The sequence below is a fragment of the Amphiura filiformis genome, chromosome 16, assembly GCF_039555335.1.
Source record: "Amphiura filiformis chromosome 16, Afil_fr2py, whole genome shotgun sequence".
In the NCBI taxonomy this organism is placed as follows: Eukaryota; Metazoa; Echinodermata; class Ophiuroidea; order Amphilepidida; family Amphiuridae; genus Amphiura; species Amphiura filiformis.
Genome location: NC_092643.1, coordinates 39,087,915 through 39,376,272, shown reverse-complemented (window position 1 = coordinate 39,376,272; position 288,358 = coordinate 39,087,915). Strand labels below are relative to the sequence as shown.

General features: G+C 36.6%; 6 protein-coding genes and 5 non-coding genes across 12 annotated transcripts; 3 read left to right on the top strand and 8 right to left on the bottom strand.

Annotated features, from left to right (window-relative positions):
• Nucleotides 1–997: 997 nt before the first annotated feature.
• Nucleotides 998–9,694, bottom strand: LOC140136592 (uncharacterized). Its single transcript, XM_072158277.1, has 5 exons — nt 9,547–9,694; nt 6,904–7,129; nt 5,663–5,797; nt 4,914–5,095; nt 998–2,764 (listed from the first exon to the last, which is right to left on the bottom strand). The coding sequence occupies exons 1-5, from the start codon at nt 9,682–9,684 to the stop codon at nt 1,121–1,123; spliced, it is 2,325 nt and encodes a 774-aa protein (XP_072014378.1). The 5' UTR covers nt 9,685–9,694; the 3' UTR covers nt 998–1,120.
• A 13,495-nt stretch (nt 9,695–23,189) lies between these two features.
• On the top strand, nt 23,190–27,555 carry LOC140135966 (probable G-protein coupled receptor No18). Its single transcript, XM_072157663.1, has one exon. It carries the CDS (start codon nt 23,362–23,364, stop codon nt 24,487–24,489), a length of 1,128 nt encoding a protein of 375 aa, XP_072013764.1. The 5' UTR covers nt 23,190–23,361; the 3' UTR covers nt 24,490–27,555.
• An 87,392-nt stretch (nt 27,556–114,947) lies between these two features.
• LOC140135965 (GMP reductase 1-like) lies at nt 114,948–149,080 on the bottom strand. Of its 2 annotated transcripts, none has more exons than XM_072157661.1 (9): nt 148,897–149,080; nt 137,867–137,986; nt 136,264–136,347; nt 135,300–135,473; nt 119,463–119,544; nt 118,324–118,430; nt 117,356–117,398; nt 116,290–116,449; nt 114,948–115,599 (listed from the first exon to the last, which is right to left on the bottom strand). In XM_072157661.1, the coding sequence occupies exons 1-9, from the start codon at nt 148,999–149,001 to the stop codon at nt 115,410–115,412; spliced, it is 1,065 nt and encodes a 354-aa protein (XP_072013762.1). In that variant the 5' UTR covers nt 149,002–149,080; the 3' UTR covers nt 114,948–115,409. The 2 variants fall into 2 exon arrangements, with proteins under 2 accessions (XP_072013762.1, XP_072013763.1); XM_072157662.1 differs by having other exon boundaries at nt 148,915–149,080.
• A 3,117-nt stretch (nt 149,081–152,197) lies between these two features.
• On the top strand, nt 152,198–161,480 carry LOC140135970 (ubiquitin-like protein NEDD8). Its single transcript, XM_072157668.1, has 5 exons — nt 152,198–152,337; nt 158,490–158,507; nt 159,168–159,197; nt 159,960–160,042; nt 161,347–161,480. The coding sequence occupies exons 1-5, from the start codon at nt 152,320–152,322 to the stop codon at nt 161,432–161,434; spliced, it is 237 nt and encodes a 78-aa protein (XP_072013769.1). The 5' UTR covers nt 152,198–152,319; the 3' UTR covers nt 161,435–161,480.
• A 5,169-nt stretch (nt 161,481–166,649) lies between these two features.
• Nucleotides 166,650–205,176, bottom strand: LOC140135968 (uncharacterized). Its single transcript, XM_072157665.1, has 22 exons — nt 204,863–205,176; nt 203,536–203,620; nt 198,099–198,218; nt 197,406–197,531; nt 196,555–196,683; nt 195,723–195,854; nt 194,744–194,866; nt 194,042–194,164; nt 179,969–180,091; nt 178,348–178,470; nt 177,284–177,406; nt 176,762–176,887; nt 176,071–176,193; nt 174,930–175,055; nt 174,302–174,394; nt 173,813–173,908; nt 171,880–171,975; nt 171,131–171,226; nt 170,317–170,418; nt 170,067–170,172; nt 168,811–168,927; nt 166,650–167,451 (listed from the first exon to the last, which is right to left on the bottom strand). Exons 1-22 carry the CDS (start codon nt 205,001–205,003, stop codon nt 167,355–167,357), a joined length of 2,526 nt encoding a protein of 841 aa, XP_072013766.1. The 5' UTR covers nt 205,004–205,176; the 3' UTR covers nt 166,650–167,354.
• Trnav-uac (transfer RNA valine (anticodon UAC)) lies at nt 180,188–180,260 on the bottom strand. The gene has a single exon. It is a non-coding gene; the product is annotated as a tRNA-Val (tRNA).
• Nucleotides 182,608–182,680, bottom strand: Trnav-uac (transfer RNA valine (anticodon UAC)). Its single transcript has one exon. It is a non-coding gene; the product is annotated as a tRNA-Val (tRNA).
• On the bottom strand, nt 185,021–185,093 carry Trnav-uac (transfer RNA valine (anticodon UAC)). Its single transcript has one exon. It is a non-coding gene; the product is annotated as a tRNA-Val (tRNA).
• Nucleotides 185,365–185,437, bottom strand: Trnav-uac (transfer RNA valine (anticodon UAC)). Its single transcript has one exon. It is a non-coding gene; the product is annotated as a tRNA-Val (tRNA).
• On the top strand, nt 185,812–185,884 carry Trnav-cac (transfer RNA valine (anticodon CAC)). Its single transcript has one exon. It is a non-coding gene; the product is annotated as a tRNA-Val (tRNA).
• A 10,911-nt stretch (nt 205,177–216,087) lies between the features above and the next one.
• LOC140135964 (meckelin-like) lies at nt 216,088–282,153 on the bottom strand. The gene is made up of 26 exons (XM_072157660.1): nt 281,963–282,153; nt 276,244–276,335; nt 275,718–275,811; nt 275,062–275,149; nt 274,369–274,438; nt 274,068–274,130; nt 257,302–257,379; nt 254,653–254,801; nt 248,161–248,477; nt 246,930–247,025; nt 246,429–246,549; nt 244,622–244,742; nt 243,308–243,463; nt 242,674–242,772; nt 236,101–236,187; nt 234,559–234,741; nt 232,703–232,759; nt 230,222–230,362; nt 228,821–228,901; nt 228,138–228,254; nt 226,300–226,410; nt 223,210–223,243; nt 222,598–222,689; nt 221,811–221,913; nt 219,953–220,095; nt 216,088–216,712 (listed from the first exon to the last, which is right to left on the bottom strand). Exons 1-26 carry the CDS (start codon nt 282,150–282,152, stop codon nt 216,632–216,634), a joined length of 2,964 nt encoding a protein of 987 aa, XP_072013761.1. The 5' UTR covers nt 282,153; the 3' UTR covers nt 216,088–216,631.
• Between the last annotated feature and the right edge of the window lie 6,205 nt (nt 282,154–288,358).

Sequence of the window (288,358 nt, the reverse complement as noted above, 5' to 3'; positions counted from 1 at the left end):
GTCAATGTTGAACGTCAGAAAATACTTGAATTTGAAAACTACCGTATATATTCAAATCCTTTAAAAAGATCAACTTTTACTAATGTTTTAACTACTTTTTTTACCAATGTAATCGGACTTTTTGACCCCTCCGGCCTCCCCACTAACGAACAGGACTTCATCGAACTTTTGAGTTGTTCCTTAACCATTGAATGGAACATATTACCATTGAATAATCAAACGCCATGTGTCGTGAGTTTAATGACAAGAATTATAGTAAAAGTTATATATTATAATCAAACTTCCATGGTCTTAATTACCTGTTACTCCGCATATCACGAAGGCAAGAAGCACCAGAAGAGACTTCATCTTGGTATCATTAACGACACAAGAGTATGTACGCTATGTAATACTACCACACAGCAGAGATCGTCACGAGTATCGACACTGCGACAATTATGAGCCCTTTGAAACAACACTTCCTTATCCAACTGCGAGGGTCGGTCAATAAGCTAAATCGGCAGTGGAAGTTTGCAATGCATTGTGGGGCAATTTTTGCAGTTTTGGGACACTCTGCCCTCCTCTGACCTATCGGGAAAATTCAGAACGATTGGTTTTTGTGTGTAAAAAATATAATTTAAAATGTTTTACTAAAATAAAAACAAACCCCCCCAAAAACATGGTTATTTTGTATTTAAATATTTTTAATGATAACATTATTACAATAATGAAATAATTAATAATACTGTATACTGACGGTATATAAATTAGCTACATGTATTTGAATGAGTTTTCAACTTCGTTAATACTGCTGTTTTTATCATTTTTTCCAAGCATTTTATTTCAAAAATGCCAAACGACAACCTGAATGACTTATCCTTCACTCTTAATCAATTTATAAACAATTTTATTTTTTTTTTACACTTGCGCTGGGATCACTGAATGAGACTTTAAGATGAGCAAATGTTCAAGCAAGCAATTTTGGAGTTGCACAATAGCATGGTCTCAAACTGTAGGAAAGAAGACAACATTTTTTACACCTTCCTTTCATTTATATAGCTATGAATGATCCATAAGGAATTGGTATTTAAAAAGATTGAATCAGATTGATCAGATTGACCATTAATGACAAAAACCACCTTTATAATGCCGTCTCTAAATAACCTCCAACCTCATTAACACTACGACCACTGGTGGCATCTTCATACGCAGTCTGTGATTGCACGTTATTTAATATTTGTTTAGTCTTATGCTCATCATCATCTCTTGGATAATCCCATTGTTTCAACGAGTCATCATTATATTCAACTTTTTGTACGACAAAACGACCTGTACCCGGTCTATTTCGCGGAATTGACTCACTATTTGTTTTGACATTATGTGGATGATTGTTTGTGTCCATTTCAGGCGTTGTTACCTTCTGAATGTTAAATCTTCCGACAGAGTGGGCCACATTTGGTGTGTCAGAGTGGTCAACATTTAAATTGTTCAGATCTGTATTGACTTTCGTTACCTTGAATCTCCCAGTGCTGCCAGTGTTATCAATTGACGTCTTTTTATTTGGATCGGTCGCTTCTACTTTTTGTACTGTGAATCGTCCTTTTTTACTTTGTTGTTGCTGATCACCTGTGGTGACATTCACATCAACATTCTGAACAACAAATCGACCCTTTGTTTGTTCTTTGTCTTGACTGCTTACATTAATTCCATCGTGTTTCTGTACATTGTATGAAGTCCCGGTGTTTTGAATGACGTTCGCCTCATTTTCTCCAACTTCTTGTACGGTAAATTTCCCTACAAGTGCTTTGGTAGGAGGAGATATCTTTTCTTTTGCGGCAACATTTTTAATATGCTGATCAAGTTGTGGGTTTTGCTCCTGCTCATATGATGGTGATGACGGTTGTCTCCTTCCCATCTCAGGTGTGCTTATTGTTTGGACGGCAAACCTCCCTACGCTACGAGCAGCATGCCTAGATGCCGATTCATCTCGTATATCATCCGGCCGCTGTGAGTCTTGGAATGGTATGACGTCAGTGATACTAGTTGTGGATGATGTGTCACTGTCATCGGAAAAATCCCATTCAAACGGAGCAGTTTGATTGGTCGGTAAAAAGGGCATGGTCACTGACCTAGGCCTTACTAGAACGTTCGAGGCAGCTGCGGCTTCTTCATCATCTGAATCGAAATCCCAGTCAGGCAACGCCCGTGAGGGCACTCTCTTTCTCTCTGGTAGATGTTTAGAGGCATTTTTGTGTTGTCTTGGCAATGGTTTCGAGGTATGTTTATTTAACAACGCTTCCTTCTCTTCATAGCAGATTCTATCGCAATCAGAAATACTGCCACCAGCAGAACTTTGATCAGAAGATGATGTTTGATTTCCAAAAACGTTCTCTTTTTGAATACTCTTTCTGATGTGTTTCTCTCTTCTTTGCACCCAACTCATCTGTTTCCCTTCATCTGAGGATAGTCCTCCGTCAACACTTGCTTGACTACGATCACTTTCATTTTCTTCTTCTTTGATCGATTTCTGCACCACAAATCTGCCAACTTTTACTTTCCTTCCAGATGCTACCTCATCTGCGATGACTTTATCTCGATCGTCGTTGCCTCTTGAAGACGAGTTTTTAAGCATCGAAAATGTGTCGCCATAAGTACCACCTGCGTTTAGTAACTCTCCCATTTTGATTTCCCAGTTGACTGGGAGAAAGGCGGCATCAGAGGGTCGTGCTCTTAAGGACTTGGCGGATGACAACGGATTAGAACTGGCAATAGATCCTGATTCGATCTGTCAAAAGATGAAGAAGTCGAGGGATTAGGGCAAGCAGGTCCCATCTAAAATAGCTGTTATTATCAAAGACAGAGATAAAAATATTCTATCGCGTCTGATGTCACTGTCAATTATGATCCTTGATTGGTTTACACAAGTCAATAGCGCGTAAAAGGAAGGCCGATTTATCTGGTGCTGATCGGAGAAAAGGAATAGCAGCAAATGGCGAAAAATTGCGTACTTTTAGGCATTGTTGACATGGTGCCTTCGCAAAAGAAAGTTTCCTACTACAAAGACCTAACTTTTGAGATGGTTTGCATGTTTGATGGTGCAAAATTAACAATAAGGCGCCTGGTTATACCGCCGCGTTCAGCAAGTCATCGTCATGACATTTGTAAACAAACCGTGTTCGAGTTTGATCGACAGATGACGTCAGACTGCAAAGGTTGATACCAAATTTGATATCAAAAGTTTAATCATCGTAAGCATAGGAACCGTTGTTTGGAAATTCGTGCAATTTTAAAAATGACAAATTACGAATTGACCACGCAAAATCCAATGCATTGTATCAGCTTAACTTGCCTGCGCACAATTAAAAGAGCGGGGTATTTGATTTGCATTTTGACATGCATGGGTAAACCTTTAACCTGTCAGCTATTCAGGCGACGTAATCCTGGCACTCACGCTAGCTCCACTCCCTATGTCATTTTTAAAAGTGCACGAATTTCCAAACAACGGTTCCTATGCTCACGATGATTAAACTTTTGATATCAAATTTGGTATCAATCTTCGAAGGAAAGTGTATAGAAAATTATTATATAAATTATTTTGCCATAAACTCATCAGACATCGGGATGGAACTAGTGGCGACTTTTTAATTTGACTGTGTTTTATATCAACCTCGTCCCCTCTGTTATTGATGCGTGGCTGTATTAATTATAATCCTAGATTATAAATAATTGGCTATAGGGTATATTGCTGATCCATTGATTATCCTTTTCTGGTGCATTGTGGGATAGAAAAGGGGGCAAATCGATCGCTAATTTGCCCCTTTTCTATCCCACAATGCATCAGAAAAGGATAATCAATGGATCAACAATATACCCTATTATTATAATAGACACATCAATCGATATGATCATTGGCTATAATTACTATTCGTGATGATTTCCAACAGACACAATCAAAGATTTCATTGGCTGGCACGTCATGTTACTTGCCGCTGTGCAACCGGCATGAAAGTCCGACAGGGGCAGGCATCCACACACCGACATCGCCCGGTTAATAATTACATTATACAGCAGAGACACTGAAATGAATACCCGGGATCGATACACGTGAAAGTGCTATGCACGATTTGATATTCAGACGATTGAAATCTTTGGATACCGGGGTAGAAAATGATGAATATCTCCCGTAATTGATTTAGTCTAAAGAAGCCAGATTTTGTTCCTTGCACTTGAATATACCGTAAAACCTCGTCTACAAGCATATAGAGTGTTTTTGATGAAAGCTAACCTAATCAAATAAATTACCGCTAAAAGCATATACAAATAAGTACTATTGTAAAACTCATCTATTGTATTGGCATATTAACAACAGCCTCGTATTAATTTAGCTTTCATCAAAAACACTCTATATGCTTATAGACGAGGTTTTACGGTATGTGTTCAACGGATATGATAGTCGTTAGCTAGCGTCTTGAGAAAGAAGCGTGCATCTTGAACTCAAAAACTGACAAATATATTCTTATTTTATATGTGCCGAACTATAGCGCAGCGTAGGCTAGCTGCACTCACTCCCGTGGAGGCAGTCTAAAAGCATATGACAATTGACCTCATCATGGAGTATACATGTATATGCTCTCTCACACACAGAGAGGTCAATTACCAGGCTATTGTCAGTAGCCTTAGTCGGATGTCCCTCGGCTCATTATGCGTCTCAAAGGTCGATCGGAACAAAATGGCCATGCGTGGCGGTGGATTCAACCTACCATGGCGATTTCTGCCATGAAGATATCGGGGCGATGACACTGTGATGTAGCGGCCAGCGGCATGACGTATAAGCCAATGACAAACCTTGATTGTGTCCGTTTTTCTGCAATGCGCGTGCGTCACGTCGCTACGGCAAGCGTCATGACAGTAAGAAACCAGCATCAGAAACATACCTCTTGATCATCCTGTAACTTGGCCCATTTTGTTCTCATCAACAAGATATGAGTGAAGACTTGCGGAATACAAAAGTAGAAAAACATGAATACGAGAAAAGTACCGATGCAGATGAAGATCAGTTCCGGGATGACCACGTTCAAATCGCCAGCCTTACGGTACGTGTTCCTATATTCGTTGACTGTTGAAAAATTTAGTAGAAGTTTAAATTTTAAATTTCGAACCATAATATAATTATGTTCTTTTTGCCGGGCCCAATGAAATTCCCATACTGGGTTGGTCGGTAATTGTCATTTTATTTTGTTAATATTTGCTCTGAAAAACATTCAAATATAGATTTCTTTTTTATGATGAACAATGGTCGGCAGTCGGTGACGCAACGAACAAGGGTTTTTGCTTATCTAATGGTTGAACCTGTTCGCTTATAAAGTATCATTGTAATAATGTATCACTGGTGTTAGATTTATGTTGAAATCGATGATGTACAGTAACTTTTACGCTTTGCTATTAGTATTATGAGAAGTTTACATGTGTGACCAAATTACGTCGTAACCAGATTTACGTGGTGGTGGGCGTATCTGCCCGAAGTTGAATAGTCAACACTCATCCCATCTACTGATGGATAGTGAATCAATTTTGAACATTGATGTTTAGGAATTTGACACATTTTTTTTTTGTATTATCTGTGAATAAGTTTAAACAATAGAAAAAAAGATTAATATATATAATTAATCGCTCCGAAACCTACCTTTGTGATGTGAACATGCGTTAGGTTTCTCATCCGACTCATCCCCGCAGTGATTTACAGAATCACATGTCAGCATAGAAGATATACAACGACCATTGGCACAACGGAACTTACGAAAATCTTTACACTTCTTATCTGTAGCAAGATATAAAAACATGTGGGACAGCTATTTATTGGAGGGGTGTAGTGTAGAAAAATGGGTTTTAAAGATCAGAACAATGTACTGCAACTAACCAGATCGTACCATTTCAGTAAACAATTTGAATAACTTAATAATAGTACACTAGACATTTCTCATGAACTGTTGTTCAAATAATGTTATCATGGTTTATTATTATTATTATTGGTTTGAATTGTTCTTACATTGAAGTTCGTTCATTAAGGACACGCAAATATGTGCTTTTTGTCACAATACGAGTTTTTCGAGATTTTGCTTTTCATATTTAAGGAATTCAATATTATGCTCTATGTTCTACAGTTCATCTGATTTCTTTTTAATTCAATTTAATTTACCATATCAAAGTGATGTCGCAGGAAATCCACCCTTCTCTTCAGAATTACGGAAAATAATAATATTTGAGAAAATCACAACTCACGTTCCTGATACCTCAAACGGTAACTTTTTTGATGATATAGGCCCCCTAATAGATTTTCAGCTCAATACACGATGAGCCCAAATGTGACCTGCTACGATGAAATGAGCGTTAAGTCGCAAATTAGTAGTTTCAAAACATCCTGACTGCCTGAGTTGATGTTCATTGTTTGCCGCGCATCTGTACAAGCCAGTAGTAAGTCCTTCGAGAATGCCCATTGTGCCCCCATTCACAAAGGGTGTACAGACAAACTACTTTAAGAAACAAAGAACACCAACGCAGCAGCCAGGGCATTTCGAAACTACCAACTTGAGACTTTATTCTCATTTCGTGGTAGCAGATCGCAATTGGTCTCATTTCCAATGGCATAGTTCAGTGATCTCCATTCAATAACCAACACAAGGTCATTATGTGAATGTACAAGCGTATTGAGGTCAAGGAACTGTGCCATGACAGATCGATGAGCATGTTTGATATCCTATAATGAAAGACAGAAATAAAAAGACTTGTTCGCGTCTGAAATTCTGACAACTAGACAGAAAATGCCGTACTGCACAAGTCGGCAACCAATCACGGCGCACCTTTGCCCTGACGTCAGATGCGAACTAGCCTTTTTATCTCTGTCTTTCATTATAGTATAGTATTCACCTGGAAAAAGAGCTGTAATAACTGCTCTAAAACCTCTTCCATTTGTGGCGCCATCGGTGATGAAAACAAGACGCATCGCGTCACCTCGTGACGTTATCCGCGTCGTAATGCGTCTTCCTTGTCCACACATGAGATGTGGCTTCTTCGTAGGTTTTGACGTATCATCGTAAATCTCTAGATAGTCTCCGTAGCAATCTGCGTTACCTCGTATATCTATATCTTCTATCTGTAAAGATTGGATGCGGATTCTAAAAATGGTTATTTTTGGTCGTTTGCCAATGTTATTGCTGTATTATTACAAGAATTTACTATTTCGTCCTTTAGTCTTATCCTAAATTTATTTCTACCCTAAAATCTACCGTGTAAGCCCTAGTTACGCGCTTCACTTGATATTGCTTAGCAAAGTGACGTAGATCTATCGGTGACAAGAACAGTGGACTTCGGGTATATATATAAATGCGCATTTATAAATGCGCACGTGACATCTACAAGTCGCCATACCTGGATGTGCACAAATTCCACACGCAAAAGTATAGGCGAAAATGACAGGTTACAAGGAAAATTGGTTTTGCAAAATAGTGGCATTCATTGCAAAGGGCAAAATAATTTGACCCGAAACATAAACTCTTTATTTGGATTTTCCATTACGGAAAAAAAAAATTTATGACGGAAAAGCTAGATATAGCTGATTTAAAAAGTTATATTTCATTATTTCCGTGCTAAATGGGCGTGGCAATTGGCCATATCGATGACGAAATGTGATTCTTACTGGCATTAAGGTCAGAACTGGGTAGCTGCCGATGCTGTTATTTGATAATGTTTGCACGTAGGGAACTTAGGGGGCTGTCATTTTCTTCGGAAGGAAGGGGTCATGGATTTATTTATTTGGGAGTCAAGATAAGTATCCCCCCCCCGTAGCGCCGCCAATGAACATAACTCTGACCCTAATTTTAACTCTAATTATAACGTAAATTGAGGAAACTATAATTTTAGCCCTTTTCGGTATAATGACCCTCTCAAACTAATAGGCTAGATGTCCCCGCCCGACCTCCTCAACTCTAACTTACTCATTCGCTCGAAAATGGACAAAAAACAAATTCAAAATGTGTTTTTAAGCACCTTTTTGTGTCCCCCATGCTAAATCGGTAATCTGTACACCCTTTGTCACCCTTTGACGTACAATTTAGAGTATAAACACGTAGATGACTGTACATGATCTAATCATCCCGACTGGAAGATGTTGAGGAAGACTCGTATACTATACATCACGCTCATACGTTATATGACAATTTGACGTACAATCACGTATGTGATGCATGGTTTGAGGTTTATTCAGCTAGTAAGTTAGATCTCGCCATACACATTATTGTCATGGTATTATATTGTAATTGTATACGTCAATTTTGTTCAGTTTGATTCAACCGGCTTATAAAGTTTTACTTTACACGGAAGGGGAAAGTTAGCAAAAAAAACAACAATTAATTTATGAGTGTAAAAGGGGGGAGGGGTGGTTTTGGGAGAAGAGGGGGGGGACAAATAATATTTATAAAATTATAAGTAAGGAGAAAGAGAGAAACCCTGTTCTACGGGCGAACGGACCTTTCAAGTAGGGTCGGTCGGTCGGTTGGTATTTTTTATAAAAATATTTAAATAACCCAAAAAATCACAAAAATCTGTAAATAAATTTCAATTTGAGAAAATACAAAAAAAAATTGTCTTGAAATTTCCGAAATTTGGTGTCGGCATTCATTTGTACAGGAAAAATTTGTTTCCTAATTTGTTCAAAATAGAACAGGGTTTTCGTTTTTCGTCGCATAAATAAATAAATAAATAAATAAATAAATAAATAAATAAATAAATAAATAAATAAATACATAAATAAACATTAGTTATGTTTGTACATGGGGGGTGCTGTGCAATAATCATGATCCTTTGATATCCATGATTTATCCTTGCAAATTTATAGCATCGAACCTCCAGCCAATGTTCCTTGCCAGTGCTAGCCACGAAACAAGGTTACAACTGTAGCCACTCCTTCAATGGTCGCCATTTCAGTGATTGACAGTGATGTAATGCAAATATGGCGCTGGCCATCTGGTCACGTGCGCATTTATAAAAGCGCATTTATATATACAACCGAAGTCTACTGAAGAATTGAAGCTTCAGATCGAGCCCCGGTCATAACGAGGCGAATTCTATATAGAACCAAGTGTGAATGTTGGCAAAAGCCAGGGGTACGGGGTGCGACGCACCACCAACAAATGCCAATTCCAAAAGAAAAAAAAAATGGGTTTTTTTTTTCGACCGACGATCCATCTATCAAAATTGGTTATGCAAGCAAACAATCTAACAATTATTAAACTCTTCAGTAAACAAGGTTCGTTCGTTATGTCTGATCCAGAAAACGCACTTACTTGTGCACGTTTCGGCACACACTGTTGCCTTTGTCAACAATTTATGATGAGTATCTTCTGGGGGTTTTCTTGATCCCTTTTGCATCAATCATGTGAGATAAATTGACGCTGTCCTTCGTGTCTGTTCATAGTTGTATGCCCCCACTTTCTTATTTCTCCAGCCTCCTTTATCCAGCCTTTTTTAACGAGACTGTAGAAATAAGAAAGAGTGGGCGTACAGTATACTTACCCTTAAGAACATTTTCTGTCCCTTGTAATATCCTTTGATTGTCACGGAACAGTTGACGTTGGGTTGGTACTGATGGCCCATCTGGGAGTAGATTCGCTCGCCATGAGATACAACTGTTTGGCCACATCGTGATTGCATATACACTACGGAGAAATATACAGTCCATAACTTATAAGTTCCCCCCTAATATATAGTAATACTTTTTAAAATAAGTCGAAAAATATTTTACGAAATATAAAACTGTAAAAAGATATGTATAGCCCTATTTGTTTTACCCCTGTGGACCAATTTATTGCGTCACACAACATTGCGTTCAAAAGAGGCGGTTTTAAAAGTTGCACCTGAGCCCATATATATATAGCAGTCAGGTTATCTCGATAATAGTATAGTATAATATAATATAATATAATATAATATAATATAATATAATATAATATAATATAATATAACATAACATAACATAACATAACATAACATAACATAATATAATATAAACAAAATAATAATAATGAACATACCATCGCATAAGCATGGATCACAAAACAACATCCGTAAAACAGTCGCTGCAATAATAAACCACTGCTGCGGTAAATGTACCGAATTGCCCAACACTCTTTTCATTGATCAAACTGGTAAAAGATTCAAATAATATTCACAAAGAAACTGGAGTTAAAATATGAAGTAGTCACCAATAAATATTTTGAATTCTGTCATAACTTCACTAGGCCTTCACCATGTACACTGTGAATCAACACAATGCAGTATCAATTGCCGTATAGGGGCAACGAGAACACAAAGTTCAAATTGCTTTATCAATGATTGCTAACAGATACGATCACATTAAGATAACACTAAATAAATAATATCCTTGGCTTGTACCAAATAGGCCTACATGATATATAGATTATCCGATGATTTTTGTATTTTAATGCTGACCCTGTCCTAGGCCTATATTGCACACTCCATTGGTTTTGATATCCATTATGGTTTTAGTCCATACATTTTATCTATCAATAGTTTTATACACAATTTCTTTTGTCACAAAAATATATTTCTCAGTGCACTATGTACACATTCTTTCACATGAAAATAAACAATTTTTGGTGGGCAGAACCCGGGGGCAGAAGCAACAAACATGTAGGCCTATGCAATTTCTCGCCGGGAATCATCGCAAGCGAAAATTTTCCACTGACCATGCAGCAACTTCGTTGGATATATTGGATACTTCATAACACAAAACATTCAAAAACAGTAATTAAAAGTTGGTGTTAAAGTACTAAAACCAATAAAATTACGACGAATTTAGCCAATCTTGGCAGCACGCCTCTCCTCCCTCCAGGTCTGTTTACGGTATACGATGAGCGCCGCCTATCAAGAGCAGGGTAAATTATCAATCCAAATTTAAGGTGGCGCTCTACACCTTCGACTGACTGCTGCTGCATGACTGCTCCGAGGGCGCAGTGCAATAAAAAAAAACCCCATTAATTTTTACATGTTCCTGATTGATCAAGGTGTCTTGATTTTTTTAATCGGATTCAAATCTTGTCTGTCTGAAATAAGAGATGAGAAGTTCATTAACATGTGGGCATTTGGGGGAGGGGAATTTGATCAAAAACAAGGACCCAAAAGTCAATGGTTCCTTATTAAATGTGACTGAAATAGATCATTGAATGTAAAATTCATCCTATGAAAAGAGGCACAAATTGTTTTATTTCAACACGAACCCCCCCCATTCTTGTAAACTCTATATGATCCGGAAGACAACATTACTGTTACATGTCGCGGACAAATAGGTTATTGTATCTTGTAACTTACATACGTGCCAGGTTGAATTCATTTCTTGTTTGGCGTCATATGGCGGATACTTGGCCAAGATATGACCTATTAAAGGCCTATGGGCAGTCGTGGTTTGTAATACCTATAATGTAACATTGACTGACTGGGGTAAATAACGGTAGGGGAGCAATGTTCAACTTGGACAACAAAATTTAATTTCAATAAAAAGTTGTTTTCCAAATGGACAAGATGTCATAATGCTCTGCGTGCTAGCCTTGGATAGTCTTCAACAAAAAATGTCAAAGTTTTGAAATCATGAGGCCTATCTCAAAATGGCAAGAGCTATCTTAAGAACCACTGAACCAATACGAGGCTTGCATGTTTGTACTCATTTTAATGCATGTTTCACACTGATGGAAATTACAATTCCGATTTTTTTAACTTGTCGTCTGCAGTCCATACCCTAACAACTAGCAAAAGGAGGGGTAATTAGGCCTCAGTGCCAATTGAATAACGTTAATTCAGTGTATCTAAATACTAAGTACTCGACCGACAAAAAAGATCTTCTCAGTTCCACATGGGTATCAATTTTCCCACATTTTGGAAAAATTAGTAATTTCTTTGTTCTCTCAGCCTTTTATGACAATCAAGACGGATTGACGTCAGCTTTCGCGAAATATATCACTTATTATCCAACCTTGCTGACGACGATTACTATACTAGAGTCCGTCGGTATATCGAAATCGGTCAGAATTATCGCTGCTGGTAATCGTACATCGGAAGTTGAAACATCTGGGTTTCCGGTAGAAATTTTTTCGACGCATCTGCTTTAACTTTCTTGATGAAAATTTGTAAATAAAGTGAAAGAAGAAATGCTTTTTTCCTTTTTTTTTTTTTTTTTTTTTTGCTTTTTTTCTATCATCATGTAAAAGTATGTTCTGAATCGGTCTACATCCTCATGGTCCTTGACCTTAGAATTACTCATTGAAAAGATCCTCTAGTCATAATAAGATCAAACAAACGTCCTAAGGTACAATATAAAGACCACGGCGACAAGAGACTAATTTTCTGCGGTGTTTCATGTCTCAATATTCAATTTACCCACACACCATGTCCGATTCACATTTTGCTAATTGGCGTTTGTCTATAGTTGATAAACTCATACACATAGTCATTATTAAGATTACTTTCGATGACTTCACAACAACTTCCGCTATGACAACAATGACCTCACTAAGTCAATGTCAACGACGCATGTAAATATTAAAGATGCTAAAGGGACATGCACATATAAATTGTCGCCACAAACCAGATTATGGCATGTTACGTTTACCAACAACACTGTGTTGAACTTGATTAGGAAGCTTATTACTACCACTAACCAGTGCTTGTATTTTGGTTCGCCAGATCATTATTCATTCTTAGCAGTTCAGTAGCTAAATCGATTTTGATCGATTAAGGTGGTACTACATCCACTGATAAATTTTGTGACTAATTTTGCATTTTTCGCAAAAAATGACTACACATTGGTAATAAAAGTTATGTATATTATCATGATTATAGCGGCAAGGAATCCAATTCCTTCACTGAAATTTCAGTGATTTAAAGACAAGTGGTTCATTATAATATGTTAAGAAATGAGTTACATTCTAGCGGTACCTCTTTTCTTATCATAAATAACGAACCGCTTGTGTCTTGAGTCACTGAAATTCCAGTGTAGAAACTGGATTCCTTGCCCTAAAATATATAACTTTTGTTACCAGTGTGTTATTATTTTTTGAGAAAAATACAAACAGTCGCAAATTTATCAAGGGATGTATAGTACCACCTTAAGGCACTCAGACTCTGGTGCGTTCAAGTTCGAACCCCTGTTCTCGTATAATAATATTGGTTGAGCTATCTTTAAATTCCCCTGGGCCAGAACCTACTGCTAATTGTCCCGGTCTGCTCGTACGAAACTGAGGGAGGTGATTCTGGTTGCGATGGTTATTATATGTAGGCTAATAAGGTTCGGCCTGCATAGAGCTATATCCCTGAATGAAGCGAGTTGGATAAGGTGTGTTTTGGGCCATAGTGGTCAGCGACTTTCCGTCAAGCACATCGTTCTCATGTAATTGCGCTAAAGAAATCCGTGCCTTAATTCATGTTTTTGATGATCGAGATCGAGGGAGCTGAATTCCGGCGGTGGCCATACTTTAGTATGAAAGCAAATTGACAAACAACGACATCGCTGTTTTGACGTCGTCGTTGTTGTTGATGTTGTTGTGTTCTTGTTGTCGTGATGCTGTTGTTTCTGTTGTTGTCGTCGTCGCTGTTGTTGTGTCGCTGTTGTTGTCGTCGTTGTTGTTGTCGTCGTCATTGCTGTCTTTAGGCCTATTGTTGCTGTCGTCGTTGTCGTTGTTGTATGTTGTTGTTGCTGTTGTCGTTATTATTGTTGTTGTCGTCGTTGTCATTGTTGTCGTTGCTGTTGTATGTTGTTTTTGATGTCATTGTTGTTGCTGCTGTCGTTGTCGTTGTTGTGTATGTTGCTGTTGTTGTAATTGCTGGTGTTGTTGTTATTTTGTTGTTGTTGTTGTTGTTGTTATTTTCTTATTCTAGTTCTTGTTCTTGCTGTTCTTGTTATTTGAGAACGAGGCTCCCGAACTTTTTTGTGGAAAACATTTTATGCACTTTATTAAACCAGTAATAAGTAAAATTATTTTAGAATGATAAGGCATTTCATACAAAATGTTCCTTTAACCATAGCCTATATCGGAAAGTTAGTGACTCCTATATGGGTCAATCATTATGTCCTTTTTGCGATCTAATCAGCGAAGTGGGTTCAACTAGTCAATCGAGAAGGCCTATTCACAGAAATAAACCGAAGCAAAGCTGACTGAAAAATATAATTGCAAGGAACACTTGAGGTTTTTACTTTTAAAACCTACATTTTGGTCAAAAATTGTGCTGGGATAGGTCGTTTTCAACAGATTTACCATATTCGCCTTGCTATAAACATTGAATTGCGTTATCTGTTGACCTAATAAAAGCTAATAAAAAATGTGTATATGGGGGAAGTGTTAGCTTTCGTTCGATATTTAAAAAAATTCTGATTGCATGAAGGGAACACTTGAGGTTTTGACAAAAACCAATCACAGATTTCTATTTTCCACTAGATCACACACAGCTCTTGTGATGCTATGCACTCAACCGTGTAGTAAAACACAGTCTGCGTAGAGTCTATAGACTCGCTGTGCTTGGGAATTGTGCGTAGATGCATTTATAAGAGAATCGTTTTTGTAGTCAAACCTTTTCATATGGCCCATGGTTAGGATTTGGGTTATGCTCATGGTTAGGGCTATGGCTAGGGCTGTGCTCATGGTTAGGGTTAGGGCTATGCTCAGGGTTAAAGGGTTAGTGTTGTGTGCAGGGTTATTGTTAGGCCATATGCATAGGGTTATGCTCAGGGTTAGGTTAGGGTTGGGGACGGCCCGGGTACTATAACCGAAGCAACAAAACCCTGTCCTTATTAGGTCGCTTGCAGGGTATCATCTTAAGGCCCCCTATATTTTAACATCTGATTAGCAATCACTGATAGGCCTAGGCTTCACGAGTAGGCCTAGTTAAGACAAAGGTTTAGTACAAAACTGAAGAATTAAAGAGAAAGTTGGGACGATACGAACAAAGTACACGTACCCTATGCATCATCATTACATAAACTTACAGTAACCTTACGTTATCCTTTAAATCAGTAAATATTTGTTACCTATTAAAGATTTATAAAAATATAAAATATTTTCCTTTGGTTCATTATACTTTATATACTGCTTTATCATGCCTGGATCATCGTCAAGTGATCTATATATTTGTTATTATTATTAGTTTATGCACCCCCAAATATCTACCTGTAGATGAATATGCTTATTGGCGCCAAAACAGGAAAAGAAATGGCGGGAGAAATGGTGACTTCCCACTCCCTCGTCTATGACAAACCAAGTGTTCCCTTTTTTCAGGCATTTTCAGCCGGAAAGCTAAAAAAGATCCTTGATCTTTACTGTTCGCAGCTCCAAAAGGGGGGGGGGGCACTTAACACAAATGACCATACGCGGGTATGTTCCCCCGGAAAGACACACTCCCCTCCCCCTTTTTTCTGGATTACGCAGCTCCGAAAGACCCATATATTTTTGACCGAAAGACCCTAGATTTTGATAATTTCAGCTATAAATGTCTCCACAATTGCTCATCCTCATATTGCTGGGTTTTTTCAGGCGATTTTTAACCAGAAAGTCGAGAAAGATCCTTGACTTTGACTGTTCGCAGCTCCAAAAGTCCTCATTTTTACTTGTTCGCAGCTCCAGAAGACCACCATTTACCAGTACGCCGTCAGCTCCCAAAGACCCACCACCTCAAAGTTCCGGGGTAACATACCCACCAAAATTTTTGATGTCCACACCCCCGGCCCTTTTACTGGTACGCCGTCAGCTCCGAAAGACCCACCGCCTTCAAATTTCGGGGGAGCATAAAAATACACACACCCAAAACAATGATATGCCCGTTCTTGAACCACAACATCTCACAACATGCTCCTGTTACAATGATTTAATATTAAAGATAATACAATAATTTATGTAAGTAAAAATATATATATCAAACAAATATGTAACTATATCCTAAAATTATTGAGGATGAATATAAGCGAATTGCTTGCAGGAGCGTAGTAAATAAGGTGCTCTGTCAACAACAAAACGTCTGATGATCATGAAGAAAAACTGTATTATTCGTTTGTATATCGAATATGATGTTTACTAAATTATTAGAACTTAACCTCAAATTTAATCACAAGAGACAGCTGAGAGATTCAACATTGGTTTTAGGTCAACAACTACTTTTGTATAAATTATCTTAATTAAATTGGATCAACAAAACAACGGTAATAAAGTTACGCCCATGCTTTTCCAAACTGGGCTGGACAGGTGATCGGCCGATGATGGCTCTCGTTAACAACTGATTCGTGTTACTTAAATTGGAACAATTCGTAAGGATTTTAATCCTTCCGCCCATCAAAATATATTCCTGATTGGGTTTATAAATGGGCCAAATTTGGTTTTAGTTATAGAACAACGGGTCAAAATTATAGAATAATTGGACAGTATTTAAAGCAGATCCGGTACATATTGTTGGCCGTTTCCTCCCTTGGTATTTCGAGTTTAAAGTAATAATGGATTTTTAAATTAAAAGGGGACTTAAAAGTCCCACTCCCTTTAGAGAATAGGGACAGGGCAGGTCTGTTTTGAATGATATAATATATCTATTTATAATACCTGTCAGGAATTTGGAAGTTGATGTCCATTTTGCGCATTGTTGGGGTCCCGGATCGGGGTTAAGTATTAGAATTGGGTGTGGTGCATTATGTAAAAATTATTTTGCAACTTTGGTTTGCGTTGTTTTATAATCAAGTAATTGAAACGGAAATTTCACAGTTGTGTTGTGAAAGGTATACAGGTCTATATTACAGACATACGAATAACGAACATTGACACAAAACATGCCCCAATACCCATGATAAAAAATGTAGTGAAAGTGAAACAGACAAGAAACACAGCATTATCATTATCATTAGCAACGAAAACGGTACACAGACCATCCCGAGATGTTAATTATAATAGGGTCAGGGATTACTAACCCTATAACCCTAGTCTATCCCTAATAGTAAGGGGTGGTGCAATAACTATGTGTACCCCGGGGTGATGAATTCTCAATGGTCTGCCAAAAATCGCTTCCCCCCCCTGGCCGTGCCAAAAAACATTTGCCCCCCTTTTTTTTGATGTGCCAAAAAGTTTTGCCCCCCTTACACAGCTAGATTTTGAGGGCCTGAATTTAAAACCTTAAATGTCTTATCATATAATGCGATCGCAGCGAGTAGGATATTTTGCATATTTGAACGTGTTCCTAACGTTTTCCTACACCTTTTTAGGGCGTATATAGAAACGGTGCCCAAAATATCTGTGCTCAAAATCGCATGCCCCCCCTTTCGACCTGCCAAAAATCGCTTGACCACCCCCTCCCCCCTTTCGACCTGCCAACAATTATTGCACCACCCATAACCGTCTTGAATGAGACATCTACCATGAAAACAACCTACGAATACGATCGACACAGATTTGTGTTTTGTGAAATGGGCTATTCCAGAAAATAGATGCACACCCCTATAGAGGAGTTCGGATATCCGGACTTTTGTCCAGTCGTGACTGTTGGAAATCCAGACTTTTAAAGTGCCCAAAGGCAAAAAAATCCGGCAGAAAAATAGTTTAAAATCAGAAATCCTCAATATGAGAGCTCATTTTCAACATTTCCGTGATTTTTCCTTCATTTGATTGGATTTCCAAGCTTTTTCCAGTAACATTGGCAACTGGAAATCCAGTCGTTTTCAGAGAGCAAACCTGGAAATCCGGACATTTCTTTGATTGAAAATTTACTCCTCTATAGGGGGTGTGCACCTATTTTCTGGAATAGCCCAATGTATAATGAAATTAACGCGGCTGTTATTACGCCGAAGTAGATTGAGTTTGAGTGATTTTTTTTTTAATCGGAGCATTTTCAAAACATTTTTTCAACAACTTCCAGATTTTATTTTTCAGCACCAGACTATTATTGACTCACATCGTATAAAATCATTAATAAAGGAAATATCGAATACTCAAGTGACAAAAATCATGGACTCTATCCATTTTGGAAAAAAAATCCTTCAGTTTAAAACTTCAAGCCACTCAGCTGGCCTTCACCTTGCACCCGACATCAAGACTGGCTAGCCCTGACCATGGCCACACAGGAAAGAGCGCCTCCAATTATGACGATTGAAATCGCGAAATTCAAATAAAACGGAACAAATCAAATTCATCAGTATCCTGGCTGAATTATTCAATGTTTGTGTTTACACTGGAAACACGCCTTTGGGTATTTAATTTATTTGTTGTTAGCTGTTGTTCAAGGATAAATATGTGTGAAATAGTGTAAATTATTGTGTAACTAAGTTTGTCTTATTTCACCTTCATAACTCGAACTCGAGGCGAATCACATGCACGTTTTCATGGTTTTATTCAATAAAAACATGTTTGTATTTTTTAGCCAGTAAAAAGGCAAGAACATTTTTGTTGGTGATTTCATTTAAAGTTTTTTGGTTTGGTTGTATTTATTTATTTATTTATTTATTTATTTATTTATTTATTTATTTATTTATTGATTGATTGATTGATTGATTGATTGATTGATTGATTGATTGATTGATTGATTGATTGATTGATTGATTGGTTGATTGATTGATTGATTGATTGATTGATTGATTGTAGAGTTTAAGTTATTAATTTAGTGTTTAAAGACGAAAACGCATTCGTGGTCTGTTTTTATTGAAGGCGACCTTTTTTCTTCTTCACCTCCTAATTCAGCTCTAATTTCCCCAGTCTGGTCATGTGCAACTACACATCCAGGCAGCAAGTTTCATGTTATTCAAAATGTGGCGACGATATGTGGCGACGATATGTGGCGACGATATGTGGCGACGATATAGTGGCGACGATATGTGGCGACGTTATAGTTCTCAACAATGATCGGAAGTTTTCCTGGTCTGAACCAAGTCCATAGTGTCTACAGTTTGCCCAGACCCGGAGCTTGGAGGCCGAATTGTACAGCAACCAGGGGCGGATAAAGCATTTTGAAAGGGGGTCACTCATGAAAAGTTTTCTGGCACGCCATTTTTTTTAATAGTTGAGAGAGGACTGGGCCTCCATGCACCATTGGATCATCTCTGTTGGCGCACAGATCTGTGGTTGGCGGCAGATTTGGCGGCGTACCGGTGAAAACTAGTAAATTCGTCCCACACCCACTGACCCGCTCCCAGATTTACATTAGGGGGTCTACTAGTTAGGGTCCAGGGGTGGCCGGGAGGGGTGGCAAATCGAAAATTTCAAGGATTTTTTAAGGAAAGTGTAAAATCAACAATCTGGTCAGAGTATAGGGGCATTTACACCATCACAACAAGTTGGAATGCTATAGTTCATTGGTTAGTTCAAAATGGCACTTGCCCCTTTCGTCCAATTAGCTGTCCCGTATCATTTTCCCATGACCTGATGACCATTATGATGACGTTCGTTTAAATGACCCATGTTATGATATATTTGGTGATAGACGATTATACAGGGTGGGCCATTAAAAAGTTCACACTTTTTTGATGGCTTATTTCTCAAAAGTGCAAACACATATTGAAATAAATTGAACATATTTGTAAACCTCTATGTCTGGACTGTCATTGCTGAAAAGGGCATTAACATCCATGGTCTAATTACAAAATGGCGGCCATTTGAAGCAAGGGGGTCAAAAACCACTTTGCACACACATGTAAGTGAAACTTTTGTTTAATATTATAGATGTGTCGGCGACTAGGAAGTCAGGTATTCAGAAACTGGTTCGGCCATGCATTCAGGACAGAGCGCACCTTTCTGGTTCTTGAAATTCCCTCCTCGATGAAAATTTGTTCCTCCTTTGTAAACTGCCGCATTTTGAACAGCAAGAATCACCTCAAAGTACTTACACAGGTATCTCTAACATGAATGACAAGAACGCACGCAAGGCATTTTAAATTTGAAGTTCCTCCAAAACTAGTGTATTTGTTATGTAAATGAGCATGTCCAATCAGCCTTTTGTGTCAATTTCACAGGTGAATGATTTTCAAACAGTTAACAACTCATACACGCATGAGTCCGATGACCCCGGCAATGACACTCAAGTAAATGCATATAGAGTCATCAAACTTTTTTTAAACTTGCTTAAGCCTAAAAACTTAATATGCATGATCATTGTCTATAGTCTTACGTGTGTGCAAAGTGGTTTTTGACTTTTCTGCTTTAAATGGTCGCCATTTTGTAATTAGACCATGGATGTTAATGCCTTTTTCAGCAATGACAGTCCAGACATAGAGGTTTACAAATATGTTCAACTTATTTCAATATGTGTTTTCATTTCTGAGAAATAAGCCATCGAAAAAGTGTGAACTTTTTAATGGCCCACCCTGTACTACATGGATAAGGCTGTTTCAAAGAAATTTAATATGATACAACTACGGTATTGGAACTAAAAGTTGATCGAAAACCCATATTTTGTGTCACAATTGTCATAACTCAGACTAGTCAGATTTGACAAAATTGCTATAGAGAAAAGGAAACTCAAAAAGGATATGAGGGGCGGGCCGGAGGGTAGGGAAGGGGAGAGGAGGGGGAGGGTTGAGGATATGGGAGGGGAAAGGATTGGAGAGGGTAAAAGAAAAGAGGAGAGGAGAGAAAAACTGATTGGGAAAGGCGGAGAGAGGACAACATTTTTTTAATCCAGCATACTTGTTTATTGAGACAGAGAGACGAAAAACATTTTGTCTTTCTTTTCTTGAACAATTGGTCCCAGCTAGCTGTAAACAGCAAGTATAATAATGAGCAAAACAACAAGTTCCCAATAAATAAATACGCACCGTCGATATCGCGACTAGACTATGCCATAGTCGAATTTTATTAAAAATATGTTATTATTACTACATATTAGTCATGATGAACCCATTTCGTTGAACTCAAAATTATACTGATGTTTATTAAAATTAAAGTATTCAATAGTAAAATGGTCATAAAGAGTTTAGTGACGATTAGTGACAATAAAAGTAATTGAATGCAACATTATCTTGCATAATTATAACGGCTCACTTTAATACTGAACAATTCTGATTTTGGAATCTACCAGTTTATTGATAGCGAACCCCGAAATTTAAGCTAACAAACAGAGGGAGTAGGGTGACTGATCAGATGTGAAAATCTACCAATTGTGCACACATTAATTAAATCAGAGTTTTAAGCTTAAATACAATATCCAGAGTATGCACAAATTTATGGGCAAGTAGACTACGGGGTAGTCTAATATCGCGACGCACATACATTTGTTTGAAAATTTGTATATACTCGTACACGTGAATGCTCTAATACCCCAACATTTTCTCAACGATATTCAAACAAAATACAAAAGAATGCCTTGAATATGCGAAAATCAAACTAAACAAGCTAAAGAGAAGGTATATTTACGTAAAACAAATATAGACAGGGTCAATTGGCGAAATGTTACAAAAATATACACAAAAAATATACCCAAAGCTAAACCTGTAACAGATGTAACGACTTTTCGGTGAACCATACGCAAGCAACCATAACCGAATATCATTGTGCACAATTTGAACTTTGGACGCGGAATTCGGGAGAAACAATTGAAATTTTAGCATTTCTATAAGCTATATTTTTTATCCACTGGCAAAATGACCATAGAAAACTGTACAATTCTCAACCAAATATAACTGTAAAACGTGTAAATTCGTCAATTTTCTCCGATCATTAAAAGCACTTTCAACTTTAGTCATCATGGCTAAATTCACTATGACATGTAAATGAGTGTACCTCTTATATTCATTATGCAGTAGACTTTCGCTGTTGAAAAGTCTTTTATTTAAAGGTGCTCATTTGACTTTCGCTTGTTTTGTTTGCTAATTTTTGTTTTATTTGTTAACTTTCGAATTTCCTGTAAATGTCAATCTACTTACAGCATTCCATATCCAATAATTCACTATTTGACGTTTTGACCCATGTCTTTTATCATGTTTATGCAATGATCCGTTTCGATATGATCATTTCTGGCAACTTTTGGGTACAGAATTCGCGGAAGCGGCTGGGTGTTCTGAAGTCAAAAGATATTATCAACTGAAACTCAGTGTACAAAAGACGTGAAATGTGTGCCCGCGCAAATATCGTTAAGACGTTAAGGGATGGGGTATGAACGTTTGGACAGTATTTATTGTGGGACATAAGAGCAGACATCAGACATATCGAATTGCATTCTGAATACGAAGAATGTCCTTCTGATATCAAATAATTTTGATTTTTTGAAATTCGCAATGTAATACACATTTTATGGTAAATGATTAAAGATTGATATTTTTGATATTTACCAGTACACGAAGTAAACTTTACAAATCTGATGATTTATACTTAAAGTGTATGTCGGTGGGATGAAAAGCCGACGATCAATTGAAAATTTTGACCTTTCGTATTGAAGATATGGATTTTTTCCCAAAACACCAAACAAAATTAGGTCTTTTTGGGAAAAAAATCCATATCTTCAATGTAAAAGGTCAACATTTTCAATTGATCGTCGGCTTTTCCTCCCAGCTACATACACTTTAAGAATATATCATTAGATTGATAAAATTTACTTCGAGGACTGTTATATATCAAAAATGTGAAAAAATATCAAATCTTAATTTAATTTGTCATAAAATTTGTATTATATCGTGAATTTCAAAAAATGAAAATTATTTGATATCAGAAAAAATTCTTCGTATTTAGAATGCAATTCGATATGTCTGATGTGCTCTCATGTCCCACAAAAAAAATACTGTCGAAACGCTCAAAACGCTCATTCCAGATCCCTTAACACAATTTTTATTTCTGTGATAAGATCACAAGAACAGCTAAGAACATAGCCTCATTTTACTTCATGTGTACCAGTATTAAAACATGATGTATGGCGAATGATTTCATAAACCGTGACTTCCGAAGTTTAAATACGATGAACACTTCTATTTTTCATCACATTTTATGGGCTTTTAAACCTGTTCTGGATAGTACCAATGTCAGGGTGACTGATGGGACCTGAATGATTGAGCTGGGAAAGTGGGAAGGGCTCTAGCATGTCTAGTGACTGAGATGAGTGCTGTATGAATAACAGCCTTACCATGCTTACTGCTCTATGTCAAGACGGTACTGATCCTACGCTAGCGCCACCATATAAAATACGATACAATTCGAGTGCAAAACTTGACTGCTTACGCATTCTGTGTTAAGCCGGCAGCCAGAACGGACGCTGTGCGTCCCTACTCACATTGCTGATACAAAAGTACTTATTATAGCAATTAAGCGCCAAATTTAAGTTTTGCAGCTCTTTACTTCAGATTGTTGACAGAATTCGTCGAAACATTGTATCAAGATGAACGGAACAGCAGAAATACCTACCAAGGTACCAGCTCTTACAAACTATAACGAGAGAATTTTACTTGCATTTATTTCGCTAGTAATAGCTCTCTTTGGATTCCTTGGAAATTCTCTTGTAATTCTTGCCGTCGGATTGTCCAGGAAACTACGGACTGCTACTAATGTATATGTTTTGAACCTTTCCGTTGCCGATTTATTAGTTTGTTTATTTCTTCCATGGCATATGGTAGCGTTATTGAATGTGGACGGATGGCCATTACCAGATTGGATCTGTGCTGTTACCGCAGCTGTATCCATCATCTTCGTTGGATCTAGCATCTTAACACTAGCTTGCATTGCTTTGAATCGTTTATATCTCATCACTCAACCTAAAGACAAATATCGAAGCTTCTACACGTTAAGAAATCTCTTGGCTACTACGGCATTTACTTGGATCTTACCTACTCTGACCGTATGTCTTCCATTGGCATTTGGTATTGGCAGTTTAGGGTACGACGCGCAATACACAAGGTGCGGACCGCAGCATCTTACTGAAAGTGATAATCTTCATGATATGATCATAGCGTCTGTCTTGTATCCTATCCCATTAGTGATAATCATCTACTGTTACTGCAAGATCTTTCTTCACATCCGTCGCCATACAAAGACAATGTCGGCTAAAATATCGACGGCAAATTCTGAGATTTCCGGAGGCTCGTCGTCCTTCCCAAAATCTTCCAACAAGCCTGGACCACCTTCTAACAATACTTCTGAGCCAAATTTGATGGCCAATCGCACTACAGCTCCACCTAAACCAGTCTCATCAATACAAAAAGGATTGAGTAAAAGGCAGGTTGAGATCACCAAGAATTTGTTTTATGTGGTGTGTGCATTTATACTTTGCTTGACTCCATATAGCGTAGGACTTATGGTACCTGGCAGTGATCACTTTGTACCTTACGCCGGGGCCATCCTGCTGTTAAACTCGTGTATAAATCCAGTGATATACCAGGTGAAGCATCCTTATTTCAGGAGTACATTCAGTGCCATCCTTCATTGTAAATTCCATGACATCCAGGAGCCTGTTCCTCTTCTTCGTGCTGCGCTTTCTACGCGAAGCTCGTCTCCTGTTCCATGCAAGTAAACCAACTCAACATCAACAACGGACATTAAGGTCTAACTATGTTATATGCGCCTCAAATAAGCGTATTATGTCAAATAGCCTGTTACTGAAACGTCAGTCGAACTGAATTCAGCAATAGTAGCACTGGGGCATCATGATGTAAAGTGACTTATAGTTCCCAATTTGATTTGGAGCTTATTATAGAATATAGACCCAGTTACAACTTACAATGGGACTCTTGATAAACATCCATTGATTGCTTCTATGAGTTGGGGCGTCTTCGCTGATGGTGTAATGTGTAATGCAAGTGTCAACTAAACTAGACATCACGTGAACATACTATTAACTTTTGAACCCCAAAAGCTTTTGCTTTGTAACAGTTGAACAGTGAACAGAGCTGGTGTTTGTCAGCTCGTATTAAGTGCAATTTGTTCTATTTATCACGAGGCATTCAATACGCCAGAATTAAGAAAATGTCAAGAGCGCTGGATCCCACTGCTGAAGATGAAAGGAGAATGATGAAGCATGCTGTAATATTTGCCGCTTATCATTTCTTGGATAGTGTTGTGTGTGAACCAAAAGTGAGAACTTTCATCGAACAAGACATTTGGGGATAGACCACTGGCGGTAGGTTGACTATGTTGGTGACAAATCATGGAGATATGAAGAGATCTGGGACTCAGGTTCTTCTAGAAGATCAAAACACTCTGCAAGCAGTTCTTATCAGAAGATGTGATATGGACAAAGTGAATATTGAAATTGATATCGTGTAAACGCTTTAGGTATAATTGGTAAATTTCAGGACACTTTTCTTGTAATGTATTAATATTTTGCAGACTTTATACGTATGTTGCGCACGTAGTTGATGTGAATAGTAAAGATGAACAATGAATTGATAAATGATGCAATGCAGAATTTCGAAATGTATATGCATGACTCTTGAGAGTAATATTATTACCGAAATAATGGTCTTTCTTCTAAATAATGCCTTAATATTAAATTATCGCTACTATTTGAACACTTGTTTTTTAACATTCTTAATATTCAACTGCACCAGAGAACAAGTATGATGATGATGATGATGATAATTAAGTTGAGGAGTTCGATAGTTGTGCGGGACAGTTGTGCTGACGCATACCATTTTTCAACCAATGAGTGTGTGCGCCACGGTGAGCGTTTGTGGGCGTGTAAGGGCACGTACTTTGGTGTTTATGCGATATGGTTATGATAAATAGACAATAATAGTAACTGCATTGAGAGGGTATTAATGACAAAGAATAATTACTCAAGTCGTTTTCTTTATGTTCTTGACTACGCAGGTCTAGTGAAAAATTTCATTTTAATTATAGGTTAATAAATACGTATCACTTGTTGAGAGTGAAATTGTACAAAATAATGTACGCGTACTGAGATTTTGATGCGTCTAATGCACGAGCCCCACAGGGGGAGTTCATTAGACGTATCAACATCTCAGTACAAGTGCATTATTTTGTACAATTTCTCGAGCAACAAGTGACACGCATTTATTAACCTATTTCATACACGAAAAAAATCTATGCTTTTTGCTATCTTTATGATAAAATTGTCAAATATATATGCATCAACCCGCAAGAATAATGAACTCGACCAAAAGCACTGCGCGTATCTATGTATGAAATGAACAATAATCACAATATATGAAAGGAATGAAAATTATATGATAAAGGTAAATAATGCAAATAAGTAATATCGTGTAATGGTTCTTGGAATCCAAATACAGGCTTTATAACGTCGGTAAAATCATATTATAAAATGTAATTTTCTGCAAGATCTAGAAACAGGTCGGAAGTATACTGCAAGTTCACTGCGGATCTGTGCTCCGGTAAATACTAAATAGTAGAGTCATGATATTATATGGCAGTTTTGTTAATGTTATGTATGCCTATATTAGTTTTCTATATAGGTAAAGAATTGGGAATTTCCTTCCGTATGACACCGAAAACGTCCAGGGTAGCGACAAAATAATATGAACCATTATTCTTAATGAGGTCATTTGCCTTGGCTAAAGTAAGCCAGAATTAAGGCTTGCCAGAATTACAGGTCTGCTTTGCATGTGTCTTGTCCGATATGTGTCCGCAAAGTGTCTTTCATTTAGACAGTCATGTGTTCAACAATATTTAAATCGTCTTGTATCAAGACAGACTTTTACTGTCTTGAAACAAGAATGCGTAATAGTAAATAATAACAATTTACATGTGAGGCAATATAATCATTAATTTGTATGGCGTCAGTATCATTGTGCTAAATGGCGCTCAGATGCAAATGAGAACAAATAAGTTTTTAGTTTTTTTCTTTAAAATGTGTACAATGATGACGTGCCATTTTTAGTAAAGCCCGCATTTTTGACACCATGGGTTGATTTGACGTCTCCTGGACCTGGTGCGATAAGAGTGACATCACTTGATGGAAGATATGTCTAATTGAGATTGTGTCTTAGATTTTTGTCTTTAGCATATGGGCAGGACACATAATTCCATTTTTTTACCCTTGTTGAAGCCATTTAAGTCGATTCTTGCTCCCTCCACTACATACAGTGTCAGTACAATTCAATTTTGACAGGTCGGAGGGAGGGCTGTCAACTTTTAAATTTTACGTCGTACAAAAGGGCGTAAGAAAACATTCAAAAACATGGTTTTAAGTGAGGTCCCATACAATTTGGCATGAGCAAGGATGACAACAATTCACACACAAAGTGAAGCTTGATCAAGCTTCTCTATGTCACTTTCGGTTTTTATATAGCCTATATCACACCAATACTTCATATTAAAAAATAAGTAAAAAACTGATTTTTGATCAATTTTAAATAAATTTTCGATTTAGCGAATGAGGATGGACGATGAAATCGATTATCACGGAGTGCTCCTTTAATTAACGATCGAGTTCAAAGCAATGTATACTTACTTTTATGTGCGTATATTGTATTTTAAAATGTGTAATGAGTCTATGTATATTTTGTCCAATTGTAAATGTTAAGTTGAATGGCGTGTTTATGTTGCCAATAATATTAAGGTGGATATTCAATGTATCAAACAAACGCTTGTATTGTCTTTTCTTTCGTTTCTATAACATTATAAGAGTATTTTGAGTTCTTAGCAGCGAAACATTAAGCCACAAGCAAGCATACATAGTGCATTAAAAATACAACAACACCCACCGTACAATGAGAAATTCGATATTTTGACTCCGACCCCACCCCACCTCACCAATATTATTGTTGAGGCCTTTACATGTACTTTTAGTATAACGACTTTAAAATCTGTAAAAATAATGGTAACGAGGTACCCAGCTTTAAGAACATGTTGCTGCGTTCTAACAATCAAGTGATTCAATTCAGCAGTTGGTTCTTATATACATTTGGTCTTACATGTAACATAAGCAAATAGACAATGTGATGACGTCACAGTTGGAGGAACTACGGGGTAATCCCCCATTGCATCCCAAACTAGGTCCCCCTCACAGTTCCCCAGGTCAAAACAAACTACAATGTATTGAAATATTCACAATTTTTGGGGGAGTGCAAAATATTAACGTTTTCTCCCAGATTTCCTCCCCACAGGCGCGGCCAGAGTCCCGCTTAAAAATATTTTGGTGCCGACTGCCAACATATAAAATTCGTGTTTTAAATTTAGTTGCCCCAAATGAAGTATTGTACATAATTTTCCGGGATTACAGCACCACTGTCGACCAAACAGACAAATAAGTGGAAATTTAATTGTCGTTGATAATTATGATTGTCGTATTGGCGCAAAAGTTACATTTACTTCAAAATCCTGATTTGGCCGATTATTAACGAAGAATTGGTTCCCCTATGGTCCCTTTAGAGTGAATTGAAACAATAGAACAATATCTCTTCAATAATATTTCATCATGATTTTATCGACCGTGTCGACATCGACCAAATGATGGAAAACCTGGGAATTTAACTTAACATTACATTTATAAAGTTCACAGTTGTTATTGCACGTTTGAACACCTTCAACGGTTTCAATTCGCATACCTGGAGGCAAAATTCTGTACTTTTTTGTTATTCAGGTGTTCTTTACATTAAATCTGCGAACTCTAGTGACCGATAAATATTCACAGGCCCTTACACTCTTAAAAAAATGGCAACTTGTTTTGAGAATAATATTTTTTTATAGACTTGAATACGTTGGAAGTATAATACGCAGTTGCGAACTTCATATTGCGTAGGACCGTTTTTTCACCCGTTTTCAAAGTGTTCAAACAATTAAGACAAAAGGGCTGCCTATTTTTCAGCGTGTATACATGATTAATTAAGTCACGCGTTATTAAACGATATTAAAACATATTTATCAAAGTATACATGGTTAAAGTTTGAATCCATATTTTCCTCATTTGTGTGAAACAATATTTTCCTTATTTTTAGAGTGTAACCAATAAATAAAAAACTTATAAATCCACGCACACCTTTCAATGCCAAACAACCACGCTGAACTTCATTGAATAGAGTTAAATCAATTAAAACAATGCAGTATTGTTTTTAGATTATGTAGAAACCACACAAGCGCCTTGGCACCATGAACTTGACTGCCACGACAAAAAGGTTTGTTCCTAATAAAGAATGAACTAATCATACTAATTTGTAAATTTATGACTTTGCTTATTATTTGGGAACAAATTGGTATTTAGCGTTACAACATAGCGCCTGCACTGAATGGTCTGGTGATAATGATACGAAAACAAATCAGCGATAGAAAAAAAACAAGACCTTTGTTTTATTATTTTTAATATTTAGTGTATAGAAACACCTTCAAGCTGTTACCCATGGTAATTTTCTCAAATGGTCAATATACAGAGGAGATATCTTACCCTTCCCAGAATCCTTTGCAACATCATCTTGACATTGACGACATTCCCATTATATACTTGTACAGGTTATACCTTTGTTTTCATTATGAGAATAGACTGGCTGAACATATGTCGATATAGTTAAGAAATAAACATATTTTGCCAGATCTGGATGTCATATATATCGACCCATGCTGCACCATAGCAAATCAGTACCGATGATTGAAATGGGAGAAATGCATTATGGGAAGTGTAAGATATATTCTCTGGTCACTATAGATCTCAAACACGCAGTTCTTTGACCCAACAAGCTTCCAAATGTTTAGAACGACCTTTGAGTGTATTGGGTACAAAAAATCATACTTATACTTCAACTTTGGCTACGCTTGTTGAATGGAGTTGAATTGAACTGTGCCGTTTGAGATGCGATCGTTCAGGATCATAGTAAGTCTTTCTTTGCCATGCAGACATTTCTGAAGCTCCCATCCCACCATTCATTCCTCGGTATTGCTTGTAAGAAAAAGGAAAATAAAATGGGACCCTTTCCGAGAAAACCCGCATGTAGAAAGACCTCAATTTGAGAATTGAAACATGCGTACCATACAAATTAATTTTGGTCCTAAGGTGCGTTATACTAAGGTGCGCCATAGTCCTATAAGGTTATTGTAATAGTCCGAAAGTTTGCTGGTCCGAAAGTTTTATCCCTAACCCTAAACCTTACTCTAACCCTAATCCTTAACCTAATCCTAGCTCTAACCTTAACCTAACCAATACCTTAACTTTTGAACCTCTACCTTAACTTTTGGACTACCAAACCATTTTCATGTTTCGGACTAGCTATATAGCGCTAACTTCTTTTCGGACAAGCGACTGAACACTTTTTTCTGACTAGCGAACTTTATTTTCGGACTAACGAACTTAGGACTATCAAAACTTTAAGAACGAAAATATGTGTCAAGTTGAATTTGAAACTGACTTATAGTGTGGTTGATTGCGGTACCTGGATCGAATCAAAGTACACAATGCATTCTCTTTTACATTGTCCATGTTGTCCATGTTATAACAGATCACATTCCAAACTTTTAAAACTGTACCGACAATTTTTCTTTAATATGTGAATTATGTTCGATTTAATCTTTTGTTAGCAGCAATTTCTTCCTGTTGAAGGAAGCAAACATCATTTCAAAAAGAATGTCACGTCTGACCTTGTTAAATTCAACTTTAAGCTTGCTTTTCAAAGGTAAAGGCCCTTGTGCGCTCTCAAAGACTCAAAACACATTTTGTAGATGTTGTACGGAACTACCCGGGGGAGCTACCTTTCGCCAGAATGAGACCCATGAATAAACCATGTGAACTAAACACAAAATGTGCTGACAACCCACTCCAAACCCTTGGCACATACCCGTGCAGTCATGAAGCAGGTGTACCCTCCCCCGAATAAAAGAATGACGATGTCACGATCAGGGCTGGAAAAAGTGCACAATTTCCCTGGAACATGCTTAAGATCCCCCCCCCCCCATTTCCCACTATTCCTTATGTATTTTTTTATTAGAACTCAAAAATTTGCCTCCAAATCACCAAATTTCCCTGGAACCAGGTTCCAAAGTTCCCTATTTTTTCCAGACATGGTCACGATATGGATTGATACCATATAACGAGTCAAGTGAATCATTGCCTCCCTGAGATGATATACCGCAGTCGACTCTTTATTGTATCTTTTTCAAGAGTGTATATGGTTTCTAAAGAACCTTATTCATTTGAGTCTCAAAAATAATAGAGATACAATCTTTGATGAGAAGACGATGCATCTGTTAAGTAACAACAATAAACAAGTAAACAACAAACAAGGACAATAACTACAGTGCATAATTTGAAATCGGCCACGATTTATATGATACATTTCATAACATAACATAACATAACATAACATAACATAACATAACATAACATAACATAACATAACATTTATATGTTTTAAGTCATTTTGTATCTTCCGCAGTGCACTTTGCAAAACACCGCGGATATGAAGCACTGCTCACATACCCCACCCCATATAAAATAAAATTTGCTGACATTATATTTATTAAAATCATAATAGAAAAAAAGTTCAACAAAATCAGTTGAAAGTCAAGTTACGCAGGACCGGCAATTAATGGCTAACTTGTATCGTAGGTCTAATCAATCTTATCACACTACCATTATTTCGCTGTCACAGGATTGTCGAGTATAGAGACACGCATATCCGATGATCCTGTAACAGCGAAACAATGGTAGCGTTTTAATGTAAATACAACCTACGATTGAAGTTCACCATTATTATTCGAACTCGTTTTACTTCACCAGGCATCACTATGATCATAAATGAATACTTTAACCCCATGAGCACTACCTGCCGACCTAACATTGCCTCTGATTGGTCAATTACATGATATCTTCACTTTAATCACCAATCAGAACATTTGCAGAATGGAGCTAGCTTTGCAAATAATTCACCCCAATTTTTTGGTGTGGTGAAATTATTCTAACAATATTGCTGATTGGTCCAATTGATAAAGAAAACTTCTTATTGGCTAATCGGCATGTAGTCCTTGTTGATTATTGTTTTTGGTACCTATTTGAACTTCACCAATTATTATTCGAAGTCCTTTAAAACTTACCGTGCGTCATAATCATCACTCTCTGAATGATATTTATTGTATCTTTGAAAATCTAGTGACAAATGATTATACATTTCTATTTGTCATGTTTGTGGTAAATATTTTCAGACTTATGAAATGGGTGTGGTTTAACCAAATGTGTCGAATCACTCGAATGTCGCCACGGTGAAATTTATTTTGAGAAATCTGCCAATATCTGAAGTAATTTGTTTTCATCAATATCATTAACATAATATAATCTGGGCAATCATATTAATTCATTCCAATTTTGTTGATGTCTTGAAGAGTCTTTTTACAGCAATATCAGTAACATCATATCTGGGCAACCATAATTCCAATTTTGTTGTGGTCATGGTAAATCTTCAACATAAGTGTCAAGCTGTAAGTATACAAATTAATGTTCTCGACGATTAAGGTAATACACTATTTTAAAGTGTTGCGATTTGGTAGTTCACAACATCTTGCGAATGGTAATGAGCTATGGCAAAAATTGCATTGCTCATTTCCTTGCGAGCGTGTAGAAGAATTCAAATATCACAGAAATAATTTTGTAGGTCCTGTGGTTCTTGAGTTATGTTGTAAAGAGTGCTGAAACAACAACACTTTTGTAAAATGTACATAACTCATTAACAACAATAAATTAAGCAAGTTTTCAAATTATATAATTTGTAGAATGAACCTTTGCAAAACATCAAGGTGTTATTTGTCAATAATTTATTGATCTAGAGAATGAAAATCGATTTTTTTGGTTGCTTCGACCAACAACTCCTCGTCTACCCTTAAGGGATCTAAAATGAGCGTTTATTGCGTTTCGACAGTATTTTTTTGTGGGACATGAGAGCACCTCAGACCTATCGAATTGCATTATGAATACGAAGCATGTCTTTCTGATATCAAATAATTTTCATTTTTGAAAATCACAATATAATACAAATTTTATGACAAATTATAAAAATTTGATATTTTTCAAATTTTTGATATATAACAGTCCTCGAAGTAAATTATATAAATCTAATGATATATTCTTAAAGTGCATGTAGTAGGGAGGAAAAGCCGACGGTCAATTGAAAATTTTGACCTATCATATTGAAGATATGGATTTTTTTCCCAAAACGACCTAATTTTTGTTGGTGTTTTAGGAAAAAAAATCCATATCTTCAATACAAAAGGGCCAAATTTTCAATTGATCGTCGGCTTTTCATCCCACCTACATACACTTTAAGTATAAATCATCAGATTTATAAAGTTTACTTCAAGTACTCTTAAATATCAAAAATATCAATTTTAATGATTTGCCATAAAATGTGTATTAAATTGCGAATTTCAAAAAATCAAAATTATTTGATATCAGAATGACATTCTTCGTATTCAGAATGCAATTCGATATGTCTGATGTGCTCTAATGTCCCACAATAAATACTGTCCAAACGTTCATACCCCACCCCTTAAGTAACTTATAGTGCTTAAGATATGTGCATGACAAATCGCATACATTAATCTGTAATTTAGCATTGGGTATCATAATTCAACACGGATGTATATGTCCAGATATCAGATTGCTACAATCAATCTATTGATGAGTCAGCGACAACAATTATTGGTGTTTTGCAGCTACGGTTTGTTGTTCGCGTCCTTTGATTGTCCAGCCGATTTTTGTATTATCAGATCAATTTAATATCAGAATCTTAATTATCAACTCAATTATCAGAATAGAATGGATTGTACTGATTCAACTTGACTTTATTTTTGTATTATTTATTTATTTAATTATTTATGTATTTATTTATTTATTTATTTATTTATTTAACAAGTATTATTTTTCAGGTGACTAACTTTGGAATTAAAAGTGCTCAAACCCATATTTATTTATTTATTTATTTATTTATTTATTTATTTATTTATTTATTTATTTATTTATTTATTTATTTATTTATTTATTTATTTATTTATTTATTTACTAGAAAAAACAACCAAATACTTGCATTTTTTTAAATTGAGTACACATTAGCAGGAATTGATTTTGTGTACCTTATGTGATAAAAATAAGTTTCACTAGTATTTTTACAAAGAGAAGAATATACACAAACTTCATGAGAGTTAACACTAGGGGTAAGTGCAGCATAGTCCCATCTGCAATAGCTGCCGGGTGTAATATATGTACAGTATGGAATGCAGAAATTGTCAAATATCTATAGAGCAGCTATTGCAGATATAGCCTTCTTGCACTAACCCTGGCACAAGAAGCTCTGTTATTAGTTATTTCCAAGGTTTTAGTGTTCTTTTGCGACCTCTAACATTTGAGCAACATACTGCAAGCCAGATAAAAGGGTTACATAGTACATTGATAATGATCTCGAACTTGACAGTGATAAAATAACTAGAGCGCGAAAGTTAAGACATATAGCTTTACTTCTGACACGAAAAATCTGCAAAAGTCATCAGAGCATTGACAACTCAGGTAAATATCCCTGATTAGTAGTGAAAGATTTTAGTCATCACCAGGTTGAAACACGGTGAACTGATTGAGATAGTTTGTGACCTGTCTGCGTTTAAGCCCGGACTAATGTCAACCCAACATCTGCCCAGTTCAAATTTGTAGAAGAATTCAAAAAATATCCCCTGGTAATAAATGATAAAACACATGAAACTAGAAGGAAAAACGATATGCCCATATTGGCTGTAGCCGATCGGTATAGGGTGGGGTGTGGGCATGTTTGACGCTCCTCTGCACCTTTAAAACCATTTACAACTTGCTTAAAGGCTATTGTCTCACAGTTTTGCAGTTCTGAATTAACAACTATAATTACACAATTTTGACTCTCAGTGTCCGATTCTAACGAACCGAAAATTAGGACCGAGTCACGAAGTCCCTAATTTTGATGTAGCAATCGTTGCCAAAAGCCTAGTTTTAAAAATGCAAAGGGCACCAATAACCAAGCAGACGCCGCCCAAAATTTAACAAAGTTAATAGACATTTTCAATAATTACAATGAAACGGAATTAAGATGGAAGCATACATGATATATTTGACCACTTTTTATCAATCAGTTCAGTTCTCTCCAAATGGAAGGATTTTACATAAGTAGACCTTCAGCCTTACACAATTATATTAGCAGACAGCATCACCAGAAGACAGCACCGTTAATGAATTAATTGGAAAGCTGACCGTTCCGTCTGTAACCGAAGCAGACGACATGATGAGGCCAAATACAAAATTCAGGACATCAAGCGTCTTTTCAAGACACTACTTTTTGCTTAGATAATAATTAGATGCAGAGTCTCGATATTTACGTTTTGACTTAATTATTTATCTCTAATTCTTCTGGATCACTTTCTCAACGTTACATGTATGAGCAATCTTTTCAGCCATGGCCCTGGTGGACTGGAACCACTCAGGATCGGACACTGCTTTATACATCTGAATTATAGGGATCCCAATTTATGATCAAAGGACAAATGCATGTTATGATAGTAACACAATTTATGATCAAAGGACAATCATCTTATAATAGTAACACAACAATAAACAAGCAAACAACAAACAAACAAAGAACATACAATGACCAAGACAGCAACTTCGGCAATTTAATAGCAAACAATTACATTTCTCGATTCTCGATTTCTCGGTTTCTCGATTTAAACATTATGACTGAACTTCGATTAAAAAATAAATCATTTTTTCTGTCCATGAAGCTAAATATCTACTAGCTTCATGGTCTGCTTTAGCCTTTGTGATAATGATTGAAAGAAAAAAGAGGTTATTCCTACGAATGATATTGCTTTATGTTAATGAAATAATATCTAATAATCTACAGCCAGTAATCATGGTAATGGCAGCCCCCAAAAGGCTCGCTCATATTACAGGTGCAAATTATACACAGGTCTGTAATTAAAAACCAACATTACTTTGAAATTGTACTTCGCCCTTGCGTCTTCGTTTTCTTTGTTTCATAAGAATTTCCCTTAAATCCTCAACCAGATTTGACTTAACTTTCGAAGCTTTTGTAAATTGCGGTACAACTCAAACAATTTAGTTACCCATAATAATAGGACACGGTGAAAATGAAGTGCAATGCCCTGTGTGTATTTGACCATTTTTATAACGTTCCGGTCATCTCCAATACGGCGCACACACAAACATCCCAAAGGCATACAAATAAAGCAACTTTTACAACTTTCTATAGAACTTTTTGGTTAAATCTGAATAATAACATAGTCTCAAATGTTGAGTCTTTAGTCTAGTGTGGTGTAAGCTTATAGAATAAATTTATTTTTAAAAGGACAATTTGTGGTTGAAAGCCAAAACTTTTGAGACAGGGGTTAATTTGATTATAGCAATTTGTGAAGACCGACCTAGCAATTTTAAGCAGACAGTCCACACGGATTCTGTTTTTACGACAGACCGTTTCTTGCATTATAATTTCAACCAGAAATGCACCATTATCTTTTTTACTAAAAATATACTATTTTGAATCGAAAAATCTGCTTTCCTGAATTTGTTAATCTAATCTATCTTAGAGGTAATCGTGAACTGACATGGCAACTCTTAACCATGGACCACAATGGCCTCATCTCATGGCATAGTTCAATAACCTCAATTAAACACTCACACTGCAAAATTTGATCTCAAGTTGCAGAGTATGATTTTTTGTACCCAAATTTACAAGGTCATTCAAAGAATTTACAAATGTAAGAACTGTGCCCTGATAGATGAATATATTGTGGATGATCCTAGTGTAGTCTGTTTCCTGGGATGCGGATAAAAAGAAGTAAAGATCATGGGTTTATAGCGTCCAGTCTGGGGATAATATTTAACCGAAAATGGTTTGTGCTCTTGAAATTATGAAGTTTATTTATAAGTCTTTCACAAACGTTTGGATTGAAGTAGTAAGTCATTTGAAATAAACCAAACTTAAAACTGTACAATTTTAAATCTAAAGGACCTAGCTAGTCTTGTAAATTAAAGAGTGTGTATACATGCATATAACGCAGTGTAAGGTTTTTGTAAGCTTTGTTTCACTACATTTCATATTTTCATTATTACGGGTTTTTACCATTATTATTTTAATTAACTATATTACCGTGTGATTTAAATTTTGTACTTCATGTAGTTTTATTATAACAATCTTGTGGCTATAAGCTGCTATACTGGAACATGGTATAAGGTCCTGGGTTCGATTCAAGGGGCGGGATCACTTTTTCTGGTTGTCTCCTTTATTATTTGCGACGGCGAACCTGGTGACAAATTATGTTTATTAATATAATCCCCGTCGATCATGCCACTGTTTTTCCATGATACTGAGACATCACCAGTAAAACTAAAAGCGAGGCTTTACAAACAACCTCAAATACACTTGAAGTAACTGTTAGGCAAAAAATAATTGTTGTATTGCCCACAGCGACAGACCCTAAATTCTGAAAAATCAGGATCGCATTTTTTAATGACGATTTTTACAGACAAAATAATCAATAGTCACTTAGAATTAATATTTTATTGAAAGATAGTCTTAAATTGATTATCTAAGAAGTATCCAGAAGTCAAAATTGACAAATGTTCCTAATCGTAATGGGAGAAGCAATTTTTATTACATATATTTGTGGGGATTTTTAAAAACTGAAAGATCGACCGACCCACCATTCCCATTTGAGGGCAACACAACAATTGTTTGGCCTTATTACAATAATTATAGTCTGGCCAATTGTCTCAAGTATTCAATAGGCGTTTCAATGACACTAGACGATGGTACATACTATACGACTCTACATTCTCAATGGCACTAGACGATTATACACAATATGGCTGTACATTCTCAATGACACTAGGCGATGATACGCAATATGGTTGTACCTTCTCAATCATGTCAATGACACTAGGCGATGATATGCGTCTAGTGCCATTGAGAATGTACAACCATATTGTGTATCATTGCTTATTGCTATTGATAATTTACAACCATGTTGCGTATCATCGTTTATTGCTATTGATAATTTACAACCATGTTGCGTATCATCGACTAGTGCTATTGAGAATTTACAGCCATGTTGCGTATCATCGTCTAGTGCTATTGCGAATGTACAGCCATAGTATATCATCGTATATTGCTATTGAGAATGTACATCCATATCCGGGCATACTGTAGATAACACGTATTAATTTTTAAGTTTTGCAGATTATAGTCAGTCCGAACATCACACCCACAGCTCAGTTTAGTGGATTAAAAAAATAAATATATTAAGTAGCTTGTTGTTGTGTTGGTGTAAACATTTAAATGACCGTTTGCGCTTCACCCAATACCGTAAAACCCCGTCTACAAGGATATACCTAAGAAACGCCCTCAATAAAATTGGTTGCTTGTTGTATTTGGAGTTTGAACAAATATATACTGGCACTGGGTGGCTATGCATTCCATCTAAGTATGTTGTAACACCAATCAATTGTATTGACATAATAACGACTGTTTCGTATATCAGGATCGTATAGCTCAATTGATAGAGCGTCAGACTTTGGAACTGAAGACATGCTGAAGAGAGCATGGTCCGGGCACCGGTTCCGTTATTTCATTCTCGTTTAATTTTAACTTTTGACATGTTCTTTTTATCTTTCTTCAAATCTACCTTTCTACTTTTAATTTTAGGTGTGTTTTTTTTTTGTTTTTTTTTTTTTTAGTTTTTTTTATAGTTTTTTTAGTAATTTTGTGGTTTTATAGAAACTAGTAAAAGCATTTATTCTAAATAATAGCGAAACCCACGGTTAGACAGATGTGTTGTAACTACTTGTCTGTCCTCGTCTTTGCAATAAAAACCTATGTTGCACCTTTGTGCCATCCCAATTCTTGAGGAATGGTAGGTAGGGTGCGTTTTTGGCTTAAGCACGATTTTGTTTCTACTTGAAATGAAATCAAAATAAATATTGTTCTGTTGCCACAATTGCAGTTTTTTCAATAAAAAAAAATAGATGAGGAATAATAATTATTCCATATTTGAATCTAGTGTCCCATCAAGAATAGAGTGTCTTCAAAAACTTCAATCAATTCATCTGACAAAGGAAACTATTCTGGTCATTCAATTTTGTTTCGCTTGCACCTGTTATATCACAGGCGTTGGTAGAGAAGGCACACTTCTCTTGTCTTCACCGAAGTAGTGATGTAAACACTAACATGATTAATTACCATAGCTAGCAATGGACATACACTATTTTTGTTCCACTTGAACCCATACTATAGGCTATTCGCTGTCGATGTGACGTAATTAATCGGATTAACTACCATAGCAATTGATGAATACAATTTCGAATATATAGCCCTGCACTTCATCGTTCACGGGGCACCTATGCATTAAACCATAGTTGTCAAAGAAATGCTAATCACTCGCCATGTAAGATTAGTATTTATGAAAAGAGTGGTATTCAATCTATGTTTGGTGACATACGCGGGTGATTAGTGCAATCTGCTTGATGGTAGTTATTGCGATTATTACGTCACTTCGACAGCGAATTGTAGTATAGACGAATCCAACAAGCCAAGTGATGGTCAGAATTTATTCGGCCATTATACGCTGGTGAAGTTGCGTAATTAATCGGATTAATTACCATAGCAATAGGTGAAAACAATTTTGAACATATCGCGCTGCGCTACAAGCAGGTTACACTCATCACCTGTACTGTGTATGTCTGCAATCATAGATTGAATACAATACTGGTCTTTTCAAAGATCTTACAGGTGCAGCATGATATGGTTCAATGAAGAGGTACCGCCTGAACGTATCAGTGTATAACGCGGTATATTCAAAAATTGTTTTCACCTATTGCTATGGTAGTTAATCCGATTCTTACGTAACTTCGCCAGCGTATTGGAATAAAACAGGAGGATGTGAGTTCATAAGGGCAATGTCGGGGATTATAGGTCACAATCGATGTGGAGAGATGAGAGGTCCGACCAACAGCCATAGCGAATGGTTCATGTTCAACTAATTCCAGCGGACGGTCTGTGGCTAGTAAGGAATCGTCTTTGACCACATGCGCAGATCTGTCTCGTCAGGAAGATATTTAATATCCCGAATTTATAATAGGCCTATGCCTACCAGTTCCATCGTATAACCGATCTGCTAGAGAATATTTGTTACCATGTTTAATAAATTCGTATTTATCGTATAATAAAATGTAGCCAAATGTATATTATGTGTCACACGGTTTTCTGCTGAACCACTAGCAGGCTATGTTACCACATCTATGACAATGACAAAGGTGAATTTTGATGATTTTTACGATCGTCCGGATGAGCAAATCACTGAATGGGTCTTTAGTTCCCTCCTCTCCTTATCCTGCCAATATTATATGAATCAAAGAAAAATCAAGAAAAAATTAAATTAAACAAGAAAAAAAGACAAAGAAAAGAAACAATAAAAGAAAAACAATAGAATAAATTAAACTAAATATGAAAAAAAATGATCACGAAAGGAGTCTTTAGAAAATGCAAGAAAATATAAATGAAAAGTTTGAACAATATTTTGTTTATAAAAGTTTGTGTGACCGTGATGAGGCTCGAACTCACCATCTTCCGATCTAAAAAACCAAAGTCTTATGCCTTGCCAAGTGAGCTATGCTCGTGAGATGCGAAATAAAGATAAAATAATACATTGTATACCTGCTTGTGTCGGTAAATGATTTGCTCAAATTCCATAATGATATAATATTGTGGAGGGCGCTAGCGTGAAATATGCTATCATCACAGTCGCTTATATTCCTTATAGACGGGTTTCTACGGTATTGACATATTTTTGGTGAAAAATATTAAATGTTAACAATTAAGGCTACTAAAAAGGTGTAAAGTGAACTAACCGAGCTGAATGAAACGTCTTTCCCACCCAAGATCTCATGATTCTGCTGTAAAATATTTCAAGTTTAAAAATCTTGGGCATATGTAATGTGTTACGGAAATAGGTTCAGGATAACGACCTGCAGCAATTTACGTTGAAACATAGCTTTACGCTACACTTATCCTCTGCCATTTCCACCCAGGAGAGTTCTGTCGACAATATACACTCTTGACCCTTACTTTTTCAAAAATTGCTTAGCAGATTGGCTCTTTTGTCGGTATGTAAAACACTGGGTTCATACACCAGTCGCTAGCATCAGAGCGATTCAATACTGACAGATGACATGAGTCCTCTCTATAACATTATAACGTAACGACGTTGTTAATTGGTCAAATATCAATTGCTTATCGCGAGCTATTGAAGTATTTAAAGTCAACTATTACAACACAATAAGTCATCCATGTCTTTCATAAAATTTAATTTTCAATATTGCAATTTATCACTCAATCACATAATTTGTATACTATGCTGACCTTTTGTTTCTTTTCAATGTAGAATAATACAAATTAGCCATTATTAATCTGAATTCTTGTGGCAGAGTAGATTCAATGTATTAACTCTAGTTTAAGAATTAAAAGAACGAATGATAAAAACCACACCAGATTTTAATCGTGTTAATTAATTCGCACAATGTCTGACCTTGTTTAATTTAATAATAGCCCGAATAATTATTTCATTAAAAGCCTTATCTATTAAATTAAGACGAGGTTTACTCATTATGATTATGTTATTTTATTATTTTTTCAATTCAATATTCCCAATATGACATATCACGAGACTTTTAAGGAGTATTTCGTGGCTGTAGTGTACTAAATGGTACAAGACAGAAAAGGCAAACAGACAGAAATTTAGAGTTTTAAATTATAGAATTGACAGGAAGTTGTAAGAGTTAAATTGCTATGGACATGATTGGTGTAAGCGCGAAAATGTTGAATGTCAGATCAAAGTCATCCGAGGTGAATTAAGTATTGTCGATCACAATTCTGCGCCAAAATTGTTAAAGGTCATCTGAGGTGGACTAAGTATATATTTGGATTGTCAGAATGTTGAAAGTCGTGTCATAACGTAATCACAATTAAGCATTAAAATCATCAAGGTCGTATCAATGTTAGCAGTTACTGATAATACATGATATTTGGATTGTCATGGCTGGTTATGATCACCGGCAGTAAACATTCTTATTTGATGCGAAACTCGGTGGATGTGATTTCCATTGATCCCTTTTTTTGTACAAGTATAAATTAAATGTAGACCTATTTAGCACACATTTTTCAATTTAGCTTTCAACATAAAAATTCTCACATTTCTCTTGCATTTGATCATCTTCTACTCTTCCCTAGAAAAATCATTATAATACCAAATCTACACACCATTAAATTCACCATATCACGTGCAAGCTCACATTGGGCGCCCCATTCCTTGTTTAAAGGAATTTTTATTTTAGCTTGTTATGGTATGTTTCAGTAATATCCAATAAAATATTGATACCGATTTTGCGTTTGCGAATTACGCATATGATTATGTGTACGGGCCATTTTTTTGTAATTTCGTAACAAATCTGATGATATTGACAAGCGAATGAAGCTGTAAGAATAACGATGGTACAAAAATTTGAGAAAACTGGAAGGACAGACTAACTTATAGTAGTCAACAAGTTAGCTCAATCGTTCAAAGGCGTTCGACTATGGTGCGAGTGGTTGCGGGTTCGAACCGTGGCGGTGCCTATGCTCTCGTGAAAAAAATTGAGTTAGCTTGAAATTCCCCTGGACAAGAAACTTACTGCTAATTGTCTCGTTGTAATCCATACGAAACTCGAGGAGCTGATCATGGTTGCGATTGTTATTTGTGGAATGTCTAGGGCCGGGTCTAGGGTGTGCGCTCTTGTACCAGCGAAAGTCCCTGATTTGTTGTTAAATGGTTTATGGAATGATGTGGGGCCGTAGTGGTCAGCGACAACCTGTAAAGTGTGCTGAGGCTTGTGGATCAACGTCTAGGCGTTGTACCTGTGCGTAGCGCACTAATCACTGCGCTTTATTCTCATAGCGTTTATTCTTTTTTATTTGTTTAATGTCTCAATGTGAAGTGATAAACTTAGTCTTTCCAACTTGAATGATTATGATTCATGTACATGTCTTATGTAACTTTGTAAACATCTCAAAAAAGTAACTAACCCCCCTTAAATAATGACTATTATTCAAAAAGGGGCTATTGTAAGCCCTATTACAAATTTGTAAATTGTGTTGGAAGCAGAATTTATTTCGGTGCATTTTGACACCTCATTTGATATCGTAGCCCAGAAAACAATAAAACACCGGTCAATTTAATGTAGTGAGGTCCAGATTTGAAAGTTGCACTTACATACAAATTTTAACAATACAAAAACACTCAGATATCATTACACAGATTTCCTTCCATTACACTGAATACAAAATCAATACAATTTACTGCAACTTTCAAATCTGGGGTTACATTGATTTAAATGTACGCTGTGACGTCAATATTTAGTCATTTGCGAGGTGTCAAAATGTACAGAAATAAATTCTGCTTCCAACGCATTTTACAGATTTGTAAACAATCACCCGTTTTTGAATAATGGTCATTATTTAAGGGGGGTTAGTTACTTTTTTTGAGATGTTTATATGCTTTATAAATTATGGCAGTGCAGTTGGGTCATTATTGAGTGATTGAGACCTAGATCAAAATGTAGTCACTGTCCTAATTCATAAAAGACCTTTTAAGATCTGTTATCGAAATGAATAGTGAAATCAACTCTTCTAGACGATGACGTAATACGTTATACGATAGTATCTTGTACAGGATGGCACTACTAAGGACTACTAATGGGGGAATATCTCTCAAACTATCCTCTGGGACTCCAATTCAAGAATCAGCCGCGCCGATCGCTTACGTATAATCATGAGATTTCAGTAGTTCAAGCATTTATAGGCAGCACACCACATCACCACTAAATCCTTCCGCATTTGATAGTCCCCCTTGATGGTCCAGTAAAACATAGGTCAGTGCTGTAAACATGTGGGCCACTTGGGAGCATGGGTGTCAACTTAACGAGGATCTAACCGAGGACTCACACACCCGTTTTAATCGACACACCGTGGACCTCACGCAAACACACCAGACAACTTACTATCCAACTGTGACCCGTCCTTTCAACAACTCCTCCTATACCTTTGTACAGGAGCCAACCGTTGTTAATTCGTGATGAATCCACACTTTTACTGTAGCGTATACGCGAACGCGAGCGAGACTACGCTTTACGCGAGAGCGCGTAAAATTCGTCATGCCTGGAACCTTTGTGCGTATGCAAGCTTACAAGTTGAATTCAGTATTTTCAGATAGCGGCTAAATTTTCCCGTTTTATTCTGTAGTTTTATTGATGATATTAATACAGAAGTAATCATCGAAGTTTTTGTAAGGCTTTGTGACAATGATTAACTGACATTTCCTCGTGAAATAATCGTGAATTATACGATCTTTACCTTCTTTTCGTTGTTGAAAGGATTCAATCATGTTTCACCGTTGTTCATCACCGTTTAACAACTCGCGTCCAGCGCGTCTGCGTGGTTTACTTCGCTCGGGCAGCTAAAGCTGCCCTCACGAAGTAAACCACGCAGACGACGCGGCCGCATCGTTGTTAAACGGTGATGAACAACGGTGAAACATGATTGAATCCCTAAATATACCCCCTATGGGGGACCTATCTTATATGCTATCTTATATGCATATTTGCATCATTTACGTCATCCTGGTCATAGGAACAATCCGAGGACGTCCTCGTTTGGAGGTGTGTCCTCGTTGTATGGTGTGTATCCATATGTAGGTCCTCGTTTGGAGGCATTTACAAACGCACACACTCATTTCAAGCCGGATTGGCGATAATGCTTGGGTGTAACATGCTTAGCCAGAATTGTTGATGATAATTTAATTAAAAGATTGATCAATGTTCAGAATATAACAAAATGGTGCATTTTGATCTAGTCAAAAAGTTGGGCACCCAAAATCAAATGACCAGTGAAGTTTCTGAAGGGAAATGCCTTAATATGGCATTTTAAGCGTGCAACGTAAAAACGAATTCTTTTCACATGAATACATCATTGAGGAAGTCTTGTGAATCATGAATTGAAAAATATATAACACAAACGAATAGCTATTTTGATTTCAATCAAATTGTTTCATTGTTAAGTTTTTGGTTAAAAATACAATGAAAATTCTAGATTGTAACTTGATAGCTATCTTAAAATAACATTAAAGCAACATTATTCAAAAGCATTGACCACCACATAAATGCTTTCCTTGCGGCTATTTTGATTTCACTGAATTGATTTCTTGGTCCTTGTACCAAAGTTTGCATTTGCATTGTGTGAATGTTAACTTTTAAAATTATTGTTTACGTTGTGTTTTGTTCTTATGACTAAATTCTGTTTCAGTAGTTACCACAAGCTTAGAAGCTGTAAATGCATTTCACGGTACAGGTTGTCATTTATCGACTGCTCAGTGCCAGAATTGGGTAAGTGCAATAGCTGCCATGTGTAGATGAGTATAACATAGTGTGTTTACATTCCCAAATGTTCACACGGCAGCTTTTGCACTTACCCACTTCTGGCACTGATAAGTCGATATATATAAATGTTATTTTATGTGTTTTTATTTTGTCATGTATAGTGTGGAAACGACCGGAAGAATAAATGAAATTCATCAATAGTCTTATTTTGTGGTTTCTTGGTCTCCCCCTTGCAATTTGTCAGTACGACTATACGTGGTAAAATAATTTAGAAAAGCCATGTTTTTTTAAATAAAAAAAACACTTCCCTTATATCACCAGCCACTATTTGGGATGGTATAGTATGGTAAGTAGTAAAGTACCGTGGTATAAAGTATCTAGTCAATCATCCCAATGCACTCACCTCCAGCCGCTTAGTGTTATGTGTTCGATTCCCTGTATGCCTAAAGGTCCATAATTGTCGTGATTTTATAGGACACACTCTATTAATTAGATCATCTGATTGCCCCTCGGTTATAGGTCCAGGTTTATACCCGATTTGTGCCTGTTTTGCGTGATGTCGCAATGTTAATCGTAAGTCATGAACGCTTATGAACCATGGTTATCAGGACAACATCCTCCACTTACCGGACAACGTGCGGCTGATATCAACTGACCTGACCGGGATAGGTATCCGAAATTGCTTGAAATATTACTGATATGGTTATTTTCGTAAAGATGCGGACACTTTTATCATGTCCATTCTAAAATTAACTTGTATAAAGAGAACAGCATCGGTACACGAGAAAAAGAGATATCAGGTATAAGGGATAGAGAGGAGAAAGAGGGGGTGAAGAGAAAATGTGCAAAAGAGAGCCTGAGAGATAGGAGCGGGGACTTCAGGAGATAGACAGACAAACAGACACCCACACAGACACACAGACAGACAGACAGACAGAGACACAACAGAGGGGAGAGAGAGACAGAGAAACCAAAGCCCAGTGAGGGGGATTCTTCCTGGTTGAAGGTATATGGGATGTGCTATGGTTTTTATACCACTTCAGCAATTTTGGTATATCGATGAGTGAGGCAAAAGGCGTCCAATTAGGGCAAATTTTGGTGCTTTTGGGTGGTATTTTGTGTGAAAATTGGTATGCTGATGGGTTGTAAAAATAGCAAAAAGTAGGTATAGAGAAAGTCAGCATCCAAAAGTCTGCGTGGCACAACCCCGTACACAATTTTTCGAAGACCCCTCCCCGGGGGCCAAAGCAGTATGATTCATATCTTCGCATAACAATACAATTTTGACACACAATATGAAGGGTAAACTGCATAGTAAAGTGTATAGAAATATCAAATATATACGTCAATCAAAATCGTTCCCTTCAGGCTCTAATAGTTTTTAATTGACCAACTTGTCAGTAATAATAAGGGGACAATACGGGGATTATAAGGATCTCCAAGTTCCAACAACCTTACCCGGCAACCCTATCCTCATGACCTTAATATTTCCAAAGTCCAAGGTATATTTCGCTTTTCTGTTTTATTTCTGGACATGAGTGCTTAACATACTTAATGCCTGTATAAATTTCGCAGAAACGCGAACTACCCAAAAGTGTTTCTTCGCAAACATTGCTGTGCTGTTCCAGTTGACATTCATACACCCCTAAGACAACAAGACCCTAATTTCCACACCGGGAAGCGGTAAAATAGTTCGCCACCGGGAATGTGAATATGAAACGCGGTTGCCTGAATGGGTGACTACATCTGAAATCTACACCCCTGATGGGAGATTAAAATCATGTCTTCCATATAAAGGGTGGATGGATTTCGACTGGAATAGCTCAAACTACTCTAAAAAGAGGAAGCGTGATTAAACTCAATGTTGATTTTTATTACCGTGAAGTATTTTTAGGAATGGTTGCTTACTTATGTCATTTTATAAATCGACGTTTCAGATTGAGTTATACTTGTACGCTTCCCAAAGTTGGATTCTTCTTTGTACGTTCCAATTTCCTACAAGGACATGAGACAACATGAATTCGCATGACACGTTATAATTTCATTAAGAAACAGATGCTGAAAACTGTTGAGAAAATATCACATTTCTAAAATGAAGTACATGAAAAGGGTTATCAAAGCAATAGACAATTTTCGTTAAGTTCCCGAAAGTGTTTGCAAAGGTTACCCTGATTACGTCAGCGTCGATTCGTACACCGCGCCGTTTCTGCGTGTGCAGTGAAGACGTTTAGTCTCGGTCCCAGCCGATTTGTGCTCCTTCGTCACGGTTTGTTTAGTGACGGAGGAACACAAACCGGTTGGGACCGAGACAAATGAAGACGTGCGCATCGTCGAAAACATACTTAGCCGCAAAGAATTCTGGGAATGAAACGGGTTATCAAAGCAATTGCAAAGCAAAAATTGATGTTTCCGACCAAAAGAGAAGAACAAGTGTACCTCGTTAAGATGCGCTGTGTTAGGTTATGGTGACATAATTCAAATGACTTTCATATGTCATTGTACGTGTTATGTAAATATATGAACAGAATTAAGATTTGTGTGACCTGCAAAACATAATTATACTGTCGCCAAAGTTTTTGAGATAAATCTAGGCAGATTTAACATTCAAATTAAGGAGGGTTTCATTATTATTAAGACAGCATGTTCAGCAACATCTTGTGAGGTGCGTCTATCCGCATAACATTTTGTGTCATAGTTTGATTTTCTATGAGAGTTCAACTGCTTATAGCATGCGATGCAAAAGTTATATTCTTATTTAGTCTACCGCCATAGTGTCCTCTTTTTATTCTTTTCAAAAATTTGTATGAGAATAAAATCAGATTGTTTGCATACAAAATAATGTTATTTGGAATTAGATGTACATGCTACCATAGTAAACATCTCAAACAAAGTAACTAACCCCCCTTAAATAATGGCCATTATTCAAAAAGGGGCTATTATATTACAAATCTGTAAAATGCGTTGGAAGCAGAATTTATTTCTGTGCATTTTGACACCTCATTTGATACGATAGCCCAGAAAACAATAAAACACCGGTCAATTTAATGTAGTGCGGTCCAGATTTGAAAGTTGCACTTATACATATACAAATTGTTACAATGCAAAACACTCAGATATCATTACACAGATTTCCTTACATTACACTGAATACAAAATCAATACATTTTACTGCAACTTTCAAATCTTGGGTTACATTGATTTAAATGTACGCTGTGACGTGAATATTTAGTCAATTGCTGCAAATGAGGTGTCAAAATGCCCGTGCAGAAATAAATTTTGCTTCCAACGCATTTTACAGATTTGTAATACAATTACCCGTTTTTGAATAATGGTCAATATTTGAGGGGGTTAGTTACTTTTTTTTAGATGTTTAATTTAAACTAGTTTGCTACCATACTAATTTTCATAAGGTTATAAGATGCGCACTCCGTTTTACATTATGCAAGCATAACTCCGTGTCAAGATTTATAATGAAAGCTTTCAACTGGTGATGTCGCCACATCGTCCCGCCATCAGACTTAGGAGATAATTGGTGTCATCATTTCAATCATTGGATGACATCCCGGATGACATCATCATGTTATGAATGCCTCATCCATGCTACACAGAAGGCCATCGGATATTGCAACCCATCGGGGTCATTACGTCCCCATGTTCCGGGCATGCTCCGCTCCGCGTATCCTCGGGGAATTAAAGATAAAGAAACACGACTAGCGAAACACATATATGTAATTATTCATACAACAAATTGAAGAAAGGGTGCTCTTCATTTGCGAACCACTGCATGTGTATACATGTATAAATCATCGTATATAGTTTCATTATTCTTAATCATGAAACTCGTGCATAATCATTGCAGTTTCTTTTTTTTTTCTTTTCTTTTTGTTTGGCGCACATCAATAATACGATGCGTACAACTGTACAGCGTGTGCCGTGCATTCCTGCGCATTTCTGTCAGAAAGGGGTATATTAGAAATATCGATCGCGGAAAAGGGAATTGTTGGAAGGGCAAAAAGACATAAACTCTTATGACACATTATAATTTCATTAAGAACCAGAAGCTGAAAACTGTTGAGAAAAGATCACATTTCTAAAATGGGGTCACACGTAATGGCTCCAATGGCTTGCGATAATCGGTTGCTTTTAAAAAGGTTATAGTTTTTTGATCCTTGCAAAATTATAGTATTCACAGCTGTTCACGGTTGATGGCGGTTGAACCGAGTTCCATTGTTTAGAACAATAGAAACCGGTTCAAACTGGACGGAACCGGCGGGCAACCGGTGATCGAGTTTTGAAGCCGTCCCTAAGAGAACTCTTGATCACTTAACATGCTTAAACCAGGACTTAAACTGTTAAATATGGTAAACTTTCGAGAAGAAAACATCACAAAGTTAAGGATGTGCCAAACGACGTAGCTGTTATACTTCATTTTCATGAAATTTGTGTAAGATGAACAGAAGAAAACATGTACAAAAGTTGACAAAGTTTTACACAAAATAACACCTCGATGCACGAAAATCTGCCCTCCACGCTAATTAGAGATATGATAGTTTTTCCGGCACATGTCCATGACCATTATACTTAATTTGAACGATTTTTGAAATAATTTATGTAAATGTTGGCCTTATCTACGGTGTACCATGAGGGACATTTTAAAAACTTCAATCACTTTTTGAAAACTTCAATCACTTTTTGCTAACTTCAATCACTTTTTGCAAACTTCAAACAATTCTTGCAAACTTCATCACTTTTTGCAAATTTCAATCACTTTTTGCCAGCTTCAATCACTTTTTGCAAACTTCAAACAATTCTTGCAAATTTCAAACACTTTTTACTACCTTCAATCATTTTCGCTATTACTTCAAACACTTTTTGCTAACTTCAATCGTTTTCGATAACTTCAATCATTTTTCGCTAACTTCAAACCCTTTTTTCGCTAACTTCAAACCCCTTTTTTGCTAACTTGGAACCCAATCAATTGAAGTTTGCGAAAACTGTTTGGGGTTAGCGAAAACAATTGAAGTTTCCGAAAACAATTGAAGTTTGTGAAAAAGTGTGCGCCAAACGACGTAGCTGTCAAGTTTCATTTCATAAAAATTGTGTAAGATGAACAGAAGAAAACATGTAAAAAAAGATGACAAACATGGACAAACTTTACACAAAATAACACCTCGATGCACGAAAATTTGCCCTCCACGCTAATGAGAGTTATGATAGTTTTTCCGGCACAAGTCCATGGCCATTATACTTAATTGATTAAGGCGTGATGATGAAACCAAACATCAAATTTGAAAGATTTATTTTGAAATATGTAATCGTTTCTAAAATTTGACCTTACCACAACAATCATCAGTTCGTAACATCATGAATTACATCATTTCGGGAGAAACAACATGAAATTTTAGTCGGAGAACGCCGGAATTACAGAAGAACGCTATCGATACAATAATTTACAGCATTCTTGATCAACCTGAAATGATTATACAATGTATAATATACATGATAATACGTTACACTTTTTTACTATAACTATTTATTAATAATGCCCCTTCACCACAGATAAGAGTAATTATTATACTATAATGATGATGATGATGATGAGTGTTTGATCTTTGTGTGTTTAATGAACTAGAATAACATATGTGACCTGCTATCACGAAATGAGCATAAAGTCGCAAGTTGGTAGTTCCAAGACCCCCTGGCTAATGCGTTGGTGTTCTTTGTTACGCACCTCTGCAAGCCAGTAGTATGTATGCATGTCCTTTCTGAACGGAGGCAATACCACCGGCTTGTACAGGTGTGCGGCAACTCACAAAGAACTCAACTCAATCAGCTGGGATGTCTCGAAACTACCAACTTGCGACTTTACGCTCATTTCGTGGTAACATGTCGGATATTGAAAGTTCAAGATGAGTACCATTATGATTATATGTGATGCTATGGAAGAACAATTTTAATAGAAACTTTTTAATCATAAATGACCGGCTATTCATCTTAGTCTAATTATTTGTCGTCTGATGCATTGTTAATGAAAAACCACCTGTTTTGGTCTTAGTCATATTACTTCAGTCTGGGAATGGTCGGAACTGGTATAGTCAACATGGTCAATGGCCATTGAAGATGCACAACCACATGTGCACAACCCAACTCTTCCTCTGCGGCAATGGCGAGACAGATGAACCACGACGCGGGGCAACTATGTAAACCATAATGTGAGCACCGATGGTGTCAAGAAGAGTTTTGAGTACATCGTGTACAATATTCCTTGTATGTATACCGAAACTCTTGTTGTTTATAGATGAGTTTACCTCAATGTTTATCAACAAAGGCAAGGGACTGGTATATCGATATGATTGAGTGAACCGCATGCAACTACTGACATATACACTGTTCAATAGCCTTATTGTGATGTGGCGGGAGTTTTAAAAACACGGGCCCTGAACAGAATGTGATGCGCGCGTGAGTCTAACGCATTGGGTCAATTTCTCACGCTCTCACGCTAAGGTAGTAAAATCTCTCGCATCCCCAAAATATAGTTTGACGTCAATGCCTAGCACTAGTAGCAGTATGCGCACGCATCATCACAATTTCCATTGTTTTGTTTTGTTTTGTTTTTTTGCCTGGCAAAGTTCCTTGTATCCGGATCCAAATTATACACTTACTTGTGAACGTTTCAGCAACCAGCTCTTGCCTTTCCTTCTAGAGATTTTATTGGGTCTCATTGAAAATTGTTCATGTAAAAACAATAGTTCTCGCCATCTATATTTTGTTATACCATCGCAAAAATAGGTCACGGTAAATAGGGCTTATGAGGGTTGACCGTCATTGTCGAGTATTGGCATTCGCGATGTATTCTAGACAGTGGATAATGAACGATCTGAGACCATTTTCGTTGCAATCTGGACACAAATTAGTTTCCGACCACTGTGTGACCAAAATAACCACCTCCGACTTTGACCTTTTTGTTTTATATCTCAAGAACGGTATGTTGCAGATAGGTCAAACTATACTTTTTCCGAATCCTTGAGAAGAGAGGAAGCAGAGAGATGAAGACACTGGCTAACAAACCCCTTTAAAAGGGAGTGCCCAGCCTGGGCGAAAAACATAGTGGATGAAAATCCCTAAGGGGAAGGTTTCAATTATTGGCCCAGTTTTGGAATCGGAACATTTTTAGTATCTGACCCCTGTGGCTAAAGTAACCAACCAAGTGCTCCGATTTCAACGAAAATGGGCTCGAACTAAAATCAAATCAAATAAAGAATAGTTTGCACTGTCTAGAATACTTCTTGATTAAATTAAGATTGTGTTTTTGGACACGCGATCAATTAAGGATTCAATCTGACCCCCTTTTTTTTATAGGGGGTCATTAATTGGTGAGAACAAGATATTTTCAGAAACAAATTTCAATTTTAACATCCGCAATTCATTATTATAGGCTTACACACATCAGCATAGAGCTTCCAAAATCAGCTTTAACATGTTTGTGATAAACAAGATTTCATTGATACTTTTAACATAAAACATGTTAATCATAATACATGGAAACCCCAGAGTAAAATCGCGGATTAGCCCATCATTCATTTACAAAAAAAACTTGTCGTTATAGGTGCTAGCCTGTCCTTTTTAATCATGACATTATCCAGATTTTTTAAATAAGAGATTTATATTTGAGTTATCATAATCGTTAATAGAGATAAAATAATCTAATTTCGTGACTTGCACAAAATCGAAGGAAAAGTCAAGTGTCACGGCTTGTGTCTTGTCAAAATAAACTCATCGAAATCAAGAGAAAGTGACAGTTAATAAGGACCATGCTTGCAATAAGATAAGAAACTGGGTACTAAAATTTGGCACTAATCATATATTAATATTATAAAGGGAAGTTGCGATTTAAAGATATTTTAGGAATATATATTTAAAGCAAAGAATCTTCTGGAGTAATTTAAAATTTGAAAACTTGAGAAAAAGAGCGCTTGAAATCAAACAAGTTGATGATAAAAGCAAGAAACTGTGAACATACAGATATGCCATGTACGCAGGCTGTCGTCAACTCTCGCGCATTCGGCGTGAGTCTAACGCATTGGGTCAATTTCTCACGCTCTCACGCCAGTAAAATCTCTCGCATCCCCAAAATATAGTTTGAGGAGTTTTTGTCCCTACCTTCTCCTACCCCACCCCTCACTTTATTTTTCTTAATTCTCGAGCGCAATGGCGAAAAAAAATCAGGGCCCAACAATCAAACAATATCGAGACAAACTGACAACGATCGACGACAATGACAGAATGTGGCGGAAGCGTATGTTTGCCCCCACCCTATAGCAGTAGCACTGACTTCTGTGCCTGTATTCTGATACCTGTATGATGATTTTCCACTATAGGATATCATATCAGTTGAATTAAACATTCAAAATACTTCATGTTCATATCAATTTGTTGGACTAACTTTGATTAACTCGTCAAAGATATTCTACCAACGTTTGCAATCCGGCTCTTACTCCATCCACATGAGTTCTTGTGACTGAAAACCCCAGTTTTTAAAGTTAAAGCTCATATCCCCGCAAAGCAAAGTGGCCTATTATACTAGTATTCAAGGAAAATATATTTACCGGTCACCATAATTGGTTGTGTTTGAAAACAGTTTGTTTACTGTCAAAACATGTAGAAAATACTATTTACATTGTGACTGAATTTCAAACGGATACTGAACACAGACTGCCGTAGATTAATGGAACTAGATCAGGGTTACCAAACCCGCAATTGGGTAGCCCAATTGGGTGACTTTTCGGTGATTTACCACCGATTTGGGCTGAATGTTTGCGACAACACTGCGCTGGATACTGAACACAGACTGCAGTAGATTAATAAAACTAGATCAGAGTTACCAGACCAGCAATTTAGTAGCCCAATTGGGTGACTTTTCAGTGATTTACCAGTGATTTGGGTGGAAGTTTATGGCAACCATGCACTGGATACTGATTAATTGGTCGATGGTTTGTATCGAACCTCAACATATTGTCAATGTCAATCATTACAGCTTTATTTAAGATATCCGCGTATATCTTTGTAAACGAAGAATTAAGTTCCTTGTCCACTTTGTTTTCATGAATAATATGCATGAATTGACAGTATTTTTGTAAGAATTTGATGGAGAATTTGAAGTTTAAAGGGCTATAAGTTGACCCAATTTTCGTTCGACTGCTCAGTGCCAGAAGTTGGTAAGTGCAATAGCTGCCCTGTGAACATTTGACAATTTACACACAATATATTGTACTCATCTCAAGGCAGCTACACATGGCAGCTAAATTGCACTTACCCACTTCTGGCGTTAAATGCGTTATCACTACATCCTCATCTCAGAGTACGCATTTCTTTAAAACCAATATAGTTTTATACATGAATAAAATGACCTTTGAGTATGTCAGATACAAAAACTCATATTCCACAACTATATGTCAACTTTTGAGCTATATGCTTGTGGATGGGTGTTATTGATTGAGCTTTGCCATTGGAGATCCGATCATTTTGACTTGGTCCTACAGTCTAACCTTAAATCCAATATATAGCCTCTACATGTATAATAGGGTGTGGCACTTAGGCTTGTCCTATATCAATTTCAGCATCTTTGTATCAAAGTGCATTTGAAATTGAACATGTATTAATGTTATGAGGAGAGCTGGTGAGTAAACCCAGGCCAGTTTGTCTCTCCCTTTATGATATTCATAATTAATAGTGGTTGATGACAATGACCGTGATGATGTCATCTAAAAAGATGATGATGAATCAATTATTGTATTGGCGTTTTTGCAAGCAGGCGTTCATGATTAATTGTCCTTTTCGCATAAATGTATTTATCATCGGGGGCAAAATGACATTAAAATCATCATGGATATGGCACGCAGGTGTATTTCTGATGTATTCATAAGATGACATCATCAGGTCGCCTTCATCATCATGAGCGTGCATAAAACTTAAAGCTCGCCTCAATGGTCATGATATTGATGGTGATGAAGCATTCTTTGATAATAATAATAATACTAATAATAATGCAACAAGTTGTATATTATTTAGGTAATAATATCATTGAATTGTTCTATGGTATAATATAGGGTAGACTATATCATGGATTAATAAGGAATATGTTATCAATTTTGTATTCTTTGTAATGTAAGTTAATAATCATTGAATGTTATTGATCATCTTAGTATTTGTTTACATAAATTTGTGAACTTCTATTGTTGTTACATGGTTATCCATGGACCAAATTTATATTTAAAATTAATTATAAATAGTGTTCAGAATGTCAACACAGATTAGTTTAGTGTATTAGAGGACATCATATTTGTAGATATTGCTTTCAACCGATTATATTCTTGAAGTACTTGTGCATTAGCATATATTCTTTTAGGACATAAACTTAAAATGTACACGCCATTCAATGTTCTGATACGACTCATTGCAACATATGCTTGTCCAGCTTGGAATAAGGTGTCTCCTAAACAAACAACTGCATTGTTTAGGGAAAGTCCTTGTGTTTTATGAACTGTGCATGCCCATAGACTATAACATGATCACAAATACAACGGAAGATGCTGTGAATAACCCAAATAAGTGCATACTACCAAGTCCCAAAGATCGACCAGCAAATATCAAAAACATGACTGGAGGGGAAGAAAAGGCTTTTCCTTGGCTGTTTCCCTTAGGAAAAAATGGAATATCTGCTATCAGACCTATGGCACTTCGAAATTTAACATATTATCAAACACGTCTATACAATGCCGATTCACGCTGGAGAACTGATATAACATATTTGATTACTGCTCTAAATCAACATGAATGGTCACAAATGCTCAATGTTGTAAGTGTATACATGCGTACACGCAAAACAGTAAGAAATAATAATAATCAAAATACAACAACTACACCAATATGTGCTGGAAACTTGACAGAGTTGAGTGTTAATCCAGATATTCTAAACAATTCGTACATGTTTACTAAACAAATACGAGGAACAGCAGCATACTGGAAAGACGTTTTGTTTAAACTTCTGGCAATGGTCAAAACTCTCGGCTCCCCTACCTATTTTTATATTATCAGACTTTCCACCACTACAGTTCCAATGCTTTTTATAGCATGTAAATTAAGTCTTAAGCTTACCACTATGTAAATAATTATGACAACCAATGCATATGTGTTACAACTGATAATAAATTTCAAATCAAAATTCACAAGTTCGTTGTTTGTGTTCTTCATCAACATTCTACATGTGTATATAAACCACTAATTTAAAAGTCCGTACAATAAATAAAATTTATATAGGCCTATCACCCTTCCCCAATCTAAACAATTTTCAAACACATTTCAGCACAGCTTACTACCATAAAGTTTCCACTCAAACCTGTTACAAGACCACTTCTGCATCGAGGCTGGCTTTCCCTTTTAGAGGGAATTTTTATTCATGTATGATCCGTCACACAGGTGTCTTAAAGCAGTCATAGTCGTTCAACTCCAAAAAAACAAAACAAAAACAAACAAAAAACACCACAATTTCATCGTCTAAATTAAGGGATGAATGAAAAGTTGTAGGCTTACCTTCGAGATTTGAATGGGTACGGAATGCAAAATATGCTTTCAGAAATTAGATTAGAAATCGTATAGCCAAAATTAGATTAGAAAACGTATAGCCATGCAGACTTTAGCCCCATCGGAATTGGCTGTGAAGTCTGTGCATTACCATGTAATTCACATACGTCAGTAAAGAGAGAGGGGCAGAGGGCAAAATACATCATGACATTTTCTTCCACGGGGATTGAACCCAGGCCCTATAATAGCATGGCCATCCATTTCCTTCCACGGGGATTGAACCCATGCCCTATAATAGCATGTCCATCAAAATATTTAAACTACTTCCATGACTACCTATAATCATGATATGCAACTATGCTATCTGGATGAAACTATACGTAATAAGTTGATGTGATTATTCAGTGATATTATTGAATTCTTTTTCATTTTTCCTATCACTAACAGGAATCGGACCTTTTGCACCATAATGACAGGGACAAATACTTAAACTACTACCCATGGCTACCGTTTATGCAACGCGGATCTCTTGATGAAAACTGCAAGTTGTGAAAATTTAAAGTCGTGAAAACTGTGATGCTTTCTTTTGTGTCTTTTAGAGATGAAATCATAACTCGACCGCCGGTTGACCGGTGGTTACCGGCGGTTGAACCGCGTTCCATTGTTTAGAATAGAAACCGGGCGGAACCGCGTGGAACCGGCCGTCGACCGCCGGTCGAGTTTTGATTTCATCCCTTAACAAACTGTTTTATTTTTCCTCAAAAGTTGGCCATATCTCAAGATCATCAAGACGTCAGAAGTGTGCATGCATTTCCCTCTTTGATAGATTAATGTCTTACTTACTTATCCTGAGTTTAAAATTGGACGGATCCCGAGCAACAATTTCTACTCTGTTATGTCAATTCGCTTAACCCTTTCCTATATCATACTCAAACTTTCAAGACATACAAAATGTCTCTATCATTGTATATCAACACAAAACTGACAAATTATGTTGTGACTGCCTGTCTGTCTGTCTCTGTACTTTTGGTTAATTCAGTCAATCATATCAGATGATGAAAGACGTCAACATGGTCAAGTTGGATGTCGTAGATTAAAATTGGTCACAATGTTGGCAATTATAGAAATTGGAGGTCTATTATATAGCAAGTTACCATATACAGAATATCTTATTTAGCTGAGAAAGCAATAATAGCAAATACAAAACGTTTTACGTTTTATATATAAAGGGTATAAAATGTTTTAATACATTCAGAAAACATTTGTAAAAACTTGATACAACATTTTTGAACATCTAATGTTATTATGGTTGACAAAATGTTGTGCAATTATGTTTGCCAAACTATATTTTGCAATGACATTTTGACAACATTTTAAAATTGTTGTTATATTGTTTTTTCATATACATAAAAAGTTTTAAAATGTTTTCACGGCCTTTTTAAAGGTAAAGGAGGCGAACCTGTATGCATGCAGTGAACGAAGGCCCATCTCTCGTACTCCTCCAAGTATAGCTGTAGCCCGGTTCGTTACACCTCCTCCACAGCGAGTATGTTATTACCTTCAACATTAGAGAATGCCGGTATATACCTATTTATTGAGGTAAAGTACCTTACTCAAGGGCGCAACACGCATGGCCACGGCGGGGTTCGAACCCAAAACCCCACGATTACGAGGCCTGTGCTCCATCGCTAGACCACACCCAACAACCCAACATTATATACTCGACATTTAAATATTATTCAAACGTTTCAATGACCAAACACAAAACGCGTTTATAACAAATACGTGTTTAAAACATGTTTGTGTTTGCTAGGAGCATAGGCTGTGTTAGGAGGCTGTGTTAGGAGGCGCTTGAATTTTAAATGTATGCTACATGCTCAAATGCTGCAATCATTATGACATTGCAAACGTTGGTAGAATATCTTTGACGAGTTAATCAAAGTTGGTAAAACAAATTGATTTGAACATGAAGTATTTCGAATGTTTAATTCAACTGAAATGATCATGTCTTGTTTATGTGCAATAGTCATTATGCATTGCAAACGTATTTAGAATACCTTTACGGAGTCTTTGGCAACGTAACTTTGTAGAGATGTGACGTTTTGAATGACGAACCAGGCTGCGGTAAAAGTACTTTATAATCGCTCTCGCTCCCTTTCCCCATATGCGTTTATTACTCATATGATGCCTGCGGGGTGTTGTATAACAGGTCCCCTGGGAAAGCGGCAAAGGAATTTTCATCTCATCTTCATATTTTATTCGCGAGTGAGGCAAAGTTGATATTTTGATTCTCATTTTTCAATCCAAATTTTAAATCCACCGGATTTAAATCTATTTTAGTTGGTATAGTTAGAACCGAGGGATCCTTAAAATAATTTTTCTTTCTGCATAATGATTCAAAGTTTAAGAAGACATTAGCGAAGAAAGAATAGCATTGTCCAACCTCCCAGGCCTATCTTTATTTATTCCATTTAAATTCCACACTACCCCTGTGGAAGATTTAGCTAAAATGGTCTTCCACAGAGGGAGTATAAAGTTTCAGATTGATTGAAATAGAATAGATAATTGGGTATAATCTTCCATTTCAAGTTTGAAATATACACTCCAGTTGTGTAAGATAAAGCTTTGAACATGTTTAATAGGGGAGTGTGGGTTTCAAAATGATTAACTCTGACCTATTACATTTGAAAAACATACTCCCCCTGTCGAAGATATTTCCACAATCTTCACCAGGGGTATACTATAGTGGATTTCAATTGGAATAGTCCTCTTAGTCCAAATCCAATGTGCGTGATTTAGTTTTACCAGAAGCAAGCCGAGAGTGCTTTAGAGTTAATTTTTTACAACTAGCATTTATACTTCCAATTTTGTATGCCAATACAATGTCAAGTCAAGTTCAAAACAAGGGGGAGTTCAAAATGCCTGTTTTATCTTCGAGTAGGCATATTTAATACCAGGATAACCCCAGAGTCTTTTGAAGGGCAAACCCCCAATCATATCTCAGATATGAATTGAATGATATCCCAAATGTATGATTCATAAAAAACACATTTTGTTGATGACTTTAGACCAAGAAAAAGGGCATATCTATTATTGTCAATGTCAAGGCCGCGCAAGTCTTTCAATCTTACACCGTCTGTGAATGGGGTAAGCTTAAAACAGGACGTATGCACAGTATCCCATGATGCTTCGCAGAAGTAGAGTACGAAAATGTGAATTAAGGGTATTCGGCGCATACCCTTAATTCACATTTTCGTATACTATAGCCTACGCGGTATTGTTGGTCGAAGCGGTCAAAATATCGAATTTCATTATCTAAATCAATATATTATTGAAAAATAACACTTTGATATTTTGCAAAAGTTCATTCTACAAGTCATATATTTTGAAAACTTGCTTGATTTATAGTCATTAATGAGTTACGTACGTTTTACAAAAGTGTTGTTGTTTCAGCCCTCTTTACAACATAACTCAAGAACCACAGGACCTACAAAAGTACACTGTGATATTTGAATTCTTCTACACACTCGCTATGAAATGATCAATGCAATTTTGACAAAGCTCACTACCAATACCATTCACAAGATGCTGAGATGCTGTGAACTACTAAATCGCAACAGTTTAAAATAGTTGCAAACCTTAATATATGGATATGGAAACCATAGAGACTCGAAGTTTCTTACTAGGGTTTCTTACTGATGAGAAATTTCTAAGAGAGATTATAAAAGAAATCAAATGAGGGATGCACCCCGGCAAATCTGCAATAATTATACAAACTCAGGGTACTTGGGGTCCCCGTTTTCGGGGTCCCCGTTTTATATACTCCCGGGTACTTTCAACGATTTTAGCTGGTAATTTGACCATTTTTCAAAATCTGGATCACTCTCCTGAATGAAATAATATACCATGATACGGACGCGGACACACACATATGCACATCATTTCTTGACCCGCACTTACTGACGATGACGATATATAAATGATGATGGCGACGATGCGACGACAATGATGATGACGTCCAAGTCCGCAATGCTTTCTGGTCTAATATCAAAATGAAATTCGCAATTGATGGGATCATAATTGAATAGCGATCAGGTTCAAAACTGATAGCTCCGGCAGGCGACATATAAAAATAGATACTTCCAATTATTTTTTATTGATGGGTACAACCACAGAATCCTGGATCTGTGGTACAACTTTACAAGATAGTAAAAACATTTGTGATGACTGGCCTGGATAATGATATTCATACATAAAGCGTGGCGTTCATTTATCAATTCAATTTCGATTAACAAAAAATTGAAACTTGTCGTCTGCAGTCGACACCCGCGTATAGTTAAAGGAGGATACTTTTTGGCGGGTCTGCACTATGAAGTGAAGAGTCCCTATCCTATGTGCATGTTCGAAGGCTGCCGTATGGTATTTCTTATCAATGACCATATTTTTTTATAATTTTTTGCTTCATTTGTATCATATAATTCACAGTACAGTATCCAAATATGGCTAGCACATCTACGAGCTTATATGCATGATGTTATATGTTCACGTTTTTGTGCAAAATTGAGATTTCTTCAACATGTTATGTACTTGAACTTGAACTTGATATGCTCCATGAGCTTTACATAATAAATGCTTGGAGCAAATAACCTATGCTCCTGGACCACTATATGTTGGGACTCAATAGGCATTACGCATTGTAATGTAATTATATAATAATTTGTAAAATAATATCATTAGAAAATTTATTAGAAGGCAGCCTTTTAAATTATATCGCGTGACGCGTGCTGTATGAAGTTTTAAAAATGGTTTGCGTGATGCGTGGGAAGATGAGAAAAAAGAACATCACTGAACATGAAAACATGTTTGATTCATCATGTTCATAACATGAATGGGTAGGGTAGGGGGTGAGTGGAGCAATGTGATCAACATCTTGTCTATCATAAGGGCCAAGGGTGGAGCCAAACAAAAGTAAACATAAGCAAAACATATGACAAAAAAAGTAAAAAGAAAGAACACCAGCTGATACGATAAACACACAAAGAAAAAAACTAACTAATAGGCCCCCTAATCCGTAAACAATTTAATTACAGCACCAATTATTTTATAAAAATAAAATAAACAAAAAGAAGATAATTTATCTCTTTTTAACAGTAACTGCTTAAAAATCCGATACAAATACCCGTGAAAAACTTCGCTTTTGAAAAGTTTTGAAATAAAAAAAAAATAAATAAAAAAAAAGTCAGTGACAATAACGATGACAACAAAACGCTATCTGGAGATAGAGCCAGCCCGAAGCCAGTATACCGGAACTAAATGATTTATAAATCATAATATTGTGATAGTTCAATTATGATCTTTATTACAAAGAAAAACAACTAAATGAATGGACGAATTTGGCGCACTATCTATCGCAACGCGGTCCAGTAGAAAGCAGTATTTTCACTAAAAAACATTTTAATTTTTTGAATAACAGTTTCTTGCCCATTGTACATGCTACCTTATGTCGAAAATTTCATCAAAATTGGACCTGTGGTTGCGGAGATATGATCACTTTTGTGGTAATGAAAATAATAGAATATAAAGAAAATTGAACACTTTATATCGCTGTATTACAGAACCAATTATTGCGACTAATGACTGTTTTTCCTTGACCGCGTCACAATTATAGTCGGGCATATGTGACATGGTGATAAAGTGTTCGGTTGGTTTAATAACAATTATTTGTAATTTTTCAATTATAGGATTTTCAAAGTGCATATATGATTGTCTAGGTCAAATGAACTTTATTTTTCGTTGATATAGAGAACGTGCTTTTGATATTGAATTATAATTGGGGGTTGTTTAATTTATAGTAAAAATGCATGTAATTCAAGGATAATAATTATATATCTAAACGTGACCATTAAGTATTCTTATTAACTGTGTTATTGAAATATACAAAGCTTCAAAATATTATGGCTTTTGAAAATTATTATTTTTGTAACAAAACCGTTAAAAATGTCTTTAAATGCATGTTTATTTATTTATTTATTTATTTATTTATTTATTTGTTTATTTATTTATTTATTTATTTATTTATTCATTCATTCATTCATTCATTCATTCATTCATTCATTCATTCATTTATTTATTTATTTATTTATTTATTTATTATTTATTCATTTATTTATTTATTTATTTATTTATTTATTTATTTATTTATTTATTTATTTATTTATTTATTTATTTATTTATTTATTTATTTTGTTAACACAATTCTCACACATCTTTGAACAATTCAGAGAATTATTGAACAAGCTGGAAATCATATTGCGATTGGGTATTTTTTTATGTGCAATAACAAATAAATGAACTACAATGCCAATCGATGAAATATATACCAAACACCCGGACTAAACCTAGAAAACAAGAGAAAATAATATTAAGGAAAAACACACAACCGAATAAATAATATAAGCAATAAATACATTTGACAATTAAAAACAACTTACTTATTTTCGAGCTCAGCATTAATTTTTTCATTAACATTTATTTTTGCAAATTAATTAGGCTATATGAATGTACTGATTGTTGTTTATCCCATGGACCCAGAGCCATGGACCACTGGGTCAAACATAAAATTTGAATGTTCTTTCCTGCAGTGCCATACTTTTTATATTCATAATTTTGCTTTCCGCCTTCGTTGATATTTCTCTCACTATAATACACATGCAAAATGACCCCCTCCCTTGGATATTACCCCCAATCCCGGTCAATTGGTTCAGACACAACCGCATTAAACTGTGAAGCCTACCAGTCTTTTCCATCGACCCAAGGGTCTCTATGGTTTTACAAATCGTCTGGGCTTTTGTCCCAAAGGCATACCACATGACCGCTCCATAACATTAGAATTAAAGAATTTAAACAAAACAACCCATATAAAAATAAACATGCAGGCCTCTGCCCCCACTTTTTTTCTTGAAATGTCTTAAAATATAAAACATCCTTCATCATTGATGATGGATTTGCTGAATGTTAAAAAAGTTCTGAGTAATCTTTGTAAATTTATCCAGAGTATCAATAATAAATACATTTGGCGTGTTCCCTTAGGACTGTGGGTCCAGGAGATCTCTGGAGGAAATGCGTTTGGTTACACCACAGATATTGGAACACACTCGCATTATCGCCTTAATGCTCTGCATGCTCGCCATAGGCTTCAACATAAAAAAGTCAAAGTTTTGAGGTATTTTCTCAAAATATCAAGAGCTATCCAAAGAACCACTGAACCAATCCTAGGCTTGTTTGTACTCATTTTAATGCATTTTGCATGCTGATTCCAAATATGGGCATGAAAATTTACAATTCTGACATTTTTGAATTTCGATTTTTTTTTTAACTTGTCGTCTGCAGTCGACACCCGCGTGGAGAGAGTTAAGCTACACTGTTATAGCAAAAAACCAAAAACCAAAAAAACCTCAACAACTTTATTCGATCCACTGCATCCAATTTTTCTTCAACCTGTTAAAATGCGTTTCCGAGTTTATATCATGCATGGTTATCGCGTGCATCGCTTCCTCTTTTTCTTTCCGAACTAATATAAATTTATATGCAATATCTATTTATTGATAAGAATGTATGATTAAGTATCCACATGCCTCCTTGGATGTGAGTGCACTTTTTCTCAAAGCATCACATAAGCACCGCGCCTATCACCACGATCATGTTGCACGCATTTTACATTATGTGTGCTTTGGCGCCCTTTTTTTAACATCCAAAATTGTCATCTACTGAAGATGGGTTTTGCAATGTTTTTGTTTCTCCTCCCACATGGCAACAATTCATATGGTCTACAGGTTATGACTAAACCTACAAGAATTTTGTGCATTATAGCCCATCTAATATTGTCCATTAAAATTGGAAACTCGCCTCTATTAATTAAGTACGGTCTGAATCACAGGCACTTTTACCATCTGTGTTTTTCACCATTTACGCCTTAAACTCTCTCTTTTTTTACTAAATTAAAGAGGATTCAATAATTGATGAAGCTTATACAAGGTTGAAATATTTTAGTGGTGGTATAACTAATCGTGAGTCATGATGACAAAAGAAGAAAATGGACATAAAATGGACAAAGCTATCTGCGTGCGTGCACAGATTCTGGTGCGTGCGTGTCGATATAGGAGTAACCATTAACCATTACAAATGATTTATTGGTCAACAAAATGGCGCACGGTGCACGCATTATCACTGACCGATTAATCAAAAATTAACTTAATCAAAAATCATTCCTATCTTCAGAATCACAGACTGTAATTTGAACTTGACCCGCGACTTCTTAAACAATTAACTTCATGTAGTAATTTTATTCAGTTTTGTTTCTTCACTGATAATAAGAAAGCATGCTTAATAAAAAATATTATATGACCTTCACATTTGACCAAACTTAAGCGGAAGATGTCATCACTGTCACATCCGTTTTACAAGTATTTCAACTTTTAAACCCAATCGAATTGATTGGCAAACTTTTAACAAGTTCTTTAGTTGTTATTGGCAATATCATTGAGTAAAACATCCATACAAAGAATCTCTTGAACTTGGACTACTACGACACATGGCAAATTGATGACAGATTGTCATCGCATCGCGAGTGGATTTAGCGGAGATTACTAAATTGACAGAACTGACAATTTTGGCCTCAGGAGCCGGCTGTGGCAAAAAAACACACATTTTTACAATGGTTGCTGTTGTTACGCCCATTGGCGTTCGTCTCGACATGGTCAAAATCACAGGCTTCTATGGAATGAAATCATGGGTCTCAGGGTCTGGATTTTTCATCAATCCTATATTATTCTTCTAAACATCTTGTGATTAGGTTAGGTGTTTAATTTAACCATAGGTTAAGCTAGAGGGGTAGTAAGGGCTGTAGGTCATCATTGATGGACACTTTACACGTCACCGTTGTTTGGGAAGCAAACATAAAGATGGCTCTGAAATTCCAATGCGGTATATATGCATGGGAGATCTTCTTTCTTTTCCCAGGTTTAGTGTCAACCTCAACTTCATGGATGAATGCTCAGGCACGGAGTTGCTTCACGTTACAAAATATTAGTAAATAGCCCTGTGAAGAAGATTTGACGTGTCAGAAAAACCCCGGAAGAAAAACAGTAAAAAAAAAAAAAAAGTTGCTCAAAAGCCCTTTTATGTGATTGCATTTACATAGTAAAGCAGTGACGGTAAAAGAAATAATTGCGAACATAATAATAAAAGATTTGATTAATAATAATTATACTATTTTGAAAGATTGGAGGAAATCTGTATATTGGTTAATTGAGGATGGACTTTGTAAGGTCCATTTGCTAATATAGCCCAGCAAACACGAAAATGGCCCCGTTAAAACGTTATGGTTTTGGTCAAAACGTTTTAATAACATTTAAATGTCTGGTTATATTCAATTAAAGGGGCATTTCGTGATCCACAGCCTCGTCCCCCCACTTTTCTCAAAAAAAGTTGAGATTTTTATATCACTGGAAACCTCTGGCTACATAATGTACAAAATATTTCTTGCAGATTAATTCGTTTTGCAAAGATATCGTGAAATTTGAATTTCGTTCTGGTGCACCAGAACGAAATTACAACGCATTGTCTATGCACATAATCATGCATAACTCGCAAACGCAAAATCGGAATCAACTGAAATTTTGGGAATAGGCTTTTTTTCGTGGATATGTACTGAAAAATGTCATAAAAAGAGGATGCTAGGATCACGAAATACTCCTTTAAGCCATGAAAACATTTTAAAATGTTATTATGAAAAACAAAAAAATTTTCTAACATGGTATTAAAATACCAATGATAACCAGACATTTTCCTGCCCCACAACTCGCCCTACAACTCGCCAAATCACAACTCGCCCATTTGCTGAGAAGCTGCGTCTCAAGCTGATAGAGGGAGTTTGATGGTTTGATGACACAACGAAGTTCTAAGCCTTCATATCTGCATGGAAGCTCATGGAGCGAGAACTTAACATCAAAACGACATAAAAACGGATTATACGTGGATCTTTATTGAGAACGATATTGTTTTTAAGCATACCAAGTCTTTCATTTTCTTTTATATTTTCAAGTTGGATGTTTATAAGCTCATGCAGGTAGTGATAGAAATACATTTTGAGGAGTGACGCATGATCATAATAATGTCAGTTACTCTATCTCTTGAAGTTTCTTGACGTTGCCATCCTGTTCAAGAAATATTAGAGTGCATGTTTTCAAGTGCTTTTTAGTCATCTTGTATTTCTTATAACGGGGAAATAAAAAGGTACTTACACACCTTTCAGTAAATAAAACAAAATACTAGTATAGCCCTATAGTATGATGAGGATGTATAGATGACGTAACTCAGGCTATTTTTGTTTAAAAAAAAAAAACGTAAAGGTCCTACTTAAACGAACTTGATTATGATCAAATTGACAAAAAGAGTGGTGAAGCCTTAGACCAGAACAAGAATGCACTTATAGCACGTAAAAGCATCTGAAACTTGTTCTCTCTTGGTTTTCATCGTTTAATTCGGGTAGTAAACATTGGTAAAAGCAATGCAGTAATATTCAAAAACAAAATAATATTCAAAAGTGTAAATTGTGTAAAACGCATTCAATTGTAAGTAAAAAAGTTCATAGTACCCCATCATCACTAAGGGGGGGGGTGCGTTCCGTGAGAATGGAAAATGTTACCAAAAAAGAGGCATATCAAATCCTTTGTCAACCTTTAGACAAGAACTGTCCAGCACGAAATGTCCCATTGCAATTCATCCACAAAAGTTGCCAAAATGGGGTCATTTTTGTTTAATTCAACACAGCATGAACATTTTGGAATGTATAGGCCTCACCTGGTACCAAAATGGAGCTAAGAATATTCTCCATGCTGCTAGACTATTTATAAGTCCACAGGTTATTTTGTTAAGTCGCGTGAAATTTTTAAGTGCCAAGTTTTTTACTTCTTTTCTGTGAGTTTACTGTGTCAGTGCACTGTTTTGACCAAAAGTTAACTCTTTCTTCTATCCGTACGTGGACTAGCGCCATCCATTTTAACTCACCAGTCCCAGGAGTATTCTTGTACTATTTCTGGAACTAACAATGTCAAATACATCATGATAGGTCAAATATCAGGGTCGCGAATCTAAATTATAGTAAAAGTTTTGGTGGAACTACTAGCTACTCGCTGAATTCTCAGTGACTAGCAGCTACTAGCCTCCAACACATGCATTCGCAACGCGCATGCGTTGTATGCAGAAACAGATGACTGCAGACATAGGTTAGTAGCTGTTAGTGGATTGGTGTAATATGAGCTTGCATGTAAGCTGCACTGGACTCTCGTTCATTCAAGGTTATGAGCTTCACTATACACTGTACATGCATTTTGCTAAATAACTTAAGTTGACATTTTCAATAAAAGGATTTGATATGCTTTCTGGAATTCCGGGAGACTTAGATAAATGTTACCAAAAAGTCTTTCCGTGAGATTGGGGAAAATGTTGGGTTTAAAAGATTAACGTTAATCAATTTTGGACACAAAACCTTGCGAAAAATGTTTCTGAGGGAAAAAAGGGTCATTTGGTGAGAGATTATAATCAGAAATTTGTTCAAAATTCTTGAAAAAAAGGGGTATTTTAGTGAGAGCATAACCAAAACGGGGGTCATTGCGTGAGAGGGAGTTGAAAAATGGGCCCGCACATCCCCGTCACCCATTTTTAGTGAGTGCCACCCCCGGATTCTCTCATCTCCGCGAATGCAGTCAATGCACGATCGAGTTTCAATGCGACGTATAGAAATCCAGTGACATTCGTAACTGGATGAGAATATCGATGGTATACACCTTTAGACTGGTGCATTCTGGGATACATGGGATAGGGGTCGATAGTTTAACATGTTTAAGTGTTTGGTTTAATTGCTGTGGTTATACTTTAATCAGAGATTCGTATCTTAATCGCTGTGAATTTTACACTAAAACTTACCAACTCGTGTTATGAAAGTCGTGACATAACCGCAGGTCATCCCTTGGAGGTGATGCAAGAGATGCTTTAAGTTTCTAATATATTTTTTTCTGTCAAAATTTAAATTGGGCCTATAGCAATGTAAGATCACATTGTTCTTTTCAAATGCTGCACTTTCGTCTCATCCCAAGGCGTTTTTTGTATTGAGAATCAAATACGAGTATATGGAAAATATTTTTCTTTTAAATCTTGACTTTTTGACCTTAATATACGAAAGAACCGCAAGCCTTATACAGAACAGTTAAGTGTATTTGATTTTCTTAACATATATCTCTTCCTTTAGATATCGTAGTGGAATTCGCATACAGACGAACACTGATTTGTGATTACTGTAGAGAAGACTGGCTATTGCAAGGATAACTGTGCAAGGCATGCCAAGCATATGGAAAAGCTGAAGCATATCCATTGACCTTCAAGGTACGCCTACTTCGTGCAACTGTGTTTTCTATATTTGCTACTTAATACGAATCGGCGAGTTTTGGGGCTATGACCAAGAATGACACGAAAAGAGATGCTTTTGAGATGTAGTGTTACGGGAGGCTTCTGCAAGTGACATGGAAAAAACAGGAGAACAAAATTCCTGGATCATAGACAAGATAGGCACCGTACACATTTAACCATCAGAAATGGCATAATGGACTCGAGAAAGCTGAAGTATTGCCCATATTGTCAGGAAACATGGAGGTGTATAGAAAAACAAATTTTGCAAGGGGCTATGGAAGCCGACGAGGAAGGGGCGTCCATCAACATCTTGCACTGTAAACGACGTGAATCTGGTTTCTAACTAATAAATTAAGGAATGTAAGGCGCAACGAACTTGACATCAGATCGAGTGAGATGGCGTACCTTGTTAAGACCACAGCAGCGCAACAGAGCGCCACCTGACACAGGCAGACAGACAAATTACTATAAACCGACGACGTCCCCTACGCTGTTAAACTTTACCCAAGAATAAGCTGAAATAGTTACCCAACAGAAGGGTGCTACTTTAAAGGGTTGTTCATATGGCACCCAGGGTTGGAGAATGTTTTCCCCAACTGTAGGCCTATAGGCCTATCCTGTGAGGTGCTTTGCGCGAGTACCAGGGCCGTCACTAGACCAGTCGGAATGGGGCGGGGTTGTACGGCATTTTTTTCAGACGAAAATTGTGAATTGTTTATCCGAAATGTGACGAAAGTTTTTTCTTCAAAGTTGATTTTTTAACCACTTGCTATTGCAATACAACGCAATCAGAAACGCTAAATAACGTCTCCTGTGGCCACAAACGATATGCACATAATATTTTAAATTTTAAGAAAATGAATAGTACGAAATTAGAGTGTGTTTTATTCTAAAATTAAATGTAAAACACGTATCTCTTTGGATCCTTATATAAATCAATCAAAGACATAGCCCTAGTGCGATATATTTGAGGAGGGTCTCAGTTTTACAAGACTGTGTTTTGAACTTTTTAAAGCCAAGAAGAAATCGCTCTTCAAAAGAAAGATACGATCTGTCTTGAGATCTCACTCTTAAGACACGTAATTCAGTTGAGTTCCTGTGACTGCTTCATAATTCTCCCTTTGTGGATATGGTGAAAGGTCTTGTCTCAAAGCTTTTAAACCTTATGCGCAAACCATGCAATGACTTCCTATCCACTGTTGAGAGAGAAGCTATTTAACCACACAGTATTATAGGCAACCAGTGAAACAACTAAAGCTACAAAAACAGAAGTCGCTTACTGAATGCCAACATTTAAACGTTTTGGTTTAAATGATTACTTATGTTCGAGTCAAGTATAACCTTTAGTCATCATCACTTTTTCCATAGTTCACGAAGAAAGAGAACGCTGAACGGTCTGAAGATCCCGAGGGACTGGTCATAATCCGCCTGTTTTAGGCTCTCAGTTCGTAAATTGCAACACCATTGAATAGTGAGCGCGAAGCGCGAGCGATCGCCGCGATGAAGCGACCACTAAGAGTCCTTACGCTTCCTTACATTGTAATTAACAACGTAACCCTAAACCTCGACAAAGCGATTGCAAGACCAAACATCCCACGTGATCCGATTGTGTAAGAACTAATCAGATACACACGGAATTGTTGGCCGGGCAACGTTGGCACTTGTGGCTTACTATCCCTAGTGGCCCTGGTCTTGTCCTCCACAACGGTGCAGAGAAAACTTCATCTCTTCATCTTCTTTCCTTCTTCCTTCACTGCACTATAGGTTTGAGTTGGAAAACCCTTTTTACATCGGTTGTTCAAACTCTAAAACTTTGACATGGCGCGGATTTAGCAGCTGCCTCGTCACTATGTTGCTCCCACTGTATGTCCGGTTTTTAACCGGATTGTGTCTTGTTTTGTGGATAATTTTGTTGCATCGTGCTTTGGAATATATACTCCTTCAGAATGCGACATTTCCAGACTCGGATGGATTGCAGCAAAGCGGGAATTTTGAGCTGAATTCTCCGACTGTGAGTACATATAACAGCAGTTGGTACAACACGGGCAATTCCGTCCATTCCCATCTTGATCAGTTACCTATCAATAACAATCGGATGATTTACCATGGCTCATTGATCAGTAATTCAACAGCGATCAGTAATTCAACTTCTGATCAAAACATTGATCACAGCGCTGAAAGGTATACTCGTTCCGATCTATTGGCTTTACGTGACAAGAAGTTACATCTCAATGAGGATACTTTCAACACAATCAAATCTCTTGGTATTGATCGTCGTCGTAGAGGCCGTAGAGCCGGATCTCACATGATTAAGAAAAATCACTCGTCTTCTAGTATCAATAATGAAAACTCGAGTAACCAGCAATTTCATTCTCACAATAACTCTGCCATATCCTCACCCCCTATTAAAGGTAACAACTCCCTCACAGTTCACTGCTGGAATGCGAATTCCATTGGCAATAAAGACGTAATTCTGGTTGACCATATCATAGACTATGATGTTGACATCATGTTCCTTGTTGAGACTAAGCTTGCCCCTGATGAGACGGTGATTCTTGGACAATGTACCCCTCCTGGCTATAAGTTCCTAAGCCTTCCTAGACCCAAAAGGGATGGTGGAGGAGGGATCGGTACTGTATATAAGGAGAACATTGAACTTAGTATTACACCTTCTAGTTTCACTACAGTTAACTTTGAGTATTGTATCGCTACTCTTAAAAACTATGTTCAGTTTGTTGTGGTCTATCATCCCCCACCATCAAAAGTAAACGGACTAAAGAGATCTGAATTCCTGGAAGATTTTGAAGTTTTCCTTGAGGAATTGTCTGTTATACCTACTGAAGTTGTCCTTGTGGGCGATTACAATATTCACGTTGATGAACCGCATAAACCAGAGACACGAAAATTCAATGATATTCTGTCCAGCAATGGTTTTCGTCAATTAATCACTGAAGTTACTCACAAAAGGGCACACCCTTGATTTGTTAATCACTAATGAAAATGATAATATCATCCAGAGACATGCTGTTCTTCCACCATTTTACTCAGATCATCGCATTATTACTTGTTCCATCAACCATGCAAAACCTCCACCTGTAAAATCGGTTATTCGCTCTCGCCAATTTGGTAAAATGAAACCTGAGCAGTTTACCGAACTTTTGCAAAAGCGCATGTCTGAGTTCCTCTTGACTGTGAGGATCCAAATGTCCTTACTGATGCGTATGAGTCCTTAACAAAGTCTGTGCTTGATGAAGTCTGCCCTATTACCACCAGGGAGCGTATTATAAGACACAGACTACCGTGGTACAACGAAGACATCCATCTAGCTCGGCGCATCAGAAGACGACTGGAACGAAAGTGGCGAAAGAGTCAATCTGAGGAAGATAATGAAGAATTTGTCGCTCAAAAGAATCAAGTCATTAAACTTATCACTGACTCTAAAATTGAGTATTTCTCCAATAAGTTCGCTGAATCAAATGTTAAAGATATGTATGCTACAATTAATGGGTTGCTTAACAAATCTCAAAAAATACTACCTGTTTTTGATTGTCCTGATCAAGCTCTTGCCAACAAGTTTCTCTCCTTTTTTATCGAAAAAGTTGAGAAGATCAGGGCCAATGTTAATGATGATAGTATTGCGAATTCTGACTCTATAGAACCCTGTCATGCCTGTAATCTTGATGCTAACATTAACTGTTGCTTAAACACATTCACTCCGCTATCTGAGACAGATATTGAGAAGATCATAAAAAGGTTTCCTAGTAAAACATGTAACTTAGATACTCTGCCGACGTGGCTTGTAAAGGATAATCTTCCGATCTTGTTGCCGATTTTCACAAAAATTGTCAACAGTTCGTTAATATCTGGTATTTTTCCAAATGCACTCAAAGAGTCTATTATCACTCCAGTGATCAAGAAATCAAATCTTGACAACAATATCCTAAAGAACTATAGGCCAGTGGCCAACATGAAATTCATGTGTAAGGTTATTGAAAGGCTGCGTCATGTCAAGTAGTCACACATGTTGACAACTACAACCTGGGTGAAGTGAACCAATCCTCCTATAAGAGGTCTCACAGTACTGAAACCGCCCTGTTAAAGGTAAAAAACGACATCCTCCAGTACGTGGACCATGGTAAAGTTGTCTTCCTGGTGCTGCTTGACATGTCAGCAGCCTTTGACACGGTGGATCACCATATCCTGTTGAATAGACTCAAATCAGATTTCAATATCGATGGCACAGTCCATTCCTGGTATAGGTCATATTTTAATCAACGTAACGTCAGAGTGGTAATTAACAACGACATGTCTAGTGAGCATACGCTCACTTACTCATTACCCCAGGGTTCCATCATTGGCCCTCAGTGTTTCATCATGTATACCGTTCCCGTTGGTGAAATCATTCGTCGTTACAACATATGCTTTCATTGTTATGCTGACGATATACAGCTTTATGCTGCCTTTGAACCCAAAGTCAGTGGTGACCGTGAGCGTGTGCTCAATAACATGTCTGCTTGTATTTCTGATATTAACTCTGGGATGGTTAATAACAAGCTGCAGCTCAATCAGGACAAAACGGAATTTTTCATCATTGCCACCAATAGAGCTCTCAATAAGCTTCCCGTCATTGAGCTGAGCTTGGGTAACCACTCAATCAAACCATCTGCCAATGTTAAGAACTTAGGTGTTGTTTTTGATGGAGCTCTTAATATGTCTTCTCATATTAGCAATCTTTGTAAAACCCTCAACTTTCACATCCGTAACTTATGGCGGATACGACGGTTTCTCAGTCAGGACGCGTGTCATCATGCCGTCAGAGCACTTGTCTTGTCTCGCATAGACTATGCCAACTCCCTCATGTATGGTGCCCGTGAAATGGACCTAAAACGGCTGCAGCGTCTCCAAAATAAGGCAGCCAGGCTGATCTTCGCATGTGGACGAGACAGGTGCTCTGCCGATTTGTTGAATACCCTCCATTGGCTCCCGGTGAAAGAAAGAATTAATTTCAAAATCATGTTGCACATATACAACTGCATATCAGGTACTGCTCCGGCATATCTACAAGATCTTGTCACGTTTTATAATCATCCTGATTCATCTAGAAGCAGTCGCAGGCTTCGCTCATCATCTGACAAAACAAGGCTCTATACAGTTCGCTCCAGTAAAAGAGCCGGGGATTGCTGTTTCACCGTTTTCGGGCCCCAGCACTGGAACAAGCTCCCTGTTTATGTCAGAGAAGCGGAATCTGTGGCTGCTTTTAAACGTCTTCTGAAGACGTATCTTTTTCCAAATCAGTAATTTCTTGTTGTTGTTTTTATATTGTTTTTTTCTTGTGTATTTTGTGTTGGAGCAAAAGCGCTGTGTTATCTGTAGAGCGCTATAGAAATGTCCTGTAATAATAATAATAATACCTATTATCATGATTATGAACCAATTACTTAGTAATCAGAACGTTCTATGTCTAAAATTAAACTGATCGTAACCACGCACTAATTGGGGAGTAGTCCCTAAAACAGAGCGGTGTTCTTTGGCATACATAATTAGATAGTATTGATGTTGTTGCTGTTGCTGCTGCTGTTGTTGTTGTTGTTGCTGCTGTTGTTGTTGTTGTTGTTGTTGTTGTTGCTGTTGCTGTTGTTGTTGTTGTTAATGGCTCCTGTCTACCATTAGGATTCAGTAAACCCAATCACCATGAGCACGATGCACAATTATCAACACAAAGTTCACAAACAACGAGTTCACTGTACATGCTGTATGTTTTTATTTTCGGTTTTAAACTTATTTTTAAAGTAAAACAGGACATATCGAGGTACGCCTAAAAACAAGGTAAAGGCATGAAAGGGGAAGTGTACTTTTGCGGAAAAATTGCGGACGAAAATATTTTCAATGTGGGCAAGTCAAGTAAATAAGTGATTTGTGATAAAGTGCGTCGGTAGGTGATAATAGGATTGTTTGTGTTTTCATTGCGATCATTCTATTCATTATTCAAAACAACTTACAGGCCTAAGAATAGTACCAGTAATACAATGCAAGTCTAATCAAGACCATGACCGAAACCACTCTTCTAAGAATGAGACTTTACGAATCCGAGAACGAGACAAACTACCGCGATGCACTTAATAAGAGACGTTTCTCAAAATTGCAATATACCCATAATGGCACCAAGCTACTGTGCTACTCTTGATTTGCTAAAACTTCTAGTAACCTCTACCGGGTACATATCTCGTTGCAAAATCCAGAATATAGTTTATTTTGGGCCCTTTTTGCATGTTTTGGGTCACTTTATGTCTATTTTCGAGGTCAGCTTGCAGAATTCTAGCCACCCAAACCCAAATCAATAACACCCAGTGATCCACAAACCCTACCTATACGCCCTGAGAATAAGTAAATTAAGTAATGATAAATTGGCCACAAAATAAAACAAAGCACATAAAGTACGTCAATATTAAAGCCAAATCACAATGGCGAAAATGACATCCTTGGCTGAATCCTTACTTATATAGCAAAAAAGCCAAATAAAAACCCGATCAATACAAAATGAAATAATAACGTAATTTTTCACTTTCAACCCAGTTTTGACCATAGACAAAGTGATTTTAATTCAATCGTCAATGATAATTCAAAGGGATATAAGTTCTCCACCCATCTAATCCATACTTTCACCGCGCGTGGCCAATGCAGGTGTGGTTTTCAGGGAAAGCCTATTATTTTTCATCACTATTTTTAAAACCATAATAAACAAACAGAAGCATAATTTCTTTTTTTCATCAGCCGTGTCTATTAACACAATAATGTACACAGGTGCAGTCGGAGCCGGTAATATACTAATAATTGGCTATAACAGGCTATTCCATTTGAAATTCACACTATCTACCCATGTGGAAGATTTTGGAAATATGTTCCACGGAGGAGTATGAATTTTAAATGGAATTATAGCACATTAGGCAGCTCCATTTTAATTTCATACAATTTCAAATGAAGCTGTCTAATGTGCTAATTCCATTTAAAATTCATACTCCCTCTGTGGAACATATTTCCAAAATCTTCCACAGGGGTAGTGTGGATTTCAAATGGAATAGCCCAATGCATGGGTTGACCACAGCATCCCTGGAATTCTAGGGTCTATTATTTTAGTTAACTTAACAAATGCTTTTTTTTTTAGATTTCCTCTAACATTATCGTGATTTGCATATGCGTAGGCATGTGTCTTATTGAGACAAAAGGGCATTTCCAATTCTGCAGGGCACATCCAAGTATATATACAGTGTACAGGCCCGTAACCAGGATTTATTTAGGGGGGGCTGATTTTGAAAAAGTGGACTTTTTTTTTCAAAATTTGGACTTTTTTGGACATGGGGCGGATTTGGAAAGAGTTTTTTTTTTCAAAAGGTTTACCTTTTTTGACTCGCTACGCTCGCAAATGCGACTTTTTAGATAAACAAATGGGGACTTTTTGGACCTTTTGGTGATTTGTGAGTGGGGGGGGGGCATCTGAGGACCGACCAGAGGTGTTAGAAAGGTATAGCTATTACAATCGAGTTTGCTCTCCACCCAGCGCAGAATGGTACATTCCCCAAAATATTCCCCAAGCATGTTTTAGGAGTTTGCAACATAGGCCTACATGACATAATTATACAGACCCCAAGTAGGAAATATCAAGGTACCAATAATATATCAAGCATAAACTCATCACAGTAATACCATATTAATCCTACTATCATTATTCAACATCTTTGAATCACGTGATCATATCACTTTTAAAACTATAAACAGGAAAGAACAACTATTAGTTATGAAGGACATTTCTGTAGTATGAAATAACTGTTTATATAAGATAAGCTGTGGTCACTTTCGGATATCCGTATTCATAGTATTCGTCCGGTTTGCACTTCCCTGGTCCGGGGATCGTCCCAGGTATGCGTTCAGTTATATAGAATAAAAGTCCCTTTAAAAGGGGATGTGCTGGGATATGGTTGTTTGTCTTAGTCGTGAATTCCTCCACTCCTTTTTATATGTCAACTGCAAGATAACTCCCCTTTAAATGTAAACTCCAGTGTGTCTGTCGCTGTCGGGGTGTCTGTAAAGTGACCAAGTAACAATTTCTGAGTAAATTTCTAAGTAAAAGACAATTTTCTAAGTAAATTCTGTTAATTTTGAACAGTTTCTTGACTCTCACGCAAAATAACAAAATCGTTACATATGAGGTTAATGTAACTGACCCACTTGTTATATTTTGAGGTTTTGCATATGACCTTTGGAATTACACATAAAGTTTTCCCACCAATCAACGATAATACAGATCTGAAGAAAAAGACTGAACATCATTTGAAGCACTACTGCTCTCAATGTCTGTCAAGGATGTTTCTGGAACTCATCATTATTGTATTTTTAAATTACCAATGTTCCAAATGTGCACCATACATTGACTAAGCAAATTGCAGTTTAAGGATGGGATCTAATTCTGTACATCGTTATGGCATTAAATCTCAAAATTATACTTAATCTTCTGTCACTTAGCACTAGACAACTTATATGTACAGAGATAATTTGTAGCGACAAAATACTTAAATGTCTAATTTCTTGTACTGCTCTTTAAGTCGAGGTCGGTCGGGCAAGACCTTCATCTTTTAGTATATCAAACATAAGATACGGGAACTATTAAAAGTGACTATGACTATTTATGTGTCTTATTTTTAGCTAATATACCTCTACCAGACTGGCTACACTGCAGAAAGCTACCGCAACGACTTCATCAACGACTATCACTGACTATAGCAATGTTCCCAAATTATCTGTCCGACTCCACATCTACGGCACAATTCACGAAGCATTCTAGGAGCATCTCCCCAGGAGGGCCACTCAAGTATGCTAGTGTAAACATGCGTGACCACCACCTAAACGAGTTTAACCCTACCAGCAAATTTAGCCCCTTACTAAGGTAATTTAAAATAGAATTTACCCCCAATGAGTTTTTGGCTAGTAAAAATGACAAAAAAGTACCTTTTTGGACTCGTAATTTACCAAAAATTTGAAAAGTTACCCTAAACAAGTTGTTCAAAACTACCCTTATTCTTGAAAATCGGTGTTTTTAGACCCAAAATGCGTCACGCGAGTAAACACCCCTTTTTACTTTTTTTTTTTTTTGGTCACGCATGCGTACAGACCATTTATGTGAGTACCCCCACACACACACACACCGGCGCATCTCAAACTTGATTTCGCTGAACTGGTGGATGTCTGGACAGCATTGGATGCCGTCGATCACAAAATGATAAAGGCATTTATCCTGGCTCTGTCTAACTTCAACTGCGGGTCTTGCGCCAGCCAAAGGCCCATCTGGAATCTTATAATTTCTGGATAATTGCTACATGTAGGTAATCATTGGACAGACCAGGAAGATCCATTTTCACATTTAACATGTTAAAGCAGTGTATACTTTTTAAAGATCTAACATTTCCTGGCCCTGATGCTATTCGGCTAGATATTTTCACATGTTTATCTTTTGGTCAATGAAGTTCATTATTCCAAAAGGAGATTCATTAAGTAGAATAACTTCGGCATGAGAGACAAATAAAGTGATTCGTCTGTTTGCAAAAATGAATAATTAGAGGTGGCAAATATTACTTTCACATTAGATGCACCATCAATAATGTGTATATCACTATTGTCTTAAACTGTTAATAAAAAGGTGTATAAAGGTTAAGAATTATTAAAAGATGCTTTATTTTGTTAATAATATTTTTAAAAAAATTGAAGCTGATTTCTTTTCTGACCCCATCACTTAACGTAAGTGTCAATAATAAGGAAGAGGTAAAGACTGCTAGAGCGTATGGGCGTGTGTGTGGTAAGCCATGGTAAGCATTAGTAAGATCATGAGATGGATGGATGGTAGGGTGAGTTGATGACTTGAACTTGATCAATTTAAATGAAACAAGTTAAGTGGAATAATTAGTAATTTACCCAAATGGACAATACAAGTGTTGTGCTGAAGCACAAGATCAGAAGATACCACTATCACATCCTAGGGCCTCCAAGAATAGCAGTGCTTTTACACTGAAGGGGCTACCCTGTATAAAGAAAGTTGAAATAAATAAAATAAATAAATATTGCACAGGGTGTTGGGCAAGATCAGGTAATCCTAAAAGTATTTTTATTGTCCTCCTCTTCTCTTTCCTATTTTCTTTTGCCCTTGCTTACTTTGCTAAAAATATTCAACTTGAAACGATATTTTCACATTTAAATCAATGTTCTTTTCAAAAGACTAACACTTCCTAGTTAATTCCTGTCAGCCAGATTGTACGCTAGATTATGTTTGTGTTGGTCAATGAAGTTCCGAAGTTGCAAAAGGAGATTCTTTTGAAAAGTAGAACAACTTCTGGTGAGACCTATATAACGTGATTCGTCTGTATGCAAGATCTCCTTCACTTGCCTAAGAATCAGATGAGATCACCATTAATATCAATTTCAATTAAAAATGAATACAAAATTAAACAATAAGAAATAAATAACAAAACAATTAAGATGCATATATGCATAGCAAAGTCGTGTAAATTTGTAAGGGCCTGTTCTTTATACTGTACATTGTGTACAGGGCTATTCCAGTTGAAATCCACACTGCCCTGTGGAAGCTTTTGGAAATATGTTCCACAGAGGAAGTATGTTTTTCAAATGCAATTTGTCAGGGTTAACCATTTTGAAACCCATACTCCCTCTGTATTATGGCTTTACCTATATCTTCCACAACTGGAGTGAGTATTTCAAATGGAAGTTACCGTACCTAACTGTCTATTCTATTAGAAACTCTCATACTCCATCTGTGGAAGAATTTAGCTAAATCTTCCATAGGGGTAGTGTGGATTTTAAATAGAATAGCCCAATGCAGTAAGGGCCTTTCGAAGAAACTGTGTTTTCTGACCCCATCATTCAACCCGAGTGTCAATGACAATAATATAATATACGAGCTTATAAGGAAGGGGTACAGCCTACTATATAAAGCGCGAGGCGTGGTAAGCCACAGTAAGATCATGAAGATAGATAGATGATACACGGGAAAACGTAAAGCCGTGTGGTGTGGTGAGTATATGACTTGAGATGTCAACGGTTGGGTCATCAATTAAAATGAAACTATTGAGCAAAGGGGAATAAGTAATAACTTATTCCATCAGAAGGATTCATTTTCACATTTAAATCATGTCTACTTTTTAAAAGACTATTTCCAGTCGTTCAGGCTACACGGCGAAATATGTGTGTCTCTGTCAATGAAGTTCCTAACTTGCAAACTGAAGTTCTATCTATAACAACCTCTGGAGAGACATAATTATAATGAAGCGATTCGTCCGTTTGCAAAACTGCGTTGTTACGCAAGGATTAACTTCACATGCCCAAATATGGATCAAATCCCGGGGATCAAATGCACTAGCAATTATAATGTAAATGTCACTGTTGTCTAAAAATTGAATAAAAATGTATAAAAAGATGCATGCATAGCGAAAAGATGTGAGAAATTACATTAAGAAGATTTATCATTGTTTATAATTTAATAAAAAATTCCTTTTCTCTTTCGGAGAAACTGTGTTTTCTGACCCAATCATTCAACGTAACTGCCAATAATAAGGAAGAGGTAAAGACTACTATATAAAGTGCGAGGCGTGGTAAGCCACCGTAAGATCATGAAGATGGATGGAAGATACAAGGGAACGGGTAAAGGCGTGTGGTGTGGTGAGTTGATATTAAAATGAAGCAAATGATCAAAGGGAAATGGTACTATAAAGCATATCTACACTCTTCGAAAAAAAAGGTTCTTCGCTGTCCTGTATGTAGAACCCTCAAGAGAAAAAAATGGTTCTTTCTGGCCTTTCCAGAACCTTTTCAGGTCTAAAATGGTTCTTTCTCTAATTGTTTGTAGAACCGTTTAAGGTTCCACATAAAAGACAGCTCAGGAACCATTTTAGGTATGTTGGTTAAGCACCACTTCGATTGACTCTTTTTGTACTTCTCTGACGCACATTGGACAAGGAAGAGAGAGGAGAAGCCTGAGTGCCGTGCAGTCAATGGCCAATAGGCCCCTATATGTTGCATGGAGAATCCGCCAATCATGCCAATAGGTCATATACCCGGGGTCCTATCAATTACAATCTTCGCAATCTACACGTCTGCAGGAAAATATATCCATTGAACGTTAACGAATCCCTTCTAAGATGTGTTCCCTAGGTGCAGTATTATGTATCATACAAAAAATTGCTATTTAAGAACAAGTGGTCAAAGTCAATTAATCAGACATTTTGTTGCATTAGGCCACATTAATCCAGGACCATGCAGAATCAATTCTGACAAGTGGTACTGATGACGAACTTGCACTTGATGACGAATCCCACAGCGGATGGTATACATTATGCGAAGTCGTCGCTCAAAAATTCAGTTATACAATAATTGTGCAATGTTCTGCTCTCAAAGGGTCTGGAAATTGGTCGCTCCATTTTAAAACGGAAATTAATCTGTATTTTGTGCCACTTTTATTCTAATTTGATTATATTGTTGGGTATGTTATCTTTGTAATATTTTCCTTTTCGATCTTTTGACAAGAATAATGATCACTATCAGGCAACGCGTAGTTGTAAAAGGACAGTTCATCATGATACTGTTCTATATCATGATATACTATTACCACTGATCTAGATCAGTGACTATTACTCATCTGTTGCGTAATAAATATTCCTTTAACCCTAACCGCCTAAGGGCTTTTTGGCGACGGGAAGGGAAAGAAGGAAGGAATAAAGAGAGAAAAGAAGGAAAGAAGTTGATTGCTCTGGGTGGGATTCGAACCCGAGGCCCCTCGCATGCCAGGCACTGGGTCGGCGACACTTTGCCACGGGTCTTGGGCTTCGCTGGCCAGCGAAACCGTGCCTAAATATCACTTAGGGCCATTGCGTCATCACACCACGTGGGATGCATGCACGAACAGCGCATTATATCAAGTAGTATTTTGTAGTATACCGTCCTGTTAGGGTTAAAAAAGGAACGGGCGCAATGGGAGCTTTGATGTTATGTGATGAAATCCGGGGGGGGGGGCACTCCCACTTTGGATGTGACGCGTATGTATAGAGCTGTCACCCAAAAACCCCATTACCAGCACATGCTCTGTCACAAAAAGACCTAGAGCATGGCTAGTGATCAGGCTTCCTACGCCATCAGGCTTAAAACGCCCATGCGTTCAATAAGTCCTCTAAGCCAGTGTTTACAATTTCACATCGCACAGCATTATCATCATGTAGGCCCCCTACCTGGATATTTTGAAAGGCAATGAACTCATATCTGAATTTATTACATTGGTTTTTAGCCAATGAGATTGGCTCACCGCGCGATAAATAATGATTATTTACCTGGTGTGGATGATGTGTATCGCACAGTGTCTTCGACCCTATATCTTCATGGCAGGAATCGCCATGGTAGGTTAAATCCACAGCCACGATTAGCCATTTGGTTCAAACCTTTAAAGCTCTTTTAAACTAATAATTTAGTCGAGGGACATAACTAAGGCTACTCACAATAGCCGGGTAATCGATCTTGGTTGTGCGTGATTAAGCTTGTATACCCCATTGAGGTCAATGGTCATCGACTTTTATACTGCCTACAGTGAGTGCAGCTGTACTACACGCTGCACGCTGTAGTCCATAACAGGACCAACGCAATATAAAATGGTCAAATTTTGAGTTCAAAGCGCACGGCCAATTTTCAAAGCGCATTCTAGCGACTATCATATCTGTTCAACACGTATTTCCAAGTTTATGAGACCAAATCTGGTTTCTTGAGAAAAAAATCATGACGGGAGATATTCATCATTTTCTAACCCGGTATCAGAAGATTTTCGTCTGATATCAAAATCGTGCATAGCAATTCACGTGTATCGATCCCGTGTATTCATTTTAGTGTCCCTTCTGCACCAAATAATTATTAGCCAGGCGGTGTCGGTGTGTATCGTACATCACCTAGAAATATAAATCAATAAAACGGATTCATATTGGAATGGGGCTAGCCTCAGGGCCGGATTTATCATTGGGCCAGATGGGCCCGGGCCCAGGGCCCCAAATTTTGGCCATGTGCATGCATGTTTTTTAGCCAGAAAACACGATGTTTTGAACCAAAATACGCTAAAATTGCCACATTTTTGCGCGTTTCGCGCGCACTGGCCCTTTGCATAGTAAAATTCAACTTCATTTTGGGCTAAAATTGTCTGAAATTGCAATTTTTTCGCGCGCATGCGCGGGCAGATGTCCTAGTTATATCAATTTTATAGTAGGCCCCCTATTTGTAAACCAAAACTTGGCCACTTAAATGTGCACCTTCCTCACGGTGAGTTTGGGGCCTCCGAATTTTGGCCTGGCCCAGGGCCCCCAAAAAGGCCAATCCGGCCCTGGCTAGCCTGCGGGCTTAGGAAAACTGACCACTATCCAAGCTTCAAGAAATCGGTCCTAAGAAATTTCGCGGTCAACAAGTATATATAGGAGGAAGTGTAATGTAAGTGAGCGTCTCAATAGCAGTGATTAACCCCAACATTTCAGATCATGTTTACGTATTAATCTGTCCCCATGAGAGATGATTAATATGTACAGCGTCAACAGGTCGTTGCCATTAGACGAATCATTCATTACATTCCATGAGTATACAAATACGATATTTAGTTCGCACTCATGGTATTGTGCGGAAGAATCTGTTCATGCTCATTCAACTGTATAGAAACGGCATTCATGCACGTGAAATGGGGAAATAACAAAAAGATAGCTCCGAATAAACTGTCTCATTTGCATAACAACTTAACAAGGAACAACGTTAGTAGTTGATAGCGGGTTTCTCATGTTCTATATGCATTTAAAATAATACAGAAGAATGATCACATCACTTTTTGAAAACCCATTATTAAACCAATGAAAGTTGATACGCAAAAGAGAGCCTGCAATTCGCTACTTGCACGGTTCCGCCATTATGCACTATGTGCGGGAGAGCCTCGAACTGGCAGCATACATGAATGGGAATTGAACTAGTCATAACGTTCTGTGTAAGGTTACATAATTCTTCCTTTCATGTATGCTGCCAGTTCGAGGCTCTCCCGCACATAGTGCATAATGGCGGAACCGTGCAAGTAGCGAATGCCCTGCATCATGTGCATGGTTTACTTTTAGCCAAATTAGTTACATTAAAATTCCCTATTCAGTAACATTATGAAAGACGGATTTGGCATAAAAGCTCATAAAACGCTGACTGATTATTAAAAAGCAAAGCATGGAAAATCACATTATCTTGAGTGAGTTAGAAATATAAATCGACTCTCTGATACAGTCCGTTACTGTCATGAGACTGAGTGATAAAATCCAGTCAAAAAGTAGTAATAGGAAACTATTGCTTCCCTCTATTGATGATATGAGTCAGATAAAACTAAATCAAGCAGCCTTTATTCGGCTCAATATTCAACCGGTCCTATAGACCTTTTCAAATCGAAGTTTTCCGAAGACAGCTGCCGTTTGTTTAAATGATGACCCAGTTTATTGTTCCGGGTCATCAACACTAACACAAACGCAACTATTTAGCCTGAACACAAATGTCTTGTGTATAGACGAATCCAATTTCACGCATTCCTGCCCCTCAATGGCAGCCATTAGCCGCGACGGGTACCCAACTATCCCACCTAAAATGTGGGATGATGCGGCCTTGAAGGGTATTACAAACTGCATTATATCACCCGTGTAACACGTAGACAAAAGAATGATGACAGTTTACAACACAAAAGAATCTAACATCGAATTTTAAGCGGGTTTAATCCACCCAATTGGGTACTCACAACACCTGTTTGGTGCATTGCGGGTACCCAAATATGGCCGACCAAATCCTGACCATGACTTGGCTCGTTGGATTCGTCTATAAGAGATTGATGTTTACCTTGCCAAGTGTCAATGTCCAAATCTAAAGTGTCAAAAATAACGAACATTTGTCCATTTTTTGCTACTATATACTGAAGTGCCAAATAGCGGAGCTGTTCGTTCAATATTTTGGGAAAATATTTTACCTGATGACTCCATGTTGACATTGGCTAAACAAGCTGTATTTTGGCGCTCGAAAGAGTATCGTGATTCTTGTCCACCATTTTGTTGAACGGTGGTACCCGTTTTTTCTGGTCCCTGGGCTTGGTTTTCCGATCTTGATTTTGGTCTATCAGGATTCACGTATCGGGGCTGCATCCTAATCCAGATCAGTATGCATTAGTCCAAGCGATTGACTCTGACATGCATACAGCAGCACCGTGTGGATTACCCTAACTTTCACTGACATAAACCAGGTCCAGATCAAGTTCCAATTTGTCAGTTTCAATGAGGAAACGTTCATAAATAGCCAAGGAATTTGAAGAAAGAATAACATAAAAATTGCCTGGTCATTAAAAACTTCCTAAATTTAGGCATAAAAGTGAGAATCTATCAATTAACTGATGCTATACAGGTGTTAGGTTTGTTAAAATTGACATTTATTTGGAAGGATTGAACCAACAGATAAAGTATGATAATACGCAGGCTGTTTACAAGATCTTCTTATTGTACAGTCCTATTACCACATGATTACAGTATCTGCATATCAATTAAGACAAGATCAAGGCTAGCATTTTGCTCTTGCCTTTTAGCCTGAATCATTCTTCATCAAAATCAATGCACAAAACGCACTTATCAAGCTCGCTACTATTGGTTCATTGCCTCATGCATATTTATAGTACCCTTTATGACGCGGTTCACAAACTTTGAAAAATAAAGGGTCGCGAGCAAAACACTTATACGGAAGAAAATCATGAATATAGCATTCAAACGTAAACATCAACTGAAATTGAACATCCCCGACTATAAATCGCCTTTTCTAAAGCTACTTGTTGTACCTGAATTCCAAATTTTCTCGCGCTACGTGCGATTTAGCTCTAATTCCAGGTCAAGGTACAAATTGTGTGCGATTCGCTTGTATTTGTTATTAAGTTTGTACTATAAGCTGGACGAACGTTGGTCCCACCCGTCCTCCATATAGTCTATCTTTCTGAGACTCTCGGAGGAACTCGGCCGGGGCAATTGCCATCACGCCAAGTTGACACAATTAACCTTTTTGAGATATGGCGGACATAATAGGATGGCGCTGCACGAAACGGGTAAAGTCTTTTGAATTTGCCGGGATTACCCATATTGAAGACTGCCCTCCTATTGTTTACGCCATATCTCAAAAAGGCTAATGTAAATTTCTTTACAAACATTTTTACGTTAAATTGTAAACATCATAGCCTGATGGTCCATTTTTTAGTGGAGGCAATGGTTGAGATGAGGTTCGAACCCACAACCTTGCGATCAGGAGTCCAAAGCTCTAACTTCTGCACCACACGACACTCTGTGCATACCGCTACAGTAGTTTATGGGTCGCGACAAATATTCAGGCAAAAATTGGGTCGCTTGTTGAAAAGTTTGTGAACCGCTGATAATATCATGTTTATGAATCTAATATAATGCCCAGAGGCCACACGGAACTTTTTATCAACTTGACAATTGGCTTAGATTGAGGCAAAAGATTTAGTTCACATCTGGCCCGATTTTGCTTCCCTAAATTAAGAAGTATAAAATGTTCTTTTGTGGGGAAATTAGGCTTATCTTCCAGCGAATTCAAACATTTATAGTTCTTTTTTCGTCATGTTTGTTCAGTAAATAAACATTTGGGATTTTCTGTTTGACAAAATCCATCGGTGAATTTTTACTCTATACAATATTTCGTCCTACATATTTTTGGAGAACTTAAGCTTCATCTGGTATGACTGGTCCACTTTCCCTGGGATTTTTGGTGATTTCTGGCATTCTTTAGTCTCCCCTTTGCATACTTCAGTAGTAGATCGTATGTTTATGATCCACTACTGAAGTCTGCAAAAGAAACTAAGAAACACCGGAAAAGACTGAAACATGTTTGCCGGCACAATGGATCAGATGCAGATGACCACATCAGTCATACCTGATGAAGTCCTCCGATGAGTAGGACAACTGCATATTGTATAGTAAAATTTCACTTGGTTTTGTCATACAAAAATCCTAAATGTTTATTTCTATAGTTTGAACAACCGTAACATGATGATGACACTGTATTATAATAACCTGTGCAAACGTATATGAGAGATTTGTACTGATTTCATACAACATGTATTCAAATGATTCATGCTTAAAATGCAGAGCTGTTTGATTGCTAAAGACATTTTCGAGGCAAGCTTCCAACTTGCTGGCGGTGTTGAAAAGTTTTTGACTTGAATATCTATTTTGTGGATCATTGTAAAAACAAGCAATTCCATACTTCATATTTTAATATTTACCTAACCTTTAATGATAATTACATGATGAAGATTGCATAATCCGCCATTTTGTCATTTAGCATGCTTAAGGCCGATTCACACTCCAGTATATTCGACGTCAAATATTCGATGCAACGAGGATTCGTTATTCAATCTGTTTTGTGTTTATCTTCCGCTCAAAGAATATTGGTTGACAACAGATCATTTACATTTGATGTCAAATATCTTAATCACGATAAGGTCTCCCTACGTTTCTTAATCACGATAAGGTGTCCCTACGTTTCTTAATCACGATAAGGTGTCCCTACGTAGCTCTACGTTTCTTAATCACGATAAGGTGTCCCTACGTTTCTTAATCACGCTAAAGTCTCCCTACGTTTCTTTTAAGAAACGTAGGGAGACTTTAGCGTAATCACGCTAAAGTATCCCTACGTTTCTTAATCACACTAAAGTCTCCCTACGTTTCTTAATCACACTAAAGTCTCCCTACGTTTCTTAATCACACTAAAGTCTCCCTACGTTTCTTAATCACGCTAAAGTCTCCCTACGTTTCTTAATCACGCCAAATTCTCCCTACGTTTCTTAATTACGCTAAAGTCTCCCTACGCTTCTTAATCACGCTAAAGTTTCCCTACGTTTCTTAATCACGCTGAAGTCTCCCTACGTTTCTTAATCACGATAAGGTATCCCTACGTTTCCAAATCACGCTAAGGTCTCCCTACATTTCTTCATCACGATAAGGTCTCCCTACGTTTCTTAATCACGATAAAGGTCTCTCTACGTTTCTTAATCACGATAAGGTATCCCTACGCTTCCAAATCACGCTAAGGTCTCCCTACATTTCTTCATCACGATAAGGTCTCCCTACGTTTCTTAATCACGATAAGATCTCCCTACGTTTCTTAATCACGCTAAAGTCTCCCTACGTTTCTTACGCGATCACGCTAAAGTCTCCCTACGTTTCTTAATCACGCTAAAGTCTCCCTACGTTTCGTAATCACGATAAGGTATCCCTACGCTTCCAAATCACGCTAAGGTCTCCCTACATTTCTTCATCACGATAAGGTCTCCCTACGTTTCTTAATCACGATAAGATCTCCCTACGTTTCTTAATCACGCTAAAGTCTCCCTACGTTTCTTACGCGATCACGCTAAAGTCTCCCTACGTTTCTTAATCACGCTAAAGTCTCCCTACGTTTCTTACGCGATCACGCTAAAGTCTCCCTACGTTTCTTAATCACGCTAAAGTCTCCCTACGTTTCTTAATCACGCTAAAGTCTCCCTACGTTTCTTAATCACGATAAGGTCTCCCCAGCAAACTCAAAACGTTTTCGACATCATTCGCAAAAGGTTATAAAAGGTTGTCAGAATACGTTTAAATGTCGGGTTATATAAAGGGTATATTAAGAGTATAAAATGTTTTCATAACCTTAAAAAACATTTTTGATAATCTACTGCTCAGCAAACAAAAATGTTTTACAGAAAACGTTTAAATGTCGGGTTATATAAAGGGTATAAAAACGTTTTAATAACATTCCAAAAACATTCTTGAAAACTTTATACAAAACATTCTAAACAGAATGTTATTTTGGGGTTGAAAAAATATTTTGCGAAAAATGTTTCCCCAAAATATTTTCAATAACGTTTTAAAAACGTTTTTATGACCTTTTTATAACCCGACATTTAAATGTTATTAAAAGGTTTTGAAAAAAACATTTTAAGAACATTTCTGTGTTTGCTGAATTCAAACATTTTAACATAATGTTATTTAAGTATTGACACAATATTTGGCAAAAATGTTTGTAAAAATAGTTTACAATAACATTTTTTGAAAACATTTAAAAATATTGTTGTAGTGTGTTTTCATACAAAACGTTTTAAAACGTTATCATGACCTCTATATAACCCGACATTTTAATGTTATTAAAACGTTTTTACCTAAATCAAAAGCCAAAATATAACTTATTTAAAACGTTCTTAAAACGTTTTTGTGTTTGCTGGGTCCCTACGTTTCTTAATCACGCTAAAGTCTCCCTACGTTTCTTAATCACGCTAAAGTCTCCCTACGTTTCTTAATCACACTAAAGTCTCCCTACGTTTCTTAATCACGCTAAAGTCTCCCTCCGTTTCTTAATCACGCTAAAGTCTCACTACGTTTCTTAATCATGCTAAAGTCTCCCTACGTTTCTTAATCACGATAAGGTCTCCCTACGTTTCTTAATCACGCTAAAGTCTCGCTACGTTTCTTAATCACGCTAAAGTCTCCCTACGTTTCTTAATCACACTAAAGTCTCCCTACGTTTCTTAATTCTTAATCACGCTAAGGTCTCCCTACGTTTCTTAATCACGATAAGGTCTCCCTACGCTTCTTAATCACGATAAGGGATGACATTTTGAACAAAGACCTACAAGATCTTTGATTTGAAGATGCAAGATAGGCATTTTTTTATTATTATTTAAACGGTCCAGGTAACCGGTTTGGAGTGAGAGACGTATAGCTTTGGCAGAATTTCATGATATGTAGAAACAACCTTTTAGTTCACTTAACACTTCTTCCGATACACAGCTGCATGTACATTCAGATCCGCCCATAGCATACAAGGAAAGATGCTGTCATAGATAATTTTCGAACACAGTAATTATGACACTGAAATCACGTTTAATCATCACAAAAATCTGTTTTGCATTGCTCTATTTTATGCATGACACAAACTCATAGGGATAGTACGGATTTGAAAACAAATTACACCAGAGATCGAGCATCCCAAAATAATTATACGATTTCTTTTATGTCAGATTGATGTTCTTGACAATCTTAGTTTAACCTAAAATATTTCTGCTGACTAAGATCTCTGTGCTGATTTGACAGATTCGATAAGGTGCTATAGCAGCGTTGAACTTCGCGTTTCTAGTAGGGCTGTTGTCGAGTAGAACTTTCATTGTCGACAATCGTCAACCTCAAAATCCGACGTCGGCAAGTTGTCGACAAAGCAATACATCAACAAAGTCAAAAATATTACCGTCAACTACACGTAATCAAATCGGTAACTTCCCATTACAAAATGAAGTCTGTCAATCCCACCATATCATTGTCATATTATGCTCAAAATGCTTTGCCGGCAAGTCGACAACAACCTTGTCGACAACATTAACAACCCTAGATTTTGAGGCACTGAAGGGGGGATTATACAAGCAACCCGAAGGAACCGAACTAATTCAACCGAATTATTTTCGGCTTTGACGTGTTATGATATATCAACTCGGCATTATCATGTATGATAATAATTGTATCTGGATAGGACTAAACAAGCCAATTTGCGTTTACAATGGCGAAATATCCCAGTGATGGCGATACATCATGTCTGAAATCGCGAAACGTGCTGAAAGGAGCCGAAAGAACACAAGTAGTACGACTTCCCTTTATATAGAAGAAAAGTCTCTATCTTTAAGTTTTTCAGTATCTGAATGATAATCATCTGTAGGTATATATCCAGCAAACACAAAAAAGTTTTATAAACGTTTTAAATAGGTTATATTTTGGCTTTTGGTTTAGGTAAAAACGTTTTAATAACATTAAAATGTCGGGTTATATAAAAGTCATGATAACGTTTTAAAACGTTTTGTATGAAAACACACTACAACAATATTTTTAAATGTTTTCAAACAATGTTATTGTAAACTATTTTTGCAAAAATTTTTTACCAAATATTGTGTCAATACTTAAATAACATTATATTAAAATATTTGAACCCAGCAAACACATAAATGTTCTTAAAATGTTTTTTTTTCAAAACCTTTTGATAACATTTAAATGTCGGGTTATATAAAGGTCATGAAAACGTTTTTAAAAGGTTATTGAAAATATTTTGGGCAAACATTTTTCGCGATATTTTTCAATCCCAAAATAACATTCTGTTTAGAATGTTTTGTATCAAGTTTTCAAGAATGTTATTAAAACGGTTTTATACCCTTTATATAACCCGACATTTAAACGTTTTCTGTAAAACATTTTTGTTTGCTGAGCAGTAGATTATCAAAAAATGTTTTTTAAGGTTATAAAAACGTTTTATACTCTTAATATACCCTTTATATAACCCGACATTTAAACGTTTTCTGACAACCTTTTATAACCTTTTGCGAATGATGTCGAAAACGTTTTGTGTTTGCTGGGATAAATCATAACATCTCATCATTAGTCATACTTTCCCTTTAAATTGAAACCTTTTGTAATAACTATTAATTAAAGTGATTAAAGCAATTATGGTAGCATATAGCACCGCGGCGTTACCAGCGAAATAGTTTTATATTTTATCATCTGAATATGCCCCTAAAATTGGTCACAATATTGCAATGGAGCCATGACGCAGGAATTCTAAATAGTAACCAAAATTGCACCGATTAAAAAGGGCCAAGAAGTTTTTGCAATTGAACATGTTGAAAAAAAAACCCAATTATAGGCAAATTATCAAATAAACACACGTTTTACTAAAAATTACAGTTGGCATATGGTTTCAGTACAGGGTGTATCAAAAGTATGAAGTGTGACTGTGAGGTTTGTGGGAGGACAAGATCTTGATCCAGCTATCAACTAAAGCATTTTGACCAATTATTAGCAATTACCATTATATTTTTTAATCTAGGGGCATTTTTCAAACTGCTTTACTTTTTATACGCACTGTATAGCCATACACTGCAAAAATTGTAGAACGCAAAAGAGAAGACATGAAGAATACATGATTTAAGGTTTCAAAATGTAACAGGTAGGCCTATAATAGAACACGTTCTTGATGTGTTTCAAGTGTGCGATGTGTTCTTAGCGTGTTCTTGATGTGTTCTATGTATGTTCTAATAGTGTTCCACAAGAACACATGTGCAATGTGTTCTCAAAACAGCCATCAGTCAACGTGTTCTGGGTGTTCTTCTGATTCTGACAACTCACTGGAACACATCAATATGATCGAGAACACACTAAGAACGTGTTCTAATTCTGTATATGTGTTCTCGGACGTGACACCATGTTCTGCAGTTTTTGCAGTATATACTATACCGGTAGAGGATATCCAGTTTAAAAGAGCGAAAACGAGGAAGAAAGTATTTCCGACGACACGGTTGTGGTCAATCAGCTAAAGTGAGCAATGTCAGTTTCTGATGCAAGTAAAATGATAAATATAAAAACTATCATAAAATCAGTTTGGTTTTGAATGTCGGAGAATATGATTAAGAATTTCCGAGACTTTAAAAATGCATATAGTCTCTACACCGTATAGTATAGTAAATGTGAGTTGAATTCTGTTACTAAAGATATGACTGTGAATTAAAGATTGCGAACGCAGCAAAAGTGTAAAAAATAGTTATAAATTGTCTTAAAGTGTCATTAGGTATTTTTGAAATGAAAAAACAAAGAAAGCAGCAGTATTGACAAAGTTGAAGCCACATTCAAATACATCAATAATAATGACACTAACAAGGTGCCAAAATCTGAATTTTGATAATTTTTACGATCTTCCGGATGAGCAAATCACTGAATAGGCCTTTAAAGATTTGCAGCAAAAACAAACAAACAAACAAATAAAATAAATAATAATAATAATAAAAGAAGGAGTGTAAAAGCATCTCTTCTGCAGTTTTTGAGATGTGCGAGCCACAACAAAGCCGAACTTAGAGCCTGACAATGGGCTGATAATGCTACTCAAAATCTGTCGCACCAATACATAAACCCACTTTCTAAAATGAAGAGATTTAAATAATCAGCTTGATCAGGGGGCTAGTGGCAGTGAGAGAACGGGTTCTTGGAAACTACAAGAACCTTAAAATGCATATTTCTGGCCTTAATAGATTTTTGTCATGTCTAAAATGGTTCTCCCGGCATGACCTTGCAAAAACTTTTTTAGTTCGTCAGAAGTATTTGAGGTTCTAGGCCTACATACATAGGCATCAGGACAGCTTAAGATTTTTTATACTTAAAACTAACTTTTTTACGAGTGTATTCTCAAACACGGAGCAAGTTGACGGACTATTATTTAATGAACCTGCCCTGGTAATGCTGGTTGTCGACGAAAAGTGGCGCTATGTTTGGAATAGAAATATGAAAATGTGCCTAGAATAACAAAATCACATGTTTAATACTTTGTATTGGCACCGATGTTTGCAAAGTCAGCTTATCAAACTATTGTTTTATTTCAAGCCTACTATATATCTGCACGAACCCACAATAAGAAACTATAACTGAAAGTTAACTGATAATGTGAACAGGTTTATCAGTTACATTATGAAAGTATTATTGTGATCATTATAAACGACCAGTGAGCTTCGAGGACAGTAAAAACAACATCCTTACATGCATATTTGTCTTGACAACAAATGACATTTGATATGAAAATATGAAAAACTGCACAGTTTCAGACAAATTATGAAAATATACATACCTCGAGCTATGCACGCGATGGCAGAGCCGTAGCCAGGGGGTGCGGAGGTGCGACTCCCCCCCCCCCCAATTTGCAAAAGTATACAAAAAATCCCAAAATTTAGGCATTTGCGAGCGTATAGCGAGCTTAAAAAAAAGTCGGATTTTAAAGCTTTTCGGGTCAAAAAAAGTCTTACAAAATTGTCCCATCGCTAATTGGATAAAATTCCCTTTAAAAGGAAGGCCAGCCTCAATGCAGAAGAGGTCTTGTAAATAGTTTGGGTCACCGTGAAAGGCATTTTTAGGATCACGCTTACATCCATGTTACATGACAGTCCACCAAACCATGAATGGTGAGAACATGCACACTGAAACAGCAAAAACATTAACTCCTATAACTCCTGTCAACTCTTTAATTCATTACTCCAAATTGTTCTGTAATTTTGTCTTTACTGCTTTTTACCCATGCTTATTATTAAAATCATACACTGCAGTTGTTAGTTAATTCGCTATGTAAACTCAACTTACATGCACATTTTATTTTAAAATGATTTTATATTATTTCGCAATGTATAGTTTACTACAAAGTAGATAGTGGCACGCACATGATAAAGGACTGATCATTCACTACAATCTTCACTTTTAAACTGTATTTTGAATATGTTGATTGTTAGTCCGAAACTCCTGCAAAGCTATGGACATGGCATATACCTACTCCATTCTGTAATAGTCTGCATTGTGTGTTTTCTCAGTCTTCAATCATTTTGTTGAATGTAATTTTATGAATCGAATAAAAAAGATAGAAAGTGGCCTCACTTTAGTTATGTGTCATTTTATAGTATTTATAATTTATAAAGTAAGACAATAATTTATTTATTTTCTATAAGTGCATGTCAAAATATGGGATATATTGTTCAATATTATAGCTAGCCCTAAAAACTTTATTTTCCATCGGATTTTTCCCGTTGAAAAGACAAAACTGATGTTAAAGATAGCAATAATATCATCAATAACATTTTGAGTCATTTTTATCCATAAAACGATACAGGATAGGATAGATAATTACTTTGACTTCAATGTGGTCCATATAATGAAGATTTTGATTCTACAACAGTATTAAATCTGTTATCAACATATCAATTATGCACTCACAGGCAACCAAACATCATGCTATGCTCAGTAGTCCACTGATATGACCTCGTCCAGTGATCATTCCCCGCTAATTACTAATTGTTGACCATGTCATTTTTGTTTGATATGCTGATTGCTGAACAAGTATATGTTTATATGTGTAGGCCTAACCTATCTTATTAAGTCATAATTAATTCAAACATAACTTTGGCAATACTCAATCGTTTTCGTTCGTTGAAACGGCAAAACATACTTTCTTTTCCTTGCAAATCGAATTCGTCGTCGTGGTCCTATGGGTCATGACTGACCCTTTGTGACCCTGTTGATGATGGTCAACCAGCAGCTTCTGTCTTGAGCCAGACGGTGGGCTGCGACGAGAGAAAGGCCTGTTAATTGTTTAATTCCATCAGTCCATCTAAGCTTCTGTCTACCTCTTCTACGACTGCCTTCTATGTGACCTTGCATAATTATCTTCTCAATGCTGTCGCCATCTCTTCTAGAAATGTGGCCAAAATACGCCAGTTTAAAAATCAAATTAGCAGACATCAAAAACATTTCCACCACAAGAAGTAAAAAAAAAAAAAAATTCATACCAATAGAAGAAGGCTATAATCTTAGCTAATCTTTAGTGTAGACAAATCCCATCTAAGAATTAGATACCAGCCCTATGGGCTGGCGAAAAAATCCACTTTATCAAATTCAGCACGTATCCCCATGCACAAAAAATCCTGTCTATACGGGCCTGCGCGATGGTGTTTTGATAGGGTTATGTTGCAAGCTATAATACCAAAACTATTAGCTGAGAAAGAGACAGGCAGTAAGAAGACAGATACAGTAAAAGACTAGCGACATTTTTGAATTTTGACAAGGAGAAAAATCAGATGGAGGCATAACATATTTCTCTTCAAATGACTAGCATATTCTGATCAAAATGACAAGAAACTTTTTAAATAGGCCTAGATATTATTTGATATGGATTGCCTTGTCATTTAAAACGGCGATCTTGTCAATTATCATAGAATGAATTGATTCTTGTCAAAAATGACCAAACTTATCAAATTTGAGTTGGCTGTCTTGTCAGAGGGGGACTTAACAGAATCTTGTCAAAATGAAATGGATGATCTTATCAAATAATGAGTTGTCAATATGAATAGTTATTTTGTTAGAATAAAACGAAAACTAATCATTTTGATAAGATTGTGAATGATTGTGGGGTCATGATAATAAACCTAATCAAAATGAAGAGTAAATCTCATCAAAACGAATTTATAGTTAAATAAATGAGTACCGTAGGGATTCTTTAAAAAAAAAATGAATAGTATGAATTTGGAGTGTAGAGAGCGGCTGAGCCCCGGGCTGAGCGCGGAGAGGGGTAGAGAGAGGAGGGGGAGAGAGATAACAGCGCGAGAGAATCACCTAATCACATGCAGCAGAGATGCCGCTCAATTTAAAAAAAAATTGAAACTGGTAAAACCTGAAAAAGCACGTGAATGCAGGCCAAAAAGCCCCCAAACGGGCTGAAAATAACTTAAAAAACCCAGGAATTTGGACTCACAAAATACCTGAATTCAGGCTAAAACCTGCAAAGTGGCATCTCTGCCACAGGCTATGAAAGAAGGATGCAACCCATATCTAATAAAATGCCTCATAAATGGTCATATACCGGAGAAAAACAAACGTGGAAACTTCAAATTAATTTCTTGCTTTCCTGATGATCTTGCTTCCTCGGGATGTCTTTATTTAGAATTATTTAATTCCTTTGATTAAGAATATTTACGTAAGCTTAACCTTGGTTGCCTTGTTATGCTTGTCCTACATAATTATGTACACGACAGAAGGTGCACCTTTTTGAGCTCAGAAAAGTCCATCCGTCGAAATACTTTTTTTTTCCAAACTGAGTGAATTAAGGGCTCGGATATCGACGTTGTCACGTATTTTTTGTTGGACCTAAGAGCACATCATGCATCAGACATATCGAATTGCATTTCGAATACGAGGAATGATGTCCCTCTGATTTAATAATTTAGATTTTTTTTTTCAAATTCGCGACATAGTACAAATTTTACGGCAAATTGTTAAAATTTGATATTTTGATATTTTTTATTTATTTAACAGTCCGAAGTAAACTTTACAAATGTAATGATATGTACTTAAATTGTATGTATAGCTAGGATGAAAAGCCGACCATCAATTGAAAATGTTGACCTTTAATATTGAAGATATACTTTTGTCCCCTAAATGCCTAAATATTTTTGGTGTTTTGGGGAAAAAATCTATATCTTCAATACGAGATGTCAAAATGTTTTACATGATGGACGGCTTTTCATACATACACGGTATAGATTTACACAATTTACTTCGAGGACTGTTAAATTTAAAAAATATTAATTTTAATCATTTGCAATAAAATGTGTATTATATTGCGAATTTCAAAAAATCAAAATTATTTGATATCATGGGGTATTCCTCGTTTTCAAAATGCAATTCGATATGTCTGATGTGTTCTCAGGTCCCATAAAAAATACGTGAAAACGTCGCTATCTGTGGCCAACCAAGTTTTACAAAGTTTTCAATAGACAGGCCTTACACAGAATACTAATTGTCAGTTGTGAATCATCAATGTACATCTGAGAAAAAGCATTCCACATGCATTTTTCATTCATCGGTAAAATTATACAAGAGATCAACTCCCCCCTCCCCATTAAATCCAGGTCACGCCCCTGATAATGGCTACCAATTCACAATGTGTGCTTATTATATTATACGAATTTTGATAACAATTAGGCCTAAATCAAAACTTCAAGATCAACGTAGGCCTACTATTGAAAAACGAAAGTTCTTTGAATTAATACGGTAGTCGACAAAAAGCGTACCAAATTGCGTGCAAAGTTATGAAACGTGAGCATGATGTTGATAATCAATCAACTTTAATATTTCAATACCATAATGATCAAAATACAAAATCTTAACATTACAAAACAATGAAATAGATACGATGTTGGTTTCAGCTTTCGGAAACGCATCCCAAATGAAATACTAGAAGTTCCGATAACAGCATTGCATTAACAAGTTCACATTAATGTAGCTTTAATTAAGAAAAATATTTTCTTAACGTCTTGAAAATGAAATATAATTGAAAGTAACACATAGTCTGATGTATGCTCGAAGTCTCATTTTGTTTGGGTATATGATGTATGTGCCTGCCGAATTCGCCGTAGAAGTGATGATGTAACAGGATTAACTACCAGAGAATATATCGCACTGCATTAGTACGTTCACGCGGGACCATATATAATTATGTCAAAGAACAGGGATAAAGACCTGGATAGAATATCCAGACTATTCATATCATGCTGATCACTCGCAGCTGTAAGATTAGTATCTTTGAAAATAAAGGTATTGTATTCCATCTATGATTGCAGACATGACATACAGAGGTGATGAAATGCAACCTGCTTGTAGTGCAGGGCGATATATTCAAAAATTGTTTTAACCTATGATAGTTAATCCTGTTATATACATCATCACTTCTACAGCGAGTATCGAACTGAGGAAAATAGTCCATCTCTCTCGCCATACCAAGAATATCCGAACAAAATTGTTCGAACAATTTAAAGGTCTAATTGGAAATGAATCCCCTTTACAATTCACAATATTATGCTCATCAACACCATGATCTTCGAACCACATTGATTGGTTAGGAAAGGGGGGGTACTATGTGGAAGAGGATGGCTGATGAGGTAACGCTGTTATAATTATTCATTTCAAGTGATGTTTAAAGCAGTGTGGTAAGAAGAATCTGAGATGGAAGTTTTTTATGAAAGAGTCAAGAATCTGTCACTATTTGTCGGTTAATTAGGGGTCCTGCATGAAATTGACTGCTCGGTGCCATAATTGGGTAAATGCAATAGCTGCCATATATGTAGCTGCCATGTGTAGATGAGTGTATTTATACTTTGTGTAAATTACCAAATGTTCGCAGGGCAGCTATTGCACTTACCAACTTCTGGCACTGAGCAGTCAAAATTTCAGGCAAATAAATGTATACATTTGGTACACTTCCAACACATGGAGTAAGAACAATGGCCGTTTTCGAAAGTCTTGGGTAACTTTTCTATGGATTTATATTTTTATTATAGCAAATGTCAATGATTCCAGCACATAACATTGCGCCTTTAATAAAACCTTGAACTTCCAGGCAGCCGGCTTTGTTGGACCAATTCAATACTTCTAAAGGAAACGGTCAAAAGTAGTACGGTCTTTTGACGAATAGGTTTCGAATCTTTGGACAATGAATGATCACCGAAGTGAAATACTTGCGATGTTTCTGTCAAATGAGTTTCTGAATACTAAGCAATCGGGAAAAGATTCATGAAGTTGCATTGATAGAAACTCGGATTGAAGTTTAAAATTTAGATTCCGAGCTAGGTAGGGATACTATTATTCTCTTCGGATGAAAAGTCTAAACTTCAATCAGAGTTTTAAAACATTTCAATCAATTAAGGAATCCTATATTATTAGCTGGAATCGAAACGATAAGGCATGATTAGGATTGTGTATACATTATTATGTATACACAAAACGTTTCAGAGAAAACGTTTAAATATCGGGTTATATAAAGGGTATAAAACGTTTTAATAACATCCAGACTCTGAACAGTTTTGAAACCTTGATGCAAAACATTCTATTAACATGATGTTATTATGTTGACAAAATATTTTGAAATGTTTACCAAAAATATAATATTTTGACAACATTTTAGAAATATTGTGAACATTGTGCTTTTTCACATAAAACGTTTCAAAAATGTTTTCATGACTTTTATATACGACATGCATGTAATTAAAATGTTTTATCACAACCAAAACGCGTTTATAACACATTTATAACGTTTAAATATAATAATTTCTTCGAATTACCATGAAAACACGAGGATTGAAACTAAATCCAAGAATTCATAACTACTTAAATTTGAAACAATTAAAGCTTTAATTTCTGGTTCAGTTTCCTAGTGGCCGTTCAATTAAAACTCTATTTCTGGTTGGATGTCATTTAAATTTGAAGTGAGATCAAAAGAATTCTCTTGAAGATGGAAATGCTATAATTGGTTTTGTAATAAACTTGGCTAAAAGAACACAGATCATTAAGAATTTAGCAATTTCGTCAAAACACAAAAAATGTTGGTGCAAATAAAAGATCTTTTCTTTTTACCCTCTTAGTGTCGCCACTAATATTGAAACGGTTCTTCTACCTCAATTACTATTTTTGCTATCAAAACTTGAGATCAAAATGATCAAAGCCACAGACGCAAATGAAGCTAAATGAATTGCAATTATCACCATAGACAATACCTCAACATAACAAAATTTTGTTGTGGTCACTAATAACAAAGTATTAATTACTTTAAAAGTGACAGATAATTTCATGGTCACCAATTTTTAATAGTTTCTGATCATGATAGAAATTTTGATAAAATCAAGGAAGCCGCTATGGAAGGAAAAGTGACCGACAGACGTACGCGATGATAGGCAACATTACACGGGGCAACATGTCAATATTATGGAAACAGTTTCCTTTAGGGACCGTTCAATAATTACCCGGGGGAAAATTAAAAAAAAAGAGAGAAAAGAAGTCGCATTCCCCCCCCCTCTGACCCTTCACGTTCGCTCAAAAATACCACCTTGTTTTTCTCGATTTGCTCCATTTTCGCCAGCCCATAGGGCTGGTACCTAATTCTGAGATGGGGTTTGTGTACACTAAAGATTAGCTAAGATTATAGCCTTCTTCTATTGGTATGAATTAATTTTTTTACTTCTCGTGGTGGAAATGTTTTTGATGTCTGCTAATTCGATTTGCAAGGAAAAGAAAGTATGTTTTGCCGTTTCAACGAACGAAAACGATTGAGTATTGCCAAAGTTATGTTTGAATTAATTATGACTTAAAAGTTATCATAGGTTAGGCCTACACATATAAACATAAACTTGTTCAGCAATCAGCATATCAAAAAAAATGACATGGTCAAAGCGGGGAATGATCACGAGGTCATATCAGTGGACTACTGAGCATAGCATGATGTTTGGTTGCCTGTGAGTGCATAATTGATATGTTGATAACAGATCTAATAATGTTGTAGAATCAAAATCTTCATTATATGGACCACATTGAAGTCAAAGTAATTATCTATCCTATCCTGTATCGTTTTATGGATAAAATTGACTCAAAATGTTATTGATGATATTATTACTATCTTTAACATCAGTTTTGTCTTTTCAACGGGAAAAATCCGATTGAAAATAAAGTTTTTAGGGGCTAGCTATAATATTGAACAATATATCCCATATTTTGACATGCACTTATAGAAAATAAATAAATTATTGTCTTACTTTATAAATTATAAATACTGTAAAATGACACATAACTAAAGTGAGGCCAATTTCGATTTTTTTTTATTTGATTCATAAAATTACATTCAACAAAATGATTGAAGACTGAGAAAACACACAATGCAGACTATTACAGAATGGAGTATAGTAAGATGCCATGTCCATAGCTTTGCAGGAGTTTCGGACTAACAATCAACACATTCAAAAAATACAGTTTAAAAGTGAAGATTGTAGTGAATGATCAGTCCTTTATCATGTGCTTGCCACTATCTACTTTATAGTAAACTATACATTGCGAAATAATATAAAATTATTTTAAAATAAAATGTGCATGTATAAGTTGAGTTAACATAGCGAATTAACTAACAACTGCAGTGTATTTCTTGATTGTAATAATAAGCATGGGTAAAAAGCAGTAAAGACAAAAATACAGAACAATTTGGAGTAATGAATTAAAGAGTTGACAGGAGTTATAGGAGTTAATGTTTTTTGCTGTTTCAGTGTGCATGTTCTCACCATTGATGGTTTGGTGAACTGTCATGTAACATGGATGTAAGCGTGATCCTAAAAATGCCTTTCACGGTGACCCAAACTATTTACAAGACCTCTTCTGCATTGAGGCTGGCCTTCCCTTTTAAAGGGAATTTTTATTAACTTATCGTTCAACTATATACAAAATTCAAATCCCCCACACCCAAAGTTGTTGGATCCCCCTAAAATCTTCCATCCCCACCCCAGCGAATATATTGAAAAGTCCTTCCCAGTAAACACAAAACGTTTTGGACATCATTCGCAAAAGTTTAGAAAAAGTTGTCAGAAAACGTTAAAATGCCGGGGTTATTTAAAGGGTACCATACATAGAACATTTTCTTAACATTCAAAAACATTTTTTGATAACTTACGTCAAATATTCTAATGCTATTTAAGTGTTGATAAAATATTTGGCAAAAAATGTTTGCCATAGATATTTCACAGCTACATTTTGAAAACCTTTTAAAAATGTCGTAGTGTGTATTCATACAAAACGTTTTAAAACGTTTTCATGACCTTTATATAATCCGACAAATAATGTTATGAAAATGTTTTTACCAAAATCTAAAACCCAAAATATAACCGGTTTAAAACTTTTTTGTGTTTGCTGGGTTACTATACATGCCCGGTATACATTATGGAAGACGCACTGATTTTAGTCAACTTCTTTCAATTTGATAATTACATATTATTGAATATAAAGAGGTCTATTATTTTTTAAATTTTGATCAAGATCGCCAAAATGTCTAGCATTTCCATTAATTTATTGATTTATTTTGACGCTAATGACATGGACTAAAGAGCATAATGAGCGTATGGCAATTACGAAATTCTGCTAAAAAACTGCTCCAACTATAATAATGCATATTATTTTTCGGTGAAATTGAACTTATTATTTCAATAGAGGCTCAACTTGAGTAACCTAGAACAGTTGAATATTGTGTCTATATTTTACTAATTATATGATCATTATCACACACGCACTCTGCGCACGCATGAAGTGAAATAATTCAATTCAAATCGGCTATACCGGTATAATAAAGAAATAACTTATTTCAAAATAAATTCAGGTTTGCAATGGGATCAAAAATTTATTTTTTGTATAACTGGATGTTTGTACTAAATCTATATAGTAGTTTTACTATAGTTCTCAACTTCAAGTTTATGTTCTTAGTTTTGATTCATTTGACTATACATTTTCCTTTTTTGATGTTGGGGTAAAGTTGTAACTTTATAAAAAATAGACCAAATGCTTTAGATGGGCTTTCGGAGGAATATAGGGCAGAGCAAGAGAGAGAAGCATTATACAGGCCAGGTGTCCCAAAATATAGGCAACATGATTAGCTTTGGTTTCACTCTGTGATGGCACAACATCTGTAAATTCCGTTGTTTTTTTCGAGGGGGGTGGGTAATTTAAATTAATTTACAAGATTTCAAGTTTAATTCATAAGCAAAATATGTTGGTTCAACCTAGTCCGTCAAGCAGGACCACGCTATTGTTAGACGATAATCCGTCCGCGGAATCAGGCGTGGACGACGTGGATTATAGTTCAAAGTTAAAGCTTGATGAGGATTTGATAGGCCTAGATATAATAATAAATCCTTGATTCTTCTTCTTCCAACGCTACTTGTGCTAAATACATTATCTATCTTAGCAGCTCATCATTCATAACATAATAAAAGCTTGATTTTATGGTGTTTCATCTCATACTGGATTTACCGCGGTGTCTGCCATATATGGTGCTACGATTTAGTCTACACCACAAATTTAAATTTTATTAAGGCCTAAATCTGTGGTCTACAATTTGCATCCGGGTTTTTAATTAGAAAAGGTTGAAATATTTAAGGGTGTGGTATGAACGTTTGGACAGTATTTATTGTGGGACATTAGAGCACATCAGACATATCGAATTGCATTCTGAATACGAAGAATGTCCTTCTGATATCAAATAATTTTGATTTTTTGAAATTCGCAGTGTAATACACATTTTATGGCAAATGATTAAAAATTGATATTTTTGATATTTAACAGTACTCGAAGTAAACTTTATAAATCTGATAATTTATACTTAAAGTGTATGTAGGTGGGATGAAAAGCCGACGATCAATTGAAAATGTTGACCTTTCGTATTGAAGATATGAATTTTTTTTCCAAAACACACAAAAAATTAGGTCTTTTTGGGAAAAAAATCTTTTCCTCCCAGCTACATACACTTTAAGAATATGTCATTAGATTTATAAAATTTACTTCGAGGACTGTTATATATCAAAAATGTGAAAAATATCAAATTTTTATAATTTGTCATAAAATTTGTATTATATCGTGAATTTCAAAAATGAAAATAATTATTTGATATCAGAAAGACATTCTTCGTATTCAGAATGCAATTCGATATGTCTGATGTGCTCTCATGTCCCACAAAAAATACTGTCGAAACGCCCAAAACGCTCATTCCAGATCCCTTAAAGCATAGACAAAATTATGACATAAGCAGCGGCGACATTAAAGGAATATGGACGATGTATAGGCCTATCACGAATAGTCATAAACTATGATTCAATCATTCAATTAAGAACAAAGAAAATTCACATGATCATTTTATCATAACCATTTTAAAGACTGAATTGATTTAAATCTTGAGTTTAGGACGTATGATTGATAAGAAATTTCCTCAATAGACAGACACAATTTCTATCATTGTCAGTTTCAATTTTACGTTACAAAAACCACTCCCTGTTGGCGTACCGAACCAATTTAGTCATGAACAGATGATTTGGATTATATGTTTGTTTTGTCCTGTTTAGTTTAATTTTGTTGTTTGGTATGTTTGTTTTTTGTGTTCACTAGTTTTGTTCTAGTTGGGGCCAATCGTTTTAGGAGAATTAAAATTTAATCAAAAACTCTTCTTAACATACAACAAGCAAAAAAGTATTAAAAAGGTGTGTTTTTTTTAAATCATTTTGCTTTTGCATGGTTTCTTTCTTTGTTGTCAATTGCTGTTTTATACCCATTTTTGTTAACGCATTACACGTTTGTTTTACTGTTTGTTTGTTTGTTTGTTTGCCCATTTGTTTCATATTTTTACCACCAGATGATCATGACGATGTTCAGTTGTATTTTACTCCAAAGGAGATAATTATACATAATTACTATCCATTCAACTTTCATGAAAGTTCACCTGTGTTGGTATATTGAATGATTAAATTTTAAAACTTTTGATCCAAACACAAGAACGTTGGACGTCTATAGGATTTTCTCACGGGGAACGTATTTCTTTAGAAAGCTGGAATATATAAATTATAATTTTTCATTTTCAAACATAATTTCCAACAATTTATGATAGGGAACAAACCAAAAGTTCGACAACGTCCTACAAACGAAAGTCCCGGGGTTGTTGAAATTACGTTTGTAAAAAACTACGAATATCAAAGTTGATCTTTCGGGTTTGGATTTTCAACATTTCACACTTACTTATAGCGGGCGGGCGGGCGGGAGGGAGGGCGGGCGGGCGGGAGGGAGGGAGGGAGGGAGGGATCAGTCTCCTAACTCCTAACGAAAGGACTTTCGTTTATGTGATGTCATGAACATTTGGCTTGTTCCCTTACTTGTCGCAAACTAATTCGTATAATTATTGAGAAAAATGCACAAAGCTAAGCAAAACCAACTGCGATCAAACACCCAATGTCAAGTTGTCAATTAAATAATATCTTTGTCATCACTCACTAAAATAATTTATTAAAATATTATAATATCCGGATATGTGAAATAAATACAATTTCATAAACGGGAGGCAGCAGATTTATACTTGATTTCACTTATCAGTAAATAAACAGTTGTTTTGATGACACTGAACTTCAGTTGTCAACACTTGAATTGGACGTAACTTTTGAAAAGTTAAATGTGTGTTTAGCTCCTGCTTTTAGCTCTTTGTGTACAAATATATGAATGAATATCATAAAAATTTTACAGAAAGGGCGTACGGAATAAAGTAGCCTACGTCTTAACAAATGTATGTGAGCAGTACTTGCCACACTTACATGTATTCGCTACTTGCACGGTTCCGCCATTATGCACTATGTGCGAGGGAGAGCCTCGAACTGGCAGCATACATGAAAGGAAGAATTATGTAACCTTACACAGAACGTTATGACTAGTTCAATTCCCATTCATGTATGCTGCCAGTTCGAGGCTCTCCCGCACATAGTGCATAATGGCGGAACCGTGCAAGTAGCGAATGTCTTGGAAAATATTAACAGAAGTACCGGTAGTGCTTATCATGTATTGCAACACAAGAAAAATTGAAGTTTGCGAAAAATGTTTCAAGTTAGTGAAAGCAATTGAAGTTTGCGAAAAGTGTTTGAAGTTTGCAAAAGTGATTGAAGTTTGCAAAAAATGATCGAAGTTTGCATGTCCCTCATGGTACACCGTAATAAGTGTAATATGCAAAATTATGCATTGTTCCAAATAAACAAAGCCCTTTTGGGTTAAACCAAAATCTGGGTTTGCACTCGTTTGAATCTCCAAATTACCACGTATAATGACGACCCTATCTTGCTCTATATTGACCTACAGCTCCCTCAAAGTGGTTTGGTTGAAGTTGCCATAGGCCTAATTATGTGTTGCCCGCCTGCCCCCATCCCCACCCAGACTGTTGAGTTTCGTTGGACTGGGAATTCATAGGGTTAGCATGGTTAATATGCATTAAATGGGATTTTAATGTAAAGCGTAGAACGTCGAAATTAATTGTGGTTTCAAATGCAGGATTTTTTTCTTGTTATTTGCCCTGAAGGGAATAAATCTGAACTTCCGAACTTCCCATATTATAAATATGGCCAATTTTGTAACCGTAAGCTACAGAATCTCAACCTGCACAAAAAGGCGTGAAGTCTACTTCAAGTCTGATATTTTTTTGTGGTAAGTCAGCTGCTCAAGTGATTGGGCCATTACAGTTGAAATCCATACACCCCCTATGGAAGATATGACCTTAGTCTCCTACACAGGCGGTACAGATTTCAAATGGATTCACCCATTCAGGTAACCCCATTTGAAATTCACACTCCCAGTCTTTGTCATGTCTTCCACAGGGGGTGTATGGATTTTAACTGGAATAGCATATCGGTGTTGCCTGATCACTGGTCAAAACTTTTACATGAAATTTAAGGTGTCTGCCTGTTGTTGTTTTTTGGTGAGTATTCATGGTAAGAGCAACGTTGAACATGTTAAGTTAGAGAATAAACAAATTAATTATTGTAAAAACGAATGATTTTAAATCATGAGTCTTATTATTATAATTATACGCCCCTTTATAAAGGTATTACCCTTAAGTTCACATGTTACACTACATCTATTAATTAATTAACAGCCTTGATTGCCTCGGCAATTAAACAAGAATGTTGAGGTCAAGTGCAGTTAGCGGAATTGATCAGTCATCAACATAACATTGGGAACACACCTGAGGACGCTTAAGGTCATGTTTTGATCAAATGATTGCATGCATGCTATGCCCATGAGCTCATACAAGTTCGTATTTATATCAGTCACACCTAACAATCCAAAGGTTTGATGAAGACCTCGGCTGTGAATGAAACTACTTGCAGACGTGTTATAAGCATGATATTACGAGGGTGTTTAAATTTTCGATTACGTTTTACGTTCACAATGCTCTTAGAAATTTCGATTGTTTGCAACTTTCAGTTTCGTTAAATGGGAAGGCGGGGTTTGCCTGGCGAAACGTTACATGTGTACCTTCAATTAATTCTGTCACACAAGTTAAACAAGTTCTTTACATAACGTGTAAGAAACAGCTCTTTATCACTGGATCGAAACAAGTTTTCCAGCTAAATAAAAATTCCCTTTAAAAGGGAAAGCCAGCCTCAATGTAGAAGAGGTCTTGTAATTAGTTTTGGTCAATGTGAAAGGCATTTTTAGGATCACGGCTTACTACATCCATGTTACATGACAGTCCACCAAACCATCAACGGTGAGAACATGTACACTGAAACTGCAGAAAACATTAACTCGTAATCTCATGTCAACTCTTTAATTCATTATTGTTCATTATTATTAATTCATTTGTTCTCTAAATTGTTCTGTTCTGTTTTATCTGAACTTGAAAAAAGCTACTGTATTCAATTATTAATAAGCTCCATGCACCAAATAATTATTTTCAATATCGGAGGCTGATACCAGTTTTTAACCGTTGTCAACCTAACTAATATTTGGTGACATTAAAATTTGTTGCCATTTTTATTATATCTCTCATTGAAGTCGCATAATATTTGCCTTTGGAAAAATCTCACAATGCCTCATTAATTTGCAGTAGCAAACTTTTACCAATATATTTTTGACACTTCTTCAATAAAATTTTGTAATTTTTCACACATATTGGCCAATATATATGGCAACTTCAGACACTGGAAGAGTGCTGAAAACTTTTGTTTGTTTACCTGTCTGCCAAAACTTCAAAAAACTTGACAGACCAGCCAGCAGCAATAGAATCACGAAAGGGTGCCATCACTTTTGCTTGACGTCCATGGAGAAACCGGTGTCATCCTACAGAGGGCGGTATCACTGATCTGATTCAATGAAGGAGACCAGCTAGTATAAAGCTGTATAGAATAGTTTTCTGTTCTAGATTTGGGATTGAATAAAAGCAAGGAAAATCCACATGAATTATTAATGTGATAATCATATTAAATTAAACATGTTCGAGGTCTATGACGAATAATCATGTACAAAGATGTACAGAACAGTTTTCTGTTCTAGATTTAGGATTGAATAAAAGCAAGAAAATCAACATGAATTCATCCCATAAATGTGAAAATCAAAAATTTAACGAGGTATATGATGGATAATTATTTCAGTTTGTAATTAATCCAAACATGGAAATAGTATTTCCATAATCCAAATACAATGGGACAAAATAATGATGCAAAATAACTCCATTCTACTGCATGACTTCACTACAATGTGAACATATAAGCCATTATTCCTTTATTGACTCCATAAAATGTACAATACCTTTATCAATAAAATTCACTTATTGTTTTAGCACTTCAAAAGATAAATCAGAATTTCCTAGTACATAATTAAAATGTATCATCATTTACTCTTATTTACACGTCTTGAGGCAGGGCCTAAGAATAAGAGGAGTTACCAGCCCTTTAAAATAAACACTTCAGTTAAAATTAGTAGTTTCCCATACTTTCAGCATATTTTCATTATTCTTCATAGGCGTAGATCCCGGGGATGGGGGGATAAATCCCCCTAATATTTTGCATGGGGGGATGGTCCATACAATCATCCCCCCAATGTTGACGCCTGATAATGGGTTTCTGACCAAATTAACCTCATATTTGCACATTTTAGCCCCAAAAGTGCAAATTTTTGCGCGCTTCGAATCTACTTTTACACCATATTTCATCAGTTTAGCTTCAAAATAGCAAAAATTTTCGCGCGCATTCATATCATAAACTAATTTTGTTGCCAAAGGGTGCTGGATTGACTATACTTCAAGATTTTTTTCCAACTTCATCCCCCCAATGTCAAAAAGAAATCTACGCCACTGTTATTCTTCAGTAAAATCAGAAGCTACTGAAAACCAGTACTCATTTGGCAGCATAAGGAATGCCTAATGTTTTAATAGATTCGGTTTCAGATTTAGAAACATTAGTATTTGTAGGACTATGATTATTCAAACGTAACCAGTTCTATTTTTGACAAAGTTAGTAAGAGATGATTGTTAATTTGTTAGTATAGCCAGAAAAGATCTTCCCTGGGTCCATTTCACTAAACTTCACAAAGCTTCGTAAGTCTCAAAATCGTTCGTAACTTACGACTCGTCGAGAGTACTATTACAATAAAGTTACTAAAGAACAGTACCCTTCGTAAGTAATAGGGATTTACTACAGAGACCCTTTGTAAAGTTACGTCTAGTATCGGGTATTCGTAACAAAGAAACCTGGTATAGCATAACCCAGACTTCCTTTGTCACACAGCCTCACAAATAACTGATTCATTACACATAATACACATAAAGCCACTATCAAATCTTTGTGAAACAGGCCCCAGGACAACGTCAAAGTGATCTTAAATTACTCAAAAATTTATTGAGTAGGAAGATTCCAAAGTAATGGAAAGACAATATAATATAGGGAAGAGATAATAAAAATCAAACATCAGCCTACAGTGTGCTAAAAAACAAAAAACTGTTTATATTTTCAAATTACTAATGTTAATAGTCATAATAGTCATAGATGAGTTTCCATTGCATTCAGACGGAACTACCATGGAAATGCCGACAAATGCGAGCGTATAGCGCACACAGTGGCCAACTCAACTCGCCAATTACAAATGTGGGCGTTGCTTCTAAAAATTGATTGTTTTCCTGATTATATAATTAAGTGGAAGAAAAGGAATTTATATGCGAGTTATATAAATCAAATAATGAATGCCTACGAGTACTATAAAACAATAGTTACATTAGGTGAAATATGAACTATTCCATTCAACGATGCTTCAGTCAGCTTCACCTCATGAACACATTCTTGCCATTACTCCTAAACATTCAATATTTTAAATACAAAGCATGTGAAAGACATTTTTGCCCCACAACTTTCTATGACCTGGATAAAAGTATACAAAAATAATTATACACCAGTACCCATAATGGTTTTGTTCCATGAAATTCCACGAACAATACCCATTTTTAAAAACACACCGCATATTTTTCACTGCAAAATAATGGTGTAAGACAGAATAAAGTTAATACTGATTTCAAAAACAAATTGTATGTGATATTGGTCTATTCAATTTGAAATCCACCTATAGAATACATGCAGGGCCAGATTTACCTTTTTGGAGGCCCTGGGCCAAGCCAAAATGTGGAGGCCCCAAGCGAACCATGAGGAACGCATGTGAACTCAAGTGGCCAATTTTTTAGATTTTACCAATTCCATTTTGCACGAAGCGCACAAAAAAAGTCAATTTTAGGACTATTTTAGCCTAAATTGAAGCTGATTTTTGCTATACAACAGCCCAGTGCGCGCGAAGCGCGAAAATTTTTGCAATTTTTGTACCCTAGTTTGGCCAAAAACATGGCGTTTTTCGGCTAAAATGAAACATGCACACTGCACAGGGAAATTTTTTGGGCCCCCAAAATCTGGGGGCCCTGGGCCCGGGCCCATCTGGCCCTATGGCAAATCCGGCCCTGAATACATGACCTTAATCTTCCACATAGGGAGTGTGAATTTCAAATGGGAGTTACCTGAATGGGCGACTCCATTTGAAATCTCCACTCCCTATGTGGGATATTAAGGTCATGTCTTACATAGGGGTGTATGGCTTTCAACTAGAATAGCCCATTTAAAAAGACATGGATTACATTTATCTCATTTATTTTAAACCACCTTGTAAGGTTAAACAAATTACATAATCAGTATAATACAGAAAGATTTGTACTCTTTATATTTGGCTGTCTGGTGAACATACCATTCCCATCTTGTGTCATACCAGCTACCCGACAAGGAAGAGCAAACAACATCTTGAGCTACAATAACATCCAATCTCGTGTGAACACCTACAAGTATTCGTTTTTTGTTCGAACCATACCCATCTGGAACCGTCTACCAACCACAGTGGTTCAAGCATCTTCTATCAAACAGTTTCAAAAGCTGGCCCTTCCAGTGCTGAGGGAGATGCAACCCACCTCCACCCACCAGAAGCTGTTGGCAGCCATGGTTTTTTACTTGCACCAATGTAATTTTTTGAGCACCCGAGGCACTTCTGCACAGCACATCCTCCAAGGACAAGCGACAGCTTATTTATGGAGTATTTATCTCAAGACTCAAGTACTCTTTATAGTGTAATATTTATGTTACTTCTTGTAATTTTCAGCTGTTGCTACTACAGCCTTCGTCAGTGGACAAAGACTGTAGTGCCGTGCAACGTAAAGACGGGGTCATAGACCTTTGGTTACATGTAGCGCCCTCCATCTTTATTCAGAGGTGGTTGGTTGGCCCAAAGTGGATAGCTCTCTCAAACCATTGGGGCTCCTTATACAAAATTAGGACTGTCCAGGTTAACGTGATGACCCGGTGGCTCAATATGGATGTGGACAAGTTACCAAAGGTCTATGACCCGGTCGTTACCTCACACTTCAAGAGTCACTAAAGCTCTCACCAATTCTCAACCTTGAATAACAAGTAATCATAGGGTCTATAACTTTTTCAATTAATGAAAAAATATATTTTTCCCCCAGGAAATTTCAACCGGGTACCCGAGTACATAATTACCTGTTAGGTGAGAGCCTTAGCGTGCACGATCGGGTCATTCCGCTGACGAAGACTAGTAGTAGTTACAGCTAAAAAATATGGAGGTAAATGTTTTTGTATTGAGATTAAGAGTTCAAATCTTTCTATTATATGGAATCTTACTAATACAGATGAACTCCATGATAAAATTACATAACCATAAGGACAAAGTAGTTTGATCATCAGATCACAATTCAAGGTGCATTACTAGTACAGTTGTCATAGATATCATATTATGCTAGAGCATGGTAAAGAATGTAATTAAAAAACAGTACTGCTATAAAACTTGTAACAACAGTGTTGAACTCCACATCCACCTTCACTACACAAATTTCATTCTTTGGCTGTAAGATCATACCTAAACCTTCATCACACACTGAGTAGACCAGCTCCCAGTATCTTAGCTAGCCACTCATTCAATTTGTATGGGAAGTTTGCTCCTGTTTAATAGTTTACTGAACTTGGATGAAGATCAAATTCCAAAAACAAGGACAAAGCATGAAATTTGAACCCTCATTCACTGTTGAAACCAGATTACTGCTTTTTTTTTATATACAAAATCAAATTTTATGCATAGCTAAGACACTGTAAACTCCCCAGTCCCTTTACATGTTTACAGTACTGAATGCAGAATTTTTTTTGATATTGTTTACAACTTGACAGCTGATCAAGGTCACAAAAACTTTTTTGCACAAATTCGATAAATTTTCACTTCAGGAAATTCAGGCCAACTGAATATATGCATGGCATATGGCAGTGTAGTACCAACGTTACACACACAAATTTAAAAACAATTCAAATATATATACTAAAATAAACCTATGCAAGTTTTGTTTTGAACCTGATTTACAGCTTGTCTTGGAATAGTCACTAAAACACATACACAATAATACTTGACTGCTTCAGAGCGAGGTAAAGTACAAAAAATGCATCATATTTCTTTGCCATCAGCATGTTTGACCTCCTGTGACATGTGTTTCAGACACACATAATAAGTTATAACAACTCCAGAAGTAGGACTAGAGGCATATAAATATGTTTATTTGTCGTAACTAATGGCTCTAAAACAACTGCTGATTTACTCCTTTTGTCCAATTCAGGCAGAAAATATTTTTACCTCCGCCCCAAATTAAAATGTTTCAAACACAGGAGACAAAAAAACATATTTTTATATTTTGTTAAAAATTTCATTCTCATATACTCATATTTTGAGTAATAGAACAAACAGAAAATAGTTTGGAATTCTCCGCTCTACCGCTTATACGCGGAGGCACGCAACGCTGGCGTGATTGTTAGACACAGCACAATCGAACAATCGGCCCTCATGAATATGCAAGAATTCACAGTAAACAATACACGGGGACTTTGAATGTTGATACATGGTCTGTAGTAGTCTGTATGTTATATTTACTTCACTGAATATTACTTCCTTTAAACCCTCACATGGTAATATGTGGCCGTCCATGGCGAATGAGCCGTAAATTCCTGCCCGGTCAATTTTGTTTTATTTCGTGTTTAAAAAATAAACATCATACACTTAAAAATGGTATATCATTTGACTTCAAACGATATCCAGAAGCGGGGTTATGGTTTGTTAAACTTTGCTCCTTCAAAAAAATTATAGCTTTTTTCGTTTCTACGTGTGTCTCTTTTTCCACATTGCTGGCAATAAATATCAAACAGTCATAATTGGCGGTCATTTCAAATCATCCCCAAGTCAACGAGGTTTAAGAAGGTTCTCTCATTGTTAATTGTTGGTTATGCATACCTATACAAAATACAATGCCTGGTAACCCACCACTTGAAAAGGATTTAGCAAAAGCAAACAAAGACCAGAGCTATTAAAAGTTCTATAGCCATCTAAGGTAGAAGCTTATTATCCACTTCAATAATAGGATTATTGATTGGTGTTGTGACTATCAAAATAAGACAGATGTCGCGCCAGCTTAAGTGACCAATGAATACGACCTTCGTACACATGATTTACACCTTAACTCGGAATACAATTTAGGGAATTTACGGCTCGTTTGTGCTGCCGGGTCACATATATGATAACTTGTAACAGACAATATAAAAGAGGGAGACACACTCTCTTTTGCCAAAGTTTGGACATATAATAAGCCAATCTACGGCAAAAGACAATAACATTGTTTCAATCTCTTTGCATGTTAAAAAATATTTCACTCGAGTCAAATATAAAAATTATGGCAGTAGGAAGTAAATAATTAGTGATGTAACTAAAAGACACTCTTTTAGGTTTATCCTAAGTGTAAGAGAGCACGAAATACTAATAGGATTACAGTTAGTGTTAGGATTTAGGGTTAGGATTTGTTTGGTATTCACTTACATGAAGGATACACTCTTTTATCACATCAGGGCTGCAGCTTTAGGTTGAGAAACAGTTTTGGGTTCAAGATTAGTACTCTGGTTAGGCACAGCATCTAATTTAGTCCTATAGCACTATCGGTGACCCCGATCGGTACAGGCGGCACTTTCTATCGTACCTAAACATTTGCAGTGCTTTTGTTTTTTATTTAAATGAAAAACAATAACAGTATGCAAATGTTAATTATTATGCTTGTTACAATTTATTACATCACCAGGGTATGATTTAAAGAGTTATCATTACCAAACTGGGCAGTGGGCACCGATAGCGCTATACGACCAAATTCGATGTGATGCCTTACATTTTAGGTTAGGACTGAGGGCAGCATTTCTTTTTCTGACATTGTTCCATTACATTTAGTACTCTCTTAACAACAGCAACATACACTACTGCAATACAGATGTCATAAGAATGGCAAAGCAATACCAGATACATTATTTTGACACTAAAACTAGCCACATTATGACTAGGAACATCATTACTAGGTGGTGTTGCCATGTGCAAACATCATTAGGTGGTGTTGCCAAATATATTATTAGTTTGCTGGGTGACTCGGATGAAAGTGGTTCTCCTACTGAGTTCTTTGAGTTTAGCTGCACCCACATAAGTACACGCTGACCGCAAACCACCCAGGATGTCTTTGATGGTATCGCTCACGTCCCCTCTGTACGTAACTTCAACCGTCTTTCCTTCGCTAGCCCTGTATGAAGTAGAAAGCAAAAAAAATTTGGAATCAGTTAACTCTCCAATTTACACTCTACCTTTTGAATTTGATGGTGCAATGTCTTATGAATTGAAAAGAAAATAATTGTATAAAATTTTAAAGCTGCATCCCAACAGCCAAATGTTGGAGTGCAAATTGCGATGTCTTGCGTCATGATCTAATCCAATCTTGGATGATTTGGATTGTGACTAGAAACACTTTCAAAATTTAATTCCAACGATTACTAACTTACTTAGTACCCAAGCTGCAGAAGTCTCCAAGTCCTTGGCCTACTTGGTTGTAAAGTTCTGAACTTTTGTCCACTTTATCATGTTTTGTATTAGTTTTTTCTTGTTGCTTGTTGAACTTCAACAGGGGGAACATGAATTTCAAATGGAATTAGCACATCAATCAACTCTATTTAAAACTCGCCCTCCATCTGTGGAAGATTCATGTTGAATCTTTCTCAGAGGGTGTAAGAAATTCAAATGGAGCTGCCTAGTGTTCATTCCATTTGAAATTCATACCCCCTGTGGAAGTTATTTCTAAATCTTCCACAGGGGTAGCATGGATTTTAAATGGAATAACCCCTTGGTTACAGCGGCATCATGTGACATCGCTCATTTACATATCGCGTCCACACACAAAATTCTCATCTACTCATTAGTAATCCAGTGCCCCACTCACCTATAATTTGCTACTCCTCCGACATGTTTATTCATAGCAGTCGCTGAGCTCATGCCATAAAATAGCTTGAGTTTCTTGCCATTACGCTCAATGGTTTCCCCACCAGACTGGTCATGGCCAGCAAACATACCACCAAGCATAACAAAGTCAGCACCAGCACCTGTGGTAAAAAGGCAATGTGGAATGCATGAAATATCTCTGTGTTTGGTGGATTCTGCTTTTCATGCCATAAAATAATATAACAATTTCTGTATATTTAGCTACAGAGCAAAATCATGTTCTCATAAAAAGTGACTATTGATGCCATCACTAATCAATAGTCACTTTTTATGGGAATGTTTTGCGCCGCTAGACATCACAACCTTGGTGGGTCAATCTGGCACTCAATGATCATCAGTGATAGATAGATATATAAGTCAGAAACTGGTTTTTTTTTGGTTTTTTCCCAATAATTTGTCTTGAGAGAACTTTGTAGCTTCTGGGGCCACCGTCTGAATACAAAGAATGTCCTTCTGATATCAAATAATTTTGATTTTTTGAAATTCGCAATGAAATACACATTTTATGGCAAATGATTAAAATTGATATTTTTGATATTTAACAGTACTAAAGTAAACTTTATAAATCTGATGATTTATACTTAAAGTGTATATAGGTGGGATGAAAAGCCGACGATCAATTGAAAATTTTGACCTTTCGTATTGAAGATATGGATTTTTTTTCCAAAACACCAAAATAAAGTAGGTCTTTTTGGGAAAAAAATCCATATCTTCAATATGAAATGTTAACATTTTCATTTGATCGTCTGCTTTTCCTCCCAGCTACATACACTTTAAGAATATATCATTAGATTTATCAAATTTACTTCAAGGACTGTTATATATCAAAAATGTGAGAAAAATCAAATTTTAATAATTTGTCATAAAATTTGTATTATATCCTGAATTTCAAAAAATGAAAATTATTTGATATCAGAAAGACATTCTTCATATTCAGAATGCAATTTGATATGTCTGATGTGCTCTCATGTCCCACATTCCAGATTCCTTAAGTAATAAAAACTTACCAAAAGCCTTGACAACATCGCCTGGACAGGTGCACCCTCCATCCTGAAAATGAAAATGCAGAAAATTTCTAAAAAGATTTCTATATACTTCATCTTACAAGGCACAATTGGGAGCAACTTTGCATAAATACCAATAGCCTAATCCCAATCTCAAATCTTATCCTGAGCCTAATCCTTACCTTACCCTAAAGGGTTATTTTATATTTAAAAAAAATGTTGTTCTACGGCCCGACGGATCCAAATTTGCATTTTGTGGATTTAGTTTAGCTGTATACAGCTGTTATTTGGCAAAAATGGATTGATTTTGATAGAAAATATTCAACATTTTGTAAAAAGAATTGCAGATTTTGTTCACATTTTTAAAGCTTTATTGGAGGTTTTTAGGTTAATTTAACTTCCAGAAAAATTGAACCACCAATCATTTACCAAATTAAATGTGCTATAATTTACCAAATTATCATTTACCAAATTAAATGCACATATTTATTGCTGATGCTTGCTTGTGACGACAAAAATATGATGACGCTCATACCATGCTGGAATCAAGAAAATATTTGTTTGTGATAGCACAGCTTCCTATGTGCCTGTGTCCTACAAATGCAAGTCAAAAGATTAACTTGGACGCAACTGCACAGAATCATACCACTAGATACTGGTGATGAGTCTGACACAAAATAGATACTGATTTGCTATTCAGTGCAACATGGGTCGATAATGACAAAAAATACCTCAATTGCAAGATCTGGATGAGCTCTGCTTATCAAGGTATTTCTTGTCACTTTCTATAGACCCATGTTGTACTGAGTGCACAGGCATGAAAATGATCAACCATGAAAAAACTAGTAAATCAGTACAGGGAAGAAATGCACTGTGGGAAGTGTAAGATATGACGATGCAGTATTTGTTAGTAATTATCAAAGTAGATGAGTTGTGTTTTTACTTGGAAGAGGAATATAATGTATACATACGGATATTATATGTCCCCCTAGTCCATGCGCAGCATCAGCACACTCAATGACAGCACTCAGTTGAGGATAGCCCACACCGGCCTTCTTCCTGGTTGTACACACAGAACCTACAAAACAATGCCAAACAATCACATGAAGATACAAAACATGACTAAAATAAAAAATAATGCAGCACAAGTTGATTAAAGCAGGGACTTTTGGAATTTGCAGGAGAGCATTAAAAAGCTCTTCTGGAGCCTTCAAGGAGAGCAATTTAGAGCATTTAAGATAGAATGTAAGGAGAGAATGGTCAACTAAGGAGAGCTAAAAATCACTCTCCTATATCAGATTTAAGGAGAGCAGTAGAGAGTGATTGCTCTCGCTCTCCACACAGGGCCGAGATTTCGTCTTGGTTTGCGAGAATCAAAATCTGTTAAATCCATCATAGTCACTGCACTTACTGTATGATACAATGAGAGAAGTTGATTCTCGCAACCAAATCTTACAAGAATCATTACGAGAATCAATTCTGTGATTCTCGTTGAAATCTAGGCCCTGCCACAAAAGGCAGTCCTTGTTAAAGGTGGATGACTCAGATTTTTCCCCATCAAAATGCAGATTTTGGTATCAGGCGAAGCTCATGTTTCTTAACCCCAGTGAAATTTTAGGCCTGAAATATGTTTCATTTTAGATGGTATGAGCAAAAACATTCTAAAGGTAAATTGGGCAATTCTTTGCCAAGCTCAAACACTTGGAACGCTAGTGGCTCCGTGATAAACACATGCGCATGCAGCACGGTACAGAAGGGACCATGCACGCGCCTTACATTGCATACACTCTTAGTACGCTACATGGTCGCAACAGGTATGATCGAGTTTGGCCAAGAATTACTTAATTTACCTGTAGTTTGGAGGTTACTGTACATGGCCACTGTGATACACATTTTTACTTCTAGAATCCAAAGTACTGGGGTAATTTAGTACAATGTATGTTGGATATATTGCTTACCTGGTCCAAGCCAATACCAACTTTAATGATATCACTATCTATTATATCAGCACCAGCTACTATTATTTTTTCAACCATCTCAACTTAAAAAGAGTTTTAAAAAATATAAAAAAACTATTCACTTTGAACTAATTGGATATGATATTACTTACCCGGTCCAATGCCAACTTTAATGATATCAGCACCAGCTAAAATTAACTCTTCCACCATCTCACCAGTCACAACATTACCAGCCTAATGAGAAAAGAAAAACATTGTCAATGCTTGATATGAGCAAGTTTTAAATCATTAACTTTCAATTATAAAAAGTCAAAGAAAAATTACAATCCTGGACACCAAAGATAATCAGTAAATGGGCTATTTCATTATAAATGACACGTTCACAAAAATGGCTTTTATCATATCTGGTTGATATAATTAGGGTGATAATGCAGTGTTATTAACTTAATTCTAAGTATGCCACAAACTACAAGCTACATGAGCATTTTTACAGAATTCTGTCTATTTTTTGTATAAAAAAATTGCCAAAAGGTACATTTTTAACCCAATTTTGGAGTCCCATTTCATTTTGCCCATGTATTCTGAATAAATTCTTTGAAAAATTAGGTACATTCTATGGCAATGTGCTTGTTGCAATGAAAATATGATATGTGTGGAACATCATGCAAGTTGAATGGTGAAAATTGATGCAAAAATGTAAAAATTCCGTAGATTCTTGCAAAATTGGCATTTTATGTTAAATAAAAAATGAGTGTCCTCTCCAATTCATGCCTCCATTTTTGTTAACATTAAAGAGGAAATATAAACCCTTACCCTACCTGTATAATCTGTGTTATATTACCAATTGATGGGACAGGGCACTGATTGAGGAATTCATTTATTTTACATACAGTAGACCACTTGTTCTTGATACCACAGTTCCGCGTTAAAAATTTGTCCTCTCCAGAACTGAAGTTAATTACTAATTGTTGAAATAAGAAGGATTATATCATAGAATGTGAAATTTGTAGAGGAAGAGTGGTCTTCCTTCTACCAAGGTGGCACATGATTTGGTATTTGTTGCATTTTTGCAAGCCTGTATCCATGATTCTGTTTGCAATTTAACAAATGTCCTCTCCAGCACAATTATGTCATTTCCATGAATTGGTAAACAAACTAAAAAATAAAAATTTCAAAGAGCCAAACCCACAAGAAATTTTTGCATTTTATTGCAAATTATGCTTACAAACCACTTTAGTGTTCAAATTATTGTCCAGTTGTTGAGAACACATATGATATTATTCTGCATTGAACTTCGGTTAGCTAAAAATTGCAATATTCCTAATTTAACCAGAATATTAACCCTGTTTGTAGTGGATTTTAAATGCTGGGGATCTTTTATGCAATAATATTGATGCAATAATATTGATGCAGCTATTTCTAAAGTTAAAGTATGCTTTATTATGTGTTAAAAATGTGTCCTATCCAGAACAAATGACACAGGAGGGTCTTTTATTTTAGGTTTTCCATGACTAGTACAACAGATTGACGCAGAATACTCACTTATGCATCAGTGTAGCTATTGGGCAGGACAAAATGACTATTTCATGAATTTTTCATGTGAAGATAAAGTTTATCCTTAAAATATGTAGTAATTTTGCACCATTTATCTGGATTAGTATCAATTTACTAATTGTTTTATATTGAAACTGGCATATTTAAGACACTGAAGTGTAAAGGAACATACAACAATTATTACAGACTAAATATGAATAAGTATGAACCCAATGTTGGTTACATACACTCTTTCAAAGTTGTGTATTAAATTGTTTAAAAAAATGTCCCCTCCAGACGGCAGCTATGTTTTACACAGCAAAAATTCAATTTAATTTTTTTAATGGTTCCTGAGGGTTTGACGCTCTAATATTTTGAGAATTATTGACACACCATCTGAACTTTGAAATAATAATGAATTTGCATGAAATAAATGAGTTTGAATTTTGACCCCTTTTGGGACTCAATGTTGTCATTTATAATGAAATAGCCCATATGTTGTAATCAATTCAGCAGGTCTTAACCCCCTGAGCACTACCTGCCCATCTAACATTGCCTCTGATTGGTCAATTACATGATATCTTCACTTTAATCACCAATCAGAATAATTCACACCCAATTTTTTTGCGTGGTGAAATTATTCTACCAATGTTGCCAATTGGTCCAATTGATAATGAAAACTTATTTTTGGCCAATCGGCAGGTAGTTCTCACGGGGTTAATCAGACTAGATGCAGACTTGATTTGATTGGACTGATCAAAACTTTCTTGCCAAGAAACATCATGTGACACAACCACTAATCAGTGACACAACCAGCCACTAATCAAACATTTGCACTTTGACGACCGAGTAGCAGAGTTCAAAGAATACATGAGAGATATGGGGGAGGGGGGCGAGTGCAATTTTTCGGAAGAAAATTGATAAATAAAAATAGTTTAAATAGCCCATGTACACATACAATAAATACTTTCAGGCTGGATGAGGAGCTTGTGAATGGATCGCATCATCACAACATCAATGATACATAACTGTCAAGTTAAATTTTGATACAAACATTTTTATTTTATTTTTTCTGTTCCATAAAGAGTCAGTCCATGTCAAAACAGACTGAGTGTACACCCACCCTCTTGGATTTTGCTCTCCTTTGGCTCAGGGGTACCTTTCATGGACCCCTAGGTGAGGTCACAAGAAAAAAATTCAAATTCCATTTCGTTTGCGAATGGCGGGCCATCTAAGTTTGGCGACCTTGACCAAAATTGGGAATTTAAGGTGTCCAAATGACAAAGCGCTCTCTTTGAGAGGCATTTTCTTCTTAATTAAATCAGTTGTGACCCTCTTTTGAATGTGGTCACTCACTGGCTGTGTCTGAAATGCCTAATGCCAAAAAAGATAGATTTGAATTTCGTTGGGATTTCAGGGGGGTCAAAATCAGCACTTCATACTGTTCAATCAAATTATCTTTGATTTTGAAGGATCCATGATAATGTCACAGTGCACTTATAGGTCCTAATTATGTTCAGAATGGATTAACCATGTGCCAATGTCTATGAGCAATTCAAAAAGAGAAATTTCTAGACCCCTACAGAATTTTAGGCCCTGTTACGTGCACTAGCACTGCACTGGCTTATCTTCTTAATAAAACTAGGAAATCACACCTGCTGTCGTAGTATTACCATAATTCTTAGACTAGTTAGAGTCCTTTTATTCCTCTCTCCATTCCTCTCTCCATCCTCCCTTTTTTTCCCATTCCATAGTTTTACGACATCGCGGTCGGACATTACATTCAAAAGTGAATTACAATAATAAAATACATTCGCAATCATGGCGCTTCGCAAATCTGCGGACATAGCGCATACGCCACGCCACAGTACTAGTTTGAGCGCATATTGCAATTAATCGCGCATTGATAACATTACTACATGACACTCCCGAACTCCTATATGATTGTGTCAATCATCTCAAAATGCACATTTAAATCACGTTAAATTTACATCTTTTGTGTGCATAAATATAATTTCATGCAATTTGTTTTTTAATGCACGCTTTTAATTCATTATATAAAATATTCTCCAAACGTACATTTGCCATAAATAAAAATAAAATTTATGTGATAAATTTATAATACAATGAAAATATCACAATAATTTCAATTTCTCCAGAACATAATGAATTAAGTTATACATGTCCATGTTTATATGGAAATGTCGCTGACTAATTAAGCACTATAGCTGCAATACCAAACGCTTGTCCAGAAATTTAAATTCATCATGAAATCCTGATCAATACGCACATTTTGTGATAAAATCTTATTTTAAACACAACAGTTTTTTGACGACCATATTATATTAATACTTTATCCCTTCATTTCAATTTTTAAAGAAATGTCGACTCGATTGACTTACGCACTACTGCTGCAATCCCAAACGCTAAATCGCTTATTACAACAATCCAAAAAAATCTTACACACATTTTTGTACTCTGGCTGGAGTTTTTGCATGTGAAATAATGCACACATTTGTCCATGTGCATGATAATACTAAATTAAAACAATATAATGTTTCATTGCTGTTTATCTTTGTTTTTAAACGCAATTATGCTTTACACAACAAAACATTTTTGAATGCCACAAAGATTGACGTGCATTATGTAAGCTTAGGTTAGGCCTACATTTCTACTACGCATGATGTATACAACATTTAATTTTGATATGTGCATACACATTTCGTTGTATCGTGATTTTCATTTGTGCACGTACATTTGCAATATTTATAATACTTGCTTCACTATCGCACAATCCTCGTTTAAATTTTATAATATATTACTGATCATTTTCATCTGTGAAAATATAAACATCTCTTGATTGTCTTCAAGTAAAAAGGCCAACAGTCAAAATATCATACCAAATGTCTGGTCATTTAGCAAGGAATCCAAGCAGGCTAGAACCTGAAGACAGCCTCTCGTAATCCATTTTCCACATCAATCTGCCACACCGATGCGTAGATCATGTAGACAACACTGCCACTGTCATGAAAACACGATTCACCCGTCTTTTTCCAGAAGAACACAAATCAGCAATATATTCCAACGATGAAAATGCATCAAATCTCACAATTCTGGTATTTGAACGGAATTGATGATGATACAGTCACGAAGCTATCTGCTTTCTTCTCTTTCTTCTGTAGCGAAGCTATCCATGTATCTCATCTGTGACGCTCTCTTATTTCTTCTTGTCCGGCTTCCAAAAGTAAAACAACAATTTACAGTTCTGCGAACTTCTGCGCCCTCTTCTTTCTTCTCATGGCTAGCTCACTGAAGGTTTCTTCTTCAAAGCTGAACTAGTCTTTACCGACTTTGATATTGTCTTTGTCGATTTTCAAGTTTCTTTTTTCAAAAACTTTGTTAATGTTTTCTTTGGCGATTTTCCAGTTTCTTTCTTGAAAACTTCGTTGATGTTTTCTTGGTGATTTCTTTGAGTCTTTCTTAGGCTATTTCTTGGAAATGGCGTACCTGTAGATTTACTTTTTCCGCTGCCACCATGTTACGTTCACTAGCACTGCCGGCTTATCTTCTTAATAAAACTATGAAATCACACCATCAGGCGAAGTTTTACCATAATTCTTAGACTAGTTAGAGTCCTTTTATTCCTCTCTCCATTCCTCTCTCCATCCTCCCTTTTTTTCCCATTCCATAGTTTTACGACATCGCGGTCGGACATTACATTCAAAAGTGAATTACAATAATAAAATACATTCGCAATCATGGCGCTACGCAAATCTCTGGGACATAGCGGCATACGCCACAGATACTAGTTTGAGCGCATATTGCAATTAATCGCGCATTGATAACATTACTACATGACAGCCCCCCTAAAGTGGTTCAGCCACAAATGGTGCTTAAAATCGGCAAATTTTGACACCTCTTAACTTTAGGTGTACACCAGATATGAATTTCTAGTCTTTTGCATCTGAAAGAATGTAGTCTAATGTTACTAGGAACATAAGATTTGTTTTGTATTTTTTGTGTTTTGATACTAAGTTGATGGTCCCAAAAATCCCAATTTTTGACTAATAATGTACAGGTTATGGGTACAAAATGTCAATTTCAACATACCCTTTTTTCTATTTTTGATCACTTTATAGCAAATTGTTTTATTTATCCTGTTATTTCATAGTTAACAACGTCCGATTTTGGTGATTTTGGTGTCTAATTATATGTTTTCTTGCATGAGAAATACAACTACGCAACTTAAAAAACTGTACAAGGAACCAATGACCTCCTTATTACAATATGGTTGCTTTTGGCAGTCATGTTGCAAAAGAGGGTCATCGGTTCCTTGTATTTTAATTTGCTTAGTTGTATTTCTCATGCAAGAAATTAGACACCAAAATTACCAAAATCAGACGTTGTTAACTATGGTCAGAATTCAAAAAGGTCGTTGACCTATGAACATTTTTCGTCATAGCGCCCTCCTGAAAGGTCTGACACATAACAAACTATACATTTTTGGAATCCTCATGACCATACGAGTAATTTGATATATTACTTGACATAATTGGGAGCATTCTGGTCCTGTACTATACTACCAGTACTTTGCAAACCTGTACTGTACATTGTTGCCACAAATGCTATTTTGACCCTCTTGAAAATCCATACAGATGATTCCAAATTAGTTTTTTCTCATTATTCTCGGACACAAGAGTAACTTGAAATGTCAGAATATTTAAGAAAATTGCAATAAAATTGTAAAACATAGAAAAAATAGCACACTGATATGGGTACTTCGTACCACAACCTGTACTTTGCATGTGCATCGTTGCCAGGAAGTGCCTTTTTGACCCCCTTAAAAATCCATACAGAGGATTAGAAAGTAGTTTTTTCTTATTATTTGACTCTAGAGCAACTTGAAATATCAGGATAAATAATACAAATGGCTATAAAGTGATCAAAAATATAAAAAAATGTCATACTAAAATTGGCATTTTGTACCGTATCCTGTATGTTAGGCAAAAATTACTATTTTTGAAAGCGTCAACTTAATACTAAAACACAAAAAATACAAAACAAATCTTATGTTCCTAGTAACATTAGACTACATTCTTTCAGATGCAAAAGACTAGAAATTCATATCTGGTGTACACCTAAAGTTATTAGGGGTCAAAATTTTCCGATTTTAAGCGGCATTTGTGGCTAAACCACTTTAGGGGTGGCCTAAAATTCTGTAGGGGTCTACATGTAGAAATGTCTCTTTTTTTGAATTGCTCATAGACATTGGCACATGGTTAATGCATTCTGTACATCATTAGGATCTATCAGTGCACTGTGACATTATCATGGGTCCTTCAAAATCAAGATAATTTGATTGAACAGTACGAAGTGCTGATTTTGACCCCCTGAAATCCCAACGAAATTCCGAAATCTATCTTTTTTAATTTGGCATTAGGTATTTCAGACACAGCCAGTGAGTGACCACATTCAAAACGAGGATCACAACTGATTCAATTAAGAACTAGAGTCAACAGACGCTGAATACAAGCCGCAATTTGACCCCTATAACTTGACCCCTGGGTTACGGATGGGGTCAACTGCTCTTGCATTGTGCTTAGGATGTCATAAGAAATATTCCTGGTGAATTTCAGCTTAATCGAACTTATACATGGATTTTGATTTTTGAAAATTTTTGATTGACCTTTTGACCCCTTAATGACCGTTGACCTCAATGAAAAAAACCTTATGTACACCGACAAAATGCATTGTTCCAATTTTAAATAAAAAATTCTAACATGTTCAGTTCTTGAGATAAAAATTCTTGAAGTTATTCAGCTAAAAACAGGAAGTGACCCCTTAATGACCTTTGACCCCCAAAATAAAAATACCATGCATACATCAGGGAACACTAATTTATGTATGTTTGTTATATTATTCTGGTCTGTTTACATTTTGAGATAAAAATTTTTTGAACATTTTTGATAATTTTGGTTTTTGACCGGAAGTAACCCCTTAATGACCTTTGACCCCAAAACTTTAGGCATCCTAAAGACCCTGGCTAGTAGCAATGCACGTGTGCTAATGGCGACTCTCTGCTATGTAATTTGTAAAGACAGTGATTTTTTGAATATTTTTTACAAATTTTTCAGATTTTGACCGGAAATGACCCCTTATGACCTTTGACCTCAATTCTTTTTAGGAAGTTTTAAGCACTGCCACATGTTGATTCATATGCATGAGTCAGATGATCATTGCATGTAATTTGTGGAAGGAGTAGCATTTTTTTGAAATCACATTTTTGACCATTATAGCTAGGTCAAAGGTCACAGCGAGGTCAAAGTCAAATGGAAGGTTTGGCCTAGCCCAATGGTCATTTGGGTCAACTTNGGTTGAAATCTGTCAATCCCTTGNGGAGCTACATGCAGTTGATTGCGGTTGCCAGAAGAAGAAAGAAGAAACTAGAGTCAACAGACGCTGAATACAAGCCGCAATTTGACCCCTATAACTTGACCCCTGGGTTACGGATGGGGTCAACTGCTCTTGCACTGTGCTTAGGATGTCATAAGAAATATTCCTGGTGAATTTCAGCTTAATCGGAACTTATACATGGATTTTGATTTTTTGAAAATTTTTGATTGACCTTTTGACCCCTTTAATGACCTTTGACCTCAATGTAAAAAAACCTTATGTACACCGACAAAATGCATTGTTCCAATTTTAATTAAAAAATTCTAACATGTTCAGTTCTTGAGATAAAAATTCTTGAAGTTATTCAGCTAAAAACAGGAAGTGACCCCTTAATGACCTTTGACCCCCAAAATAAAAAATACCATGCATACATCAGGGAACACTAATTCATGTATGTTGGTTATATTATTCTGGTCTGTTTACATTTTGAGATAAAATTTTTTTGAACATTTTTGGTTTTTGACCGGAAGTAACCCCTTAATGACCTTTGACCCCAAACCTGTAGGCATCCTAAAGACCCTGGCTAGTAGCAATGCATGTGTGCTAATGGCGACTCTCTGCTATATATTTTGTAAAGACAGTGATTTTTTGAATATTTTTAGCTTTCAGACCGGAAATGACCCCCTAATGACCTTTGACCTCAATTCTTTTTAGGAAGTTTTAAGCACTGCCACATGTTGATTCATATGCATGAGTCACATGATCATTGCATGAAATTTGTGGAAGGAGTAGCATTTTTTGTGAAATCACACTTTTGACCATTATAGCTAGGTCAAAGGTCACAGCAAGGTCAAAGTCAAATGGAAGGTTTGGCCTAGTCCAGTGGTCATTTGGCTCAAGTATGGTTGAAATCTGTCGAAGCATAAGAGAGCTAGGGCGAAACGTGGCAATTCACGCAAAATGTCACGAGGTTGCCAGAAGAAGAAGAAGAATTGAGAAGAGACAGAACAAGCCGACATCCGTCGTCGGCTTGTAACTAGATCTGGTTACAGATCTGGACCTAGCCGGGCCGGAAATGCCAGTCTTAACTTAAAGTTTGACCTTTGACCGGCTATTATGGACATCTCACACCATTAATGGTGCATCACTGTATCATGTAGGGGCTTTATCTGTCTTCCATAGGCTGAGATACAGCTACTTTTCCGTAATTTTAAACATTTTTTGCAAATTTGACGCTTTGACCTCCTTAATGACCTTTGACCCCAATATAAAAAAAAAACCTTATATACACCGAGAAAATGCATTGTTACAGTTTAAATTAAAAAAAATCTACTATGCATAGTTATGGAGATAAAAATTCTTGATGTTATTTAGCTTAAAAACGGAAATGACGCCTAAATGACCTTTGACCAAAAAAAAAAAATACCGTGCATACATCGGGTAACACTTATGCATATATGAAGTTTATGTCACTCTGGTCTGGTTACATTATGAGATAATAAAAAAAGAACATATTTGATGATTTTTGGTTTTTGACCGAAGCGACCCTTAATGACCTTTGACCCAAACTGTAGACACCCCAAAGACCCTGGTTGGTAGCAATGCAGGTGTGCTAATGACAACACTCTGCTATGTAATTTGTAAAACAGTGATTTTTTGAATATTTTTAGCTTTCAGACCGGAAATGACCCCCTTAATGACCTTTGACCCAAATTCTGTGAATAATTTATAAGCACTGGATATAGCCGATGCATATGTGTAAGTAACATCATCGTACTATGTAATTTGTGGCAGAAGAAGCATTTTGAAGATATTTGGTTTTATACCGAAATGACCCCTTAATGACCTTTGACCCCAAATTTGTGAATATCCTATAGACACTGGATATAGCCGATGCATATGTGCAAGTGACGCCATTGTAGGATGTAACATGTAGGAGAAGAAGCATTTTGAAATTTGTTGCCAGAAAGAAGAAAGAACTAGATCTGGTTACAGATCTGGACCTAGCCGGGGCCGGAAATGCCAGTCTTAAAGTTTATGGACATCTCACACCATTAGTGGTGCATCACTGTAGCATGTAGGGGCTTTATCCGTCTTTCATACGCTGAGATACAGCTACTTTTCCGTAATTTTAAACATTTTTTTGCAAATTTGACGTTTTGACCACCTTAATGACCTTTGACCCCAATATAAAAAAAACCTCATATACACCACGAAAATGCATTGTTACAGTTTAAGAGACCTTGTGTATAAAAATCAAAGATGTGGTGGCAGACTTCAAAAAATCGATTTTCTTTATACATTGCACATGGTTAGACATTGAGTCAACATGTATAAATTTGGTTAAAATTTTACCTCTTCATCTATGGTTACCATGGTAACGGCCAAAATATGAATTGACCAAATTTTCACTATTTTTACCCTTTTCACAACTGGAAAAATGCTTAAATATTAGGTCATATTTCTGTATGAAGAAGGTGAATTAAAATAATCTTCTCCCATACAATGAAGTATCCATCCTTGTCCTTTCCAAAAATGAAGTAAACAAAACAATTAATTATTTCAATATGGTAGATACCATTTTGTAAAATAGGGGTGTTTTTCATTAATTTAATTATGACAAAAATGATCTTTTTAAAAATGACGTAACCTCCAAAGTGGTGCTTTTTTTAAATTATTTTTTGCAGGGTAGGTAGATAAGGTATTGGTCTACCTATCTATAGAAAAAAAAGTTCTGGTAATTGTTTTACTGGAGAGCAGTGTTGCCAGAAACTTTGAACTTTTTAGGATTGTTGACATTATAAGGTAGTGTGGAAAAATATGGATTTTGAGCATTTACTTTCACTGAAAATCCTGATTAGGGTTGATAATGTACCAAAAGAAATTGGCATCAATACACCGTAAAGTGAGACACGATTTGATAATATTTTAATGACAGTGTTGCCAGAAAAAACGTCTCTCAGTGAAGCTGTTGCTCATCTTGTTATTACCTATCATACAGCTATGCTGAAAAACGCCAAATAGACCAGGTTAAAATGAACTAGGTCCCACACATGAAAGGAGAAACTGAGGAACAAGAATGTATAAGGTAAAAATCCTGTATCCTGAAAACTTTCCTGTGAGGGCGCTTTTTTTTTTCAAAATGGCTGCCAAAATCCAATGAAAAGCAATTATGCTCTTAAAATAGGCGGATAAAAGATAGAATTTGTTAGATTATGGATTTGTATATTATGAAAGTAATGTATAAATAAGTCGGTATATTAATAAGAAGTTACCAGGTGGTTACAGTTGGGGACGCTTTTCAAAATGGCCACCAAAATTCAAAGAAAAGCATTATACGGTTACCATAGTCAATTATGAGGTATAATTGACCAGATTTTGGTTTAAGTATTGATGACAGTAATGTAACGCTAAATTAAGATTTCAATAGGTAGCTACCAGGAGGTCACAGTTGAGGACGCTTTTCAAAATGGCTGCCAAATCCAATGAAAAGCTTATATATATGGTACACCGTCACTTAAGAGGCATAATTGAACTGAATTTGGATTAATATTTATCAAAATACAGTATAATCAGCCACAAAGCCTCAGATAATGTTTTTGAAAAAAATATTTGAAACATTCAAATAGTTGTCTTTGATGTAATCGTAGTCTCCAATCATTGTCACCTCTAAGTTATCGCTTTGAGGGTGCAAAAGAACGAGTCACCAAGTCAAGATGACCACTAAAATGTCCACAGGAATAATTTATGTTCACAAAGGGCAACATATTAACTAAATATACTGCACTAAGAAAGTATCCTTACCCCAGGGGCCACTCAACTTTGGAAGCGACGGTATGTGCCTGTCAACCCTCTTTTAAAGTCGACTAATACCCGATGACCCCCTTTTTTAAAAGTCATACCCGATGACCCCCCTTTTTATAAAGTCATACCCGATGACCCCCTTTTTTGATTGCGGCTACCCAATGACCCCCTTTTTTCTAGAAGAACATCATCAAAATGCAACAAAATAATGTCAAAACTTTCAAATTTTGCTCCATTTTTTTCAAAAATTTCTACCTGATGACCCATTTTTGAAATCTTATACTCAATGACCCCTTTTTTCAAAAATATTATACCCAATAACCCCTTTTTTTAAAATAACGCTTTGTTACCGATAGGCCCCTACTTCACGACACCGGTAGGCACATACCCGTCACTTCTAAAGTTGAGAGCCCCCCCACCCGATCCAAGTTACACTTGGAAAAATAAGCACAATTATTTCAAAACTTAACCATATTGGGATAAATTGGTTTTTGTAATAGATGCACTATCTAATCCTGCACATTATGACACCACATTGAATCCAATGTGACCTCAAGAAGAAAAGTTACAAGCAATTGAATAGACGAAGGTCCAGTTTTAAAAGTGACAAATTAATTGGCCTATACGATGTGCAAAAAGATTCCAACAAGCGCAACAAAGAGACTACACAGTTTCTTCGATGAAGCTTTTTTTAAAAGCAATATTTATTTCAGTTTTTACTTCTCTGTACTTTTCATAACTTGTATTTTTGTCAGCTCTTTTGTTTCAGTTTTCTTTTGTTCCTTTTCTTTTAAATCAAAGGCACGCACAAATTAGCCATTTACCACTCTCAAACCAGATGTCTAGTCCCTGTTGTTTTGAATAGGCCAGTGTGTCACTTTTTAACTTTGCTTCTTGAAGTTACAGCAGAGGCAACTGGCATTGCATGTGCCGTTGACCCGATGACTTTAGTCAGGACATTTACACCTACCAGTCATGTATGAGGATTTCGCTTTTGCCAGTAGGCCTATGCAAGACAATTGATCATTGTTGCATTTTTCCTGACATAAAGCATCAAGTATGTTGAGAGACAAACAAGAGGTATGACAATAATGACATCCAAAGTTATCGCCAGGTAATCACAGTTGTCTTGTGATTTCAACAGTTTCTTTACCAACATCGAGAACAAAGCAGTCTATTGGTGTCAAAGAAGGAAAAAGTTTTAGCAGACTCAAAGTGCAGCTATCTTCTTTTCAGAGAATGCAACGTTTTCACAAAAGAAGATATATATGACCTATATGCCGCTTTGATTTCAGATAGGCTAGATAATGAAGAATAATTTTCTTAATGTAGTGATATCGATGTGAGTGATCTCAAGATAAACACACAATAAAAAGAATTCAGTGAAACCAAGAAGAGTATGAAGTAAATATCCTGCCCTTTGTCAATAGTCAATACATAGGAACAATTCTCTGGTGGTCATTTTGGAGATTTGGTGATCATATTAGCCATCTTGACTCGCTATATAGCACTTCGTAGCTCGCTATATAGCACTCTGAAACACTTGCTTAGAGGTGACAATGATCAAAGACAACTATTGAATGATTCATCAAAGACAACTATTACATTCTCTTATCAACTTTCTTTCTTAACACTTTTATCTGTGGCTTTGTGGCTAATATCATGCAGCTCTTTTTGGTGGCCATTTTGAAAGGCAACCTCAACTGTGACCCCCGGTATCTTCCTATTATTACATTGACTTAATTTTACTGTACTGGGATCAATATTAATTCAAGATCTGGTCAATTATACCTCTTTTTAAGTAACTATTTTAAGTTTAACGGTGTACTATGTTGGTCCGACATTTTGAAAAGTGCCCTCAGCTGTGACCTCCTGGCACCTCCCTATTAATATCTTGACGTATATTTACATTACTGCTATCAATGCTTAACCAAAATCTGGTCAAGCATATACAGTGGCGGGCATGGCGTAGCACCAGTTATCATATGGGAGGGGGCACCAACCAATATGGGTGGCAGTCCGTTTTTTGGGATTCTTAAAATTCAGATCGATTGGGGGCCATGTAACCCCGTGGCCCTATGACGTTGTTTATACGCCACTGCAATCATACCTCATAAGTGACTATTTTAACCATATATATGCTTTTCATTGGATTTTGGCGGCCATTCTGAAAAGCGCTCCCAACTGTGACCTGTTGGTACCATTCTATTAATACCTTGACATAGTTATACATTACTTTCATCAATACAAATCCAAATCTAGTCACTTTTATCTTTTATGCGACCTTTTTAAACGATAGTAGCTTTTCATTGGATTTTGGCAGCCATTTTGAATAAAGCGCCCTCACAGGAAGTTCTCAGGATACATGGTTTTTATTTTTACCTCATAAATTCTTGTTGCTCATGAAAAACTGGTCCAGAAAAACTATGTGAGAATGTTTCCTTTCATGTGTGGTAACATTTTTAACCTGGTCTAACTCTTATTTTATGGAAAAATACCTCTTTTTATGGCAACACTGTTTGTCTATATTAAAATTACCAGAACTTTTTTTTATTTATTTGGGTACAGTACTATCTAGTCCAGCCACACTGAAAAATATAACATATAAAAAGCACCACTTTGGGGGTTACAGCTCATTGAATATTGCTATATTTCAGAAAGTCAAAAATTACGAAAAACACCCCTATTTGAAACAATGGAATATCCCAAGTATGACAGACTGTTTGTTAAAACAACTGTATTTTTAGAAAGCTTAGATGTTGCCAATTATGTCGTGGAACTCTCAAGGTTTACTTCTATTTTTCCTTTATATGGTGAATCCTGAAACTTGTTATTTTTTAGCCTTGTAAAAGTGCGAAATAGTCTAAAACCGGTCATTTTGATGTTTTGGCCGTTGCTATAGTAACGAAGGTGCAGTGATGAAATAATTTTGATTTTTGTAGACTTTGACCAAAGTTGCATCCTGATATAAAGTAAGAAGAAATTCCATTTTTTGAAGTCTGCCAACTATTTTTGATTTTCTTTGATTGGTACGCAATGCTACTCTTAAATAAAAAAATCTACTATGCTTAGTTATGGAGATAAAAATTCTTGAAGTTATTTAGCTTAAAACCGAAATGACGTTTAAATGACCTTTGACCAAAAAATAAAAATACTGTGCATACATCGGGTAACACTAATGCATATATGAAGTTTATGTCACTCTGGTCTGGTTACGCTTTTGATATTTAAAAAATGAACATATTTGATGATTTTTGGTTTTTGACCGAAGCGACCCCTTAATGACCTTTGACCCCAAAACTATAGACACCCCAAAGACCCTGGTTGGTAGCAATGCATGTGTGCTAATGACAACACTCTGCTATGTAATTTGTAAAAACAGTGATTTTTAAAATATTTTTAGCTTTCAGACCGGAAATGACCCCCTCAATGACCTTTGACCCAAATTCTGTGAATAATTTATAGGCACTGGATATAGCCGATGCATATGTGTAAGTGACATCATCGTACTATGTAATTTGTGGCAGAAGAAGCATTTTGAAGATATTTGGTTTAATACCGGAAATGACCCCTTAATGACCTTTGACCCCAAATTTGTGAACATCTTATAGACACTGGATATAGCCGATGCATATGTGCAAGTGACGCCATTGTAGGATGTAACATGTAGGAGAAGAAGCATTTTGAAATTTGTTGCCAGAAGAAAGAAGACCAAGAAAGATCCGATAGCATCACAAGACCTAGCCGGTGTCCCGGCTAGGTAAGAAGAAAGATCCGATAGCATCACAAGACCTAGCCGGTGTCCCGGCTAGGTAAGAAGAAAGAAGAATTGAGAAGAGACAGCACAAGCCGACGTTTGACGTCGGCTTGTAAGAAAATGCCCCTCAAAGAGAGCACTTTGTCATTTCGACCCCTTAAATTCCCAATTTTGGTCAAGGTCGCCAAACTTTGATTGCCCGCCATTCATAAACGAAATGGAATTTGAATTTTTTCTTGTGACCTCACCTAGGGATCCATGAAAGGTACCCCTGAGCCAAAGGAGAGCAAAATCCAAGAGGGTGGGTGTACACTCAATCTGTTTTGACATGGACTGACCCTAAAGCAAAAAAACAATGTTTTGGGTTAACAGGGAAAAAACTTTACAAAGCCCTGGCTAAAAGTGTCTATTTTTTTAGGTGGACTGATGCTTTTAAAGCATCAGTCCAAATGAAGTGTTAAAACACTTCATTTCAGAACCTTTTACCATTAATCACACTTACCACCAGCACATGAGTTGGGAACTTCGCCCTGACGTCCTTGACATGTTGCACAAATACTTCCGAGTAACCATTAGCCACATCAATACATATATATTTGATAGCTGGAATTCCTTCTAATATTGCACTCATCTTGATGAAGTCAGACTCGCTAACTCCTGCACTTACTGCAAGGTACTGCAAACAAGAGATTACAAATAAGTCACACACTTATAAGAACATTTTGTGAATAAGGTTGATTCGCGAAATTTTCATGCACACAAATTTTTTTCTTCCTACATGTATAGACCAAGAATTGTACAAATTCGCACAAATTTCATGTCGCAGAAACATGGGTTCTCTCCAAAACGTGTAAATTTTAATGCCGCAAATATATCATGCTTTTACACAGTCATGAGAATACGCATGAAAAAGTCTGGAAAAGTGAGTAAAATTGGACAAACACACCTGAAAATGGGCTGAAAATAGTAAATTGGGGAATTTTGACATCACAAAAGACTGGTTCCAGTGTTTTGACTGGAAAATCTCATGCCTGTTTAATACAGTACTATGGCATGGAAACTGAAATTTCATTCAAATCAACATAGTTTGTTTATTGCTTGAAACACTCCAAACCCTTTTTTTTCCATTTGAAATCACTGATCTGCTTCGGTTATTAGAAATCATTACGGAATCAAATACTGTATTAAGTGGTAATTTTCGCGAGGGTTTTATTTTCGTGAATTTTGCGATTAGAGCTCCAACCGCGAAAATTACACCTCGTGAATATATGCAATAATGCATTGCAAGTATAGGGAAGGACTGGGCAATCGTGAAAATTACATTCGCACAAATGTGTCTCTCATTCCAAATCACAAAAATAACTGTATACGAAAATTGCCACTTATACAGTAGGCAGAGTGGAAACCAACAAATCTACAAAATAAGCATCATTCATGTGAATAAATTAAAGTGATATAAATATTACCTTGAGAATGTCTGGATTGTTTTCAGCAAATTCCTTCCATGCTTCTACAGTATAGTGCTTGTGAATGGTGGTGAAACATCCATGCTGGAGAACACACAACAAACAAGTGTCAATTGACAATCTCTTCATTTTTACACTAATATGTACCTGTTATCGTGCAAATTGAGCATCTTCAGTCTTCTAGAAATCTGTCTACATTGCCATCACTGAGCCAAGTTTGAATCACATACATTTGTAGTAATGATCTTGCTATCACAGTACATTTTGTATTTATCTAGCATAATTCTTTCAGATTCTCTGAAGCCCTTAACCATGCTGTAGCCAGGTGGGGGTTGTGCAATTTCAACAGTTATAAATAAACTTGCTTGGTACAATTCTGATTTACCCTGTGTTTTCAATACAATTCTGGTTTACCACTGCACACCATATTTTTTAGGGTTAGGGTTTGGGTTATACTTAGGCCCCGGCAACAAACACAATTTTTAAAGGCAAAAAACGAGATATGAAAAAATAAAAAGCGAAATTTACCCCAAATTTGCTTTAAAAAACGAGATTTTCTCGGAAAATCGCCACCAAAAAACAGAAAAATCCCTGAATATTAAAAACAAAATACTGCCCTCTGGAAGTCCAGGCAGTCCATGTATTAAACATGCTGCCGATTCACGATCGAAGGATGAAAAACGTAAACAGAAGTTCAAGTATTTCCACCTCAAGATGTTGTTTACATAAAAAATCCTTTCTCAGTTTAATCAATTTAACTATAAACTACTACAATTTAGTATTCAATTACCTTGACATGACATTTTAGAGACCAATTAAGCACTGAAACTACACACTGGTGATTGCATTTTAAGCTTACTTGATGACATGAATTGTCAACACGGCATGGAACTCAATGATTTTCGGAAGTTTTTACGGCATTAAACACCTTGTTTTATTTGTTGTGAATTTTGTTCATTTTGAACAATTCCAAGTAAAACGAAGTTGGTTTACTCACGTTTTAGTGACGTTTAAAAAAAACCTTGTTTTATTGTTTGTAAAAGCGAGATAATTACTCAATAGCGAGAATTGCGGCGAGAAAACCGAGATTGCGTTTTTTGCCGGGGCTTAGTTATACTTGTGCGCAGGGTATACCAAAATTATTTTGTTCATTGGAAGGGGGGGTTCAGGCCAATAAAAATATTATATGGTAAAAATAATTTCTTACAATTTTCAATTGTTTGCATTTCACTTCGTAGTAGAGCCACTTGCTGGTTGATAAAAAAAATTATCAAAAATGTATATTTGTGTTCACTTCATTATCTAATAAAACTAGGGCTGTTGTCGAGTAGTACTTTCATTGTCGAATCTCAAGATCCGACATCAAAAAATTATTGACAGGTAATTTGTCAATCAAGTCAAAATATTAAGTTCAGAGACCATGTTATATGTTGTTTATTTGTAAACATCAAAATATTACTACCCCATATAAAAAATATGCAGCATCAATATTGGGATATTTGTAATGGAAAGATATTACCGGTAACCAGAAGATACGGGAACTCTATAAGTGAAGGTTGTAACTTTCCACTTTTTATTCGGTTTTAGGAAAATTATAACTTACTGAAGCCAACACTTTGGCCATTTCAAAGGTTCCCACTGTGTCCATGTTTGCAGCCATGACTGGAATGCCATCGTAGGTCTGCTTGGAATTACGGAAGGTATAAGAACGCATCAGATTCACCTGAAAAAAATCAAAATCTTGATTGCGTTAATAAGTAGTTCTTGTCTCTTGTAAAAATGTCATCTGGGAGTGTTGAAATGCAAATCAACACAGGAGTAAAAATTGCTTGAATGAAGAATTGCCGTACAGTGTAGCTTAATTTCATGTGTTTTTACGATCAACAATAAAAGGTGCATACTAATGGGAGGGTACTCCTTCAATGACTCCAAACAGCAGGAAATAATTGCCAAAATTCCTGTGTGCATCTTCGAATTCTGTTGACCATAGACACATTAAGACCAGATTCAGCATAAACGGGCCAAAATATTGAATCAATTGATAATTTGTTTTGTGTAACTAGCAAACAATATCCTGGTAAATAACTTGTCATTTTGGAAATAATATTTGGAAATAATTTTGCTTTCAGGACTAGTACATGGACTTAGTGGTCAGTCATATTATAACAGTGCGATTCCCACATACTAATAATGAATACCATAAGTCCATAAAATGTATTTATAGTGCCATTGCGGTCCAGCACGGTTGATGACTATGACAAAACAGCTTTTCACGGTTCACTGCATAAAAAGTTGATTCTCAACGTACAGCAACTTTCAAAAGAAACCAGTTTTAACTAGGATTTATCAACATGCGGTGATCATGACAATATCATGTATTATATCATAAATGCATATTAGAGAGCTTGCGATTTCCAAACGTACGTATCATACGCCCTATTCAAATCACATCCCATCTATTCAAAATCACTTTCATGGGACGGGATTTGAATAGATGCACAAGCGTTTGGTAAGTACGTTTGGAAATCGCAAGCTCTCTATTATAGGCCTACTCATTTGGTCAAACTTCATTGCCTTTGTTGACAAAGGTTGGCAAGATCTTTGTCAACTCGACAAGGAAAAAACTGTCAGCAAGAGCAATGAAGTTCAACACTTGACTAAAAACATTTAAAAATCTGTTACACAAGAATTGAGCATGCATTGAAGAAAAACAAAATAACAGGCACATATTATGGATTAATTCTGTTCACTTGTTATTTCAATTACATATCAGCAGTCAGCACATCAATTCCAATTAATTTTAAAATATCAATTCAAACATGAGAACAGAATCCATCCAAACTGGCCATCAAATAGTTTGTCATGTTGTCATTTTGTATGCCACATTTGATTTTTATAATATTCTTGAAGATCAACTGAAATCAGCCACATCTATTTACAAATAAATCAATGATTTTCTTTGGTTTAAAAATGTGTGTTTTGCTGTTTTAACAGAGAATATCAAGTTGATAATGATATCTTTTTTAAAAGAATATTTAGCAAGTAAATAATATACAATGTGGGTTTTTTTGTAAGAAATTTGAGTTTAGCAACACTAGAATTGACCTCCCTTTTAAATTAAAATGGCATTTCGTGATCCGCAGCATCATCTCCCACTTTTCTCAAAAAAAGTTGAGATTTCTATACTTGTACTGGAAACCTCTGGCTACATAATATGTTAAAAATTCTTGCAGATTAATTAGCAAAAATATCGGGAAATTTGAATTACCTTCTGGTGTACCGTACCAGAACAAAATTACATCACATTGTCTAGAAATAATGGAGCAGTGTACAATGTATAAATGCACATAATCATGCATAACTCGCAAGTTACGCAAAATGGGCATCAACTGAAATTTCAGGAATATTTGTGGATGCTAGGATCACAAAATACTCAAAGACATACCGTACAATGTACATAAAGTGCAGTGTATATTGGATGCAATAACACTACAAATGTACTAAACAGTAGGCCCATTTTACAGCATTACATTAGCATAATTGGGTAGTAGTAGTACTTATTAAAATACTACACATGCTGAAATCTTTTAAACTCATGCTATAAAACTGTATTATTTCAGCAAGCGGACACTCTCATGGGCAGCATCCTATAAACACTTCAAATATGGTGCATTTTCACTACATAATACAATATAATTGTGCATTGCAACTACTCTAGTTCATGGCAGACTTGGGGGTTAAGACCTAAGCTATACAATTTGCAACAAGCCCCGAAAGATGATGAATCTTTGTTGACATACATGTACAAACGGTACAATAGAAAATGTTGTTCATGAAGCTTCAAAATTCAGTCAATGTGATGGGTTGTTCATCCATCCGTGATGGCCAACTTAATGGTGATCCATTCTACACCCCAAAAATAGCATTAATGCATGACCGGCATTATGTAGAATTCATCCTACCAATACCATATTCCAGGGACGGATTTAAGCAGTGGCCCGGGGCCAGTGGATTTTGCGTCGGGCCAGTAAACTTCCAACAATGCTGGCCCTGCGGGCCACTAGATTTTTGAGCCTGATATAACACTTACGAGACAAGATATCAGTGATGGTCATATTTACACAGTTTTCTGCTCTGCCTGTCACTTGAAATTTATATCTTTATTCAATGATTTTTTTTTGTATAATATCTATATTGTTATTCTTGCGTTGCTAGCAACTTGGAAATATACGGCCGCTTTTTACAATGATAGCAGGCCTATGTACTACTTAGCTCTTCCATGCGCTATATAATTATATCTGATGATGATAGCGATACCGCAAATACCGCCTAGTTTGAAACTTTTGGAACTAAAAAAGGCAGGACTACTGACTGAACTTGTGTTAGTGGCTACACTCTCTACATTGAGTACATTCAGTACAAAACAAATTAAAATGTTAAGGTTTGCTTGACTTTAAGGGCTCGGATAGTGATGTTTCCACATATTTTTTTGTGGGACCTGAGAGCACATCAGACATATCGAATTGCATTTTGAAAACGAGGAATATCAAATAATTTTGATTTTTTGATATTTGCGATATGATACACATTGTATACGATGACAAATGAAAATGATTAAAAATTGATATAGATTTTTCCCCCAAAAGCACCAACAAAAAAGTTTTTTGTTTTTTTTTTGCAGTAGAACATATTGAACTAGAGTCAACAGACGCTGAATACAAGCCGCAATTTGACCCCTATAACTTGACGCCTGGGTTACGGATGGGGTCAACTGCTCTTGCATTGTGCTTAGGATGTCATAAGAAATATTCCTGGTGAATTTCAGCTTAATCGGAACTTATACATGGATTTTGATTTTTTGAAAATGTTTGATTGACCTTTTGACCCCTTTAATGACCTTTGACCTCAATGAAAAAAAAACCTTACGTACACCGACAAAATGCATTGTTCCAATTTTAATTTAAAAATTCTAACATGTTTAGTTCTTGAGATAAAAATTCTTAAAGTTATTCAGCTAAAAACAGGAAGTGACCCCTTAATGACCTTTGACCCCCAAAATAAAAAAATACCATGCATACACCAGGGAACACTGATTCATGTATGATGGTTATATTATTCTGGTCTGTTTACATTAAGAGATAAAAAAATTTTGAACATTTTTGATAATTTTAGTTTTTGACCGGAAGTAACCCCTTAATGACCTTTGACCCCAAAACTGTAGGCATCCTAAAGACCCTGGCTAGTAGCGATGCATGTGTGTTAATGGCAACTCTCTGCTATATAATTTGCAAAGACAGTGATTTTTTGAATATTTTTTACAAATTTTTCAGACTTTTACCGGAAATGACCCCTTGATTACCTTTGACCTCTATTCTTTTTGATAAGTTTTTAGCACTGTCACATGTTGATTCATATACATGAGTCACATGATCATTGCATGTAATTTGTGGAAGGAGTAGCATTTTTGTGAAATCAACATTTTTGGCCATAAGGTCAAGGTCAAAGGTCACAGTCAGGTCAATGTCAAATGTAAGGTTTGGCCTAGTCCAGTGGTCATTTGGCTGAAGTATGGTTGAAATCTGTCGAAGCATAAGAGAGCTAGGGCGAAACGTGGCAAGTCACGCAAAATGTCACGAGTTGCCAGAAAGAAAGAAGAACTAGAGTCAACAGACGCTGATACAAGCCGCAATTTGACCCCTATAACTTGACCCCTGGGTTACGGATGGGGTCAACTGCTCTTGCATTGTGCTTAGGAGGTCATAAGAAATATTCCTGGTGAATTTCAGCTTAATCGAACTTATACATGGATTTTGATTTTTGAAAATTTTGATTGACCTTTTGACCCCCTTAATGACCTTTGACCTCAATGAAAAAAAAAATCTATGTACACCGACAAAATGCATTGTTCCAATTTTAATTAAAAAATTCTAACATGTTCAGTTCTTGAGATAAAAATTCTTGAAGTTATTCAGCTAAAAACAGGAAGTGACCCCTTAATGACCTTTGACCCCCAAAATAAAAATACCATGCATACATCAGGGAACACTAATTCATGTATGTTGGTTATATTATTCTGGTCTGTTTACATTTTGAGATAAAAATGTTTTGAACATTTTTGATAATTTTGGTTTTTGACCGGAAGTAACCCCTTAATGACCTTTGACCCCAAAACTGTAGGCATCCTAAAGACCCTGGCTAGTAGCAATGCATGTGTGCTAATAGCGACTCTCTGCTATATAATTTGTAAAGACAGTGATTTTTTAAATATTTTTTACAAATTTTTCAGATTTTTACAGGAAATGACCCCTTAATGACCTTTGACCTCAATTCTTTTTGATAAGTTTTAAGCACTGCCACATGTTGATTCATATGCATGAGTCACATGATCATTGCATGTAATTTGTGGAAGGAGTAGCATTTTTGTGAAATCAACATTTTTGGCCATAAGGTCAAGGTCAAAGGTCACAGTCAGGTCAAAGTCAAATGTAAGGTTTGGCCTAGTCCAGTGGTCATTTGGCTCAAGTATGGTTGAAATCTGTCAAAGCATAAGAGAGCTAGGGCGAAACGTGGCAAGTCACGCAAAATGTCACGTTTGGCCAAGAAAAAGGGAAAAAATCACGTTTTTGACCATTGTAGCTAGGTCAAAGGTCACAGCCAGGTCAAAGTGAAATGGAAGTTTTGGACTAGCCCAGTGGTCACTTGGGTCAAATGTGGTTGAAATCTGTCAATGCCTTGCGGAGCTAGAGCTGGTTGCCAGAAAGAAAGAAGAAGAATTGGAAGAAGACAGAACAAGCCGACATCCGTCGTCGGCTTGTAAGAAGAAGAATTGGAAGAAGACAGCACAAGCCGACGTCGAACGTCGGCTTGTAAAAAGCTGGGCCAGTAAATTTATTGCAGGGCCACTAGATTTGCCATTTCACTGGCCCGGAGGGCCAGTAGAAAACTTAAACCTAAGTCTGTCCCTGCCATATTCCCCTAATGAATTACGACTTCTCCCGAGACTTATTTCTTGTTGAATAGTTTCATGTATTTCCTAAATTCCCTACTCTATTTTAAGGATTTATTACGCTGACCCGATTTACGATCAAGTTAGTAACAGTGAAAGCATGCAGTGTCAGTGATGATGAAGAGTAATAAAGACACGAGCAGTCAGCAGTGCCAGGGACGAATTGGAGACTATCCCCGAAAAGCCACCCATATTTTGGTTTTCAGTACTTTTCACTTGTGAGAAGAGAATTAAGTTGCATTCTTACTTCCTGATCCTGGTTTGTGATCTCTTTACATCCCATGCCTATTGCATGCCCTGCCCTGGACTGGAGATTAAATCAAGGCTCCCGCTAGTCAGACGCACAATTATAAAATGTTGATTTGTTGGGCAACTGGGAATACAATTTTACAAAGCCCCCAAATTGCCGGTAGGCCTATTTCATTGCATTACATCGCAGTTTGATGCAAATATTTGACTATTTCTTTCCATTTTCCTGATGAGATTTTTAAGATAAATGTAAATATTTGTGTCAATAACAAATTACGTGAATGCAAACTTGCTGTCACTGTATGATAAGCTGAGACTAGTCAGACGATAAGTTAAAGAAAGTTGTATTTTTGCTCTCCGTGTTTGAGCGAAAGCTTGGCTTGGTCTCGATATATATTTTTAATAGTCGAACACTTGCCCTTGTATGCTTACGCGATGTTCATTTAACACAGTACGACAAGTACATGGTGTGCGCCCCGTGCGAGACAGTGCATACACACATCAATAAACTGACTGTGCCATCATGCATGGGCGCCATAGGACATGTATATATAGGACAAACGACAGGGTCGGAGTGATAAGCATGGCGACTTCGGCACTGGTAGTAAATTCAAATTTTCTTTGCTTGCCTTTACCTCAGTTTGGCTCAAAATTAAAAGGGGACATATTTACACATGTGTATATTAAGGGGGTACTACACCCCTCGATAAATTTGCGTCTATTTTTGTATTTTTCTCAAAAACTAATAACACACTGGTAACAACATCTATAGATTATATTTTAGGGGCATGGAATCCAATTACTACACTGGAATTTCAGTGACCCAAAACAAGCGGTTCGTTATTTATGATAAGAAATAAGGTACAGCTAGGATGTACCTCATTTCGTATCATATATACTGAACCGCTTGTCTTGAGTCACTGAAATTTCAGTGTAGTAATTGGATTCCTTGCCCCAATAATATACATAATTATTGTTACCAGTTTGTTATTATTTTTGAGAAAAATGCAAAAATAGTCACAAATTTACCACAGGGTGTAGTACCCCTTAAGGTGAATTCAAATTTGCCATCAAACTGCATCATTTTATATATCAAATTAAAGCCCTTGAGTAAAGAAAGCCAAAACTGAAAACCTCGTAATAACTAAGCTAGGCAAAGTAAAAAATAAAACATGTTTCTCGTCCAGGTTTTGGAAAAAGAGGAGGAAGAGGGCTTTTTATTTTTATTGAAAAATGCCCTAAATTGCGCTTTGCCCTATTTTGACGCTTTTTATCCATTTTATAGCGTAAAGATTAGAAGCTGAAAACCATGAAGAGGCTCTTTTTATTTTGTTGTTTTGAGATGTCAACCCCTCTGGTCATCACAAAACACTTCACAAATGCTTCTAATAGTAGGCCTACTATTGTAAAGGCTATATAAGAAGAAGCCGCAACTTCTCTATCATCTTTACAAAAAGTTATGACAGAAAGATTGCAAAATAAAAAGAAAAATGCAAAATCTTCAAAAAAGGAAGCGAGAGGGAACGAGATGTTTTTTTATTTACTTGGCCTAAATGAATGTTCTTCCGCAGGACCCAATTATAATAATAATTATTTCTCTGTTGCAAAAAAAGGTTCATTAATTTGCGCTAATTAGACCATCAATCGCGTATACACGCGAAACGGTGTAACATGCGCGATGTCAAGCGTGCGCATAGGACCTTGTGGAAAATAATACATGCTGCCGCTGGTTATAAGCTAAAATAATAGTTTCTCGATCATGAGAGATCAATAGGCATGCAATGACAATTGCGTCCGGCGCATAACGCTTACCACACACGCTGAGCCTTTGGGTAGCGCTGCATTTCCTGTGCGGGCACAATCGATCACGCTATCATGGCTATCGTGTCATTCCACTAAACTTGCGACATTACGCAGTGTACGCAGTACATTCATACTCTCATGATCGAGAAACTATAGCAGTACAATTTTACAGAAAAATAGGAAATAAAAAAAAAATTATAAATTCAGTCTAACTGTTGTCAGACTGGGAAAACGCTGGGGAACTAGACGCTCGCTTTTTAGATCTCTTTCCTTGTTGGAATAACGCTGACGAGATAGGAACATGTACCGAACATCCGGGACCTACTCTGCCGTGTTTGGCTGAGTAACAGTACATGAACACGGTCTTTTGTGCCGATGTAAATTAGTCATTGTGTAAAGCTGTGTTTATACCCATAGGTTACTCATCATCAGACTGAATCATTGTTGTTAACTGCACAAGTTATGTGTGCAATTCTAGAGAACGTCGACCAACAGAGGGTGTCAATATAGGCCTACGTGTCGCTTTTGAAAAACAGCGATTTATGCGCATGCTCAACGACGGCGATTTCGTACACTGATCATGCGTGCGACTCAGATTTCTGCAAAACAGCAAAAGCGATTGAATATAAATGCATCTTTAGAAATGACTGGCGATTGTGTTCTCAAGTGGGTTTTATCATGTTAATTAGTGACCTGACACACATAATTTGTATTGGTTCGATCAAGCATTGATTTTTTGTACTGGATCGTTCAAGCATCTCCAACAAATTTTTCAATGTAAGTGCCTCGCTCTGGCCCTAGTGGAAGTAAAAACGGATACTATATGGCCAGAGAGTTCTACTTCTAGGGCTAGGGGGAACAACTAGCTCGAGATACTCTAGCTAAAATACAGGTTTACATTTACTATCTTACATTATCTTGCTGTATTTCAGCTAGAGCGCCAGACGACAAGCTTCCGGGTTTTTTTGGAGAACAATACTGTTACGTAAGATGAAGAAGAAACCTGCCTCGGAGCCCGCCCTACTCATTATTTCATTGTACTTATTGCAATTTGCCTCCACACATTACGTAATCAACACAAAGCTTTTGTGAGGATTAGTGAGTGGATAAGAAATTGACAGTGGAGGATACGAAGGACACGCCGATTGTTAGTTGTCAATCATGAATTGCATAGCGTATTAATATTTTACTGCATGGCATTCCGCAAACACCAAGACAAATTATGCCGTATTTTTCCAAAGATCATCTCATATGAAGTAAGCTGAATGCGATCTGTACTTTTGTAACATTCCGATCGCTTTTGATCACCTATTATCGGCGAATTTGCTTGAAAACACGCGAGTTCATGTTGTGTAAACATAATTAGCATAGACACAAATGAAATTACGATGCAATCACTGTAAACTAAAAACGTCCTAACAAGGAAAAATCAACCTAAGATTAACTCACTACTACAATGGGGAATTATCTCTTCACTCCTTTGTGCCTCAATTCAACTTAGGTGAAGTTAGGGCACTAAAGAATTGAATTTAGGGCACTTCTTCATTCTTAGGACACCACTTCACTTAACCATGGAAGAAAGAGATGAGAAGGAACCACAACGACTTCGATCGGCCAAGTTTTAATCCGCTTATCTATTGACGCATGAAAAGAAAAGCTATCAATGGTACTTACTTTCATGTATGATCCATTTACCGCGATCGATGCTTGGCAAAATCATTACTGGAAAAATTTATAACAAACCCATCCACGAACAAACAAATGCTACCCAGAAGTAAGATTATGGAATTTCACTGATGCTCTGAACATGTATAGTAGCTTTGTTTTGGGATCTACAGTCAAACTGTTTTCTTGATCGTGTTGTGTAGAAAATGTCCTATAAAACATCGAAAAGGTAATCAAAATCGGCCGTTTTTTGCTGAGTTTCATCTTTAGCAAATAAGGTAAGATTTTGGTGACTTTTTCGATGAAAAATAGATGTAAAATGTTCTTAAATAATGCACAATGTTCCGGTTGAGTCCGGTACATAAAACCTGTTTAATTTAATAGTTTATATGTGTATAATCGTAACTAGCTAACTCGTTTCAGTGCCAAAGACTGCCAACTCTGAGAAAAAAGTCATTAAAGTTCGGAAAAATTGGGCAAAATGAAAGAAAAAGATGTAGGCCATCAATGACCGATGATCACGTCACCAAAGAAAATCCTATAGGGTACTTGCACGGAAGGTCATTAGTTCAAATCATCCTTCACACACGCTCCAGAAGACATGCAAATACATGGAATACAATACCAATCACCTATTTAACGCAGGGTATTGATCAAAGTAAATCCTCATGAATAACAATGTCAACTAAATGTCGGTAAAGGGAGTGTACAAAGTGAATGCGTTCGTTGTGGTTCCTTCTTATCTCTTTCTTCCATGACTTAACAAAGCAGGTAATCACTTGACTTTTAGGACAGTCACTTCACTTCAAGTGGGTTTCCTGGGAGTGAAGTGGTTTCATTATTATATTGAAGTGGGTATCCTAAAAAGTTTTCTAACTTCAATTCTTTAGTGCCCTAATTTCACCTAAGTTGAACTGAGACACAAAGGAGTGAAGAGATAATTCCCCATTGTAGTAGGGAGTTAATCTTAGGTTGATTTTTCCTTGTTAGGACCTTTTTAGTTTACAGTGAATACAATGCAATTTGAATGCGCAGCAGATCTATAGAAATAACGTTGCCCGGATTTATGCAGAATTAGACCCTGGCTGGGGGGAACCTAGACGTTCGCTTTTCGTATCTCTTTCCTTGTTGGAAAGGTATAACGTTGAGGAGATAGGAACATGTACCGTCATCCGGGACCTACTCTGCCATGTTTGGCTGAGTAACGGTACATGAACACGGTCTTTTGTGCCTATGTAAATTAGTCATTGTGTAAAGCTGTGTTTATACCCATGGGTTGCTCATCATCAGACTGAATCCTTGACCGACAGAGGGTGTCAATATAGGCCTACGTGTCGCTTTTGAAAAACAGCGATTCATGCGCATGCTCAGCAGGCAAATACGACGGCGATTTAGTACACTGTCACTGATCATGCGTGCGATTCAGATTTCTGCAAAAGCGATTGAGTATAATTACTATAAATGCGTCTTTAATGTTGTCCTCGCTTTAGAAATGACTGGCGATTGTGTGTTCTCAAGTGGGTTTTATCATGTTAATTAGTGACCTGACACACATTTGTATTGGTTCGATCAAGCGTTGATTTTTTGTACTGGATCGTCCAAGCATCTCCAACAAATTTTTCAATGTAAGTGCCTCTGGCCTATGCTAGTGGAAGTAAAAACGGATACTATGCATGTATGGCCAGAGTTTTTCTAGGGCTAGGGGAACCGGGTAAACGGTGTAAAAATTCGTTAATATTATGAAAACACGGCTAATCAACTATCAATTAACTATTTTATCAAGTTAAAACAGCAATCGTCATGATTGTGATCATGATTTAGGAAAATAGAAAATAAAACAATCAATAAAAACATGATCAAAATGAAAAAGTGGCACACTTCAAACAAGATGACAAAATATTTGATTTAACTCTTTTCACAAGTTGCACCTCCGAACGACTTTTCAATGTGCTTCTTTTCGGTCGAACAAGCACATCTTTGAAGTCCAATTTGATGTCATTGTCTATTCTCGGCATCTTTTGACGTTTCCTTTCAGGCCAGCTGTGTAAAAAAATTCCTCAAATTCCCGCGATATGCATGTATGGTTTCTTAAAAGGGCACGGTCAAAGGTTATCAATATTTACATATCGGGAAATCTAAAACTAGTTTGGATTGGGTAATGAATTTAACAGAAATATGTGCATTTTATATATTTTATTAATAATTTCAACATATCTTTTCCTTCATAAACACATTTTTGAACTACATAGACTTATTGTATTCATTGAATAATAATTTAAGCTTCAGAAATGGCAACAAAATTGGGTAAGTAATTTTTTTCCCGCAGGCGGGTATAATACTGAATTTATTGGGGATAAAATATAATTATTTGACACATAATTGTGACTGTGGAAATTGTTTTTGTGTTTGGTAGCTTTATGTATAACAAGATTGACTTATGTAAAATTGTTGTTGTATATGCGTTGAGTTTGTGTACGATAATTTGGAAAAAAACATTCATTTTAATATTCTATTTTTAGAAACACACTCTGTCTAGAAACACACTCAGAGCTAGACGCATGCGTGGTGTCAATTTTGTATAGAATTGGGCTCATTTGCATATGCATAAGTTCGTTGATAAGGCTGTGGCGTACTTAGTGATAGTAGAGTTCCAGTAAAATGAAGTTGCACGATTGCGTTTGGTGATATAATGCGTATATATATTTAAACTGTTGAAACATTTGTTTTTGTAAATCTGCACAATGTCCAGGCATGTCGCAAATGGCAAATATTGTATTACATGTAATAATATGTCCTAGTGTATTGTATTTTTTCGAAAAGTTTAGCCCCGCTAACATACTTCGCGCAAGGCATAGTTAAAGTTGGATAACTTAATTCATGATAAAGGTAGGGATAGAGATATGACGTCATCGAAAAGTGATTTGTTTTAGATTGAGAAATAATGCATGTCAAGTAAAATTTTCGCTGACATTTTTATTTTACTGTTGTATTAATTGTTGTCAATGAAAGTGACAGTAAAATTTCGAAAATAACCGTGCATTTATGACGAATTTATGTCATGGGACTATTTGTTATGGTTTTAATGCGGAGGGACATGGAGCTATAGAGGTCAGTAAACGTGAAATGGTCAAAGTCACGTGGACAGGCACATGTAGTTGCAGACACGTGCAATAAATTATGCATGTCAAGTAATAATAATTGTGGGAAATGTTAAATTGTTTTATTGTCGTATACAATTGTTGTAGGCCTATAGGTCTACTGAAGCTGACAATCAATTCAAAGAAGATAGGCTAATGAAGAATGATGAGGAAATGTTTGTCATGGGACTATATTTTGCTTTAATGTGGAGGGACATTAAGTTAACGTTCAGATAAAGTGAAACGGTCAGATCGCACATTGATGACACGTGAATTGAAAAAGTCTTTGTCTCCGGTTGTTTATTGCGAGTTATCGGCATGGTTCCGGGTTTGGAGTAAACTTATTTTCTCGTTTTATACACAATGTGTGATCACTGTGATGTAATCGGAAACCAGCGAATAACGGCTGGCGTAACATTTTGTGATGGGGTTAAAGGAATAGTGGGGTTAATATAGAAAGGTTACTATCAGAAATCACTTGACCAGGTCAGCACGTCAGTGCATACTGCGAGTTTGTTATCAAGATTTTTTATGATTATGAACCCAAGCTCAAGTGCACTAATTGCTTCTTGTAGCATCACCAAGGTAAACATTCGCATGGCCTTGTAATTAAGTTGTGCATGTTCTCTCACACAGTGGACTTGACATGTAGGCCTACGCATTGCTAGATGAAGTTGGACAACACCTTATACCACTAAATGTTATGACCATGGCGTGCATTTTGTTGATGATGTAGCTAGCTAGGCCTATTGAAGTTGAATCCCCGCGCACGTTCTTGTTGTGATGATTATTAAAACTTGAAGTGTTGAAAGAAAAGAGATATTAAAATTGTCTCTAGAATTAAGTTATTCACCCCCCCATAGAAGCAAATAGAAGATACTTTCAAAAAGAAGTTACGTATTAAATTTGTGACACAATCTGATCATGCAGAACAAAGGAGGCATTTTTCACAATTGATTTCCCGGAGGGGGGGGGGGGCACTCCTATTGTCGCCTGTACACCATCCGCGATAATCAACTTTTGAAAGCGCCCTAAACAAGGATTTAACCCTTGGCAAAAACGACACCATAAACAGGTAACACGCGCCTGTTTCACATCCTAAACAGGGATTTTATTCCTTGTATCAAATTTCATACCCTAAATGTCATTTCCGCGTATTAGCAATTGCAATTTTGCTACCTTTTCCCCCAATTTTTCATGTTTATTACACCCTAAACACGAAACGCGCCTACCCACAGAAAGTACCTGTTTTACGCGTTTTTATTATTGCGGATGGTGTACATGCCACAATGGGCGGGACCCCGACCGGGCAACCGCCATACTTCAATATGCTTGGTTCTAGAGTTCTGATGATTTGTAGTATCCATTTTCTTAAATGTTATTTTTGTTGGCCCCTACACCATATTTTTGCCTTGATCTCAATTACAAATTTGCCGGCTTGGGCCCTAAACCAGATATCACACATTATTACAAAACATTCCAGCAACCTGTTATTTCAATTACTTGTCTTTATATGAATATACTAAAGTGAAGTCAAATAGGCCTACAGCATCTAACTCAATTCATACAAAATCTCAGTTTTGTTAGGCATTGAGTGTTAATGCTGTGCTGACCTTTCAATTAATATTAATTAACAACACTAACAACATTGAAGACAAACCTGCAGTGACAAAATCATTAAACGGAAACGAATATAACTATTCGTCTCAGATGTGACATGTTTTCATTCAAAGATTATTTATTCTATACTTCTCTTAAGTTAAGTGCTTTCAGTGATCCCAGCGAAAGTACAAAGACATTTTATCTTAAATACATAGCTTTCAGCTGAATTACTATGTTAGCACATCTATGACAATGCAAAGGTACCAAAATCTGAATTTTGATGACTCACGATACGATCGTCCAAATGAGCAAATCGCCGAATGAGCCTTTAAAACCTGTTACTTTTAAATCAGTGGCTCCGGAACCGAGGCAAATCCATCATGTTTCCTTTAATCACTGCGTTGTCTTTTTTAAAGACATTTCTTGTTAGGACTGAAGAAAATAGTTGAAGTAACCAATCAGAGCACCGCTTCCTGATACCAATATAAGGAACAGAAATCGTCTATCTGAAAGTTTTCGTGATTGAGTTTGACGTGACAGACAGTATTTTTAACATTTTCTATCGTCATCGGGGAGTAATTTCACATAGACAAAATGCTTATTAAAGTTAAGGTAATGCTTAAAACCCTTAAAAAATGCAGTGGTATGTGTGTATCTATGAGCGTGAAAATCAGTGAGCAAACATTACCGTCGCGTCATCGAATAAAAAAAACTTCTGAATTCGGCACCCTTGTCATGCTTTTGCATTTGCAATCTGCTGTTGCTGAAGCCGGATGCATGGTGGATGTCTGATGTGGGATTTTGTGTGTAATGAATGTCTGAGACGATAATACTTAAAGTATTACCGTCTCAGGTAATGTGATAAAATATATTTTTGAACAAATTGGAAAAAAAAAGAGTTCGGGCATGAAACATGAATAAATCATTAAATGAATGATTTCATTTCGACTTTTCGTGATCCACAGCCATGACAGCGGCCAGCAGTGCCGTACTATTACGCTGACTTTCCTATTCGGCGAGGCTCCTCGTTTGTTTACAAACAGAGAGGTAGACAAAGGGTCTGTCAAAACTGTTCCGCTTGTCAATTAATTGTCCAAATACTCAAGTATCAAAAGGATGGTCCACAATAGAGTGATTCACGCAACATGAATAGGGGATTAAAAAACTGTGAAGTAGGACCATGTGCTTCTTTTGTCCACTTTGCCATCAAGATTAAATTTCGAATAGAAACAGTTCAGACCCAGAACAGGATCATGTCAGAAATTAATATATCTTTGTTCTGGGTCTGATTATTCGGACTAAGCGGCTAGTTCCAGTAACTGTAACTCAGTATCTTTATTTAACATTGGGTCATTATTTCTCAATTCACCCAATGGGAAACACCTCACCCCCTTCAAATTTGTTCAAAATTGGTATACAGGGTGATTTTGGCTGGCAAAGCTCAAATTTCAAATTTTAGCTTAATCGGACGTACGGTTTTCGCGCTATGCCCCGCCCATTTTTGGCGATTTCGGCGAAAAATGGCGCGCCCATCAATATTGTCGCGACCATATCTCCGTAACCGTAGGTCCTACTGAGCTGAAATTTGTGTCATTATTTAGCTAATCTCTCAAAGAATCCAAATCTGCTATCATTAGTATGTAGGAGTAAGAGAAAATTTGTGACCTTTTTTTCTGTACTTTGACCTTGGATTTGACCTTGTTGCCAACGTGACCGCGAGACGAATTTGCGTTGGAATTATACCCCCATATGTTGTCTACAAAATATCAAAAAATTGGAGGGGTAATATTTTTTGTTTTTTTGCTAGACTTTCGGCCACATCACTAATGTCAAGAGGTACATCATTTGCTTCAGTTTTTGAAAAAGATTACTCCAAATATGGACTAAAACACCAAAATCAAGGATCGTCACACTCTCATTTTAACCCCTTGCAGAATAAAATTGCAGGTTTACGACAATCTCAGATTAAAAATATGAATTGTGAATGGCTGCATTTACACTAAGCCAACTCTAACCCTTGGGTTGAAACACAAAAACAACAACAAAAGCTTCATGTGCATCAAAATATTGTGAGAAATTGCCTCCAAAGTGGGAAAAATCTAGAAAATCAAGGAAATTGCCGCTCAATGTAAAAAAGTGCTACAGAATGAAACAGCAAGTTACGGACACCCTCGGAATAAAAATATCAACTTTGTACATCCATATTCAAGGTAAAACAACTCTAGGACTTCAAGTTGGACTGTCACTGCAGTAGATAAAAACAACAAGTTGGTCATAATATGTTGATAACTACACTCCAGAAATGGAAAAATATGAAAACTTCACAAGTAAGGTCAACAAAATTCACTACATCGTTGGCACCGGGTCGAAAAACTCACTTTCTAAAGGCAATTTCTTAATTTCTTCTGCGGATCCAGACACTGGTCTTTGCTGATAAATAATCGGGTGCTTTCACAGAGCCGCCGTGTAAAATTCAAAAGGTCAATAGACCTAAAAATATTTTTTTTGTAACTACACATATACTAAATAAATATTTCAAAATGTTTAGGTCTGTATGAAGAAAACAATTTGATATTTTTTTATGCTCAAAACATGCCATTGTTCATTTATGGGTCGTATGCAGACACATAATGAGCAAATGTGTGACCCCCCTACTATTATTGTTTGAGTAGTAATTATAGTTATTACACAGCCGTGACGTTAGTCACGGCTGTGTCTTTTTTCTTACAGGTTCTTTCTTCTTTCTTTCTTCTTTACACAGCCGTGGCGTTAGTCACGGCTGTGTCTTTTTTTCTTACAGAGTTCTTACACAGCCGTGGCGTTAGTCACGGCTGTGTCTTTTTTCTTACAGGTTCTTTCTTTCTTCTTCTTCTTCTTCTTCTTCTTTCTGCCGACCACTACATTTGCTCTAGCACTTACATGCTTACACCGATTTTGACCTAACTTGGTCACAACCATCACTGACCATGCCCCTACATGTCATATGAAACTCGTGGGGTCAAAGGTCACGCAGGGGTCATAGGGTCAAAAACGTGATTTCAACTCAAAATGCTTCTTCTCTCACAGATTACGTGGACAGTGACACCACTTGCACAGATGTATTGTTATTATCCAGTGTCTATGGGGTCCTCACAGATTTGGGGTCAAAGGTCATTAAGGGGTCACTTCCGTATAAAACGAAAAACCTTCAAAAATTTTTATTTGCTAAGAAAAACATAGGACAGTAACGGTATGTTCACAAATAAATTGTAGTTACTCTGTGCATATGTGGTATTTTTTTATTTAGGGTCAAATGTCATTAAGGGCTACTTCCGTATAAAACGCAATTCCTTTAAAATGCTTCTTCTCCCACAAATAACGTATGACAGTGACGCCACTTGCACACATGCATTGTTATTACCCAGTGTCTATGGGGTCCTCACAAATTTGGAATCAAAGGTCATTAAGGGGTCACTTCCGGTATAAAACGAAAAACCTTCAAAAATTTTTATTTGCTAAGAAAAACATTGAGGGTGATGGTATATTCACACGTGAATTGTGTTTACCTATTGTACATGTGGTATTTTTTCATTTGGGGTCAAAGGTCATTAAGGGGTCACTTCCGGTCTGAGACGAAAAACCTTCAAAATGCCCCTTTCTGCCACAAATAACATAGCAAAGTGGTGCCACTTGGACCCATACATTGACATTAGCCAATGTCGATGGGCGTTTTATGTATTTTGAGGTCAAAGGTCATTAAGGCGTCAAAACACGGCTGTGTTCGTGGTCTTAGACCACAGCTAAGTCTAGTTTCTTTCTTCTTCTTCTTCTTCTTCTTCTTTCTGCCGACCACTACATTTGCTCTAGCACTTACATGCTTACACCGATTTTGACCTAACTTGGTCACAACCATCACTGACCATGCCCCTACATGTCATATGAAACTCGTGGGGTCAAAGGTCACGCAGGGGTCATAGGGGTCAAAACGTGATTTCAACTCAAAATGCTTCTTCTCTCACAGATTACGTAGGACAGTGACACCACTTGCACAGATGTATTGTTATTATCCAGTGTCTATGGGGTCCTCACAGATTTGGGGTCAAAGGTCATTAAGGGGTCACTTCGTATAAAAACGAAAAACCTTCAAAAATTTTTATTTGCTAAGAAAAACATAGGACAGTAACGGTATGTTCACAAATAAATTGTAGTTACTCTGTGCATATGTGGTATTTTTTTATTTAGGGTCAAATGTCATTAAGGGGCTACTTCCGGTATAAAACGCAATTCCTTTAAAATGCTTCTTCTCCCACAAATAACGTATGACAGTGACGCCACTTGCACACATGCATTGTTATTACCCAGTGTCTATGGGGTCCTCACAAATTTGGAATCAAAGGTCATTAAGGGGTCACTTCCGGTATAAAACGAAAAACCTTCAAAAATTTTTATTTGCTAAGAAAAACATTGAGGGTGATGGTATATTCACACGTGAATTGTGTTTACCTATTGTACATGTGGTATTTTTTCATTTGGGGTCAAAGGTCATTAAGGGGTCACTTCCGGTCTGAGACGAAAAACCTTCAAAATGCCCCTTTCTGCCACAAATAACATAGCAAAGTGGTGCCACTTGGACCCATACATTGACATTAGCCAATGTCTATGGGCGTTTTATGTATTTTGAGGTCAAAGGTCATTAAGGCGTCAAAACACGGCTGTGTTCGTGGTCTTAGACCACAGCTAAGTCTAGTTCTTCTTCTTTCTGCCGACCACTACATTTGCTCTAGCACTTACATGCTTGTACCGATTTTGACCTAACTTGGTCACAACCATCATTGACCATGCCCCTACATGTCATATGAAACTCGTGGGGTCAAAGGTCAAGCAGGGGTCATAGGGGTCAAAAACGTGATTTCAACTCAAAATGCTTCTTCTCCCACAGATTACGTAGGAGAGTGACACCACTTGCACACATGCATTGTTATTATCCAGTGTCTATGGGGTCCTCACAGATTTGGGGTCAAAGGTCATTAAGGGGTCACTTCCGGTATAAAACGAAAAACCTTCAAATTTTTTTATTTGCTAAGAAAAACATAGGACAGTAACGGTATGTTCACACATACATTGTAGTTACCCTGTGTATATGTGGTATTTTTTTATTAAGTGTCAAAGGTCATTAAGGGGCCACTTCCGTACAAAACGAAATACCTTTTAAATGCTTCTTCTCCCACAAATTACGTAGGACAGTAACACCACTTGCATACATGCATTGTTATTACCCAGTGTCTATGGGGTCCTCACAGATTTGGGGTCAAAGGTCATTAAGGGGTCACTTCCGTATAAAAACGAAAAACCTTCAATTTTTTTTTATTTGCTAAGAAAAACATAGGACAGTAACGGTATGTTCACACATGAATTATGGGTACCCAATTCATTATGTGGTATTTTTTTATTTGGGGTCAAATGTCATTAAGGGGTCACTTCCGGTCTGAGACGAAAAACCTTCAAAATGCCCTTCTGCCACAAGTAACATAGCAAAGTGGTGCCACATGCACCCATGCATTGACATTAGCCAATGTCTTTGGCCGTTTTCATATATTTTGTGGTCAAAGGTCATTAGGGGTAACAACACGGCTGTGTTCGTGGGTTAGACCACAGCTTAGTCTAGTGTTATACCTGTATACATGAGACATCAACTTCATTGAACTCAGAATACAAATTAGGTTTTGGCCGGTTTTGTCCGGTTTTGACCGGTTTAAACCTGGTTTTAACCGCTTTGTGGACAAAACAGGTTTTGACTGGTCAAAAGTCCAACCCTGAACCTACTTCCTCGCTACTTCCGTCGACGAGTCTCTACTTAGAAAATTTCGGAAGAGAAAGTGCTCCGAAAGAATTGCTTTTTACGAGAAAAGGAAGAATGAAGTGAAATTTCAACAACAGCTTATGGAAAGCTTGTGATTTAAAGGTACATATTATAGATGATGTAGGTATTGAGTTTATATATAAATTATTTTATGGGCGATGAAGACGGCAAATTTCTTTTATGCGAAAAGGACCAAAATATACCGCAGCATGTCTTCGGGCCAGTAAATGTCAGTACCGTTGATAGGACCGAAGACATGCAGGCAGGTCTAACTAAGCGGCCAGCATCATCATCTGCGATCTTTTCTTTTAGATCACCTGAGCTATATACTTAAGGTTAAAATTACGAATGTATCAAATTAAACTTTCGCATCAAGATTAGGCCCTTCACAATTAATTCCGAGTTTACTGTTCAAGATTTTAAAAATACGACGAGTTGACTTTTAATTTATATTACATTTTATTATGTCGAAAAAGCTTTAATTTGTTCCAAAACCAACGTTTTTATCCCAAATTTTGACGTAAAAGAGCTGAATGCAAAACCGGTGATGCAAACTCCAAAACTTATTTTTTACGGTGATTTTATGATATTCATAATGGCATTAGTACTGCAGAGTATGCAATTTATTCCATCAAATTAACGCCAGGCAACACAAATCAATAGAATTGATATCGACAGTATGGTCCCATTCATAATTGTCATGAAAATCATGAATTTCTTAACATTGCAGGATCGTGCAGTCAGTCTCGACAATAACCTATGGGGTCCTATGTGTTCGGCAGTTCGCTAACAGTCTGTTTGGCAATTTTTTTAACAAAAACGTTACCATACTGTGGATGTGCACCTGACTGAATGCCCTGATGTACATCTATGCTAAAATTGTCATTTAATATTAATTACTTCTGTATTTATATTTGTCTTTCAGACACTCACAGGCAAGGAGGTAAGTCAAAAGATTAATTTATAACATGCAGCTTTGTATTTTAAGGGTGTGCACATGTTTGTAGTACCCGTGTTGACTTGTTACCAAAATTAAAAATTGTCTCGTAAGGTTCAATTAAAGGTCAACTGAGGGATCCAATTTCAAACTTGCTCAAATTATATCATAATGTTTGTGTGTTGTCTTGTCACTTTGCCTTTGATAAAGATCCTGCTGAGGATCAAAAGCTCAGGCCCCTAAAACTTAACAAAAGTTTGCTGAAATTTGGTGAAAAACAATACCAATGTATAATTCCTGCCATCTCAAGGAGTCACATAAAGTATTATTTGATCTATATACCTGCAACATACCGTTATTGAGTTCTAAGCAAAAAGAACCATATATTGATTGAAGCTCTAGATATTGGCTGTAGATTTTATCAAGCTAAGTGAATTTTACTTGTTTCTTGACTTTCTTCTGTGCAGAAACCAATGCACCAATATCTTTGCCTGCAAACATTTCTGCATGAGTAATTATGGGTAATTTAGGGGTACGGTACTCTACATTTGTTGCTTGCAAATTTTACTGGCTCTCCAAGTGAGAAAAAAAATGAAACCATATTTTTGACATAACTTGGTCATGCATGATGTCTAATTTCTTTAAAAATTTCTGTCTCCCTTTCAGATTGAAATTGACATTGAACCTACAGATAAGGTAAGCAGTACTGATAGAAATGGACGATGTAGTTCATTTTCAATACTTCAATGATCATTCCCATACCTGTTTTTAGAATATTGGAAAGAAGTTTGTTAAATGATTGTAAAATTAATTAAATTTGAAACCGGTGATATGAATTGAAATTTAGGACATTTTTCACATTTTAACAAATTTGCTCTTGAAAGTCAAGGATTTTCCAGCAGTATTTTCTTACCTTGATCAAGCATGAGGGTCTTTCTTATCCAATCAGCATCTTGTATAATTTAGACAATAGGTGTTTGCCGTTGGTTGTATTTCCACTACGACCACTGATACAGTTTAGAGACATCCTTTCAGCCATAATATATCTCAAAACATTGACCTCAAGTATGAGTTTTGGTATCCTACACAAGAAAGTCTTGTGTCCTGTGCACAAAGTCTGTGTCGTGTGCAAACGTATGAGCTACATGTAGTGATGCAGGGATAGACATAAGAAGCAATAATCAACTGGCCTTCGGGCCAGGTGGGAAGTTTTCCAGCTGGCCCAAGGGCAAATCCACTGGCTCAGATTCTGCTTCATTGTGATTCTAATATTGTAACATGCCATAAATTCATTATCCCAACTGGCCCACTGGGTCATCTAGATGGTAAATCTCCTGGCCCAACAAGAAAACTACTGGCCAGGGCCAGCAGGCCAGTGGCTAAATCAACCCCTGGTGATGATAGTCCACTGAAGCTATTAAATTTGTGATGGAGTGATTTCTTGTTATATTTATGCAGGTTGAAAGGATCAAAGAGAGAGTTGAAGAAAAAGAAGGAATCCCTCCACCCCAACAGAGGCTTATTTTTAGCGGCAAACAAATGTGAGTATGCATGCATTAGTATGGACTCATTTACTGGTCTTGAAATCATGTACATGACTATGTACATAGGTAAGTTTTGAATACCTTAGCCCAAAAAAAGTTTGTCTCAAAGCTTGCGACGCGTGTGCATTTGTAAAATCGCGAGATTTGAAGAAAGAAATGCAAAATTCTTTTTATTTCAATTTTCAAGTATTTTCTGGAAAAATTTGGCAAAAATCATGTGTTTTTTTTCTCAAAATACCAAAAAAATACCAAGTCAGGAATAATAAAGGAAAAAAAATCACATTTTGCAATTGTTTTCAAACCACTCATGAGCTTTGAGACAAACCTTTTTTTTTTTTTTGCCATATCACAAGAATGGGTATTCCAGTTGAAATCCGTGGAAGACATGACGTTAATCTTCTACACAGGGAGTGTGAATTTCAAATGTGATTCCTAACATGAATGGGGGAGGGGTTGCTCCATTTGAATCTACAGCTTCTGTGTAGGAAATTAAGGGCATGTCTTCAATAGGAGGTGTATTTATGGATTTCAACTGAAATAGCCCTATGTTATAAATAGATGTTGCCTTCACTGCCCCTTATCCATTGACTGGATGCAGTTTGGAGAAGAGAAAACACAAAAGTTTCTGTGATAGAGGGGGATACATAAACACTAAAAGACATGTATGGCCCTTGACCTGGATCCGGGTGATGGATGCACCCCCTCCCAAATTTGCAAAAGTATAAAAAAGTCCCAAAATTTAAAAGAATTTGCGAGCATAGCGAGCCAAAAAATCAGATTTTTAAAGCTTTTTTGGTCAAAAATGTCCAAATTTTGGGAAGAAAGTCCATTTTTCACAAAATTTCCCCCCCCCCCCGGAAAAAGTCCACTTTTCAAAATCAGCCCCCCCCCCCCCGCAAAAAATCCTGGCTAGGGGCCTGTATTAGTACCAACACATATTTACATAATACACAAAGTATAGGTTGCACCAGTCATAAATGTTATGTTATGGCCAAAGGAGGCATTTTTGAAAATTGAGTTACTATTATTATCACCATGTATAAACATTAGGCTATCAGATACTGAAAAAACCAAAGGTCTAGCATACTTGGTTCTAAGTTATGAAGTTTTGTGATATGTATTTTCTTATGTATTTTATTGTTTTTTACTCTATATTTTTGCCTTTATCTCAATTTCAAATTTGCCACCTTTGGCCCCCATGGCCCAGATCTTGTCACAAGTTATTAAATATAGTAACAATAAAGAAGTTAAGATTTTAATATTGTCTTCTTGTTTCCTTCCATCTTCTATTTTATCTGCAGGAATGATGAGAAAACAGCGCAAGAATACAAAGTACAAGGAGGCTCTGTGTTGCATTTAGTCTTAGCATTGAGAGGTGGAAGACATTAACATGAACTCATGGGGCAAGGGAGGGGGTGGGAAAAGTGGGTAGGGGTCATGGAGGTGGGGGCGGAGGGGAAGAGTGGGGATATGTAAGGGTTGGGTGGGTGGGTGTAAAGAAGTTAACTGCTATGGCAAATATATTGATCTGCCATCATAAAGTTATTGGCTATTTGCTCCTTTGGAAAATTGGGTTGTACAAATTCATGCTTGCTGGACATGGTGAAAGTAAAACCATGGACGTGTATTTCTTGGTTACCGTTGGAAGTAAGGCATGAATCTGGTAATTAGGTTCATGTAAAGATTCATGTCGTTGTGTCAATGAGCTGACTAGAATGTATGGCCTTCATCTCATTTCTTGTAAAGCAAAAGCATCAACTCATAAGAAGTGGGTATTGTGAAAATAAACAAAAGATTTACAGCGTTACTAAAGAAACAAAGCTATTGAGTCTAGCAGTAAACGAAGAAACAAGGCTTTTGGAATAGTTAAATTATAAAGACATTACAGAAATTTGCAGTCCACAGTCGTAAAAGGAGGTAGAATTGTTGACAGGCTTGTCAGCATGATTGCATTAGAGCACTGCAGTATACGACATATATCATAAACATACAAACTAGTCATAAATTACTAAGCAGTTTGATATGTAACCCAGTAGTGCAAAGAACGCAAGAAATACGTCTGATGGATTTTGAAAATGCATGCACTCTTAATCTTAAATGCCATTGTCGGGATTTTCCAGTGTTTGATATGAGATTTTCTATTGCAGCAAACCTATGGTTTTCTTGTGCTCTGCTGCAATTTTCCTCTGAGATTGGCTTTGTTCTGTTGCCCAGCATCTAAGAAGTTGGGCAGAAAAAATCTATTTAATGAAAACTCCAGAGGACAAACAATAATGTTTGTTGTAACAAGGCAAGTGGAATCTCAAGAGTATGTATAAACTGCCAGTTAACCCAGCCTGGTGTCTGAGTCGAAGATGTATAATTAAGGACAGGGATGATCCCTCTATTTAGCTAATATTGTAATTGGTGAAACATGGAATTGGAAGCCAAAATGGATGCATTTTGTCCCAATTTTTATTATATTAAGATGTGTAATGCATTGTAAGCCCCAAACCCACACCAAGTCAACAAACCATTATGTAATTTACAGGCAAATCCTGTTTTCCAAACTGGTTCGTTGTGAACACTAAACTTTGAAGCCAATATTCACAGTAATCCTTCCTTTGTCGGAGACTGTCTTTTGGAATTTGCAGGAGAGCATTAAATAGCTCTTCTGGAGCCTTCAAAGAGAGCTGTTTAGAGCATTTAGAATAGAATATAAGGAGAGAATGGTTGACTGAGGAGAGCTAAAAACCACTCTCAGATTTAAGGAGAGCAGTAGAGAGTGATTGCTCTCACTCTCCTCAAAAGGAGTCCTTCCTTTGTCATATTGTTGAACTCATAGGTGTTTAAGCTCAGACATGAACTAGCTCACCTCAAGGTAAAAGAATAACAAATTTAGATTTGGCAAATGTGTCGGTTTGAGAGCTGACATTGCAATTTTTTTTCTAATATGTGGCCTTGTTTTGTTTTAATTTAAAAGACATTCTGTTATGATTCATGTAGGCTAATATCAAGTGGGTGATAAAGGTATTCACCCTTATGTATTTATTATTATGGCCCTTGTTCTGTAAAGCATCTATAATATATAACAAGCAGAATTCCTTTTACAAGTGTGCACTCACCATCAGCATTTGCGAGCTGAGAGGTGCTATCGCATTCTATCGGCAGATTGCTTGAGCACCCAATCAGTGGCCCTGTGTAATTACGCATTGGACGCTCAGAGCACACATATTTTGTAAAAGGAACCATGCGTCTTATTTTAGTGACTATGTTCGATATTGTTTCAGTTGGTTTGTGTTTACTTATTATGATCATGAACAATGACGTTATCAATAATAATCAAATGTGACAAATATTTGGCTATTCCAGTTAAAATTCACACACCCCCATTTGAAATTCTGGCTCCATGTGTGGAAGGTTAAGGTCATATCTTCCATAGGGGTGTTGATTTTAACTGGAATAGCCCACTTCACCGTTATAAATTTTTTTTATTTATTAGGATAGGAAGTTGAACTTGATATATAGCAAAGTCTTGCAAATTTACCCGTACATCGGACTGATCACATACTGGCTTGAATTTGGCTCTGCCTAATTTGTCAGACAAGTAACGTAACATCATGCTTGTTTATGCATATGTTACATGAAACGGCATTACACATGAAGGAGCTGAAGTGAACTAACATGGCTTATAGGAGTTAACATCATCCTGTTGTATATACCCAAGTGTGCACATGCTTGCGCTGATGCCCGGGGCTGATGCAGTGTAGTATGACAAATGATTCCGATTTATTTTGTCAGAGGTTATATCCAGGGGCAGCTTTGCAAAACCTTTCCAGTGTTACAGGCAACCCAACACTTAATTGAATTGTATTTATCATACTTAATCAATATCTAAATATTTAAAAAATAATATGAAGACATTTACTACAAAATTCATAATATAAACATTTTAATTTTTTAAATCCTATTCCATCACTGACAGTAGCATGTTCCACCATATAAGACCTTCTTGAAAAACTCGGTTGATTTACATTACGTTGTAGATTGTTGATGCATATAGACTACACTGGTCAAAGGTGCACTTTGTCTCACCTCCAGATTGGTAATGATGTAGGTGTGTATTTTGCAGGTTGCAGTATCGAAATGCATGCTAGCCTAATTTAGAAGGGCTTAATGCACATACAAAGGCGGTTTGTTGGCGTGCTTGCTATGCAACTGTGTGATGGCACTGACATCATTACCAAACTCAAGGTGAAATAAAGTATAGGTTATTAACAGGTTGACATTGCCTTGCAATTCCAAACCTCAATGAGAATAAGTTGAAATCCTTGGTCTTCAGTTGAGTGATTTTGGCTTGTGGAATTTTGGCATCACCTGGAAATTGGTCTTGGTGATATGCTATACCAAAGGGAACAAACCAAAACATTGATGACATGCTGAAAATGTAACTAGTTTCGATAGGGAGGGAGGGGGTTAAAAAGGTTAATTACATTTGTTACAGACGAGGAGGCCAAACTAGTTAGGTTTAGAAAAGGATGTTGTCAATCTTTTAGGTTGTTCAATAAGAGCATTTTGCTCCAATGAATTATCCGATTATTGCTGAGTTTCAACTTATGAATATTCATGATTATTAATGTAGGTGTGATGTAATAGCTGTAAGTTCAAAGTTTTGTTGATGTATTGCTTTATTGTGCTATTCCAGTTGAAATCCATGCAACTCCTATGGATGACATGACCTTAATCTTCAACACAGAGAGTGTGGATTACCACTTAGGTAACTCCATTTGAAGTCTACACCCCCTGTGTGGGAGATTAAGATTACATTTTATGGATTTCAACCGGAAGAGCCCATTTTGTTCAGTTTCAAGCATGTTAAGGACTTGTATCACCAAAATGTGTGTTTAACAATTATTGAACTTTTATTGTACTTTTTTGACAAAATAAATATGTACATGTAAAACATACATTGTCAGATATGAAGTGTTGATGCCTCCCTATTTTTTGAATAAATGAGCGTATTAGATGAATTTATCCTAATTTTCAGATTACCAACTTAGTTATGAGGTTTATTATTAATTTACACTACCAGGCCTTGCCGTCTAGATTTTAAAGGCGAGTGGTTAATCACTCGCTAGCATGACGCTAGACGAGTGGTTGAATTTTCACAAATTGTCAAAATACACTTATTAGGGTATAATCAAGTAGAGCTTCGGGTAAATTTGTACCTTTCTCTGCTTTGAGGGGTACAAAATCGATTAAATACTGAATTTGCTGATTCGCTGACTGATTTTGAGAGATTCGCAGCGAGTGATATTTAGTGTCCATGGCGAGTGGAAAATCGCTCACTAGAAATCAAGTTTGGGCGAGCGAGAGTGATCGCTCGCCTCAAACGGCAAGGCCTGCACTACTCAAAAGAAATTAAAAAGGATCAAGCTTATTAGCATTTTGCAAAAACAGTATTAGTCTGGTAAATCAGGCAAGTGCCACTTTATTCAGTAATGTGTAGGCAACAGACAACACTGAAAAACACCTTGGTTAAAATTAGCACCATAAGAACACAAAAGAAAAAGTTAAATCAAGATTGTCAGATTCTGATTCTTTTTTGATTAGTGTATTACTTAATTTGAGACTTTAAAATCACTTTGTGTTTTTCAGAACATTTCAGTTTGTGTTAATGAGTTTCCACTGCATGTAGCACAAAAAAACAACAACATTGTAATAAAAATTGTGAAACTCCTTATAACATCTCTATATGTGAAACGATCAAGGGAAATGTGTCGGATGTCGCTAATATTGATTTTGAGATATTGGCAAAAGAAATTTTAAATTTCTTTTGTTTTATGTTGTTTTCAGTGATTGATAAATTGACGTAACTTTGCAAAAAGTCAACATGGGATTTTCAGTTTCTGAAAGCTCTAAATGTCCTCTTTAGAAACACATGTAAAACTCAATTTTGACTAGGGTCAACATGTGACTCATTCCCTTTGATCATGTCACATTATTACTTAACCCGAAAACCTGAAAAATTGTAAGATTGAATTTCTCCAAATAACTTTGGCTTTGAAAAAATGTCTTTATTGACATGGCATATATTAGCATTTCATGATACACACCAATTTTAAATTTTTTTACAACTACATGTACATGTACTATACAATGTTGTTTTTACATACAACTACACATACCAATCACACACACACATGCACCCACCCCTACACTCCCTCTAGTCACTCAATGAACACACCCCCACACACACGCTAGTTATTACACACTGCTAGTTAATTACATACATGTACAGAAGTGTACCGACCGGGGATGGGTAAATTCGGTGAGAAAAATGACCATTGTCAATGTGCATCTTTCTTAGGCCTGAAAATAATTTACTGTAAAAATGTTGAAAAATATTCTGGGGAAAATATTTTAAAATAATTTACTGTAAAATTGTTGAAAAATATTCCCTGAAGTTGTTAAAACTTGCACTGAAACTACTGAACAAGTAACTACCATGACTACAGAGGTGGTTACGGATGTTTTACGAAACAACTGAATTCCGGGCTGAATCTATGGACTTCAAACGGCAACATTATATAAATATTGGATTAAGTCAGTTAAGAATAAATCAGTGGTGATAAGTTGTAACCTTTATTGGGAATTATGGCTTAAGCATGAAGTGCTTTTAAATTTAATTTCAAGCTTTCAAATAAGAGGTATTTGAAAGCTAAGGTCATATTTTTCACTATGCAAGCTAAAAGAGATCTTGGCTCCCATGCATGCATACTGAGTTAACAAGCTGTGCATTTTTTTGTATTAAAAAATATTATATTGTTTTGCCAAATGAAACATAGCTAGGTCCTAATCCTTTAGTTATTATAATAAAAGTTGAATTTTAATACTTTTGCAATTTGAGGGAAAATGGGCCAAAAACATGCAATTTTACAATTACAGTCACAAAATTCAAAGACTTGGAACAAGTCTAAGCACTCAAAATATTGAGTATAGACAAAGAGTTTGCTTATAATTTTAGTATCTTATATTATTTTTTGATAAAAGAGATTTGAAATGTGTTTTCAAAAAATTAGAATGCATAACCTGAAATTAGTCCTTGTACAAGTCTTTGGGCTTGATTGTTACTGCACACAAAAATTGACCAAATATTAAAATTTGACTGTCATTGCCAGTTAGAACTTGGGAAGCATCATTGTCAAGAAGATAATGGTTGCAACATTAAGTCTCTTCTTAACCCCCTTTGTACATTGTTAAGCATGTCCAGGCGCTGGGGAACATCTTCATCAAGTAAACCCCAGTTTTAGAATTTAAAAGAATGAATTTATTTGAAGATCTCAAATGGTGCTGGTGTTCCCGAGTCGCAATCTATCCTGTACCCAGTTCTGTACATGATTTGGTAGGCATATCTTTGCACATACCTACAAAGGATAAGGAAGGACATAAGGAAAACAAAGCAAAATAATTTTATTATCAACAAGTATTTTTAACAAAGGAAATAAAAAAATTAGGGCTTTTTTCCCAGCAAATGTACACTAACTGTAAGTTAGAATTTTATATTGTTAAAGCATGGCCATTCATTCATATCTTCAACTTTTCCATCATTTTTTCCCATCAATATATATCCGAAATTGTCTAACTTACCTAATCCATACCACTTCTCTTCTTCCTATCCGCTTTCTATGATTGTCCTTGTTCTCGTCCCTATCCTCATTTTCTCTTCTTTTTTCATTCCTTAAAGGTCTTATTTTTCTCCTCTTCTTTAAAACTGTTCTCTTATTCTCAGTCTTTAATGTGGCCCTATCGGCTAATGCAAAAATTTAGATTCTCTTTCAATTTAAATATGTTAAAGCTATTACCTTGTAGATTACAAACCGAAAATTTTGTTTCAATCGGACATTCGGTTCTCAAGATATGGCCTGTCAAAATGGCCTTGAAACCAACAAATTGGCAACAACTTTCTTTTTATTTTCTATATTTTTGACAAGTCCAGTTGGCAGGTAATTTTCTAATTATATATGCATGAATTATGCAAAGTAAAGTTTTCAGATGACAATTTAAAGAGCTATGGTACTGAGGCTTGGTACATGGATAGTACACACAAGGTGCTACAAAACTACGGTTGCGTTTGGCAAATTTCAATTTGCATAATTAATTAGGGCCACTAATTAGAAAAGTTGATTAGGGCCCTAATTAATTATGCAAATGGAAATTTGCCAAACGTGACCGTAGGTTTGTTGCGTTTCATGTGTACTACCCATGTACCAAGTTTCAGTGCCATACCTCTTCTAATTGTATCTGAAAACTTTACTTTGCATAATTCATACATATACAATTAGAAAATTATCTGACAACACTGCATGCCAAAAATAAAGAAAATAAAAAGAAAGTTGTTGCCAATTTGTTGGTTTCGCGCCATTTTGACAGGCCATATCTCGAGAACCGAATGTCAGATTAAAATAAAATTTTCAGTTTTGTAATCAAGAGAGCACTGACTTTCACATATTTAAATTAGAAAAAAAACTATATCCGATAGCGCTACCTTAATAACCAACTCCCGTCTTAATTAAAGTTACTTTACCCCCTCGGAATCACCAAATTGGGTCAACACCTGACTGTTCTCCTTTTCTCATTCCTATAAATCTCCTCTTCCTCTTCCCCCTCTTCTTCCTCAATCTCCCCTTTTTTCTCTTTTTTTTTTTTCTTCTCTGCTCTTCTTGCCCACCCTCCACTGTATATTTATATTTTTGTCTATCTGTGGTAACTTGTCTTGTACTTACTTAGTAACTTTACATGTTTGCCATCCAAATCTACCGCATGGTTCTGTTGTTTCTATAGGTATCCTCCTGCGGGCTCCTTGTTTTATACTCTCACTAAATGTCACTAATGGGCAATTCCTATGGGGTCAAAACATAATGTCTGTTAATACTTTTTGCAATGAACAGAAACAAAACAGCCTGATAATTTACATTAATTGGTATTTAAACAGAAAACTGTTGGTGATGATGATGAGCAGTAAAGATTACAATAATGGTGAAGATGATTGTGATGGTGCAATGGTGATGATGATGATGGTGACAATGATGGTGTTAAAGAAGATGATGATGTTAAAGAAGATGATGATAAAGATGATGATGGTGACAATGATGGTGTTAAAGAAGATGATGATAAAGATGAGGATGGTGACAATGATGGTGTTAAAGAAGATGATGTTGAAGATGATGTTAAAGAAGATGATAAAGATGAGGATGGTGACAATGATGGTGTTAAAGAAGATGATGATGTTGAAGAAGATGATGTTAAAGAAGATGATAAAGATGAGGATCTTGACAATGATGGTGTTAAAGAAGATGATGTTCAAGAAGATGATGTTCAAGAAGATGATGATAAATATGAGGATGGTGACAATGATGATGTTAAAGATGATGATGAGTAATAATGATTACAACAATGGTAATCATGGTGGTGATGATGAGGATGTTGGTGATGATGATGGCAATAACAATGGCCATGGTAGATATAGTGAAGGTGAGGATGATGACAAAGAAGATGATGATATTGAATATGGTGTTGGTGATGATGAGGATGTTTAAGATGATGATGATGATGATGAAAATGACAATAGTGGATTAGTATAGCAACAAAGAAGAAGATGATGATGATGATGATGATGATGATACTAATACTAATGGCAATGTTTAATACAATGACGACCATGATGAAGAAAAGACAGAGGAACAGGATATTGATGGTAATGACGATAATGATGTTGAATATGATAACAATGACAACCATGATGACGATGATGATGAAGAAAAGACAAAGGAGGAGGATGATGATGATGATAACAATGAATATAATGTTGGTGATGATGAGGATGTTGAAAATGACAATAGTGGATTAGTATAGCAACAGAGAAGATGATGATGATGATAATGATACTGATGACAATGTTAACAATGACCACCATGATGATGATGCAAGAAAGACGTAGGAGGATGTAGAGGATGACAATGATGATGATGATGACCCCTACCTTGTTTCACATCTGTAGCCTGTTGTTCCTCTTGGACACTGGCATCGGTTGCCAGGTAAACATACACCACCCTGTACACAAGGAGGTCGACAATCAACCATAGGTACTGAAATAAAATAATAAACAATGTTTATCTCACATAGTATCATAATTTGACTAGAGATTAGGTATCAAGCATGGGTGTTATTTGATTTGAGGGAGAGAGCAGGCGAGAGAGATTAGAAAGAGACTAAGAAGGAAAGGAACTTACATATTTCACATCTTGTCCCTGAGAATCCTCTATAACATCTACACTTATTGTTACCTGTACAACGACCACCATTTTCACATTCAAATTCACAATTTGGTTTCTCTGAAACGGAGATGTTCAAGAATTAAAAAAATAATATATACTCTAACGTCCGTATGCACAGAACAAGTTGCAAGAAGTGGTTTAATTAAAGAAATAAAGGGTAATGCATGATCCTTTACACGAAAATAATGTGTCGAGGCAGTAAAACGTAAATAATGGGTGAGGCGCAGCCGAACCCATTATTTAAACGTTTTACTGCCGAGGACACATTATTTGCGTGAAAAGGATAATGCTGCACCCTTTATTTCTATTCTATTACCACAAAATAGTGTGATTTAAAGAGAAAATATCAAATGTTTTGCCCAAATATTTCAAGTTGTTTACCTCAAGGTGGAGCGCATACGCGTAGCCAAAGCGTATGCACATTCCAATAACACAACCTAACATTCCATTCTCCCCTAAGCAGGTATGCACATACAATAACACACCCCTGACATTCCATTCTCCCCTACATAAGCAGGTGTGCTGTGCGCTCTGCTGTGCGCTGTGATGATAGAAGAACATAAAGTTCGTTGCCCTTGACACTTTATCGCTAATTAATGGTCTGTCACGTGACGCGTTTCAACAAATCACAGTGCGAGATTTTGAATAATGGGTCGTGGGGGTAATAGAATTCTATTTAGTGTTAACCTTTGAATTTAAGTATACAAAACTAAATGGTATAAAGTATTGGACTCGACAAAATTTTACGAAGATATTATACCGCCCTTACCTATTTGGCATCTTGCGCCAATAAAATCCTCTGTACATGCACATTTATTGACTGAGAAACAAGTTCCTCCATTCGAACACTCTGGTGAACATAGAGCTGAAACACATAAACATTGAATTACAATTGGTTTCAAACTCGTTTGTTCTTAATTACACTATCATTGAAAGTTTTAAGTTTTACAGAAGTATCAGCTGGTATTGATTTATACAGAAGTTTCAATATTGTGGTGTTCCACAAGGGTTCAATCGAGGTCCAACCCTAAGGGACTTTCAATTTTGGGTGTGTAAGCAGGCTACGATACCACAGCTACGTCCATGCTTTATGTCAAAGACCCCTTGTTTTTGTTTCATAATGAGATACATAGGTCTATAACAAAATGTTGGAAACTTTTAAAATAGATTTCAACTTTTGACAATTTTCAAACTTTAATCAACTGTGAGATAATGAGAAAGTTTGATTTTGACCACCAGTCCCGTTTTCACGCAGGCCTTCAATTTCTTCAACATGGTACATGTATATTCATATTTAATGGATAATTGGGGTAAACCGTTTGAATGCTTCAGATTTAAGCTTTTTACCATTCTGAAAACATTCACCAAAACACCACTCCCGACATGGGATGCTTGCTTTTGACCACTGCCTCACACAAAACGCTTCAATGTACCTCTCACCCAACGTTATACATTAATATATAATCGTGTTTTCCCCAAGGTTTCATTTGCGGCCCACAACACAAAATATAGACTTACGTGTTTGACATTGGCTTCCTCCATACCCCTCTGGACAGTGACACTCATTTGGTCCGACACAACGTCCACCGTTTACGCATGACAAGTCACATGTAGCTACAAAGTAATGGGTATACATGTTATTACGGGGGTACTACACCCCTGGCCAATTTTATGCCTATTTTTGCATTTTTCTCAAAAATTATAGCACATTGGTGGCAAGTAAGATATGTATATTATAGGGGCAAGGACTACAACTACTGCACTGAAAATTCAGTTATTGATTTATTGATCAAATATTGGTTTTCCCTCATTTTGTACTGTAACTCCATGCTGTTGTCTGTGCTGAAATAAAATTTACTTGTCCCAGTGCGCTATAATTTTGAAGAAAAATGAAAAAAATAGGCACAAATTTGGGCAGGGATGTAGTACCCCCTTCAATCAACAAAAAATACAAGAAGTATTCGTTACTCAATCAGTTTCAATTCATTTTATTTTCTAACGAATGTTTGTTGACGAAAAAGCAATTATATTTTACGTCGATTATCTGTTGGAAAATGTATCATGGATTTTACGTCAACAAACATTCGTCAGAAGTTTAAAATAACTAAAAATAGATAGAATAATGAATACTTGTTGCATTGAATATTCGACGTCGAACAAAAAGTATGAACCGAGCCTTATCCTCCTTTAGATAAAACGTTTAACACAACAAAAAAAGTGATATAAATTGTACAGCATTTTACTGCAAATCGTTCAGAAGATAGTGAGACGGAAAGCCAAAAGAGAGAAGGAAATTAACTGATGGATGGCAAGAGAGATCGAGAAATTGATGAAACGCCCACAAACTGTTTTTCAATGGCGACGCTGGGCTGGGTATGAAAAACGTACACTAAAATATTGCCGTTTTCGTGGAGAGGATGCAGGTTAACGAATCTGAAAAGGCCTATCTGATGTTAGAAACCATTTACATGTATAACTCGGTGTGTGGATGGACTGAAGTATATTCTAGCCATACTTGGGAAAGGCATCCTATGGGATGGAATAGTAGAAATTGCAGTTAAGCAAGGAAAAGAAAAAACTAAATAGAGACATTGCGATTTCCAAACGTAGATATCGGACGTACGTTGATCTATTCAAAACCACTCTCCTGTATCGATGCGAGGTCACGTATTTAGCGAAATCGACATAGATACATCGTTGAAAATGCACAAAATTTGTCCATTTCACAGTATGTCAAAGACAGTCAAAGATAATGAACATACGAAGGAAAGTCTAATTATTTTGTTTGTAATTCCAAATCATTATAATAAAGGTACAGGGATGTGTTAAAAATGAACTTAATTTAAACGCAATATTCATACGCAGAGATTGCCCATTGAAATGTGTGTGATACTTTGCGTACAAAAAAATGACATTGCGATTTCCCATTTTGGATTCCAACGTAGAATAAAACGCAGATGTTACGTTGAAATATGCTGATTTTACCTCATGTCTAAGTCCATGCAACGCGCCCAATTTTCAGGACGAAAAAGTCTCATTTTGAAAGTAAAGTCATGATGTAAGGCCTATGGATGCATGATCTTTAATCTACCAAAATATATGTTTTTGGGCAACTATAATATTTGGGGAGCACAAAAAAACAATTAAGTTTAATCAGCATGTTAAGTCAAAATTTTAGTCAAAATCAAAAGCGGCCTGTTTGAATTAGGCAGAGACTCAGCTTACTGTTATTTTTTCAATCACTATTCCCTCTATCGACCTAGATTAGATTAGATCAAATATTATAGCCTTTATTCCAGCTGACTTGTTCTCCTTTGTGACGAATGAGCACAATCCAGTTTGGAACCGAGACTAGCAATATTTAACACCGTATTAACGTATATGTAAAAACGTACGTTCCACGTGCTGCGTTTGGAACATCGCAATCGCTCTAATGTGTAATTTAACGTACGTATTTCACAGCTCCTTCCTCTGTACCCACTCCTACAAGAGCATGAGTTGAATCGCTTGCATTGCCCTCCGTTAGCACACTGAGGGTGACACGTTGCTGCAAAAAGAAATCATGGGCTAAATATATGAAAATAAGGAAAACTATGTATACGGCATTAATACATTTTATTGTCCTTTGCTTTACCAATTTCGTCAGTTTTAGTCATGCAAATGAAATTGACTCCTCCTTAAAAAAATCCCGATTCAAATTCAATTGCTCATTTTTATTGTATTATGTAGGCCTATTAATTGAATGTGCAATACTCGGGTTTTTAAGGTTGCTTCGTGAATGGTTTTGGCGCCTGAAACACATATTTTACTGAAAAATTTCCCACTTAATTCCGTCTTCAAAAGATATGATTGTCCGATGCTAAGAAAATATTTTGTTTATTAAAAGTATGGAGTGATACCATTATTTAGTTACTTATACTACGATAATGTTGAAACTTACGAGTACACATGTTACCGCCATATCCAGGAGGACAGATGCATCGATTTGGTCCGATACAAACACCGTAATTAAAACAGGCTGGTTCGCAGACGGCTATAACATGAAAAGAATCAATTATTCACATATGAATTGCACGATATCTGTCAACGATTTTGAAATTACCGCGTTATTATTAACTTGTCATGCTTGTTGAGCTTCGGCATTCTTGATGATTTTACTGTTACTGACGTTTTATCGAATCAATTGTTAATAATTGAAAATATTGTTATCCGATGACATAAGAATGCCCACAACTTTAATAGAAGGGACTCTCTTAATTGGCATAATTGACGATGGAGGAATTTTAATGTTCGGACCATTTATATACATACATCCTCTAACTTCATAGACCGGTTAGGACACACCAATCCTCATGGCTCCTGGATTTCGTCCAACCCATCCATTTGAATCTCTTGCATCCAGTAATGGATTGAAGTCGGCATTGGGTTCCTGTTGCCGACTTTGGGCCGATCTTAGTATTGTTTGCACGCGCGCGGGGTTTGCACCTATCTTTGACATACGTTTAGAACGAAAGGACGGACTACACCAAGGGTAGGCCTACTACAGAAGTACAGTGCATACTACTTACGTCTACAGGCATGATGGTTCCTATGATCCAGCTTATAACCCTCCTGACATGCGCAATGGTAACTACCTTCTGTATTAACACATATATGACCACAAGCGCCATTGACGTCCAAACATTCGTCAACATCTAAAGGTAAAAAAATGAAGTGGTATAACATGCAATATATATCTTCAAAATTATAAATTCACTATTTATTTTTCGTCAAATAATAATGTGACGCTTTCTCTTGAAGTCACCAACGTCGTCATTGTCATTGTCATTCATCATGCGTCATCATCATCGTCATTCTCATAGTTGTCATCGACCTCGCCATCATCGTCATCATCATCATCCATCGTCATATCATCCTCATCAGTCATCCTCATCATCGTCGTCGTCATCTCTAGATATCACAACCGTCACTGGGATGATGCTATCGCGACAAGAGCAACATCGTCGCTGTTGTTAACCATCCTATCAGCCAATGATCAATGTTTGCTCTAAACCCAGAGCTATCAATCAATCAATCAATCAATCAGTCAACTAATCAATCAATCAGTTACATAAATTTTGTCTTCGAGCCAAAATCATTTCCAAATGTTCAACGGCTCTCATCATTACTGAGCTCAAAAACTACTGCTGATAATCATCCTGAAATAGAGCTTCAGGAGCTTCTTTTAAGAACTGTTCAAAAGTACACCTTTTTATTTGACCTGGTAGTATTCCACAATCTGGGAGCAAAGGCAGCAAAAGCACGGGGGACGGTCACCAAAAGAAACACATTGCATTCTTGGCTCAAAAAGAGAGGTACCATCTGAGCTTCATGATCTAAGCTGCCTTTGCGTAACTCGAATTTGGAGCATATCAATGATGTCGAATGGAGCTAAATGGAGACTCGGGAAGCCTGTTAGAATTACTTGAAGTGTCTAGTAGACTGGTAGATCTTGTCGTCATCGCTATCATGGCTATCATCGACTTCCCCTCTGTCTCCCTCCTCCTCTTTCTTTTGTTCGTCGCCTCATTAGCTTCATCATTATCATCATATCATCATATCATCGTCATCGTCATCGTCATCGTCATCATCATCATCATCATCATCATCATCATCATCATCATCATCATCATCATCATCATCATCATCATCATCATTAGTTTTTTTTACCGACACAATCCCTGCCGTTCTCATGTAGAGCCCATCCTACGTCACAGCTGCATTGAATACCGCGTTGATCTATAACACAATTCTGAGCACAACCACCATTTTTAACTTCACACGACGTCACCTCTGAAAAAATAAAGGTTTCCAATTAATTTGCTTTCTTAATGGGATTCTGTTTATAAATGGTTGCATAACTCAATTAAAATGACTATGCAAGAAGTAGACCCTACACCTTAACAAGTGTTTTAAAAGTTTTTAGATCTTTTTTTTTTTAACTCTCGCCAATTTTAGGCTGCATTGACGTCGACGCGTCTTATGATTGATAGAAGACGGCTATTCACCAGTCTGTTCCGCACCCGGGTTCCGCAACTCCGTGCGGCCCTATCTGGTGAGGTTTGGCATTGTGACATGCATCATCCGATGATTGTGTGCACCCACAGCTGGAAATGACGCCATTTAATTGGTTCTAGTGAAAGATATTCTCTTCAGATATCAGAGTAGGCCCTATAACTGTTCTGCATCGTGGTTCTACATTAAAAATCAGGAACTACATTTCCCCTGAGGCATGAAGTCCAATTCGCACCGATAACACTATCGACAGCACGATGACTTGTAGCTTTTCAGTTCTGAAACATGCCCGATCATTTGCGCATAGGTTTTAAGTACTAGTACGACACAAGTTTTACATATTTACCTTCACATTCCGTAGTACTATTAAACATCAACGCCTTGGTAGGTCCACACTCACAGTGAACCCCGCCGGGTGTGTTTACGCAGATATCGGCACATCCTCCATTCTCTATTGTACATTCGTCATAATCTGAAACAAACAAAATAAAAGGTGATGTATACAACAATTAATGTGCACATGAAGTTCTCACTCCTCTCGCCATCTTTCTCTGTATCTATCACCCTCTTTTTCGTCCTGTCTCTGTCTTTTATGATGAATAAATTATAGTTTGATCAGCTCGCAATCGGCGGGCCTTATAGCATCGCGGATTAATATCAATATATTTTCATTTGAAGAATTGTCCTGTGACATGCCGCCAGAAGTATCATGAATTATTTAAGTCCTATACTTTGTCTACCTTCTTCAACACGCACAACATCAACTATCACTCTTAAACGTGGGTCCACCTTTCGGCGCAGTGGTAAAAGCCTAACAATTCCCGCCGATTACGAGCTGATCAAAGTGTTCAAATTTAGATAAGCTTACCGACACAGGTTTTTCCATCTGAATGCAGTTGCCATCCGTCATCACAAGAGCAAATAAAGGATCCATATGTATTATCACAGTACTGCTCACATGGATTGGGTTTTAAATCACACTCGTCAATGTCTGAATATTTAGAAAAACATAATCCAATAACATTATATATAAACGAATAATAATTTGTTGTATCAGACTTGTAAACGTCAGTGCTCGGTGTGGATCAGGAGAGTCTGAGACAAAGACTCATACAAGAGCTCACGTCACATTTGCCCAAAAGGCATATAAAATTTGACCGGAGATAAATCAAATTTGAAACGATTTGAGGGCAACCTTTACTACATATCGTGTGCCGGTTGATTTGGTGTGTTTGGTGGCACGTAAAACTACGATATTTTAAAGAAAAAGTGAACACTGATGGCGCTATTATCTTAAATCTTAAATTTTCATCTTTACAAGGTATATTATAGTGGCATAGAACACAAGAAAAAGAGCAACAAATAGCAAGGAAATTTTCAAAAACCTTTTTTGTTGTAAGGAATAACTAATCAAATTAAAAATATATGTAAATAGCGCCCTCAACGTGAATACAAATATACAATTTATAGAATAAAAAGCAGGAAAAGATAAATAAGTTGAGAAACGAAAATCCATGTTAAAAATAGCTAATAATATATGAATATATTATAGCGTGATAGCTGTTTGGTATTGTCCAGGTCTAGAATTGCGTTGATACTTGTATAAAGTTATGTTAAAATTTTTAATAATTATCACCGTGATCAAACAACCATGTGTGATCCTCTAGTCAAATCGATATAGGCCTAATGCTTCTCCAGCAATGCAAGAGAAGTCATAATTAACATGAAATTTTACTTGTAGTTTGTGACGAAATCTGGCAGATAACTATTGAAGACCGAATTAAAAATGTTAGTTTGCGTCTGACGTCAGGGCAAAGGCGCGGCGTGATTGGTTGATGACCTGCGCAGTGCGGCACTTATGGTCTGGTTGACAGGACGTCATACGCAAACTAGTCTTTTTTAATTCTGTCTTCAATTATAGCTCCTACTAACCTGTGCACTCATTTCCATCTTGTCCTTCAATGAATCCCTCCTCACACCGACACTCAAAACTGCCTGGAAAATTGATGCAAAGCTGTGCGCAACCACCGTTGTCTAATGCACACTCGTCCGCATCTGTACAAAGAGAAGATGCCGATGTAGATGATCAGATGGATGTCATGGTAAAACATTAAGAGCTTATTTTCCTATCGTAAATTTCTCTTTTCCACAAAGCCAGAACCCTATAGGCAGGATAGGTAGTTTTAACTTCATGCAAATCTTATACGAAGAGAAACACAATAGACAAAGATCTACCAAACACACAATTTCACCCCACACCCGGTACCCCCTGACACCCACACACACCCCACCCCATCTATAGACTTTCGGTGGCACTTCCTTAATACCCCCCCCCCCGACCAAGTTGAGATTATCCCTGCGGACACATGCACCCCATACCAATCACACACCCACACCTATAATATCTCCAATGTCCACGCACACCCCCCCCCCCCCTGAGCCACAGAAACGGAAAGTCTCCATTGTAAAGCTGCAGTATTTAATCTAAGACATCTAAAACTAGACAGATGACAATTTCCACACCCAAAGGAACTTGACAAAGATCGATATGTAATAGTAGGTACACATAACCCCCATGCACCCACCACCACCACACCCTACCCCATAATCCCACCTCATCCGTATACACCCAGGTTTAGTTACTTCATGATGCAGTCATGTCTACAGTAGAATTCATCTCGACCTTTGCAGGACTTAAACCCAATTAAAAGCTATTAAACCAAGATAACACTCATTGAAGCAGCTCAACTGATTAAATCAGATCTTCTCTGGTTGTGCACAAGTGTCTGTTTTCAATGTGCGACATCGCAATAAAGCTGGTATTATAGCTTCAGTTGGGTAACCGATTATAAAGGAAACGAAAGGAAACAATGGTATGTGTAGCTTTGTTCACGAAATGAGACAAAGACCTGCTTTTTGTTAACCAGCATTCTTCAAAATGAGCAACATAATGATTGTTGACTTAACACGGTTTGGAAATAATTTCTTCATATTTTTGGTGTTATCTGTCTATTACATATCCTTCCTAAAACACAAAAGTGCGACCCTCTCCAAACATCTAAATTAGCTAAAAATTTAGGACATGTTACAAAACTATATTTTCTAGAACCTATTTAGAATAGTTTAAATGTAGCTTGTACCGTTTTTTGGTGGCATCCTTCAGAACGGAGCGGTCTGTTACCAATATAGCTCAATATTTTCGGTCAAATCTCCATTCAATTAACACGGGGAGTTGGCTAGCTATGAGCTAGCTATGCTTTGCCCTCACTCATATTTTACAAAAGTGCGACCATTTCTGAACATCTAACCTAGCTGTAATTTTAGGTCATGTTAGAGAAACACATTTGCTAGAAGTTTGAGAGAATAAATTAAATATTGGCTGGTTATTTTTCACACAGTGGTGTTAACTAGGCAAGTGTCCATTCTTCCAACGTACATCATTTGTAGAGGTCACGCGTCAATGGTGAGAGCACTGTGTATTGTGTATAGGAAAACGGACAGTAACTGCATGCAGTATGTTAAGTTGTAGTCTACTTTTGGCCAGCCTACTTACCGTAGCATGTTTTGCCGTTTCCATGGAAACCTCTGTAGCATTGACAGAAGAATGAACCAATCATATTGCCGCATCTGGCGTTGTCTGCGCAGTCGTGAAGCATGGTTTCACATTCGTTGACGTCTGCAAAATAAAGGGTATCCAGATCAAAATAATGATCAAAAGAAAGAGTAGAAAATGTCGTTTCTCTATGCCACAATGCAAAAGGTTTAACGGATCTGTTTCCGCCCGGGATCGAACCGGAGACCTTTCGTGTGTAATGCGAACGTGATAACCGCTACACTACGGAAACAATAATTGATGAAGGCACGTTATCTGATCATGTTCACCATAGCTCAATTATTATAGAGATTGCGATGTTACACATGTGGAACGTGGCACGTACGTTGGCCTGTGCATTCATGATGCAGTCATGGTCCATGGCAAAGGCGATTCGACCTTTGTGGCATTAAACCCAGTTAACAGGAAATTAATCCAGTAAATCGATTCAGTAAAGCAAATAAGCTCATGCATTCGATCACTAACGGCAACAAGCTTCGGTCGATTACCCCAGCTGCAGCGTGTGTAAACTCTAATTTGCATAGAGGCGGTACGTGAAATTATTGATTGGCTCCAAACAAAGGATTTGAACCGGTGCACGTAATCATGACGCAGTGCAGTCCATTCAATCAAATGTTGTCATCAACCTATTTGATCGCAGTGCATTGTTATGTGTGTGAGACGAACTGTCGCGGTTGATTGCAATCAAACAAACGATGTCTTATGTATTACTTTGTTCCGTGATGAAAATCGTGATGTTTTATTCAATCACTCTTGAAAAATGTATTTCTTTTGTAGGCCTATTACTTTGTTTTGTGATGAAAATCGTGATGTTTTATTTCATCACGCTTTAAAACAAACGATTTCTCATGTATTACTTTGTTTCGTGATGACAATTTTGATGTTTTATTTCATCACTCACGAAAAATTGATTTCTTATGTATTACTTTGTTTCGGGATGAAAATCTTGATGTTTTATTTCATCATCACGCTCTAAAACAAACGATTTCTTATGCATTATATTTGTTTTGTGATGAAAAACGTGATGTTTTATTTCATCACGCTCTAAACAATAATTATAGTTACATGCATTTCAAGAAAAAAATCTTATTAAAACGGTAGGCCCTATGTTGTTTAGAAAAAATGTAGAAAGTGATGATGATGATGATGTCGATGATGATGATGATGATGATGATGATGATGATGATGATGATGTCTCCAAAAGTGTCCCGGTTTGTTTTTCTTGCCCTAAATCGTGCGTATCTATTAATAAGGCACTTCAATAATCAATAATCAGTCCCGTGACGGCCTCCACTAACTAGCTACTAACTTGGGTTTATGGGCGCTGATATTTCATGTTCACTGTCACTTATTTATCAGAAAAGTGCGACCATTTGTCAATCACCTACAGTACCCAATTTCGGCATACTATATAAGAAACTCATCATGATGATTGCCAGAGAATAGTTAAAATGTAGCTTGTACCGTTTTTTGTGGCATCCTTCAGAAGTGAGCGGTCCGATACCAATATTTTCGGTCAAATCTCCATTCAATTAACACGGGGAGTTGGCTAGCTATGCCTTGCCCTCACTCATATTTTTACAAAAGTGCGACTATTTCTGAACATCTAACCTAGCTGTAATTTTAGGTCATGTTAGAGAAATATATTTGCTAGAAGTTTGGAGAATAGCTAACATATTGGCTGGTTATTTTTCACACAGTGATGTTAACTAGGCAAGTGCCCATTCTTCCAACGTAGATCATTTGTAGGGGTCACGCGTCAATGGTGAGAGCACTGTGTATTGTGTATAGGAAAACGGACAGTAACTGCAGTATGTTATACGACATTGAAAACGGTGTTGAATTTTGCTAGTCTCGGTTCCAAACTGGATTGTGCTCTTTCGTCACGAAGGAGAATAAGTCGGCTGGAATAAAGACTAATATCTAGAGCTTATCTGATCTGATCGATAGAGGGCAATGTGATTGAAAATGTAATGGTTAATACAGCATGCTTTTGATTTTGACTGAAAACATGCAAGCCTGCTTAAATTTAATTGCATTTTGTGCTCCCCAAATATTATAGTTGCCCAAAAACATATATTTTGGTAGATTAAGGACCACATCCACATATGACTTTACTTTCAATTATGAGACTGATTCGTGCTAAAAACTATGCGCGTTGCATGAATGTTTTATACGACGTATAAGTCATTGTCCAAAATGTGAAATCGCAATGTCATTTTTTATACGGAAAGTATCACACACATTTCAATGGACAATCTCTGCGTATGAACATCGCGTATAAATTTTGTCAATTTGTCATAATAATAATTAGACTTTCCTTCGTATGTTTATTATCCTTGTTGACGTAAGAACGATATCTTCACCATAGCTCAATTATGTTCATTTTAAGGAAACGTTGATTTGGGAGAACACTGTGTGCATTTCTTTAAACCAGAAACAAACCGCGCAGAATAAATTAAAGAAACAGACAAAAATGAAAGAAAACGAAAACCTGTCAATTCCCTTAAAATACATTTTCCTTCAGCTATTATTAAAAACAGTTTTATCGTGCCACAATGTAAAAAGATTTATGGATATGTTTCCGCCCGGGCTCGAACCGGGGACCTTTCGCGTGTAAAGCGAACGTGATAACCGCTACACTACGGAAACAACTGATGTAGTAACGTCATTTTATGATGTTCACCATAGCTCAATTATATTCTTTTGAACGAAATGTTGATTTGGGCGAGCACTGTGTTCATTTCTCTAAGCCAGGCTACTGCTTGACAGTACGACAGCAACTTAGCTCACTTCCGGTCATTTTTACCGGCGTGACCTCTGCTGTTACGTAACGTAATGTTGAAAATCAGGTGGCAAATACAGTTTTTCAGAAAACATCAAAAAAATGGAATACACGAGTCGTTTCTCCCTTCATTTCCATATTGAGCCCATAGATAAGATATGAAACATGAATATAAGGCAAACAGTAATGTGTAAAAGTCCAATTATTGTGGAGAAAATGAATGTTTATTGTGCGCGAAGTAGCCTAAAAAATGAGAAAAAATGCATGTCACGATCACCAAAATGGTTATATCTGCAACTATGAGCCAACGCCGGTCGTATGCTTTTCTGTAATGATAGATATTAGCTAACTTGAGCTTGTATTAAATTTTCAGCGAAAATGATTGGTGGAATAATCTAGTCGTAGGTTGGAAAGTTGCTTTCAAAACGGCTTCCCCTCGCAATCGTGCGTGACCATTAGTGACCAGTGTCCAGCAGGAAAATTAACAGCCGGCCTTGTCCATATAATCGATTAATAATTGTCAGGATCGTCCAGTTGACTACAGTGATATTTATTTATTCATACAAAATACTACCCTGTCTTACAAAATATCGAAGTCAATATAAAACGTAATTTCAAGCCATTTGACTGAACTTACAAACAGTTTATAAAAGATTATTGTTGAACGAGACACTGAATTAGAAATAACATTGCAAACGGTACGAGAATAAGTTGGCAAGTTGTGATGGTCTAGTGGCTAAGGCCGTGCCTGAAGTGCGAGAGGTTGGAAGTTCGAACCCTACCATAGCTGTGTTTTTTTGTTGTTTTTTTGTTTTGTTTTTAATATTTATCAGATATTAGTAAACAACTTTCAGGAAGGGTTTCTGATCATCTGAAGCAGAAATAATGAGGTAAAATGAAAGAAAGCATTTTTTTTATCTTGACCGCTTATGGTGTTCTATTGAAGATAATTAAAGTTACTCTAGACAACGAAAGGCTGATTCCAATTATGTGTATGTCTGGGTAGGGTGTAAGAACGGTGTAAAAATTACAAATAATATTATGCCAAAATATCAGGTTTGAAATTCGTAAATTATGGCTGACGCTATCTTATTTTTTAATATGTAGGCCTATACGCATAAAGAAAAACATTGCAAACGTGTCGCATAGAAATATTTTCAATTGATCATAATACTGACGGGCCTACACACATACACCATAGGCCTAACAGAACAAGAGAGAAAAAAATCGAAATGCTGTAGGATTCGAACCTCCAACCTCTCGCACTTCAAACCACGGCGTCGACCACTAGACCATCACAACCTGCTGTACCATACTCGTATCTTTTGCAATCTTATTGCTCATTCAGGGACTCGATCAACAATAATATTTTTAAAACTGCTTTTAAGTTCAGTCAAATGAGGTGATATTACTTTTTATATTGACTTCAATATTTTGTAAGTCAATGCAGTATTTTGCTTGAATAAATAAATAGGCCTATCACTGGAGTCAACTGGACGATTCTGACGATTATTATTCGATATTATGACAAGGCCGGCTGCTATTTTGCTAGTGACGCTTGTCACTAACGGGACACGCACGATTGAGACACGGGCCGTTTTGAGAGTAACTTTCCAACCTACGACTCGATTATTCCACCAATCATTTTCGCTGAAAATTTAATACAAGCTCAAGTTAGTTAATATCTATCATTACAGAAAAGCATACGACCGGCGTTTGCTCATAGTTGTAGATATAACCATTTTGGTGATCGTGACATGCAATTTTTCTCATTTTCCCGGCCACTTTGGACATGTTCAAGCTTCTTTATTTTCAATATTATTCAACTTTTACTCGTTTTTTGTTCTTTGCACAAATGTTTGGTATCTTATCCGTGATTATGGTCCGCAATTTAAGCAAAAAACGACCCGTGTCTCCCATTTCTGGAGCTATTTCGCTAAAACATGTTTGCCGGCCAAATTTTCAACATTTAGTTACGTAACCCGTGTTCACCAACCCGTAAAAATTTTCTATCGAACAAAAGAGGTCACGAAGTTGCCGTCGTACTGTTGAAACCAACCGCACAGAATAAATAAAAGAAACTGATCAAAAATGAAAGAAAAAAGAAAGCGAAAACTTATCAATTCCCTTAAAAAGTACACTTCCTTCAGCTATTATTTAAAAAAAAACAGTTTTATCGTGCCACAATGTAAAAAGTTTTATGGATATGTTTCCGCCCGGGCTCGAACCGGGGACCTTTCGCGTGTAAAGCGAACGTGATAACCGCTACACTACGGAAACAACTGATGTGTAACGTCATTTTATGATGTTCACCATAGCTCAATTATATTCGTTTGAACGAAATGTTGATTTGGGCGAGCACTGTGTTCATTTCTCTAAGCCAGGCTACTGCTTGAAACCAACCGCACAGAATAAATAAAAGAAACTGATCAAAAATGAAAGAAAAAAGAAAGCGAAAACTTATCAATTCCCTTAAAAAGTACACTTCCTTCAGCTATTATTTAAAAAAAACCAGTTTTATCGTGCCACAATGTAAAAAGTTTAATGAATATGTTTCCGCCCGGGCTCGAACCGGGGACCTTTCGCGTGTAAAGCGAACGTGATAACCGCTACACTACGGAAACACCCGATGAAGAATCGTTATCTGATGGTTGATTAATATACACCATCGCCTAGCTGTATTTCACAGTTTGATTTTTATTTAATCATCTTTATTAGCCGTACACGGTCCTTTTTATACACCCAATACAAGTCATGTAATATATATAGTTATTTTCAACACAACTATTATAATAGACAATTCTTAAAACGAAACGTTAATGACTAAAATATTCTCTAATATCGGTCATCAATTATTTACTTTGATAAAATTATCTTCCGTCTTGTTTAAGATTACAGCACGCACTGCTGATAAAGAAGACAAACAACATAAACTGATAAAGAAGATTTTGACATGACCCAAACATCATGGTCGTAAAGAAATTTACGCATATCAGACGTTTCCGTAGTGTAGCGGTTATCACGTTCGCTTCACACGCGAAAGGTCCCCGGTTCGATCCCGGGCGGAAACATTTTAAATTTCCACATTTTCTTCAATTATTTTCTAAAATCCAGTCGGGCACAAAGTTGAGAAAATTTCAGAAAAAAACTTTATAGCTACTTAATTATCGTGATTTTATCGTGTTTTTTAATTATTGTTTATTTATTAATTGCTAAGTTTGTTCATTTTAACATCATTTTAAAGGTCACGATTATGTGTTTTTAGCTCTAGTTATCGAGTTATTGGCCAAAAAGAACCAACTGAAACATTATAATTTCATAATTAATCACAGCAACATTTTATCATGCACATACTATTTTTTGAAACGATATTAATAACAAATTTGAGATAAAGTGGACAATTTGAGAAACGAAAGCAAGTAATGTGATCGGGAGTAGATGAGCTGAAAACTATTATCTGTTTTATAAATGTTTTGTCAAAGTTGGTTAAGGGAGGTGCAATGAGCGTGAACCTGGTTTGGATGCAGAGGGAGTGTGCCTGTAACAGACACAGCCACCAGAAAAGGACCAGCTCAGATCGCGCGCCAAATAAGTTTGCAGTCCAGAAATTTCATTTTGTTCTCAGCCTTGCAAAAAATAGGCAGAGGTGGGAATCGAACCCGGGACCTCCGTGTTGTAAAACCTACTGCGTTACCACTGAGCCAACTGACAATTAGCTATGTGAAGTTTGATAGTAGGCCTAATCCTTGATATTGCTGAATAGAATAAATCAATACTGATAGGTCTATTTATCTAATGTACGATGCTATTCAAATTGGCCTATAAACTAGGAATATAATGTGAAATGACTATCAATCGATCAATCAATCAAGTTGTCAAGTTATCAACAATCAATAATAAACCGACGTAGGCCTATCATGGAATATTACTAACTAGGCCTACTAACTATAAATATACCAAATAAATAAAATAAATAAATAAGTCAGTAAATAAATAAATAGGCATAGGCCTAAATAAATAAATAAATACATAATGCAGAATGCAGTTAGTATTTTAGTTGTAAAATTCCAAACATTCTATTCACACATTCTATTATAATTTTCTGCTATACACGCAAAGGACCTGTGCCTTTAATATGTCCGCGCCTAATCAATAATGAGTCTTTCACCATGCTCACACACCATGTTAAACTATTGTATCCCTGGAGTATTATCAACTGACCAAGTCCTTATAACAACTCAATGAAATGGATGCTATAACGTACCCAATCAAGCGAACATATCAAGGTCATATCAGGGCGTTCACCGCTGTTTGAAGGCGGCATACAGGTTACGCGAACACGCTGCACAGCGGTCGTATTGTCGCAAAACGCAAACCGCGTTTGAGCACAATTTTATCCTGTACCGGCTTACTAAAAATGCTCTCTCTCAAATTTGGCGGGCATCAGAACATTAAAAATAGCATAGCATAACTGATAAGCAATTATTTTAGCAGATAATCGAGAAATTTGAAGTAATTAAAAATTAATTAAGACATATTTGCGCTGTTCGTTTTGCCCCAATGTTTGTGATATTGCTCTGAAAACACAATGTTTTGAAGTACTTTTTGAAAAATTTTGAGATTTTCTGTGTTGAAGTGAAATATTGCAGTTTGATATTTATAGATGTCCTTTTCTAAAACCACAAACCTGATGTTGTTACTAGGTGTTTCCTTTTTGTTATACATTTTCTAAACCCGCCTTTTTTTTGTTTTTAAACTTTACGCTGCTTTTCAGCCCGATACGCGCGAGCCTAGCACAAGTCAATGCGAAGTAGGCCTAGGCCTATCCTTTTTTTTTAATGGAAAACGCATAGGTTTTATTTTTGTTATTAGAATAAATTGTTTTAATTTTTTCTGAATTCATTGTTTGTTGGATATGATAATAAATTAACACCAGCATACTTTTGAACATCGATAGTTTAGGCCTAGGTGTTGCGTTTCTGTAATACATTTTCTAAAAACGGGGTTTTTTTGCGGGATAGGCATACAGCAAAAGGAATCAAGTAAATTTTAGATTCTTTAAAATGTCTGACTCTCATACGTATAAACATGCATCACATTGGTTTGCCGTTGTTGTCATTATTGTAATTGTTTGATTTGTCGTTATTTTATTTTAATGTTAGCCTAAATTTGTATTTTTTACTATCAAACATTCACATTAAGAAAAATTACGCTTAATATTGAGTCATAATTATAAGGTCACAAAAAACAATACATAAAATAACATTTGTTTTTTGTTATTATTTCAATTTGAGACTTTATCATAGTGCATAAGTTCAACAATACTTAGTTTTTTAGGCCGTAGGGCTATACCGTATACAGTTGTTTCCTTCCTCAGCGTAGCCTATATTATTAATTAGGCCTAGTTTGTCATTATTTTTTTTTTATTTTCCCCCCATCTTTTTCATATGGCACCTTTAGGCCGTATTTAACTATATTTTGATGCACCTTTCTTTTACCTTAATTTAATGCTATAAAAATTCAGCCTCTTGTATGATTTATTTTCATATTTCTTTTTTTCTCACGTATTCGTGATACTATTTTACAGGCACCGGAGAACGATCCGTGAAAAAACCTGAAATGTTTGAAAAACCTGATAAAGCGCGGGAAATTAGGCTAAAAAGGCCAAAAATATGGCTGAAATTAAATGAAAGTGCGAAAAACGGGACAAAAACCCACATAAAATAAATTCAGGTTAAAATTTGAAAATTGTCATACCTGATTTTAATATTAGTTCATGTTTCTTTTTCATATTCTATTTTTACTTCCGCTTTCTTGCATGCCATCTTTATTTTCTTCTTTCCCCTTTAAAGACTAATAATTCATAATCCAATGAATTTTACTCTTAATGTAGGCTAATACTAGGCCTACTCCGAAATAGCACACGTTGGTTGGAATGGGGTTCTTTTTAGTGAATATTATCGGTCGACACAACAATCAATTTTTTCGACTAAATATTCAATTGGACAATTTTGAACACCTAGGTCCATGTTTTTTAAAAAGAAAAAGAAAATGGGAAAGATTAAAATCTTTCCTCATTTTCTTTTTCATGAAATTTAAGTCAACACTGTGAAAAAGAGTGTAGCCCAACCTTTACGGCAATGTGGACTTTGGCCAAATTTGTTTAGGACTTGGAAAGGTTTAAATTCGGAGGGTCGAAATTTCTTGCATATTAAATATTGGATCAAGCCCATGGATCAAGGCCTATATCGCTCATTCTACAAAATCCGGTGCCAATAGCCTTTTTTCCATTCTTTGGTCCACAAAAACTTTGTCGAGCATTTAGGGCATCAAATATGTTGTTTTTCTGGTAGAACTCAACGAGATCTACACGGACATATATAGTTTTCCATACTTTAAATGCTTTCTTCAGCCTGATTAACCCTTGCAAAGGCTCAAAAATCGCTAAAAATGCGTTTCCACAGCTCAAGTGTCACATCTAACCCTAAATATTTTCTTTGAATAAATGCGATTTCTTTACATATTTGTTGTTTTTTAATTAGATAACGCATCATCATATTGTTTATTAACATTATTTGTTAGTGATTAAAATGTCTTTGTGTAATTCTAAAATAAATTGCACTTTCCACCAAAACGCTGTGAGCTACGTTACCCTTTTTAACACACGTTATTGGAAAGAAGTAAAACAGAGGTATCAATGTAATTTGCGGTTTTTGAAAGGAAACACTCATAGGTTTTTAAAAATCACAGTAAAAATCGTGATGCTGTAGCATTTTTGGCATAGAAATGTTGTAAACATTGAAATTTCGACCGACCATGTTAAGATTGGTGAGCTACGTTACCAGGATTCTATAGTATGCACTTGTATTACATGTACTTCCTAATAAGTATGTGAAAGCTACCAGTGGTCGAACCCCATTTATATTAGAATTAACCGACATAACATTCTAACGTTCGCAAATCACATTAAAAACATTAAAAACCAGTGAACTACGTTACTGTGAGCTACGTTACACACTCATTTATGCATCTTCAAAACTTCTATGAAATGGTGAAATCTGTTTTACATTTCACTCAAGTGATCTTTAATTTGCTTTTTATGACCTTGGATTGAGTAAAAACAGCCCATTTTATAGTCGGTAACGTAGCTCACATTACATTGAGTTTTAGTGTTAAAAAACATCATGACTTCCTGAAAGAAAAATATGCAAGTGGTGTTGGCAATTTTTTACATCTGAAAGTAGTGATACATTTACTTTTAAAAAACACAAAAAGCAGGTCTTTTTGAACAACTTTTATTTTTTCAATTTTTTTTAGTGGATTGGCACCGGATTTTGTAGAATGAGCGATATATAAGCCTACAAAGAAAAGAGGTCAAATATGGGGATGGACTTTATTGGAGGGGTGAACATGTTGATTATAGGTCTGCTTCATTTGGGTCTAAAGGGGGCGAATCGGGGCCTCCCCCCACACACACTTATTTCCGGGACTTATTTACGGTGAAGCATAGGCCTAACTGTACAATAAGGGACAATTTGCAGTTGATGTTTTTGACAAAAACAAGACAACTTAACAATGTAATTTGGAGGCCATAGGCCTAAAATGAAAACGTGCCTATTCATACTGAAGGGTATTTGAGCCCCGCACCAAAATTATTGAGGGGATTAACCCACCCCACCTCCCAGCATCCGGTTCCTAAGCCTATGTATTTTGTTAACATAATTGCACCACGAGAGTTCATTTTAAAATTAACAGGTTTACTTGTTATAGTGCAAGTATAGGCCTATACTTTCTCCCGACATTATAATATGCATTGGGGCCAAAGTGTTTTGTTTATAGGGCTAGACGGAAATTGCTACTAAAACATGAATTTGCGACCTTTCATGATCATACAGTAGGCCTAGGCCTAATACATCATGCTGCAAAGAGCGTTTCAAACATTCACACAAGAAATGCTTTAAAACAATTAGGCCTAGGCCTAATTCATATCTATTCAAGTTCATGAAAACGTTATTAATGTAAAACATCTATATATGCCTAGGTTTTAAAAACAATCGTTCAAAACATTCACGAAAACCCCTAAAAGCCTTTATCTTAATTATGCATCATGCATGGTAATAATTATGGGAAAAGTTATCCAAACAGGAAATAAAAAGGCACAAACTTGCGTTTTAGATTAAATTTCCTGTCTTGCATAAAAATCATTCGCTATTATAGGCCTACCCAAACCCGAAAATCGACATTTTTATTATCATGGAGGGGTTAAAAGATTTGGATGTACGTACAGGTGCCTAATAAAATTAAGAACATTCAAGTCTATTATATACTTACAACAAAGTTTATAGACCTGAAAGTATTTTATTTTCTTGTAAACGCGGGCCTAAACTTTTTTTGGCGTTTAAAAACAAATTTTAAATGAGAGCCTAAAAAGTAAAGTATTTCCCATTCTGGGGGAGTCCGTTCCCCCTTTGATTCGGGAAATTTTGCAAATAGGCCTAAGGGGTTAAATATCGCCCATATTAATGTTACTAAAACGAAATCTTAGGGTTATTAATATTATATTTTGAGCAATGGACTCGAAGTCGTTAGTTTTTTGTGAATGAGGGCATAAACTCATGATGATTATCTTAGTTGAAATGCGCGGGTAAATTTTGACTTTCATAGTTAGAGGGCCGAGATTAAATTTATGTTGTGGCAAAATCAACCGGGCCCGGTGCCCCCGCCGCGCCGCGACTCATGATTGTATTTCAAGGTTTTAAAGTTTTGTGTTTGTATAGCTGGTAGGCCTAGTGGTATATGCGATAATGGAAATATTTTGTCAAAGGTGTGTATATATTTTGTGCATTTCATAATGTAACATTTTTATTTAATAATAGCACTAATAATCACGGTAGGCATATCAATCATTTATACGGCATATGCCTATTAGGCCTAGGCCTATATTAATAGGCCTATTATCAAACCATAATGCATGCATGCACCATTGGCCGTTGCAGATCTTTAACAGGTAGGCCTATATCGACAAGCCCGGCGAATTTAAAATGAAAAAGCCTTAAGTCAGTGTTAGTGTATTAAAATTAGTTGGTAAATCAAATAATGGATCAACTGTGTAGTAGGGCATCTTAGGGAACAAACCAAAAGATCGATGACGTCCTATAAACGAAACTAGTTTCGTTTAGGGGGGAGGGGGTAAAATACTCGATTACGTTTGTACAAAAACATCGGTCTGAAGAATGTGTCATTATAATTATTAGGTCAAAATTTTCAACATTTCATTATTACGTTTCTGGCCGGGAGGGAGGGGGTCAGATGAGAAACGAAACTAGTTACGTTTATAGGACGTCATCGATCTTTTGGTTTGTTCCCTTAGTACAATCTAAATAGATGTACTGCTGAAATGAGACAATGAGTCGCATTTTCGATTATGGCCTCATTTTATTGGAATGTAAATGGGTCAATCGTCAATTCTCAAATGTTATTCAAAAGAAGGCTATGTTGGTGTTAATTTATTATCATATCCAACAAACAATAGGCCTAAATTCAGAACGAATTAAAACAACAAAAATAAAACCTATTCGTTTTCCATAAAAAGGTTACTTCGCATTGACTTGTGCTACGCTCGCGCGTATAGCGTATACGTCGGGCCGAAAAGCAGTGTAAAGTTTAAAAACAAAATAAGGCGGTTTTAGAAAATGTATAACAAAAAGGAAACACCTAGTAACAACATCAGGTTTGCGGTTTCAGAAAAGGACATCTGTGAATATCAAACTGCAATATTTCACTTCAACACAGAAAATCTCAAAAATTTTCAAAAAGTACTTTAAAACATTGTGTTTTCAGGTCAAAATCTCGTAAATTGGGGCAAAATTAAACTGACAGTTATTTCACCAGATTATTTTTATTTAATAAAAAACACACAATTACCTGATAAAATGAACACTTATCATTGTTATTGCACGTTATTTTTAATTTCCTGATGCCGCACATTTGAAAAATGTACCTTTTAATGAGCCGATGTGGGGCAAAATTTTGCTCAATCGCAGTTTCAAAGTTCGCGGCTAAACGGCCGTTGTCAAGCTCTTGCGCGTAACCTCGCTGCCGTTGGTGGCGGAAATGATACAAAGAATCCCAGACAAACGAGAACCTAGACCTATGACTTTGACTCGCGTAGTGAAGCCGACACTGCTTAGCAACGAATTTGACAAGGACGCATACCCGGACGCAAACAAGCAGACATGTTCGCGTCTACGGAACATGTTGCATTTAACGCGGGCGATAACAGCGCAGTAACCACGCCAACGAGCGCGTCAGAATGTACGCGTTATATCTCCGCGCCTAGTAACCCCGTCAATCCGTCAATATCACCTTGGATACGGGGCTTCACCTCCCGCTGTGGTAAGGGATGGGCAGTGATAGGTCTAGGTTGGTATGTCTATGCAAAGAATGGTCAAAGGTCAACGTTTCCAAAGAAGTATAGTAATAGATGTAGACACAAGCTTTCGTGCGGGAAACATAAACACATAGTCGTCAGTCGTGTGGTTTTTATGAGATTTGATACGGCGCTGAAGTCTAATGGCTGTCCCAAAATCAGTACCAGACCCGGTTTCCAGACGGCAATATGTGTGTTGTTACAAGGAATGCAAACTCATTTTATAAATAAGTGAACCACATAGAGGAATACGACATCTATCGTGAGCCAATCTGCATTCTGTTGCCTGCAAAAGCCGACGATCAGGTAAAATTTCTAAAAGCAGCGTGACTAGATATTTGCGTTAATTTCATGATACGTGTAAAACGCATTGAAAACGCCAAATTGCAGTCATAAAATATATAGTATTAGTAAATCACCCAATCGAATGTTAACGTAGGTATGTGGAAAAGAACTGCAATAACAATAACAAACTATGTGCCCAAAGAGTTGTCTTTGGCATGTCGCTTTTTTGAAATATCACCAAAAATATCAAATTTTGGAAAAACGCCCCAAAATTTAAAACAAACACGAACCTTCCAAAATAAATATATATTAGCACTCGGCGGCCCAGTCACTACCTGCCGCTGTGATTTGGGGTAACTCATTGCTTCTTCTCTCCAGATACCGGTACTTCAAGGTCGCTCATACCCCAGCCCTTAACGTATGAAACATTTGACATTCTGTTAAAATTAATTAAATTAATTGATAAAAATCAACACTTTTTAATCATGTTAACCATATTGATGCCATTAATTACCTTCACAATGCGTTCCGTTTCCTTGGTAACCAGGAGGACACTGACAACTGTACGATCCTGGGGTATTGATGCAGACACCATCGCCGGGACACGTTATACCACTCTGTGTGCATTCATCAATATCTGCAAGGGACAAAATGGGACAAGATTAGAGACAAGGCAGGACAAGATTAGTGAAAAATGTCTTGTTGAGATTGCACTGTAACATCACTCTTTTATAAATAACATCGCCAATGTAAGGCAACGTTTAATAATATCAAAAACAACACAAAATATATATAAAGTACAATGCTAAACTTGAATATTGGCTGAGGCTTGTGAAGCGACGGTATTAGGGACCGTTCACAAACATTTGTTAGGGAGGCCTGATGCAAAAAAATTTCATCGTGAATATTTTTCGCCCCCCCCCCTTTTCAGATCTCCAAAATTTCAGGGCCCCGCCTTTTTGACATGAAAATTGTCGGTCAACCCTTAGGAGGGTCCAAAATTTTAAGGGCCCACCCCTTCTTGCATCAGCCCCCTAACAAGTGTTTGTGAACGGTCCCTAATACAGAGAGTGTAAAACCCGGAAATAATTATAAAACACACGATCTTGTGATAACAACACAATTTTTTGTAGTTTCGCACGTTTTAGTGCGACTTTTCATCCGATTGAAAAAAAAATGTTTTCGTTAACAAAAAAATTAAGTTTACTTTTATTACCTTCACAGATCTGTCCCGCTGTTTGTTCGAATCCCGGTAAACAAGTACAGGTATAACTGCCCTCAGTATTCAGGCATTCACCGCCAGGACCGCACACGTCTGGAATGCTACATTCATCAAAATCTGTAGACAAATAAAATTAACAAAATGTTGGAATGAACCTAGTTGTGTTGTAGGCCTACACATAGTGTGAACCTACCTCCACTGGAAGTGTTTGAGTATGAAACAACATTCAAATAATTAATGTGGTCTCCTTTGACCTGACGCAACATGATTCAAATCCTCATTGACGAATCCTGGCTTACACCCCACTTACATGAGCCTGGAAGGCTGGAGTCTTTCAACACACAGAGTGTGAACTTTATATATCTTCACAAAAAGTATTATGACGAACTGGTTCACAATACTAGGCCTATAAATATTTATGAACCTAGAGTCTTTCGACACACAGCGTGTGAACATTCATAAAACTCTTCATATACATACAGGGTGTCCCAAAAGTCTCGATACCATTTTGAACCGTCTTATCTTTCACTATAGGATTGGCCGAGAGGAAATCAAAATACATATTTGGAAAGAGTAAATCCATGCAACATTTGGATACCAAACACGATACATTTCCTTCCTTAATACGACTACTAGTATACGACATACATGACCAATCAACAATACACCTCAATTGCGACATGTCAATACTGGTATAACAAAAAATGTGCATGCGTTTCTATAGTTAAGTGTGCCTAACTTAACAAAATGACCCAGTGCTTCGACACACAGACATGACAGATGAACTTGCATATGTGTAACAAAAATTATCTCTTTTTGACGAACCATAGTTCACAATTATAATACCGACACAACGACGTGTGAAATCTTCACAAAAACATCTCCTTTTTAACGAAAGCTGGTTCAAAACTATTATGAAAACTATACATTGGAAAGAACCTGGAGTTACTCAACACACATCGTATGAACCTACCTTCACAGAAACTGTCGCCTTTGACGAACCCTGGTTCACATCCGCATTGAAATGAACCTGGAGTGTTTCGACAAATAGAGTATGGACCACAAAGGATGAACAGCAACTCGGTGAACTCGCATTCGTCAACATCTGCGTAAACAAGTTTGAAATGAATAAGAATTTATGATGATTAATGAAATGTCCCTACTACTTGTAACTTGAAAAGACATTGCCTTTTTGGATTGATTTTTGGTGGAATGGTTTTGGTTTCTTCTTTTATGAAGGTTCCCTATGTTCTTCAGTTCACCCGATAAACAACTGCATGTACACTTCAAAACATCATTTCCCTCTGCACTGTGCATGATGTTCATTCTTGCTTTAACATTAAAGGAGTATTTCGTGATCCTAGCATCCTCTTTTTATGACATTTTTCAGTACATCTCCACGACAAAAGCCTATTCCCAAAATTTCAGTTGATTCCGATTTTGCGTTTGCGAGTTATGCATGATTACGTGTATTAGGCCTACACTGCTCCATATACAATGCGTTGTAATTTCGTTCTGGTGCACCAGAACGAAATTCAAATTTCACGATATCTTTGCAAAACGAATTAATCTGCAAGAAATATTTTGTACATAAACATTATGTAGCCAGAGGTTTCCAGTGATATAAAAATCTCAACTTTTTTTGAGAAAAGTGGGGGGATGAGGCTGTGGATCACGAAATGCCCCTTTAATGTATAGCATGTAGTATATTTCATTTTCAATCTAAAAACCTACGTATAGGCATACAGTAACATACAACAAACAAACAAACAAACAAACACCCCTACAAACAAACAAACTCATACCTTCGCATTCATTTGTGCCAAACCTTTGCAGATATCCAGGTTCACAAAGACACTCAAACGATCCCGCTGTGTTATGGCAAACTGCTGCATCACCGCATACCAATGGATCTTCTAAGCATTCGTCAACGTCTAAATTAATCAAACAATCAATCAATCAATCATTCAATTATTATTAATCAATCAATCAACAAGCTCAAATAGTAATTTATAACTTTAAATTAGATCCTACTCTATATTTTTATAAGTAATTTTATTTCTTTATGATAGATTTTTTCAGTTCCGATATTATTTGCCGCAATGAAAAATGTTCTGGTATTGCATACATGGCAAGCAGCTCAGATTTAAAAATCCCTTTAAAAAGGGATGTCATGTGCAAAAAATATATTTGTGACAAGTATACTTTTGGACACATGGATTTACTGGTCACCCAACCGTCACCGTGTTGCTTACACTTAGAGGAACTGATATGATAGGTCATGTCTATGTGGTTAAAAAAAGAGCGAACACGTCAAAAACTTGTTTCATGCGGAACTGAAATTTAAAATCATGCAGAACTCTTGTATATATCGGAACATAAAAAGAGGGTGCATGTATTTCTTGACCAGGACACTATATACCATGCATATCATATTCCATCCAGTATTAAGCTCTAGGATCCACAACATTCTCATCTATCCGGGCACAGATCTTTAACCCTAATACATTTGAAAAACATTGAACGACCTTTGAGATTGTGGGTACAAAAACTCATTCTCTGCAACTTGAGGTCAAATTATGCACAATGATTGTTTGATTGAGGTTATTGAACTATACCATTGGGATGAGGCCATTGTGGTACCAATTGATCTTACCTTGGCAGTAACCATCGGGTAATTGGAAGAATCCTGGGAAGCATTGGCAATCAAAGAATCCTTCAAAATTATGACATTCGGCAAAGGCACCGCACAACTCTGGATCCATTGCACATTCGTCTAGATCTGCGGGCACAAGTCAAACAAATCAAGTCAATGATTATACTTGGTAGAATAAACCGTTTGTGTTCTTAATAGAGAGACTGCGAAGAGGCGTTCACTGCTAACGGCATACGGTTTACGTGTGACGACATGGTGCGGTGGTACGTCATAGTGCCGTTCGCATCCAAACTAGTCTCCTACACAGCCAGTTTGTGTCGGTCCTAACGCTCGTCGTTGCTAGTATGTTCGTGATAGCCAATTCACAATTGATTTCACCGTCTAGAGGGCATACTAACTGATTTTGGAATAGTGTAACATGCGGTTGCCGTTCTGGTTTAACGTGAATCTCTATTGTCTCGATTTTCTCAGCTAGATTTATCCTAAAACCACCGCATAAACATCTTAATGCATATTAGTCAGGAATCACTCAAACTGATCGGGTGTATTTCAGCAAAATAAAGTTGCGACAGTTTCTTATCATTTTCCCCGATATTAGGTTAACATTCCTAAATGTTCTCTTGGTCGGTCCAAGTATCTTATATGATGCAAATAATTGGGATATAGGCCTATGCATGTTTTTAGTACTCATACCTTCACATGTTTTTGCATCCGCCATGAGAGTGAATCCAGGAAAGCAATTACATTCATACGTAGATGCCACCGGTATACAGATATCTGAACAACCACCATTATCAAAGAAACACGGATCACCTGCATAGAAAAATAAGATTCATATAGGTTAAATACCAATAGGACTGGGCGATGAACTATTTGTTTGAGTGGCATCTGAAAAGACTGCTTTAAAATCACTGAAATTGATCAAGTTATTATTATAGCCAAAAAAATACATTTTGGGTTTTGATGCTTCGAAATTGTATATTTTCTCTCATTAAATGCACATATTTGTTTTAATATACAGTAAGCCAAAAAATTAAGGTACCAGTTGTGTTCACCCTGTCGTATATCCTATATAAAGAAACATGTGTCAAAAATAAAATAAGCAGCCAATACCTGTAGCCTACTCTTTAGCTCTGATTTAAGACCTCATTTCTTGAAATTGGTTGAACATTAAAGAAACGGTGGTCTAAAGAAACGAAATCAAAAGTTGCACTCATTTTGTGTTCTAATCAATGAAAGCATGACGCTAATTGTAACGTGTTAATCAATGGAAGCACGGCGGTGGTTCTCATGTTCGTGAACGCATTGTGTGCAAATCAATAGGGCACATGGAACAAACTGCAACTTTTACATTGGCATCTTCCTTGGGTTTTTGGATCGTCATATCTTTATTTCTTAAACAATTTCAACAAATGAGGTCTTAAATTCGAGCTAAAAGATGCAGCTATTGGCTGCTGGTTCCAATTATGACATATCTGTCTTTGTTAGGGATATACAAGGGGAGAACATAACTGGTACCTTAATTTTTTGGCTTACTGTATAATACCAAAATTCATCCGCACGGCATCGGTTTTTAATAAATATTCGCCCTACTTGATTGAAACTTTCAGCTTCGAGGGCGCACTGCCATTTTAAGGTGTTTACGATCACGATTCAGTGCGTTAAAACAAGAAAAGTCTCATGTCAACCTATTGATAGTTTCTGATCATTCGGCATCTAAATCATCATGGCGTTTAACTGTGAGAGTTTTGAATATGAGAAAATTCCTCCCAAAATAAGGCACTTTTCCATTGAAAACCGCAAATCTTCGCGGCATGATGCAGTCATGTCCACAGTAGAATTCACCACGACCTTAGCAGGACTTAAACCCCATTAAAAGCTATTCAACCAAGATAACACTCATTGAAAACAGCTCAACTATAATGTTACATCAGATCTTCTCTGGTTAAATCCACACACACATGTGTCTGTTTTACCTGTGTGATGAGCAATGAGCTGGTATTATAGTTTCAGTTGGGTGAGCGATTATAAAGCAAACGCAAGGTAACAATTACTGTGTGGCCTTTGTTCACGAAATGAGACAATACTGTGCATATTGTTAACCACATTCTTGAAAATGAGAAACATAATGGTTGTGGGCCGTAACACGGTTTGGAAATAATTTCTTCATATTTTTGGTGTTATCTGTCGTTTACATATCCTTCCTAAAACACCAAAGTGCGAATATTTCCAAACATCTAAATTAGCTAAAAATTTAGGACATATTACAAAACTATATTTTCTAGAATTTTAGAAGAGTACTTTTAATATTGGCCGGTTATTTTTCACACAGCGACGTTAACTCGCTGTGTGAAAAATAACCGGCCAAACTAGGCAATTACCCATACTTCTATCACACACTATTTGTAGAGGTTACGCGTCAATGGTAAGAGCACTGTGTATTGTGTATAGGAAAACGGACAGTAACTGCAGTATGGTTTAATTTGCTGACAACTTACGTAAATTGTCTGTTGTTATAATAGGTTTCCCGATTCTGCATCTATCAATTTACTACATGTATAGGGCTGTATTTTTGCCCTACCGTATACAAATTGCCAAAAGTTCACAGGGCAGCTATTGCACTTACCCACTTCTTGCACTGAGCAGTCGATTTATTAGTAACTATAAATTAAGAGTCTGCATGACATGTCGGAATTTCAATAGCTACATGGCAAGTTGTTTAAAGAATAGATAAATATAATTATACACATAAACATAAAACATGCATGCACTGCATGTCGATACCCGGTGTCGATAGTCCTTCTAGAAGGACAATATCCACACCGGCCGACGGACTATATCTAGGCCGGCCGACGGACTATATATCCACGCCGTGAGTCGTTCTGGAAGGACTACATGTCGATGTCCAAATATCGCCACGTAAATATGCTACTATGACAAACACTTTTGTGTTAATATAACAAACCTTCAATTGGGAGAGGCAACATGATGAAACAAAATGTTTCCCCAACAAACACAGAAATGATTTTCAAACGTTATAAAACTAAAAGTAGGGCCTAGTATTAACTCCGGTATTTTTATTTAAATATAACTGGGAAAATATGTCTCCTGCCATCCGACTCGATTAATTTGAAATGACCAGAAAAATCTTCTGACAGCTAGTTGTTGCTAATAATTTTTTGCAAAGAAAAATAAACATACAACATTATTTTGACCGAACGTATATCATGGCTTTAATGGTGTACAAGTTGCCATTGGTCTGTTTCGTGACAGCTGATCTGGTGTCAGGGCATGCATGCAGGGTTAGATAGGCCTAAATACACGAAATAGACGAAATGGATATTAGACCAAACGGCAAATCCCCTATCAAAATAGTTGGTACCCGTCAGTTTTCATTGAAAATGGATGAGTCTGACACATCAAAATTCAACACAAGATCAAAATAATTTGTAGATGAATTGTATATCAAATCAGAAACTATTACATTCTGGACATTTCAAGAGAGGCAGACTTTACAATAAACATCAAAATTGATGAGTACCAATCATTTTGATACAGCTTGTATCATGTTAAGTTCACGTATACATGTACGGATGTAGCTGAATTAATACTCTCGTCGCTAACAACAAGCGATTAAGATCTGACCAAAGAGAGGAATCGTCTTTTGATGCTTGGCAAGTAACAATACAGATCATTGGCAAAAGCCAACAGCTCGTCACTTCTAGCGATTGGAGTATAAACTCAACTTATGTCACAATATTAAATATACATGATTGTTATTCCCGGAAAGAATTCTGACAGAACACTCTAACAATGTTAAAAAATGGACTTTCATGACCTTTTTCAGTTTATTTACCCAAAATTTGGCACAACACGTTTAGATGAATGTTATTAACACATGGACTTTTGTAGAATTTCATGGGAACCTTATTATGCAAGTTTACTAAAATCGTAATTCAATTTGTTCATTTCATTATCATGTTAAGTGTTAATAAGGGTAGACGAGGTATTGTTGGTCGAAGCAACCGAAAGGTCGATTTTCATTATCTAAATCAATATATTGAAAAATAACACTTTGATCTTTTGCAAAAGTTCATTCTACAAATCATATACTTTGAAAACTTGCTTAATTTATTGTTGTTAATGAGTTATCTATACGTTTTACAAAAGTGTTGTTGTTTCAGCCCCTTTTACAAGTTACAACACAACTCAACATGCTCAAGAACCACAGGACCTACAAAAGTATATCTGTGATATTTAGATTCTTCTTTAAGCTCGCTGTGAATTGAGCAATGCAATGTTTGCCAAAGCTCACTGCCATTCGCAAGATGCTGTGAACTACCAAATCGCAACAGTTTAAAGTTGTTGCTAACCTTAAAAGTGACCTGTTTTGTGTTCACTCAACATTCACTTAACATTATTTATATAACTTTAGTGGAACATAGAAATCAATAATGATTTGTTTTTGCATTTTTCCCTATCATTTTTGGCCAATAACAAAATTCAAATTTGGACGGAAATCGTATAAATTTGGCTTTGAATATGTTTGAAGTGCTTATATATCCCAGAAGAATAACCCGCATGTCACATTTATCCGAGACGTGAGTTGATATTGGCTTTTTAAACCGGGGGGAGGGGTTCTTCTTGTTTGAAGGTATACGAGACACCGGTGAAAATGCGGAGTGATGGACCAGGGGCTACTTTTAAAAATGGCACCTGGTTCAACAAATTTAACTAGGAACCAATAACCAGGGGCCATTCCCAATTACCAAGGGGCAATAAAAATAAAGATGTGCTGGATGAGTTCAATTTTGGTTCGCTATCCAGGGGACCAGTTTTGTAATAAAAGTGTCCCCTGGTTGAGATGGAACCAGGGTCCATTTCAGAGTTTGGCCAAACGGTCCCCGTCTCCCACTTATACTTTCACCCTTGATACGAGGATATGCCATGCACGGTTTGGGGTACCTATTCAGAGATTTCGGTATATATCGATGGGTGTGTTTTCCAGGGCCGGATTTACCATAGGGCCAGATGGGCCCGGGCCCAGGGCCCCCAAATTTTCGGGGCCCCAAAAATTGCCCTGTGCATAATGTGCATCATCCATTTTAGCCGAAAAACACCATGTTTTTGACCAAAATAGGGTACTAAAATTGCAAAATTTGACGCGCTTCGCGCGCACTGGCCCACTATATAGCAAATTTCAGCTTCAATTTGGGATAAAATAGTCTAAAATTGAAATTTTGTCGCGCGCAAATATCCTAGAAGAATCTAAATCTTAAAACTTGAGTGCCCATACCTTCCTCACGGTGCGGTTGGGGGCCTGCAAATTTTGTCCTAGCCCAGGGCCCCCAAAAAGGTAAATCCGGCCCTGGTGTTTTCAGTGGAGACCAACGTGCCATGGGCGCATTTGGTCAAAAGTGCAGCCCCTAATTATGATAGCGCACAATTAGGGCAAATTTAGTTGCATTTTGGTTTGGTTTGATTTATGTGGGTGGGGGTGTGTGTGTGTGGGGGGGGGTGCGTGTGAAAAATTGTTTTAGGACCACTGATGGGTAGCAAAAAGTAGGTAAAGAAAATCAGCATCCGAAAGTGTGCGTGGCACACCGGGGTGGCACATCCCCGTACAATTTTTTTCGAAGACCCCCCCCCCCCCGGATTTTGAACTCTCTCCTTCATGAACTGAGCTGTGAATCTCCATTTGAAACATAAGGCCAAGTAAAAAAACTAACATGTTTCATGTCCGGGTTTTCGAAAAAAAGGAGGAAGAGGGGGCTTTTTATTTTCTATTTTTTACCACAAAATTGGTGTAAATTATACCCATACTTTGAGCTGTTTTAGCATGTATATATAATAATGCCTGGATGAGGAGGAGGCCCTTTTTTATTTGTTGTGCTGGGAGTTCCACCCCTCTAATGATTACAAAACCTTCCTAAAATGTTTCTTGTATCTTAACAAGGCTATAGAAAGCATCCCAACTTCCTAGACATATTTCTTGAAAAGCTATAACTGAATTTCAAAAAATAAAAATATATTTGAGGAAACCTCAAAAAAGGAAGCGGGAGGGGACGTGAAACATGTTTATTTTTTTATTTGGCCTAATGTCTGATTAAAGAAATCAAGTGGTACCTACGTATATCTGCCTGATCTCTAGGATCTAAAGTAGTTGCTGGTTCTTCAGTAGTTTGAGCCTCAGGTGGGGGCGGACGTGGAGAATACTGCAGAATAAATGCATGCATGGTCAAATTACTTGTTCAATTGTTTAGACTAAAACAAGATTGTCAACACATGGCTGATTAAACAACACTGATTAGCGTGTAAACTGAATTGCAAGTAAAATATTTGTCTACTAATTCAGTTCAAACAACTTGTTTAATCGATCGAATTAACAAACAGTTTACCAGTTAACCTGGTTTTTAAAACTTTTAAAACGCGATCCCATAAAAATACTGTCGAAACGTTCATACCAGAGCCCTTAATAGGAGCCTGAAAGGTCATCGACTTGGGTCAAATTTGAGAAGTTAATTATAACTAAGGGGGAAGCTAATTTTGGTTTTATAATGCATAAATGTTTAATTAATGGAATCACAATCGAAATATATGTCATTTTTTACTGTTTGGTGTTAGAATACTAGTAGATGATTTCTGCTGTTCGCTGTTTGAACAGGGGTTTGAACGGGACGATTCACCTGTTGAAAAATCTTATCAGGATTGACTTGACGCATGACTTATGCCTATAATGTTATGTAATAATTAATTTACATAGACCTATAGGCCTATTGACTGAGTCTGCAATGTGTCTATATTGAAACACGGTGATTCAAAGGAAATTGTTGTTAAATAATCGTGTTAATGATATGAATGTCGGTTTACTAAACAATCATGTGTGCTTTCACAGGACAAGCTAGGACACTAAATAATATGTCAACAAATCATAACATTTTATAATAAACAATTCAAATTTAGTAGTATGTCCATACTATGATTGATTTAAAGAAAATAAAGAATACTCAGATGAAAATAACTAAAATATGCACTCAAAAAAGTGCAGATTTATATATCTGAAATAGAGAAACCAAGACTGCCGATACAATTTTTAATGAAAACATTCATTATTTGCCGGGGAGGAAAGATACACATCTGGACCATGGATCTTAAACTACTATAAGCATGTAATTTTAAAACTATATTTCGAAATGCAACTGTGATATCATCGGACGCGGCGTCAGGTTCGGAATCAGTTCAGACGTTTCACTATGTTTTTTAAACCATTAGATTCTGTTATATTTTTGTTTACTTGCTCCATATGATCATGGCACGATGGAATGCGACTTTTATTTTTAGGTCCTTTAGATATGCCCCCTGTTAATATTCTATAGTACTAGACATATAAATGATAATATTCATAATATTTTTATTTTTACATTAAAATATCCTATTGATCTATTCTACTGACTTACCACTGAACTAGATCCTCCGATGAACTCATAACCAGCATAATCAGGCACATTTTCGGCAGGTGGTTGTTGTGGTGGATCCTGCGCCGATACTTGTTGTAAAAATGGTAGAATATGAATTGCAATAACAACTGAAAACAACATTGTCGACTCCAGATGATAAGGATAAGTATCAAGTTAACTTTGACTTAAAGTGAATGAAAAAATAAGAAATTAAACCCCGTTTCTTCTATTGAACTCAACACACACACAAAAACCTTTTTGTGGAAAATCTTGCAGAGAATGTAACATGTAACAAGTTGGCGATGTGCCTATATCTTCTGCTGCTCATGCACGACGACATCAACCTTTCTCACTCTGAACTCGACTTCTATCTCCTTCTTTACCTTGTTTAAACAAGCTCCCATCATGCATTTCAAACTGGAGCTCATAGGATGTTGTTCGTTTGAGGCAGGTCGGAGGAACACGATGATGACGATGTTTGCATTCCAAGTAGGCCTATTGAGACAAATAAAGCTGACATACATGTGGGACGTTTTGTGACTGGAATTCAGTTAGTCTTCTTGTAAGAGTAAATGGGTTTTAGCAGTTCTCGGAGTATGGAAAACCAATGTTGTTTCTTTGAAGAACCAAAAAAGTTCTTTAAACAAGAAATTGGTTCTTTGTAGAACCTTAAGCTTTAAGCTTGACGAACCTTTAAGAAAGAATACTTAAATGATCCTAAACAGGGGGAAAAGATTCTTTAGCTAAGAAAATGACTTTTAGAACTAAAAGGGATTTTAAAGTTCACAGGTGTGTTAACACATTCCTTTTCATCTTTCTTAACATCGTGATGAGTCCTAAAAGAATTAGCAAATTCCTAGGCCTAAAGCTACGTTATTTAAAGAACTTTTAAGGTTCTTTATAGAACTCTTTAAGGTTCTTCCTAGAAATTAAACATTGCTTAGGGTGCTGTATATAATACGGAATAAAATAATTCTAAGTTGCACCTTTTTTCAGTCTGCCTTTTTTCAGAGTATGGGCTATCGTAGACCCGGGGTATTAACCTTAATTAAACCCTGACCCCCACCACGGGGTTGTTGCTGAGTTCCTTCGGGAAGATCATTTAAACGGCAAACAAACAAACAAACAAACAAATAAAGACACAAACAATCGTATATAGCTTCTATAAAGGAAATCCCAAGGCTTACGGGATCTGGAATGAGCGTTTTAAGCGTTTCGACAGTATTTTTTTGTGGGACATGAGAGCACATCAGACATATCGAATTGCATTCTGAAAACGAAGAATGTCTTTCTGATATCAAATAATTTTCATTTTTCGAAATTCACGATATAGGCCTAATATAAATTTTATGACAAATGATTAAAATTTGATATTTTTCAAGTTGATATATAACAGTCTTCGAAGTAAATTTTATAAATATAATGATATATTCTTAAAGTGTATGTAGCTGGGAGGAAAAGCCGACGATCAATTGAAAATTTTGACCTTTCATATTGAAGATATGGATTTTTTTCCCAAAAAGACCTAATTTTTTTTTGGTTTTTTTTAAAAAAAATCCATATCTTCAATACGAAAGATCAAAATTTTCAATTGATCGTCGGCTTTTCATCCCACCTACATACACTTTAATTAAGTATAAATCATCAGATTTATAAAGTTTACTTCGAGCACTGTTAAATATCAAAAATATCAATTTTTAATGATTTGCCATATAAAAAAATTACATTGCGAATTTCAAAAAATCTAAATTATTTGATATCAGAAGGCCATTCTTCGTATTCAGAATGCAATTCGATATGTCTGATGTGCTCTAATGTCCCACAATAAATACTGTCCAAACGTTCATACCCCTTCCCTTAATAAAGAATATCATTTACATGTGCACAATAGGGAGGGGGAAACACCCATAACTTTCGTTTCAATATATTATTAGCTTTAACTTCAACTTCAAAAAATGGCAAGACCTATGGAAATAATATGCGATTTGCTGCGGATTTGCTTCCTATAAGTTGACTCATAAGACAGTATAAACTGGCAAAAGTAGCTCCTGTCATCCGACTAACGTTCACTAACCTTTTTTTGGGGGGGGGGGCATTTTTGGACAAAATGATTTTTGTGTGTGGCAGTGGCACACAAAAAACCTCAATTATTTTGCTTTGGTCGGCAGCAACGGTGGGCCACCGCGCAAAGAGGTCGATCAGCTTTCTCCAAAATCAGTATAGGCCTACCCCCACACCCACAAATTTACTATTGGGTGCCCCCGGTTCGCCCTGTAGGATGCCCTGCACCGAACAGGCCTACCCCCCCCCGTTTGAACCAATAAACTACCCAAAAATGACACACCTTTTATAAATTTTATATTTTTATATTTTTAGTACATACATACATACAATACATACAAAATATTTTTATAACGCGCTTCTTACAGAGCGATCAGAGCGCAAAAAACAAAAATAAAACAAAAAATATCAACATTCTGGATACAAATGACACTTAAGCATTTTTTTTTTTTTTGAAGTGATGAAGCCTCCCTGATGTTACGTGGGAGGCTGTTCCACAATGAAGGTGCCGCAACACAAAACGATTTGTCACCGATGCATTTTTTACCAACACGAGCTCTTAGTAATGTGGTGTCTTTGGAAGATCTTGTCCTACAACCAGTTGAAGGTATTTCTCTATGAGAGAGTAAAACACATAAATATTGGGGGCATTACCTTGTAAACATTTATAGACATACATGCAAATCTTGAACTTGATTCTATCACGGATAGGCAACCAATGGAGGTTATGCATTAGAGGCGATGGGCTTTCACGTCTACCAACTGAGTGAATCAGCTTGACAGCTTTATGCTGAAGTGATTGCAAGCGGTCAAGATCTCTAGCATTCGCACCATAGAGCAAGGCATTTCCATAGTCTAGCCGTGATAGAATCAGAGCTCGAACTACACTATGTTTGGTTTCTTTGTCCAGATATCTACTGATACGTCTTACGTTACGCAAATGAAAATTTAGTGAAGATATTAAACTGTTGATGTGTGGAGTCATGGACATATGCTTATCAAAAACAATTCCAAGATTGCGGACTGTATCTGAAGGAACAATGATGTTATTATCGACTTTGAGTGTCACTGGTGGTATTTTGTTCAGACTCTGATAAGTTCCAGCGATGAAAAATTCAGTTTTACCTGGGTTTAGTTTAAGTTTGTTGTTTCCCATCAAATTAGTGACCCCCTTTTATGTTTAACTATAATAACCCTACCCCCCTTTCTTATCATCTACCCCGTCGACATACCCGGACGACCTACCTGCCGTAAATGGGGGTTTCAGTTTTGAAAGAGATGCCGTTTGGCATTGCATTGTGGGTACATAATTCATTTTTCCTGGAACTCTTTTAAACATTTTCAGCAGCTGATCAGGGGGCGCGTGGATTGATGGGGTCGCCTGAGGTTAATTGCTTTTACCTTGGGTCTCTTTTTGTACCGATCATGTACAAAGTGTTACCAAAACAAACTATAGGAATGCAATTTGGATTATATAATTGTCCCATGGTGTCACAACACAGGCCGATAACTATACGGGGGGCTAGTCTGCGGGTTTAATTTTATACGGGGCGCTAATTTCGAGGGGGACTGATCTGCCCCAACACGAAGGGGAGACTGGTCTTTGATATTGCATTTTGAAGTCCTGATCTCTTTCTGATTCCTTTCGCAAGTCAAAGTTATATATAAATTAAGAGCAAACTGGAATTGGAAAAGGGCGGGGAATAGGGTGGCCTAGATCCTAAAACACAATTTAAAACAAATGGTTCTCGGCTTTATACGGGGCTTTATACGGACACAAGTAAACGGGCACGCTGCAACGACATAAAACGTCGTACGTCTGATAATGAATTTGTTATTATTTATTAAGTTTTTTATGATCAAATTTAATATGCGCATCGGGGCATGATCGCGCTTCGGATTATTTATAGGCCAATATATGTTTTCAACACTTTTGGTGCGAACTTGCACGTATAGAAGGTGAAAATCACAAATCAACTTTGAGTGCAGTAAATTTATGTATGTTACTTATTTGACCCTTCATCTGCAGTGATGTCAGTCAATGGGAGGTCAGTGTCAATGGCAAAGGGATTGTTTTTACGAGCAATTCGCTGGATGAAGTTCAGGGTCTCAGCCATCACTCGAGTCATTCAACCCTGTTAGCTCCTGTTGCAACGTCTACTGCCGATTTAAAAAAAAACAGAAACGATTTCTTTTTAAATTAAAAAATAAATGTCTTTATATTTTGCCAGCTGAAACGTAGCTCTCTTTCAGTCCCACAGTTCTATCTATAATACTTGGAAATTCCGTTTAAAGGGCCAATTAAACCCGGGAATTAAACGTAAACCATTTGGCAATTTTGATTGTTTTCTTTCAGTAACACTAACGCAAATCATTTAAACTCACACGAGTTGCACAAAGTCGAAGTCTAATCCCGAGTCTAATCATGCGTATTATAGCCCGCAAAATATCATTCTTAATTTCACTCCTGGTATTTTCGTCTAAATTAGACATAATTTTTAAAGGAATGGATTTGAAGCAGACATTTGACCACATTGGCCGCAGTGGCGTAACTTTGGGCCAGGGTGCCCGGGGGCGAAAGTAGATCGGGTGCCCCTGACCAAAGACAGTGGCGTAGCTAGGGGTTGTGGCGCCCAGAGCTAAGGATACATAATGACACCCCTCCCCAATTCTTGGAGCGGAGCGCGCGAAAATTTGCACAAATTGCACCAATCACGCATTAATTTTGATCATAATGAAGTTGAATATCGGTCTTAAATTGATCTTTCAAATGATATTGTGCTGAAATGCGCGCAAAGCGTGCGAAAAATTTGACTTTCATCGCTGGAGGGGGCGCAGAATCGACGCTGAATTGGTTAATTAAGGGTGGCGCCCAGGGCACGTGCCCCTTCTGTACCCCACCCCCGTCGCTACGCCACTGGTATAGGACCTATTTTCGAAGTTAACAGAACACATGTACGCTCAGCTCAGACTATGATCACTATTCACATGGCGCAAGAAAGACGAATCGCGAAAGTCCAGTGACCGTACCGCGCCGCCCGAAATTTTTTCTTGAGTATATAGTTGCTAACTAAGAAAAAACAGATCCTACTCGTCGGACTATGTGTGCATGGTGCAGAGCTAATCAATTTTGGTATTGAATGCCATAGACCTACCGAATAACTTCATGTTAATAAAACAAATGTTTTCATCTTCTCCAATGTCTTTACTTTTGAAGATTCATTACTAGCTGTAGTGACGTAGCTAGGGGTTGTGGCGCCCAGAGGAAAGAATACACAATACCAGTGGTGCGGGCGCGCAAAATGTGCATACAAATTTGGTATAGCCTAATCAAGTTGAATTTTGGTCTTTCAAATGACTATATTTATGTGCAATGCGCGCGAAAATTTTGTGTTGAAGGGGGCACCCAAATGAAGAGTATAATTCTATGCATGGTGGGTATAAAAGGTTTCCACTTCTTTCCTATAACAAAGTATTATCGTGTCGAAAGGGTATCCGGTCTGTTGATGGGTGCCCCCTTAGCCTGGGTGCCCGGGGCGCGGCCCCCCAGAGCCCATAGGAGTTACGCCACTGTTTGGCCGAAATAAGCCAAGGAAATAAGTTGTGGCAACATACCCCCCCCCCCCCCCTTGCATATTATGTACATGTAGGTCTATACGTATTTTTGACCTTTTTTGTTCTTCTGGAAATGGCATTGAATATTAATATATTATTCCAAATTATTAAGTAGATCGAACTAAAGTATTCTCAATCTCCGTTTTATCTGGCAAAACATTTTAAAATTTAGTTCTGTATTTTCCTGACAACTTGGGGCATGCCCGATGCAAGCAAGGGACGGGTGCGAAGTCCATTTTTTTTTTATTAAAGTATTATTTTCGAGGAGAAGAAATTACGAACACATGCACTCGCAAATGGATGTTGTTTGTCAATATTGTTTTTGGAACCGAAGAACGTTTTGTCGGAATATATATAGGGTTTAAAACGTTTTAATAACGTTCCAAAAGCATTTTTGGAAACTAAAATGTATTTACAGTAACAACTTGACAACATTTCTAAAATGTTTCAAGTTTTTTTCATGTAAAATGTTTTTTCTTTACTTTTATATAACCTGACATTTTACAAATTATTATACGTTTTGAATCAAACTAAAAGTTTTCAGAACATTAAGTGTTTGCTGGGGAGTTCGGTATTTATAGTTTTATGGTATTGAAAATAATGCGTTCTGGCACATTTCCTAAGAATCTTATGCATGAAAACATCTTTCATCTGACTAACACACTGTATATACAATGTATAATGCTTCTCATATTAAGAACAGTATTCTCTTTAATGCATAAGCACATACACTCTTGTACAAAATAGTACATTTAAAACAGAGAAACACTTAATTTTGGAGAAAAAAAACAAGCCCTTCTATTTTACTAAAATAGTGCGTTGTGGCATGGTCCAGGACTAAAATTGCCCCACTTTTGTGATTATCTGCCCTTCCTCTGTTCATAAAACACCCTCTCTCTACAGATCTTAAGTACAGTTTTAAAATTATACATAAAATAATCTTGACCCCTCAGGCCAACTATGAGTGAAAAATCACATGCCTTCTTTTGAAATTTTTACACCATCATGCTATTGAGATCTTCAGACATGTGTGTTACTTTCATTAATCCATTTTATTAAAAATAGTAACTTTGGTACCACTGTTTCATTTTCTGTTTAATATGAGATACATATTTATCTTAAGACTTTGCAATCTATGGACCTAATAGTGACAAGGTCCTTAAATTGCAGAATTTAAGGCCCTTAAATGGGCTATTCAGTTGAAATCCATACCCCCTTTGGAAGACATGACCTTAATCTTCCACAAAGGGAGTGTTAGATTTCAAACGGAGTCACCATTCAGGTAACTCCATTTGAAATTCACACTCCCTGTGTGGAAGATTAAGGTCATGTCTTCCATATGGGGCATATGGATTTCAACTGGAATAGCCCAATGTTGGCTCATTTTGAGCCCTGAATACATCGACGGAATTTTATTTTTCAGTTTTAGAATGTTCTTAATCAGACAATTTAATGGAAAATATTGCAAGTTTTCTGGGATACCCTGTATAAGTCGGCTATTACATCTGTAAGTTTAAGACAATTTTAGAAATCACTTCCAAACTTATAAAGGTAAATGTTTGCAATTATAACATTTACAGAGTTACACATATATTCAAAATATATTTCATATATATTGCGAAGTCAATCAAGAATAACTAGTCATTTGTTGAGCAAAACCAATTCTCATTTTTTCTTTCAATATTCTTTTTGGCCAAAAAAGCTACAATATATTGATTGAAATTCCCAATTGGACTTACGGTTTTGCTTTGACAATTTTTGGACAACAGAGCTGTAAGTGCCAATTAAAATCCTGAAATTATCAACAATAAAATCTTTTGCATCTTCTTACAGAAAACATTCATATATATCTTTGATAAAAAAGGAAATTTGAGCCTTTTGGAAATATATCTCAGAAATAAATTGTAGCAACAAAGTCAGTTTACTTTACTATCCCAAATGTTGGACTCATTTACTCCCATCATTGTGTACTAATCATGTTACCAAATTAAGTTTTACTTTTAGTGTAAATGCTCACAAAAAGCTATTAAAATCATAGATTGTCACAATTTTACTTCTAAAATGAGTATGTACACTATTTACATACAAAATATACAATGTATGCCCAGGCATCATTGGAATGATATTAAAGCAGCCATAAGTACTGATAAGATTAGCATCAGACAGTACTGTAACAAGTTGCACAAACTTTGTTTCAGTACTATATTTATCAAAAAATCAGAGATTTCAAGTACTAGTTTTTTACCAAATGTGAGATTCTCACTGACTGACCCCACTTTTGTACCATTCCACAACAGATTTCAAGCACTAGTTTTTTACAAAGTGTGAGATTCTCACTGACTGACCCCACTTTTGTACCATTCCACAAGAAATTCCAAGTACTAGTTTTTTACAAATGGCAAGATTCTCACTGACTGACCCCACTTTTGTACCATTCTCACCTGCAAAATGATGCCCTCAACTTATCTGCCACCAACTGACCCCTAGTTGAAGTCCTAGTTGATCATCCCTGTCACTTCCATATAATAAAAGTGCCGCCCCCCCCTTGCACCAGGCAAGTGTTAAATTCAAACCCTGTTAACAAAAATTGCTTGAATCCTTAGCTAAATCATGAAGTATAGTCCATTTGGCTTATTCTCGAGATAGAGTGACGACAGTTTGTGCGATCAAAGGCAGTACATACTGTACACACGTAGAGTAACTCCAACATAGTCCTGATGTCACTCTCTGGATGAAGCCAAATGGACCATATTACTCTTGGATGGAGATGTTTTATATGATTGCTGTTGGTTTCATATTTTAGCATAAGCCTGTTGTACCGATCGTCGTATCTTTGAGTGTAACTTTTACTATAAACAAAGTATGTACACATACATATAAGATACAATATTATAGGTAAATTCTTACCTACTGATAGAAAGTTGGGCTATTCTAGTTGGAATCCATACACCCCCATGGCATGATACATGACTTTAATCTTCCACAAAAGGAGTATGAATTTCAAACAGGGTTACCTGAATGGGCAATTCCATTTTAAAGATACACCCCCTGAGTGGGAGATTAAGATCATGTCTTCCATAGGGGTTGTGTGGATTTCAACTGGAATACCCATTATCACAAACATTTGTGCCAGCTTGAACAAAATCAATGCTATTCTTTGGTTATTTAAGTACAAGATTTAAGTACATTAATTTGCCTTTTCTCATTATCTATATTTACATATTTCAGTACGATCATAAAACTTTTTGTTTTTTTCTGAAATACTTTTGGGCTTTGATAAGTACTGTGGGTAAAACAAACAAAAGTCAAGTTTCAAAAATTGTAATTTTTCCAAAATGTCACTTTTTTATGTATGTGACCATCCACAACAAACCAGGTGTTAAGTTGCCATTTTTAATGTTTACATTTTGAATTAGTTACAATGTACAAAAAATAAGCTTTAAGGTGGTACTACACCCCTGATAAATTTTGTGACTCAATTTTGCATTTTTCTCACAAAATAACTACACACTGGTAACAAAAGTTATGCAGTATATTATAGGGGCAAGGAATACAATTACTACACTGAAATTTCAGTGATTCAATTCAAGTGGTTCATTATATATGTTAAGAAATGAGGTACATTCTAGCGGTACCTCTTTCATCATAAATAACGTACCGCTTGTCTTGAGTCACTGAAATTCCAGTGTAGTAACTGGATTCCTTGCCCCTATATAACATACATAACTTTTGTTCCCAGTGTGTTATTATTTTTTGAGAAAAATACAAAAATAGTCACAAATTTATCAAGGGGTGTAGTACCACCTTAAAATGATGTATCATAAGTGATGCAACCCATCAAAAGGGGGACTTTACATGTGAAGTCAAATTTGAGTTCAGTATTTCTGCTTTGAAAGCATTTTGCAAGCTTTAAAATGATACTTGATTTGCTAAACTTGATCCAGGCATTCATATTTTGAAAGTAAACAAGCATCCATCTTTATATTTTTGCTAGCTATTTAAATCTACACCTTGAAAAGCACTTTGCTGCAAAGCCCCCCCCCACCCCCCTTGATGTGCTGCATCACACATGTGATAACTGGCAGGTTTCTGGGTGAGATACAAACTTTCTATATATTCTAGTATTTGTTTCACACAGAAAGAGCTTGAGAATACATTCAACCATTAAAAATAGACACAAAATTGTATACTTGACATACAAATGCAAATTCAAGGTGTTCTTATTTCATAGAAAAGATTTTTGAATACAATATGTGACCAAATCTGGTCCAATCAGCATGATCAGGCTAAAGTCGGAAATAATGAAACTGAAATATAAGCAAAAAGTGATGAAAAAAACCCCAATAAAAAACATCAAAAAATCAATATCAAAGGTTCAAAACTTTGCAACCAAGTATTCAAGAGGACTTGAGGATTCAACATCAGCAAGTGTAGGTATTGAGCAAGTTAGTAATGGTAGTAACTTAATTTTCAAAATTTCCAACTTTAGCCTGAGTGGATCAGATTGGGTCACATATTGAACACTGTCTCCTGTTAATAGGACGGAGGTTATTGGCTCTTAACACTGACAGAAATACCCTAAACTGTTATTCTTTTTACAAATAATGTTTGTACAGGTCTGAAACTAAAATACAAAGTGAGATTTTAATTACCAACAGTGGACACTATCAGTTTCAACACAATGGACACACCCTATAGCTGCATATCTTTTGCGTGTATACCTGTGCATGATACACAGTATGAAGTATGCCTACCAACCGTGGTTGGTATTTTTAATATACAATAGTGGACGTATCTCTAAAATGCGTTTAACATACAATTGCGACCTAATGCAGACCTCCGCAAACTGAGGATCGTGCAGATTTGCAGCCACGGTTTAATACAAACACACCTCTGTGCATATTTGTCACTGATACATCTCACATCATTTGTGTGCAAAAGCTCATAACCCGAAAAAAGTGGCTCTAATTAATTACAAAAGCAAACTTGGCTAAGTTTTTTCATCTGCTGCTATGCAATTGGGAATTCCCACAAAAACATTATTGTTCTTACTGGAGAACTCAATGATGTACAATACCTTTTTAAGCTAAAAATTAAGGGCTCATTGGAACACTGCCACATCTCCAATTTGGCAATTCTGAGAAAAAGATTAAAGATTTGCTCATACTATATGTGACGTGGTATATTAAAAGGAGACACTTTTGGGCAGGATCGTAAATAGAGAAATGGCAAAAAATCTGCCCGGGTGATTTTTTCACAATTTGGGGTTGTTGCAAATTTGTGATGTTAATAATGTTTAAAATATTTTCTAATAGTTTCAACTGGTATCTTGTAATTTTTCAGACATTTTTTAAGATGTCAATCAGGATGTCAATTGTCAATAATATTTTTAAAGGCCGATATCTCAATTTCCAATTTTATAATGCCATAACTTACGAACTTGATATCTTCGCTTAGGAATGTCCGATTTCATTGGGGAAAACGGTGTTGTGGAGCAAAATATCTCTATATCTAAGAATGTGAAACACTTAATGTGATAACCTGCCCAAAAGTGTCTCTTTTTGATATACCACGTCACATATAACCACATTGTTTTACTGGCTTATAACTTTGAAAATGGTGTGTTTTTTACTCAAAGAGGATTTGGTTCTAAAAATTCTGGTACCAAAATCTCATTTTTGTCAAAATGGACAGGAAGCAGTGTTGCATCGAGCCTCAGAATGTTTGAATTCCAAATAATTAGAGCTGCAAACTTCTTTTTTTTTCGGAATACAGTTTACCCTGTGAAGAAACTTTTTTTAATATTGAAAGACCTAAGATACAACATAAACTCCCCAATCATGAACTGAACTGTTAATTACACTATCGACTAGGTTCCAGAAATGGAATGTTTTAAAATTTGGTAGTCAAGTGAATGAATTATGTACAAAACTATTTTTGGACATGAAATACATAAAATATACAAAATTGCACTATTATATAAAAAGGCAAGGTGGTAAACCTCTGATCAGAAACACAATCATGTAAGCATTGAACAAAACAAAGCTTTTCTCTGGGGTAACTGATCAAAGCTTTGAGCCACTAAGCAGACAATTAAATGAGGAATCGTTCATCAACCAAGGTTTTCTTTGCCAGGTTATTTCTTCCAGCTGCGTCACGGAATTTAATCAAAAACTGCAAGAAAACAACAACAAAAAATAACAATCTTAATCATTTTAGTATAAATATTAATATGCTGGTAGTAAACTAAACAGTTTGAAGTTGAAAAAAAAAAGAAATATGAAAAGCATATTATACAGGGTGTATCAAAATTAAGTATACAGTTTTAAAAATGCTGCTAGATTAAGAAGTACTATGAGGTCTGTAGTCAAAATTCTCTAGTTGATAACTTAATCAACATCTTGTCCTCCTATAGCTGAAAAATCACTGGCGCGTGACCAATAATAAGGATTTGGTGGCTACTTTTGTGAACCGAGTACAAAAAGCAGTTGCGCGAAGTCAATTAAAATCAAAACAACATACAAATCACAAAAATGCCTCACCACTTTCTTTACTGTTTACAGTTATTGACAGTTTTAGTCTTAGTCTTCCACATGCCCACAATTCTTCTGTATGCAGATTTCGGCTCTTCTCAACATGGCGTTCACACCACGTCTAATGAGAGGTCTGTCCTGCCTGATAATGTCAAATTGTGCAATTATCCATCTCTGAAGTTCATCAAGGTCTGCAGGAGAACTTGTGAAAACATTTAATGCAAACTCTGCTTCATCGCCAATGATGAAATCTTCCAGGAAACGTAGAGGACGGACAAGAAGCCACTGATAAAGGTTGCAGATGGTATTCCAAGTCCATTTCAACGGCAGCTAAAATGACCCCCTGCTTGCCCCGCCTGCTGAGTGTTACGGACTGCTAGGATATTAGCAGCATATCTTCCAGTTCAGGGGCAACCACGATGTTCTCCGTTCAGATTACGACTCGTTCAAGTTATCTGATACTTTGCAACATTTTTGTAAATAGCGCCACGTGAAGGGGGACGTGCATTTGGGCACTACTGACGGAATCTCCGAAGCGCTTCTGCTGTACTCTGGGTGCGATGGTACACTGCAACAAGGAAGGCCCTTTGCTATGGCGTGTACTGTAGAGGCTCCATTTTGATGTTGCTATTCTCCTTGTCAAGTAAAACCTAGCATATGTAAGGAGATGGTTGCCCAGATGTACCAAAGGTAACATGTTATGTAACTCACATATGCATAGGATTGGAACCCTAACAATGAGAACAAATTATCTGTACACCTGCATGTTTCTCTTGGCGGCTGCACAACAATAACAAGCACCGGGCATTTGAACCCAATTGACTTCGCGCAACTGCTTTTTGTACTCGGCTCACAAATGTATCCACCAAATCCTTATTAATGGTCACACGCCAGTGATTTTTCAGCTGTAGGAGGACAAGATGTTGATTAAGTTGTCAATAGAGAATATTGACCAAAGACCTCATACTTTTTAATCTAGCGGCATTTTTCAAACTGTATACTTAATTTTGATACACCCTGTATATATAATACAGCCAAGCACAAGCTGCATTGTAAATTGAAAAAGATGTGTTTTGACATGTATGTACTAGAAATTTACCAGTAAATGTGTCAAGTGTATCATAATATTATGATTTGCCAGTAATTATGTCCTGGCTCATTCTGACACTCATGCATAATGAACCTCATGTGCACACAACTTCAAAATATAGCAATTCTTTTGTTCTTTCTGGACAATAATATCAATTGATAATTATATAATATTGAATGGCTTTGAGTGTGATACAAGAATAAATTGCACGAGATAGAAAATATTGCACGAGTCGAAGGCGAGTGCAATATTTTCTCTCGAGTGCAATATCTTGTATCACACAAAAATAAGCCATTCAATATTATTATTATTATTTATATCAGGCTTTTGCTATGCGGTAAAATGAAAATTTAAGCTTACCTAGCCACCGGGCCTAATCAATGTGTAGGCCTATCGTAATGTAACTTACCTTTTGACCTTCTTGTTTTCTGCTCTTTACTCTCCAAAGACAATTTCGGAATAATTATATATAGGTTTATTTGTAGATGTGGATTATATTTCCTAAGGTTATCATCATCCAGAATTGCCCTCGAATTACGTTTATGATTTTACATGTTTATACAGTACGAAATCTCCATTGAGTGTCTGTAGTGTATTGTTGTGCTGTTGCATCATGACGCTGCGTGCTGGTGCTGTCACCCTGGTAGCGCATGACGCGTATGCATACAATATTTTAAAAATATTGTATTGCATCCGGTATTTTGCAAATATTGTACAATATACAGTTTTATTGTATCGCTCAAAAGCCTGATATAAATAATAATCATAAATATTGTTCACAAGAATCTGTATCGAAGTTTCCTGTGGCTGAGTGGTTAAAGTAGTTCACTGATAATCTAGAAAGTTTCGTTGGCCCTAGTTCCTATTTTTGTTTTTATCTAATCTTCTTGTGACACATCAAGGATAATTAAATGGCATTTATCCACGCTTTCTGAATACTCCGATTCCTCAAAGTACGCCATACTGCCAAGCCCCAGAGGGCCGCGCAAGTTGACCTCAATGCTGAGTGCGACAGACAACAGGCTCAGGCTGATCCCTTGCTCTTTACGAAAAGGCCTGCAACTTTTACATGTCCAGATATTGCTCTTCTTGTACATGGGACCACCATTTTACGTGACTCTCCGAACCACGGCATGCTATGCACCCACTGTGGTGTCTGCATGTTTAGGGCCACAATGAGTTGGATAGAGGATAACATTACAGCCATTGTTTATTTATTATTTATCGATACAAGATGTTTGCATTTTTGTCCAGGAAATTTGCTGCATATCTATTGATTTCCATTTACTTTCACTATACCCCCATTACTAGAATTTGGACCTTAAGACTCAGACTGGATGTTAAATTTGCAACGGCTTCAACATTTACTTCCAAAATTTTTTCACCAGGTCCACCATCACAAATAATAAATGAAACAAATTGAAAAAGTGACCCCACCTGTTTTTCCATAAAAAGCTAATTTCTATTGGCAAACAGCTCAATAGGTATATCGTGTGGAGACTGTGTCCCCCATTAATCCAAAATTTTAAATTCATTTGTTCAGATTTATTTAAGATTCTGACATTTTTCTTGGCTATTTCTTGACATTCCTTACAATATCTTTATTTAAACTGTAAAGAAAATGTCCGAATCTGAACTAAATCTTAACAAATGAAATTCCTAGTGATAACACTTCTGCATACGGAATAAGAAAATGTTTTTAAATTTTAAAAAGGAAGCAGAGGTGGGGCTTTTTGAAACTTCCTACTTTCCTTTCATTTGTAACATTGTTTTTGGTGGATTCACTCTTACCTGCATTGCAAGATAGGTAATAATACCAGCCAAGGCATAGTTGGTAAAAATAAGATCAACTATACAAAACAATAGCATCTCAAATGTCAGTAGGGTGACCTCTTGTCCATGAAATAGCACCTTGTTAAACGCATGGCCACCATCTGCAAAAAAACATACATACAGAAAATATCAATACTATCTCAAGTATACCATGTGTATTCAGGATGCAATTAGTTTTGACTAACATAGAGCCAAAATTGGAAGTTCAGCAACAGATTTTCTGGCAAAAATATTGACACAGATACAGGGTGAGTAAATAAAGTACAACGAGGCAAATAAGCCATCTTTATTTCACAACCAAGTTCAACTTCTTTTTAAAAATTTTTTATATGTTATGTGATCAAGCAAAATCAGTCAGAAGTTGAAAATATTGATTTTGAGATATAGCCACATAAAGGAAATGGTTCCTTTTTTCCTACATGTATTGCTTTGGAAACTCTTTAAGGGGGTACTACACCCATTGATTTTTTTTGCTTTTTTTTACATTATGTTAAGAAATGAGAAAAAGAAATTGGACAAAATGGTATGCAAAATGAAGGGTAAATCTTCTCGTTTTATTGGTGGCATCGGTATCAATGTAGCTTACATGCTTTTGAAGATAGAAGCCAAAAGGAGGTACATCACTGATGATTTAAATTCACTTCATTTTGGAAAGCTTACTATCAACGAATTTCGTTAAAATTTTGAAAATGTGTTGCTAACACATTAGGGAAATAATGTTGATATGTAAAATGGGAATAAGTGGTCCCTGATTTCTTTTATGACTTCATGAACTTGGTGCTCCACAACTATCAAAAAACAAACCGGTTAAAATGCTTCTATTTTCAATGTCGAGCTATATTTTGTATTTTGAACTTGCAACACTATGTCACTGAAACTTAATTAAGCCATAGGTAACAGGTTACCACAACCACACTACAGCAATGTTGAAAAAGATTGTATTTTTGTCACCTATACCACCGTATTAGGTAGTTTTCCGTAAGCTTCATTTTTGTGATTTTGGTAACTATTTTATATTTATTTGCCCAATCCAACTCAACTAGGCAATCTAAATTGTACTCACCATTTACATCCCAAGGTATTTTAGTATATCCACCTCACACATTTCCATTATATATCCAGTAACAGACAAAATATCAAAATTGATGCCTCATTATGACATGTATGATATCATAGACTATCACATGTATTCAAAATTGATGCCTGAATTTGACCTGAACCAATTGACCTATAACCTGACCTTTGATGACCTTATAGCCTTTTTTTAATCTCTTTTCCTAACAACATATTATAGAAGATACATACATGGTGTAGTATTAATTGTCTATGTGGAAGAGATTATTTAGGCCTATTTAATTTATTCAGTGTTATAATCAGTGAGTATATTTCTATAGATAGTATAACAAAGGATTTAATGTATTCTATTCATGTATTCTACTTGGACATGTTCAATAGAATATATTATGGTTTGTTATGAAACATACATCTCAGTTACCAGGATACAGTAAACAAAAAATATATAGGGCTAAAATGATTTTCTAAAATGGTCTAATACCACTTTGTATGTAGAGATATTTTATAAATTCAGGACATGAAATGATGAACATATAAATATACTTTATAAATTTGCAATAAAAAAAAGAAGATGGGTACTGATGAAAATCAGGGTATTAAATCGCCTTAACTGCTCGTATCTTTTGATCTGGTTGTCCAAATTCAATAGGGTAGCATACAGTCTATAACCTTAAATCTCCAATGTTCCCATTTAACATTCCTAACAAGATGACATGGCATGTTTACAGATCACTGTACCTACCATTAAAGAAAAATCCCTTCTCAGCTGGATCATAGAATTCCATATCCAGAATCTGTTCAAAGAGTAGCTTATCTTTCACCATGTAATCAATATCTCGCATGCCCTGTAAATAAACACAACACATAACAGATTAGAGTTTATTGCTCATGAGTAAAGTTAGCATTTTTTTTTATTTGCGATAGATGCGAAAATGCCGAGCTCAATTTGATAAAAAGTGTGAAATGAACTGAGTTTTCAGATTATTTTGTTCATTTTGAAACATATTTGCAGGCATATTCATTGGCCAGAATAATGTCGTTATAAGTTTCACAGACTGCCAAATCTGGATTCATCTGTGTGATAAATTCATGTTAGCATGAATTCTCTTGAATTAGCAAACAGGGGATCAATGCTTAAGCTCCAGAGGGCAGCATATCAATTATTTAATGGTGATCTGTGTGATTTGTGAGGGCAAGAAAACTTTAATTCATTGGCAGTCTATCAAACTCAAAACGATATACATTAGCTGGGATAGAAGCTGATCCAATACAATTCTTGGCACCTCTGCAAAACAAGTTACAGGGACCTGTTACTCGCATGGTCAGTGAATATACAGAGGAATTTATTCATGGTAGCATAGGCCTGAGTGTGTTAAGTTAGGTCTATGTACTTACATGGTCAATGAAGGTACACAAGAATTTATTCCTGGTAGAATATACCCCTTAGTGTGTTATATACTTACATGGTCAATGAATGTACACAGGAATTTATTCATGGTAGCGTAGGCTTGAGTGTGTCATATACTTACATGGTCAATGAAGGTACACAGGAATTTATTCATGGTAGCGTAGGCTTGATTGAGCCGCTCATTACCTTGATCACCTCCAGCAGTAGGACGACCTGTAAATAACGATATGTTTATCAATGATTTGATTGTTAAACTTAGTGTTAAAATACATTGAGCAGAGCCTTTTACTTATTAGCAACACGTTACCCATGATCAGTGCTTTTCATCTAAGTCCTGAAAATGTCTATTAATTTTAGTGCTTCTTGCAAAATGCAACAATAAAGAAACAACCTCCCATTTGAGCATGATTACTTTGTATGGTAACACCAATAGTTTTTCCCTTTCTTTTCATCTACTTTATAGACCATTAAATATGCAAACCCACTACGCCATTAAATATTACTTTTGACCCAATGACTTCTTTTGTATTTTAATTGCTATATCCTATATATATTTGGATATTCCATACACCCCCTGTGGAAGACATGGAAGACTCTCTCTCAAACAAGGGGTGTAGGTTTCAAATGGAATCACTCATTTAGGGAACCCCATTTGAAATTCACACTCCCTGTGTGAAAGTTTAAGGTCATGTCTTCCATTGGGGTGGGACATATGAGACGTAGGTTAACATACCTCTTTGTCCCTCTATTCTTGCTACTGCTCCTTGCTGTTGGAGTGAAAAGATAAAAAATAAATGGTTACAGTCTAGCAAGAACAAGGCCAAAAACATGTTTTACTCGGTTCACTCAAAAGTACACAATTAACACACTTTTCTATAATTGAGGATGGTAGTTCTAAAAGGAGGTAAAGTCACCAAATCATGACAATGGAGCTAGTGTCAGCGACTGCTAAAAGGGGTTATATCTACACCCTCTCTGCAAGTTTTATAGTAAAATAACGTGGTAAGGCTTTGAGTATTGAAACTACATGGACATAACCTTCTTTGCCATTTATCTTGAGATGCATTCAATGTGACTTAACACCCTTTTGAAACTAGCATCCTCTATTCAAAACAAATGAATTGAAAACATAAATATAATTATTCACTGACAACTCACATTTGGATAGTTTCACAACAGGTTATGACAATAGACCTTTTCAAATCAAGATCGGAAAAGTTCGGAAAACTGCGCTATTTATTCAGTAAGCTAGGGGGTCAAATTGTACCCAAACTGGCGAACAAGAAATGCCATGAATTACGACACCCTTTTGCGCGAAAATACAGCTTATTAAGCCAATGTGAACATGGGGTCATCGCGAGAAATATTTTCCTAGCATATTGAGCTAACACCTCAGCTACTTAGTTTTTCACAATAAGATACCAATGAAAAGTGATGGACAAATGTCCGTAATTTTTTGTCAGTTAATTTTTTTATACAGAACGTTTTGTTTACGTACATCACCTCTTCCCCGGTACTTTTATGCGTGCGCGACCGGCGCGCGACTGGGGAAATTATTTCATGCTTCAGGTTTTATCAGAATTACTCAGTATGAAAAGGTCCATACAATTCAGATACTTTACAGAAAGTATCGTTCTAGTTGCTGATCTGTTTCGCTTAATATTTGTAAAATTACAAGTGCCTGATGAGTCGCTGAAGTAATATCCAATAAATTGAAAAGTTATGTCCTGACAAAGTCTACTGTTGGCTTGAAGACAACTGGCAGAACATATTACATAAATCCTTGTGGGAATGGGATGACAAAGTCAAAACGTTGTTACTTTCATCATTCACTCCTTTCTTTAAGAACAGACCATTAATACAATCTGCTCCCCTCGTAATTCATAAACCAGACTTCAGTTTGTTGAAAGAAGATAAATTTGGGGAAGACGCACACTTTTGGCATAATCCACTATATCCTTCTTTCAATAGCTGCATTATAATCAACAACAAAATTAATAAGAGTAATTTGCGTCTGACATCACTCACATCATCAATGGTATGACATGATAGGTTGCTGACCGGCATTTTCGGTCTGGTTGACAGGACGTCATACGCAAACTAGTCACTTTTAATTCGGTCTCGAATTATAGTATCATGAATTATTTGGGGTCCGTTCTCTTTTATTCTTATTTATGGCATCTTTATAGAGGGTAGCCAAGACCAGTGAACAAAGAACTACTTTGCACTGGCGCCCTCTTAGAGTGTTAAAAAGTACAGACTAAGGTTAATTAACAACAACCACAATATAGGCTACATTTTAACCAGCAATAAATTAAGGTACATAATACAATAATGCTTATTAAATTGCACATGTAAATTGCTGACATTGGATTATAAATATTAAACTAAATATTATATTAAATAAAATATTAATTACTCAACAGAGAGAGCAATTAGGTACACAAATAGTTCCAACAATATGCCATAAATTATGCATGAAAACAATAATATGCAATAAATTCATATGCATGGGAAGCATACACAAAGATACTTTATATGGGAATATCACAGAATTGTTAACGACTTAAGCTGGGTTATAAACACTGAAGTACATTGTCAAAAAATAGCGGGTAACACTTGAGCACTCATTGCAACTTGATCCATACACCCCACATACATTGTACAAGTATTTGATGTGCCACACACCACCCCAACACATCCACAGGGCATCCATACCACATCACATACACCCCCCCCCAATTTACGTGTCATAGCGCCAATCACACACACATAGGTTTAAATGTAAATTTGCTGCAGCAAAGCTAGGAGTTCAAACTTTAAATGAACAAGGGAATCATAAAGCAACTTACCTGTATTTAACAAAAAAAAAACAGCAACAAATATTTTAAAGAGATATTATACAAACCGGTATCTTATTGGACTATCCCAAAAGAAATGAAAAAAAAATATATAAACCTTAGTTCTTGTGAAGATAGTTCTTGAGTTCTAAAAAGTATGATTCGATGGGGATGTTATTTGTATTTTGCAAGCATGCTCCACATTATCATGGGACTTCATATATCCAAGGGTACGTCTTTAGGTCCGATGTCTTTGCTTATTACATTTATGCTAAGACGTGTTTGCTTTTAGGTCAATTCTTTACTATTAAATTACTAATTATATGTCACACGTTTTGCACTTTAGAAAATACTATAGTTTAATCAGCACCAAATAGGCATCAATTGGGCTAGCTGTTCCAGTTGAAATCCTACACCCCTCTGGAATACATGACCTTAATCTTCCACACAGGGAGTGTGAACTTCAAATGGGACAATGTAAAACCTCGTCTACAAGCATATAGAGTGCTTTTGATGAAAGCTAAATTAATCCAGACACCATCCATCAACAAAATTATTATAATATGGAGTTTGAGCAAATTAATTACCGATACAAACAAGTACTATTGCAAGACCAATCTATTGGCAAATTTACGAACATCTCCTTTTAATTTAGTTTTCATCAAAAACACACTATATGCTTGTAGACGAGGGTTTTACGGTACCTGAATGGGTGATTCCATTTGAAATTAGGGCATGTCTTACATAGGGGGTGTAAGGATAGCCTAAATTATTTGGTTTTTACTTCTCTATTATGTACATTCGTACTAATTAATATGCAGATTACTTCACAAATTTATACAGCACCAGAACTCTTCAAGCTTTACAATGCTATCAACTTTGAGTGTCACTGGCTGTTAGGATTGGGAACATGCAATGGCATAGCCCGCTTGTCTTCCTAAAAATTAATTTGGATTAGACAAGAGATTCAAATCATGACTTACCAGAGGTTGATATATTTTGTTATACTGCTCCCTGAATTTAGTTGGTAACAACATCTCAAAGGTCTGTTGGTCTGAGTTGGGTAACAAGCCTCTCTGTCCACATAAATTATCCTGTAAATGAGGGTGAAAAATATCACAAAAACAGATTATTAATTAATAACAACTTATTGTATTTGACGATACGTGCCGAGGGATTGTGACACATCTTTAAGACAAGTTGTGCCTGTATTTGATCCAAAAAACTTCAGTTTAACTGTCTTCATTTTGGGTCACCCAGTCCTTGGTGAAGCAACTCCTCTGTGTTCAAACTGCTATGAGTCAATATGTGACCCACTCTGTCGAAACCTGTCATAAGTCGCACTCAGCTATTTTAAGATACGGCAAGTCAAAGTTGGGAAAGGGGTGATAAACCTTGCAGATTTTGTTTTTATTATTTTTTGATTCCTTAATATGTTTACTTTAACCTATCATTGAAAACAAAATGTTCTTTATTTTGCATTTTCTGAGCCAAACCAGGTCCTTAACATGTCATTTTACAACTTTAAAGCCATTTTTCTTGCATTTGCCTTTTTTTTATGTGACGCTTACCCCCTTCTCGTTGAAAGACCATAGAATGAGGACCACATGTCCCAGAAACATAGTTTTGGTATCATATGAATGCTGAAGACCAATACTAAATGATGACCTCAAAAACTACAATTTTCAATTATATTTGGATTTGTGGGAGCGGGTCACATATGCTTTAGACCATGGTAAGCATGTACCTCTGCCGTACCACTCAGGTGTGTTTCATGGTTAGGGGCTAGCAACCCTTGCACTTGTTAAGAAGCACTGAACCATTTGATTGGCTACCAGCAGAGTGTCAGAGATGTTTAAAAGATTTATCAGCACTATATAAAATAAATCAATTCTTGCACCTTAACTTTTTTGATTATGCTTTACTGATCTTTGGCTGATGAGCAGTGTTTTTTTTTTAAAGTAAATGTCCTTGTGAGCTTCAAAATGCTTTCACCAACTAATTAATGTCCCATTCAGTGATCCCAGCACAAGTCTAAAAAAATTTAAATTGTTTATAAATTGCTTAAAAGTGAAGGATAAGTAATTCAAATTGTCATTTGGTATTTTTGAAATGAAAAATTTGGCAAAAAACAAAGAAAACAGCAGTATTGATAAAGATGAAACCCCATTCAAATACATGTAGCTAATTTATATATGTGTACATCCATATCAAAACGATGCACTTGTCGGCTGCTACATGTGTCTCATTTCACATAATAACTAAGAATAAATACCAGACTCATCTGAAGTGGAGGTCACTTCAAATCATCCCCCAATTCACATGATTTAGGAATACAGAGAACATTCCTTTACCATGTGACTTGGGGATGATTTGAAGTAACCTCCACTTGAGATGAGTCTGGTATATATTCCTAGCCATTAGGTGAAATGTAGCAGCCGACAAGTGCATCGTTTTGATATGGATGTACACATATTGTTAGTATATAAATTACAGATCCATGTAAATGCCTTATTTTGTCTTAAATACACAGCTTTCAGCTGAACCACTAGCAGGCTATGTTAGCACATCTATGACAATGACAAAGGTAACAAAATCTGAATTTTGATGATTTTTACGATCGTCAGGATGAGCAAATCACTGAATGGGTCTTTAAGTAAAATGATAACAAGGGGACATTCTGTTCACTCATAGTCAAGGACCAGGATGTGAAGAAAAAAGGGGAACAATTAATATTTTCACCAGTTTCTTCCAGCCATTTCAAATCAAATTGTCCTTAACTCATCATGAATATTATAGTTTATGATGACAATCCACTCACCTCTTCTCTTTTCATTTGTGTTCTCATCTCTTTCATATCTGTGTCAGCAAATCCATGTACAGATCTCCCATGGATGTAAAAGCCATAATTATTGTTAGCTAACACAAACACACTCACCTGTTGTAAAAAAAAAGACAATTGTAAAAAAACCCTGTTATTTTGACATTAACCTTCATTTCCCAATTGCACAATTAAACATGTACTAAGTATGTTTAAGAATGAATGACACAGGCAATATTACAAAATTAACTTTTTCTGTTATTTAACACATTTACTAACTGTGAATGTGACTAAGCAAAAGTTTCTATAGAAAAGGAATGAAGCTTTGTTACAGGTGCAAGATGTTGGTCTTTTGATGATTGGTCTTTCATATAATAGAAATAATGATATCTTGCTTCTTTTTCATGATCAAATTAACTTAATAAGTGCGACTTAATCAATTCATGAAGTAGGTAAGCAGTAAGTCACCGAATAGGCTGTTCCAGTTGAAATCCATACACCCCCTATGGAAGACATGACCTTAATCTCCCACACAGGAGTGTGAATCTCAAATGGGGTTACCTGAATGGGTGTCTCCATTTGAAGTCTACACCCTTTGTGTGGGAGATTAAGGTCATGTCTTCCATTGGGGTTGTATGGATTTCAACTGGAGTAGTCCAACAGAGCTTCAAAGTTTTACTTACATTAGCCATAGAACACAAGTCCACAAAGTTCTGCAGTGCATCTTCTACAAATCTCTCATAGATTAAGGTGAAAAATAACCACTGTAAATAAGAATAAAGTTTCAAGTTATAATACTTCACTTCTTGAACGTTTCTAGTAAAAATGCGCCACAAGGCTTTTGCGAAGCGTACAGTTAATTAAATCAAATTTTACAAGCGTATGCACACACAACATACACTATGCGGGTAGAAATTCTTTTTGAGATGACTGTGCAAAGGGTCAATTACAATAGTTATCAGAAATGTTCAGTAGTTTTTTGCCACTTTAGTGCATATCACTGAGTAAACACAGATGTGGTTCTGCTTGACTTATTGAAGCATGCCACGAAAAGCTATGAAACATCAACACCTCATTCGCTAATCAAGCTACATGGCATCACATGATTCTAGCCTAACCCTGTTCTTTTGCACAATAAAAATAGGGTGCACATGTCTGCATGTGCCCTAACTTTCCTGGTAACAAGTGTAACTTTGGCAAAGTGACAATTAAGGAAGGCGGTGTCTCCACAACAACTCAGGATTTCTTCTGATAAGGACACATGTGTCACTTATCAAAAATTCAAGGACAGATGAATTTTCAGCAATTTACCTTGGATGAATATGTTACTACCAGCAGGATTTACTTTAACGCACAAAACACGCATATTTACGCGTTCACACACTTTGCAGACCCCTTCAAATCCAAAGTTTAAAGTCCAACGCATACAAAATCTTGAAAGCGTACATGATCAAATATTACAAGATTTGAATATAGAAACACCCAATATTGTTAAAGAGGTTTTCCAAAATAAAAAAATTACCCTTTGGGCAATGTTTGGACCCCTTCAGAGGAAAAATTCACAATTGAAAGGGTCCAAAAAATTTCAAAATACCCCTTCAGCAAAATGCTTAAAGAAAACCCGACTACAGGTATGGACTTGCATTCAAGAAGTCCCGAGTATAACTGAAATATGGTAATAAATCAGGCCTTGCCGTCTAGATTTGAAAAGCGAGTGGTTAATCACTCACTATTATGATGCTAGGTGAGTGGTCGAATTTTCACAAATATCACTTATTTGGTATAATCAAGTAAAGCTTTGGTCTTAACATGGTATCTATGTATTTATGTTGAAATGCGCGCGAAGCTTGCTAACATTTTTGACTTTCTCTGCTTGGAGGGGGCACAAAATAGATTAAATGCTGAATTGGTTGATTCGATGGTAGATTTTGGGAGATTCGCGGTGAGTGATATTAAATGTCTATGGCGAGTGGAAAATCGCTCGCTAGAAATCGAGTTTGGGCGAGCGGTGGTGAGTGAGAGCGATCGCTCGCCTCAAACGGCAAGGCCTGAATAAATATCCTCCATATTTCAGGAGACCATACCTGTACCAATCCAATGATTATATACATCCCAGAAGCCACAGCAAAACGTAACACTCTGCTTTGATCTCCTGTGTAGTCATCTGGAGAAGGACTGACGTCACTTCTAGGATCTGTGGTTGTCAGATGCTTCAATCCTATCACCTGCATGCAACAGAAATATTACTTGGTTTGAACTTTGAAAAGTGTTGAAGGGGCAGTGGTGGTGCCAGGGGGGTCATGGAGGAAATGCCCAGTTAGAACTCATGCCCTCCCCAAAATATTACACAATTTCCACTTTGTTGATTTCCCCAACCCCCAAAAAAGAATTTCTGCACCACCACTGTTAAGGGATCTGGAATGAGCATTTCGACAGTATTTTTTGTGGGCCATGAGAGCACATCAGACATATCGAATTGCATTCTGAATACGAAGAATGTCTTTCTGATATCAAATAATTTTTGAAATTCACGATATAAAAACGTAGAACGCCAGACAAACCTTGTTAATGAAGAGTTAAAGGAAGTAAGCAATTGGTTTAAAGCTAATAAATTGTCAATTAATGCTACCAAAACAAATTACATGATACTTGGCACACCCAAAATGACATCGATGAATCAAGACCTGCAAATCACACTAGATCACTCGGCTTTAGAAAGAGTGCATCAAACTAAATTCCTTGGTGTACTAATAGACGAATGTCTCACTTGGAAATGTCACATAGATTGCGTATCTAGAACAATTTCAAGAAATGTCGGTGTCATGAATAAATTGAAACATTTTGTTCCAAATCGTATTTTATTTACACTTTATTGTACGTTAATATTGCCTTATTTGAATTATGGAGTACTTTTATGGGGAAATACATGTAAAACTTACTTAAATAAAATTGTAAAAATTCAAAAATGGGCTATTAGAACGGTGGCAAACGGTCACTACAGAGACCACACAGCGCCATTGTTTGCTAATTATAACATATTAAAAGTTGAAGATATGTACACACTGGAATTAGGTACATTCATGTACAGGCACTCTATAAATGAGCTGCCCTGTTCATTTGATAATTATTTTACCAAACGTTCTGACATACATAACTACAAGACACGATATGTAAATGACCTAAATCTAACCAAAAATAAGAAAGTCTTTTCTGATCATGCCATACGTACACGAGGTCCCATTCTTTGGAATTCTTTAGATAAAAATCTGAAAGCTTCAAAATCTGTTCAACATTTCCGTAATCAATTCAAAACAAAACTGATCTCTAATTGTAATTAATCTTTTTCGGGAGCACCCCCCCCCCCTCTCCCCTTCCCTTGTCTTTTGGTTATGTTATGTGATGTTGATTTATTTTGTTAATTTCATTTGATTTCAGGGAAAGGCTAACTTTCAGACCTTTTTGGTCTTCCAGCCTTTTCCTCCATATGTACCGTGTTTATATATATTTTTTTATGTAATGTCTTTGATTTTTATGGAAATAAAATATGAATATGAAATATATGAATATAATACACTCTATGACAAATTATTAAAATTTGATATTTTTCACATTTTCGATATATAACAGTCCTCGAAGTAAATTTTATAAATCTAATGACATATTTCTTAAGTGTATGTAGATATGGATTTTTTTCCCAAAAAGACCTACTTGGTGTTTTGGGGGAAAAAATCCATATCTTCAATACGAAAGGTCAAAATTTTCATCCCATCTACATATACTTTAAGTATCAATCATCAGATTTATAAAGTTTACTTCGAGTACTATTAAATATCAAAAATATCAATTTTTAATCATTTGCCATAAAATGTGTATTACATTGTGAATTTCAAAAAATCAAAATTATTTGATATCAGAAAGACATTCTTCATATTCAGAATGCAATTCGATATGTCTGATGTACTCTAATGTCCCACAATAAATACTGTCCAAACGTTCATACCCCACCCCTTAAGGGACCAGATTTTTTGGGATTTAAAATGTCAAGTCTCACTAGACTGGGCTCAATTATGTTGAGAATGTTAGTTGGAATACTGAATTGATTCTCCTGTTTTCCAAAAAAGTGATAAATAAAAAGCACATGAAATGATTAACAAGGCCTTACTGCTGACATGTGTACCTAATTTAAATGGTTTTGCTGCTTGGGCAATAAATCTAAATGACTATCATGACAAGTACTTCAGAAGAATTTGATGGTTCTTACAACAATTTACTGTAGAAGTGATGATGTAATTAAATATTTTAACACAATTATTGAATATATCGCCAAGCAGGTTGTACTAATCACCTGTGTATGTTTGAGTGATCAGAATGATCATTCTATAGAATTACGTTCCAGATCTTTATCTCTGTTCTCTGATATCTATGGTTCAATGCATAGGTACATAGGTACAGCATGATCATTGTAGTGCAGGGCGATATATTCAAAAATTGTATTCATTGTACTATTGCTATGGAAGTTAATCCTGTTACATCATCACTTCTATGGCAAATACCAAACATCTTACCTCCAAGAAGAACAGCACAGCAAATATTTGGAATACTGAATTGATCCTCCTGGTTTCCTAAAAAAGTGATTAAGAAAAACAGATGAAACGATTAATAAAGTCTTACTAACTGACACCATAAAAAAATATTTGCACACACATGATAATACGTACATAATTCTTAAAGTTGCAATCTCCATGTGATATTTGTTAGTCAAGATCAATAGTTTCTACAAAATATTAATTTCTTTAAGTTATTTTAATAGAGTTAAAACTCTTAAAAATTATTTTATGCTACACATATCTAACATATTTGTTAGAGCTAAGAAATTCAAATGTTGACCACTTTGGTCCATACCAGCCCCAACAAAACCCGGAAAAAATCGCCAGACATGTTTTTGAGTTTAGACCTTTAAAAATGACATTCCCATAAAAAAAAAAATCAAATTTTGGAATTTTTAATTTTATGGTATTTGACTGTGGGACTAAGTGGACTTTCAAACCCTTGAAAAGTATTTATGCTATGTATAAAATTTTAGTGTCGTTTTAAAGCATATTGTCTAGTGCTTACATTTCTATTCAAATCATGAAATGTCTAAAATGCGACTTGTTCCTGGTTTTATCAGAACTTTTACCCAACAAAATGGGTCAGGTTTTTTTCTTGAAATTCTGATAATTTAGTTGGGTTCATTGCGTTGTGTTCCACCCTTTGTTTTTGTTACTTATTGAGATATGGTGAACATTACAGTAAGAATTTCAAATGAATGAACAGAGTCTGCCAGCAACCTCCCTGCGGGCGAGTTGTCATTGTTGAGCGGTGGCTATGTGAAGTGTATCACACCCTTCTATTTCCTGACACAATTCCTATGTTTGTATCGTGCCCTTCTATTTCCTGACACAATACCTATGTTAAAACAAAATACCCTAAGAAATTTCAATGACAAATTTTCTATGATATAAAACCCCAATCCACAAAGGCAGAAACAATTCTCTCAGTCGGAGATGTTCCATCTATTGCACTTACCCATTTCTCAATGTCTGTCAAAGGGGATACCCTCGCAAAATCCCTATTGGTTTCTATATGGCCTTTCAGTACCCGCCAATTTTCTCGGCATAGAATATACCAATTTGCCTTTTCTTTTTTAATTATTCAGAGTTTATTCCCCTGATAAGAATATTAATATTGTTTCACCAAGAGGTATTTGTTTTATGGCATGTTTTGTAATTCCCCCAATGAGTGCAATGGTAAGTGTCCCCCTCCTTGTCCCCCTTCGTATCAGAGGGTGCCAGATGGAAAAGCTGAATCCTGGCAAAAACAACCCATGCGATAAGGCAATCTATCGCAAGTGAAAACATGCCGACCGACCGAATCAGTGTTACCATACTTACCTGTATTTCAGAATACAAAGTTCATTTTTCAAAACCAATTAGATACTTTTGCACTGACCTGACAGTTTCGAGTGTCTTGGGCGACATTGGTCTTCAAAATGAACTATGTCCACACATGGAGATGATTGGGTCATAGATGTGACTTAGAAAATGGGCCCCTCGTCTCTGTTCATAACTTTCAGGGATTTCTTCCTTATCCAGATGGATTCAATAATTCTTCTCGATCTAGCATCACCTTCCTTACTAAGAATTCTGGACCCTTTCCAATTCTAAGTCACATCTATGACCCAATCATCTCCGCGAATAGTGCACCCTCTACAGGCAAAAATTCGTTGGAGAAGGTGTGCGGACATAGCTCACTCTGACAAAGAATATCGCCCAAGACACTCGAAGCTGTCAGGTCATTGAAAAAGTATCTAATTGGTTTTGAAAAATGTACTTTGTATTCTGAATTTCTGCAAACCTGATGAATTTATTTACGGACTTACCTGTATTTCATTCCATTCATTAGCTATAAAGTAAGTCCTCCATATACTGATAGGTGCCATTGTTCCTTTGCTAGTATTGGATGGATCACTGGACTGCACAACACGACCTCTTGACCTCTCCCAATCAATCAAGAAGATATCCGCAGTGATTTGAGAGAATAGTAAATGTGCCAGATCAAACAGCTTGAAAGGATAAAATCATGAGAAAATAAATGGGAAAGAGTGAGTCTGTAATTAATGTTAGCTCAATCTCATGCTTGGAAATGAAATGCAGTATTGGTTGATATTGGTCCACAAATGTGAAAACTTCAGGAGAGTTTTAAGCTGGCATCATTATTGACCAAATTTCGGAAGCACATATGCCCACTGACATTTCCTATAGTAGGAATTCCAATTGAATGAACACAGCTTTCAATAGCGTGACGTTTTTTGTGTACACAGCCCGATGTACAACAGCATGAGCAACTGTGCGTGAGTAACGCAGAAGTGAATCCAACCATGCCAACGCATTTGTGATTGGTTAGCATTGTATCCAAGGTCAAGCACTCGCGTTGTAGTTTGAAATACACAATGTACGATCGTGGTTGGATCGAGTACAGCTGTTGAAAGCTGTGTTCATTCAATTGGAATTCCTACTATAGTACCTACTAACTATCCTGAACAATGCATTTTAAAAAAGAAGCATAAGAAATAGTTATATATCAGTATGGTTTCAGAAGAGTAACAAATCAAGAATTTTGAGCAAATGGAGTGAATATAGGTTTCTGATTATGTTTCAGGTGATCTTTCACTTCCACCAAAAATTAACATTAAATCTTACTCCTCGACTTAGAATTCAAAATTTGGTACAAATAGATAGACCTCTGTTGAAGGCAACAGTTACTAATAGTTTCACGGCATACCCTCACTTACGATCATTGGTATACCGATCATCAGACAGATAATTAACATGACAAATTATCCATCTGATGATCAGTATACCCAATGATCGTAAGTGAGGGTATGCCGTGAAACAATTAGTAACGGTTGCCTTTCCAGAGGTCTATACTTTGAATTTGTTTAATACGCTCACCTGTATGGGTTTGAGCTCTTTTAATTCCAAAGTTAGTCACCTGAGAATTAATACTTGGTAAAAATAGATATGTAGGAATCAAATTTTACTTTTCACTTTCTGCAGATGAGAAATAACTTAATCTTGGTTCTTGTTGCTTACAAAGAGCAATGGTATTGAATCCATTCAAAATCATAATGGGCTATTCCATTTACAATCCACACTACCCCTGTGGAAGATTTTGGAAATATCATCCACAGAGGAGTATGAATTTCAAATGGAATTAACACATTAGCAGCTCCATTTGAAACTCACTCTCCCTCAGGGGAAGATTCAGGTTGAATCTTTCTCAGAGGGTGTATGAAATTCAAATTGAGTTGCCTAATGTGCTCATTCCATTTAAAATTCACACTCCCCCTGTGGAAGATATTTTCAAAATCTTCCACATGGGTGGTGTGGATTTTAAATGGAATAGCCCAATAGCAGCTTACCTTAAACACAAATGCAACAGACACATATATGGTAAACTTTTCCTCTTGACCTCTGGTTGGCAAAACAAGATACACTTGGTCTTGTCTCTGAAATATGGTGAAGACATGGATTAAAAACATGAAAAATACACACAATATAAACTCCTCAAAAAAAGTTTGGAAACTTACCAAAACGGCTTTATATCACAAAAAAATTGAAATCTATTTCCATATTATTTCATATCAATACAAGCATTGTTCTTTCCTGTCAAAAATGATACCAAATTTGTGACCATAACTTATTTCATTGTTGAGTAACTGTCTTTGAAAGACAAGGAGGTCTCAAACAAAATGTGCCAAATCTGTCATTGTCTGCGTCATTTGCATCAGTAAACATGAATAAGGAATACAACACTGTTTCATTAAAAACGGTTTCAAAGTACTGCCAGTCTCACGTACCGGTCTTCTGCAGCCGTTGTTTTTCTTGGATGGCCACTTCTGGGTCTGTCTTTGACATCTCCGGTCTGACGAAACTTGACCTATAGCTTGGAGATCATACTGCAGGAAAATCCATAAAGTTGCCGCAACGTGATTCTGAGGTATGCCAGCCTCCAGCTGACCAATAGCGCGAGCCTTATCCAGGTCTGGTAATCGAACCATGTTTGATTAGAACTTTCTTGCAAATGACCACTATGAAGAAGTGACCAGCAAGATAGGTTGACTTATGTTGATCTGTTTGAATCCACATTAGAACTGCTAATCCCATCCTAGCACTTTTCATTCAACATGATGTACTGCAAACAACTTTTCATTCATTCTTTTATTCATGCATTTTAACAACTCGTTCATTCATTCAGAGCAATAAGATGAGCGCAGATTATGGTCAGTTTCGCACATTTTCTTTGAGACCTCTCTGTCTTTCAAAGAAAGTTACTCAGCCGTGGAATAAGCTATCGTCACGAATGAGGTATCAATGTTGACAGAAAAGAACAATGTTTTTGCTGGTATAAAACAATATGGAGATAGATTTCAAAATTTTCTGATATACAACCGTTTTTGAAAGTTTTCAAACTTTTTTTGAGGAGTTTACATACCGTAGAAGTTTGCCTATATGGCGCTATGAAATTTATAGAAATGAGAGAGTGCCATAATAGTAAAATCCCAACAGCATAAAGGATATGTGTACATCCATATCAAAACGAAGCACTTGTCGGCTGCTACATGTGTCTCATTTCACACAATATCAAGGAATAAATACCAGACTCATCTCCGAAGTGGAGGTCACTTCAAATCATCCTAAGTCACATGGTTTAGGAATACATAGAACATTCCTTATACAATTTGACTTGGGGATGATTTGAAGTGATCTACACTTGATATGAGTCTGGTATTTATTCCTAGCTATTATGTGAAATGAGACACACGTAGCAGCCGACAAGTGCATCGTTTTGATATGGATGTACACATATGTGACCCATTCTGACAAAATCAGGAACAAGTTGCATTTTTGACATTTTATGATTTGAATAAAAATGTAAGCACTCCACAAATAAGGCTATAAAATGATACAAAAGTTATATAAATAGCATCAATACTTTTCCAGATATGGATAATTTTTGTAAATGATACCTTGATATTTTTGCCAAATTGCTGTTCTGAGTAATGGACCAATTAGTTTCCTACCTTACACAGGATTGAATAGGGATTATCATATTTCAACTGTTAATCATTGACTTTCAAGGATTTCGAAGTCCATTTAGGTTCAAAGTCAAATACCATGATATTAAGAATGCCAAAATTTGATTTTTTTTTTTTTTATAGGAATGACAACTTTAAAGGCCTATAACTCAAAAACATGCCTGGCGACTTGTTTTGGGTTTTGTTGGAACTGGTCACATATGTGTAGTTAAAGTGTGCAACCTCGACATAATGATTCAGAAACAAACTTTTGTGACATAAACTTTTGTGACATGATGAAACAGTTAGGTCACTAGATTAATTACTAGAGCGGTAAATGTTTTGGGTTTTTTCATGGTTTTTTTAGGTATTCTTTCTCACAGTGTCATTGTCGATTCATACACATACCTAACTCATTTTCGTAAATTTGTCTGTCATTGTAATTTTCTTCATATTTTGTGAATATTCTTCTGTTTAAAATTGCACTGTTCTTCTGTCTAACTTGTTAGCTTAATCGACAGAGCTTCCGGCTCAAGTGCGGCTTGGTTTGAATCTTGATTTAATTTTTTTATGTGAAGAAGCATCAATAAATGTTTTTGATTTTTTCCCATTTTTTGGAATGAATATTGTGATTTGGTAGGATGTTGTTTTGGGTTGTTTTTTTTGGGGGGGGGGGGGGTTTGTTCTGTTTTTTTTTTTTTTTGTTTTTTGGGTTTTTTTTGGGTTTTTGTTGTTTTGTTGTTTTTAGATAGCCATAAATAGGCCCTATGGAACATCATTCCAAATGGTAATGAAAACAGTGGTGGGCTAACATTTGCTCCACCCAGTACCTATCAGAATCTTGGCAATAAAAACCAATACTACACCGGTGTGCCATGCCAATGCGTGGCAAAAAGCCTGCAAGATTTGGGTTTCAACATGATCCGATTTCTAAGTACATGTATGTGAATCAACAGTCCGTCTAAAAGACCGGTCACCAACGCAGCCGAATCTTTTCTAGATTGGCCTTCGTAGAGGTTTTCATTTTCTTTTCAGAGGGAATATGGTTCTCCTATGATAAGTTGCCGATTGCCGTAATGAATGTTTTATTAAAACAAACGTCCCAGGGCTGGATTAAGGATGTACATGCAGGGGGATACGTGCTGGTGTAGTGCGGAATTTGCTTAAGTCTCTGCAGAGCTTGTTTAGTCTTTTGCGCATGATGGACATCGGCAACTAGCACATGTTTTTTGCCAACATTGCTGATTGCAGGGTACCACATCTCATTAATCTATGACATTATGATGGATGTCCTTGTCACATTAAGCATTCTTTTGAAAGGACACATGTACTCTTTCATCATCCCAGGCTTCTTTTTCTGTTGCACTTAGTCGTGTGCCGGTGCCGCGAAAGATAATCATAGGTTTCATGCGTGGTTGCCCGCCAGGGAAGATTATTAACTGTACAGTACATTGCCTTTGTCTTATCCCGATTGACCTCCTCAAACCCTAACATTCTTCTTCCCCTTCTGTTCATAGGTTTTCCACCTCCAAACACAAACGGCATTGGTATTTGATCCATGTTTCCTATCACTTGCTTGTTCCATTTGCCGAGAGGCTTCTTCTTCTGCCCCTTCGCCGCTCCTCTTACAGCATTTGTTCTGATAACCTTTCTTTGAACGATCCTTTCTTTGTCAGCTGGCGGTGTCTGAGCGGTTGGTAAGTCCTCAAGGAAAGATCATGCCTGCTGATTAACTTAGGAAATCGCCCTTTAGAGAAAGAAAGAGGATGAGAAGGATCCATCTGCTTTTCAACTCCTTTGCTCTGTTTATAACCCACCAGCTCTCCTGGTGGGTTCCAGCAATTCCTTAATGAGCATCTGAATTTCATCTTCTTACGATGAAGGTTTTTATAGACAGTGTATTTGCTGTAGGAATGAGTCATTAGGAGAAATTCCATCCGTATCTTGGTGTTGAACTGACAGACAATATGAAATGGTCTCATCACATAAATAATATCACAGCAAAAGCAAACTGAGCATTGTGGTTCCTCCGCAGAAATCTATGGAGATGTCCAGTAGCGATAAAACAACACATGTATTTTGCTCTGGTCAGACCCTTGCTTGAATACTCGTGCTCCATTACTGGTTGACACACGATAATACGCCCAATAAAGACATAGTCACAGGCCAGTTCCAAAAATTGCTTATCCATAGCAAATCATGGCTAACTCTTTGAGCTCATAAGGCATGCAGTATATATTCAGATTTGAAGGGGTGTGAACTTATTTTTGGACACGCCTCTATTATAATGATACCCACACAGCGATCTGTCTGTACACAGATTCTCTCATGCATACCCAGGGTCCATGTATAGGGACTGGAAACAGATTATTGATAGCTATTGTCAAGCTATTGCTATCAGATTATCTTTAACGACCTTCGATTACATGCGAGTTGCGCCAAGGGCGCGATGTTTAATTTCTTATTATTTACTCATGTTGCCCTACAAAATACCAAACACACATCAGAATACAAATGGTAAAATGGTAAAAGTTATGTCAAATAGAGTGTTTGCACGAAAGGTCATTAGTTCAAATCATCCTCCAGACACGCTCCATAAGATATGCTAATGCATGGAGTACAAATAATTACTTTGATCAATACCATGCAGTTAAACAGGTGATTGGTGTTGTACTCCATGCATTTGCATGTCTTCTGGAGCGTGTCTGGAGGATGATTTGAACTAATGACCTTTCGTGCAAACACTCTATTTGACATAACTTTTACCATTGTCAACAGCGTATCCTCATCACCAAGTGGGTTGGCCAAGTGTGGGAGGAGATGTACACAACCATGAGAGTCAACGGCGTATCCTCATCACCAAGTGGGTTGGACAAGTGTGGGAGGAGATGTGCACAACCATGAGAGTCAACGGCGTATCCTCATCACCAAGTGGGTTGGACAAGTGTGGGAGGAGATGTGCACAACCATGAGAGTCAACGGCGTATCCTCATCACCAAGTGGGTTGGCCAAGTGTGGGAGGAGATGTGCACAACCATGAGAGTCAACGGCGTATCCTCATCACCAAGTGGGTTGGACAAGTGTGGGAGGAGATGTGCACAACCATGAGAGTCAACGGCGTATCCTCATCACCAAGTGGGTTGGACAAGTGTGGGAGGAGATGTGCACAACCATGAGAGTCAACGGCGTATCCTCATCACCAAGTGGGTTGGCCAAGTGTGGGAGGAGATGTGAACAACCATGAGAGTCAACGGCGTATCCTCATCACCAAGTGGGTTGGACAAGTGTGGGAGGAGATGTGCACAACCATGAGAGTCAACGGCGTATCCTCATCACCAAGTGGGTTGGACAAGTGTGGGAGGAGATGTGCACAACCATGAGAGTTACCATCATAAGGAGCTTTGAGAAGTGTGGCATATCAGTGGCCTACAACGGTTCAGAGGACCATCTCATCAATATCAAGGGTCTACACAATTACAGCGTTGGATGATGCCCTATTGTGTTGTGTCGTTATGTGCACAACCATAGAGCTACCATCATAAGGAGCTTTGAGAAGTGTGGCATATCAGTGGCCTGCAATGGTTCAGAGGACCATCTCATCAATATCAAGGGTCTACACAATTACAGCGTTGGATGATGCCCGATTGTACTGTGTTGTTATGTGCACAACCATAGAGCTACCATCATAAGGAGCTTTGAGAAGTGTGGTATATCAGTGGCCTGCAACGGTTCAGAGGACCATCTCATCAATATCGAGGGTCTACACAATTACAGCGTTGGATGATGCCCGATTGTACTGTGTTGTTATGTGCACAACCATAGAGCTACCATCATAAGGAGCTTTGAGAAGTGTGGTATATCAGTGGCCTGCAACGGTTCAGAGGACCATCTCATCAATATCGAGAGTCTACACAATTACAGCATTGGATGATGCCCGATTGTACTGTGTTGTTATGTGCACAACCATAGAGCTACCATCATAAGGAGCTTTGAGAAGTGTGGCATATTAGTGGCCTGCAACGGTTCAGAGGACCATCTCATCAATATCGAGGGTCTACACAATTACAGCGTTGGATGATGCCCGATTGTACTGTGTTGTTATGTGCACAACCATAGAGCTACCATCATAAGGGGCTTTGAGAATTGTGGTATATCAGTGGCCTGCAATGGTTCAGAGGACCATCTCATCAATATCAAGTGTCTACACAATTACATCATTGGATGATGTCTGATTGTACCGTGTTGTTATTGAATCATTTGTAGGAGCGTAAGTAGGGTTGGTGGAGCCAGGACTCTTTCAGTGGGAACCTCGTTATTAGAAGGGAGTACCTCATCAGAATTGGGACATTTGTCACAAATCTTTCACCCAAAAGTTTTAGCAGTATCACAGCATTTTGGTTCACTCGGTCCATTCAGTGCCTCTCAAACCTGCACCCAGTGCAAGTGCCTTCCCTTTGGTGCCCTCCAATACCCCCACCACTTACGTACACATGTAAACAAGCTTTACATTACTTTATTACATGTCCCCTGTTGATTGTTTGCAAGTTAGTAAAAATCAGTAAAAGAGTTGGGATATAACAGCATTTGGACTGCTATTGGACTCTGTCATATCAATATAATAATCATAAGCAAAAAGATGATAGTGTCGCAAGCTACGTCGCTGCTCATTAGACTCTGAAAAGCTAACTTTTTAAGTTCAGAAATCCTATTATTTTCTATTATTTTTTGAGCGGTTAAATGCAGGACCATATCTCAAAACATGCTCTGCCGACATTAAAGCCCATTTGTGGTGGTTTGGTCACATATATCAGAAATGGGTTTTCCAAAATTGCACTAGAATAAAGTACAGTCTGGTTGAGGACAATTTTTCCCTTCCAAAGGTTACAGAAATCACATTATTTTTTACAGCGCGCTTACCTTGAAGAAGAGCAGCCAATACAGACATGTACCAAGTGTACTCACAAAGAGTACATCAGCCAGCAGACCAAATGCAAAAAGGATGAACTTTAACATAGTCTGAGGATAAAATGAGGAAAGAGAGTATGTAACAAATAGTACTATAGGCCTAATGAATATATCATGTACTACAATGTACTAAACTCTTGAAATTAATCTCCAAACATTCCCCAAAAGACAATCTAAACAAGTAAACTATACTGAAAAAACTTACAGAAGCCCGGTTATATCCTGCACATCTTATTTTAATAATAGCTTCATTATTGTTGTCATGGCAACCATTTGATTGACTAGAGTACAAATTCCAATGCTGCCCAGAAGCTATGCATCATAACATTCTCTACATGACCGGTTATTGATGGTGAAGCATTCTGGATTGATGAGAAACTTTAGGATTTGCATCTTTTTGCATTCAAAGGATTACCATGACATCAGTGTTTATGCTCTGGAAGACAATGGGTGGTTCCAGTTGAATTCCATACACCCCTATGAAAGTCATACCCTTAAAAGGGCTGCTTGAAGCCCTGTATGCAACTGCTTACATATTTAAGTCCATCGGTTTATCTAGAATTGATTGTATTGAGATTCTACTTACACTGATATCTATGTAGATTAGCCCAGCTCTGCGTCTCCATGCATTAGATTTGACCATGGCATACAACAAGGCTACTGCACTTAATACTCCTATTGTTATAGAAATATTCTTGTTTGACCCACCACGTCTCATGAAGTAGGTCACGGCAAAGGTTACCTTTTAACAAACAAAATATGACATAGATAATTAGTAAAACATGAAGTGTCTGTTGTGTGTGCGTACGCCTTCTATATGCATGTTTATACTGTGAACGCTTTGCAAAAAGCCCTCTGGCGCATTGCTAGACAAGCACAAAAACAAAGATACACTTTCTGTGCATGCATTTGCAGGGAGAATCTTTTGGGAGCAAAATGGTTGATCATGCAATGGCAGTGGTGGCACCAGGAATTTTTTTTTTTTTGGGGGGCATTAGGGAGGGAGAAAAGTGAATTTAGGAGGGGGAAATATCAAAAGTTTTTGTGTAAAATTGATGCAAAAAAAATTGCACTTTTTGTAATTTGGGTTTTTTAAGGCTCACAAGGCCTTAAATGTGGGGGCAAGAAAAATATTTGGGGGAAATGCCTCCCTTGCCCTCCCCTCCTCCATAGTGCAGCCACTGTGTTCAGGGTCAATACAGACACAACAATGTTCTTTTCAGAATTGCCTAAATGAATATGAAACGTAAAATGTCCCAAAGTTTAGGTTTGGGAAATAATATCCCAGAATAACACAGACCAGTAACCAGTCTAGAGAGAAGAAGTGTAGGGGCATAATCTAGCCAGGATATAAGCCTGGGACGGCACTCCCATAAATTGGTATACGTCATGTGCCTGTCGTTTCATCAGCTTACACCAAATGGACCAAACCTGCAAGTTTTTGCTCACTTAATGTGGTTTTTTTAAACAAAGTTAACATTTTTTGTATCAATTTTAGCTTCAAAATATCTAAATTTTTGCACACTTTTGCACATTTTTGCCCAGAAAGTTAATTTTCACTATCAATGACACCCTATTTTAGGCGTCCCACGCTGAATGACACCCACTTTCTTGGAGCCCACACTGAATGACCCCCTTTTGTCGTAAAAATCCTACACCAATAGGACCCTAGTTGTACTACAGTAGGCACAGGTACATGTACATCACTTTCAAAGTCGAGTACCCCCTGGATATAAGTGAAGAACAGATTGCATGATGACACATGAGCTTTGGTACATAATAATTTGCATCCCAGAAAACCCGTCAAAATATATTTGCAAAACATTAACAAGACCTATTAAAATATGACACAGCTTCATTACTACAGCATCAGGTAGTTCCTTCATTCCTTCCTTCCTACCTTTCGTGTTGGGTTGGATTCATAGTCCTCATCATAATTGACTTCTCCATATTTAACTTTTAGTAACGGTGGATAGATCTTGCCTTCTCTTGCTTCACCAGCTTCCTGCTGTATGCTTATTCTGTCATAAAAAAAACAAAAAAAAAACACCATCACTACCTCTAATTTATATTAGTTTTTACTGAACTTGAATATATTTAGCTATTATTTACTCCAGCTCTTAAAAAAAAAGCGCAGTGATTTATAATGTGCTACGCAAAGGCACAACGATAAGACATTGATCCACAAGCCTCAGCACACTTCTACTCAGTCATTTTATAGCAAACTTTTAACAGAAATATCAACAAGTTCCATGCTTTGCATGTGGGCCTCTGAATATTTAGTTATCATTACCAATTAACTTGGATCTGGTACAAAACATAGTCCAAGGGATCTCAGCAATTTTTTTACAGGGTAACAAATTTAAAACCTAGATAATTTTGCAGGCCAGTAAAATCTTGAATGCAAAACACAAGTGTGGAGCTCGAGCATAATGGGTGGAGTCCAGTGATCCACCTTAGGGTCAATAGGCAAACCCCCTTAAGCTCTGGGCTTTTAACAAAATCAGGTTGAAAAATTAAGCCACACAAAGTTACTTTTGCTGGGCACAGAGGCTTCTGCAGTGGCATAGCTAGGAGTTGTGCTGTCATGGGTCAAGGATACAGAATGGCATCCCCAATTCCTGAAACGATTTGAGAGTGAAAATTTGCACAAACACTACTAATTTGCTTAGAATCTAGTTGATTTTTGGTGTTATAACAGTCTTTCAAATGACTATTTATTTTGAAATGCGAGCGAAGCGTGCAAAAATTTGACTTTCACCAATTGGAGGGGGCAAAATACAAAGCAAATGCCGACCTTGAATACTTAAATATTGACTGCTATGAGGGACATGGTAGCGCGGGCCTATAATTTTAACCATGCCCCAAATATAAAACAGTCAATATTTGTTTTATATACCGAATGGATGTGCGTTGCGATTGAGCATGCGTAGACTCAAACCGGTCCATAGTTCGTTACCATGACCGGTCCATAGTTCATTTTGAGGGCATAGCTAATTCAATGACTGCACTTTTAACCAATCAGATGACAGGAATCTATATATGAGGTATATAAATGAAAATACTAACCAATTACGAGTCAGCATGATAAATTGGATTCTTAAAGTGTACACAAACAATTGTCATGCTGTTAGCAGCTGTTCATTTCACTAAAATAAAATGTCACTACAGCTCTATGTTTCTAGAATTGTGCACCAATTTTAATAGCAGATGTTGCTATCATCTATGTGACAAGATTGCCAACGGAGCATGTTTAGTTTTTGACAATTTTTAATAATGCTTACACACTGCCTTTTTTGGATTCAGCAGGTCCAAATTAGTAAAGATACCTAGGTTCTCAACTTTGACTGATAAATGCCTTATGAAACCTGAATTTAATATTGAAATTTTGTCTACAATCCAGGACAAAATGTGTTGGATCACCCAAGGTGTTTTTGAAGCTTCAAATGACCTCACATGCACCATGGAATTCACGTATGAAACATGTTGACATGTCAAGTAGAGCTTTAACCAATACCTATCCCCCAATCCATCCCCCTTTCCCCAGTCAATGTTGGAAACATCAGAAACGAAATTCAAGGATTCAACATTGATAAGGGAGAAAGGGGGATCAACGACAAAGCACATGCTCAAAGTGATCCAACAATTTTGTCCTGCATTGTAGTCTATGCATATTGTCTAATTAGCAATTATAACATTGTACTTACTCTAACTCTATGCTGCTAGCATAGCGTACCACTTTAGCAGGTGTATCAATCGTTTCCTTGCCACTCAGGTTATCCACCAGGAAGAAACGTCTTGTCAGTTGCCAATCACGTACTCTTGCCCCTAAAACATACAAATATAGGGATTATGGAATAATAATGATATTTATGTATGTTTAGCATAATGAACCCATCCCTCCCGTAAGGAAACAAAATCAAGAGTGGGTTAAAATCACATCAATGTATATTGTATAGAGTATAGGACTGAGATATATAATCAAATCTTTTTAACTCCCTCTCTCCATTTATGTCACAGGATTGCAATCAATCTTTTGGCTTGTTCCCTAAATAAGTAAAGAATAAATGCTCAAATTTGTTTTATATTGTGAATAATTTATATTTGTTTGTTTTTCTATCAATTTATTTTAGCTGACAAAATATAATTATTACATGATTGCAATCAAAATTAGGGGACCATTAGAAAGTATTCATTTCTAGGCTTACTTCTGTTGACATAGTTCTGATCTTCCTTGTATGAATCAAGTAGTACTGGGATGGCATAAAGCTCTTGTGCTTCTACATTGTCCCCAAACTGAATATCTGTCATTGGTATATATGGTTAAGGAAAGGTAATTGAAACCCTGTGGAATAAAGCTGATATGCCACAAGTACTTAATAGTGCAAGTTTTGTATTATACAACATATATAGAACTTTGAAATGTAACTTGCAAGATTTATAAACAGGCTGTATCAAAATGATTGGTATCCCCCAATTTTGATCTTTATTGAAAAACCTGCCTCTTCCAAATGCAACATTATCTGGGTACTTTCGAAATGTCAGAATGTATAGTTTATGACTTGTCACACAACTAATTGTATGATGTCCAACTGAAGCTTACTAGCAACATTTGGCATGCTATTTTCTGATTCTGAAACATTTTCACTAATCTTTCGAAATGTCAGAATGTATAGTTTATGACTTGTTACACAACTAATCTCAAATTATTTGGATCTTACGTTGAATTCTGATGTGTCAGACTCATCTATTATTAATGAAAACTGATGGGTACCAATCAGTTTGATACAGCTTGTATATCAAATTCGCTCTGATCAAACACTTCCACTCTGCTTTTTGAAAGAAATAGCATGCAGAATTTTGCAAGTAAGCTTCAGTTAAACATCATATAATTGGATGATCAAATCCTGGCTCCCATTCAGTTTATCCCAAATTATAGAAGAATTTTCATAAGTTTACAATAATATTACTATAAATAATTGAATTTTTGCATCAAAATGCGCTGTAAAATTCCATGTGTAAATTCCAAATGTATCTAGTTAATCTCTTTCTTTTTGTTAATACAAGGTTTTTATACTCTAAAACACACTCAACTCATAAGCTTAAGAACTACATCAGCTCTATATTGGTGTTTTCAGCGACAATCAACAGAAAAATAGTTGGTACACCTTGACAATATGTTGCAAATCTTTATTGCCGCTCTGCTAGTTCAGTAACATTAGTATAACTATGTTTGATGAGAAGTACAAACCTTTCCCATTCCTCTTCCCTCCCTACTTCCCTTCAATCATTGTTGGGGTACCTGGAGAGCCAAATGTCAAAAGTGCTTTTATCTACAATCACCTGGGGAAGAGGGGTGGCAGATTTACATCTTGTATACCAAAATATGCCAACAATATTTTCTTTGCTTTGTATTGTCAAATTTTCAACAAAGGATACACATGTCATAGAAGAGCGTTTCATAATTATTCCAGAAGTCCTGTACATTGATGTCGCAACTGCTTGTATACGTGGTCGCAAACGTGTAGGCGGCATCCATCTTTTTCACAGTGTCTTTACACAACTGTACAGTGCCCCCTGTGGTTGGCTGTAAACCAAGGTAGGTCCCATTGGCTGCGTAGGTGCCAACAAACATCTTTAGTTTACTGTTCTCTGATGACGGCTTAGCAGAGAATTTTGTGGTAATCTTGGTTTCACGTACAATGTCTTCTGTATCTTCCTCTGGATCATAGTAGAGCCATGGCATTGAGTTGGGCCTGAAAAGCAAGTGGGCATAAAGAAAATCTCATTATAAAAATCATATCAGGAGATCTCGGTCTTCAATCTAATGGCCTTTTGCAATCATTCTTTTCAACTTTTAGAGAATCTATTGCCAAATTTGGTAGTATTTCATGCAAGTTTTTTACATTTTTAAACATATGTTAAAACTTTGTCATCACCAGCCAACAGCAGAGCAGGCAACCACAAGTTTCCTCCTACTGCTGTGATTTTGGGGCATTTAAACATCTTGGTCTGGCTGTAGCATTCCATCAAGATCACCCAACATGATGCAAAAATATTACATTTTGTATTTGTGGTTTCCTCTCCCTGTCTGTTAGAACATAACAGGCATATTCCTTCAAAGTAGTCCATTTTCATGCAGGTGATGTACAATGTACATTGCACATGGCCTAGGAATTTGAGTTGATGGGCCATAACTCGGCTGACTAGAGGTCAAAATATCGTCCCCTTCTAAACAAGAACATTTTCAGTGTAAATGTGAATAATTAGCACAATTAGCAAGCCAATACGTTGTACGTGTGAATTGGTTAAAAGCGCCCCACTAATGCACAAAATTGCAAAAGGTTAGGCAGCCATCCTGGAGCAAAATTATATATGAACAGCCGGTGAAAAGCCTCACACGGAATACCAATACCAAAGACCATCTGTAAGAAAAGATGTTGGGGTCTACTCATTTTTCCGAACACAATTAAAGACTGGAATACAATCCCACAAAACATCATCACTATAGACGAATCCAATTTCACACATTCCTACACCTCAATGGCAGCCATATTTGGGTCCCTGTCGGCTCCATCTCACCTAAAATGTGAAATGATGCGGCCTTGGAGGGTATTTTAAACTCCATTCTCTCACCCGTGTTACACGTAGACAAAAGAATGATGACAGTTTACAACACAAAAGAATCTAACGTCAAATTTTAAGTGGCTTTAATCCACCCAATTGGGCAGTCACAACACCAGTTTGGTGCTGCGGGGACCCAAACATGGCCGACCAAATCCTGACCATGACTTGGCTTGTTGGATTCGTTTATAGAAGAAACCAAATCATTCAAGCAAAAGATCATGAAAGACTACCAAATTCACCAAGCATAACATCTTTTCATCACATCGTGCACTACTCCCTCCTCGCCTGGTTACAATTGTAGCGTTGAGGAGTACAGAAGCAGAATTGCATTCTGGTCCGGCATCCCTGAAACAACATGTGCCATATTCCAGCTTATGCATGTCCTGATGGAAACAGAACGTTTCGCTATACCACTGGCAACCAGTTTTTCCCAGTACATGTTCATTCTAAATGACAGTACATACCACTACGTCCACTACCCGTGTATGGGGGGGGGGCATGTTCTCTTGTATTTTGTTTTTATGTTCCTCTTATCATTCTTGATAGCTCATGCTTTTGATTTAATTCATCCTTAACTATTTCTTTATTTTTGTTTATATCATACATGTACACATTTTACATTTTTTCATTATTTTATTTTTAAACTAATTCTTTATTGCTGGTATGCTCTTACTCAAAAAACACATCAACAATGAAAACATTGGGGGATGAGGCTGTCAATCGGGTCACAGGCCTTTAAGATCTTTTGGGAAAACCTGTTTTGGATTTCATATTATTTGTATTTCTTTGTGTTATAGTTTCCACAACAGGTGGAACAGAGACGTAGGACATAGACACCCATCAATTTGGGTCATAATTCATAAGATGAAAGACATGGCAATTAGGCAAGCAAACCGAGGAGAGCACCCTCTCTGAAGGAGGAAGAAATGGCAAAATTTGGAAAGGCGTTTGAAGAGGTAATATCCCCCAGGCACGTGTACACTCAATGAGTACTGGCAGGCAATTGTGTATGCCATCAAATTATAACAGGTGGAACAGAAACAAAGGTCATAAAGAGTGACATCCATCCATTTGGGTCATAATTCGTAAGATGAAAGACAAAGCCAACCGGACACGCATGGCGATTAGGCCAGCAAACCGAGGAGAGCACCCTCCCTTTTTGGAAAAACATTTGAAGAGGCAAACAGGAGCGCGTACACTCAATGAGTACTGGCAGGCAATTGTGTATGCCATGCAAGCACAACAGGTGGAACAGAGACAAAGGTCACAAACAGTGACATCCATCCATTTGGGTCATAATTCGTAAGATGAAAGACAAAGCCAACCGGACATGCATAGCCATTAGGCAAGCAAATCGAGGAGAGCACCCTCCCCGAAAGAGGAAGAAATGGCAAAATTTGGGAAGGCGCGTGAAGAGGCAATATTGGCCAGGAACGTGTACACTCAACGAGTACTGGCAGGCAATTGTGTATGCTATCAAATCATAACAGGTGGAACAGAAACAAAGGACATAAAGAGTGACATCCATCCATTTGGGTCATAATACGTAAGATGAAAGACAAAGCCAACCGGACTCGCATGGCAATTAGGCAAGCCAAACGGGGAGAGCACCCTCCCCAAAGAAGAAAGAAGTGGCCAAAATTTGGGCGTTTGAAGAGGCAGTATCGCACAGGGGCGCGTACACTCAATGAGTACTGGCAGGCAATTGTGTATGCCATCAAAGCTCAACAGGTGGAACAGAGACAAAAGTCATAAAGAGTGACATCTGAAAGAAATGGCAAAATTTGGAAAGGTGTTTAAGGCCCTGTATCCATAGGCTGTTCCCTTGTGGTGTGTGCCCTTGTTCCGTGTTCCCTTGTTCCCTTGTGACGCGCCACACAGACAATGAACCTTTTATTTTGCTTAGTGGCCATATCCATAGGTTGTACCCACTGCACATGTGTCTTTGTGTACGGCACATGTTCCGTGTGACCTGCAGCACAAAGAATTAACATGTTCATTCTTTTGCCGACACCACAAGAGGACACACAGCATTTTGGTGCTGATAGATATGACTGAATCTGATTTGATTGAGGAGGTGAGGGGTTATCTGCTGCTGTGGGACCCCAAAAATAAAGATTACCATGACAAACACCAGCGAGAGCTCATCTTCAGTCGTTGGGTTCATCATTTAGCTTTGAATAAAAAATGTTGCACTAGCTTACAAATTTTTGTTGTTTGCTTTATTAGCATTCTCATCAACGTTTCTTTTCTAATGTATTATAGGTATGCAGAATTAATCCCTACCTTTTGTTTTGGTTTCTTCCACCATACCAAATACAATGCAAATACTGTTTATTTTTGTGTTATGTCTCCCATGAAGGGTCAAGAATGACTAAAATCCTTGGTGCACACATGTGTGCACACGCCACAGTGAACATGCAATGGATACAGGGCGGTACAAGGCCAGGTCACAAGGCCACAACGCCACAATGGAACAGCCTATGGATAAAGGGCTAAAGAGGCAATATCGCACAGAAGCATGCACACTCAATGAGTACTGGCAGGCAATTGTGTATGCCATCAAAGCACAACAGGTGGAACAGATCGAGACAAAGATCACAAACAGTGACATCCATCCATTTGGGTGATAATTCGTAAGATGAAAGACAAAGTCAACCGGACACGCATAGCAATTAGGCAGACCAACAGAAGAGAGCACCCTCCCCAAAGAAGAAAGAAGTGGCAAAATTTGGAAAGGCGTTTGAAACGTTTGAAGAGACAATATCGCACAGGGGAGTGCACACTGAATAAATACTGGCAGGCAATTATGTATGCTATCAAAGCACAACAGCTGGAACAGAAACAAAAGCAAAAGGTCACAAACAGTGACATCCATTTGGGTCATAATTCGTAAGATCAAAGATGAAGCCAACCGGACACGCATGGCGATTAGGCAGGCCAACAGAGGAGAGCGCCCTCCCTGAAGGAGGAAGAAATGGCAAAATTTGGAAAGGCGTTTGAAGAGGCAATATTTGGTGCTGATAGATATGACTGAATCTGATTTGATTGAGGAGGTGAGGGGTTATCCGCTGCTGTGGGACCCCAAACCCAAATAAAGATTACCATGATAAACACCAGCAAGAGGTCATCTTCAGTCGTTGGGTTCACTATATAGTTGTACTGTAGGGTTGTACTATATAGTTTCAACAACAGGTGGAACAGAGACAAAGGTCACAAACAGTGACATCCATCCATTTGGATGATAATTTGTAAGATCAAAGACGAAGCCAACCGGACACGCATGCCGATTAGGCAGGCCAACAGAGGACACAGCCTGTTTTGGATTTCATATTATTTGTGTTTCTTTGTGTTGTACTATATGTGACACGATCAAGTGAAATGAGTCGGATGTCGCTGATATTGATTTTGAGATATTGGCAAAGAAAGTGTTAAAATTCTTTTGTTTTATATTGTTTTCAGCGATTGATAAATTGACATAACTTCACAAAGAAAAGTAGTATCAACATGGGGTTTTCAGTTTCTGGAGGTTCTAAATGTCCTCTTTAGAAACATGTGTAAAACTCATTTTCGACCAGGGCCGACATGTGACTCATTCCCCTTGATCATGCATGTCCCATATGGTTTCCACAACAGGTGGAACAGAGACAAAGGTCACAAACAGCGACATCCATCCATTTGGGTGATAATTTGTAAGATGAAAGACAAAGCCAACCGGACTCGCATGGCGATAAGGCAAGCCAACCGTGGAGAGCACCCTGTCAGAAAAGGAAATTAAGTGGCAAAAACTTGGAAAGGCGTGTGAAGTGTTTGGAGGCAGTATCGCACAAGAGCGCGTACACTCAATGAGTAATGGCAGGCAATTGTGCAGCCCTCGAATTAACCCATGACACCCATGGCATTTTGGGTGGGTGCCCATCCCCACTGCCGTAATGCCCTCAAAATATGTCCTTTACCCAAGGCAGTCACTTGCCGTGCCCTCTAATGAAGTTGCCGTCGGTGCCCCAGCCCTGCGCCTTTATTATAAAATCATCTATCTATGTTTGTGTGTGTTTTCTTCACTTTTGATAAATTGGCTTGGTGCCCTTCTCAAATTTTAAACAGTTGCCATGATGCCCTCTTGAAATATTACAAACTGCCGTGCTGCCTTGCCTTTTCAGTGAAAATCCAAGGCAATTTTCAACTTGCCCTAAAAAAGTTGCTGTGCCCCTTCAGATCCTTAATTCGAGGGCTGCAATTGTGTATGCCATCAAAGCATTTGATGTTTAGGTAAGCAAGTGTATCCTTTAGTATACCTGTATAAACCCTATGTTCGTCCACATGTCGAGTTTTGTGTCTAGGCATGGAGTCCTTCAATGATATCAAAGAAATTGCAAAGAGCTACTAAAACTTGTTCCAAGATTAAGAGACAAACCATACCAGGATAGGCTTCAAGAATTGAATCCTTACCCACTGGAAGTCAGAAGATTAAGAGGTGACATGATAAAGGTATTCAAAATCTTGAACGGACTAAGATGATAACAAAGTGGTCACAAGTCAAATTTAAAGGCCAAGTCAAATGATCTTTTTTATTTTCTGAAGAAGCAATCTCTTCCCTTTACATGCCCACCATACATGATGCATTCTGTGTCTGGCTAAAGTGTCATAATGTTTATATGTTGTGTGGCATAAGCGTCACTCGGGCGGTAAAAGCTATCAAACTTTTGAAAGTACTTTTCAATGGTGTCCTTGATGGTAAAATTGAGGATTAACCAATGAACTATCTAGAATTTATGTATAAGTGATATACATGTAATGCCCCCTCCTTGTGATCAATAAGGCTAAAAAACAACAACACATTTTTGCTTGTCCTCATTCGCCCGTTTCAAACATTTAGTCCGATATAAATATTTGTATCACCCTTTTCATCCAAAAGGGTGCGATATGAAGAAGATCAAAAAATGTTATTTTTTGTGTCTGAAAATCATGAAGTTCGGATATACCAATCTAAATGTGACAGCAGCATCACATCTCTTCGATTTGCAATAGAGGTCTATTGTGTTTGAACTGTGCATTTGAGAAAGGAGTTTGTACAAACAAAAGTTTTGTTGACAAGAATTGAAAGTATCAGATTGTGTCTCTGGTTCTAGCGAGTTTTAGACCCCAGTGAAAATACATGATTGTTGGCATGCTGGTGACTTTTGGACAAAAAAAAGCAGAAAAATATTACCGACCGCCAGATCCATATAAAAAGTGGCCTATGTCAACGCAAACAATCAGGTTTTTTTGGACCTTACTTATTTGTTGTCTGCAACAGATACGTACCATCCAGAAATTTCACCAAAGTCCCCTTGCTGCGTTTGTAATGCTAAGTAATGGAAGCAGGCACTAGTCTCTGCTTGAAATTCTTGACTATAATCCAACATGACACACATGTTGCCTAGCAACTGGCAACTAGTCAGGTTTTGATACACCTGTAAAACAAACAACAAAATTAATAATAATAATAATAATAATAATAATGGAGGGTTCTTAGTAGGCGCGCAATCTTCAAAAGAACTCAAGGCGCACAAACATAAAGACAAACAAGTTACATGTGAATCCGGAAAAGTATGAAGAAAAAGATGAGTTTTTAGTTGCTGAGTAAGCGAATGTGTGTTACGGAGGCTGTTTGGAAGCGAGTTCCAAACAGCCGGGGCAGCGAAATGAAAGGAGCGTTCACCAGCTGATTTTAGATTTACACGGGAGATTTCAATAATCTTTCAGTAGAAGATCAAGTGATCGAGCTGGTTTGTATGCGCAGAGAGCGTAGCAGACAGATCAGTTGGTAAAGTATCTTCAAAGTGCCGAAAAGCAAAAACAGCTAACTTATACTGAATCCGAAATTCTAATGGCAGCCAGTGAAGCTCATATATGACAGGGGTGATATGCTCATACTTCCTTTTCTTCATGATTAAACGGGCCGCGCAATTTTGTATTCTTTGAAGTCTGTTAAGTTGGTCAGTGGTGATACCAGTCAAGGACGAGTTACAGAAGTCAAGACGTGATGTAATAATTGAATTGACAAGACATGATCTAGCTTTATCAGACAGATAAGGCCGAATACACCCAATACGTCTTAAAGACAAAAATGATGAACGGCAAACTTCACTGATGTGACTGGACATGGATAACGTTTGATCCAATCTCACCCCAAGGTACTTAACAGACTCCTGTATTTTGATATCAGAATTCAAAATTGTGATGGAATTAATAGCAACCTGCTTAACACGAAAAGTGGTGCCCACAATCATAACCTCGGTCTTATCTGTGTTTAGCATTAGCTTATTGCTGTCCATCCAACATAAAATGTCACTGATACATTCCTGAATTGCGATCTTAGTTACCTCAAACTTCTCAGGAGGACCACTTTGAAATACAACGGTATCATCAGCATACTTATGGAAAGAGTAATTGTGAAGATTGATGACATCTGAGAGGGATTGGGAATATAATGTAATCAAAACTGGCCCCAATACAGAGCCCTGTGGAATCCCGTACAAAAGTGGGCACAGATTTGAAGTAGAACCATTAACAATGACAGATTGGAATCTTTGTGACACATATGAATGAAACCATTTAAGAACATTGCCACTGATACCGAAAGTGATTTCAATTAGTTGGGTAGAACTGGATTCTTAAAAATCAATTTTTTATTTTCTTCCGTGGTCTAGGCTGTGCGTATCGTGTACACAAGCGTAAACGCACAGGTGATAAACAATCACACTGATTGGCTAATCAACGGTATTGACAACAAGATGGTTGACTGGTCTTATGCGTGTACAAGGGGAGGAGACCCTTGCCAATCCCACACGATCGCTGATCAACAGCGCGTACCTCCACCACAGAAAAAATAAAAGACTTTTATTAAATAAAAACTTGGGTAAAACTAACATTGGGCTATTCCATCTGATCCATGTCACCCCTATGGAAGATGTGACATTAAATTTCCACACACAGGGTTGTTAAGTTGAAATGGGTTATCTGAATGAGCGACTCCATTTGTATCCTATACCCCGTATATGGGGGATTAAGGCCATGTTTCCCATACGGGGTGTATGGATTTCAACTGGAATAGCGCAATTTTTGTTTCCATTTGACTTTGTGGTGACTGTGACGTAAGCTATGTATGACTGTCATTCTTTGGTTTCAGTGTAACATCTGAGGTGTGTAAAATAATAATCGGACTAGTGCCCAGTGAGCATCTTTGGGCAATCTGTGAATTCAAAGGTCAAAGTTTACAGAGGGTTCAAAATCAAAATTCCTCAAAACCTATTCCAAAATATTCCTCTGGTTATAAGGATTAAGAACATTTATAACACGACCTGATCTATGGAGGCCAAAGGGCGGGCATTTTTCACAATTGCATTACAATAATTATCACCTAATACAAACATTAGGCTATCTACCATATACTGAAAACACCAAAGGTCTAGCATACTTTGTTTTAAAGTTATGAAATTTTGTGATGTCTATTTTCTTATGTATTTTATTGTTTTTTTACTATATATTTGCCTTTATTTCTATTTCAAATCTGCCACCTTTGGCCTCCATGGATCAGATCATGTCACATATATTTGACCTATTTAAATTATCAGTCTGCAGTTTGAGGTTAACATTTGGGTTCCACACAGGGTCAAAAACTATACAATTCTCTGAAAAATGTCCTCAAAATGTTGGTCTTGTTATAACATTTTAAATCAGTTGCGAGTTGGCCTAATTATGCAAAATATTGCCACTCAAATAAATATTAGTCTAGTTGATCAGATTGAAATTTAAAGTTTTTACTACCTGAATGACAACAGTCACAAGTACAGAATAGCTTGTACTACCTTGGTTGTTTTGTTACCTAAATACCAGTGAAATGAGAAAATACCCATTGAGGTGCTATAATAAATTGTAACCTATTTCACTGTCCCTTTCATATACACTCACCCTGCACATATATTCTGCTGCCCGTAAATTTTGAACAAAAAACCATGATGTAAGAGATGTCTGCTCATCGGGTAGACTCTGAAAGAATCAACAAAACAAGTACATTAAGTTAACCCTAACAGTACCAGGTAATACAAAATACTACTTGATATATGCACTGGGCGTACGTGCATCCCAGGTGATGTGATGATGCAATGGGCTATTCCAGATGAATTCCGCACCCCCCCTATGGAAGACACTTCTGGAATTGGGGGTCAAATTGACAGCCGGAATTCACCCCTCAGCAAAACCCCATGGAAGACACAACCGGAATTTGTGCAATTTACAAATTTACCTGCTGGAATTTTGATATTTCAATTTAGACACATCCAAAAGTAGGAGTGAAATGGACAGCCAGATTTCACCCCTCAGCAAAAGCAAAACCTGTATGGAAGACACAGCTGGAATTGGTACAATTTTTTGATTTACCTGCTGCTGGAATTTTGATACAACAATTTAGACACATCCAAAATGGACAGCCGGAATTCAACTCTAGCAAAACCCCTATGGAAGACAAAACCGGAATTTGTACAATTTATCGATTTACAGCCGGAATTGATACAATTTACCTGCTGGAATTACTATAGTTTGATTTAGACTCATCTGAATGGACCCTGATTATGATTTTGACCTGGGGGTTACTTCAAAATGAAATGGCTTGGTGTTGGCTGTGCAATAAACGCTTGCCCCCCTCCTCTCTCGGCCTGCCAAAAATTGCTTCCCCCCCCCCCTCGGTCCACCAAAAAAATCTTTGCCCCCAATTGGTAAACCTTAAATGGTCTTAATATATATGTTGCGAGTGCAGCGAGCAGGATGAAAATTTGCATATTACAGCGTTTCAGTATTGTTTTCCTAAGCCTTTAGAGCATTTTATTTTAAAGGTGCCCCATGAATGTGTTCCAAAAAGCAATTGCCCCTCCTCCTTTTTGGCTCGCCTAAAATGTCTTCCCCCCCCCCCCCATTTTACTCTCTCACCAGGGCTCATAAATTATTATTGCAAGAGCAAAATGTAATAAATATGGGGTCATAATGGCTTTTTTTATTTCAAAATAAGTAACAAAATCAGTGATTAATGAAAGTTGTTGAACAAATTGAAAAAGAGGCCTTTGGGTGACAGATCAAATGGGAAAATAAGGTGTCTTTTGGTGTGAGCCTGGGGGTGTGAGAGCATGTGCATAAATGCAGAGTTTTAGGTGACACCCTATACGGTGTCACCTCCAAAGTGGGAGTCCCCCCCCCAGATCATAGACTATCTTTTGCTCCAATTCAGATCATAGACTGTCTATATAGAAATAGAGTCTATTGTTCACATTTATTGGATCTAGCAAGGGATTTTGATAGTTATTTAATAATCACTTACAGTTTTTTTCTTTGTGACTAGCTTCTTTGGATTTTTCATACTAAAATTTCACTGGCATGGTAACACATAATAACAAAAACACATCCTGTCGCAGACCATTGATCAGCGCGCAGTATGTGGTGCATGGTATACCTGGGATGGTATAGGGCTGGGTATGTTTTAAAAATAAAAATTCATAGGCCTATAAAATTAATAAAAATCATAAAATATAAATGAATGCATAATAAGTTGAATGACTTTATTAAAAGGGCATTTCGTGATCCACAGCCTCATCCCCCACTTTTCTCAAAAAAAGTTGAGATTTTTATATCACTGGAAACCTCTGGCTACATAATGTTTATGTACAAAAAATATTTCTTGCAGATTAATTCGCTTAGCAAAGATATCGTGAAAATTGAATTTCGCTCTGGTGCACCAGAACGAAATTACAACGCATTGTCTATGGAGCAGTGTAATACACATAATCATGCATAACTCATGAACGCAAAAATCGAATCAACTGAAATTTTGGGAATAGGTCCCGGGGGGGTCACTCCCATTGTGGCCTGTACACCATCCGCGATAATCAACTTTTGAAAAGCACCCTAAACAAGGATTTAACCCTTGGCTAAAACGACACCCTAAACAGGGATTTCATTCCTAACATCAAATTTCATACCCTAAATTTCATTTCAGCAGATTTAGAAATTGCAATTTTGCTACCCTTTTTTCCAATTTTTCATGTTTTTGACACCCTAAACGCGATACGCCAGATCGTCGTATACCCAATAAAAAATCGACCCTTTTACGCGTTTTCATTATCGCGGATGGTGTACAGGCCACAATGGGAGTGAACCCCCCGGGGAATAGGTTTTTTTCGTGGATATCTAATGAAAAATGACATAAATAGAGGATGCTAGGATCACGAAATACTCCTTTAATAGTTAATTAACTTTATTATTTAAAAATGAAATTAACTAGTCAAAACAAAACAAACCCCAAAACTTGTTTTTGTTACTTTTGTTCAGTGTAATTTTCAACAAGTTTTGTGCTTGCACTCTGAATTGAAGCATAATTCTACAGTCTATGATTGAAAAGGACAGAAATTTGCGAAAATATAATGCCACATATATTTATACTTCATAATTTATAAATAGAATAAAAATTCCCTTTAAAAGGGAAAGCCAGCCTCAATGTAGAAGAGGTCTTGTAATTAGTTTTGGTCAATGTGAAAGGCATTTTTAGGATCACGCTTACATATTCATATTCATATTCATATTCATATTCATTCATATTTTATCAAATCTACATGACAGTCCACCAAACCATCAACGATGAGAACATGCACACTGAAACAGCAGAAACATTAATTCCTAATCTCATGTCAACTCTTTTAATTCATTACATGTACTCCAAATTGTTCTGGTCTGTTTGTTTTGTTGTTGTTGTTGTTGTTGTTGTCGTTGGGTTTTTTTGTCTTTTCAGCTTTTTACCCACGATATCTCAATTTCCAATTTTGTAATACCAGAACTTACGAACTCAATATCTTCGCTTAGGAATGTCCGATTTCACTGCTTTCGATATATACACTGCCGGTTTGAGTTAACTTACATGTACATTTTATTTTAAAATAACTTAATTAATTCGCAATGTATAGTTTAAGCCTACTATATTATAATAGATAGTGGCCAGCACATTTATAAAGGACTGGTTACACTACAATCTTCACTCTTAAACTGTGTTTTTCTGAATGTGCTGATCATGTTGATTGCTAGTCGGAAACTCCTGCGAAGCTATGGACATGGCATCTTACATACTCCATTCTATAACAGTCTGCCTAGTGCCTTGTGTGTTTTCTCTTCAATCATTTTGTTGAATGTAATTTTATGAATCAAATAGTTATGTGTCATTTTATTTATAATAAAGAAGTTATTAAATTAATAAAGTAAGACAATTTATTTATCTATAAGTGCATGTCAAATGGGGTACATTGTTCAATACTATATGCATAAATTATGCCCATATTATAGCTAGGCCCTAAAAACTTTATTTTGCATCGGATTTTTCCCGTTGAAAAGACAAAACTGATGTTTATGATAGCAACCATTTCATCAATAACATTTTGAGTCATTTTTATCCATAAAACGACACAGGATATGATAGATAACTACTTTCACATCAATATGGTCCATATGATCACAGATTGTTGAGAATCTGTGATATGATCCGGGATATGATGAAGATTTTGATTCTATAGATCTGTTATCAACATGATATCACGCTGTTCAGTGGTCAAGGAGTAAGGACCCCGGTCAAGGACACTGATATGACATCATAGGTGATGTCAGATTTTCTTCTGCTGACCATATGATGCTATATATATTAACTATTATTGTTACATTTAGGCCTTTAAACTTTTAAAAGTCATAATTAATTAGTTCAAACATAACTTTGGTAATACTCACTGTTTTCGTTGAAACGGCAAAACATACTTACTTTTCCTAACAAATCGAATTAAAATATTTTAAAAAAATTTAACCACAAAAAGTAAAAAAAAAAATCATTCCAATACCACTAAAATATAATCTCTTGAGTAAACTGACCCCAAACCTGAAACAGGTACCAGCCCGAATGGGCTGGCGAAAAGACCAGTGAACAAGGTGAGGTGTAAACCGAGATACACTATTACATAACCCCATAGAGCAGCCCATGTCTAATATATATAGCCTAACCTTGACCGGTTGGTCCTCATGCAGCAAGTACTACTCCCGGTACTACTGTATTGGAGTTTTGTGTCTTCTACAGAATCTATGCTTTATTTATCCTACAGCACATTATATTAAATTCTCATTCACTCTGGCAGTTCAACTGGCTATCATTTTGTTTAGGCTTATAGTAAAGCTTGCAACTTTTTTTTTACTAGTTTTAAACCAGTAAAAAAATGATACTAAATACTGATACTGATTTCACTGATTTTAGACATTATTTTTCTTAATATAAATATAAATTGTCAGTTTTATATTGACATGTGAATTTCAAACTTAACAAATATATGCCCATTTCTTCTGAATTGATTTCTACTGATTTCTATATTCTTTGTTGCTAGATTTAAATGTAAAAAAAAAAAAAACGCATGGAGCTTGCTGAAATATGAAAATTGAAATTCAACACTACATGATCAAATATTTTTATATCAAAAAGTTGAGAACAAAATCCACCATTCATCATTTATTTCAAGAAATTGGAGATATGTCAATTTGAAACCAATTTTTAGCTATAAAGTTTTATGGTAGTGAACTTGCCTTTTCATTGAAGTTTTTTTTGTTGCTTTGAGCTGAGATGAATATACCTCTCCAGCTTGTTGTTCCAACTGAGTTCATCAATTTAGATTTGCCACTAGTTTTTTATACTTTAGTTTTCAGTGCGCTGTTTAATTTAATATTTTGCTATGTTTTTCTGCTCAAGAGTTTATATTGTAATAATAAGTTTTCAATTCCTGTTGTTTACTAAATTAAATAATGTTACTTGCACTTTTGCAGTCTGTGTTCAAATCCTGGGGTTCAAATGTACAAGTTAATAATAATTAAAAAGTTCATGCATGTCAATATTTTTTACTTTGATAGATTTGACATTATTTGTTTGCTTACATTTTAATTATTCTGAACTTTTAGGCTATCCTGCTTTATTGAAATAGTTTACTACCATACATAAAAGTATCAGATGAAATTTTTTTTGTTTATAAATAAATATTTTTACTTCCAAATTCTGTCTGCCCAGTATACATGGTTTTTCAGGACATCATACCAATGTCTTGGCACCCCGGGCTTGGCACCAAGGTCTTTCCTGGCAAAATGTTGTTCCATGTTTATTTTTATGATCACAATGACCCAACACTCTCAATGCCAAATGTAACAAATTGGGAGCTCAAATTTAACCTCAAATTGCAGAGTATGAGTTTTTGTGCTCAATACATTCAAAGGTCATTTTATGAATGTACAAACATTCTGTGGTCAAAGAACTGTGTCGTGATTTATGAGAAAGTTTGAGATTTAACTTAAGTTTGAGATTCTATTTATAGATGTCAAGCATAATATTCAAGTACCAAGTATGTATACCAGACATACTCAGACACAGGTCTATGGACACACATACTAGTACATGATAGTAATCAAATAATTTTATTATAATTTGTATCATTGTTGTAACTTTATAGTTTTTAATCTTACAAATTGACAAAATCATTTGTTGTTTTTCTTCCGGGATTTAAAAAATTGCCAATGTTGTATTCATTTGCTTTTTTTATTCCCTGTGCTTGGAACTGATGGAGGGAGAAAAGACATACAAAATGAGCCATCAGTTCCCAACGATCATGAACAATAATTACATAATCAAAATATTCTTTTTGAGCAACAGGTACAAAGAGAGACAGACGAGGCAAAGACTATGGACGAAGACAACGAACACTCATACAAAACAAACAAAAGGACAGAAGACAAACAAGAAAAAACGATTCATATTCTACTCACACTTAAAAAATCTAGCCATGATATATACATAATATACATAATATACATAATATAAAAGTTACTTGAAAAAAAAAACACAATCAAATTTTATCGATGTCGAAAGAAAACTTTTTAAAGTGCTTGCCAAGATTGCCATTTTTCTCAGCAATTTTGTACTCAATGTTGAATTTAAGCTTAACAAAATTGCGGAAATTCTGAAGAGAAGGAGCCACCTGTTGAAATTTGCATCTATGAATATAAAATTTAAGAAAGAGAAATAAAAAGTTAATGCCAGTACTATGAGGAGAAACGTCCTTAGTAACTCCAAATAATCTCTCAAATTTGGAAAAGGTTTGATTCTCCTTAGTGATATCATTGATGATAAAAATTCCCTTTAAAAGGGAATGCCAGCCTCAATGTAGAAGAGGTCTTGTAATTAGTTTTGGTCAATGTGAAAGGCATTTTTAGGATCACGGCTTACTACATCCATGTTACATGACAGTCCACCAAACCATCAACGGTGAGAAGATGTACACTGAAACTGCAGAAAACATTAACTCCTAATCTCCTGTCAACTCTTTAATTCATTATTGTTCATTATTATTAATTCATTATTGTTCTCTAAATTGTTCTGTTCTGGTTTTATTTGTCTTTTCAGCTTTTTACCCACGATATTTCAATTTCCAATTTTTAATACCATAACTTACGAACTCAATTTCTTCGCTTAGGAATGTCCGATTTTATTGGGGAAAAGCGGCGTTGTGGAGCAAAATAGCTCTTTATGTGAAAGCCTCCAAATTTATAAGCTGTCCAAAAGATGTCTGTTTTTGACATGATACGCCACATTTCTTAAAGACCCATTCAGTGATCCCAGTGCAAGAGTAAAAAATTAAAATTGTTTATAAATTGCTTAAAAGAGAAGGATAGGCCTAAGTCATTCAAATTGTCATTTGGTATTTTTGAAATGCCAAATTTGGCAAAAAATGAAGAAAACAGCAGTACTGACGAAGTTCAAGCCCCGCCATTCAAATACTTGTAGCTAATTTTAGATACTGTCAGTATCTAAAAATACAGATTCGTAAAATGTCTTATTTTGTCTTAAATAGGCCTACACGGCTTTTGGCTGAACCATTCGCAGACTTAGCACATCTATGTAATAACAAAGGTACGGTACCAAAATTTTGATGATTTTTACGATCGTCCGGATGAGCAAATCACTGAATGGGCCTTTAATATTAATAATAGATAAGCTGCCTTTAAAAATATTATTGACAATGTTGAGAGTATAGGAATTACCTTGAAAAATGTCTCAAAAATACAACATGCCAGTTATATTCCGGTCTGAAACGATCAGACAATATTTTAAACATTAATAACATCATAAACCCAAATCGTGAAAAAATCACCCGGGTAGATTTTTGGCTATTTCTCCATTTACGATCCTGCCCAAAAGTGTCTGCTTTCGATATACCACGTCACAAATACTACACTGCACTGACTGCAGGTTTTAGTTAAAAGGGCATTTCGTGATCCACAGCATCATCCCTAACTTTTCTCAAAAAAGTTGAGATTTTTATATCACTGGAAACCTCTGGCTACATAATGTTTATGTACAAAATATTTCTTGCAGATTAATTCGTTAGCAAAGTAATCGTGAAATTTGAATTTCGTTCTGGTATACCAGAACAAAATTGCAACACATTGTGTACACATAACCATGCATAACTCGTAAAGGCAAAATCGGAATTGAAAACCAAGAGATTATCCCAAAGAGGAGTGATAATAGTACATTCACAAAATAAATGCACAAGGGTTTCGGTGGACCTGTCACAAAAGGAGCAATTGGGAGATGTAATTCTGCCTATCTTATGCAGGAATTCATTTGTACAAATAGCCCTATGGAATATTTTGAAGTAAAAAGATTTGATTTTAGTATCCATAGAACATTTGAAATTGTTGGCATGAATATCGGACCAATTAATGTCGTCCTCAGCTACATCACAGGATTCTGTCCAAAAGTTTTCAGCATGATCAGCTTTACTACAGGATTTTAGAACAACTACTACAACAATTTCATCAAATATATTCACATCAACATTAGGAGGATTGTACATGTAGAACCAGTCAAGAAGGATACCATTCATAAGGGAATTATACTTTCTCCTATGTTTGATGGGAATATTAAACTTGATCAAATGTCTTAACAAAATTATAAGCTCCTGCGTTTTAGACGAATATCTTTATTTCACCACAGCAGATCCTGTAAGTGATAATCACCAAGGCTCATATTGTGCTTAATTTTTAGTGTAAATATACCAAGTCCTGATGGTTTCAGAGAGCTGGCAGTTTTTCAAAGAGGAAAGAACGGCCTTAAGGGCATTTGCTCTCAATAAGAGAGATGTATTTTCATGGAATTTACTGAGAATGCTTAGTTCAATACATTTCCAAGCAGATACATAACCAGGATCAAGCAATAGTTTTGCCCAAAAAAAGTTTTTGAGCTTGTGAAAAAGCTTCAATGTCCACCATTCTCAAACCAGCTTCCTCATAGTCATTATAAAACAAGTTACGCTTGACACGATCATTCCCTCCTTTCCAGATAAATTAAAAAAATAAAGTGTTGACTTTCTTAAAGAAAAGCTTGGGAATGGAAATACATAAAACAGAAAATAAGTAAAAAGTAAAGTAGTTGGGGAAGCAAGAGTGTTTTAATAACAGTTACTTCACCAATCAAAGACAAATTTCTCATTCTCCAGCAATTCAAAATCAGTTCGAGTTGGTGAAGCTTGGGAACAAAGTTGAGCTCATAAAGTGCATTGGTATTCAGAGAAAAGTTAATACCAAGACTTTTAAAAGTGTTTGACTTCCAAAGCAAACCATTGTCCTTAAAGGGATTTGCTTCTTTCTTACCAGGCTTAGAACACCCCTGCATTATATCAATGTATAAAATCAACCATAATTGCAATAAAATTAAATCCGCAGTTCCAAAATGTACTGTTGATAATAATTGGGCTGTGACCACTTGTTTGAAAATAAAGAAAATAATACTTAATTAGCCCTAATAATAAGTTACCTCATGCCTTTTTAAAATGTTAAACAGTAGACCTAACTCCTATCTAATGCTAATACATGTTAATGTCCATTTCCACAACAAAAACCTTAACTGGCTAAATATTAAAATGTGACTTTTATCGCCAGTTAGGATTAGGATTTAGCTAGCCAGTTTCAATCTAAAATAATATCATTCTGTTCTATTTCCTGGGCTCAATTTTGCACATTACTGATTATTTTGATTTCATGAACATTCAAAACACAATATTTATACTGAATACCATTCAGCAAATTTGACCATCATCATGATGAACAGGGATTTACTTTTACTGTATGGAATGTGTGTGTAAACCACTAAGAATAAACTTGTTACCTGTCAGATTTTATGATCTGCCCTTGCCTGCATTATACTCATTCTCAGTAATTTGGGGTTTAATATATTGTACGATTTCAGTTGAAAAATGTTGAACTATGTCATGAGAAATGAGGCTGTATCCCAGGTTCTAGATGTCAATCAGATCTGGGTGGGGAACATTTTGTCCTGAGATGACCTATGTAGCTTGTTGCAAAAATTCTATAAAATGTGGTATATTAAATCACAGACCTAGAGGTAGTGCCATAAATTATGGTCCTGGGGGAGGGAAAATTGGGTGGACAAGAATTTTTGGCTTGTTGAAAGGGGGAATCATTGTTTGGCAGGGGGGTGGGTCAAGCAATTTTGGGCACACATTCATAGACATTGCAAATTGAGATCTAAAAAAATGGCTTGTGCAAAGAGGGGGGGGGATTTTTAGCAGGCCGATAAGGCGGGATCTTGTTTGGTACCCCATTTGTAAATTTTGCCCCCTTGGGCAGGGGAGGGGGGGGTCAATATAGCTGTGTTAAATTTGGTTGGAATTCCACACCTCTCAGGTACATTTTGAAAAAATTACTGGATTTGGAATGGTTCGACTGTTAAATGTGCTTGGAATTCCGAATTCTCATCCACCTTTTCCACAAATTCAGGTAAAAATGGTAGGATTTGGAATTGCTTAAACCGTTGAATTTGGTTGGAATTCCAAAATCTTCCACACCTTTCTACCATTTTAGATAAAAACGGTTGGATCTGGAATGGTTCAAATGGATGAACCACAGGGGGTGTGTGGACTTCAAATGGAATAGCCCAATATCTCTGTACACCCCCTGAGAAAATAGTCTAGCGATGGTAGGCCAACTGACATCGAGGACAGAGCCCGAGCTTAATTTTACTGTGCTCAGTTTTTACCATAAATACTATAGGGCCTATGCTCCTGCAACTGTTGGTGGTTCATCAGTAGAAGGTTTACAAGTTATATTTCCAGGCTATGAGCTAGAGGTATAATACTTTGAGTTACGACAGAAGATATAAAATTCTGATACCTAATTTTCTGTCAGTTTCTTGCTTAAATATGTACTTATAAAGGTTACGGTTCGCTATCTCTAAGGTTCGCTATCCCTAAGGTTCGTTATCACTAATTACGAAAAAGGTCCACTATACCTAAGGTTCGATATCACTAATTTTAAATAAGGTTCGCTATCTCTAATTTTAAATAAGGTCCGCTATCACTAATTTATTGAAGGTTCACTATCTCTAAGGTTCGCTATCACTAATTTAAAATAAGGTCGGCTATCTCTAATTTTAACAATCCCGGTATCCCTAAGGTTCGCTATCTCTAATTTCAAATAAGGTTCGCTATCTCTAAGGTTCGCTATCTCTAAGGTTCGCTATCACTAATTTCAAATAAGGTTCGCTATCTCTAATTTCAAACATGGTTCGCTATCTCTAATATATAATAAGGTTCGCTATCTCTAATTTTAAATAAGGTTCGCTATCTCTAATTTTAAATAAGGTTCGCTATCTCTAATTTTAAATAAGGTATAGATAGCGGACCTTATTTGAAATTAGAGATATCGGACCTTATTTAAAATTAGAGATAGCGGACCTTTTTTGAAATTAGAGATAGCGGACCTTTTTTAAAATTAGAGATAGTGGACCTTATTTAAGATTAGTGATAACGAACCTTAGGTATAGCCCACCCTAATCAAAATTAGTGATAGCGAACCTTAGAGATAGCGAACCTTAATTAATTAGGGATAGCGAACCCTAAACAAAATGAGTGATATCGGACCTTATTTAAAATTAGAGATAGCGGACCTTTTTAGATATACCGGGATTTTTAAAATTAGAGATAGCGGACCTTATTTAAAATTAGAGATAGTGGACCGTATTTAAGATTAGTGATAACGAACCTTAGGTAGAGCCCACCCTAATCAAAATTAGTGATAGCGAACCTTAGAGATAGCGAACCTTAATTAATTAGGGATAGCGAACCCTAAACAAAATTAGTGATAGCGAACCTTAGGTATGGCGGACCTTTATTGCAATTAGTGATAACGAACCTTAGAGATAGCGAACCTTCAATAAATTAGTGATAGCGGACCTTATTCAAAATTAGTGATAGCGAACCTTATTTTAAATTAGTGATAGCAAACCTTATTTAAAATTAGTGATATCGAACCTTAGAACTAGCGAACCTTATTCTAAATTAGTGATATCGAAACTTAGAAGTAGCGGACCTTTTTTTTAGGTATAGCGCACCCTTTTCTCTATTAGAGATAGCGGGATTCTGATCGCCATAGACTTTACACCGAACCTTAGAGATAGTGAACCTTAGAGATAGCGGTCCTTAGAGATAGTGGGATGTCACCCTTATAAAACCCAAAATAAATGAATTACTCGAGCAAAATATGACCTAATTGTTAGAACAAATAAAACAAGAAAGGTGTTTTGCCTTCCATTGTGTTGATTTTCATACTGCACTATTACAATTCCCAAAAGTGCTGTTATGACACCAGTGGCGTAGCTGCCGGGATGGCCCTGGCAAAAATATGCCTATTTGGGCCCCGCTCCCTAGCGCTATTTGGGCCCCTGCCCCCTAGCGCAAGGAAAAAAGAGGAAAAAGGAGAGAGAGAGAGACGGGAAAAAAGGGATGGGGGAGAGAAGGGATAGAGAAAGAGGGAATACACAGGCCTATGATATGTAGTGCCATACGATTATTATCAATATACTCGACAATGTACTTGACTTCTTGGAGACAAAGAAATAGAAATCTTTTGAAATGTTGATTTCACAAAAGCACCTATAGGAGCAGTATATTGACTAAAATAAATAAAACAATAAAATGGCCACCCCCCAAAAAAAAAGTCGAAAAAGGTGGTCAAGAAGGCTGTATCCGACATGTTTCTTGTATTGCATGCCCCAACCGAAAATTTTCAGTATCGACACAAAATTGGATGATTTAGTCATTTACCTTGAACACCAGCCTTAACAACTCTTATAAATCTGATGAGATTGCTACCCTCAATAAGCAGATGGAAGACCTGAAGCTGGCCGACGAGATGGGGAATTATACCACCACCTGGAAAATTATACACTCGTTTTCTGGGAAGAACTCAAGGAAAGGAATGAAAGTCAAAAAGAGAGATGGATCAGCTCCAACCAGTGACCATGAACTGCTTGAGGAATGGAAGGAATATTTTAGCTCACTCCTTAACAACGACAGTGGCACAGCATGCAGCTTCAGAACTTCCTGCACCAGCTGTTGAAGATCTTCCTATTATCACTGAGCCCCCAACTCGTGAAGAAGTTGTCAAAGCAATAGCAGCCATGAAGACCAACAAGGCAGCAGGATTGGACTATGCTATAACTGCAGAAGCACTTCAGGGAGGAGAGGATAGCATGATTGATATGATTCTCGAATTCTGTATGGAAGTATTCTCAACGCTGACACCGTCAAGCGTCAATGGGTTACTGAATGTAATCATTCCTCTACCAAAGAAAGGTGACCTCTCTCTCATGACAAACTACCGTGGTATTTTGCTTATGTCCATTGCCGCAAAAGTGTACAACAAGATTCTTCTGAACAGGATCAGACCCCACATTGATCCTTTACTGAGAAGCAACCAGGCTGGCTTTAGATCGGGTCGCAGCTGTGCTCAGCAAATACACATTTTGAGGAGGATCATGGAAGGCTTCAAGGAGTACCAACTTCCCTTAACAGTCACTTTTGTGGACTTCCTTCGACTCCATCAACAGGTCCGTCATGTTTTCAGTGCTGCGGCATTATGGAATACCAAAGGTTGTGGTCAATGCCATCCAGGTGCTCTACAAAGACTCCAATAGTGCCGTTATGGTAGATGGCAGTATCTCAGAGCCTTTCCAAGTAACAACTGGAGTGCTTCAGGGTGATGTGTTGGCACCATTCCTGTTCATTATCCTGGTAGACTACCTTCTGATGAAATCAACTTCTGGAATGGACGCTGGAATTGTTACCTACCCACGTCGGTCAAGCAGGTATCCTGCCAAGATGCTGAATGACCTGGATTTTGCTGATGATATTGCCCTGCTGGAATCTTCCATAGACCGGGCCCAGTCACAGCTTACTAGGACTGCAACTGCAGCAGCAGATCTAGGCCTTGTCATCAGCGCACCTAAGACAGAATATATGACTGCAAACTGTAACGCCCAACCAGCACTTGAAGTCTATGGTAGAACCATCAACCATGACACAGACTTCAAGTATTTGGGTTCCAAGATGGGCTCTAGTGTTGGAGACCTAAAAGAAGAAAAGCACTAGCCTGGGCAGCTTTCTGGAAACTGGAACGCCTTTGGAGAAGCCCGTCCTTGCCAATCGAAATGGGTCATGGGTAATTACCAAGGACATGGAAAACAAGATCAATGCATTTGCAACATCTTGCTACAGAGTCATGTTAAACATCAAGCGTGTGGATCGGATTCCAAATGAAACCATCTACAACCTGACCAACACCACTCCACTGGTTGCCAGAGTCAAGATTCATCAACTCAAATTTCTCGCCATATACTGCATCTTGAAGATGGCGAGCCTGTGAAAGAATATGCGCTTTATATTCCACCACATGGGAAGAGGAAACCGGGTCAGCTGCGCACACTGTACTTACAGATGTCCAGCACCTACTGGGCGATACTGAAGGGATGCTGCAGCCAAACAAAATTGTTTCACTTGCCCAAGATCGCATCAGTTGGAGAAAGAGTGTAGTCGCCTGCTCAGCAGCCGACTGATGATGATGATAAGTCATTTACCATTGAGCTATTTCAAACACGGAATTACCATCAGACCAGATGGGTACGGGTCCAGGCCCCTGAAATAGCCTAAGGCATGTTCCCCAAAACACCATCTTTTGGACCGATATATGGTAACATTGCACAATTGTGCGCGCTTTGCGTGCACTGGCCTTTACCATGTTCACGTAAAAAATGTACCTTCATTTTGGGCCAAAATTGGACATTCTTAGCACGCTTCGCGCGCACTTGCGCACTTTAACCAGGAAATTAGCAAGAATTATGGCCAAAATTCATTTCTATTAAGGTGGTTCTGGACCCATTTTGGAAGTGCTCTATTTATGTTTTAAACATATTAATTGAGTAGGGCAGAGAACACTGATCCATATGCCTTTTGTTTGAAGCTAATCGGACATACGGTTTTCATAATACATACATTTTAAATGTCTTTGTATTGTATTGTTTTTATCAATAATCAATACAGTTAATGAGCTAATATGACTTGAAAGTGCTCATTAATATGTAATTTTGCCAATATTTTGCTAAAATCCAATGCATAAATGTTCATAACATTTTTATTTAACAGAATATTGGTTTCAAACTTGGTCAAAGTGTTCCTAATGACTTCCAGATAATTTATGCATAATTAATGAGCTAGCCGCCCTAATTTGCATAATTAATTAGCATTTATGCAAATTAGCTCATTAATTATGCAAATATGCAAATGAGGGGGCGGCTTCACTATATAATACATTAGAACATATTAGAAACACTTTGACCAAGTTTCAGGGCAAAAGTATGCAAAATAAAAGTACCATGAACATTTATGCATTGATTTTTAGCAAAATATTAGAAAAAATTACATATTAATGAGCCTTTACAGTCCTTTTTAGCTCATTAACTATATTGATTATTGATAAAAAATAATAAGATACAAAGAAAATATAATTTGATGTAGTATAGAAACCGTATGTCCGATTTGCTTCAAACAAAAGGCATATTGATCAGTGTACTTTACCCTACTCAATTAATATGTTTAAAACATGCTCAAAGCATTTCCTTATTTCTAGAAAATGCATCCAATACCACCTTAAGAACAAATTAGTTAAATTTTTCTTGTAGAGCGCGCAATTCTTTGACAAAGTAATAAACCAGTTTACCATTTTCCCTCTTGGCCCACTGTATTGCCAAATTTAAACTTATTTCCTTTGTTTTTTATTTTTCTTTGATATACCCCCGGTATTTGAAAGTGTACTTTTCTTTGAAAGTACACTTACTTTTCGATGGGTGCGTCGCACCACCCGCACCTACCCCCATTTTTGTTTGGTGGATTTGGGCCCCCGCCCCATACAGGCTTGCCCCCCCTGGAAAAAATCCCAGCTACGCCACTGTATGATACACTCCTTTCAAGCCTTACATAGGTTTGATCATGCTGGTGTTCTAAATATAAACAATTTTAAACAAATCAGCTGGAATTTAAGCATTTTCCCAATTTTCCAACTGGATTTGAAGGAAAAGCCAATGTCTTCCATAGGGTCCAACTGGAATTTGAGAATTTTTCCCATTTTCCAGCCGGATTTGAAAGTAAGGCAAATGTCTTCCATAGGGTCCAGCTGGAATTTGAGCATTTTTCCCATTTTCCAACTGGATTTGAAGGAAAAGCGAATGTCTTCCATAGGGTCCAACTGGAATTTGAGAATTTTTCCCATTTTCCAGCCGGATTTGAAAGTAAGGCAAATGTCTTCCATAGGGTCCATCTGGAATGGGAGCATTTTTTCCCATTACAGCCGGAATTCACATAAATGCCAATGTCTTCCATAGGGTCACCTGTACTAGAAATTAGGAGCTGCTGGAATTAGAGCTATTTTGTCCATCTTCCAGCCGGAATCTACAAAAATGTCAATGTCTTCCATAGGGTCTTTATAGACTTCTCATATATTTATTGATTTGTTATCTGTTTTATGCGTAATTTAGACCAGCCGGAATTGTACCAAATGTCCATACCTCCTGCTGGAATCTATGCTTAAATTGCCAGCTGGAATTTGGGCTTCTCCCATATTCCAACCGGAATTGAACTTTTGTCAAATGTCTTCCATAGGGGGGGTGCGAATTCAACTGGAATAGCCCAATCACCCTAAGCGATATATAGGCAAGCTTTCATTGGCCATGCCAGCAGAAGACCTGTGGCCAAGTGTCGCCGACCTAGTGCTTGTCATGCGAGGGATCTCGGGTTCGAATCCCACCCATAGCAAACAACTTCTTTCTTTGTTTTCTCTCTTTATTCCTTCCTTCTTTCCCTTCCAGTCAGCAACAAGCCCTAGGGTGTTAGGGTTAATCAGACTCAAATGTGGCAATTTAAGAGTGGTATGCCCTGTGGGATTAGGTTATACTATTTTGCAGTAAACCTTTGTCGAGCGGGACTACCGTGATGTTGCAAATTCAGAGCTAACAACGCCTACGGCGCACAGTTCATTCATAAATTTCCACTTGGCAACAGCAGATCGCCTCAGCAGCCAATCAGCGATGTATGCTTAAAATGGCATTACTCTCAACTTGAGATGAGACAGACTATATATAGTAGCAATCTAGGCCATTGGGCAATTTGATGATATGTTACATGTGAACAATATCAAATAGCCCATGACTGACACAATGTAAGAACATGAGTCCCCCATTTCAGAATAGCTTGGATGTGATTTCAATCTATACTCACATTGAAGGGCACGTTGTATGTTGCTTCACTCAATGAATTAGCAGGAAAACACAGTCCACCAGTCTGGATTATAAAAGGACAAAAGTACAACATTCAAGTTAACCCGATCTGGCATTTTGGGTATTGAATATTTATGACACAAAATAGTGTTATAAAATAGAAAAAAAAAGAAGCGATGATTAATTTTGGGACACCCTGGATACAATAGGCATGATGGTAGTCTGATTTATGGCTACAAATGTGCTGTATTTCTCCAACACAGCACTTTTTATATAAGGCATGATGATGAACATTTGCTTACCTGTACCCGTGGTGAATTGCATACACATGTACCTGCCAAGGAGATGACACTCTCATCACATCGGGTACACCTACACACATCAAAATACAAACAGCACAAAAAGTAAAGTACTTGTTAATTTACAAGATGTTATCTATACATTGGAGAAAGCGAAATAACATATTATTTGACTTCATTAGTGCCTGGTTGCTTAACAAAGTCTTTTCAAATGGGTGCTATATTGTTTCATATGAAGCAGGCTATTGCTACTGCCATGCTCATACATTAATTTACATGTATTTGATGAATTTTATTGACCAGTGGCTTTGAGCTTCGAAGTCTCTATAATAGTTGTAGGTTAATAAATGCGGTTTACTTGTTGGGAGTGTATGAATGATATTTAGTTAATATATTATTTTCCACTGCCTCAGACACATTCGTCTTTCACATGATCCCCCACAAATGCGGGCTGGGCACCATGTCTAAAATTTCACCCATTTGGGTGAATAACGAATTGATTGACTTTACTTCCTTCACATCCATCAATTTCGTATAACACTTGAAAAGGCAATTCAACTTTTTAAAGCTGCAAAAATCAACAAAATAAAGGGAAATTTCCCATTGCTTTGAAAACTGCCACACCTTCCTTAATACAACCTTATGTACATATGTACAAAACCAAAATTATCCCAATTGTGCAGGTATAACACTCACCTTGTTCCTGCCTCATCTGGTTGTGTTGTTGCCTTGCAATTTTGACAGCTCTTCTGGGTCTGAAGTTTTCCATCTATTAAATACTCAACTACAAAAATAAAACAACAAGTTTTTAGATTAATGCAGTACTAATGAAGCTATCAAATGGGCCAGTCATTTCTTGTTTCATGAGGCGCCAGATATTCAAATGGAGATTGTCTCAAACACATGCCATAGAAAAAGAAGCAAAACAAAACAAAAACAAAATAACCAAACAGATCAGGGTTGTAGCTACGGTGGGCGCCGCCGCTCAGGACTGACGCTGGCTGCCCGGCACTCAAAAAAAAATGGTGGGGGCTTTGCTTACAGTTGTCACACGCAAGGTATCTGACGCCAAAAGGTTTCCCCCATCATCCATTGCATCACCATCAATCAGATGTATGATGAAATGAGGTGGTTCCAGACACGATATTTCATTGCAATGTTTTTCATAATTCAGTACTATGTCATGTAGACCAGGGGTTGTCAACTATATTTGCTTTGCTATGTTAACTGTGCATTTCAGAGCTGTTCAAGGGACAACCACAGCTGGTCGGCGGGCCGGATCTGGCCTGTGGGCCGCCAGTTGAGAACCCCTGATGTATTTGATTTGATTTTACATGTACTTTGTTTCTTACCTCCTATAGCACCATCTTCACAAGCTGCACATTCATTTGTAGGTGATAATCCTGTCGTACAACGGATACAATTCCAACCATCTTGAGTTGCTGCCTAAAACATGACACAATAATAAAATTAATTATTTAAAGCGAGGAAAGAACATTGTCTCACAGTGTGGAAGTCAAATTGATTCAGTGAAAAACTATAGCAGCTAATAATACTGACAAAAATAACAATTTGTGAATATATTCTTTTATTGATGTACATGTAGTTCAATGCAAGGAAGCAAAGAATCCGAAATTTAAAAACAAGGGGCGCTGTTCAAAATTTGCAAAGCGAAAAAAATAATTATGCAACTAATTTCTACTTTTAAAAACAGTATTGGGTCCATATAGTGATACCAGTAACCACCCTTCCTGACCCTCGATCTGGTGGTTTTTTTTTAAATGATAACCTGTTTTATCAATTATGATTTATGCCAATCTGTTCATGATAATCTTTGAGAGTTACAGTTGATTCATCAGTTTTCATCTTGTAACTTACAGCTCCAGCAGGACATGGCTGACATGCTATAGAACTTGGCGCACCTCTATTTTCTATCAGTTTGTTGCCTGCTGCACATTCACAGGAGAGTCCTAGAAAAGAAAGACAAAATATTATCAAACCTTTTCTGGGAGGGGGGGTAAAATCTCATGAATTCTGCCCATAATTTCACACAATCTAATGCCTGCAGGTTTGTTTTCAAACCAGAGTCTTATTTTGATTTTTTCAAAGTAGTAATTTTGCAAATTAAGGACATCATACTGTACTTTTCCATGTTTGCTGTGCTCTAAAATTAGGTGACTAAAATGAACAATGTACATGTACCTCACGGAAACCTGGCTCCGTTCTGATGATCGTGTCATCACTGGGCAAATGTGTCCTCCCGGTTACTCATTTTTGGGTGTACCACGTAACTCTGTCCATCGCGGTGGAGGAACAGCATGTGTTTTCAAGAGCCAAGTGAGTCTCGAACTCTGCGAAGAGAAACTACCTAAAAGTGACACTTTTGAACATTCATTATTTTACATGAAAAACCAGAACCTTTACTTTGTTGTTGTGTATAGATCATCATCTTTAAAGCAAATGCCTCAATACTTTCATGATTTTGAGATATTTCTCAATGCAGTTGACCTCCTTCCTGGACGATCAGTGGTATTGGGTGACTTCAATATCCATATGGACATGCCCAATGAAAGCGACACCAAATCTATGCTTGCTATCCTTGAGTCTCTTAGTTTTGAGCAACTTGTTGATGAGCCCACTCATGTGAAGGGACACACTTTGGATTTGGTTATGGTTAAAGAGAATGATCATGTTGTCAAGCCATATGACATCCACCCTGTTCATGTTTCTGATCATTTTCTCATACTTTGTGACATTGATTTTAAGAAGCAGTCAATTGTCAGAGCCACCAATGTGTACAAACTTACAAAGCGCGTAATTTCCGCAATATTGATCCTGTTGCTTTTGAGGAAGACCTTGTGTTCAAGCTCAATACCACTGATGATTCCATGGATGAGGCACATGTCGACCTTGTCCAGTTTTATAACAAAACCTGTAGCCAAGTACTTGAGACCCATGCACCTGCCAAAGAAAAACCATGTACCGTTCGCATCAAACCTGAATGGTTTAATCAAACTGTTCAGGATGCGCGACGCTTACATAGGCGGAGTGAACGGCGCTGGCGTAAAACAAGGACTGAAGTTGACCGTCAAGCCTATATTGATTCCCAGAGGGAAGCTGCAACAACCATTAGCAAAGAGAAAGCATCTTTTTATAATGAAAGGCTACTCAATTGTAACACTAAGGACATGTATAAGACTATAAATGCTCTTTTGAATAAGACCTCATGTGACCTTCCAGATAGTAGCTCTCCAGCTACATTAGCTAATGATTTCTGTAAATATTTCATTGGTAAAGTAAAAACAATTCGTGCTGATGTTGATGCTGTCCATGCTACCTCTTCAAACATCACTTCTCAATGTTCTACATCTAGCACATTGCAATGCTCGTTTGACAAATTTGAAGCTGTGTCTGAAGAAGAGTTATCTAAAATAATAACGCCATGGACCTCCAAGTCATGTGACCTACACCCCCTCCCGACCTGGTTGTTAAAGAAACATATCCATATTTTTCTCCCTATTCTAACTAAGATTGTCAATAACTCCCTCCTTTCTGGCTGCTTTCCTGCTGAACTACGTAGGGCTACCATCACGCCTGTGCTAAAAAAAGTGTCCCTTGACAAACAGCAGCTCTCGAACTACCGGCCTGTCTCCAATCTGGCCTTTGTTGGCAAACTGATTGAGAAGGTGGTCAGTGTTCAGCTCACCGAGTATGTTGAGTGCAATAAACTGGCTGAGCCTTTGCAGTCAGCGTATCGGGCTGCTCACAGCACCGAGACAGCACTCTTGGCTGTTCATAATACCATTCTCAGAGCTATTGATGACAACAGGGCTGTCTTTGTGGTGTTACTGGACTTGACTGCCGCATTTGATACGGTGGATCACCGTATTCTGTTGCAGCGATTGAGCCAAGAATTTGGCATCATTGGTGATGCCCATAGAGTGTTCCAGTCCTACCTTGAAAATCGCAGTATTCAGGTCTTTGTGAAGGGATGCTATTCTGATAAGGTTCATCTGCCTTATGGTGTCCCCCAGGGATCGGTCATTGGCCCGATATTGTTCACCTATTACACTCGTGCCATCGGGAACATTATTCGTAATCATGGCCTCCAATATCACCTCTATGCTGATGATGTTCAGCTGATTATCACCTTTAATCCTGCCATCCCGGGTGATGCAGCTTGTGCCTTGTTCAAACTTTCCAACTGCATCCATGAGCTACAAGCTTGGCTCACCAGTAACAAGCTGAAGCTCAATATGGCGAAGACTGAGTTTTTTGCTGCCTCTTCTGATTATCACTACATTAATCTCAAACATCTCACCCTTTATTTGGATGGGTTGGAGATCTCTGTATCTTCATCCATAAAGAATTTAGGGTCATTTTTGACCATGACATGAAGATGTCCAGTTATGTTGCTCATTTGTCCAAAACTTTGAACTGGCAGATTGGCAATATTTGGAGGATAAGGCGTTTCCTTAGTTTTGATGCGTGTACCAATGCGGTTAGGACTCTTGTCCTGTCCAAGATTGATTACTGCTCCTCCTTGCTTAATGGCATCTCCCAGAAAAACCTCACCCGCCTACAGCTTCTCCAGAACAAGTGCGCCAGACTCATTTTCAGAGAACCAAAATATATGCAATTACGCATACTTCTCCTTTGCTTCATAGTCTGCACTGGCTTCCAGTTGCTAAACGTGTCCAGTTCCGCACTCTCGTCCATGTTTATAAGGTTCTTGCTTCATCTACACCTGAATACCTGTCCTCCATACTTCACACCCGTCATTCTGGGTACTCTTTGCGCTCTACTGCTGCCACTTGTCTTTCCATTCCAAGATCCCACAAGTTGGCTGGTGACAGAGCATTTTCCACCAATGCCCCTGTTCTATGGAATGGTTTGCCATCCCACATTTGTGACTCTCCCAATGTCCAAACTTTCAAAAAGAACCTAAAATATTATTTAAAATCAACTATAATATTATGCAGTTAATCTTTAACAAGAGTGTGTTTTAAAAGCATACATAGCGTATTCCGTATTGCGTTGAAACACACTTGTCTCTGATTGGCTGCCGAGAGTGGAAAATTGATAATGAATGAACTTTGAGCTGTTGCTAGGTATGTTCATAAAATTTCAATATTTTTAGATGAAAGTTCTTTTATTTGAAAGAGAATCAAATTACCTAAACAATAAGGGGTCAATCATGTTTCTAGTGCATATACCGTATTGGTCCGAGTATAGTCCCACCCGTTTTTTATGTGAAAATTTTTCACAATTGGGGGTGGGATTATACTCAAATTTCAAAAAAAAAAAAAAAAAAAAAATTTCAAGTTTATTTTTTTTCCGGTTTTGGAGTGTTATGTCCCTGGACCTAGACCTAGATGCTAGGATCATTCATGGTTGACCTAAAAAAAATTTAAAAAAAAAAAAATATCAAGATATTTTGTATTTTTAATATGAAAATTGATACTTTGTTTTCATGTCATACTCTATTAATGATTTCAAAATGCATTCAAATTCAATGCATTTTGAAATCATTAATAAGTATGACATGAATACAAATTGTCAATTTTCTTGAATTTTTTTTTTAATTTTTTTTTTTTAGGTCAACCGTGAATGATCCTAGCATCTAGGTCTAGGTCCAGGGACACTCCAAAACCGAAAAAAATAAACTTTTTTTTCAAAAATGGGGTGTGGGATTATACTCGAACGTGGGACTATACTCGGACGAATACGGGGTACTTTTGAAGTTACAGACAAAAATAGTGTCACCAAATTGACCAAAATTTTGTGTGTGAAATTGTGACAGCAGGTAGGTATGTTCATAAAATTTTGAAGTTCAATATTTTTAGCTGAAAGTTCTCTCATTTGAAAGAGAATCAAATTACCTAAACAATAAGGGGTCAATCATGTTTCTAGTGCATATACTTTTGAAGTTACAGACAAAAATAGTGTCACCAAATTGTCCAAAATTTTGTGTGTGAAATTGTGACAGCAGGCACATGTACAATGTACACTACTGTATGTGACCCCAGATGACCTCCTATTCTTTACTGTAAGAAAGCTGTTTTGGATGGTCTTGATTTACATACAAATTGCTTTTGCGCTTTAACGAGCGTCCACTTGGTGGAACATAGATTGCACTATGTGATAGCTTATGAATCCATTATTATGCCAGTACCAACATAAGTCAACATCACTAAGTAGGTTTTGGTTGTCAAAATTAATTTTTTGTAATTTTTTCCATTGAGCCCCACAGTAAAGCCATTTTTGGCGATCCTGACTTTTAGACCACCCGAGCTATATAAGGAACAAATTGCAAATTTATCATATTAAACTTTTGCAACAAGGTTAAACATGTTTTCCACTGTACAAACATACCTTTTATTCCATCGAACAAGCTTTATTTTGTTCCAAAATTCACGTTTTTATAGCTATTTTTGACGTAAAAGAGCTGGTAACAAAACCGGTGATGCCAGCTCCGAAGTTTTCGCATAGCACAAGCGTTTGATGTACGCTCGTTTTGACGGTAATTTACGCTAGCGTATCATGCATTTTCAAGCGCGTTTGACATCGTATTACTGCGTGACGCAATTCTGCATTTATTCAAGATGGCGGATCTCTCGAAAAACGTGATGTATTTTACCCCGTAATTTCCCTCATTACTCAAAGCCCTGCCCTCTTTCACAATATTTTAGCTTCTTGGATACCATCGGAAACATAGATTAGTAATATTAGGTAGGTCACTGTATTTTTAAATATTTTTTGATGCTTTTTATGATGAAAAAAATGACGTTTTAAGCTTCTTTTCAAAAATTGGTTTTAGCTTGTTAAAAAACGGGTAAAAAATCGTTTTTAGCTTGTTGGATATTTTTGCTTAATAGTTTAAAGCTTGACTCCTTAGATGAAACTTTTAGTTTAAGCTTGTTAGAATATTAAACCTTGATGAAATAGTAATATTTGAGCCCTATATAGCGCGGGTGGTCTAAAAGTAAGGATCGCCCCATTTTTGGACCGTACAGGCACATTCCACTTCCCTATGGACGAATAGCGCCACCTATAGTGTGTGATGTGAGCCTGGCTACAGCAGGCACATGTACAATGTACACTACTGTACGTGACCCCAGATGACCTCCTATTCTTAACTGTAAGAAAGCCGTTTTGGATGGTCTTGATTTACACACAAATTGCTTTTGAGCTAAATCGAGTGTCAACTTGGTGGAACATGTCTTACAGTATATGAATGAAAAAGTGACTTTACTATGCTTGTATAGATGAGTTTTCATGATTTTTGTGAACTCTAAGATGGCTGCCTACTCATTTGAGAAATCTGAATGCAATTTCGGGGAATTCGGTGAGCATGCTTTGGAAAATATCGCCGTTTGAAAAATGGCATTTTGTGGGCATAAAATTCCCGAATCTGTGATATATGGGGATTATGGGACATTATTATGGGTACTCAAATTTCATTCTTTTCTCATTTTAGTTTTAGGACTTTCTTTTTTGTCATGTTTGTTCAATTGTATTTATAATAATATTAAATAATTAATATTATTTATAAGCTTAAATTTTATAAGCTTAAATTTTATTATTATAAGCTTACCGTTTTCAGTCTGTCTCTGAAGATCGCCACAATCTTTACATTTCAATTCTGCTAAATCAAAATATTGTGATTCCTGGCAATCACCAATTGCATTCAACGGTATAGAATATGTTGCAGCACGGATATTAGAGATAAAAACAAAACAAAGCGCTGCCCAAAACAATACGATTTCGCCGCTGTAAGCCGCCATCTTTGAATGTTTAGATTTGTTTGTTTTATGAAGTAACGATTTCCTCCACTAAGTCTTTCTGCTAATACTCAGGGTGAAACAAAATTAGTACAATTACAAAGCATAGACCTGGAAGAGATCCAATCCAGCTATTTTTTTTTCTCTCAAGTTCAAAATAATTGCGCAGATTTTTTTTCGCTACAAAGCATTTATATCAGGTCCCCATTATAGAAAAGAAAGTTCCAAAAGCCGGGTCCAAAAGTAATCTTTTTTTGGTTACATAAATTTTTACAACATTTTTTCCGGACAATTTTTACAATTAAATTTCAATCGCCACACAGTACCAAGCAACTATAAACCAGTGGAACAAATATATCATAAACACACCTTTAAGGAATTTTTTTTATTAGGCCACCCCCCAAATCTCAAAAAGTCCCTTTTGCGAGCGTAACGAACGAAAAAATAGGGGGTTTTATGCCTCTTTGGTCAACATTTTGGAAAAAAGTTCACTTTTTCACAATCTGCCCCCTATAGTCCAAAAAGGTCAAAATTTTGAAGAAAAAAGTCTACTTTTTCAAAATCAGCCCCCCCAAAAATATATCCTAGTTACTGGCCTGCAGGTACCCAACTTTGACATGCAATAAGGGGATGTGTAATAAATGAGCCCTGGGGAGGGTAAAATTGAGGGAGCAAGAAAATTGCCAGCCAAAAGGGGGCAGGGAGGGGAACATTTTGGGCAAGCTGAGAGGGGGGAAAGCAATTTTGGGACACATTTATGGCGTCTTTTAAATAAAAGGCAGCCTTAGGAACAGTACAAAAATGCTTATTATGCAAATTTTCCTGCTTGCTGCAGTTGCAATATTGAGACCATTTTAGGTTTTCAAAGTGGGATCCCAAAAATTTGGCATGTGCAAAGGGGGTGGGGAAAAGATTTTTTGGCAGGCTGAGGGGGAGAAGTGGGGAAGTTATTTTTGGTGAGCCGAGGGGGAACAAGCCAAGGAGGGAATTTTGGCAGACTGTTTTGAATTATGTAACCCCTTCCCCCCACCAAGGCCCTCACCTACCTGGGGCTCATGCATAGCCCCTAATGAAGGGATAAATAAACACAAAAAAGTATGAAAACATGCAAACTGACAAAAGTAAACAAGAAACAGCAAGATGGCCATTAACCATGTTAACAAAAAAAGATTTTTGGTCAAGAGGTAATAAAAAGATTTTAAACAATTCAATCCGAAATAAAGCTGGGGACACTTCAATCAAAATGGATCTAGGTGTAGGGCTGGCACTTTCACAGTAAGGGGCATTCGGTGAGAGTAAAATATAAAAAAATATGGGGTCGTTGGGCGAGAGCATGGAATTTTAGCATTCAGTGAGAGCAAAATGAACAAAATATGGGGTCATTGGGTGAGAGGGCCGTTTGGAAATAGGAGAGCATTGGGCGAGTATGACCTTTCTTAAAATGGGTTTTTTGGGCAAGAGCCAAAGACGCCTCGAGTTCTACAATGTAAATGGCTTTGTTATTTCATAGATCCTGGAAATGATCTGTGGTTATTTCAAGAGGTAACAAAATCAGTGATAGATGATTTGCTATTGATGGAAAAATAAGGGACTTTGGGTGCAGTGGCAGCACCAGGATTTCGAGATGGAATTTTGGGTTTCTTGCCTAAAAATTGTTGCCTTAAGTTTGCCTAACCTCTGAAAAATTGCTAGCTACACCACCGATATAGCCTGGGGGAGGGGGTCACTCCCATTGTGGCTTGTACACCATCCGCGATAATAAAAACGTGTAAAAAGGGTAGTTTTTCGTGGGTATGCAGTACTATGCACGATACGCATGTATCGTGTTTAGGGTGTCAAAAACATGAAAAATTGGAAAAAAAAGGTAGCAAAATTACAGTTGCTAATACGCGCGGAAATGAAATTTAGGGTATGAAATTTGATGCAAGGAATAAAATCCCTGTTTAGGGTGTGAAAACACACGCGTGTTACCTGTTGAGGGTATCATTTTAGCCAAGGGTTAAATCCTTGTTTAGGGTGCTTTTCAAAAGTTGATTATCGTGGATGGTGTACAGGCCAAAATGGGAGTGACCCCCCCCCCCCTGGATACAGCCAGACATACTGATACTGAAATCCCATGTAGGGGTCACATTTCCAGTCATAAGTTGAGTTGAAATATGACCCCCAGTGCTGCAGATTGTGAAAGCTGCTTAAGATTTAGGGGGTAAAGTCTATTTTTGTTCTGGTATTTGCAAGAAATGTTCAATTTTAGGCTATTTCAGCCCAAAGTGAAGGTGAATTTTGCTATTTGATGAGTCATTGCGAAGCATGCACAAATTGTGCAATTTTACCCTGTTTTGGCCCATAAACCCTGGCCATAAACACATGTTTTCGGGACATGACATTGTTTATTTTTTCCTTCTTTTAAAGTAAGTCACAGATGAACAAAAGACACAACTTAAAATTTGTCATTTTCTTTATAATACAAAGCTTTAATCACTGTTCAATCACAATGTATTGATTTTGCATGGTTTCATTCATTACATAAAACATACATTATGGTTTTATTATACATTGTACAAAATGTACATAATTATAATAGATATGTGCATGTACTATTCTTGCTCAATATTACATGCAAATTTAAAAAAAATGTTTTATTGAATTTCAGTAAAATTATTTGGTCTCTGTTTATTATGGTTTGCATGTACATGACATAATATAAGATAAAAATAAAACATTTAATAAACATACATGTATGTAAACAAGACCTCTGGAGTCCAACATTGCACACTATAATTAAAGATAGAGATAAAAAGAATTTATCGCGTCTGACGTCATCTGTCAATCAAACTCGAGCACGGTTTGTTTACAAGTGTCGTGATGATGACTTGCTGAACGTGGCGGTATAACCAGTCGCCTTATTGTTAATTTTGCACCTTCAAACATGCAAACCATCTCAAAAGTTAGGTCTTTATACATGTAGTAAGAAACTTTCTTTCGCGAAGGCACCATGTTAACAATGCCTACAATGTAGAAAAGTTGCTTTTTGCCTTGTAAAAGTACGTAATTTTTCTCCATTTGCTGCTATTCCTTTTCTCCGATCAGCACCAGATAGATCGGTCTTCCTTTTACACGCTATTAACCTGTGTTAACCAATCAAGGATCGTAACTGACAGTGATCAGACGCGATAAATTCTTTTTATCTCTGTCTTTAATTATATACTGTGTCAGGCTACAGCAGCTTGACCACTTATATGATATAAGACTTTTTGTGTAACTTGCATACTTGAAGTACATGTACTGTAGACACACAGTTTTAATTGATTAGGGCCTATTTGATTTTGAATTGAAAAATAACACTGTAAAACAGGTTTTCTAGAAAAGGAATTCTTAATTGTGACATGATCTGGTCCATGGGGGCCAAAGACGGCAAATTTGAAACTGAGATAAAGGTACAAGTAAAAATATGAAGTAAAAAACAATAAAATACATAAGAAAATGGGCATCAAAAAACTTCATAACTTTAAAACCAAGATGCTAGACCTTTGGTGTTTTCAGTAAATGATAGCCTATTGTATGTATAATGTAACAATTACAGTAACTTACTTTTCAAAAATGCCTCCTTTGGCCCCCATGGACCAGATCGTGTTACAATTTAAACACATCAAAATTTATTCAATTTTTGTCAATCTTTTTCACAAGTTCCAAAATTGCGGGCACCGTTTGTTGTTACCACCATTTTTTAACTGTTGTCAAACTAAAATATGGTGGGAATTGAAACAGATATCACATGAATAAATTTAGAAAATGGAAAAATATGTTTAGGTCCTGTAGCTTGTGGACTGAATTTACAGGAGCATTAGTTGGAACTGTATTGATGCATGCAGTAATTAACAAACTTTAGGGGGTGCAAACATGTTTTCTTTCATGACTTTTTTTCCATAAACAATTAAAACCGTGTGTCTAATTGAACACATGATAATAGCAGCTTGTCACCCTATAGCATGGAAGAGATGGAGGAGAACCGGGACTCTATACTGCCACGTACAATAGCGCCTTCAGCAACGGGGAGAAAATTGGGGGTATTTGGCTCCTTGTCGACGGTGAGCGGAAACGAATGAAAAACAATTCTGCGTCTCATCTGAAGTGTCGCATCAAGTGCGTCTCTCATATACGCCCATCATCCATGTCACGCTTGCATGAAAACGACTGTCTCAAGCGAATTCTGAGTGAAACCGAATACCCCCAATTTTTGCTCCATGCCTGTATCCATGATAGTGGCAGCTTGTTGGAGAAAAAAGAAGAAGAAAAAAACACCTTGTAAACCGAGAAAAATATTTAAGTTTCAGAGTTGGGAATGCATTTTAAAATATGAACTACGTCATTATTGAATTGGAATTGATTCACCTTGCTTTATATCGATAATGACAACTACAAAAAATTTGCTTGTTTCTGTCACATAGCATTTTATATTTTATTTTTATTTTTATTTTGCATATAATATTAAAGACATTGGGTATCCATATACATTAACATTTGATATAATGACCCAAATTATTCAGCTAAACAAAAATATGGCACATTCAGCGTTCGATCATCACAGATCCTGGAAAGAACAGGATTCAATTCACCTGGTGTATCAGAGCAAAATGCTCCCCATTTTGGACAAATTGCTACACAAATTTCAGCTTGTACATGTGTATAGCAATCTTACAATAACATGCCAATATCAAAAAACATCATCTACATTGTAAATAATGTTTTCACTCAAAATTGCTATGCAAATTTTTCAAAGTAAATCGAATAATGGACATACATATAGTATACAAAAATACAAAACATTTAGCAAAAGTAGTATGTAAATGACCATTGTGCATGAACCAAATTATTTTCGTAACTAATGAGGACAGCACAGCAATGACAGTGGTTCACAGGTGGAATTTGACCATGTCAATATATACAGAATTTGGAACCCTTACATGTACACCATCATGACCATGCCAATACCTGATATTGTGACTGTGATTCAACAACAGCAATTTGAAATACATCAAAATTGCTATATAGCAAAATTTGTAAATTGCTACACACATTAAAATCTGCATGGCAGGCACTGTCAATGATAAATGTGTACATGTACATCCATATCAAAACGATGCACTGATGCACTTGTCGGCTGCTACATGTACATGTTTCATTTCACATAATCATAATAGCTAGGAATAAATACCAGGCTCATCTCAATTGGAGGTCACTTTCAATAATCACCAATGAAGTCACATGGTAAAAGAATGTTCTCTGTATTCCTAAACCATGTGACTTGGGGTTTTGAAGTGACCTTCACTTGAGATGAGTCTGTATTTATTCCTAGTTATTAAGTGAAATGAGACACATGTATCAGCCAACAAGTGTGTCGTTTTGATATGGACGTACACATATGTACAGTCCCCAAGTTTCTCATAATTTTTATCAATGGATAAGCACCTATATTTCATGAAATTCACAAAATTAAATTTAAAATCATCCCCTTAAAGTTGACAGCTCTAATAGATTCAAAATAAGAGCATAAATCTAAAGCCTGTTCATACAAAAATTGTGTGTATCATGCAAAAATGCATAACACATTTATAAAGTTCATTTCAAAACACAAATAAGATATCAAAGTTTACCAAGTTAATAAAAGCAAGTAGAAATTGGTGATTTATTACAAAGTACACAAATGTCCAGCAGATCATACCACATAGAAATTTTGTTTTTACAAATCTGAAAAAAAGGTGTTATGAAAGTGTGACCAGCACACATTTAACTTCTAATTTCGCTACTATTTTCAAACTTGTACAAAATTTCACATACATATTGTACATTTACGTTTATCACAAAGCATGGAACTTACACATACGTACATGTACAAAAACACAGTTTGATAAACCAGTCCATCCATGTACATGTACAACAATGTATACAAACTATACATAGTAGTTATGCATAAATGTCACAAACAAGAACTCTGGTTGATTTGAAACTGATTATATAACAGTACACACAGTACCGTAGGCCCTACATTGCTATATATTTTGTTATGAAATGTAATTTTCAATTAAAATAATTTTTAAGGGTTCTGGGTAAGAAACGTCGATGTCAGGATTTAAAAAAAATCAATATATTGGCCACTCAATATCGATTAAAATCAATAAATCGATATTCCTCCCCATTTTACTTATAATATC

Excerpts from the sequence above, each read along its gene's own strand:
- LOC140136592 (XM_072158277.1), bottom strand. The coding sequence starts at position 9,684 with ATGCAATCACGATGTGGCCAAACAGTTGTATCTCATGGCGAGCGAATC. Across the intron at positions 7,130-9,546 it reads GACAGAAAATGTTCTTAAGG|ATAGAAGATATAGATATACG; the intron begins GTAAGTATACTG and ends CAATCTTTACAG. Across the intron at positions 2,765-4,913 it reads AGTTACAGGATGATCAAGAG|ATCGAATCAGGATCTATTGC; the intron begins GTATGTTTCTGA and ends ATCTTTTGACAG.
- LOC140135968 (XM_072157665.1), bottom strand. The coding sequence starts at position 205,003 with ATGTTGTTTTCAGTTGTTATTGCAATTCATATTCTACCATTTTTACAA. Across the intron at positions 170,419-171,130 it reads TGGCGCAAGATGCCAAATAG|AGAAACCAAATTGTGAATTT; the intron begins GTAAGGGCGGTA and ends TCTCCGTTTCAG. Across the intron at positions 167,452-168,810 it reads CAAACATGTAAAGTTACTAA|GTATGTGCAAAGATATGCCT; the intron begins GTAAGTACAAGA and ends TATCCTTTGTAG.
- LOC140135964 (XM_072157660.1), bottom strand. The coding sequence starts at position 282,152 with ATGGCGGCTTACAGCGGCGAAATCGTATTGTTTTGGGCAGCGCTTTGT. Across the intron at positions 274,131-274,368 it reads GCAATTCACCACGGGTACAG|ACTGGTGGACTGTGTTTTCC; the intron begins GTAAGCAAATGT and ends TTTATAATCCAG. Across the intron at positions 254,802-257,301 it reads CAGCAGAATATATGTGCAGG|GTGTATCAAAACCTGACTAG; the intron begins GTGAGTGTATAT and ends TTTGTTTTACAG.
- LOC140135966 (XM_072157663.1), top strand. The coding sequence starts at position 23,362 with ATGAACGGAACAGCAGAAATACCTACCAAGGTACCAGCTCTTACAAAC.
- LOC140135965 (XM_072157661.1), bottom strand. The coding sequence starts at position 149,001 with ATGCCGAGAATAGACAATGACATCAAATTGGACTTCAAAGATGTGCTT. Across the intron at positions 137,987-148,896 it reads AGGTGCAACTTGTGAAAAGA|GTGAATCTGATGCGTTCTTA; the intron begins GTTAAATCAAAT and ends GATTTTTTTCAG. Across the intron at positions 119,545-135,299 it reads TCCCAACTCATGTGCTGGTG|GCTGGTAATGTTGTGACTGG; the intron begins GTAAGTGTGATT and ends TTTTCTCATTAG.
- LOC140135970 (XM_072157668.1), top strand. Across the intron at positions 159,198-159,959 it reads ACATTGAACCTACAGATAAG|GTTGAAAGGATCAAAGAGAG; the intron begins GTAAGCAGTACT and ends ATATTTATGCAG. Across the intron at positions 160,043-161,346 it reads ATTTTTAGCGGCAAACAAAT|GAATGATGAGAAAACAGCGC; the intron begins GTGAGTATGCAT and ends TTTTATCTGCAG.